The sequence below is a fragment of the Lemur catta genome, chromosome 13, assembly GCF_020740605.2.
Source record: "Lemur catta isolate mLemCat1 chromosome 13, mLemCat1.pri, whole genome shotgun sequence".
In the NCBI taxonomy this organism is placed as follows: domain Eukaryota; kingdom Metazoa; phylum Chordata; class Mammalia; order Primates; family Lemuridae; genus Lemur; species Lemur catta.
Window position 1 is genome coordinate 65,783,413 of NC_059140.1, and position 288,358 is coordinate 66,071,770.

At 37.1% G+C, this 288,358-nt stretch overlaps 4 protein-coding genes across 9 annotated transcripts; 2 read left to right on the plus strand and 2 right to left on the minus strand.

Moving 5' to 3' along the window:
* Positions 1–7,822: 7,822 nt before the first annotated feature.
* RCBTB2 (RCC1 and BTB domain containing protein 2) lies at positions 7,823–48,146 on the plus strand. 5 transcript variants are annotated; one of them, XM_045566643.1, is made up of 16 exons: positions 7,823–8,046; positions 15,292–15,390; positions 17,799–17,896; positions 18,268–18,332; positions 23,507–23,662; positions 23,895–24,045; positions 27,261–27,427; positions 27,983–28,141; positions 28,278–28,385; positions 29,347–29,489; positions 32,185–32,250; positions 35,811–36,001; positions 36,546–36,672; positions 38,362–38,501; positions 41,378–41,508; positions 46,875–48,146. In XM_045566643.1, exons 4-16 carry the CDS (start codon positions 18,291–18,293, stop codon positions 47,013–47,015), a joined length of 1,722 nt encoding a protein of 573 aa, XP_045422599.1. In that variant the 5' UTR covers positions 7,823–8,046; positions 15,292–15,390; positions 17,799–17,896; positions 18,268–18,290; the 3' UTR covers positions 47,016–48,146. The 5 variants fall into 5 exon arrangements, with proteins under 5 accessions (XP_045422599.1, XP_045422600.1, XP_045422602.1 ...); XM_045566644.1 differs by lacking the exon at positions 17,799–17,896 and having other exon boundaries at positions 7,874–8,046; XM_045566645.1 differs by lacking the exon at positions 32,185–32,250 and having other exon boundaries at positions 7,903–8,046.
* A 6,190-nt stretch (positions 48,147–54,336) lies between these two features.
* RB1 (RB transcriptional corepressor 1) lies at positions 54,337–180,710 on the minus strand. Of its 2 annotated transcripts, XM_045567435.1 has the most exons (27): positions 180,396–180,710; positions 177,343–177,469; positions 159,462–159,577; positions 156,328–156,447; positions 153,999–154,037; positions 152,942–153,009; positions 149,171–149,281; positions 145,777–145,919; positions 142,464–142,541; positions 139,801–139,910; positions 138,447–138,524; positions 135,044–135,131; positions 131,982–132,098; positions 128,617–128,673; positions 128,496–128,527; positions 128,334–128,410; positions 127,120–127,316; positions 74,923–75,041; positions 71,663–71,808; positions 69,995–70,140; positions 65,553–65,657; positions 64,081–64,194; positions 63,817–63,980; positions 61,907–61,937; positions 58,857–58,999; positions 58,315–58,364; positions 54,337–56,211 (listed from the first exon to the last, which is right to left on the minus strand). In XM_045567435.1, the coding sequence occupies exons 1-27, from the start codon at positions 180,521–180,523 to the stop codon at positions 56,138–56,140; spliced, it is 2,778 nt and encodes a 925-aa protein (XP_045423391.1). In that variant the 5' UTR covers positions 180,524–180,710; the 3' UTR covers positions 54,337–56,137. The 2 variants fall into 2 exon arrangements, with proteins under 2 accessions (XP_045423391.1, XP_045423392.1); XM_045567436.1 differs by lacking the exon at positions 65,553–65,657 and having other exon boundaries at positions 180,396–180,699.
* LPAR6 (lysophosphatidic acid receptor 6) lies at positions 104,347–106,501 on the plus strand. The gene has a single exon (XM_045567437.1). The coding sequence runs from the start codon at positions 105,201–105,203 to the stop codon at positions 106,242–106,244; it is 1,044 nt and encodes a 347-aa protein (XP_045423393.1). The 5' UTR covers positions 104,347–105,200; the 3' UTR covers positions 106,245–106,501.
* Positions 180,711–208,321: 27,611 nt separating the features above from the next.
* On the minus strand, positions 208,322–232,673 carry ITM2B (integral membrane protein 2B). The gene is made up of 6 exons (XM_045567168.1): positions 232,342–232,673; positions 214,467–214,595; positions 212,803–213,009; positions 210,809–210,919; positions 210,200–210,350; positions 208,322–209,066 (listed from the first exon to the last, which is right to left on the minus strand). Exons 1-6 carry the CDS (start codon positions 232,456–232,458, stop codon positions 208,981–208,983), a joined length of 801 nt encoding a protein of 266 aa, XP_045423124.1. The 5' UTR covers positions 232,459–232,673; the 3' UTR covers positions 208,322–208,980.
* Positions 232,674–288,358: the final 55,685 nt, after the last annotated feature.

The following is a 288,358-nucleotide window of genomic DNA, read 5'->3' on the forward strand; positions in this document are numbered from 1 at the left end:
CCTCCCACACTGAATTTGCCACAGCGACTATCAACGTAGGCTCACGGCGTTGATTCTATTAATATTTCCTTTGTCCACTGGGATGGTCAGCTGGGCCCTGACCCCTTGGGGTGTTGGTCCAGCAGGACCAGCCTTGTAAAGGGCCATTCACAAAAGAAGAAAGTCCCCTTTTCAATTTTACTCTGGAGGCCTAGAATTTTTTTAAAATATCTTTTTGGTCTTAAGAGTATGCATTTTCTTGGGAGAATTAAATTGACCAAAAAAAAAAAAATTGAAATTTCTTAAATGTAGGCTAAAGGGAGACTTACTGAACATTTTTAGTACTAAATGAAAAATGTACCCATCTTATTTTCTTGGTACATGGAAAATATCTTTCTAATAAATCTCATGTTTTTCTGAAAGTGTTTTCTCCAACAGGATGATTATGTACCTCTGGGCTAAAGAGTATTGTTGATTATAACAATAAGCTAGCTACACAAAAAAAGAAAATAAAAAAAAATGTTCAGATCAGGAAATGCTTAAATGTTTCCAAAAAAATGTTTATCAGGAAATGTTATTCTAGAATCAAAACATTTCCTGCCTGATGATCATGCCATGGAGAAAATCATGTGATGCCAGTTATGGGATCTTATAAATTCTTTTTTTTTTACCATGGGATTATATATTTGGGGAAACATCCATTATAAGTAACATGAGATAAACAGGAATCATCCAGGATCATACTTTTTGAAAAAAGTTTATTATTCACATAAAAACTTCAACCTTAAACCTTATAGAAAAATACAGGGGAGAATGTAGAAATTAGTCAGTATTTCGCCATTCAGAAAAGACCACTCTTAATAGTTAAATAAATATATTTCCAAGCAGGTGTTCAGTGTAAATATATGCAACTCTGTTCAATTTTACATATATGGTTTTACTGATTTGTATCGTATCAGCAACATACCACGGATAATTTTCTCTGTCTGAATCTGCTGTTCATAATTGAGCATATGTATCGCATGTATCCTTTGGGATGTTCCAAGCTTCAGCAGCAATTCTCCAACATCAAGTCCTCATGTGACAACATGAAAAAAGCAAGAAGAGAAGGAGAGTGCAGCTGGGTGGGTGGGGAAGGGGGTGTCATTTCAGAAGCTTCCTAGTGGACTTCCTTGTATGACATATCTATGGCCAGGACCAGTCACACATCCACCCCAGACACTGCCAAATGAGAATGATTGACATGACTGGCTCAGACAAGCCAGGATTTCTTCTGTGTGGTTGGTTGTATTACTAGGTAGACAAAAATAAGGGTTCTGTGAGCAAGGAAAAGGGGATGAAATATATGAAGGAAGTTTAAATCCATGAATTCACAATGATACCAATAAAACTCAATTGGTGACTGCTGGAGAATACTTGTGAGCCAACTCAATATTTTGAAAACTGGCAAATTTAGACACAGAATCAAATGCTTGTCCTGCCTTTTCTATATCACTGGGAAATTGAATCATTAAAGAAGGAAGTTTCCCTTTATAGAAGTATGCCAGATAACAAATGAAGAAGGAATGATAGGATATCGCCATTTCCAACATCTCCTGGATTAATGTATCTAGGTATTGAGCATTAACAGCTATTAACATCACAGAAAGAAACAATCCAATATCATATGCCTCCTGATGCAAGGACACAACATCATCTAAGAAGTCATCTTGCCAAAACAAAATAGAACCTGAATCTAATCAAAATTCTAGATCCAATTATCAATTTATGGGAAATATAGAAGGTACATTCAGAAAAATCAGATTTTGGACTATCTAGAGGACAAATAACCTGGTATCTTCAATTAATAAATTGCAAGGGAACAAAAGGGGTTAGAGAGGGAATCTATGGATCAGAAGAGACTAAGAAGACATGTCAACACATTTCCATGTATAGACTTCATTTGAATCTGTTAGGAAAAAATTATGGCACTTACGAGATAATAGTAAATTTAAACTCTGAAAGAATGTCTCATGATCAAGGAATTAGTGTTAGGTTTTGTAGGTATGGTAATAGCATTTTGATTATGTTTTTTTAAAAGAGTCCTTATCTTTTAGAGATATCCATTGAAATATGTACAGATGAAGTAAGGTGCTTCAAAACAGTACAGTGGTGGGAAGAATGAAAGTATTGATAAAATAAGGTTGGCCATGAGCAGCTAATTCTTGAAGCTGAATGACAGATACATGTGGGGTTGTTAATTATTCTATTTTTGTTTATGTTTGAAATTTTCCCTAATAAAAAGTAAAAAAAAAAAAAAAAGGAAGAGGTGGTTTTTAGGTAGGTAACCAACAGTATTTGCCATACTTTAATTTATCCAACTAGTTTGCCATGGAGTATGTAGATTGTTTTCCATGTGCTATGTTCGGAACGTTGGTGTCCCCCTCAGAATTCATATATTGGAAACTAATACCCAATCTAATAATATTAAGAGGTGGCACTTTTAGAAAGTGAGAAAGAGATAAGCATCCTTTTAAAAGAGGCTCAAGGGAGCTCCCTGGACCCTTCCCCCATGTCAGTACACAGTGGTTGCTCTTTCTGCCAAGTGACAATGTGGCAGCAAGGTGCCATCTATGAAGCAGAGAGCAAGCCTTACCAGACACTAAATCTGCTGGCACCTTGATCTTGCCCTTCCCAGCTTTCAGAACTGTGAGCAATACATTTCTGTTGTTCATAAATTATCCAGTCTAAGGTATTTTGTTATAGCAGCCCAAAGATACGTTTCCCAATTACAAACAATAATGTGATGAGCATCCTTCCACATCTTTTCACACTAATAAATTGCTAAAGGTGAAATTGTGAAGTCAAAGGGCAAATTTAATATGTGAAGTCAAAGGGCAAATTTAATATGTAAAGTCAAACCATCTTCCAGAAGGCCTCCACCAAACTATGCTTTCAAATGGATTTTAAAATTGTTTAAATAAAATCATTGGGATTTTTATCAGTATTGCATTAGATTTGTAGCTTAATTTTAGGAAAATTGATATCCTTACATTGTTGAGTCTTCCTATCTAAAAACAGGATATGCCTCTTCATTTTGTCTTCCTTCATCTCTCAGTAGATTTATAGTTTTTTCCTTTTTTTTTGAGACAGAGTCTCGCTTTGTTGCCCAGGCTAGAGTGAGTGCCATGGCGTCAGCCTAGCTCACAGCAACCTCAAACTCCTGGGCTTAAGCGATCCTACTGCCTCAGCCTCCCGAGTCGCTGGGACTACAGGCATGCGCCACCATGCCCGGCTTATTTTTTCTATATATATTTTTAGTTGGCCAGATAATTTCTTTCTATTTTTAGTAGAGACGGGGGTCTCATTCTTGCTCAGGCTGGTCTCGAACTCCTGACCTCGAGCAATCCACCCGCCTCGGCCTCCCAGAGTGCTAGGATTACAGGCGTGAGCCACCGCGCCCAGCCTATAGTTTTTTCATATTGATTTTTGTACGTTGATTTTATACAACTGGCCACATCACTAAATTCTATTATTATTTCTAAAAGTTTTCCAGTTTATTTTCTTGGGTTTTTAAAGTATATTTAGGTCATACCAAAAGTGAGAGCAATTAAGGTGGTGTTTGACCAAGATACCAGGAAAAATCCTGCTCTTGACCTACTGCTCTGTGAGGTCCCCAGGAGCAGTACATGCACAAGAAAATAAAGCAAGGCCAATTATCATTATTACTAGCTGAGGATTTGGTCTGGGCTCTAATGTTGAACTCGAGTAAATCAGGCTACACTGTCGCACTATGTATGCCTACGTGACTTAGAACCAAAGTGGGTCATAAAACCTACCCTGCTAATTTCTACCCTAGAATCCAATCCTCAGTCCTGGCTCTTGCCCCTGCAGTGGAGGGAAAGTCCAATCCAATGTGGACTACTGACCAGGAATAGCATGTGCAAGAGCAAAAGAGTGGTTGCTCCAATGCCTGGGGCAACTGAACCATCCCTGGGCTTGTCTTGCCTTTTGGGCACAAGGAAAGAAAAAGCCACAAAGCAAGTTAAAATGTCATCTGCCTTCCAGGAAAGGGCCCTGATATTTTTTTCTTAAGCCTTATAGAAAGGAATCACAAAGCCACTCCCAGTGCCTCCCACTGGACAATGTGCTACCACAGCACAGTGACAGCTCCCTCATCTATGGTGGACATTCATAAAATGCCTTTCAGTATTGCCACTGTAAAATATATGTGTGTCTGTTATCATCTTTATCACTTTGTATTCTAACACTATGCTGGGATGCACAATGCTATACAGCACGTATCAGTAAAGGTGCAGTCAGTATGACTGACATCTCTGTAGAACACAGAGCTGGACAGTCCTACTTTGGTGCCTTCCATATCCACAGCAACCTGGCACCCACACTGTCCCCCACACCTGGAAGTATAATAGTTGGGACCCCAGGAGAGTCACCTATGCTCAGCAAGAGTAGCAAAGGAGGAGGATGCTACATGGTATCTGAAGACTATTACTAGAAACACCCCATCCTCCCATCCCCCATGGGATATAAGGAGAGCTAACATTCTCACAAGGTTGCCCTTAGATGCTCAGTCAGAAAGCTGTTCTCTTACTTTTACTGTGGCTTAATTATATTTCCAGCTATGACCTGTATAAATATGTAGGTTACAGTAGCAATGACATTATTTAAAATAAAATTGGAAAAGAAATTATAAATGATTAAATAAAAGACAAAAAAATTAGAAGCAAAAAAGAAAATGTCTATTTGGTATAGAGGCTATCACTTCTCTTCTGACCAAGGAATGTGGTTAGTGGGCTTCCAGCACACATGAAACTTCTCCCCTCGGTCAGACTTCTTGCTTCAAACCAGTCCTTTTCAACCTTCAGCTTCTGGCCAGTTAGCTTTTCCAGCGTATGGTCAGTTGGTTCAATTGCAGTATATAAAACATATTATTTTAAACCTAAGAGAGGAAACTAAGACATGTAATACAAATCACCAATTTCATAAAGCCTCAAGGAATTTAAGTTCTTGAAAACTAAGGTGCTTCCCAAGGTCATTCACTCAATCAATGGCACATAGGGCACCAAAGTGCAGGCTTCCTGCAGTCATTCACTTATTCCTTCCATCTGTAACAAGGGCACTGATGTCGAAATTTACTGGTACTTATTTTTGCAGCTGAAGACTCAACAAGGAGGAAAGAAAGAATATTTTCCTCTTCCCTGGAGGATAACTAGACTTTCTGAATTCTCAAGAAAAAGTCAAAAGACAATTCCCACCCCCATCCCCTTTTTCTTATGATTAGGGTCTTGGTGCCTGGCTACCTGAAAAGAAAAAAGCAAGATGAATTCTCACTTGTTTTGGGGGTTTAAAAAGTGAAGCCTGTCCCATTATAGCTGGATCCCCTTTGTAGGCTAAAAAAAGGACAAGGGCTCCTAGTTTCATTGGAATAGAGTCAAGAACCCGTTAGAACCTCAGAAGTGGCAGGTGCAGAGAGAAATGGCCCCAGGCTGGACACTGAAACCATTTCTTGGAACAAAATCGTCAAGGGAATGAGGAGATGGAGAAGTTTAAGGACTGAACTTTGGGATGAGCGAATGAAGCTGACAGTGAGGTGGACAAACCAAGAGAGAGGAGCCACCTGAAGGCCATGTGAAGAAGGTGAATATTTCAAGATGGCAGCAGGAAGCAATTTTTCCAAATGCTGCTGGTAGTCTGAGTAAGATAACTGAAAAGTAACCACTGATTTAGTAATTTGGAGGCCATCGATGACTTTGGCAAGAAGTATTTCAATGGAGGGGTAGGGGAAAAACCTAATTAAATTCAAGAATGAATATGTGGAGGGGATGAGGCTATAATGTGTATAAATGACTTTTTTCAGGAGTTTTGGAAGAAATCAGAGAAACAGGGTGGTAGTTGCTGGGGGACGTGTTGTCAAGGAACTTTTAAAAGACAGAGAAATGTTGCACAATGTTAATATGCTTATGCTATGTTATCCAGCATAGAGAGAAGAATTAATAATGTAGGGTTGAGAGGTGACAAGTGCTGGAGTGAAAATCTTGAGACTGTAAGGAAGACAGAATCTATAATAACACATAAGTGGGAGAGTTGAACTTAGATAGGAGCATGGACAGTTCACTCCCTGTAACAGGAGGGAATACAGTGCGTAAGTCCAGATGTAGGCAAACTTGGCAGAAGTGGTGATGGGGACTTTAACCCCTGAAATACAAATCTATACGTTCCCAGAGTCCAACTTTTTCATCTAATGAATTCAGCAACAAAGTGAAGTTAATAGACTAAATTTTCCAAAAACTTTTGAAGAGAGCTTATATAAGATCTAGACATCTTTCCTTCCTACTTTAATTTTGCCCTCCCTGGGAAAAATTGTTGGTACCAAATAAAATTAAAATATTCAATGAAACATATTCTTTTATATGTAGATAAAGAAATAATTATAACTTCTGAGAAAATATCACACTTTTCAAAACACCAATGATACATAAAACGTTTTTATTGTTAGATAATTGTCAGGCTTCAGCTGAAGCACAGCACAAGGAATGCATGAACTTCACCTGTCCATAATGTGGAAAAGACGAAGTGTACAAGGCAGGCAGCTCTTGCCATGGTTGCTGATGGAAAAGACTTAATTTCCTGGAACCCAAGTTGCCTTATCTGTAAAATAAGGATAACTCCCGTGTTACAGGATTGTTGTGAGCTTCAAAAAAGATAATAGATTTAAAGCTCCTGGCAAACAATAGGTGCTCAAAATATGCAAGCTATCTTTATTAAATTGTGTTTTTTTTGAGAGCAAACATGTTAACTCATAAATTTCATCTTATAATGTAATGTTCCCAATAGAGGAACAGGGGACAGGCACATGAGGCCTCTCTTTACTATGTTTGTAGCTTCCTGTGAATCTATAATTATTTCCAAGTAAAAAGTTCAGAAGAAGTTCATCTAGTTAGACTTCTATGAGAAATACCTGTAATTCCATCTTGCAAGCCTCCTCCCGAGGCACAGTGGGCTATGCTCTGATAATAGACATAAATGTCTGCGGACTGTAGCAGCTGCAATAAAGGCAGTCACAGTCTTCTGATGGAATGACAAAAGCCAGACAAAACAAGACTGACATGGTCACTCTAGGTTGGAATCTCAGTTATTCTATCCGGCTCTACTACTTATGGCAAGTCATTTAAACGTTGAACCAGTGTCCTCATCTAAAAGCAGGTATAAAAGCAAACCAGCTTACTTCATAGGAATAGCTAATAATATTTAACTGTTGAGTATTTTACCCAAACCCATTCAGGTCAATGTAAGTGTAGTATAGTGGAAGAAATTATTGCACGTTGCAAAGTTGTGATGCATTTTACTAAAATCTACTAAGGCCAACAGAAATGCAGTGTGACATAGGAATTTACTGCAAATTAATAAGGGGAGAGTGCGGCTGTTCTAGAAGACCTTGGCCCCCAAGGTAACTCGGGTCACCCCTACCCTACCCCACAACACTCGTTATCTCGGGGTTTGTACTACAGGAGGGAACAGAACCTCAGCCCCACAGCAATCGGGTGGAAGCTGGGGAAACCGTGCGCAGCGAGCTGAGCTCCCAGATGGAGGGGGCAGCACTGGAAGAAAAGCCGGGCCACGCTGGGGAAGAGGGACTGTGGAAAAGGTTGCCCACCGCAGCATCTGCGCCTCACCCCTGCAGGTCAGGCGGCTACAATTCCCAACATTTGGGGGACCAGAAGCCTGGAGACCGCGAGGGTGTCCCCCAGGGGACTTCCCAGGCGGAGGCGGCCCCGCAGGGAGCCGCGGTGCCAGTCCTAGGGGTCCGCTCCGAGGGGAGGGGGCGCCTGCGAGAAAGGGGCGGGGGCGGCAGTGGGCAGCCGAGGGAGGAGAGGAGGGGCGAGGCGCTGTCGCCAGTCCCCTCCCCTGGTCCGCGCTCCCCGTCCTTCCCCTCCCGGCCGGGCACCGGAGCGCATCCCGCCGAGGCCGCTTCAGGGGGAGGCGCCAAGTCGTCGCGGTGCCGGGCCCCGACCGAGCAGTAACCGCTACCCAGGAGGCGGAGCGGACGCGGCTCGGGCCTGCGCCGAGGTGAGAGGGGCGGAGGGGTGGGGTGGGAGGCCGAGGCGGGGCGCAGAAGTGAAGCGGACCGCTCTCAGGTACCCCGGCGGCGGGCCACCTCCCCCCCCCGCCCCCGCCCCCGCCCCCGCCCCCGCTGCCTGAGTCCTGACTGCTGTGACCGCCGAGGGGCCCCGGGGCCGGGAGCTGCGCCCGAGCCACCGGCCTAGGCGTCGCCGCGCATGCGCAAGCCTGCGGGCGGGGGCCGGGCGTTGGGTTCTGGGGCTGCTTCCCGGCCCAGGCCGCTGGCTGAGGCTGCGCCGCGCATGCGCGAGTCCGCGGGTGGCTGTCGCGTTTGGCGTTGCTCTAGGGCAGCGTCCTGCGAGGAGGCTACTGCCCTCCCGGCTTCCGCATCCAGTGTGCTGGGGGTGGGCGCCCCAGTTCCCACGCTCCCTCCTCTCTGCTCATCGTCAGAGGCAGCTGATGTTTTCATTTCCGTGGCCTCTCCCTTTGGCTCCCGTCCCGTAAATGTAGTCCCCCCCGCTCCCGGTCCCCGAACCGGCTCCCTGACTCAGTGACAGTATATGCTTTCGACATTTGGTCTTGCTGTCGAGGGATGGCGCGGAAAGTGTGACTTTGCCAGGCGAAGCTGATTTGGAGCCGCTGTGCAGGCATGGGGAGAAGTCGCCACGCGTCTTACGCCGGAAGACGCCGCTCCGCCCAGCCCCGGAAATAGAGGTTTTCAGACTCTGAAAACTTTCCAAGTGCGCCGCCCTGGCCGGGAAAGAGCTGAGTTGGAAGGCGAGTTCAGAATGAACTTTTTGCTTTTGTTCTTTGCAAAATGACATAAAAGGTTGCAACAGTTCGAGCCCAGGACTGTAACAAAATGCATGTCGTAGAGCTGCCTTGTACCGCGTTTGGCGACTTAATCTTTGTCAGAGCTGAATAAAAGCGATTGAGTCACAAACACTGCTTTGAAACGTTGCTCTTCCCCCCGTCCCCCAAGACTCGGAAGTAACAGTCGCTATTTAATGTTTATTGAGCTACCAAGCTTTGCACCGTCCTAGTGCTGAGTTCCTGCTTGGCTTTACACTTTACTAGACAGTGGTTCTTAGTTAAGTCAGTTTCGTGACTCCTGGGGCTGCTGTGAAGGTTACCTAACAATGTCTTTACTGTGTGCCTTGTAATCTTATATGATGTGCAGATACAGACGCTTGGGAGCTGCAATATAAGAGCTACTTAGGCTCGGAGAATCGGAGTACTCTAGGTGAATAGTAATCTATTTCCTACAGTACCAGGTAGTACATAGGCGTTGTTAAGTAGCAGGTAAAGGCAACAGGACCGATTCATTCTTTCATACCCTACTCCCACCACGCAGTCTTTATTGCTGTTGCTGGGCTCACCAAGTGGACCACATGCTCAATGCTCACATCCCCACTCCACCCAAATCTGCATGGCGCAGGACTTCTTCATTGACGTCTTGAAACACTTGCCATAATTTCAGAGAGGTGACTCCCCCATCTGAAATAGCCACTACTGTGGCTCTCCAACGTCTTACCCTGCTCGTTTGGCTTTGCAGCACTTAATCACTATCTGGTATTATATATTTGTATGGGTACAATCTATTTCCCCCATAACTGGAGCTCTGAAGGTACTAGTTAACTGTATAAATGAAATTCGACTCTAACTCGCTCCAGAGATATTTTGTACTGAACTCAGCATAGATTCATTCATTCATTCATTCAACAAACATTTATTGTTTATCAATTCCTGTCTTTGGCACTTGGGATATATCAATGAACAAAAAACACAAAGCTCCCTTCCTTCTGGAGCTTACGTTGTATTGAAGAATGATAAGCAAAAAACATATTTGATTATTATGTTAGAAAATTATAAATACTATTTAAAAAGGGGGATTGGTAGTACAGGTGTGGATTGCAGTTTTAAACAGCATGGTTACAGTGAGTCTGAAGAATAAACCAAAGGTGATGTTCAAGATGGAGAACGGGGTTTTAGAATTAAATATCTTCCAAATGGGAAGATATCTAAATATTTTCTGGGAGAAAATGTTCTTTATCATGCTTTAATATGTCTTTTATGGGGGTCCACAGCATGGCCATTGTGGTAAATGTCACCATCCTTTATAGGTAAAAAACATTTTTCCAAATAGAGTTCAAATTATTTAGGATTTTACAGTTTAACTCAGCACATCGAATGAAGAGATTAGACTCTTACATGGACAAGACTAGCCAAATGACTACTATATATTGTGCTTAGAAAAACTGTATATTGTCTCCACAGTTTAACGCACTTTGCAATTGCTTCTTAATGTCCCCTGACTGTGGATGACTTGTGAAGATCTTCTGTAAGAATGGTCATTGCTTCTCTTTATTTGAAACTGTAGGAGAAGAGGAGCTTAAATCACCTGATATCATGCTGTTAGATATTAAATTATCTCTCTTAGAGATGTCTGAATGAACCAGACAAACCTAACCAAATTTCAGTCCATAATTAAATGAGGCTTAGAGTAAGTGGCCATTGGAGAAGGAATGATTTTAGAAGGTAAAGTCAGTTTCCCCTCAGGTCCTTTACTTCACAAACACTCTTATGTTCAGACATCGAAAAACAAAACAAAAATCTAGAATTATAAATTAGGGAATCCATGGAATTTGCTTATGCCTTTAGGAGATTATCATAGTCTAGTTCAGTTTTATCCATTGGCTAAAGTGAAATTAAAATGCCCCTAAGACACTGCAACTGTTGAAGTTTACTTGAATTTAAATTACTACAAATCAAAATTGTCTAGTAAAGAGAGATTTGAGACCAGGAACAGAATTATCAGGGTTGCAAAGTGACTTTAAGGACTCCTGTTAAAGGCAGAAAAGAGAGGTAGGTCCACATGGGGAGCAGATAGCTTGCTTCCCCGTAAGTGATATTCATCATGTCCATCAATGAAAGGTTGAGGTGATCCTTCTGGCTTTCATTATCCATAAGGAACATGAGTCCAGTTCACATGGTGATCCCATCCTGATAACATGAAGGTTTCCAGGAAATTTAAGCCATAATAGTTTTTCAGCATTAATCTGACATTGGAGTATATATCTTTTATGTCTTCAGCATTGCTAATCTAACCTGAGCTAATATCCATTATGTATGTCTCTCCATGGCAGACATTTTGAGGTAGCAAGTACCAATAGATGATAGTATGTGAATAAATCGTAAATTGTGACTACATCTTACTATGTTCTGTATTATGCTGAATGTATGTAATACTGAACAAAACAAATTCTAAGTGGAAATGAGCCAAGTCCAAGAGAGCCGATCATGTTTAAGGAATATTTTTATGTTGTGGGGTAAAGATCTTTAATAGTTAGGATTCTGTTTAACAGGCATGTTAAGATTTTTTTAAAAATTGGATTAGATTTGTAAGGATTTACAAATGAGCTCCAAGTCCCAACTCATGTTAGTTAATATAACAAAAGTATTTGTATAGTTTATGTTGATCATTTTGCATATTCAAGAGTGACACTTTCTGTGTATAGCTGAAAAGGCCAAAGTTGAGAGCTCAGTAATCTCTTCAAACTAAATACAGCTTTGCTTTGGACTGAAGATCTGACTCATCTCACTTGCTGAAATTTGGAAACCTTTTGGCAAACAAATAATTAAAATAGCAACTGTGTTTCTGTGTTCCATAATCAGTTTGCTGTTTCTGGTAGACATATGGCAATACCATTTCCTTTGAGGTTGTGGTCTAGTTTTACTTGTGCTTTTAGTTTTTTAGTTTTGTCCATCCTGCTTATAACTGTTTCACTTTAATTAGCAGCCAGGTAAATATCTTAGTGTTGTCATTTACTTCTGAGGCCTCATTTAAATGGAACTAAATTACAGTTAACATTATCCTTTTTTGCAGATGACATTTGAGATCATGTTTTATTATTTATATTTATATATGTATATTATTTATAATTTGTAGATGATGCTAAACAAGCTATGAAATTTACCAACTAATGACTCAGCTAAGCATATACATGGGAACCATCACTATCCCATTGACTTTTACATGGTCTGGAACTTATTAACACACTGATACTGAAAACTGTGTGCTGGTGTCTTAAAAGACATTGGTTTTATTTACTTTCCCATTTCTTTGATTGTAAAGCATCATCAAATGTGTTGCCCAGATGGGAGAATTTGTTAAAAGCGTGGAGTTCTATATTGCAAGAAAATTTTTTTTCATACATTATGTTTCTCAAGCATAGCTGTAGAGTTGACCTTATATTATCAAGTTGAATTTAAAAATACTTAACATTGGGATTTCTCTGTAGAAATTGCTTGTTTTTCACTTTTTCTTCTGGGATCACTTCTAAACAGTTATCAGCATGTAGAAGCTCCTGCTTAACTGCGAAATATCTGCTCTTAAAGCCTACCGTTGGGTTGGAGTAATGTGGAAACAAGCCCCTAAGAGCTGGATATTCTTTTGCTCTTTGTTATTTTGTTTTCTTTTTTTATTATTTGCTTTCTGTTCAGTGCCTACTGCAGGCTCTAAACCAGTATTTGCTGAATAAATTAGGCAAATGCATGTTATGTCCTATAATCGGCTTAACTCATTATTTAGGTCAGAGGTATTACCAAGTAATGTGACACATTGTGTAGCAGATACACTTATTAATACTGATTACTTTACCAACACCAGTATGTTCACACTGCCTATTATATACTTTGTACAGGGAAATGAATTGTTTGAACTGGTCTGTGTGAGGATTAGAAACAAATATGTTTATCACATTATTAAAAGATTGTCTTCTTATTCACTGGTCTTCAACTGTGTAGTTATTAAGAGTGTAGAGAAAACTCTCAAAACACAATATGTAAAAATAAGAAGTTATCTGTCCTACACAGAAATAATTTGAAAATAAATTATTGAACTATACAAATTTAGGAAAACAGCTGAAATAGAATATGTCATGCAACAGATTACCTTACTTGATATAGTTTTGGCCTTGAAAAGTTAGTCTTACAAAAACTCGAACATTGGCCCTCTAATGTCCAATTTGGAACCTCCAAAGGCAGAGATCAGTGGCAGGAGCTTCTGCTTGGAGAAGATACTTATCCTTCCATTTTCTATTTACACTGCAGGGCTGATATCAGTACAGTAAGATTCTGTAATAACATAGTTTTTATTGCATTTAAACAAAGTGAGGAACTGCATAAGAAACTATTTTGCAAAGCACAAAGTGCTTTTTAATGTGAATAGTTAACTATATATGTATGGGCTGAGTCATATATCCCAAAACAAACATACAAGGGAAAAACTAATAAAATAACATATAGTAAGATAGATGATCTTACTATCATTCCATAGAAAGATCACATGGGATGATCTATGCTGTTACACTGTCACTAAGAAGATCTTCCCAATACAGATGTCAGCCTCAGCCCTGGCTTTATAAGAAACAGTGCCCTCCTATGCAGAAAAGGGAGAAATTGGTAAGCAGATTAACACCAGAAGTAGAAAAGAAAACACACTTTTGACATTCTAATACACTGTTCTTACATGTTTCTTTCTATTTTGGATTTTTCTTGCATACAAAATAATAGAAATACTACTTCTTGGCTTGTTATTTAGTTATCTTCCTAGGATATTGATAAAATTTTTATTTTGTAGATGTCAAAAGAAATTATGAGTTGTCATTATCAAACCTTTATTGAATTTCTGCCCCCCATGGTAAAGACAAAATTAGAATGGTGGAATTCTGATTCTAAGAATTTGTTTTCTTTAAACATTGGGTAACCTTATCCTCCCATACTGAGATGATTGATTTAAATTTTGAAAACTATTTTGTCAGATGTAAAAGGCATAGCATACCAATTCATTGTTTAAATTACGTGGTACCTTTTGTCTTTGACATTACTTCCATCAACATTTTTCTATGAAAAAAAAATCCCACGAAAGTCTAGCTGCACAAATGTTGGTATCCATAAGATATTAAAATAGTATTGTTATCAGATAGTCTACCATATGTATCGTTCTGTGACTTAGTGATTTTTGGTCAACATTGTTTTGGAGATTTACCTGTGTTGATTCTAGATAATTTATTTTAATTACTGTTTAGTATATATACCACAGTTGATCAATTCTGTTTGCTATTTCTTGTTTTTTTACTGTAGGGAACAATTGTGTACATATGCTAGAGTTCATTTAGGCAAGTGTTTTTCAAAGTATAGACGTGACTTATTAGTGATCTTGAAATTATTTTAATGGGCTGAGATCAGCATTTTCTTTTAAATACAAATAGAATAGGATAAGGTAGGTAGAATAAAATAGCATAAAGTAGAAAATGTAGAAAAGAAGATCCACCAAGCATCTCATGTAAGATGGGTAAAAATTATGTTCTGAAATTTTTGTTTCAGTTACATATATGTATCAAAAAGGATTGAAAGACACTGCTGTGATCTAAACATTGTTGAGTTGTTCTCTAAAGTGATGGTACCAATTTACATTCCTTGCAGCAGTGTACAAGTGTGCCATTTGATCTACATCCTTACTAGCACTAGATATTGTCACCTTTTAATTTTTGTAGATCTGATGGATGAGATCTGTCTTGTTGTGGTTTTATTTCCATGATAAATTCCATGGTGAATCTGAGTATCTTTTAATATGTTTGTTAATTTTTTGTTCTGTGAATTTCCTGTATCCTTGGCTCATTTCTGAATTGTGTTTTTTATCTTGTTCTTATTGATTTGTAGGCATTCTTTATATATTAATCCTTTGTCAACAGTCAGTTGTGTAAGTTGCAAGTATCTTCCTCTATTCTGTGGCATATTTTCCCCATCGTTCAGATTTACCAATCTTTGTGGTGTATATTTTCATGTCTTATTTTAAGAAATCTTTCCTTGCTCTAAGGTCATAAAGATATTTTCTATATTTTCTTCTTAAACTTTGAAAATTTTGCTCTTTTTGACATTCCATTTGGGTTGTTTTTTTATTTTCTATGTTGAAATCCTGTAGATTAAACTCTTTTAAGTATGTGTTTTTTCATGTTTCAGTGTACAAATTGTTGAAACTGTCTCCCAAAACTTATATAATGTTAAAAGTTATATTTTATAATTTTAATGCTTTTATAAAAGAGCACCTCTATTGCAGACTTTTCAATAATAGAGCTGATATAATTCTTAAACTGTATTTTTCTCAGATAAATAATGAAATATTAAATTTGCAAGATGGTATATACTTTTCCTTTTCTCTAATGGAATTTATTTATGTATTTATATTTCCAGTCACATTAACTTTGTCCTAGAAGACAACTTTACAAGGATCTAAAAGGAACAGGATTAAAGATGACCGAATGCTTGGCTCCAGAAATTTAAAACAATCAGGTACAAATGTTTTTGGAGGGAATGTTCCAGCCAGTTCTGCAAAATAAAACTGTTTGGAATGTACAAGGAAAAACTTAATATATCTATGCCTGCAATACAGTGGCAGGTCTAAGAGCAAGGGCTTTGGAATCAGTCTTGGGTTCAAATACTGGCTCTGACCCTGAGTGGTTGGTGGCTGTTGGTCAAGTTACTGAAACATGTGACTAAAATGGAGGAAGTGATAATTCCCATTTCATTTGGTTGTTAGTGTAAGGCGCTTAGTGCTTGGCACAGAGTTACTGTTTATTTTTACTGTTATTATCGTTGCTGTTGTTATTTAGGATACACATTTATCACATCATGGATGTGGTTTTCTGTATGTACATTATGGATTTTTTAAAAAGTATATATGGATATACTACTGCAGTATGATAACAGCTTGGTGAAATCACAGATAACTGAGTAACTGGAATCTCCATACGTATCACATAAACTATATTCCTCAAATAACGCAGATTGGGGGAGCTAGTTTTCTCTGTTACGTATGCATCACATTGAAATCATGTAAAAAAAGAATAAGCCAACCATTTTTCACGAAGCTAGAGAATTCAACAATTTATTTTATAGTACTGTACAATAGTAATTAATCTTGAATCATTTTTAGATCCTTTCTGATCAGCAAACATGAACTTATGAACTTATGTTAATCTTATATTTCATGCTAATTGAGTCTTAGTGAATGTCATTTCCTTGAATGTGGTCATTTCCGTGACAAACACGCAGTTGAGTCTTAACCTGCTCAGTCAGATAAACAGAATGGCCTATTTTCCCACCATTCTAATTTTAAAGAGTTTAATTGTACTTGAAATTGATAAAAGACACTGAAAAGAGTTCTTTTCCTACTTAAAACCCCCAGATTAGTGTTCCATTATCTTAAACATTAGCAAGATTTCTCTTCTACTAGGAACAAAGGGGGCTTAAAGTGGTAGAATGAAGGAAAGTCACCTTCTATTTGGTCCCTTTTTCTTCTTTCTCTTCTCTTCTTCTTTCTTCTCCCTCTCCTCTCTTTTTATTTTTTTTTTTCAAGTAAACTTAGGAGCAGATATAGAAAAGGTATTTCCAGTTAGGATGGGGCAAAAGAGAGGGATCCTCTGTAGAGACAGACTCCAATATATAAAAAGCTGTATTCTAAGGATGCTGTCAGTGAATACATTGTGTCCTACTCCGGGCCACATGCTATGGGGGTTATAGCGATGAAAGAATCATGGTCCCTCTCCTAAAAAGCTTACAAATTTATAGGGAAGATAAATCATGTAGGAATAACTATCACATGAGGCAGAATATGAAAAGTGCCATTAATGAAGTTTTTTTAAAAAAGTGCTGTGGAAAAATACAGAGGAGAAGGGGTCCCAGCCCTTTTGGGTAATCAGGACCCAGGTTAATGTGACAGTCATGCAGGGTTTTAGAGGAAATTAGGATTTTAACAGATCTGTTAGATATGTGTAATAAGTATAAATAAAGTATGGCAACATATGTTTTTATATTGTCAACCAGATGAAGTTGCATAAATTTTTAGGTGATCCTCTTAAAAACAAGCATATCTTTTTTGACTTGTTTCCAAACATTAGAAATAATGATTTGTTATTAATTGCCATAGTTTTGAGTCATAATTATTCTGAATATATTATTCCTCATATTCTGAGAGACCTTTTACAGCCAAAGGAAAAAAATATTTTCAAGGGCATATAAAATATTGATAAGGGGACTTGGTGGTTTGTGTCTGTAATCCCACCACTTTGGGAGCCAGAAATGGGAGGATTGCTTGAGGCCAGGAGTTTGAGACCAGCCTGGATAACATAGTGAGACCCTAGCTCTACAAAAGAAATTTTTAAAAATTAAAAAAAAACCCACATTGTTAAGGAACACCATTAAGACTTGACCTTATTTTGATTATTGTTTTTATCTATCACAGGTCTCTAACTCTACCACTGAAAATATCAGATAAAATGTTCTGATGTTAGTACTTGAAATATGGATTGTATTTAAGTAAATAGGACCCAATCTAACATAATTATAAAAAGCAACATTGTTGAATACAGTTCTGTTAAATTGCTTTTGGAGGGACAGAACATATTTTATTTATATTTATATTTAGTGATAAGATAGTTAACTGTGTAATAATGATTGAACCACAGTGCAGACATACTGCATATCTTCTAATAGGGCTGCACCTGCTGTTATTAATACTTCCACGTGGTAGAAAACAGTCATTGTGGAGATGGTTACGAAGGCAAATCACTCAGTGCTGTGGCTGCATACTTGAGGGCGGTTGTTTCAGATTTTTCATTAGAGTCCAGTATAACAAAGCCACATTCATTCATTCATCCTTTCATCCTTTTCATTCATTTCTCCTTTTTGCTTTTTTCCAGCTTAGCAAATCATATATTCTTCAGTGGAGCTGAGAATTGATAAGTCTGCTCTTCCCAGTGATTTGGAACTTTCCAATCCCAGAGAAAAGTTGACCAAGGTCTAAAATTTATTTTTCCTTATCTATAGGAAGTCAACTCTGAAATGAAAATTGTCTCCTCATTTCCTTATGGATTTAAGGACATATATATATATATATATATATATATATATATATCTCCTCAGATTACTTTTTCAGACCTCAGCAGGAGGGTTCCCATAATAGGCCAACTGGTAGTTCCAGAATAGTGAAAACACCTTTTGGGTTTTATAGCTGTGAATTCTCATACCTAAAGCTTAATTCGCTTATTTCCCCTTCACCATATTTGAGCTTAGCTTATTTTCTCTGTTCATTAGAAATAAAGTAATTTTAACCTGCCTAGTTTCATCCAACATATGGGATCCTGATTTTACCACATACTTTTTCCTCAGGGACTGCACAGGACTGAGTCCATATGGAAGAAGAACTTCCTCTTTTCTATGGAGAAAGTGGCAAGGTTAGAAAAAAATCACGCCCTTGGAGGGAGCATGTGTATTCTATCGCATGGAACATACTTCGTCAAACATCTGTTGGTCACCCAATAGGAAAATCAATGAGACAGTATCTGTCTTTGAGGGGCTCACAGTGTAGTGATTGAGACGCCAACAGATTATTATTATGGGTATGCAGAATGCTGAAGGGGCCAGCAGGGAACTGATCATCAGAGGGGCAGAGAAAGGGGTCCCAGAGATGGTGAGGATGGATGAGAAGTGCAGACCATCCCCTGCACTCACAGATAGGGCTTGCCTGCAAAAGACTTTGAGTTGAACAACAATTATTCCATTCCCAGAGATTAAAAAACAGTTATAAACTACCTAATCTTAGATGATATGTTCTCAGTTCATCATAGGCATTCTTTAATTTCTTCCTTTTCCATCACATCTGAACATTACAGTCAACTAGCTTCAGTCCAGTGTCCAACTGATGGTAAAAGTTTCACATCTTGCAGCATGCATATTGATTTCCCTCTGGTCTTATTTTATTACATTTACAAAATATCTGCTCATCACTATGAACAGTTTCATATAAACTATCGCTATTAACGTATTTGTTTTCCATTCTTATTTAATAAAATTAGGTCAAAATTCAATTAAAGATATAAATAATTATACAAAGCCGGCACAGTGTGCCAAGATGGCAAAGCTTCTGAAAGCAAGCCATGGCATCATCATGTGCTCACTTGAAGTGTTCGTTTGTGAGCCCTCGTAGGAACGTCCAAAAGTAGCTTACAAAAGTAATGTATAGAACCTGAGAGTCTTATAAAATGTTATTAGAAAAATTTCTCATTTTTCCTGGGAACAGATTTTGTAAAATAAAAGAATGGATTCACAGAATCAGCAATGAAATCACTTTGTTACCTACGAAGTGTTATAATGCTAGGAAATCCTCAAAAGGGAGGCGTTGGTATTTTTCTTAAGAAATTTTTGTTTTTTGCTAGGCATGACTAACATGTCATTTCGATTCCATGTATATATGCTGTTTTAAATTTAATTGTGACAACTTGATAGTTGTCTGTAATTAAATGCAGTTCAGTAATCCACTTGATTCTTTGTGTTGATGGAGAAGCATGGTTGTACAGGTAGCACACTCTCAAAAGACTGATGAGATACAATTTTATGGCAGATGTATTTCCGTAATTATGTTTCCCCTGAGCTAATGTTAAAATTTCACTATTTTTAATTTCCCAAACAGATACCAGGTAGAGGTTTTGGAGGTGGCTTGGATTGGAGCGAAGTAGTAAAAGAAAACGGGCCTGGGTTAATTATCACCTAAGGTAGCGTTATCTGCAGTGAGGAGGGTTACTTAGGCCAAACAAGGACTGTGAATTCCAGGGACATGATCTTAATGCTGAACAATACCAGGCTCTCATTTCCCAGTAGTGCTTTTGTTCCTCATGCAGATTTTTCTGTTGCCCATGCTTGGCCAGTTCCTTACTTGGCAGTTGTGCATGGAGTGGATTGGGGGCCTTCTGCAGAGACAGCTGCTGTCATGCTGCGAGGCTGCAGCAAGGTGGAGGCTCCTACGGGGGCCTGCATGTGTGTGACTCTTTTATACATTGTCTCACAAGCGTGCTGGTCAGAAAATGTTTTTTTCTTCTGTGAACAAAGATGCTGTAATTCCTTGAGACTGATACCGGTTGAGTGTCCTTTATCTGAAATGCTTGGGATTAGAACTATATTGGATTTTTTTTGATTTTGGAATATTTACATTATACTTACCAGTTGAGCATCCCTAATCTGAAAATCTGAAATGCTCCGATGAGCATTTCCTTTGAGCACAACCTTTGAGCTTCATATTAGTGCCTGAAAAGCTTACATTTAGAGCATTTCTCATTTTGGATTAAGGATGCTCAACCTGTATTAAATATCTACTTCAAAAAAAGTATAAATACATGTATTTTATAAATTGTCATCAGTTCCCTATGTAATAGTTTCCCCAAAGACTTTAACCTCCAACAGTCAGCCTTCTGGCAGAGATTTAAAAAGCAATGTATTCACATTTCCTTGTACTTAGGTTATATTATAATTTTTTTCCATTAAATTGTGACCTCCTTGAAGGGAATGATTATGTTTCATTTTTATATCTTTAGTTTAATGATACTATTAGATCTGTCATGCGTAGCATCTTTTCATAAAATGTACAGATTGGAGGTTACATTAACACACACACATATTGGAATCCCAGTAGTCAGTAGAATCACAGGCGGGACAGTAAAGGCTTTTGTACACGTGGACCAGGAAGAAAGTTTAGAACTAATGATTGGTAGACAAGTGTTTAAAAAAGCTGGTTGGAATTTACAACTTGATTCTAGGCAGCCTAGAAATCACTTGTTTTGTAGCAAAGCAGGATGAAATCCAAAATCTGCTTGAAAGGAAGAAATGAGGTAGTAGTCAAACATTGTGTCTTGCCACCTGCCTTGCATGTGGAAGGCAACCCACGGTGGGAATCATTGCCCTGTTCCTTAAGGGCTCTATGGGAATAGCCAAAACCCTGCAAGTGCAAGCAAACATTAGTGCGTGTCTTTTGGTGTTGCCCAAAAGATAATAGAAAGTGTTATTCCTGGTGCAGGTTTGTATGATCCAGGTGGCATCAGGAAAGCTCAGCCCTAGTTCAGGCTCTGCCCCTCACAGGGTGATGCTATTAGCAGGGACAAACTGCTTAGCTTCTATAACAGTTTCTTAGGGTTGCTGTAACAAATTAAATAACTATAATTAAAACAACAGAAATTTATTTTCCCACAGTTCTGGAGGCTAGAAGTCTGAAATCAAGTGTCCTCAGGGCTGTGCTTTCTCTGAAGGTTCTAGGGAAAATTTTCCCAGCTTCTGGCGGTGGCTCCTGGCAGTCATTGATGTTCCTGGACTTAGAGATGCACGAATCCACGCCAGACCTCCGCCTCCATTGTCACATGGCTTTCCTCCCTGTGTGTCTCTGTGTGCCTCTTGTCTTCTTATAGGGACATTAGTCACTGGACTTAGGGACCATGCTAATCCCATATGATTTCCTCTTATTACATCTGCGAAGACCCTGTTTCCAAATAAGGTCACTATGAGTTTCCAGGTGGACCTGAAGTTTTGGATTTTAGGGGACAACCATTCAACCCATTATAGCCCCTCTTGGGCTTTCTTCAGGTTTCTCCCCCATAAAATGACCTTGAAAACTTTTTAGCATGGCATTCAGGAGTTCCATGAACATTAGTCAAAGAAGATAGAAACCAAAAAATTGCAATAAAATTGCAATAAAAAGCTGGTGGCTCAGCTTGTTTCTGCTGTAAGTTCAGTGGTCATTGGGACAGCTGTTTGACGATTTTACTCATTGCAGACCTCACTTTGGATGCAAGTTTAGGATTGTTAGATGTGATCAGAGGGAACTTAAAAGTTTGAGACTTGATAACAGAATAGTGTTTGACAACATGGCTCAGGTGAAGTAGAAATGGAGAGCACTGGGGCTGTGAGTAGGGATTGGAGGGGCGAGAAAATTGGAATGTCTTCTTCGGGAAGGAGTCACAGAGGATGGGATGGACAGGAGGGCTGTGCACCCAGAAGTGAGCCACCCATTCAAACGTTCATTTGTTCATTTCACCAACACAGGTGTTTACTGTATTCTTGACTCTATTCAAGGGACCAATGACATGGTGGTAAAGAGACTCTGTCTCTGTCTTCTGAAGGATACTTGAGGGTCTCTGAAGGTGGCCCCGGAGTACTCCACAGTCGTCAGGATGGGGGAGCCTTGTAAGTCCATGGTGTGGACTTGAGAAGAGCAGAGTTGCTGACTTGTGGCCTCAGATGTCCTCTCCTGACTCCAGAGGACAAGTGCTCTTTCAGACCTGTAGAAAATAAGTAGCTGGGCCACCCAGCTCTGTACCAGAACTCATTCCTAGTAGGGATGATTTAATAGCTGATGAGAAAGAGCACCCTTAGAGAACCTTTGCTCTTTTAAATTAAGCATGAGTCTGGTGATTATTGTGGAAAATGGCCAAACATAGCATTTGATAGACATTTTGGCTGTTTATGCATCTTATTATAATAATCACCAAGATTTTTGAAAGTTGAAAAGTATATAAGTAAAAATGCCTCCAGTGTAGTAAATAGGTAAAAACTGTCTTTTCAAACAACTTTATAATGTGCACATTTAGTGCTCTTGTGGGGTGCAGATGCTCATGAAGATATGCTGTGACGGGCTTAATTGTGACCCTCCAAAATTCATGTGTTGAAGTCCTAATACCTAGCACCTTAGAACGCAGCTGATTGGAAATGGGGTCATTGCAGATGTATTTGGTTAAGATGAGGTCATTAGGGTGGGCCTTCATCTGATATGACTGATGTCCTTTAAGAAAGGGGAAAGTTGGACGCAGAGGTACGCAAAGGGGAAGACGATGTGAGTAGACGTGGGGAGAAGCTGGTCGGCCACAAGCCAGGAAGGGAGGCCTGGAACAGATCTTCCCCTGACAGCCCTGAGAAGGAGCCTTGCCTTGATTGTGGACTTTCAGCCTCCAGAACTGTAAGTCAATGAATTTCTGTTGTTTAAATCACCTAGTTTGCCATACTTTGTTACGGCTGCCCTAGCAAACTAGTATATACACTTTCTAGGTGTTTCTTCCTGCCTCTTCCCCCAAACCTTAAGTGGGGGATGGGGAAACCCACCAACCTCTCAAACGGAAGGTCAGGTCAGGCTTGCCCATGAACTGAAACTTTGGGACCATTTCCCTGCTGTCACCTTCAGCGCTGTTCTCTTCCAAGGATTTGTTTTATTAAGACGCAGGCAGCAGAAGAAATGGCAGTTCTCTCTCACACACTGTGTCTCTCTGTCTTGCTTTGACAGCCAGCCTAGTTTCCACAGCTACGTTTAAGACATAGCCAGTATTTAAAGCACTCACTAAACAGTCAGCTCCCCAAAGTTCAGCTTTGGCTGATTCCTGAGTCCTTGAAGAAAATGAATAGGGAGACCTGGTTCCACCCAGGCCCCTGGAGCTCAGCGGCTGCGGGAGAGCAGCGGGCACGGAGGCGACGCCTGCAGCCGTGAGAGTCCTCCAGAAGCTCGCAGGCCATGCCAGTCCTCTCCCACAGAAGGGAAGGGGCAAAGAGAATTTAACTTTGGATTAGTAGTCTCAATGTATATGTTTTTCCTTTTCAGCCAGTACAGGCTACTCTGTCGTCTTTGAAGATGTTAGATGTGGGCAAGTGGCCAATTTTTTCCCTTTGTTCTGAGGAAGAACTGCAGTTAATTCGTCAGGCGTGTGTCTTTGGCAGTGCTGGCAATGAAGTTTTATATACTACGGTCAATGATGAGGTAATTTTGAAGAAAATAATTCAGCCACCATATTTTTAGAAATGGATTTGCTAAATTGAAGATCTTGGGGGAACTAAGGAATAAAGGTTAAAAAAAAAAAAGCATGGAAAGTAGATTCTTATTTGTTGCCTAAATGAAGCAGTTTGCTTTAGGAAGATGGTGCCTGTTTGGATGTAATTTATAGGTTTGTCAGAAATAGAACTGCTTGAACTAACGGTGGTTTGTCCCACAGATTTTTGTGCTGGGCACGAACTGCTGTGGCTGTTTGGGGTTAGGTGATGTCCAGAGCACCATTGAACCTCGGAGACTGGATTCTTTAAGTGGCAAAAAGATAGCCTGCCTCAGCTACGGTAGTGGTCCACACGTTGTCCTTGCAACAACAGGTAACAGGAACGCCATGTAGAATTTCAGCCATTGCTTTATTTGTTGAGGAATAAGACTAGGACCACCCTTAAATTGAGAATGTACTTTTTGATTGGGCAAGAGTTTCTGGCTCCGCCCTGTGAACTTGACTTTGCTTTGGACAGTATCAAATGGGAATATATCTGAATATCAGAGTAAGATAATGTAGCAGATGGAATCTAGCAATTATTGGCATTTTAGATGTATGAGTGATGGTGCTATAAACCCAGTTAACCCCACTGAACTCACTGTGGACTTTGGCAAATCTGCTTTTTGAACTTTAGATTCCTGATCTATGAATTGAGAGACTAAACCTTGATTTCAACATCCCCCCTCCCTTTTAGCATTCTGTGAGTCTTACACTAAATAGTGACTGATGGCTGTAGTTGCAATTAGTAGCATAAGGAATTAAGTATTTTTTGGCTATTTCATAAATTCAGACTAATAAGATATTAGAATTAAAATATACCTTAGAATTGTCCTTAAGCTTAGTATTCATTATATTAGTATTCTTTAAACTGAAAATAAATTTTATAAATACTCTTTTATAGATTTATTTCACATTTAAAAATAAGTTCTAGGGATTTTTGGTTTCTACTAACAGCAGATTAGATTATTTGGATCACCTCTTTACCAAAAACAAGTAAAATTCTATATAAAATATGTTTTAAAAGTTTTCATGAAGGTAGCAAAGCACTGACAAGGCAGAAAGAACTTATAAGACCAAATTTAAAAGATTAGAAGGGAATGTGATGCTACTTTTGCCTTAAAAGGATCTGCCTACCCACTTGAACAGAGCTGTGGTTTGGATACACTCAGGAGGTGAGGGGTTATGAGTCAAAGTCCTACTTGGCAGAGAGTCTAGAAGGCCTCTCAGCTTAGGCTGGGACTGCAGAGGCTACACTCCCAAGGAGAGGATTAGCCGCTTCCTAAGGATTGACAAGAATTCCTTGCTCTGAGCAAAGCAGGGAGGAAAAAAGAAAGAAAAGAAATAAAATTTCTCCCCAAGAGTTTGTAACCATGGATTTTTAGTTTAATTTACATCAAATTGGATGGTCCAAGAAATCTTAAGCCTTGAATTTATTAGAGGTCCTGGAATGGCAGTGCCTTATGGGCACAATAATAGTAAATACAAATTCTTTCTAGAGCAAGTCACCTTCATCCTAGGCCTGAGGGAGTCACCCCAAATAATTTTTCTTTTTTTAAAAAATTTATTTATTTATTTTATTATTATCATTATTATTTAGAGGCAGGGTCTCATTCTGCCACATAGGCTGGGATATGGTGGCGTGATCATAGCTCACTGGAACCTCAAACTCCTGGGCTCAAGTGATCCTCCTGCCTCAGCCTCCCAAGTAGCTGGCACTACAGGTACCTGCTGTCATGACCAGCTAATTTTATTTTATTTTTTTAGATATGGATGTCTCACATGTTGCCCAGGCTGGTCTTGAACTCCTGGGCTCAAGCCATCCTCCTGCCTCCTTGCCTACTGGGATTACAGACATGAGCCACTGTGCCCAGCCTCCAAATAATTTTTCAATGGCAATAAGCAGCACATAGTCAAAGATAACCAGGTGTACAGTAGTCCTCCCTGATCCATGGTTTCAGTTACTTGCAATCAACCATGATCTAAAAATATTAAATGGAAAATTCTAGCAATAAACAATTCATAAGTTTTAAATCTTGCACCATTCTGAGTAACGTGATGAAATCTTGTACCATCCCACTCCATCCCACCTTGGATATGAATCATTCCTTTGTCCAGCAGATCTGCACTGCCTATGCTACCTGCCCATTAGTCACTTAGTAGCTATCTGGGTTATCAGATCAAACTGTCACGGGATCGCAGTGCTTGTGTTCAAGAAACCCTTATTTTACTTAATAATGGCCCCAAAGCGAAAAGAGTAGTGATGCTTGCAATTTGGGTGTGCCAAAGAGAAGCCATAAAGTGCTTGCTTTACACAAAAAAAGAAAGTTCTCGACTTAATAAGGAAAGAAAAAGAATCGTATGCTGAGGTTGCTAAGATTTATGGCAAGAATGCATCTTCTATCTGTGAAATTGTACACAGTATTACTGTAATTCATAATTGTTCTATTTTATTATTATTGTTGTTAATCTCTTACTGTACCTAACTTACAAATTACACTTTATCATTGGTATGCATGTATAAGATAAAACATAGTATATATAGGGTTTGGTACTATTTGCAGTTTCAGGCATCCACTGGGGATCTTGAAGCATGTTCCCCAAGGGTAAGGGGGGAACCACTGTACCAGGAAACAAGGTACCGTGAATGAGAACCAGCAGAAACAACAGTCAGCAAGAACTGATTGCTAAACATCAGATATTAGAATTATCACACACCTATAAGATAGCTATAAGACAGCTATATCTATTGTTTGAAGAAATAAAAAATGAGCTTGAAGATATCTACAGAGATCATAGAAGATTTGAAAAAGACCCAAATGAACAATATAATAGTATGTAGTAGCTTGAACATAGCAAAAGAGAAAATTAATAAACTGGGAGATAGAACAGAAGAAATTATTCAGAATGTAACACAAAGAAACAATACAGCGGAAAATACAGGTGAAATGAGTTCATACTGTGTGATTCCACGTAAGTTTCAAAAACAGGAAAAATGAAATTCTTTTATGTAAGATATATTTGTGAGGGGTTTTTGTGGGTGATTATAAGGCTGTATTTCTTGATCTAAATAGTAGTACATGGTCATGTGCTTTATAATATTTATAAAACTGTATATATATGTTTTATGAACTTTTCTGAGTATTATATTGCACAATAAATAATACAATAACAAAGATTTTTAAAAATTAACTTGGTGATCATTTTTAGATAAGAAAATTAAGACCCAGAGGAATTGTGTCCTTACAATCTTCCGACTTTCAATCTGATTTTTCTGTTACTCTTAGCAGCCTTTTCTCTATTTATTAAAAAGCTCTCTTCCAGCTATTATAGCTACATGCATTTAAATTTCATATTGTTGCTTTGAGGTAGAATTCAGTTTATACTTTGCTAATAGATTCTTTTGTAGAATGAATTTGGTAGAATAGGGAAGTTAGTAGCTTTTTGGACCTGAATTTTTAGTTTTGATTTATGGAAGTCATGCAATATGTATTTTCATATAATGAGGTAGATGTTTTGAAAGCCTATTATCTTTCTTTTTATTTTCAGAAGGAGAAGTCTTTACCTGGGGTCATAATGCTTACAGCCAGCTGGGTAATGGGACAACTAATCATGGGTTAGTGCCCTGTCACATCTCTACTAATTTGTCAAACAAACAAGTCATCGAAGTTGCCTGTGGGTCTTACCATTCTTTGGTGCTAACATCTGATGGAGAGGTGAGAACAGTCAGTGTAAAACTCACTGCTTTTTTTCAATAAGATTCTGTACATTCCTTTAGCAGCCCTGGCAACATGATCATTGAATTAAAATAACCACCTCCCTCTAATTCAGCCTGATTTTTGGTACCAATCCATAGTCCTGGTGTTTATATCATGAAGTTTACCTGTATGTAGTAAGCACATAATATATAACTGCAAAACTTAGAGGGGTGTATTGACTTTCTATATTGCTATAGTGAAGGGGTTATTTGCAATATGAAAAATCCCCAAATGGTAGAAAATACGGCTGAGACAAAGTAGATATTTTTGTGTTACATGATATATGATAGTAACTATCACTGTTTGTGTAGATAGCACCAATAACCTGATTTGGTAAAATAACACCTTGTGTAAGAATGAATTTTATGAAAACTCCTCTGCCTATGTTGTGAGAATTTCTGGGTGTGCAGCAGTGTGAGAGGAAAGGCAAGGTGCCGCTGGTGCACGTTAGTGTCCAGTTCAGACACTTTATAAATTACTGGGTTTCATTTATGGATCTTTTCTTTCACATAGGTCTTTGCCTGGGGCTACAATAACTCTGGGCAGGTGGGATCTGGATCGACAGCTAACCAGCCAATCCCGCGGCGCGTCACCGGCTGCCTGCAGAATAAGGTGGTCGTGAACATAGCGTGCGGGCAGATGTGCTCCATGGCGGTGGTGGACACTGGGGAGGTGAGAAAGCTGTCGCATGCTCTGTTTCAAAGCCCCGTTTGCCACGTCAGGCACACCGGCGTGGCATGTCTCTCGTAACGGAGAACTCGGTGGCCGTCTGTCTGTCCTGAGCGTCGCGTGTCTCGTTTCCTCGCAGGTGTACGTCTGGGGTTACAACGGGAACGGGCAGCTCGGCCTGGGCAGCAGCGGCAACCAGCCCACGCCCTGCAGGATCGCGGCGCTGCAAGGCATCCGCGTGCAGCGGGTACGTCCCCTGGCGGGCCGCGCGCGCGGGGGGTTAGGTCCTCAGTGGCAAAGATGCCAGCGTATTAAACACCGTTTCCTTAGCAGGATGGAAAGTTTAGCTGCTTGGATGTCTTCATTGAAGTAAAGGATGAAAGCTCTTTTTCCCTGAATTAACTTGTAGCTATTCATCAGAAAACCTCTGTTCCTAGGGCCCTCCCACACGCAGCTTTTGAAAAATGAATTGTTAGAACCTTGTCTGAAGAATCTTTGGCAGGGTGTATCAAGAGCCTCAGTCTTCATACCCTCTGAGCTATAATTCTGTTCCCAGGGCATTATCCTAAGGAACCAAAGAGAAAGTGTCTTACAGGATTAGTTAAGAAGATACAGGAAAAAAAAATTATTAATAAAAAACAATAGGTGTAGCATAATTTACTAATCAAAAATTAATTATAATGACAGCAGTGATGTTTACAAAGAATTTTTAACGATGTGAGACAGTGCTGTATGTAATGGTAAAGTATTATAAAAAGAAACAAGATACAGAACTGCTTATATAATATGGTCATTTTAAAAAAAGCTGTAGGTACATTTCTCTCTGTCTATATATGAATAGAAAAACCTCTGATCCCCAGAGTACTTTCATTTTTATACTTTTCTGTATTTTTCACGTTGAACATGTTTTATAGTCAGAAAAAAGAAACTATTTATTAAAAAATTAAACTGTCTGTTTCTTACATTCACTTCCTACCCCTTGATTTCCGGAAGCAGTAAAGTTGGAATGAACCGGAGCTGAGGCAGCTAAGGGATCCATGACAGTCTTCCGGCCATTCTGGAAGGAGATGGGTTAACTTAATGCTCGCCTCTGTGGGCAGGCTGCCTCTTCCTTTTTTACATTTTTGATTCTTAACCTACTTTGTGAAAGTAGTGAACTACTTCCTTCTATTTGCAGGCCTGAGTCAGTTTGGTCTCTTTCCTTCCAGGTTGCCTGTGGCTACGCGCACACATTAGTATTAACAGATGAAGGCCAAGTGTATGCTTGGGGCGCCAATTCTTATGGGCAGTTGGGCACTGGCAATAAAAGCAACCAGTCCTATCCGACCCCTGTCGTCGTGGAAAAGGACAGGTAACATGTGCATTTTCACAATCTCCCCAGTGGTCGTCAGTGATTAACCAGGACTTAGACATGATAGAGAATTTCTGCTAGCATAAGAATATTCTTTAACAAGAGTATTTATTCCTTTTTCAAGTTGGCTTTTGAATTGCTGGGGAGGCTATTGTATGCTAAACACTCTATTTTCACTTGCCCATGTTGCACCTATACCTCCAACATCTCCTCTAAGCAAACTGCAATGACTAAACTTCCAACAGTTATTCCACATTATTCTTCTCCCTCAGAGACCACCCTCTTCCCCTCTTCATTTTCTGTCTTATATTCTTAAGGGGAGTTGATAACAGTTCAGGTCTGTCTTCTATGGCTTAGCAAAATGAAGTTACCTTGAATGGGGCATAAAGCCAGTCACTCAGTTGCTTAGAAACTTTGTCAGTTGAAAAGGCTACACTTGTTTTACCACTTTAACTCCCAAGCATGAGGAAGAGTAAAATGGTTAGAAAATTAAGACTTAGTTTTGGGCACTTGTTTGCAAGGCTGTTATGTAATTAGCACATTCAGAACTAGTTTCCAAATTATCCTAATATTTTCAAAGCCCTTTTGAATTTCTCAAGCATGGCTGTTCGCTGCCTTTTTGCCATTCGTTTCTCGACACAGTAGTATGAAGCAGAAACATTTCATTATCTTTTCTTTTAAACCAGAGTTGCAATCATTGTAGAAATTAATGCTACTATTTTTATTGCATATATCAATTTTATCATATTTGATTTTAAAATAGATGTGTGGATAAATAGATTAGCTTGCATTTATATGCGATTCTTTTCTATTCTTCTGTTGGAGTACTTGACAATGAAAGCCAAGAACCAACTTGCTATTTTTTTCAACCACCTCCATTTTCATTTGAATATTGTGAACTTGGCTAATGTTATTTAACCTATGTAGAATATGTTTGCACATCCCGTAAAGGTAGTTCAGAGTTTGTCAGCAACAAGAGAAGGGACAGTCTTGAGGCTTTGAATAATCACAGAAATGCCTCAGGCTAGCAAATCCAGTTAGTGGGGATGCTTAGTATTTAGACTGAACAGCAAAGTGTTCAAGGATCAAATCAAAGTCGCATGGAAGTAGAAACAGGAGATTTATATGGCACGTTACCATTTTCTGACAGACGAAGGCCCAGTGTATGCTTGCACACTTATCAAAACCCGTCTGCCCTCACCGCCCACCAGTGTGTGCCTCCCGCTGCACTGTGGGTCCCTGACCCAGAAGGGCCGCCCAGGTCTCCTGACTCTGGTTCACGCAGGAAAATGGATTGTGAGGGACTGAGGTGGAAGAAAGAAAAAGCAGAGAAGCAGGGAATGAAAGTTACGTGGGTGCCAAAGTTGCTTAACTGCACCTTGAAAGTTATCTGTTGCTTTTCCATCATTTTAAACTGCAATTGTTTTGGAATTATAAAGGTAAAGAAAAGTAGAAGCAGCCATACGCTTGCACACTTGCCATTGTCCACATAAACATGACCTTGGCTGTAAAATCATGGTTGAGCGTTTGAAATGAGATATTCCTGATTTTTCCCAGCGTTGCACGCTTGAATTTCAGGCGGCGATTTCGGGGGTTGCACAGTGTCAGCCAGGCGCTCAATCACAGGCGGACTGTGAGCCAGGAATTTATAAGTCTCTGCTGGGACTTGTTCTACACCTCTCCACCCTTTCCAGTACCTGAAGCCTCGAGGATATGTCATGGCTCACTCTCAGGAAACCTCACTTCTGACTCTTTTGGGCCCATTATGGGGAAGCTTGATGAATTAGGAACAGGATCGGATTTAGGGCAGGGTGGGTCTTTAGTTCTCAGTTACCTGTCCACAGAAGTGGAAAGGAAAAAACTCTGTGTACACTGGATTTTTTGCTTGAACAACCACCCCAAGGAAACCTTTTAAAATGCTTCCCAGAGAAGTCTATTTATGGTGAAGAATACTAACATTTGTCAGCAATTTATGTTTATGTAAAAGTAATTTTAACAATTAAAATGATCGTCTTCTCTCTAACTTAGTCATTCCCAATCTTCCTGAAGCTTCAAGACCTTGGTATTTGATTGACCAGAATTTGTGTCTTTGTTCTAGAAGTTCCATAAGAGCACATGTTAAGTTACATTGACGTAAACCTAACTTGGCCTTGAATTTTTGAGAACTCTGCAGCTTCTTGAGGTAACCAATGATGCTCTGGGCTCTCACGAAGCCAGGATTGGGAATCACTGCTGTGGATCCTTTGATCACTGCTGTTTCTTCTCCATTATTCTTCCCCCTCACAAGTGACCTTTGCCCTGCTCGTTGTTTTCTGTTTTACGTTCTTTCTCACTCTCTGCTTTTTCATTTCTAGTACTTCACAGCCATTAAGCTCTGCGGTTGTTGCGGATCATTTTGTTGAGGTGACACAAAACCTGTTTATGAAGAGCATGTAGTAACTTTTTTTTCCATTAAGATTGGCTACAAAATAAAGTGTGAAATATGCCAGACACTCTGACAGTAAAGGTTAGCTCAGGTTATAGTCATTGTTGCATGTAAGACTGGAAAATCTGAGCATCAAAATTTACTTCTTGGTATGGATCTGATTTAAAAACTGATGACCTTAGGCAAAGGCGAGGTTCCTTGGCAGTTGCTTGGGTCCCAAGCCTAGACCTGAAGGTTCCCTCTAAACTGTCTCCACTCTCCTTCCTGTAGCAGCTGCTGCGGTCAGCCACGCCCGCGCCCCACCCCTGACTTCCCGTGCGGAGCCAGGTGTGCCAGGTAAACGTCATGAGGCCGTGCCCAGGGACGGCTGGCGGCAGTGTGGCCCTCCCCACCCTCACCCCTTGGCTCAGTCTGTCCCAGCCCCTTTCCGGGAAGCAGCGTTCCCACCTCGGGTCACCAGCTGCTGTAGAGGCAAAGGCCGTTCCCCTTTCACGGAGGCTAATAGCAAACATTTCAGAAGGGAATGTAGGAATGAAGTTATTTTGATTTTCTGATGTTGGGTAGTTTCACAAACAAGGACACTATTGTGTTCTAATCAGTGATATTTTTTCATAGAATTTTATCCCAAAGTGTATAGAAACTAAAGTCCTTGCTTAGGTCATTGCAGAAGTGCTGAAATCTAGAGAGAGCAAGAACAGTTAATTGATGTTTCCCTAAACTTTGCTGGGCTGTTCTAACCTCTCCTGGCCTCAGAAAATACCAGGTGGCCGTACCACCGAGGTGGTTCCAATGTCGCAGCCCACCAGCCAGGCCTCAGACAGGCCAGGGAGCAGGCCTGCTCCCACCCCCCTCAGCACTGCCAGGCTGGTGTTTCCTCCGACGCACTCTCTGGGGCCACCTTTGACTCCTCTCCTTCCTCTGCATTTATATCTGCGTCACCCTGACCCCTCCTTGGTGACATGACTCGGATGGGACATGGCCACACCCGTAGGCCTCCCCAGCCAGCCTTCTGGGCTGTTCTTTCTCTCCCTCGCACTTCTGCCTTGCACACTGTTGCCAGACCAGTCTTTCTGAGAACACCATTTTCATTACCTCATGGCCCTGTTGACAAAGCTGTTTCCCATTTGCCTGTCACCTCAGATCCCATCTGAACTCCTCAGCCTTGGATCTGAGTGGACACCACTGTTCCTAGCACACCTTGCTGCTCTCTGCCCCCGCAAGGTGCCTGCATGTCCCAGCTGTCCTCAGCCTTGCTGTCCCCACCCCCTGCTGCATGTTTGGTCTTGCTTTTCTCTCCACCTCATGGGCTCTGATTCCATTTGTGACAAATCCAAAGCCTACGTGGCCCAGTGAGCTCCCTTGTACTTTAAATCCTCCCCGAGGTTGTCCCAGCCCACACTGCGAGGTTACGTGGGAATCGCCTGCAGGCTCTCTTCAGCTAGGTCACGAGCTCCTTGGGGCAGGCCCTACGGGTCTGCAGCAGCTGTTAAACATTTTTAGCCACAGAAGCCATTCTTGAGTGCCCAGCTCTGCGGGATGCCGTATTTCATTCACCCTAAACCACAGAGCTGTGAGATGATTGCTACTTTGTATCCTGTCCACCCCCCGCCTGCTTTTCTTTTTTTCTTTAAAAAGATGATAAAGCTGATTATAAGAATTTAAGTAATGTGGCCTCTGCAAACTCCTGTCTGCCTCCGTGCCCACGTCCTGCCCGCTGTGCTAGGCCACCGGACGCAGGCTGTGTTGCTGCCCTGCCGCTGAGGGTGACACGTGAGGCTTGCCAGTAACATAGATGGTAACAGGAGACGTACTTTTCTTTCGATAAATGTATGTGTTCTACTTCTTCTCCCATTTTCTGTATTTGTTGGAAAGAATGTGCTTATGGGGAAGCCGAATAGCACTGGCCATTTCCCCACCTGGCAAGGATTCCTTGCGCAGCAGCGCTGGCTTAGCTGGCTTAGAGGTCGGAGCCAGGGGACGGACATAGTCATGCAAATGTCAAGAAAGGACTCTTCCAGGGAAGAATTATCTGAATTATCATTAGAAATGCACAGTCTCTGCCTAAGGGAGGCTTTGCCACTTAAGATACAGAGCAGTAGTAGCGTTAAGAAACCTCTATTGTGATGCTACCATTTATACACAGACGTTGTGCTTGGCGCTTAACATTTTGTCATTTGATTCTCACACCAGCCCTGGAGTGTGATGAAATAGAGGTTCCTAGAGGCTGAGCGACAGTCCCCTAGTCACACAGCCTCGTGGTAGAGCTGGACTCCAGCCTGGGTCTGTTTGACTGCGAAGGCCGGGCTCTCCACTGTGGCACAGCAGTGGGTTCTTAAGGCAGCTCTCGGTGGCTTTGTGTGGCTAAGCCGTCCCCAGTTAGGCAATAAAATGACCTACAAATTTTATGTAGTAAGACACCGCGTTACATGCTTGGAGAGAGAGAGAGAAGTTACCCCAGTGATTCGGCCTGCCAGGAGCTTGTCATCTAGCTGAACAGAGGAAACTGACACACACGAAACGCCAACGGGGCCAGGCTGGCACGGTGTGGACAGGAAGTGGCCATGAGAGCCCAGGCAGGCGGGAGACCTCTGAACCTCAGGGCTGTCTGAACTGGGCCTGACACGATGGGTAGGGTTTGTAAGGCAGAGAGAGGGAGAGAACATTCCTGAACAAGAACTTTAACCGTGAATAAAATAAAGACGTTGAGGGGCAGTGAGTGCATCTTGTTTGTTGGAACATAGGGTGTGTGGACAAAGTGACTTAAGGCTGGACAGAGGTAGAAACCAAATCACGGAAGGCCTTGATGTCGTGTCAGGATTTAGTCTCACGGGAAGTCATGGGGGTTGGAAAGCGCTGATGAGAACAGTGTCTCAGGAGCCCCCACCCCACCCTGTGACATGGGGGGAAGAGGGAGAGTCTGAGGCCAGGGAGACCCGGGCGGCTGTTCCAGGGTCCAGACGCAGGGTGCGCCAGACCCACGCTGGTGGCGGGGGGGGGGGGGGAGACATTACAAAGAAAGGATCTCTGTTATTTGTTAAGTGGATACTCTGAAGAAAGTGGTGAGGAGGGAGAAGTCAAAGGTGACGCTGAAGTTTAGAGCCTGAGTCTCTGAGGATGCTGGCACCACTGCCCGTGGGGGCAAAATCAAGAAGGGGACCTCCCTTGGGGTGAAAGAAAGAGGTTGCTAATCCTCTTCGAATCTGTATGGTGGCTTATTCTTATAGAAAAGTATTATAACTATTTCCAGATCTACAAAACAATGTCTTCCATTAGGAAGTGTTCTGAGAACTACCTCCCGTCAGTCATGAACTTGCTGCAGTAGGGTCTATCATGTGGTGATCTAGAAACTGGCCCCTCGGGCTACAGATGGTTCGGCCCAGGGGGGAGAACTACTGAACTCACTCTTGGCAGTATGAGCTGGCATGACCCACAGCATGCCGGAATAGATGACATTTTGATGAAAATATTTATTTATTGACCCTAAGTCCAGATGGCCCAAATCTTTATTATTTTCTTCAATAAGTAATGTTTTAAGAGAATAATTAAATCATCCTTTTTTTTTTTTTTTGGCCTCTACTCTCTTGGATTGTACTTGAATTTCAAAGCAGGATGGGGCAGATTTTTATAGGCCTACTGGCTGGAAGTGCTAACAGACAGATCGTCCTGAGTTACAAGTGCCACTGAAGTGTGGCTTAAGTGTGAGTAACTGTTTGGTGCCTGAAGACTTAGGAGATGAGGCATATAAGTCTTGTGTGGTTGCTTGATCTTCTCGGGCCTGCCCCCTTCTGTAAATTAAGTTTGTAATACCCCAAATCGATTAAAGGTAGGGGGAGGAGAAAGCAACTTATTTCTTCTCCTGTTCACCGTGTTGATGGGGCATGTGTTTGTGGATTTAGGATTATAGAGATCGCAGCCTGTCACTCCGCCCACACGTCCGCTGCCAAGACCCAGGGAGGGCACGTGTACATGTGGGGCCAGTGCCGGGGCCAGTCGGTGGTCCTCCCCCACCTCACCCACTTCTCCTGCACCGACGACGTGTTTGCCTGTTTTGCCACTCCCGCTGTCACGTGGCGCCTCCTGTCTGTGGGTGAGTGGGTGAGCTGGTCATCTGGGGGACGGCCCCTTGGGGGGATGGCCTGGCGACCGGGAAGAGGACTCAGGGCTTTTATCTGGATAGTGAGGACTTTGGTAGGCGAAGTATCATCATTTCTGTCTATCATGGGCTCCTGAGAAAGGGGATTCATTTGATTAATTTTCTTAAAAGCATCAGAAACCAACACCAGTCCTAAATTAAAAGCAGTTTTATTTGACTGCTTTTTAATTTTACTGGGAAACTATATCTTTTATTTTTAGTGTATTTACTCAAACATTCTAAAATTTCATTTAAAATTAGTGAGGTGGTTTGGGACTTTTTTTTGTTGTTTTGCCAGATTTATAAGCAGATGTGTGTGAGGTTCTCATCCTTAAGGATTACAGAGATGCAGATCTTTAGGGAGAAAAGCACTGCTCACTCGGGCAGTTATCCGGGGAACTGGTGTTTTCATGAGTGTCAGTAGAGCAATGCTGTGTCGTGGCCTGTGTTTTCACTGTGTCTGTAGTTTACTCTAGAAGTATTTGTGTCACTCCCTTAGAACCCGATGACCACCTCACAGTGGCTGAGTCACTGAAGAGGGAATTTGACAACCCGGACACTGCAGACCTGACATTTCTGGTGGATGGAAAGTACATTTATGCACATAAAGTCCTTCTCAAAATTAGGTAAGGAATCATTTATTTTGAGAACTGAGATAAATCTGTTTCTTTAACCTTTATCTTCGAAGCGTCCAAGGAACTACATTAGGCACTTCAGTAATAATGAAAAGCTGTAAGGCTGTTTTTGCCCCTATGAGAACACAGTGCAGCCTGGGAAACAAGAAAGAACAGGTCGTGTGCGACGAGTGCTGGGGAAATCAGTACTGTGGGTGTTCCTGGGAGGCTGGAAACAGTCCGTTGTCTGCCTTGGCGTCAGACACAGCCAGCTCGCGCTGGGTGAGCGTGTTCCTTCCGTGCCTTGAACACCATATTGAGTACCTGGACATCAGTCAACTTTCCTGCCTGGGAACTGAGCTCGGCTCTTAGTAACCAGCCTCCTTAATCACTGGTGGGATACTGAATGTTTCGATGCTTTAAAAAAAAGAGGATCAAGACTTTTCCAGACCAACAAGGTCTGGGGTGAAGCTAACACAAAGATTTTAAAAATCAAATTTGTTGGTGTGTGTGAGCAATGAGCTACATCCATTTCAAGCGTGCAGTTGATGAGCACTGACACATGTACCTGCCTCTGAAACCTCTGGCCCCACATCGAGATACAGGACATTCCCACCACCCCTCCCCCACCCCCACAGGCCCCTTATGCCCCAGCCCTGGGCAACCAGCGATCTTTCTGTCACTGTAGAGTAGTTAGCATTTTCCAGAAGTTTACATAAATGGAACGATGCAGGATGCATTCTTTTGCTCCTGGCTTTTTTCTGTGAGCAAATGATTTTGAAATTCATTATGTTGTTATATAACAGATGTTTAAATCCTGTTTTAATGAATCACAAACTCAATGCACATTTTAGACTCGAGTTCCCCTTTAGTAAGGTCAGGCTGTACCGCTCCTTTACTCTCACAATAACACATAAGCCTCCGTAGAGAAAAGGGGTGGGTTAGTTTGTTTTAAGTAAGGTCTGCAAACTGGTGGCTTAAACAGGAGAAGTTTATTCCCTCACAGTTCTGGAGCCCAGAAGTCCAAGATCAAGGTGTCAGCCGGATGGGTTCCTTCCCAGGGCTGTGAGCTAGAATCTGTCCCACACCTGCCTCTCTCTTAGCTGGTGGTCTACTGAGAATCGTTGGCATTCCTCGGTGTGTGGCAGTCTAACTCCAGTCATCATATGGCTTCTCCCTGTGTGTGTGTCCGTGTCCAAATTTCCCGTTTTTACAAGGACACCAGTCGTATTGGATCAGGGATTCCCCCAGTGAGCTCATTTTAACTTGATTACCTCTGCAAAGACTCCGATTAAGGTCACATTCTGAGGTGCTGGGGGTTGTAACTTCAACATATGAATTTTTAAAGGACATAATTCAACCCATAACAGAGTGAAAAAACAAAATGACTCAGATTTTGTAAAAATAAACCCACTGATTTTTCTAAATACCCATCAGCATATGTGGTCTGAGAGCGACGCCAGGGAACCCAGCACGGTGCTCACCAGCGCGGCCCTTAGCGGCAGCTGCCTGGGCCGCCCACAGCGGCAGGTGTGCAGTGCAGCCTTGTCGCGTGAACGATTGTCTGAAAACCTCAGCCCAGCAAAGAAACAAAGAACCAAGGCAGGACCTGCAGGTGCGCACCCGCAAGGGACGTGCCGCTGAGGGAGGCCGCCTGTTCTCACCCGCAGCTAGGACCTGACCACTTCTTTCTTCCTTCAGATGCGAGCATTTTCGTTCTTCGCTGGAAGACAATGAGGACGATATTGTAGAAATGAGCGAATTTTCGTACCCTGTTTACCGAGCCTTCCTGGAATACCTGTACACAGACAGCATCAGCCTCTCTCCCGAGGAGGCAGTAGGTAATTGCCAGAGAATTTCCCGAGAAACTGGCCACGGGTTGAGTAACTGACAAGGTGGTTTTTGTAGCACCTGAAAGCCAGTCGCTGTGAGGGTAATCACGGAAGTGGCTCCTTGGGTGTGTGTTGAACCCAAACGTTTTTCCCTTGTTACTGCTTCATACAAATGTCAACTGGGGAGTAAAATAAGAGACAGATGAAGTATCAAACCATTGCCACTGTGGAGCGTTATGGGGCAGCCGCATGCAGGAAGGGATGGGGAAGGGCACACGGCCAATCCCAGTGTCTCTACAGGGAGGGTCCGGAAGTTCCCTAATTTCTACCTGATCGAGGCTGCGCCCAGCGTAGGAGGCTGGGAAAATGCACATTTCCATATGGCCATGGCTTGGCCAAAAATTCTGTGGTTTGGGGAGAAAGAAAGAATGGATTTGTGTTTGTGCGTGTGTGCATGTGTTGGAGTGGGGAGAGGCAGCTAGCAGCTTCTGCCACAAGACTGATGTGATTTTTTTTTTTTTTAAAGATCAGTAATTATAATGGTTCAGGTGAGAGATGATGCTGTCCTGGGTTAAGCGTGGTGTAGCAGTGGAGGGATTGACAGTAGATCAGATCCTGGACATATTTTAAAGATAGAGCGGATGGCATTTGTTGAAGGTTGGAACAGGAGGTGAGAGGAGCGAGGGGACAGTGGCCCTGAGGTGTCTGGCCTGAGCAGCTGGGTTCGTGGAAGTGCCATGCACTCAGGTGAGGAAGATAGAGAGCCACAGGTTTTGCTCTTGAAAAGCCAAAGGAGTTTGAGCTACCAATTTACACACGCCCTCTCCTAACATTTGCAGAGGCCTGTTAAGAATCCAAAGGGAAGCCTATGTACATATATGCCTAAAAATTTGAAGCTATATGTCAAGCTAACAAACTTCAGATAAAGTATGTTCAGTCCTCCAGCCTTGAAAAACGTACTTCAAACCTGAAAGACCACGTTTGCATTTTACTTGGAAATTTAGAGTTTCAGGATCCCTTAGAGTTCTGTGCTAGAACCTAGTGGCACATGAAGGACAGACCCCTGGCCTCCAGCTTGTGGCTGCATCCTGCATCTCAAGGAGTGTGTGGGCAGGCCAGCCTGCACGTCCAAGCTCCATCCACCCCCAGCCCGGGCTACCCCTTGGGGCCAGGGGTCCACACATTGGTGGTGTGGTCTGTCAGAGGGAGGAAATACACACGTGCCCTCAGGGCCAATTAGGCAGGGAACCCCAGGCACCCAAGGTGTGGGCTGGAAGGAGACACTTGGCTCCTTGGCTGCCCTGTGGTCAGGGTGTGCCTGGAGGAAGCAGGGTCCTCTCTTAGGGCAGTGCTGCATGTGTGAGACCGAAGCTCTGGAGCGTTTGGAGCTGTTGAGAACAATTAAGCCATTCACAACTCTCAAGATCTCAGTATTCTTCAATGGGCCATAAGGTCTTTCTTCCATAACTTTGATAATATTTGTGATATTATAATGGAAGCAAGTTTCCAATCAAATTCTGCTACTTGTACAAAATTTATTAGCAGACAGACACAGAAACAATTAATATGGTAAGATGGATGAAATCCCATCTCTCTGTCGTTTAGGCACTCTATGGCATGTGCCTTCATGACAGGTTAGAGTGAGGTGCATGTTACAATGTTCTAGTCGCAGGATTCAGCTTAACCCTCTGATCAGGTGGCCACTGGGGGCTGCATGCAGACCTAGCACGCGTACTGCTGCCAACGGTGCAGGCCGACTGGGGCCCTGTTCTTGCAAGGGCAGAGGACTCACAGTATTCCTGGCCAAGCCACACATCCTCGACACCACTGTTTTCCCAGTGACAAACTAATTCTGACATTCTTTATGCTAATCAACAAGTCTCTAATGAAGAGTCAAATAGCAATATCTGAAAACAAATAGGACCTTCCAAATGCTGATTGACCACTGCTGTTAGAGTTCTTCCCATCGTCCCTCGGGGTAGAATTAAATTACTTGCCTATGTGTATCCCTGGCTACGGGAATTGCTTGCAAGTGGATGCAGGTGCTGTAACAGGACTCATCAGCCTATGGAGGTGGTGCTTAAAACCCTCGGGCCGGAGTGCTCGTAGGGAAGTCAGTGAAATAAGCGTCTGCTGGGCGCTGGAAGGAACGTTTGGGAGTCAGGAGAAAAGGTCCGGCCCAGAGAACTGAGGAGCAGCCAGTTAAGGAGAACAAAACCGCAAGCAAGTAGCAAAGCATTCCGAGGAGGGCATCGTCAACCCATCACGTTCTGTGTAAATGTCGAGTAAGAGGGAACCAGGGAATAGACCTTGGATCTGGCACCACGGAAGCCATTCTGTGACGACCACAGGTGTGGCGTCATGAGCAGTGGGCATGGGGTTCTGCCTGGACTGGCTTGAGGTCAGGATGGGAGGTGAGAAATGGAGACGGCAGGTACAGAGGGCTCTCCCTAGGAGTTCTGCCATACACAGGAGCCGAGAAATGGGATTGGGGTAACAGGAGGCAGACGCGTGTCCGGGAAAGGCTTTTCTTTTCCAGATGGGCACCGTGGCAGCGTGAGTGTCTGCTCCCAGGAGCGACCCAGGACAGGCGTTGAGAATGCAGCGGGAGGGGCGATTAGGGGAGCACACTCCTTTTCTTTTTTTCCTGGGGAAAAAAACATTAAAGCCATTCTCTCTGTGCTCCTGGTTTCTGTATTGGCTCAGCCTGGCTACCTTCTTGAGTAGAGCCACATGTGAAAATGTGAGTCAGCAGGTCTTTACTTGCCTGGCAATTCAATTAGGATTATATTTAAAATAATACCCAAATCATCTCTGAATGGCTGAGTGAGTTTAAATCAGGATTCTTGAAATCAACCCCCCTGATTAACACCTCTTTCCACCAGGATTGCTAGACTTGGCCACATTTTATAGAGAAAATCGTTTGAAAAAGCTCTGCCAACAAACTATCAAACAAGGAATCTGCGAGGAGAATGCAATCGCTCTGCTCTCCGCGGCTGTGAAATACGACGCCCAGGTAAGAGCAGCTCCCTTCCAGCGCAGCCTTCTGGAAGACATGGAGTTAGGGGCCTGTCTCATGTCTCCAACTAAAATAAACTCTAGGTAGCTTAAAGATTTAAATGTAAAAAAATAAAGTAACAACAGTACTAGATGAAATATAAGTAAATATTTGTATAATGCTGGAGGGGGGACATCACAGGCAGACACCACGAAGGAAGGGATTGACAGATCTGTTTTCAAAAGATAAAAAAAACTTTCATACATCAAGAAACACCACAGGAAAAATTAGAAAGTAATGATACACTGGGAAAATATTTACAATGTATAATGAAGCAAGTTTACCATGGTAAAAAACAAAAAGAAAATTATGAGCAGTTTGGCTGAAAAAACTAGATCAAAGAACTAGTAGCTCTATGAAGAGATGAAAAACATAGAAATATAAATGAAAACAAGGTATGATTATTCACCCGTCAAACTGGGAAATATGGTTTTAAAAATAATGCAGGCTCAGAAAAATGGTCTTCTCCTAAACTGCTGATGAGGGTGCAGTCTTTCTGGGGGCAGCTGGTATCGTGTATTAAAAGCCTTAAAGATATGATTCTTTAAGGAATTTATCTCAGGTAATCATGGGTTTGGATGAAGATTTAGCTTCAGAGGTGTTTACTGCTGCAGTTTATAATTTTGAAAAATTAGAGAGAGGTCAGTGTGAACAGTGGAGGATTGTTTATAAAATGTTAATACCATGAAGTTATGCAGGTGTTCAAGGTATATCACTAAGGGAGGAACTATGATCTTGTTCTTTTTTTTTTTTTTAAAGTATAAATAGCTGAATAAGACTGAAATTCATTATCGACATAGAAAAACAGGCTAAAGAATATAGTCAGTGGTTATCATGGGATGGTGGGGGTATGGAGGATTTTTATTTCCTTCTCTTTGCTTGTTTTTTCTGAACTTTTTGTAGTGACCATGCATTGTTATGATAATAAAGAAAGGAAAGAACCCATCCTAGAACTCAATCTTTAGGAAACAGGCCATCACTTCTTAGAGTTGATTTCCTTTTGGCATAAGGATATCCTCTCCTTTGGTCAAAAAACAGGGACATTTTAGTGGAAAAAAGGTTGTAACTTTTTTTCTGCTTATGCAAATAATAATATGCTTATTAAAGAAAATTTAGAAAGTACAAAAAGTGTGAGGAAGGAAATGACTTATCAACCAGAACGTTAACACTTTCCTTCAGCAGCTTCTGACTTTTCTTCAAAGTCGCATTATGTATTTATCTCTAAATACTTGAAATCTAGATTTTTTTTCACTTAAAAAGAAAATTTTACCCACTTTGAAACATTAGTATTTAAAAGCACAGTGAATGTTTGTCTTATGTCAAGGTAATAATATTATACATTGGGCACTTGAAAAATGCTTCGTGGCCAAACAAAATCTATGTGCTGTCCTGTAGTTTGTCGTTTACAGCCATGGTGGTGACACTGGACTCTGGAGGGTCAGTTCAGAGGTCCAGGTGGTGGCACATAGCGTTTGCAAGCAAACCAGGCTTGATTTCTAAGACTTTTTCATACTCCCTATTTATGTAAATTATTTGTGTGGTTACCTTCCAGCTCTGTTTTCTAGAAAGTAAGCTCCTTGAGGGTTGGCAGGGACTTTGCGCTGCCCACAGCCACATTCCCACGCCCAGGATCGTTTCTGACACATAGTAGGTACTTAGCGTTTGTGTGATGATGTTCAACTTGGCCTGTAGAGACACGCTACTTCACTGCAGCCTGTCCAGCTAATCGTTGTACCCTAAGTGAATAGAATAGATTACAAGTAAAATAGGCTATATGTATACTTAATATAAAAATTTTTATAAATAAAGAATGGCATATTTGATTTGGCTGACTCAAATAATCAAATAAGAAATGGGCTCTTTCAGCAAATTATCCCTCATGCTAGACTGCCCCTTAGTCCATAGTGACTATGAGCCAGGGAGTACGCTAAGCACAGTTCGTGTCTCATTTACTTCTCAGAACAACCTTATAAGACATAGGCATTTTATAAATTCCAATTTACAAATGAGGAAACTGAAGCTCAGATTAAGTAATTTCAGTAAAATAGTATATTGCAAAACCGGAAAGGCAATCCAAGATTGGACAGATTTCACAACCACATATTTAACTACGGTTCTCCATTGTCCCCTGTGTTTTAAAATCAAAAGTGTTTAGTTACTGATTCAGCAAGTTTTCGCTGAATGCCTGTTTTGTGCCCGCACTGTTCTAGGCACCAGGGTAACTGCAAGTGAACAAAACAGAGCAAAGTCTCTGCCCTTGTGGGACTTCCTGGTGAGGGGAGATGGGCAAGAAGCAAATGGATACACTATATAGCATGTCAGATGGTGATGGTGATGTGGAGAAATAAGCTCAGGAGGAGAGATGGGGAGTACCAGGCTGAGATTGAAGTTGGAATTTTAAAGAGAGTGTCAGGGAAGGAAGGCGTCACTGGGAAGGTGACTTAGCAAAGTCTCTCGGAGGTGCGGGTGGTGTGTTGGAGGAACAGCAGGACAGGACGGGTGTGGAGGGAGCAGAGTGAGGGGAGGAGATGGTGCGGGGCAGGGGCTGGGGCTGGGGCTGGGGCTGAGCTAGGGGCGGGTTGGGAGGGGGCACACGTGATCCACCCTGCAGGGGTCGCCCTGGCCGCTGTGTTGAGAGTCGCCTGCGGGGCCACAGAGGGTGGTTGGTTGGGAGGCCGTGTCATCCAGTAAGTGGTGATGGCGGCTTGGGCCAAGTCATTAGCTGCGGTTGGGTTTTGAATGTATTTTGCAAGTTGGGATTTGCTGGTGGATCAGATGTGGGAGGGCTGGGGGGTGGGGTGGGAAAGACGACCTGGGATGACTCCAGGGTTTTGAGTATCAGCAACTGAAAGGATGAAATCGGCCTTTACTGAGAGAAGAGTGGGAGGAGAGGTGTTTTGGGGGAAATATCAGGAATTTGGTTTCAATTATGTTAAGTGTGTGATGTCTATTAAACGTCCAAACGAAAATGTCTAATAAGCACATTGGCTAAGCGAGTCTGGAGCTCGGGAAACTCACTGTATTTAAAGCTGTGAGACTGACACGCGCAGACAGGTTGGAGGATTCCGTTCTGGGTACTCCATGCTCAGGGCCCAAGGAGATACGGAGATACAAGAAGACCAGGAGATTGTGTCCTGCAGCTGGGAAGGAAAGCGTTTCAGGAAGAATCTTCCACCAGGGCAGCGCCGACTGCCGGTGGCTCTGGCCATGAGCCCGCCACAGGTGGCCGCGCCAGGCAGTTTCAGTGGGGGAGTTGATGGTGGGGAACATGATGAAGCAGTTTGTCGAGAGACGCAGATGATCTGGTAAGGGAAACAAGTGATGCAGGGACAGTTCCCAGAGTCGGGCTCCTGAATAGGAGCAACAGGATCCAGGTGACGAGGCAAGGGGCCCTGCCTTACCTAGGGTCATGGGCCATCACCCAGAGAAGATGGAGTCTGCAGGCAGCTATGCGAGGAGACATGGTGGGAAGAGCGTGTGAAGCTTCTTTCCGAGTGATTCTGTTTTCTCAGTGAAACAAGAAATCGTGTTAGCTTAGAATGAGGGTGAGAGAGGTGGTGTTGGGCATAGACAGTATGAGAGTCCTGTAGGAGAATGAGGGAATTGGGGAAATGTGGTTGGACTGCAGGACAGGATGAAGGGCCCCAGCCTTACAAAGTGGTAGCATTTAAAGTAGACTACAGTTCTCTTACCGAAAAATGAGGGCCTTGTTGTATATAGACAAAACTCCCTTACAACCAGTACCACCCTATGCCAATTTAGTGAATTCTTAGAATCACAGGAACTCTTTCCAAGTCCTATCTTTGTTGAATAATTACCAGAAATTCCCATTCTCCAAAAGTGAAGGAAGGTGGATCCAAGGGTTCTTTTGTTCTCCCATTCATCAGCAGTTTTACCGACGCCATCCAGATCTGTGGGGCTGCACACTGCCTGGCCACCTGACTCCAGACATACTTTAACGTGTGTGGTGCAGGTCTGAATTTTTCCATTCCTCTTTGCAGAATTCAGCCAAAGAGATGCATCTCTGTCTTGTTTCATTTTCGTGTGCTGTAGGCAAAAATGTCATTTCTAAATATTTAAGCAAGAGCACATAATTTTAAATGGATACTGGGATATTCAACATATATTAATGAAGCACATTTTTATGTACAGTAACATGCTAAGATATCAAGTAGGTGTGTGAGTTTTCCTTTACCACTGAGGCCTTACCTGGTACTGAGATATGTCTTACTGCCCAGCTGTGTTCAGGGATGAAATAAACAGGTTTTCCTAGTATTTCTTTTCTTAAAAGGACATGTACTATAGGTTTGTGGGTACATTGGCATGGCTTTCAGTGTATATATTTTCATCTTTAGCATTTGCTATAATTTATATGTCTAAAGAGAAAAATGATAGTGTGAAATGTGCATATGCAATTGCTTGGAAATTATTAGGGGCTTTATTTTTTATAAATTACCTTTAGTGACATAGAGACAAAAGTTTAAACACTGACCACCCACCACCTACCGGCGTCTTGTCCTGGGTTGATGGCATGGCCTAGGCGCTAGGGTCTGAGGCATATTGGAGGTCTGGGCAGGCTCGCCTCTTTTCCCTGGGGGCGAAAAAAGCATCTCACCACCTTCATTCTGATTCTCAAGTTTAGAGTTCTAATCAAGAGAATTACTACGAGGTAATTCTTTGGCCCAGAGTACATTACAGTAAGCCAGAAAACACAAACCTGATGTGATTCTCTTGCCAGAAGAACTTGAAAGATATGATTTCTTCAAAGCATCTTCCCAGTTAAGATTATTGAAGGTGTGTGTAGTGTGATGACGTCTATCCATCCCATCCCTTGTCGTCTTGCAAAGGAAAACAAGCAGTGGCCTGTTAATAAGAGAAGCGGTTTTTGACGTTACTATTTTTATGGCTTACCCTTTCTTCCACAAACTCTTTATAGGCAGAAATATTTAAAGCACCCAATATAAATATAAGACGGGAGCATAGGGCCTTTAACAAATATTGAAAGTGGAATGAATAATACTGTCACTAGATGAAAAGGTACCAAAGAATTCATACACTTAGGTGCCTATCTCTGGGAAGAAGAACATCAGATTCTTTACATTGGTTGGTGTGGAGGAACTTGAACGTTTTACTGTGTTATTTAAATTTTTATAAGCATGGATTCATATTAGTTATATGGCTTTTGTAAGTATTCTTAGGTACTGCTGTACCGACATTTCCTCCTCTTGGCTAGCAAATCCTTTTTATTGGTTTTAGGAATTTTAATGTTACGTTGCATTGCATTGGGAAATGTGAATTTGTTAACTGATTTTTGTTGTTCCTAGGATTTAGAAGAATTCTGCTTCAGATTTTGCATAAATCATCTGACTGTAGTAACACAAACTTCAGGCTTTGCAGAAATGGACCATGATCTCCTGAAGAACTTTATCAGCAAAGCAAGCAGAGTTGGAGCCTTTAAAAATTGATCCCACCCACAGGAAAGGAGTTTTTGAGCCTTTCCACTTCCCCTGCAAAAGCCAGAGATGAATAACTTCTCTTTAATTAATAGTATGTATGATGAGCTACATTTGGCTGAGTACTTGTGTCTGTCAAAAGAAGGATGGTGGTGAGTCTTCTTCATCTGCCTAAATCCAAAGTTACGTAGAAAGTATCAAATGCGCTGATCCAATGTGACTAAGGTCAAGGAAAAAAATTATAATACCTTATTGTTAATATGTTTACCATATCCTCTTTTGAGTCACTTAAGTTGGACTCCTTTGGTACACTGGTACATGCTATTCTGGCCCAAATGTTCTGTTATGCAGCTGGCTGATGTCACATAGACAGCTTGACAAGGACTGCTGTCCCTACCACGTTTTCAGCATCTAGCGCCGTGCCTTGTATATGGTAGGCACTCTGTTAATTTATTGTCATATGTCCTGAGAACAGCTCTATTTGTGGAATACTGGATGAAGGAATAATTTACACAAAATAAATTTAAAACAGCCCATAATTATTAAGGTCCATATTCTTCAGGGACGCCGTTCTGAGAAATAGTGGCTACTTTAGAGCATTCATTAGAATTCACAAAAGGCCTTAGCAATTAAATTGTCAAAGGCCCAAGGGCTAATTTTAATTTATTTATTCTGAGTCATTAATTTCTCACAAGGGATTAGTGAATATGAAGTATTATCTTTGAATGAGATTCCTGGGTTGATCTGCCTCACCTAATCACATAAGGGCCTTTGCTTTTCTTTGTGTTCAGAGGGATTCGCCTCCATAAGTAAAAATGATTATGTTTTTCTTGTAGTTGACTCTCATGTCACTGTAAAACAGGTCTCAACCTGGCACTAGTATGATTATGAAGTACTAGCTGAAAAGGAAATAATGCTTACATTTCATGGACAGCATTAACAGAAATGAGATAAATTTATACTTTTTAGATAAAAACAAGTTACCCAATTATAAAAGAGAACCTGAAATGGGACGTAGTATCAGTTTCCTCTAATATGTATCTCACAATATGATATTATGTAAAGAAAACCTTTTTGGAATTAGAAATCTTGTTCTGATGCTGAACTATTTGATAATAAAGTGCTCATTTATAGATAATAGAACAAATGTGTTGTTTTTTTAATCTCTAAGAAAAAAATTATATCAATCTCATGTATCTTAGATGTACATAAATCTCTTTGGTGTACTTTTGTTTTTCAGAGCAGTCACTCAGGTAAGTTCTCATAGCAAAATCCACCCTAAAACATAAATGGCTTATAAACAACCTGATTACTGTTCATATTATTGCCTTTGCTCATTACTGGTGAGGTCAGTTTTTTGTTTTTTTTTTTTTTTTTTTTTTGAAAACTTAATTTTTTTAGAGCAGTTTTAGGTGTTCCCAGCAAAATTGAGAGGAAAGTATAGAAATTTCCCACATGCCCTGACATATGCACAGCGTCCCCTACTGTCAGCATCCCCCACCAGAGTGGGACGTGTGTTACAGTTGATGAGCCCACACTGACACATCATCATCGCCCACAGTGCATAGTTCGTTAATACATTAGGGTTCACTCTTGATGTTCTATATTTTATGGGTTTGGACAAACATATAATGATGTGTCCATCATTACAGTATCACAGACTGGTTTCACTGCCCTCAGCATCCTCTGTGCCCTGCCTATTCCTCCCCGTCTCCTTTCCCTCCAACTCCTGGCAGCCACTGATCTTTTTACTGTCTTCACAGTTTTACCTTTTCCACAATGCCATGTAGTTGGAATCATACAGCACGTAGCCTTTTCAGATTGGCCTCTTTCATTTAATAATCTGCATTTGTTTCTTCCATGTCTTTTCATGGCTTGATTGCTCTTTTTTTTTTTTTTAGTGCTGAATAATATTCCGTTGTCTCGGTATACCACAGTTTATCCGTGTACCCATTGAAGGACATCTTGGTTGCTTCCAAGTTTTGGCAATTGTGACTAAAGCTACCATAAACATCTGTGTATGGGTTTTTGTGTGGATGTAAGTTTTCAAATCCTTTGTGTAAATACCAAGGAATGTGATCACTGGATCATGTGGTAAGAGAATATTTAGGTTTATAAGAAACTGTCAAACTGTCTTCCAAAGTGGATGCATCCTTTTTCATTCCCACCCTCAAGGAAAGAAAGTTGCGGTTGCACCTCACCCTCGCCAGCATTTGGTGTTGTCGGTGTTCCAGAGTTTGGCCATGGTAACAGCTGCTTAGAGGTCGTGCGTTGGTTTAATTGGTGACTTAAGATGTGGAGCATCTTTTCATATGCTTATTTGCTGTGTATCTTCTTTGGTGAGGTGTCTGTTCAGCTCTTCAGCCCATTTTTTAATCAAGTTGATTTTTTTTTTTTATTGAGTTTTAAGAGTTCTTTGTGTATTTTGGATAAACAGTCCTTGATCGACGGTGTCCTTTGCAAATGTTTTCTCCCAGTCTGTGGATTATCTTCTCATTCTCTTGATGAGGTTACTTTGTGAATGTTTAGTTTCTGCTATGATTTGGATGTGGTTTGTCCCTGCCAAAACCCATGTGGAAATTTGATCCCCAATGTGATGGTGTTGGGAGGTGGAGCCTATGTCAGGGGACAGATCCCTCATGAATAGATTAATGTCTCTGGCAGGACTGGCTACTTACCTGAGTGGGTTGTTGCTATAGAAGTGAGTCTGGCTTCCTTGGTTTCTCTCTCTTGCTTCCTGTCACTATGTGATCTCTTTGTATGCACTCTCTCCCCTTCCGACTTCCACCATGAGTTGAAGCAGCCTGAGGCCCGCACAAGATGCAGCCTCTAGTTCTAAATCAGAATCCTAGTTTTGGAACTATATAATCTCTTATTTATTTGTATTTTAAAAGTAGCCATATACCATTTATTTTCATTGACAGGTTTGCTTATATTATCTAGAAAAGAAACATGCAGACATGGGGAGCACCTATGGCTATCAGTTCTGGCAGTTAGACAACCACCATCTGTCTTTCCTTCATCTTTCTTCCTCACCCTCCTATGCTAGCTGTAACTAACTAGGCTTTTATGACTTCACAGTGACTCCCAACCTTGTTTTCCTTTTCCTTGTCTGTTTCTGACAGTCTTCTGAAGCTTCTCCATTCCTTTTTCTTTTATGAACTCATTTCATACAAAAATTGAAATGTTCAAAGGGGAACAGATGAATTTACTTGGAGATGAAAGATGGACTATCTTTTACCAAACTCCACAGTGGGTCAATAGGCAAACTGCCCATGTGTGAGTTATTACTCTGGACTTTGATACAGATTTTCTGTCTCTGCCCCGTTATGTGCAGGGTTGCACTATTACGTATCTCAGTGCTCCTGTGCATGGGCCCAGCAGAATAATCCGTGGGGCTTTTACAGAATATAGACTTGGGGATTCTAATTCAGTATATTTAAAAAGTTCCACAGATAATCTTGATGTTTAGCCAGGGATAAGATCAGTGGTTTTGGTTTTGCCCTTAAAACATGTGACTGCAACCAATAAGGAAGAGTTAATTTTAGACCAGTTTCAGAGATGACAGATGAATCCTGGGTGAGAATACAGCTATCTGAAAAAACAAGCTTTCTCTCTAGTCTTTGAGGATATGCTTACCATTGACATTCCTGTGGGGGAGGAAAAAGATTTCCTTTTACTTTTTTCTAACAGATGAGTGCTTGTAAAGTCTCAGCAAATCCTACTGTTTATTAGTGATATGTGAGAAAAAAGGTACATTTTCATAATGACACTGTGTCAGAAAGTAATGGATCCTTTCTTTCTCATAAGTTTATCTTAGATTTTCTATGCTTAGGGTTTGTTTCCTTTCTTGCCCCCACAAGGAAGTCAATGTTTTAGTGTTTTCCATGTAATTTTACCCTCACTTAACGCAGAGAAAGTTTAGGATTAGGAATGAAGAAATGTCTTCATCTGCTGATAGAGGTTGGTGAAGATGCCATTTAACTAGTTTTTAAAAATAAAGGTTAAGAATGTTAAATATGTTCTTCAGCTTAAAGCTACTGTGAATTGCCAGTCGTTCCGGACCAGAACATGGAGGGTTTTATTTAGAGGCTTTCTTAACTAGGAATAACAGAAAGAAGGAATTCCAAACTATATAATCTTGTCTATCTTGTTAGCCCTTCTGTTATAACAACAAATGAGTTGTAGAATTGTGAATAGAAAGGGAAAATCATGCCCCTGCTGTTATTTTTAATTGTCTTTGCCAAAACACAGAAACACAAACCTTACCAATTTGCTTGTAAATCCAGTTAAAAATTGTCCCATTTTCTATTTATGAAGTAACTGAAGCTGGTCTGTGTCATAAATTCAGTCTTTTATATTAAATTGTCATCACATATGTGAATACTAATATATAAGTATAGTCCCAAAATAATGGACACCAAAGAGGATTTATGAGAATGGATGACTTATCCCAGCTTCAAATTAAAAATTTGTTTTAATTATTTATAGACATTATACAGTGTCACTGTTAAACTTATTGGTATTTAAGAAGCTATACCTGTGGTAAAAATTTGATATTTCTAGAGGTAAAGTTTGAATTATTCTCTGGAAAGATCTATTAATATTTAGTCCAAAGAAAAATTCTGCTGAAGCTTTCTTTACCCATCCTGTGTACAGTGTTGTGGCTCGAAATGAGGAACAAAAATATGCTTCTAAAAGCAAGTTTCTATAAAATCATCCAGATGATACTAGAACTAGTATGTAGGTTCTCCACCCCCACCATTTGCCCAGAAACCCGTAACAAAAAGAAAATATATGAATTTGAAGTTGGCCCTTTTATAATGGACATTTAATCATTGGAACACTAAATTAATCTCCAGAAGTGATCAATTCTTTGTCATCCAAACTAAAAATTTTTTGGTGTCACTTGACTTTGACTTGACCCGAGAGACCACATTTCATTTAAGATCCCCACCCAAGGTAAATACAGCCTGCCGAGATACGCTTGCTGCTTCTCTTGCTCTGTCCTTGGGATTTGCCTTTCTTCCTTTAGGAACAAACGTGCTGCTGTCCCAGAGGGAAAGAATTTCATTATCCACCCTGTTTTCGAGAAATCATATAAACTCAAGATAATCCCTTATTTCCATCGCCAGATGTGTTTCATATTTCTTTTTTTTTCAGAGTTAAATGATAATATGGCAAATACATCACATAATCATGACACCTAAGTGGGTTAGCTCCCAATAATCAAACATATTAGTATTTATGCAGTGAAACAAGAATATTCCCAGTAAGCAGGATGAAGACTGTAAGTAGCTTTATGCCAGTTTAAATATGGTTTTGATGCCATATGACTTTTGGCACTGAACACAGAGAACCACTTGGTTTTTAAAGATTTTAGAATTGCAGATAAAGGATTGTAGACGTGTAATATTAATATGAATCAAGCATGTGTAGGAGGAAAGGCCTTTAATGTGTACTTTGCACTGGATGAAGAGAGATACTTGCTCCCCCTCTTACTGTGAGCTCCTTATTCTTCAAACCCACCAGCCACGCTCCTACCTCGGAGCACGGGCTTTTCCTCTCCGTGGAGTGTCTGACTCCTGTCCCGTGTGGCTCACTCGCATCTCCTGCAGGTTTCTACTCAGGTATCACCTCAGTGAGTCTTTGCCCGACCACTCTTAAATTTTAAACCTCCTTTCCCTACCAGTTCTGTCGTCTTCCCTGCCTTTTCTCGACAGTACTGAATGCAGCCTCACATACCATGTAGTCCTCATGTGTTCGTTCCTTCCTTTGCTCTCTGCCTGACACCAGCGTGTGAAGGTCCCACAATGATGAGGATATTAGTTTTATTTACTCATTGTTGTATCTCCAGCATTTAGAACTGTGCCTGGAATATGGCACATGGCATTTTAAAAGAGCAAGAGAGTATTCTTTCCACAAACTTGGAAAAATATGGAAAGTTTCTGTTAGGTAGATAGTGAGGGATTCTGGGTCTCCTAGGGATGACGGTGGGTGCTGCTGCAGTTCACCCCCCACCCCAGGTGGGCTTTCAGAGAGGCTCAAGGGAGAGCTGCATGCACAGTAAGGCTCAGGTCATGCAGCTCCCAACTGTCCGATCAAATGGATCCATGGTGACATCTGAACCATGAGGGAGGTCTCTATCCGGGCCCTGTAAAACAAGATGCAGACCATAACCAGTCTCTTTTTGCACCCTTCCTTTGTCTCTCCCTTTGCTGCAACAGTGGGTCTGGTCGTCATCTGTGGCGTACGTATCATGCTCTGTAAACCTGTATCTTGCTCTTGCCCTGTAATCCTGTCTTTCTCTCCTCAACAAACCTCATTTTCATGCTTGCCTAACTTTGGCGTGTCTGGTCATTCTTTGGCCATGGCCATGCCAAGAGCCGACATTTCAGACTGAAACCTGACATATTCTGCATTTTCCCCCTACATGTGGGCTTCCTAGGTCCTAGAGCTATAGTAGCAAATAAGATTCACTAGGTTGATGCTTATAGTCTGGATTGGGGAGATTGTCCTCCTTGACTTGCTTGTTGCCAATTTCAGATGGTGAGAAAGAAGCAGTGATAAATGCTGTTACAATTTTTAAAGTCAGTGACACAATACAGAGTGATGATTTTTAGCTTGGTGGCCAAGGAAGTCCTCTGAGCTGAGCCCTGAAAGATAGGAAGGAAATAGCTATGCAAACTTCTGGGGGAAGAGCATTCCAGACAGAAGGAACAGCAAATATAAAAGCCTGGGGTAGGAATAACCTTGGCATTTTAAAGCAAAAAGGTCAATGTGTTTAAAGCATAGTAAGCCAGGGAGAAAGTCCTGTAAGGCGAGGATGGAGAAGTCGCTAGGGGCTTAATAGTTCCTGATCAGGAGTTTGAATACAGTACTTCAAGTAGAGGAGCAATGTAACTCACTTTACATTTTTATAAGATCATTTTTGCTCTTTAGGGAGCTGAATGGTGAAGAGGAAAGGGAGGGAACAGGGAGACACTAGTTAGAAGTCTTTAGCAGTGGTCCAGACAAGAGTTAATAGATGACTCCCAAGTTTTTGGCTTGGTAAGTGTTTAGTAAAATGGGGAAAGACCAGGGTGGAAACAAGATATTTTTGTTTGTTTGATTTTGGGTTTATATTTTGAGAAATTTGGGGAGGCAGAGTGGGAATCAAGAGTTCTGTTAGCCATGAGAGCTTTGTCTTCTGTGACGAAGTCAGGGCTGGAGAAAGTTTGGGAATCGTTACCATATGTAGCTCATTAGAGGCTAAGAATGATGAGGTACTAGGAGAGAGTACACGTACAGAAAAGAACATTAGTGCACTTCATACGAAGACCACATCAGACCATTAAGACTCTTAACAACTAATTTATTTTAAAATAGACAAACTATTAATTGTAGAAAATAGTAACATAGCAATTTTAAATGTACAGTTTTAACCAATACAAAAAAGCAATAAAGCAATATCTGAAGCCTTATTTAAGAAATCTCAATACATGATCTTTGAAGTTCCTAAAATTCTGGCACTAATTCTAATGTGAACTTATTAGCAAAAGACCCAGAAATACAGTAAGCCCCTGACCTAAAAACGAACTGATTTGTATGATATTCATGCAGAAATTAATGAGAACGGGGTAAAGCTTTCTAGTGCCATTGTTATTAAGATAACTGTCAAAATAGTAAGTTTGAAACTTAATTGAGCACAAAATAAAATTTTGTTTTCTAATAAGACCAGAGTTCTTTTTAAAAAGAATTCTGAGTTTAGACAAAGTGATTTTCTTAAAACCTAGCTGATGCTACCTTAAATACCACCTATTTTAAATTATCCCATCTCTAAATAAGTTAATCACACAAGATAGTTTAAATACACCTTTAGGTGCAGGGGAGGGGGAAGCGCCTCTTTTTCTAATGCAGCTATTTTCCTTTGAAGCTTTTGCACAAAATCGGAGAGAAACATTAATGCCTAACCCACAGAGACCTTTGATTACTTGAAACTTTTTGGACTGGAAATAATGTGGCTTTGAGTGTGCCAGTGTTAGACCATACTGACTTTAAAAAAAAAAAAAAGATACATAGACAATTGCCAGTTCAAAAGATACAAGGAAGACATGTACCATTCCGGAGGAAACTAACCTTCCCAAATTTAGGAGGGCAGAATAATTGTTGAGATGCGATTAGACAAATCTCTAAGAAAAAAAAAAATTAAGGCTCCTATAGTTAACAGTCTGTTTATGGAGAATAATTAATTTGTATCTTGATTCTTCAGGACCCAGAAACATTAGAAAGTGCACTTGGGATATGCTATATTAGGGTCCTCTACAGCTCAGATCTGGCCACACACTTTACTTTCTCAAGTACCAGATGGGAACTTTATCAATTCAGTGATCTGAATATGTTATAAAAACCAAGAGTACTGTCAATAATCCTCATTTCAAAGCATGAGCTGGATGAAGGAAAGAAGAAATTCTTGTAAGTTCTGAGGTATGAAATCTTTCTTTGTCAGTAGTATGACAGTATCATCTTTATACTTTGCTTTCTGCTTGTATTTAAAAGCTAAAATTTATAAAACAAGCACACAGTAAATCAGATTCCAATAGTAAAATAAAACCTAATGTGTAAAAATTAGTAATTTTTTTCTAGTTTCTAGTAATACCTGTTTTAGCAGAAGAGCTCAGGATAATTTGGGCAAATGGGCAGTCAAATTGCATTTGGAAGACAGGACACAATTTCTAAGGGTATTCATGTTAAATTAAAAAAAATATACATATAAATTAATAAAAACAAGAGCAAACATCACACATACGCTACAAAAGAAGTAGTCAGGCATGGGTTGTTAGGACTCCCACTCCAGGGCATCCTTACTGTTCATCAAACACAGCAATTTTACTTTGGAAATGGAAACAACCTGCTACAAGGTTTTAAATGGCAGGATTTACACAAGATTTTCAATCTTGTATAATAACAATGTCTACAACACTGCAAGTGGCTTAAAAATCACCTGCACAATTGCATCTGCACATTTCATATCTACACAAAGAGCTGAAGATATTAAACGTGGCTGTAAACAACCTGGGAGAGTCATACAGTCACATCTGTGAGAGACAGTGAAGCTAGAGGTGTACACAGTGTCCACCAAAGTCCTGAGGTCCTCATTTTTCTTCCTTGTTTGAGGTATCCATGCTATCATTCATTTTCTGCTTTTGCATTCGTGTTCGAGTAGATGCTGGAAAAAGGATGAAGAACTGTTAATAGCACTGATGGTGTTGGGTAAGTTGGCAAGGGGCTATCGTACATATTATGTTCATGTCTAATCGATGGAGCTCAGGACCCTGCAAAAACAATGCTCTCCAAATTTTTAAGAATTATATATCCCTGTCAGTAAAGTTTTTCTGAGCATGTACCATGAAAATGTTATATATTTATGTTTGATGTAGTATGTGTATATAAATTATAAAACACATACCCAAACAAACATTAAAAAGAGATGAGATAAACAGAACTTCTACTATTTTATGTGCTCCAGAAGATGGTCTTGGACACTCCCCGGGTGTGCCCCACTTTGCAGACCACTGTTCTAGAGATGAGCAGACTAGGATCCTGGGCTGGTCCAGACTGGACTTGCTAGAGTGAGTGGTATGTTCTTTCCCCAGCTAGGGACTGATGCCCTTGTTTTCAGAGATACCTTGCAAGTAATACAAAGACATTAACTCACAGCTCATTTAAATTGGGCATGGATATTTTACATTACTAATTACAATATAGATAATATTAGAACAATTTCAAATTATTTAAAAATTCTTAAGTTGATTTTAGAGGTGGGCAGAAACTCTTCATAAAGAAGCACAGAGAATGTTCATATTTGGAAAAGAAAAATCGTCAACCCTTCTGACACTTCCCTTCTTGCCTTCTAGTCTGGGCAATGCAGCATCGTGTGTTGATATTTTCTGAATGTAATTCTTTGAGGAAAGCTGAAAAGCATGCTGGAAAATGTCTTAGCCTCAGGGGTTAAAACTTGCTGCTTGTCCAGCTGTACAAAGGCCCTGAACTTTCTCCTGGCAGAGGAAACTCGCCACTAAGCGTGTCACTGGGAAATGTACTGACTACAGCAACTGAACTCCTCTCTAAGAAAATATGCATGTTTTTACAGCTTTCTGCTCCTTTTTAAATGCTTATTTGTGGGCTCCAAAATGCTTCCACATGTTTTCAAGGCCTGATTTTGGTTATAATCTTCATATCTATTTTTTTGTACAGGGGGCAAAGACACAACTATTTAAAAGTTAAAATAGGAATATTTTATATCAATGTAAAATCCCAAAAGAGATTTAGAACTAGAAAATTTAAATTTTTGGTACATTTAGTTTTAATTATACTCAAAATAACATACATAGAAAAAATGGTTTCAAAAAAAAAAAAACCCAAAGCATTTTTTATTATAATACTTTACATTTCAAAGTTAGTATGTACGAAGGCTATTATGAGAAAGCCTCTTATCACATTTTAATTGGTATTATTCTCATTGATGTGTCCTATGACCTAGAAATGATAGCAGTAACACCTTTACCTCCTAAATATTTTTCTTCTTTCCAAGTCCCAGTTCCTTTTCCTATTAGTGGATCTGGCAATGTTACGCTCACTGCCGCGGTGACTTAAGACAACGCCATCAGCAGGCAGTGAGCGTGTGTCCCTTTCCTAACGTGCCTTCCATCTACTACACCTTGGATTCATTTTTCATAATCTCAAAGTAGCCTTGAGTAGAATTCCATTTGCTTTAACATTCCAAATTTTTATATCACTCTGTATAATTTACAAAATAAGGTGGTGTTCTTTATAAAAATTCTGATTTCCAGTAATGGAAAACTTTTGTTTGAAATTAGTTTTAAAATGTGCAAATTAGGAAAATTCAACAATAGCAAAATAAAAGATTATTCCTTAAATAAGGGTGGTGAAGTTTACATATGTTAGGTTTATACAACCTTTCCCTATTTCTAACACTCTTAAAGAGTTCCTCCTTACAGTTCTGCTATCCTGAAGTATTTCCTAACCACAGCCATTTGTGTTGAAAATATGGTCACACAATGTCTCACTTCTTGGTTTTCCTGCACGGAAGATTTTAGAAAGGGTGAAGATGACCTTCACTTTTTCTTATACATTTATTCACAAATGTTTTTAGGTAAATAATATATTCTTGATTGAATTATATTTTAAATGTGTAAGTCTGCTAATTGAAGAAATTATATGTGTGTATTCTTTTATAAAGTGAAAAGGCTTTTTGCAGCGTGAACAATTGTTTCTTTCATTTACATAAGTTGAAATGATAAGTACTTACTCATTTCTGCCAGTTTCTGTTGAAATTTGGATTCCCCTGGGAGATGTTTACTGCAGATTTAAAAAAATGTAAAATAATTCATATTTAAAGTATAAATGGAAAACTCAAATTTCTAATTAACTATGGTACTTTCAGTGACTTATGCTATTATTTTAGTGAGCAGCTTTTAATTTCAAAGGTTTGTAAACTAACCATCTATAAATGTCACAAATTTGTGATGCAATATATTTTTTCACTGGTTCTTATAAAATAGTAGTTAATATTTTTCAAGAGTAATCATTTTAAAATTTAATGTTAAAACTAAAAAATCTTTATCAGATTTTTAACATCTCATATCTTCACTGAATTTTGATAATGGTATATAGTTTACATGGTGCTTTTAAATTTGCACTACAGTTATCCCTATTATTTTGAGCCATTTTCACAACTTCCAAATAAAATTGACATGAAAGGGATTGGTGCAAGTCAGAAGCAGAGCTGAGATTCTGGGTTCTCCAGGTGACCAGCTCAGCTACTGGAAAACGTTCTAAAAGGGTTCCTACCTTCCATCTGCTTCATCTGATCCTTCAATATCAAAGCGTAGTTTTTTCAGTGGTTTAGGAGGGTTGCTTCCTTCAGCACTTCTTTTGAGCACCCGGTCGCTGTTACATACCATCTGATTTATTTTCTGGAATTTTTCAGAAGTCTACAAATCATAAAATTATTTTAAATCATTAAATGCCAGCATTTTATAGTTAGCACCTCTAAATTATAGCGTGAGGTGTGTCAAAAATCAGGTTGAGGTAATCTCTTCACTCTAATTTTCTGCTTTGTCAGACCAAATAAAAGATAAGAAAAATATAAAAATCAAAATAACTGTACCTAATTCTGCCTCAGTTAAACACCTAGTCTTCTTAAATCCTCTTGTCTTTTCTCATGAGGCTCCTACTCTTCCTCCCACAGCTGACTGCTCTGAAAGTCCCGGTTCCTCATTTTCAGAACTCACCGCACAGCGTTACTTCCCAGAAGCAGGCAAAGTTGGAACAGCTTTCTGAAGCTTTGTTGGGGGGGATATTATATAACCAGCAGAGGGAAGCTTACAAGAATCTGATAAGAGGTGATGTGTCCAGTGAATAATAATTTTTGATTCACTTTATGGGTATTATGTAGACAAGTCATATAGACTTTCTGATAGAAATTAAATCTGATTTGACTGATAGATTTGACAGTGAGGATTAGTTTTGCCAATGAAGTTTTATTTTCCAAAAATTAAATGCAAAAATAGGTTTTGATGGAAAATATATTTAGAGCATATATAAAACGACAAACTAAATCCTGTGCTATTAAATTTATAATATTTTTAGTTATTGGCTTTAAAATATGGGAGTACATATATTTTCTCAATTATTTTAGAGGTGATGGCAAGCAAAAAAAGTTTGAAGACCACTATCCTATACCTAGCCAGCCCCAACCCTACTTATATGGTCCCTCACCCAAGCCTGACAGCTGCAACCCATCTTGAACTATTTATAACACACATTTTTAACATTTGGTCATTTAGCACTTAAACTTTTACCTCTTCCTAGTTACTTCATTTGGGGTAATGTGGTGGGCAGCCTCTTAAAAGGCTCCCAATGATCCCACCTCCTGGCATTCATACCCTTGTGTGCTCCTCTTCCCTTTGAATGTGGTCTGGACCTAGTGTTGCCTTGCTTCTAAGCAAAATGATAAGAGTGATGGGATATCATTTCCAGTATTAGGTTACAAAAAGACTGTGACTTCCATCTTGCTCCTTCTTCCCCTCTACCCTCAGAGTCCCTGCTCTGAGGACAGCAAGCTGTCACATTGTGAGTAGCAAGTAGCACTGTGGCGGGGCCCGAAGGCAAGAAACTGTTGGCTTGGGCTGACAGCCATGGAGGACCAGCCAGCAGCCATTTGAGCAAGTCTGCCAGCAGGTGCTCTCCTAGTGGAGCCTTGAGATGACTGCGGCCCTGAGTGCAGTCTTGTGAGAAACCTGGATCCAGCTAAGTTGTGCCTAGATTACTGATCCACAGAAACTGAGATAATAAATGTTGCTATTTATTTCACTAAGTTTGAGTGTAATTTGTTATGCAGCAATAAATAATACAGGAGTCTTCCCATTCCTGTAAGAACATAAGCTCTCTGGAGCAGAGAAGTGGTGCAACATCTTAGTAGTAATGCACACTGAATATGGGACTGCTAAATTAGTGACTTATTATTATTATTATGCAAGGCCAACTAGAGTAGTGGCATACTGGCCTAGAATAACCGTTTCAAAGCTAAGCTTTCCCTTGGATCTCCTGGAATGAAGACCACCATGTAAGCCCCGCCACTTTTACTGGGGCAGGGTCTCATGTAACCATTCCTAATCAATGTACCAGAGAAAGAATATCTGAGAAGTCTGAAAGGAAGGAAAAGCAAAACAGTGCAAATGTAAGGATGGAGAAGACCAGTAGGTAGGGACAGGCTCATGACATTTTGGAGTATCTCGTTTCAAATCATAGTCAATTTCAAAACTGTTTTGTAAACATTCCTGTGAGGTTACATACATACACATATAGTATCACATAAAGATATCTGGCCTTTGTCCCCAGTTCTGGCACAGAGCTCCTAAAGACCCTTGGAATTTCCTGAGTGATAAAAGTGACAGGACCGTCTTTTGTTCTGTTATGAGGCTATTTGGCAGACCCCCAAATAGCTTCAGGATAGGAGGTGGTCAGCAGAAAGACCAAGCCTTGATTAGAGGCTTAGAACTTTCAGCCCCACCCGTAACCTCCAGGGAGGGGAGTGGGCTGGGGACTGAGTTAATCAAGTATGCCTGCACAATAAAACCACCATAACAAAACCCCCAACCCCAGGGTTGGGAGACCTTTGGAACTGGCAAACATGTCCAGGTCTTGGGAGGGTGGCACACTCCATAGGGACAGAAAACTCCCATGCTAGGGACCCTACTGAACCTTGCCCTATGTACCTCTTCATCTGGTGGTTCATTTGTATCTTTTATAATAAACTGATAATAGTAAGGTATTTTTCAGAATTTTGTGAGCCATTCTATCAAAAGATCAAACTTGGGAGGCATTGTGGGAACCTCCTGACTTTTTAGCCAAGTTGGACGTAAGTGTGGTGAACCTGGTGCACCTGAAACCTGTGACTGGCATCTGAAGTGAGGATAGTCGCACAGGACTGAGCCCTTGAACCTGTGGAGTCTGATGCTGACTCCAAGTAATTAGTGTCAGAACTGAATTGTAGGACACCAGTTGTGTGCAGAGAGCTGGAGAATAGATTGGTATGAGGAAAAAACCCACACATTTGGTGTCAAAAGTGTTATGTGTAAAAACAGCTCACACATATATATATGTATATACATATATAATCTCAAAGGAATGTTTAGAAAACAGTTTTGATGTTCATCAATTATAATTTGAAATTAAACCTGATTTGAAAGTAAATCTGAGCTATTTCTATCTTCTAAATTCTATGAAATATGCCTGGATGAGGTATTTAAATAATAGCATTTGTAAATTCAGAAATCTTTCATTTCTTTTATAGTTATAGTACATGCCATTGTATTTCATAGAAAGAAAATACTTACCCCAAATGATTCACCAATTGATACTAAGATTCTGTGAAGTTAAGATGAAATACAGATTAGTAGTGAAAAATCATATACAACTGTACAGAGATGGACATAGACACATCATTCTGAACTATCAGGAATACCAAATCAAAGGTTTCCTCTACTAGAACCACTGACAAATTATGTTCATTATGGGCTTATTCTAACAGTGCTAGTCTAATCATACACTCATGTAGACTCTTAGATATTTAAAGCAAGAACTATAGGTTTCCAAAAACATATTCTGTCAATGCCAATATTTAAAGAGGGTAAAAGAAAGTTTTAATTTTACCCCTATTTTTAGTTCTTCATAAATCAATGGGTAAGTTATCAAATTTCTTTCACAAATTTTCATTTAAAATTCAATTTACATTTGGCAAAAACTGACAGTATTAATAATGAGAATTCTTAGTAGAATCTATACTGATATAATAGTAAAGACTAGTTATCATACATCCTAGAATCAGAAATCTCTTATTAGTCTATTTGTCTTTGTTTGGACCAAGTAATTTATGTTCTTGATAATAGAGCTGAAGAATAGCATTATACTGACATAACAAAGATTTGAAAATATGCACATGGAACATTTATAACATTTCATTAACCAGAATACCTAAATATGCTGGATAAATAGAGTGTTAAGATGCTCTCTTAATGCCAGATCAATAATTTATCAGGATTTTCAGAATGTGATTTTTTTGCCAAAACACTAACAGCAACACAGAGTTGTTTCATTAAGATCAGCAAATAGCCATCATCATCACCATAATATGGATTAATTACCATCATTAAAAAACTGCCTAAGTATACATTTTCATATGGCGGCGTGGGACTGTGTAAATTAACTTAAATAGACGTGGTGTGGCGTCTTAGCAGTTTAAAATTTAAGTGGCAGATCTCAGTACACAGATATCCAACTACAAGAACACCAAATAAAGAAAGGATGATACAAGGGCCCAGGGGAGCATTTTTGTATCATATTGCCAATTATTTTTTACTTCATATTTTTCTGTAGAGTTTGAAATTTTTATCACAATTGCATTCCCTTTATAATTAAACACATCATATAAATATTTTCTAAAAGGCTAATATAGCCCCTTCTCCTTGTTTGTTTTTCTTACCCACTAGGTACAACTATATTGGCTGATAATTTCTGAGATAAGACTACATTAACTATACTAACTAATGTGTCTTCTACTTATACAAATAAAGTCAGTTTCAAATAGCCCATGATAACATATAATTAGTCAACTGAAACACTTCAAAGCCAGAGAGCACTTGTGGTTGGATGTGGAAGATAACATGATTGTGGGTGCACAGAACCTTTCATCTGAGAATTTAAAACAACTTCACACTCATTTCCCTGATCCACAGCACTCTTCTAAAGTAGAGACAGAAACCTGCCCAAGGTAATATAAGGAGGCCACCAGCAGGATTAAGAATGAACGTCTAAAGACTTAATTGGCAGTCATCTACACTTAATAAGTCATCTCCACTTCTGTAAAATGGAAAATGAGCAAGGTCCACAGAAAGGGTTTAGAGGACATCCAATAAACTACAGAATGAAAATTCTTAACCTGAGTAATTTACTTTATTTGGCAGATTGGCTACTTACAAAAATATGAAAGTGTTTTGAAATGTATAACCAAACTGGTTCCCAAACTGTTTACAAAAGAAGAAACTCCAGCCAGGAAAGCTGATAATTAAATTTGCAAACCCATCCAATTAGATTATCTTTTCCCCCAAATTCTTATCATGTCATTTAATACAAATAAGCAAATTAGAGACACTAGTTTATTTTGAACAAAGGAAGCTTCATATTTTTATGCTTATATCAAATAATTCCCTCTTATTCTTTACTGCTTCACTACAGAGAAAACACAAACCTTGATCTTGGAGTCATTTTTGTTGGCGTTGGCAGACCTTCTGAAATTTTATATGGACTCTTCAGGGGTGATATATAGATGTTCCCCCCAGGAATCCGTAAGGGTGAACTAGAAAACTTGTAAGGGCTTCGAGGAATGTGAGGTATTGGTGACAATGTAGGGGGCTGGAGCACAAACAAGAAAGTAGATTATTTATTTAATGTTCCGGTGGGATCCATTACTTTATAATTAGATTTTCCCAATCAAAGGATACTTTCAACATACCCGGGTGGAAGCATACTGCAAAATATTTGTTTTCAGTCTCTGCATGAAGACCGAGTTATAGAATACTATAATGGAATCATACTCTTCTTCTCTGATCAAAACACGTTTGAATGTCTGAGGAAGAATAGTAAAAATACTTGTTAAATGAATTTATGAATTTCTCTCTTTCGATTTTCTAATAGTTGGTTATACTTTTTAATAAGAAGCACATATTATACAGGAAAAAATAATCTAAAAAGCCTTCTTAGGGTTGGATTATGGCTGCTCTACCAGAAGTGAAATGTCACAGAATGAGCCAGAGAAGCAGCCAGGCAGCAGCAGATAGAACAGCCAGCCATCCAAATCAAAGGGCCAGAGCAGAGCAAAAGCCAACAATAATATCCACCAATAACTAGACTACATTCTCTGGCCCATGTCTCCCTGCATCCCCCCAATCTGCAAGGATTCAAGAAGTGTGTATTACTCTATTGCAAGAAGTAGACACTTAGTAAAAGCACTATTTTTTTTATAATTAGATTTTAGTCAAATTTTAGTTAGGTAAAAGCACGGGGGTTTTATAGGATGCCTCTGATATACACAATTATTAAATAAAATGGCTGGATTTAGAAAATAACTTCAAACATACAAAAAAAGTTGGTTTTTATTACTTTGAAAACTCCAATCATAAACTGGAAAAATAACCCACAACTCACCTACCACAGAAGAGTATGAAATCTGTGTCACACCAAGTGTATTTTACTACCACTGTTTCTCTAAAGTTTTAATTCTTGTTTTTTTGGAGACAGTGTCTCACTCTGTTGCCCAAGCTAGAGTTGTAGTGGTGTCATCATAGCTCACTACAACCTCAAATTCCCAGGCTCAAGCAATCCTCCCAACCTCAGCTGGGACTGCAGGTGAGTGCCACCACGACCGGCTAATTTTTCTATTTTTTGTAGAGATGGGGTCTCACTATTTTGCCCAGGCTGGTCTTGAACTCCTGGGCTGAAGCAATCCTCCTGCCTCAGCCTCCCAAAGTGCTAGGATTACAGGTGTGAGCCGCTATGCCTGGGCCTGTTTTTCTAAAGGGAAGGTAAACAGGAAACACAAAATGTGTCTACACTGAAAATTTTTACCATTTCTTTGTAAAGCTGCATTTACACTGGCTTTTCCTATAAAGTAAGAAAATTCCTTAAAAGAACATCTAATGTCCTGTGACTCATGTCAAGTTTATTACAAATATCCTGCTTAATACTGCAGGAATATAGTATCACTTATTTGCTTTATAAAAAACTATGAATATGGATAATTTCATAATTTGCCTTAGCTTTCTAATTCCATTTGAGTTACAAATAATTAACAATAATATAAAAGTAAATATTTGATTTGTGAATTTACATTATAAGTGAGAGTATATGATCTAATTAATAACTGAAATTATCAATATTATAGATATGGATTTATCAAAAAAAATCTTACCATGGAACATTACCTACCTCCTGAACAGCATGAGGAAGATCCTTATATGCTGTTACAATGATTTTGAATTTAAGGTCTATATTCTTTACTTTGCATATGCCATACATGGAACACATCATAATCTAGTAAATAAATGTGATGTAAAAATAGTCAGAATTTTATTATATGGTTTTCTTTTAAAAAGCACTATTATCTGTTAGCTCAAAAAATGGAAATTTAATGTCTTACAGAGTTATTTCTTTCCATCTTGAGCTCAGTTTGAAAGTTTATGTCACGTGTTTAACCTAAATTGTGTTTAAAGAACAAAATGCAAATAGCCAACACTCAATTATTCAGGTTTGTAAATTACCCTAACTCTGATTCCTGTCCCTTAAATGTTTCCCAGAAGAGAAAAGTTGAAACTAGAATCAGTTAGTTTTGCATAACTAGCACTTAAAAAAAAAAGGGCAGGTGTAAAAGAGTTTTAAACTATCAGATAAAAGAATATTGAACACACTTGGTAGTGGCAGTAAGGAGGATGTTGTGACTGGAAAGGGACAAGACAGCATCTTCTGTGTTGTCAACAATGTTATGTTTCTTGATCTGGAGCTGGTTATACAGGGGAGTTCAGCTGATGAATTTTCATTAGGATGTATCCTTATGATACATGGATTTTTCGGTATGCATACTATATTTCAATAAAAAGACATTTTAAATGCAAAAATAAGATATGAAAATGATTCCCTGTGACTTTACAGTATCATACTGTCTTAATATGTATGAATTTTATTGCCTAATTTAAGTACACATTGCTTCTACAACATTCTTGTTCTTATCTACTACTGCCAAGAATATCAATTCATCATCCCTTGCTCAGGATCCTACCAACCCTAAACCTACTATTCCTTCTATTTAGAATGCCATTCGGTGTCCTCTTTGCCAATTCACATTTTTCTCCACTTCTTTACTTAAGGCACCTCTCATAAAATTCTTCTCGATTCTAGATACCTAATCTCATTAGAAATCCTTAACATTACTGTCCATCTCTTTATGTTGTAGAAAAGCAGTAGACTCATAAGGCAATAAGTGCCTACTTTAAAAATGTAACATACTAGAATTTTTATATCCAAATATGCTCTTGTAAAATATACATATTTGTTATGCAATAATCCATATTTTTCTCATAATATCATTTTTACTGGGAACATTACTATTGACCTGACAGAAATAAAAGGATCATAAGGGAATATTATGAACGACTATATACCAATAAAACAGATAATTAAGATGAAATGGAAAAATTCCTACAATGATACAAACCACGAAAACTGACTGAAGAAGAAACAGAAAATCTGAGCTTGAATTGGTAATCAAAAACTATTCATGAACAAAAGCCCAGGCCTAGATGGCTTTACTGGTAAATTCTACCAAATACCTAAAGAAGACTCAATACCAATTCTTCACAAACGTTTCTGAAAGTAGAAGAGTTCCCAACTAATTCTATGAGGCCATTATTTCTCTGATACAAAAACCAGAGAAAGACATACGAAGACTATAACTATCTCTTATGATAATAGATGCAAAAATCCTTAACACAATAATAGCAAGCTGAATCCAGGAACACATCAAAAGATTATACATTGTGACCAAGTGGGATTCATTCCAGAAACATAAGATTGGTTTAACATATGAAAATCAATTAATGTAACAAACAATACCAATACAATAAAAGAAAAAGACCCCACATGATCATCTCAATAGATAACAGAAAAAAGCATTTGGCAATATCCAACATCATTCATAATAAAGGCACTCAAGAAACTAGGAATAGAAGGAAACTTCCTTAACCTGATAAAGGGCACATATAAAAAACATACAGCTAACAACATATTTACTGGTGAAAACACTGAATGCTTTCCTCTAATCAGTGACAAGGACAAAGAGATCTCCTCAGGCCACTTCCATTCAACATTGTACTGGAGGTTCTAGTCAGGACAATTCAGCAAGAAAATGAAATAAAAGTCATTCGGATTGGAAAGATGTTAAGTGACACCATCTCTATCAGCAGATAACGTGATCTTATATACAGAAAATCTTAAGGAATCCACTAAAAAAATTTTGAAACTAATAAATATGTTCAGCAAGGTTGCAGGATACAAGATCAATATACAAAAATCAATTGTATTTCTACATACTTGAATGATCCAAAAATGAAATTAAGAAAGTAATTTCATTTATAATAGTGTAAAAAAAGTAAACTACTTGGGAATAAATGTGACAAAACAAGTGTTAAGACTTGTACTCTGAAAACTATAAGACATTACTGAAAGAAATTAGAGAAGATCTAAATGAATGGAAAGATATCAGATGTTCATGAATTGGAAGACAATGTTGTTAAGATGACAACGCTCCCCAAATTGACCCATGATTCAATGAAACCTCTATCAAAATGTCAGCTGGCTTGTTTGCAGAAACTGACAAGCCAATCCTAAAATTCATGTGGAAATGCAAGTTTCAGAATAATTAAACCAATCTTGAAAATGAGCAAAGGGAAGCATGTACACTTCCCTATTTCAAAACATACTACAAAGCAATAGTAATCAAGACAGTGTGGTCCTGGCATAAGAACAGCTACACAGATCAATGGAATAGAATTGAGAGTCTAGAAATAAGCATTTAGACATTTATAGTCAATTGATTTTTTTGACAACTATCAATGAGGAAAGAAAAGACTTTTTAAGAAATGGTTCCAGAACAACCAGTCATCCACATACAAAAGAATGAAATTGGACCCCTACCCTCACACTATATACAAAAATTAGCTCAAAATGGAAAAAACACCTAAATGTAAGAGCTAATAATACAAAAATCTCGGAGAACAGAGATAAATCTTAATGACTTCACATTGGCCATGGTTTTTTAGAGATGACACCAAAGCACCAGTAACAAAAGAAAAAAAAAGATAAATTGAACATCATCAAAATTAAAAACTTGTGCTTAGGACACTATCAAGAAAGTGAAAGTCTCTTCCTAATAAAGAAATGGGGAATAAGAAAAGAAAAGAAAAAGAAAAGAAAAAAAAAAAGCAAAACAGAATGGGAGAAAATATTTGTAAATTATATATACGATAATGGACTTTAGGTAGGCTATGTAAAGAACCTTTAATAAGACAAATACTCCAGTTAAAAATGGGCAAAGGATTTGAATAGACATTTCTCTAAAGAAGATATATAATAGGCAATAAACACATGAAAAGATGCTCAAATCATTAGCCATTAGAGAAATGCAAATCAAAGCCACAGTGAGATACCACTTAATAACCACTGGGATGGCTATAATAAAAAAGACAGATAAAAAGTTGGTGAGGATGTAGAGAAATTAGAACCTCATACAGTATTGGCAGGAATGTAAAATGGTATAACTATTTTGGAAAATAATCTGGCCATTCCTCAAGGGGTTAATAAGGGTAATCATATGACCCAGCAATTCCACTCCTAGGTATGTACCCAGGAGAAATGAAAACATGTGTCCACACAAAAACTTGTACATGAATGTTCATAGAGACATTATTCATAATAGCCAAGAAGTGGAAACAATCCAAATGTCCATCAACTGATGAACTGATAAGCATAATGTGGTATATATCCACACAATGGAATATTATCTAGCAATAATAAGGAACAAAGTACTGATACAAGCCACAACACAAATGAACCTTGAAAACATTATGCTAAATAAAAGCCAGACACAAAAGATCACATATTATATGATTCCATTTATATGAAATGTCTAGAATAGGAAAATCTGCAGAGACAGAAAGTAGATTAGTGTTGCCTAGGGGTGAGAGGGTGTGGGAATGGGGGGTGACTGCTAAAGGGCATGGGGTTTCCTTTTAGTATGATGAGCATGTTCTAAAATTATTGTGGTGATAGTTGCAAAACTATGAATATGATAAAAACCACTGAATTGTATACTTTAAATAGGTGGTTTGTATGGTATGCAAATTATATCAATAAAACTGTTACCAAAAAATGTTGTTCTGACCCCATTTTACAAAGAAAAAGGAGGATATGAAAGATTATTCTCTATTTGTAAACTAACTCCACTTGTTCATTCATTCATTCAATAGGTACTGTTTTAAATAAACTGATTCTTAAGTCTCGTGTTTTTCCACACTAAAATGAAATCTACCTCACCACAACACAGAAAAAGCCTGATAAACAGATTCTTTAGTGATTGTTTATAGATAAGATCTTTTGTGTCATTGAATAGTTACCATGGTTACTGAAGTATACTCTTAAACTCTAAATCTCTGATTTGTAAGAATTATAGCAGAAATATAAATGGTGGCCAACAAGTGAATATAAAGTACAATAAATTTAATCTAGCTTCTCATTTGAATCTAGTCTTTCTTTAGAAAGCAGCACATGGTTAACAAATAAGTGGGGAGGAGAGTAGGTGAAGGGCTTGATTTTCTTACCTGGTCCAAATGCCTGTCTCTCATGAGTTCATACTCATTTTGCAGTGTGTGCTGGAAAAGGGTCCAGATGATGTGTTCCAGTTCTGGGTGGTCAGACAGAAGGCGTGCACATAGGGTATTTAGTCGGAGATATGCTAGCCGGTACACTGTGGGGATAAGGGGAATTAGTCATGTTCATTTTGAATTACAAGTAGATTCTTTCAAATCATTAAATTGCTCTAACCATAATGCTCTTAAGCAGCATTTTAACAGTAACCTCACTTTTACCACTATTTCCTTATAAATAAATGATTCTTAGTATTACCACAGTGCTAGGTACACAGAAGGCACAATAGTACTTGGTGAATAGTTATGATATTAGCAGCATGAAATTGAGGCAGAGGTGGAAGGTAGAGGAGGAAAGGTCATAAGACACTGTAAAATTAAATAAACCATACAGAGTTTTTTTTAGTTCTATTAATCACTCACCACAGATGTTGGAAATTCCCACAATTAATATTTAAGAGGGATCATTATTTTTGGAAATAATGGAATTACCAGTGTCTACTAATTTTTTCAATCCTAAAAAAAAACATCAACCCATGCATTTCTCTATAAAGTACTAATGGGGCATACTCTTGAAAAATGGTAGACTTGTAGATTACCTAAGTGTTACATGACTGTGACAAAATTTATTTCAAGACTCTATTTTAAAAACACTACTGGAAATACAAGTTTGGAGAAAAGGAATCTAAAAAATTGAATTTTCTTCTCTCTAAATATAAAGACCTTTCATATGTACCTTTCAAAGATTTACATAAGGTAATTGGAAATTTTTAAAGCTAATAAATTATTATCCACTGGTTCTTACACTTTAGCATACATTAGACTTGCCTGGAGGGTTGTTAAAACAAGGATTTCTGGGCCCTATCCTAGAGTCTCTGATTGAGCAGGTCTAGGGTAGAGCCCTCAAATCCTCATTGCTACAACTTTATATGTGATGCAGATTCTGCTGGTTGGGGACCACACTTTGAAAACCACTGTTCTGGTCTTATAATATACCTGTAAAGCACAATATAATTCTGAATCGAATAAAATCAGGAAAAAGACTTATCACAGAAGAATCAGGCCTTTTACTCTCCTTTGAAGAGCTCCATGTGGGTATGCACTTATAAGTATATACACATGCACAGACACCCAAATTGACTCCCCCACCCACCCACATATGCACACAATCAGAGAATGCCATCCAGCCTGGTTACTGGCCTTCTTAAACGTCCTGAAAATATCCAGGAAATATGTCTGCACTAAGCAACAGTACACTGTATGATCTCAACTGTACATACTCATCTGAACAGCAAAAGTAATGTTAGGAGCAAGTATTTTCAAATATTACTTTTAAGGCATAACAATTAACAGCAGCAGCAACAATAACATCTAACATTTTCTGAGTGTTTACTATGTGCACTGTTGGAAGCATTTTATAAGTATTAATTCATTTAATCATCTCAAAAGTAGATTATTATAAGGTAGATTATTATTATTATCATTTCCATTTTACAGATGAGGAAACTGAGGCATAGAGATAAAGTGACTTGCCCAAGGTAACATCTAGTAAATAGAAAAGCCATGATTTGAACCTAGTCAGCCTGGTTTCAGAGTCCATGCTCTTGGAAATAATCTACTAACCTTTTTTGTAAAAGAGTGAAAGGGAGGTAGATTTCAAAGGCTTCTGGGTCTGGAAGGCTGAGGTTGCTTGTGTCTCTGCATTTGCAGTTGAATTTACACGTGTAGTTGAACCCTTTTTCTTTGGGGATCTTACAGGAGAAAGATACCTGGATATATTCAAAGGAAAAGTCTTCATTTGAAGTTTGCTAAGAATCACATGCATATACATGCGCGCACACACACACACACACACACACACACACACACACACACACACACCCTAGATACATCTTGTCTATTTAATCTGTAATCTATACCAAATTCCCTGAGTAGGCTATTTAAATGCAAGCTAGGAAAGACAGATTAATAGGAAAACTATGTTTCTCATCATCATATCTACTTTAATAAGTGGCTTTTCCTGGGGATTACTGCCTTATTGGAAAAAAATAGTTGTATAATGTTCAAATTTAATAATTATAGTGGGATTGAGACCATAAGATAACTCTAGCTTATAAAACAATTTTGGATACCAAACATGGTCACATTTCTCTGATTCTCCTTCTAAAAATTTTTTTATTGGTAACTATGGTTCACAGATAAGACATAAGTTATACACACAGACACACACATACACACACCTAAATTATATAGTACAGAATTCTATGAATTAATACGTCAAATAACATTATTAAGACAGATTTATACCTATATACTAAATATGTCAGGCATAAGTCAAAGCAGAGATATTAGCAAATATTATCTCTCAATTTCTGGCAAATTCTATCATTTTGTGCTGCCCTCTATTTAATGGAATAATCCAGGATTACTTTCTGATTTTGGTTTAGTAGCTGGCAGTAAATAAATTTATCTTAAAAGACACAAACCTTAAGAACAAAGAGAACAAGAAGTAGGATTTGTACCTTATTATGGATGTTTCTACTGCACGTAGTATATTAACTAGCACACTAGGAAAAGGAACTCACCGACACAATGATTTTAGAAAGACCAGTGTCTGCTCTACTATCCACCTTGGATTTCCCTTCAGTTCACTAACTGACAACATTGTAGACTGACTTAACTTGGACAAAAGTTAAGTCTCTTGAGTTTTAAGTGTAAATATCAATTACCTATTGGATATCACTACTTGAATCTCAAACTTAATAAGGCCAAAGCAGAGCTCTGTCTTTCCCCAGTTTTTCCCATCTCAAAAAAATGGCTCCACATTACATCTAGTGTCTTCAGTAAAAAATCTAGGAGTTATTTTTAATTTCCCCATTTTCCTAATTCCTCAAATCCAATGTAAAACCTATTAAGTTTATCTCTACATACATCCCAGATCTTTCCATTTCTATCTCTAATGTCATATACATCCTTCCCTTGAACTACTAAAATAGGCTCCAAACTTGTCTCTTCACTTTCTTCCTTGCGCTGTTCCCTTCTCTCCCCTAAGCCCACCTGTACTTCAAATTGCAGCCAGAGAGTGGTCCTTTAAAAATACAAATTATAGCAAGCTGCACACCCCTGCTTAAATGCTTTCCCACTTCCCTTATAAAATCCAACTCCTTACTATGGCATATGGGAACCTACAGGATTTAGCCCCAGTTTGACTCTCCAATCCCATCTTGTACCATTCTCCACTTGCTCACTACACCCCAGTCACTGGGATTTCTTTTTGTTCTTCAAACCAGCTAAGTTTGATCTGCCTTAGGGCCATTGCACTTGTTATTTGTTCTGCCTGAAATACACAACATACAGATTTGTGCCTGGCCAGCATCAAACTTGCCCTTGAGGTGCCAGGTCAAAACATCACTTCATCAGAGGAAGGAAAGCATCTCTAAACATTCTATCACCCTTTCAGTTTCTCTTTTACATCACTTTACTGATTTCCTTTAGAGTACTTACACTCTAAGTCATTCTGCATATTAATTTACTTGTTCACTGTCTGTTTTCTTCCTCCAGAATGTAAGCTCTGTGAGGGGAAGGACCTAGACCATCTCACTTCTGTATTCCCAGTGCCTAGAATACTTCCTGGCACTTAACAGATGACTACTTATTGAATTAAAAAAAAAATCTAGGCTTATTTATATAAAAGTATTAGCTAGCAAACAAATTTATACATGAAGGCAGAGTCTCTATATGCTAGACATAATTTGAGTATAAGTTATCACGGAAATGATATCTCTGGAAAATGATCCCTGCACTAATCACAGAACACTGCAATGTCAATTCCTACACAGAATTAAACAGAAACATAACGTTAAGCACATTTCTATGAAAGGCAGTGTAGCGAGTGATTAAGAGCATGGTCTTTGGGATCAGACAGGTTGGGTTTGATTTCTGTTGACCTTAGGCAAGTTACCTGATAACTGAGGCTGACAACAGCATCTACTACCTTATAGGGCTATTATGGAGATTAAATGAAAAAATAAATCTGAAGTACTTAAGCAATTGCTCAGCACATAGTGAGCTCTCAATAAACATTAGCTGTTGCTTTCTTTTCCCAACATCATCATTATCATGCACTAATCAGTAATATCAGTCCATATCCCATACTACTCCCTACACTTAGCCTATGCTTCACTCCAAACGGGCTGATCTGCACTCTGTAAAAAATGTTTCCTGCTTCCCTGGTTGTTATGCTTTTGAGTTCACATCATCTCTGGCTTTTGGAACACATTTCTGTTTCCTCTCTCCTCTCCAGTTTCCAGGCTGAAATCCTATTCAACCTTAAGGCCTATCTAAATTGCCATTCCTGCCCTGAAAACTGTTCTCATTACACCAATCCTAGGTGATTCAGTAGCACTTTTTACTCCTTTATATGTATGTACTCCTTATTTGGGTCATGTATCTTATATTCCTAATTCTTTTTCTTTTTAAGACAGGGTCTTGCTCTGGAGTACAACAGCACAATCATAGCTCACTACAACCTCAAACTCCCAGGCTCCAGAGAACCTTCTGCCTGAGCCTTCCAAGTAGCTAGGACTACAGGTGCATGCCAACACACTGGGTAACTTTGTCTTTTAATTTTTTTTCTAGAGGCACGGTCTTACATGTTGCCCAGGCTGGTTTCAAACTCCTGGCCTCAAGTGATCCTCCTTCTTTGGCCTCCCAAAGTGCTGGGATTATAGGTATGAACCACTGTAACTGTCCCCTAATGCTTAAAAGCAGAAACAATATCTTATTCAAAATTCTATTCCCTACAGTTTCTATATAGTACCTTGCATTACACTGATGCTCAAAATCTATTTGCAGTTTGAATGGATGGCATATTTTATACTTACATATCTGCTGCAGTGTGATTATTCTGGAGAGGAAGATTAAGAGGACAAGCAGATTCAAGGTGATCAGCTGGTCCTTCTCGGTCCTTTGACTGTTTAATAAGATCAAATAAAGGTGAATCCTATTTGAAACAAGATGAGATGAAAACATTAGTAAGTATGATTTTCCTATATACATATCAAAATCTTATTGTTTGACATGGCAAGCACTATGAATTTTAGGCACAATTTACAGTGACAATTTGTATATCAGAATGAAATCCTTTTCTCCACTTTGAAATTCCCTCTGCTGTCACTGAGAGGGAGGATGATGACCCGTGAGGCTGGTCACAGACAACATAGCAGCGATATCCACAAGCCAGGTGAGTGCGGTGGTGAATTGCCAATTTTTGTGCTACATTCAATAAAGGAATAGCAAAATGTATAACTTTAAATGTTTATATTAGAAAAGAAGTTAGAAGTTAGGGGAAAAGAGAGAAAGACCCAAAGAAGGCTTAAGAAGGAAATGCAGATATGAGCAGAATTTAATGAAAATGAAAACAAAGATAACATTTGATCAACAAAGCTAACAATTGGTTCTTGGAAAGAACTAATAAAATAAAACAAACCTCTAGTCAGATTGATCAAGAAAAAGGGAAGGGACAAGCAGTATTAGGATGAAAAGTGGGACATAATCACAAAGATTAGAAAGTTAATAGGGGAGAGTTATGAATAATTTTATATCAATAAATTAGAAAACTCAGACCAAGTAGAAAATTCCAAAAAAAGCATAAATTACCAAAACGCAATAAAAATGAAATAAAATTACTTGAATAGTCCCACAACTATTAAAGAATTTGAATCAGTAATTAAAAATCTTGCCATAAAGAAAACACTAAGCCCATTTGGTTTTACCAGTGAATTCTATCAAACATTCAAGAGATAGATAATTCCACTTTTGCTCAAACTCTTCAAAGAAGGGAAAAAGTAGAAACATTTTTTATCTCATTTTATAAAGCTAGTATAATACTAATACTAAAACCTGTTCAAAAACATTATAAAAACATAACTTATAGCCCATTTTTACTCATAAACAGAGATACAAAAGTCTTAAACAATAAATACAGTTGGCCCTTGAACAACATGGGTTTGAACTGCCCACTTATGTTTGGGTTTTTTTTCAACTAAATGCAGATCAAAAATACAGTATCCACAGGATGTGAAACCCACCTATACGGAAGGCTGACTTTTTGTATATGCGGGTTCCACAGGGTTGAGTAAGGGACTAGAGTACGTGCAGATTTGGGTATCCATGAGGGTTCCTGGAACCAACCCCACTTTGTATACCAAGAGACAACTGTATTAGCAACCCAAATCAGCAATGTTAAAAAACAAACAAACAAACAAAAAACCGTCATTACCAAGTTGAGTTTATCCAGGTTGCAAGGTTTGTTCAATGTCAGAAAATCTGTAATAAAATTTACCTCACTAATAAATCTAAGGTGAAAAATCTTACCAAAATCAATGTAAAAAAATTCTCATTTTAAAACCTATTCATAATTTCAAAAAAAGAAAACTCTCAGTAACCAGGAGCAGAAAGTTACTTTATAATTTGATAAATGGCATCTACAAATAAACAAAAACCCTATAGCAAACATTATATGTAATGGTGAAACATTAAAAGCATTCCCTTTAAAAAATCAAATACAAGAGAAGAATGACCAGTATCGTGCTTTCTATTCAGCATTGTACTTGAGGTCCCACCCAACTCAATAAGACAAGAAGAAGAAATAAAAGATGAAAGGATTGGAAAAAAAGAAATAACAAAAATACCATTATCCACAGATGATTTGACTGTCAATATGGAAAACTCAAAAAGAATCAACAGAGAAATTATTAAAATGAGATACATTAGCAAGAATGTTGCTATGAAATCAATATGAAAAAATAATTACATTTCTATATCCAAGCAAAAAGTTTAGAAGTGTAATTTTAAAAATATAATTTACAAAAAGGTAAGACCATCAGTAAAAATCATTAAAAACATTCAAAAACTGTAATTTTCTAGAGATGACTACAAGTACATACGCAGAGTCTATAAAAAAGGGTTCCATAAGTATTTTACTCTCAGTACTTAAACTAAAACAGAAAAAAGACAGACAAAAAAAATCAGACGTTTATATCAAAAATGGAAGTAACATATCAGTAAGTGAAAATATAAAACACTACAGAATATAAGAAGATTCTTTAAAAATATGAATAATAGTCTATACAGTCTATACTAAATAGTCTATACTAAATAGTATTTGAAAAATCAACTAGCAATTTGAAACAAGTTATATCATTACACCTTCACAATGCACACAAAACTAATTAATTATATTAAAAAACAAATCTAAAAAAGTATCAGAAGTAAATATAAGGGAATATCTTTATAACTTCTTAAAAAAGGACTTTGTAGGTTTGAACAAAACTCAGAAGTTATAAAGAAAAAGATGAACAAATCAGAATACATACAAACTGAAAATTTTTACATAACTGCAACCACAATAAACTAAGTTAAACTCAATCTTTAAAAGATAAACAAAACCAGTTAAAGATGGTGAATTTAATGAACATATTAACTCTCTCTCCTAAAACCCCACTAAAATGGCAATAAATGAATTTATCTTAGAAGATATAAACCTTTCAGATACAAAATTTTGAAAGCTGGAAAAAGGATGGACAGGTGGCAACCTACGCAGCAGATGAACAAAAGCTGAACTGAAACCCAGCAGTAAGGAAAGCCACAGGCAAACCAAATGAACTCTTAACCCACTAAAAGGGTCTGGAAGTGGTGACACCAGGTACCACAGGCAGTGGCTATAAAGGGGGTTAACAACAGAAGGATTGGTTGAAGTCTGATTAGGAATAAGACAGACTTCTAGATCTTCTCCTCCTTTTCACCTCTCTTTACTGATGGAAAAAAAATGAAGGTTTATTATTCAGAGAGTATAAAACAGAATTCTCTGTACTGGGGGACTCTAGACAGAATCAAGGAAAAAGTCACCATACTAAAAACAACCAAATTAAGGAAAAGTTTAGATAATGAATGTTGTATATACCAGACTGCTTCCTGTCTCCAGAGCCTAGAACATTTGCAACCATGATCACTCATATCCTGGCATGAAATCAGAAGAGTCAGAACTGAGTAATATGATAAGTCTAAGAGAAAGATATTAAGTGGGGGTTTCTTGAGGAATTGTCCTACCAAATAACCATACAATTAAGTTCACAAACCCCACTCAGGTGTTCAAAGCTTCTAACTAATTTTAAGTGATTTACTCTTATATATGAATGGCAATCAGATATTTCAGGAAAATCTCTAATATAAAAGTGCCAAAACAAAACAAACAAGAAAGCAACTCAGTAGACACAGAAACTATGTAGGGAGAAGAAATTTAAAAAGAAAGAAAAAGAAATAGGAGATTACTCAACGATCCTTTTGAATAGGAAGTTCTACTCATGCCTAAGTAATACATTACTAAACACTATTTTTTCTTACTCATTCTGCTCTCAACTCATCTCAACAAAAAAAGAATAAAGAATTTGGGGGAAAAAAAAAAGAAGAAGCCATTTGCAGTAAGAGCATAGGTTCTGGAATTAGAGAGATGTAAGCTCAAATTCTATTCTCCAAACTTTACTAGCTTACTAGTAATGAAAAGTTTTGTTCTCTGAACCTTAGTTTCGTTACCTGAAAAACAGGAATAACAGCACCCATTTTGCAGGATTAAATAACAAGTGTGTACACTGTAGTCACTTGAACATTCAACTCTTTTCTCTCCTTTCAGTGATTTGGTTTGGTTATTTTATTTGAATCTCTTGGATGTATATATAAATCTGTTAAAAATTTGCTCTCAACTCTGAACTTTCAGGAGAAAAAAATCCCTGTCTCTTTAAATTTATTTTTTCCTCTCTAGATGTCAAGTAGATACTTGATAAGTTCTGAACGAAGAGAGACATAAAATCATATAGTCATTACATGCATCACTGCAAAAGCTTGATAGTTTTCAACCCTTTTTCATTTCCAGGGGACCAATAGAATATGGGCTACTCTCTGTAATAGTGACTCACTACAGAAATAATTCTCAAAAGCGGAGGTGGTGGTAGGCATGTCTCCAATGGAGGCATCAGAAGAGAAAGTGGCATATATAATTTGGAAAAAGCAGGAGACTCTACAACTCCCATAATATAATTTTGATTCTCAAGTCATTCTTTGCTACATTCATTAGGGAATATTCACTTCCTACAAATTCATTCCAGCCAATACATGTATTGCTATATGCAGTGTTTTACATTTTCTAGCCATTGATGAACTGAATACCTTTATTTAACTCAATAGTACACGTGTAAACTCACATATCAGCAGGAGTGGCCTACCACCATTTTTCTCTCAAACAAAGACATTTTAGGAGATAGGACTTAAGCATACTACTAATTAGGCATTTTACTTACTTTTCAGATATGGGTTAAGACCTGGTTCATGCTTCAGATTAGCCCAATAGGATTATGCTAAAGTAAATTCCTCCTTCAAGGATTAAAGTGGCATTTTTTCACCAATAGTCTTTATATTTCACACAAGTATCACTTTTATCACTCCATCCCCCCATACCAAATAGCCACACAGTTACATAGTTACAGGTTTATCATGATGAGTATGGCATGATAATGTGAAGAAGTATAGTGTAGTGGATAGGAGCATAAACTCTGGAGCCATACCACGGGGGTTCAAATCCTGGCCTCTTTGTTTCACGACCTTGGACAAGTTGCTTAATTTCATAAAGACTCACTTTTTTCAAATGTAGAGCAGAGATACTGATGATAATAATAGTAATTTTAATCATAATGTTATGGGAACTGAAGTAACACATGTTAAGCATTAGGAACAGTGCTTGGCACAGAGTAAGTGCTATGTAAATATTTGATATTATTATGGTTGTGATTCTTATTTATACCTATAAATGCCATTATACAAAGGATACTGTATTTGTTCAAATGTATGAATGTATGCCTAGTTATCCATCCATCAACCTAGTACTTGTATCTATTCTACACCAGACCCTAAGCTAGGAAGTAGGGACATAAAGGTAAACAGTCCTCCAATTGTCACATACTGATAGCTTTGAAGGGTTATTTGAGAAACATTTGTCCTCTTCTACCTTACTCAACATCTTCACTTGATGTCTGTGTATAAAATAAACTTAAATCATCCTCTACTATCCCCCTGAAAATATCCTGCTTTTTCTCAGTCTTTCCCCATAGCAATATATCAGTCCTTATATCCAGTGGCCCAAAACAAAAAAACAAGGAGCTATCTTCAGTAATTCTCTCCCTCACACTCTATTATCTAAGCTACCAACGAAGTCATGCTGTCCCTAAATTCAAAATATATTCCAAGTCTAACTTCTTTTCACTACCAATAACATTGCTAGAGTTTAAGCCATTATTATCTCTTGTCTGTACTACTGCAAAAGCATCCTACAAATTAGTTTCCCTACTTCTACCCTTGATGCCTCCCAGCTCTCCTCAACAGAGCTAATAAATTACTCCCTACACACACCTCCATACTCAAAACGCTCCAGTGGCTTCCTATCACGTTTAGAATAAATCCAAACACCTTATCTTGGTTTACAAAACACTACATGAGGTCTAGCCCCTTGCCAATTCTCAGACCTCACTCTCTACCACTCCTGTTACTCCAGCCATACTGGTCATTGTTCTATTCCATGAATGTGGCATGAGTCTTCCTGTGTCAGAGTTTGTGTTTGCTGTTTCCTCTGTCTGGAATGCTCTTTCACCTGAGCTTCCATGACTCAACCCCATTCCATTATTCACATATCTCCTCAAACAGCACCTCCTAAGCAAGGCCTTCTCTGAACATCTTGTCTATGACAGCCATAATTCCCACATAATTGCTACTCCTAACTCTGCTCTATTTTCTTCATAGCATTGATCAGTACTTGAGATTTTACCATGAATTCATTTGTTTACTTGTTTATTAACTGTCTCTCCTACTAGCATGCAAGAAGCAAGAAGGTATAGGCTTTGCCTATCTTACAACAGTATCCCCAATGTTTAGAACTGCCTGGCGCACAGTAAGGGCTCAGTAAATATTTATTGAATTAATGAATGGAGAGGTTACAGTGTTCAAAGTTTTGAGGTTAACTCTACCTTAAAGTGAGGGTAAGATTAAAAATGGAAGTTTCTTAGTTATGTATACCCTAAGTACTTTAAAAATAAAATATTTTTAATCTACTCCTTTTCCCATGTTGTTTTCCTCAAATATTAGTCAAACATAGTATGTGCACTTTAGCCATAAAGAAAGTATACACTATTTCAGAATGCCTATTATTTCAAAGACTTTTTTTTTTTAAGTGAAGTGCAGCAGAATACAAGGGAGTACTTTAGGCAACCTGGAGTACAACTGAAAATTATTTTATCTGTGAAACATTATCCACTGAACATCAAACATTGATTGAATGAATACCTAGGATATACCAGGCTCTGGGTACAGGGGTGAGCAAATACAGGGATGGTTCCTACCCACATGGTGTTTACAGTCTGGTGGGAAGACGCAGCCAATAAACACACAAGGAAATAAGTATGTGATGGCAAAATCAGAAAATGCTATGAAAGGACAGAGTTCTCTCGTGAATAATAAAGACGGAGACCCAGGTAGATGGGGTGGGTTAAAGGAAGACCAGTCTGCGAAGGTAACGTAGATGCTGAGTCTTGAAAGGTGAGAAGGAGGCTCTGCCTTGAGAGGAGCAAGGGCAGAGGTCTCCCACAAGATGAGAGATCATGGGCTAAGAAACTGGTGTTCTTTTAGGAAATGAAAGAGACCACCGCAACTAAAGTGCAATGGTGTTGTAGTGGTGGAGAGGCTGCCAGAGAAAAGGTTAAAAAACAGGTAGTTGTCTGATTACATGGAATCTTAAAAACTATGCTAAAAAGTTTGAATATTCTAAGAGAAATAGGAAACCTATTACAATAGAAACTATATTTTAGGACAAAGATTTTCCTTGTCATAAATTACTAATGTAGAGACAGCTAGTTCAATTGTGTCTTGCTCCCTATTACATCCCTTGCATTTAGCACAGAAATGAGGTTCTAAAAATATTTACTGAATAACTGAATGACTGTGTTGCTTTGAGGAAAGTAGTCTAGGTGACAGGGCTCACCACAATCCACATTGCCTTAGCCCTGCTGCAAGTGACCCAATTTTCTACAAATTTCTAACTTCCTAGCTCCAGTGTGTCTGAAGAATATGCCAGGCAGGTCCAGTGACAGCAAATAACTTTGGAGCTGGACGCATATAACTCAAGAGTTAACTCTGTTTGTTAATCTGTGAAACTATAAAAAAGGAAACTCTACTATTTACTTAATTTACTTAAGTCTTTAACTTCACAATAAGCAAAACTGAAAATGTAAAATTACCAATATATTCTGGGCTACTTTTATTTCAGCAGTAGTATGCCATCAACAAAATTTCAAGAGAAAAAAATTTCTACAAGCAATAGAAAATAGGGCCAGGACTAAGGCACAGGAGGTGCCTTGGATGAAAAATTTAAGGAGGCATCCACACTCATTTGTACAATCCCAGTATGAAATTTATCCTTTTGGGCACTGAATGCTAAATTAGCTAGTTAGTTAAAGATATACTGGCAAGCCAGGCGTGGTGGCTCAAGCTTGTAATCCCAGCTACTCAGGAGACCGAAGTGAGAGGATCCCTGGAGCCCAGGAGTTCAAGGCTATTGTGAGCAAAGATCAGGACATTGCACTCTAGCCTGAGTGACAGACAGAGCAAGACCCCATCTCTAAAACAAACAAACAAACCAACCTGACAAAATAGAATGATATGTCTATTACTTTCATGGTTTGCTTAGACAAGAATTAAAATACTTTCAGTTACAAAGGTTTTATTCAAATGTATTATCTCATTTAATACTCAAAATAAGTCTATGAATTAAGTGTTATCTTTAGTCATTTTATGGGTCAGAAATAGTTAAATTGTGGCTGAATACACTAGAAATATTAATATTTTCTGAGTGTGAAATAATAACATTTGAGGTTTATAAACATAAAAACCAAAACTCAAACGATTTTAAAAAGAACAAATAAAAAGCTTCCTAGAACTAATTAAAGTATTAGAATATTTATGATTTTTTATTAAAAACATTTTATTAATTTAACTATTATTTTTTAGCTTTATCCAAACCTTTATCCATTTACTGAAAAGAAATCACATTAATATCTGTTACTAACAATAACTGTTACCATTTAGTAAATATTTCTTCTGTGTGTGCATTTAACTTTCACCAAAACCCCATGATGTAGGAATCACTATCTCCATTTTACAGATGGGGAAACTGAGGTTAACAGGTGGCAAAACAGGATTTGAATTTACTCAGTTCCCATAATCTGAGTTCTTACCCACTATGACTATACTATGATCTTTCATTAATTTTTAGTATAATAAAAAGCAGCAATAAAACAAGCATATAAACTAATTTTACCAAGGCTAATCATGGTATTACACACTGTTTAATAAAGCCAAATGTTCTTGATAATCATTCTTCTAGCAGAAAACAACAGAAAGCAATCTTATTTAATCAGAGATGACTATCTCCAACTTCTACAGTATTTGCTTAAGATAATTACATAATTTACCAAACAAAAAGAACTTTATATATAAAATATTATTTTCCCCTCCAGGATAACCATCTGGTATAATAAATACCCTCCCCCACAAAATGATAAACTATGAGCATTCTGACAGTGCTGAACAATTTTTATAACCAGATCAAACTTGAGAAATTAAGGAAAATAGGCCCAAAGTTCCAATTAGATTTTCATTAAAAGTAATTAAAGCAACTTTTTAAAAGTCTTTCAGGATGGGTGTAGTGGCTCATGTCTGTAATCCCAGTCCTTTGGGAGGCTGAGGCGGGAGAATCACTGCAGGCCAGGAGCTTGAAACCAGCCTGGGCAACATAGTGAGACTCTTTGTCTCTACAAAAAAATTTTTTTAAATTAGCTGGGCCTGGTGACATGCGTCTATAGTCTAGCTACTCAGGAGGCTGAGGAAGGAGAAACCCTTGAGCCCAGCAGTATGAGGTTGCAGTGAGCTATGATTGTACCACTGTACTCTGGCCTGGGTGACACAGTGAGACTCTGTCTTAAAAAAAAAAGTCTTTCAAAAGAGCAATTCTTTTGCTAAATTATAGACTGAGCAGATATTTTTAAGAACTTAAAACTTAATGTTAGGTTAATGACACACAATTTTATATACATAAACACTTCAAACAACTTTGTCCCTAAAAATCTTTGAAAATGTATTTTCTAAATTTATATCTTGGTCAAAATTCTCAAAGAAAATGAAAGGTATATCAATTTGATTAGGTCCTATTTCAAAAACTTTTATTTTCTTTATTTCAAACAAAATTATTCTGTGGTATTGGGTATTTTCTAAATGTTTTTTAAAAATCTAATACACACAATATATTTTATATTTGTTCTCTTAATTTTTAAATATTAGTTAAAGAAAGAAATTCCTAACTCAAAATTAGCCAAGATTTCTAAAATTAGGTCAAGGTTTATTTGAGGATGGCTGAGATACCAGCTCTGGGAGGCAGCTCCAAGGGAGATGACAAAATTCATGCAATTAAACTAAAATAGCCACTCATCTAAATGAAGCATTACAGAAGTCAAAAGTCCTCTCTCATCAGTACTGGCTTCCATGGCCATAGCAGGTGTATCCAATGAGGGTTTGTTTGCCCTCTAACAGTCATGATAAAATCTTGTTGAAGCTTCTTTGTAGAATTTTCCCTAAGTTACCTTCCTAATCCAAAGAAAAGATCTTATTCTAACTGAAAGGATGAGACAAAAATTCCTACAAGGTATATGTGTAAAATGGATAAAAATTCATACTGTAGGAAGAATCAATACTATAAAGGGAACTAATACAGTGTGAGAAACAGACATTAAAAGAGGAATAGGAAAGTTTTTAAGGGGAAGTATTATATTTGCCCACTGACTATAACCACCACCACCAGACTCAGTGGCTTGAAACAAGTTATGTATTATTTCCCATGTGTCTTAAGTCAGTTGATCTAGGCCACACTCAGCTGGGTGGTTCTTACCCTGTGTCTGAATATGATGAAAGTCAAGGATGCTTTGCCAAATTTTGAAGGAAGAGACAGTTATGACTGAATGGAAAAGCACAAGAAGAGCAAATTAAAGTTCCAAGGTCAGGAGTAAATATGCTTACACTGCTCAAGTGAGGAGGCATCAAATTATCTATTAATAACGTTGATGACTAAGATTTATAAAGAAGTTAAAAAAATTATATCCCTATGACTGAATGATCACAATTAAAGTCACTTTCTTCAAATAATTCCTGCCTCTTAACTAGGGCCTCTATACGAGAGAATCAACATCACCAAATTTTTCTCTATGGAAATCTAACTAGTACCCTTTTCCCATATATATTATTCCATGATAGTAAATATTGTGTCACATGTAATCTATTCATAGTGCCAAAGTTTTGTGTTAAAAATCATTTAGGGATTGAACATTGTATAGTTTTGTTTTTAACAAAATAAAACAAACTTAGAAAATTAAGCTAACATTACTAAAGGATTTCACTAGTCTTGGGCTTTGTTGCTACTACTTCTAGATGGACCTACTCCAAGTTCCCAGAATTTTATAATACTTACAAGTTTCCAATGCTGAAAGTAAACTAGATCTGAGACAGTAGGAATAAGGTTATTGGCTGGGCTCAGGTTCCTAGCAAGTGATTTTTGTTGATATGCATATGTTACTATTTCTATACTTGTTCTGGCTTTGGAAACCCCTGGGTCATTCATGCCCTAGAGCCTTAAAATCAAAGATTGGTCAGATATGGGTACAATACAGATTTGACATGTAAAAGCAACATAAGGTTCTCCAGGCACAATTTAGTTTTAGCACATCCCTCTTGAAAGGAATTATTAGTACCTTTATAAAAGGCCCCAGAAGGCTGCCTTCCCCTTTGACTCTATGAGGACACAGAGAGAAGACGCCATCTGCAAAGCAGAAAATAGACCCTCAGCAGACATTGAGCCTGCTGACACCTTGACCTTGGACGTCCCAGCTTCCAGAACTGTGAGAAATACATTTCTGTTGTTCATAAGCTACCTAGTCTATGGTATTTTGTTACAGTAGTCAGAACAGACTAAGACAGTATAATATGAGTTCAGAAAATCTAATGATTAATTTCAAGCCTAGACTGTCAATGACCTACGTCATGCCTAGAATGTCTGCAGGATTCTTTTTATTTCCCCACTTTTTATTAATAATTATAAGTAAACCTTGAATATTACAATATAGGACATTTTTTTCTTAGCAATAAAGATGAGTTTAAAATAATAAGTTTGCAATTGCTTTCTATGATAATTATGTTAACTTGATTTTTAAGCTCCTTTCATTTTTCTATTTATTAATATATTAATTTTTTTTAAAAACAAAAAGGAAGTATAAGAAATGTCCCTTTTTTTTAAACCTTTAACAAAGAAAGCCTGTATCTATGAGTGCAATTACAATTTTAAATAATGGGTCTTCTTAGTTAAAACAAAATCATAGAATTAATATTGACTCTGGCCCTTGATCACAAATTTTTGGCACAGTGGAAGAAAGGCAAAGCAGATCACCTTAACTCAGGCTACACACACACACACACACACACACACACACACACACACACACATGAAGCCAAAACACTAAATTTTAACCAAAGAAATTAAACTTTGGGTCATGTTCCTATCAGGTTATGCATATGAATAACAACAAATATTAAATAAAAGTTAAAAGGAAATATGCATTAGCTCTTTGTCCATAAGTAAACAAAAATTAATAGAGCCCAACCTCAGCAAAATTGTACATAAAAGAAAGATGTCTTCATCATCTCCAGCTTCTCTCATCTTTGCCTAATAGAACATATCTAAAGTTATCTCTCAAATTCTAACCACTTCTGTTCCAGGAAAAACATTATCTAGAACATCTGATTTTAATTTTCAATTTTATTTTATAATGTAAACTCCTATTTTCTGACATGGCCTGTAATTTATTTAGAGTGCAGCATATATCAGAGTCCCAAGGAAGCTTTATTAAACACACATGCTGGGTTTCCCCTTACTTCTCAAGATTTTGATATACCAGAAAGGGAAAACATCTACATTTTCGAAAAGCTCATCTACATTTTCGAAATGCAATTTTACCATTCTATCTCCCTCCCACCCTATTCCTGCCACCTCTTCCTTATCTATATATCTCCTCCACTACCTCCTTAAGAACTAGTAACTGTATTTCTCTAATCCTGATAAAAATTTCTGAAAAGTGACTCACTAGTCTTTCCTTTTTCTTCTTTTTTTTTTGGAGATGGTCTCCCTCTATCACCCAGGCTAGAGTGTAGTGGAGAGTATAGTGGCTGCAATCTTGAACTCCTGAGCTCAAGCTATCCTTCCATCTCAGCCTCCCACATAGCTGGGACTACAGGCACGCACCACCACACCTGGCTAATTTTTTTTATTTCTTGCAGAGACGAGGTCTTGCTATGTTGCCCAAGCTGGTATCAAACCCTGGCCTCAAGTGATCTTCCCGCTTCAGCCTCCCAAAGTACTGGGACTATAAGGGTGAGCCACCTCACCAGCCCACTCTTCTTTCTTAAATAACATTATTGTTGTAACAGCTTCATTTCTTATCTTTTTAGGTTTCAAAATGCCTCCCTTCAACTGGTCCCCAAATTCTACTTTTTAGAATACTAATAACCCAGGCAAATTTGAGGTCTGTCAGATGTAAAAAGTACAGTTTCCACTATGAAACTTGGAAATTCCCTAAAGCATAACACAGTCAATAGCTGGCAGAAGACTTTTGGTTCTTCTTTTCCCAGCATTTGGGCTAAAGTGATGATAGGGTAGGAAGGCAGAATATCAGAAATATTTCCATAACTTTAGTTTATAAGGATTAATTTTTAACTTTACCTCAGACCTATTAGGCAAAAATTTTTTATTGACCAGTGAGGATACAGTACAATAAGGAAGAATAACAACTATGATCTTTCTATTGTGCCTAATTTTGATAACTGTGATTAATGATTTAAAGCATTACCATAATCCTATTATTAGTCATCCTATTTTATTTCCCTAGCTACCAAAATTCTGTATTTATGAGTCTTTCAATTTAATAATAGTACTAGTTAATGTTTATTGAGCATCTACATGCCAGGTTCTATGCTAAATATTTTACATACATTATCACATTTAATCCTCGCAAGAAGTCTATAAAGTAAGTATCTCCAATTTACAGAAAAAGAACCTGAAGCATAGAAGTTTAGAAATTTGCCCCATGTTATATGGCTAATAAGTAATGGAGCAGTGATTTAAATCCATGTCTACCTGGTTTTAGAACTTATGCTGTTACCTAGTAGCATGCTAGGATGAAAAGACATATTCCTTTGCTCATTTTCTCTTTCATTCTTTCTTTGACTGTTTTCATGCTTTTAACCATGTTTCCATGTAGTTGTCCAGCCAGCCCTACAATTAACTCCACTCCCCACCACTCCATCTATCACCCAATCACTCATCCATTCATCTAGAGATGCTAGGAGAAATACCACATTAATAATAGTACCTACCACATAGGGTTGTTGTGAAAATTTCCCTCAAAGACTTTATAGATAACATTTATTGAATGCCAGGCATAGCATGAAGCACATTACTTATATTACTTCATTCTCAAAACAAACTCTAGGAGGAAGGTATTATTTTTTTTAATGCCATTTTACAAGTGAAGAACGGTAGGCTAAGAGTAAATTGCCCAGTCACAGTTAGTAAATGGTGGATCCAGGAAACGGCTATTTATTCCAGAGCCCTTGTTTTTAACTCTTATGCTACAGTTTATAGCCTAACGAAGAAAACAGATAAGTAAATCAAGAGAGGAACACCTAATCCAGATTAGGCGCATTAGAGAAAACTTCTTGGAAGACGTTATGCTTGAGTTGAATCCTAAAGGAAGAAGAGAAGTTATTTTAAGTAAAAAGAAGAGAAATAGAAGGTTCAGAAGCTCATTTATAAAATAAGGGAAATAATACTTTCTCAGAGCTGTTTTGACAATTAAATGAGATGACAAATGAGAAGTGCTTAGAATGGCACCTGGCACATAAACCCTTGAGACAGAAATTATCAGTTCCATAAAGCTAAAATATAGATTGCACAGCAAGGAAATAGCAAGAGATAAACTCATTGAAGGATTTCAACCAGGTGACTAATTGAGTTCACATGGGACTTTAAGAATATTCTTAAAATTCCAGTGCCTAGCATATAATGGACACTCAGTAAATATTTCTAGAATGTTAACATACCACATAGTTATATCATGGGTTAAATTAACTATAGCAAAGGACAAACAAGAAAAGTAATGATATAATTTGCTTTCTAATTGACACTAAATGACAAGTGTGGCAGTCAGCCTCCACGATCAACCCAATATTCCCTGACACTTCTATTTACACCCTGGTGTAGACCACTCCTAAATTGTAGAAGGGTTAGTCTGTGTGGCCAATAGCATAGGGCAGAAGTGATGGCACGTCACTTCTGAGATTAGTTTATAAAAAACCTGCAGTTTCCATCATGGGTTCTCTCTCTCATCTCTTTCTCCAAGAGGAAGCAGCTGCCATGAAGTGGGCAGCCCTATGGAGAGGCCCACATGGCAAAGAAATGAATCCTACCTACCAGAAATGAGGCCTGCCAACAACCATATGAGTGAACACGGAAGTAGATTCTCCAGTCCCAGAAAAGGCTTAAACTAACTGCAGCTTTTGGTTGACAACTTAAGGATCTTTCGTGAGAAACTCTGAGTCAAAACTACACAGCAAAGCCACTCCCAGATTCCTGACCTTCAGAAATTGTGAGATAATAAATGTTAGTGTTTCAAGTTGCTAACAGAATAATAGAGTGATTGATATTTTTAAAACTGTAAAAAAAAAAAAGATTTAATGGAATATGTAACTTTTGAAAGTAAAATACATGTATGTCATTCTGTAGCATTGTTTCCATCCAGGACTCACGCAGTAGTTTTCTCTTCGACTCAGGCAAGCTGGCTCATGTCATTAATTATCTACTCACATTAACTGTCAGCATAATTGCTCTCTATACAAAACTTTACTGTTTTGCTACTTAATCTTGTGAGAGAAACCAGACTCTCACTAGCAGCAAGATTAGTATAAATTCCACTGAATAAATAACACTGATAGAAAAAGCAGACGCTACATGTCTCTTCAACATGATTTTTTGCAATTAACACACAATTCTAAAGCAAGCATGAACTTGTCCAGAGAGTAAAGGACTCCAAGGGTATCAAGTTAAGGTGTTCCTAAAAAAAGATTCTGATTATCCAAGTAAGTACAAGGTTTCTAGTGCTAGTAGAAAAATTAACAATAGGAGAAGTGAAAGGCAGGAATTGCTATTGTTTTCTGGGTATTTTAGGAATATTATTGGACCTACAATACAGGAAATGTTTTTGTACTATCCTAAGGCAAATTCTGAGACTGTTTTGTCTTACAAAAGGAAACTAGAATAGAAAATAGAAAATTTTTGGCAGGCCTTGAACTTGCTGACAGATCTTTCCCATTTATTTCACTGGTCCTTTACAGTTGGTATGCCTCTGGATCCTCTTGCCAATATATATGCTCGCTGAGCCACTATCACGGCTTTATATCTATATTACTCCTAAGTCTGTGTTTCTGACTAAAGGCATTCTTTCAAGTTCCAGATCCATATTTCCAACCGGATACTAAAGATATCCACATGGATATGTGGCAAACATCTCAAATACAACAAGTTCAAACATTAACATGAATCCATTACCTTCATCACCAATCAGCTATGAGTCAGTTCTTCAATATCCCGTTTTGTTAATTGTGTTATCAACCATGTAATCTCCCATAGTACAAATCATAGAATTATCCTCAGTTACCCTCAGTTCCATTCAGGCACCTAATCCTTTTGATTCATCCTTTTAATTTTAATACATTTGTATCTGTATAATTAAAATAGGTCTCTTGTGGGTAGCATAGAGTTGGGCCTTGTTTTTTATCCATGCTGACAATCTCTGCTTCTTAATTAGGGTGCTTAGAACATTTACATTTAATGAAATTATTAATATGGCTGGTTTAAATCCTGTATCTATTTGTCCCATCTATTTTTTGTTTACTTTTTGACAAAGGTGAAAAAGAAAATCAATAGAAAAAGGATCGCCTTGATACAACTAGTACTAGAACAATGGAACATCCATAGGCCAAGAAAAAAAAAAAGAACGTCAATCTAAATCTCAAACCTTGTATAAAAATAAACTCAAAATGGATTGTGAACTTAAAATGTTAAACTCTTAATATACAACTTAAGAAAAAGAAAACTTCCCTTTTCATTATCAAGACTGAACCCCAAAACACATTCACTGAAGAAGAATTTAAGAACTTTAAAGTTTTAATTTATAATATGATAAAATACAAAGCTATTATTATTTAAGAAATTATTTCTTCTAATTATCAAGATTTTAAGAACATATTTTCTTATAACCTTTAAACAAATATTGAGGTCAAAAAGACAAAAATTATAAGATGTGCTCCTCCTTAAGAAGAAACTAACTCAAAGATGATGAATGGGATAAATCTGAATAAGCCAAATTACTCATTTCTCTAGTCTGGCTGACAACAAAAGACACTGTTGTTTTACAATGCAGTGCATACCTACTAAAGGGAAAAATTGCACTGTTTTTAACAGTAAAACAAAACAGTTTTATCAAATAAGAATTATGATTCGGTCATAGGGTTTGATAGTGTTTCTGACTAGTAATTTAAAATGGTTTAATTTAAACACAATCTATCCTATGTGGCATATCCATTTACGGCTTAATTAGTGGCAGAAATTCTCTGGGCAAAAATGTTTGCTAGATTCATCTCCAGCAGGTACTTTGAAGGAAAAAGCCCTGAAAACCCCTCTCTGGATTACAAAGCGAGGCAACAGAATCACAACTCTCTCCTTCAGACAGTGCATTTTAGGTAAGAATTTTACTGCTTCTGACCAAAGATTATTTTAGTTTAGTAGTACATCTAAATGATTCTAAATGGTTTGAAACTTCAAAGTACATTTTCCTTTGTTCTAAATTCACCTAAGTATACTTTATAAACAGAAAAGCACATATGTATTTTTTTAAAAAAAGATTAAAGTCTAAAAGAAATGAATCTATTGCTAACAGATTACATTTTAGATATGTCATAATAGTCAGTACTGAGGCTTAGGAGTGTATATGTACATTCATGTCAGAAACTGACTTATTCATTTCTCATATTGTTTATAATGTATAGTAGTTAAAATCACTTTGAGAAATTTATGGTAAGACAGTTTATAAGATATAGTAGGAATTGTTCTTATCTGAGAGCACATAAAAAGAAAAAGCAGTTCCCTTTTAAATCTTAAAGATAGTATTCTCTGATTTTAACTATGTAAGCATATTAGCAAAGTCTGAAATTAAGCCTAGATTTATTAGAGTAGTTGGGTTATTTTATCTCTTTTTCCTTCTAATTTTATTTTATTTATCTTATTATTGCTTTTTAAGACTCTTAACAGTAATCTCTCTCCTAAATTATAAATTAAAAATTTATTCCTAGGGAATGATTTTAAACAATTTTTTTAATTAAAAAAAACCTCACAAAATGATGTCATATGTGCTTAGAAAGTAGAGCTGGGTCAGAGAAAGGCTAAGTTATGATTCTAGGTAGCCCAGTAGGGTTGCATAATGAACATGTGTCAGAACACAGGAGAAAGCACAAGATTTGGCTCTTTGAAGGACAGAATCTGAAAGTAGATCCAAAATTAGGATACCATGTTATCATAGAGAAAAGATAAGTGGGATATAAGTACCTTTAAGATCGTGGATACTCATTCAAGCATAGGTAGGACAGATAATTGACAGAAGTCAAGAAAAAAGTGATAAAGGGTGTCAGAAGTCGCTACTATCAAGGGAATTAAATTCAAGAGAAGAAAGTTCAGCTCTTGAGATAACAGGGTACTAACCAAAGCATCAAAGGGTAAAATACATGAACCTAATCACTGAACAGGGAGAACAGAAGTCAGGGTGGGATTTGACTTGAAATGAAGCTATTGACTTAGGGCTCTTTTTAATTAAAGACAGCTCCTCTCTTAGAAGTATTTAGTTTGGAGAACACTGACAAGTAGCCAAAACAAAACAAAACAAACAAACATTCCTAGTTTATGAGGGGTCATGCAAAACAAAAATCAGAAGTAGACACACAGGATTTTATCAAGTTGAAGCACTATTCAGAAATTTCTAATTGCCATGAAAATCTTGGGGATAAAAACCAGGTGACTGAATTTTGAGGAGTTATGGCTGGAAAGATAGATTGGGGAAGGAAGGCCTTTTAAAGATGTTGATCAATTAAAGGTTAATTCCCTGAGACAGCTTCATGATTCATTCCTTCACTTCTTTCAAGTATCTGTTCAAGCAACCTCTAATAGCAAGGCCTTCTTTGACCTCCCTATATACAACAGTAAGAGCCAACCCTCTTTTTCCTCCTAAATTATTTTCCTTCAGAGAACTACCATCACATGATCAATTGTATAACTGATTATTTATTGATTGTCTGTCTCCTCCAAATATAAGATCAGGGATTTTTTTTTTTATTCACTGCTGCATTCTCAGTACCTAGAAAAGGACCTGGCATATAGTTGCACTCAATAAATATCTGCTGTTGAATAAACAAATACTAGTGTACCCAGAGGTGAAAATAACGTAAGCAGAAAAAAAAATTAATATGCTTGACCAGGACAAAAATCCAGCAACCTTTTTTGGTCAGGTCGAAATAGTCCACTTCTGTTTATGACGAGGAAAGGCTGGGTTTTAAAAGGGGGCTTTGTGGAGGCAGCCCCTCAGGTCTTTTATTTCTAACCTTTCTGATAGTCTATGGCCATACCACCCTGACCGTGCCTGATCTCCTCTAACCTTTCTGAGGTAGTGCTGGTGACTTCTAGTATAGATAGGAAACCCTCAAATTTTCCAAGATTGTGGAATCAGTTGATTAAAACAATCACAGTAACAAACCATGGCCATTTTGTTCGGGGAATGGATGACTGGTGTCTTAGAATCATACTAATAATTCTTCCTTACCTTTGAGCATCAGTTTCTGCTAAAGAGCCATTCTCTTTCTTTGTATTCTAATTGGGTTAAGAGCAAAACATCTATATAAATGCCTAAAGCCAAAATATATGTCTGGTTTTAAGCATATTTGCAGTAGTGTTCACAGAACTAGACCTTAAAAATCTGTCATCTCTAAAGAAAAAAAAACTAATCAATGTATAGTCATTTTTATTTTTGAAGGACAAAATGTTAAAAAAATAAAAATATTAAATTTGGGTACCTAAAACTAAGAACTTCTTTTAAGGTAAGGACAAAAATAATATGATTGTTCAGATCCTTTTCCCACTTTTTTGAATGGGTTGTTAATTTTCATTATTTATTCTAACAAATTTCTTTCTATAAAGAAATTTGCCATGTAACTATTCTATAAGTAGTATTGTTATATAACTCATATCATGAGTTATATGATAAGATGGATATTTTCTTTCTACTTTATGCTGTTCTTGCAACAAAACTAAATTATCTAGTCAAACCTATCTTTTTCTTTAAAACTTTAGACTTCATATAATACTTAGCTTTTACTATACTGTTACTTTTTAAATGCTCTCATTTTTTCCTAAAACTTATATGGAGTCATTTTTTTATTGAAATTATTGATCTATCTGGAATGTATTTTGGTATAAAAAAATAAGTCAAAATCCACCTCTTTTTTTCATACCGATATCCTGATGATCCACTTTTACTGAATTATCCACATTTTTCTCTACTAATTTAAAGTGCTAAAATTATCATACATTAAGTTCTTCTAGGTTTGGGGTCTTTTGGGCCTATTTCTGGGCTCACCTCATAACTACAGAAATGCAAACTAAACAAGATACTACTTTTGACCTATTATAATCTGGTTTAGGTTAAGGTGCGGGGACATAGGTACTACTAATAAGAATGCAAATCAGGAGGGGAAGACAATTTTTCTTAGAAATGAAATTGCTAGGTTATATAATCCACAAAAGAGGGCAGTCTGCAAAGTATCCAGCCATTGTTAATATAACAAATGCTCCTATTTGTCTGGATACTTTTCGGACAGCCCTCTTATATATTCCTTTAGGTCAACAAATTTATAACGACATTCACTGAAAACCTATTAGGGTTTTTACTGGAATGGCATTAAATTTATAGATATGTCTCCAGGAAAACTGCATGTCACATATTCAAGTGTTTTTTTATGGCTTTCATTAAAGTGGTGCAGTCTCTTGCTTCGTTTCCATCTAACTCCTGCACTTTGCCTATTAAGTTTATTCCTAAGGTATTTTATACTATTTGCTATTTCTCTAAATTGAATCTTTTTTTTTTCTGTTACATTTTCCAGTTGGTTATTGCTGATACAGAAATTGTCTTATCTGATGAGATTGGTACCAGTTAACTAAAAAAGCTAAGGAGCAAGTCATTTCTTTAAAACATTTTACTGGAATTTTAAAAATATAAAATGTATACTCATTTGAAACTTTCTTTATGTAGGATCAAGGTTCTTTTTTGAGTTCCAGGTTGTTTTTCTTCTATAAACCACACCAATAATGTGTGTTTATGATTTTCACTATGTGTAGTGTGAGGACATAAAGACAGACACCTGTAAAGAAATCTGACAAGAGACTCAGTCCTTCCGGTTTCTTATGTTGCCCTCCCTCGAATCTCTTACACATCTAACTGGAAAATATTTTCAGCAACTTGACTCTGAATCATTTCAAAGCACTGAACTTGGTTTTACTAAAAACCACCTTTTTGTTTTTGCCCTTATATTCAAAACATTATACTAATATGTACAACCAGTGAATATAAATCGGGGAGCAAACACTCTTAAACTTTCAATATGCATACAATTTCATTATTGGGAACAAAAGAACTCAGGTGTATCAGAGAACAGCTTTCTAGCCACAAGCATTTAGCTTCCAGAAACATCCTGAGAGAGCAATTCTTCTCTACTTCCACCCCTAAGTAATGGGTAAAAGACAGAAAGTCAATAAATATTTATTGAAATAAACTGAAGAGTACCTGGATTTCTGGTAATGCTGGAAGATGTTAAATTTACTAAGCACAGAAAACCCTTGTTCCAATTATTTAAAAGAAGCAGAGATATTTTCTTCCTTTGTATAAAACTTGGCACAGTACTATGTAAAATGCAAATGATTTTTAATACATAAAGATGAAGCTCAAAATGAAGCACGGTTGTTATACTCTATAGAAGGATAGAAAACTTTTAAGTTAAATGTCTGCCATATGTTAGAATGTAGTGTTTCAAAATGTCTATCTTTATATAGGGTATATGTACATATAAAAACAATATTCTTCTTTGCTTAATATTCACCTAAGCTATGAACCAAGTTTCCTATGTCAGTAAGAAAAAAAAAGAGGCCAGGTGTGGTGGCTAATGCCTGTAATCCCAGCACTTTAGGAGGCCAACAGTAAAAGGATCGCTTGAGTCCAGGATTCCAGACCAGCCTGGGCAACACAGCAAGACCCCATCTCCACAAAAAATAAAATAATCAGCTCGGTGTGGTGGTACACACCTGTAGTCCCAGCTACTCAGGAGGCTGAAGCAAGAGGATTGCTTGAACCCAGGAGTTTGAGGCTGCAATGAGCTATGATTGGTCCACGGCACTCCATCCTGGGCAATAGGGCAAGACTCTGTCTCTCACAAAAAGAAAAGAAAAAACAGAAAAATTGGAAGCTACCTGTTACATTGGGAAAACCTAACTAGAAGTCAAGAAAGTAGGAATCTAGTTCCAGCTCTGGTAAAAATCAGCTCTGGTTAACAGTTTCAGTTTTCTCAGCTGCACTTGAGTGACTGGAAGAAGAGCTAAGCTATGTAGCGAATAGCAAGGCTTGTATTCTTAAGTTCTAGATCCAATGCTAGCTCCAACATTAGACGGTATGAAGACTAATACAATGTGTTAACTACTACACAACCCAACTCAGAAATACATATGGTTTTTATAAGCAAAGACTGTGTCTATTTGAATATTTAAATTTGCTGTGCATTATCAGTGCTAAAAAGGTATATTAAATGTATCCATCTTTATCTGGCATACTTAAAGCATAGGCATTCTATTTGGTCAAGAAAACAAAACAGAATCTTACTGTTGCATGTCTTCTTACAACTTACCTTTACCTCTGTAAAATTAAGATATTATAGCCTACTTCATCTATAATAGTATCTTTTTAAAATTTTACATTCAAAATGTATTTTCATTTAATTCTGTTCTGAAAACCATCCATAAGGTCAAAAAGACATGTTATATCCATTCTAAAGTTCAAGGCATACTGTGCCCATGGTAAAGTCAAAATTTAGAAATCAAGGATTTTGGATCTCAAGATCACAGTGCTTTCTTCTATCCCTTTATACATGCACTCATTGAGTTGTATTCTTTCATTTGACAAACACGTGTAAGGAATTGGATTGGGTACTTCTAGTGAGGACCCAGTTTCTAGTACTGGCTTTATCATTCTTTGTCGTTTAATCCTAGGCAAGTCACAGCTTCTCTGAATTTCAGTTTCTTGATCTGTAAAACGGAGACAATAATATATGTTCTTTCTGTCATTCAAAATTAGCGTGAAGATTAAGTTAGATAGAAAGCTAAAGGCTGAAAACCATTCTAGAAATCTAATTTAATATTCTTCTTTCACAAATATATAACAGAGAAGTTAAATTACTTGCTCAAGGTCACATTAGTATTTTTTTTAAGAGACAGAGTCTTGCTGTGTCACCCAGGCTGTACTTGAACTCCTGGGCTCCTGCCTCAGCCTCCCAAGTAGCTGGGACTACAGACATGCACCACCACACCCAGCTTTTTCAAATTAATTTTTAGTAGCTGGGACTAGAATTCAGGTCACTTAACACCTAGTCAGATTGGTCTTTTCTCTACACCTTGCTGCTTCTAAAGTAGGTGAAAATCTTTTGAAAACTACAACCCACCTAACCTTTCTCATCTAAGATTTTATGACCAAATTAACCCTTTAAGCTCCAAAATGTAAGATGTATGTGAAGAATTAATTTCTCTTCTAGGAATTTAGAATAGGACTAGGTTATGTAGCATCCTTGAAGGAATGAAGAAATTAGTCACTCAAATAATTTTCTGTGTTTTCCACAGAAACTAATGGGGCTACACTAAGACATTATTACAAGGAATGGCTCCAGCCTTCAAGACCTGAAATCTGAAATTTTTCTTTAACTGTAAAGGCTAGCCTTCATTAGACATTATCTCCTCAAGAGAGGCTCTCTACTGAATTGGTAGACTCTCATCTCTACACTGTACAAATATCTATTATTATATTTTGTATTGCAATTATTTTTTTAAATCTTAATTGAATTGCGTGCATATGTCTTAAAAGCAAGACAAATTATGCACTGTGGTAGTAGAGAAAAGGAATTGATGAAATTGAGAGGATTCCCCAGAAAAATGTGATAAGACTTTAAGAGGTGGAGATGAGGGTGTGGGTAGTAGGCAGAGATAGGATAAAACATAAGAAGGCACAACTCTAGTGTAGGCAGAGATAAATGTGCTTACTCAAGTTTTAAATGTTACACCACAATAACATACGCACTCCTCTTAACCTCCTTTACCCTAATTACGTGAACCTCCTTTAACCATCATTCCCATCCACTTTTACTTTGCTATAATCATCATTCATCACCCTTTTAAATCTTTTCTCGTCTACACCCACCCAACCCTGGTTCAACCTGTTGAACTTGGGTAGATGACTCACACTTCAGTACAAAGTAACATAAAGTATCGTTTGCAATAACGACAAGAAGGTAGGTCACCTTTAAATGATATCAATACTTATGGTAATAATAAATTTGTCAGAATTTAGTAAATTTTCCTCTTAGGCTAAAAGATCTTTTTATAGAAAATAAGTGTTATGTCAACATAAATTACAAATGTTCAGTTCTCAAGTTGAAAAAGGTTTATTCATTTCTAAACCTAAACAGAAAATTTATCATGAGTGTCAAAAGAACCCAAAATTGGTTTTTTTCGTAAGTGTAAATTAGAGATGGAAAAGGATCCTCAAAGAGTTGCATTTCACCACGGCAAACATCTGTAGCATTCACATGAATAAAATAAATTTAGAATTTTTCTTACATTTAAAAACATCACTGTTTCATACATTTCTTATGAACTTGAACAAATTTATTTCTGTTTAAGTTTCACCTACTATCTCATCTAATTTTTTTGTACATGCCCTATTCTCAATGTTATTTTAGGTACAACTCCAATTACAGTCTTCAAAAAAAATTTTTTTTTTTTTTTTTTTTGAGATAGGGTCTCGTTGTCGCCCAGGCTGGAAGACAGTGGCATGACCGTAGCTTACTGCAACCTTGAATTCCTGGGCTCAAGCAATCCTCTTAGCTCAGCCTCCCATGTAGCTGGGACTACAGGCATGTGCCACCATGTTCAGCTAATTTTTTAAAAAGTTTTGTAGAGATGGGATTCTCATCATGTTGCCCAGGCTGGTCTTAAACTCCTGGCCTCAAGCAAGCCTCCCACTTCGGCCTCTCATACTGCTAGGATTACAGGCATGAGCCACCACAACTGGCCAGCCTCTAAAATTTAATAAGAGAATATTTTAAGATTTTAATGAATTCCTCTTTCATCAATTTTATAGTAAAAGAACATGATATCTTATTTTGGAAAAGAGAGGTCTTTTAAAGAAGTATGCTATAGAAATATAAAGGAAAGGCTTTTTAAAAAATATTTAATATTTACAGTGTAGCAAAATAGTTAAAAATTCTTCTTGCATTATGAGATTCTTGGCTTAAGCAGAGAATATTTCTTGCACACGTTTCTTGTACAACCTGGTTTCAAATCAGAATCCTTAAACATAAAGAATGAAAAGTGACTCCTTGATTTGTTGTACCTAAGAGTGAAAAAATCCAATCTGGCAGTTTAAACATTCAAAGTATTCAAAGAATCAGATCAGATATAGAAGCAGCCAAGGGCCCTTTGTGCAGTCCAACTCCCTTCTTTCTACAGCAAAGGAACCACAATCCTAGAAAGGTCAACTGATAGCATATCAAGCTTCTCTGATTCCCCGCCTGGTACTCTTTATACAACACTTTCACGCTAATTTTTTTTTAAATTATAGTTTTAAATTTTATTGTTTACATACATAATCCTTTATTTCATTCATAAAGAATCTACACTATCTACTAACAGTCTAGATTTCCTGTAGTCTGTCCATAGAGAAAAACTTTCAAAATATTGCAGAGATATTTCCAGATACTCCAAGGGAATAGCCTGCAGGATTTGCTACTCCTTCATTTCTTGAGATCTGTGTTTCTTATCTGTTTTTAGTTACAGTGCTGTTTGAGAACCTCATAAAAGCTATGCAACCAGGCCCCAGGGGGGAAAAATGTATACAACAGGGGTTTCAGAGATTTCAAGAGCCCCAGGTGAAGACCCTTTGAACTAGACTGTCAAATTTACCAGAGCATTAAACCAAATTACCACATATAATTTATTAATCTACCAACAAATGTTTTCTTAGAACCACAATTTCCCAGAACCACAAAATTTAAGATTTTTTTTTTTTTTTTTTTTTGCTTTTTGGAAACATTTCTTGCATTCAAAATGAATAAACTTTAGAATAATAAATATGACTAATGTTTTTCTCTTACCTTTCTCATATTTTAAATTGTTAACTCTTCTACACTGACTTGCTTCTTAAACTTTTTTAGTAAGGTATAATGTACATTTCATAAAATGCTAAAATCTTAAGTGTTTAGTTCTATCAGTTTTGACCCTATGCTCACTTAAAAATTATAATTTGCTTGAAATTGTTTTTGGAAGCAAGAAGAAAATAAATAAATAATTAGTCACTTCATTCATGAATTGATCTTGATGGTCTGGGAGGAGGAACTTAAAAGAGGGTAGGACTAGAAATGAGGAGAGAAGATAAGACATTATAACAATCATAGAGATAAGAGTAACTGGGTTTATCCAAAAAGGTGACAGTGAGAAGGAAGAGGAAGGGGCAAGATAAAACTGATATTACAATCAAGGCCAGAAATAACCAGTATGCAAAAGAAGAGAAAGGAAGAATGGCTGAGGAACTGACCTTATACATTGCTTATTTATAATCAGTGTTCAGTAAAGGTTTATTTGTTCAACAAACATCACTATGAGCCTATTTTGAATCAGGCATGGATAAGTCAGGTTTCCAGCCTCCTTGAAGCCACAGTCGCAGGAGCATTTAGTAAAGAACTCAGAAATTACTCGAATACTTAAACTTTTGATAGTTAACTAACAGAATACTCTCTCTCAAACTGATAAAAAACTAGTTACACAACTAAATGATGTATACCATTACTTTAGTGATAAATAAAACAGATCTACTTTATAGGCTAGCTGGTTATTTACCTGGCTTCTTGATGTAATTAAATTTTGAAAGCTGAAGAGATACATAATGAGATTCACTGTATTTCAAATTAGTTGTATCTGTACACTATATTTTAAATCAGTTTATATGTCCAATATTGCAATAGTCCAGAATAAGATTTGTCTTTACCACTTTAACTGCTGTCCAGCTCTGATTTTCTTATTTCACTCGCCATCCATATAAGAAATAAATTGATTCCCAGACTTAACTTCCAGAAGTATATAGATCTCACATAAAAATAAATTTGTCTGAGTCTATCAAATGCAAAAACATCTATTAAATATAATTGATCCCCTGGATTGATTTAACTCTCTTCATAAGTACTTAGTTTATATTTTTCACATCCTAAGGACTTTTCAAAGTATTTAATGTCACTATGGTTACTTAATTGGAAGTCAAATATCTCAAAGAATCCACATTCAATTATCTTCTTCCTCTTGAAACAGACAATCCCTCTGCTACTGCTCTTTCTCAGTACAAAGTACTTGCCACAAAATTAAAGTTTATTGATATGATTCACTCATCAGCAAACATAAGAATCTACTCAGGATGAAGAATCATTTAAATATTACTACAAACATTTACTAACATACTGATAATAATGAAAAGGTTAATTCAACAAATGGTGATCTATGCATTTTTAAGCACCAATAATTCAAACATGAAAAAACTACAGATGAACAGTTAAGTGAGTAACAAGTCAAGTGACTGACGACAATACGTGGAAGAATATTCCAATAAAGAATTAATACATCTTCTTTGATTAAGAAAATTCCATATTCAAAATGAAAGTAAAAGTAGTCAAGTGCAGGGCACACAACTGCATATATTTCATTATTTAAAGATGACTAAAGAGAAGACTATCAATTTGAAAGTAGATTACTAAGATTTTATGCTTTTCTAAATAACCATTAACAGAAAACTTTTCTTCAATGAAAATACAAACTTATTTTTTTTTTTGGAGACAGAGTCTTGCTCTGTTGCCTGGGCTAGAGTGCCGTGGCGTCAGCCTAGCTCACAGCAACCTCAAACTCCTGGGCTCAAGCAATCCTTCTGCCTCAGCCTCCCGAGTAGCTGGGACTACAGGCATGCGCCACCGTGCCCGGCTAATTTTTTTCTATATATATTTTTAGCTGTCCAGATCATTTCTTTCTATTTTTAGTAGAGACGGGTCTCACTCTTGCTCAGGATGGTCTTGAACTCCTGACCTCAAGCGATCCTCCTGCCTCAGCCTCCCAGAGTGCTAGGATTACAGGCGTGAGCCACCACGTCCGGCCGAAAATACAAACTTATTAACCACTCCTTTTTTCATTACTGCTCAAAGTTTCTACCAGCCTCCTAACATGAGCACACAAATACCTTTTTTCCATACCAAATGTGATATAAAGAAATTTAGCCCTTCAAAGTTTATTGGTTATAAATACTACTCATCTGTTTTGCTTGTCATTTGATTAAGATAAATTTCCTAGTCAAAACAATAAAAATATAATTTGTTAATAAACAACAAAAGTTGCTGAGCATGAGACAGTAGTACAAAATAGTAACATATTACTGTAATATGTTAGTTTTAAATTAGCTAAGTAATTTATGAGGGAAAAATAAATTGCTCTTAAATTCCTTAATTGATACCCAAAAGAAAGAGTTTCAGCCCAAACTGAACCTAATTAAAAAAATAACAACATTGCAAACTTTTCCCCTAAGAAAAAAAAATTTTTTTAAGTAAAAAATAATAAAGTAAAACAACTGGATCTAGCCTTTTCCCAAAAAATGATAGTTTAAAACAAGAAAAACATGTATCTCAGAGGCTGTGATATCCTTAATCCCTAGGAAATAACATCTACATTCAACTACTCTTACCCTACATATATTTTCTTCTTCTGATTTCTGGGGCTTTAAAATATGAGCACACTTTAAACATAAATATATAGAGAAACCACTCAGCAACTTTTAAATGAAGACAAAATCTGTTCTATATAGTTAATGTATATAGTTATACATACAGTTATAGTCAATGTCATATTAAGGGGGTTAAGGAAAGAGCTTGGGGGAGGAGGTACTGCTGGTGGTGAAAATAAAATTTTAAACTTAGCCAAGTAATAGAACTTTTATTGTCCAAAACTCATTTCAATCAATTTAGGAGGGGAAAAAAAAATCACCATTTTGTTTAAAAGGATGCAACTTCTTTTTGTGCTTAAGTTCCTGGGTAAAGTAAGATTAACACCATTAAAACATTAATGCTGTCAAGGATTAAAACATTCTTGAATTTATTCTTTGGTGAGAGGGGTACTTTAAAAATTGAAACAGCTCTAAAATATTAATTCAATTTAATAGGAAAGAGAAAAGAATGTTAGAAAATCATTTGTCAAAAGCTAAAGAGACTCAGGATAAGAACTACTTAAAATCATATCAATTAAATTAAATTAAATTTTGAGGAGTAAATAGGAAAAACAGAAGCCAAGAGTAGCAGAACTACCATTGGTCTGTCAGTCAAATCCTTTTTATACCTAAAGATTAAAAGTCTTTTTAACAGTCATTAAACAGTTCTTTAAAATGCTATATTAAGATTATCATTAATCAATAAATAAATAACGTACCCATATACATTTTATTTCTTAAAAAAGTTACACCCCAAACGCAAAAGAAAAACAGGTTTAATACTGATTTTTTTTTTTTGCTTTCAATTATTACTACCAAAATAAAACAAACCAAAAACAACTCTGAGAGGTTGCCAGCACCCCTGAAAGCATTTCCGCCAAAAAGAGTTAAGGGGCAGATGGCTGGCTCAGCTAAACAGTCAGCGACCATTTGCAAGCCTCCTAGGTATATTCCCAGCAGACATATTATCAGATTAAAGGAACTGCAAACAAACTGGGCTGAAACCTTTCTTTGTCCAAACCCAGCCTCTTCTTCCTGTGATGTCATATTACAAATCTAGCAAGCCTTTCTTTTTCACTTCAGAGAAAGCCCAACTCACAATACAGCTGGCAACTAAGGAAAAGACCTCAATTCAGCGAGAGCTAACATGCTTTGGAATTTATTTCGGAAACTTTAAAAGACTCTTCTGCTTACCACCATCTGGGATCCACTGCAAGAAAACCGAATTGGAAAACTTCATTTAAAAGGAGAAAGAAGTAAAGGAGGACAAATTGGGAATGTTTAAGTCCCTGAAACCCTGCACTGAAAAGCAAAATAAGATTGATAACTCAAGCTTAAACATTCCAGAGGAACATTAAAAAAATTTAACTTTGGAATATTCATCTTGACTACTGAAACACAAGTTTACAAGACGAGTTGTTTTACTCCTGCCACGGGAACGCAGCTTTTCTTTAAATTTATAATCCTATGGGTTGGCTTCATTGACTGCATTTTTTAAAGGTTGCTCATCAGTTAACTAAACCCTGGATTCATGGATTTTCTGGAGACTACAAAAAGAATAGTTTCCTTTTGAAGAACCAAGTGGAAACTTTACAACAACAAATTTCATGTTTCCTTTGGAGATTCCTGAGAAAAAGGAAATATTCATAAAACCACTCAAAGATCCATAATTTGCAAATAAATTGGAGGCTACTGTGGTCACAATCTGAATACCAAAGGAGACTGTCGCTGACAAAAGGATTTCCACACTAAAAACTGGACGTGCCTTTATGATGGTAAGCAGTACCAGCACCCAATGCCACTATGATGACTCCTTTAAATACACTTTGTATGGGTGCATGTTCAGCATGGTGTTTGTGCTTGGGTTAATATCCAATTGCGTTGCCATATACATTTTTATCTGCACCCTCAAAGTGCGAAATGAAACTACAACGTACATGATTAACTTGGCGATGTCAGACTTGCTTTTTGTTTTTACTTTACCCTTCAGGATTTTTTACTTTGCAACACGGAACTGGCCGTTTGGAGATTTACTTTGTAAAATTTCTGTGATGCTGTTTTATACCAACATGTATGGAAGCATTCTGTTCTTAACTTGTATTAGTGTAGATCGATTTCTGGCCATTGTCTACCCATTTAAGTCAAAGACTCTAAGAACCAAAAGAAACGCAAAGATTGTTTGCATTGCCGTGTGGTTAACTGTAATGGGAGGCAGTGCACCAGCAGTTTTTTTTCAGTCTACCCATTCTCTGAGTAACAGTAATACCTCTTCAGAAGCCTGCTTTGAAAATTTCCCAGATGCCACGTGGAAAACATATCTCTCAAGGATTGTAATTTTCATCGAAGTAGTGGGATTTTTTATTCCTCTAATTTTAAACGTAACTTGTTCTAGTATGGTGCTAAGAACTTTAAATAAACCTGTTACATTAAGTAGAAGCAAAATAAACAAAACTAAGGTTTTAAAAATGATTTTTGTTCATTTGGTTATATTCTGTTTCTGTTTTGTGCCTTACAATATCAATCTTATTTTATATTCTCTTATGAGAACGCAAACATTTGTTAATTGCTCAGTAGTGGCTGCAGTAAGGACAATGTACCCAATCACTCTCTGCATTGCTGTTTCAAATTGTTGTTTTGATCCTATAGTTTACTACTTTACATCGGACACAATTCAGAATTCAATAAAAATGAAAAACTGGTCTGTTAGGAGGAGTGAATCCAGATTCTCTGAAGTTCAAAGCACAGAGAATTTTATTCAACACAATTTACAGGCCTTAAAAAATAAGATATTTGACAATGAATCTACAATATAAGCTGCCTGAAATAAAACCACTGGGACTTCACCAGGACAGAACTTTCAAGTTCCTTCAACCCTGAGGAGTGTTTCCTTGGACAAACTATTTCTTCACCTCCAAAAGAAAATAAACACACGGACATTTTAAAGTTTTTAGTATAAAGAAAATTTGTATTCAATGTAAGCATTAAAATATATTCTATTCTTGTATATACTCCACTTTATTTTTCTGAGCCATTTTGATTTTTTCCTTCTTCATTAAAAAAATCTCTTAAAACGTTATTCAGTGTCTAAAGGTGACTATGATTTAAGTCAAGCAGTGACTATTTGTACTGTCACTGAATTCCTTTTTATATTAAATGATTTAACTTACTAAATTTTAATACTAAATGATTTACTTATAAGTAACTAATATTTTTATTTAACCATATATCTCATTTTTATTTAATTTTGAATTAAAACTACTAATCATGTTTCTTAAACTACAATAACAAATGAGAAAGTAAAGTTGAAATAATAAAACATTTTTAGCGTATTTTACAAAAACACAAAGTAGTAGTCTTCTATAGAATGACATATTAATGCTATTTAAAGATCTCAAGTAGTAACACAGGTAACATTTCGGGGGTTTTTGTCTTTCACTGTAGGCAATTTGTAAAAGGCAGATGCTACCTATATGGTATGCTTTGAAGTTACTATTTTAATTCATTTACTGTATATAACAGCACCCAATTTCAAAACGATATATGCCACAAAAATTGAGAGGGAGAAAACAAATAAAATGTTATTTTGCTAAATAAGTTTTTTAAAAATAAAATACTACCAGAAGTATATTTTAAAGGTACATTTATATCACAATAAAGAACTTGGGTTTTAAATATGTTAGGTCGGAGAAACACCAGAGATAGTGAAATACATTACTTGGCACTTTGAAAGTGATATACAGTCATGTGTCACTTGTAACAAGTTTTAAGTAATTTTGTCGCTGCACAAACATTATGGAGTGTACTTACACAATCCTAGATGGTATAGCCTACTACACACCTAGGCTATATGGTATAGTCTATTGCTTCTAGGCTACAAACATCTATGTTACTGTACTAAGAACTGTAGGCAATTACAACACAATGGTAAGTATGTGTGTATCTAAACACAGAAATGATACAGTAAAAATATGGTATTGTAAGCTTATGGGACCACTGTTATATATGCAATCTGTCATTGACTGAAACATCATGTAGTGCATGACAGTATATGTTATTTCCCTTCTCTGTTCTAGCCATTTTAAGGCAAATATTGAATAGCTGAAAATGTTATATTTCAAGTAGGCAAAATGTTACTGTCTGTCAAAATAATTTAAGGAAGGACACAGTTCCTTACACTAAAAAGCAACAAAACTACAAGGCCAAATACTAAACACAACTGCATTTTCACTTCACTAAACATAAAAAAGATATGGCTTTGAGGTATAATCTAGAAAAAAAGTACCAACCACACTAAAATTTTTTCTTTTTCCAACATATCCTTTTTTTCCCTGCAAAATTCAAGCAGCTTCCAAAGTTAACTAAAAAAGAGTGCTTTCTATTTGAGAAAAAGAACACGTAATTAAATTTAGCATTCAACTATCTGATTTTTACCATCTTAATCTTTCAAGTCCTAAATACTACTTGGACAAACACTCTTTAAGATTTAAATTTGATTTTTGCTGTTCTGTGGGTTCGGGCTGCAAGGACTTCAGAAAATTCACAATCATTTGCTAGACATGCAAACCCATTTTCAATAAAGTTACAGGAGGGGTTTTTTTAGGAACCCATGGTTTCCTTTAGATAAACCTAAAGCAAAATAAATCCTTTAAAAAATTGGTGAAGAAATTAAGCATGTTCCTTCACATCCCAAATATACTGTAAATGTGTTTTCTTCCACTGACCTGAAGTTACTTTATTTGATATCACACTTAAGTAAACAAAAATACATTTAGCACTCTTAAAACATATTTTTGAGTTAAAAAGCAGCTAACAACCTACTGATCTGGAGGAAAGGGGTGGGGAATTCTATAACAGATTTTTCTGAACTTTCCTCAGCTTAAAGACTGTGAGTAAAACTTAAGGCATGATCACAAAGCATGAATATTACTTTAAAATACAAGCAAAACAGTCATTAGATAGTTGTTATTTCTATGTTGACTAGAGAAATTTTGGTTGCCCTATTGTCAAAAGGAAGATACGTGAATCAAAAGTTTTGTAATATTCTTCATAAAATAATAATACATAACAGATAACAAATACAGTTTTCTCATCTAGAACTTTAAAGACTAGTAAAACTTATCCATATGGACAAAAAGAGTACTAGAACAAAATCGTAAGTTATTTTCCTTTGTTAGTGTTGTACTTTAAGGTAAATTGTATATTCCAATGGTTTTCTCTTTCCCCTTTCGTTAGAAAACCTATATTAATATTAGAACTCTGATGATTTTACTTTTTATTACCTTAAAATGATATCATCAAGCCTGCCCCCCCCCCAAAAAAAACTGTGCCCATTGCTTTTAACATCTTCATAAAGGAGTAGGTGATTTAACTAATCTTTCCCACATTAACTCCCTTCAAAGGAACAGAGTAAGAGGAGACATTTTTCGGGTATGGAAAATAGCTGGAAAACAGTTAGAAACTTAGAAGTTATCTTTTATGAGAAAATATTAAGTAACTACCTCCTCAGAAAAAAGTATAAAACGTATGTATTGTATATAATATATCTACAGAAAATTAAAGAAACTGAAGACATTACTTAAGGAGTTATCAGCAACCTTTAATATCCTACATTCAAAATACTGAAAGTAAATTTGAAGTATAAATCCTAATTATAGATATTGGCATTTAAAGAAATTAGCCACTCAGTAAAGAAATATAAAATAGAAAATGGAGCAAACTTCATATTTTCATGTGCTAAACATTTAATTTATGAATGGTACATAGCTATTAAGAGTGAAGCAACTGCTTTTTGGTCCTGTAATTTTGGACCCCTAATGAACCAGGTACTTTTGTCTTTTGTCAAAATATTAAGTTACTATTGCCTAGAAGAATCTTTACTACCTTCTAGCACTCCAACTTTTTTTAGTGCCTGCATGTCAATCCAATTCTGGATGTCACAAATGAGGGAAAATGTGACCTAATGTTCTTAGCTGTGAATGAATTTCTGTTCAGAAACAATTTTATAAACAGTGCTTACGCTTGGACGAAATCTTAAAGTAACCCTAAGGTAAATTGTTTTTAAAAAGTTTTGGGGCTTGCCTAGAAACTGAATTACCCATTTATGACATGACTTCTAAGAAATAAATTACAAGTTAAAGAGGACTATGAACAAACATAAGGACATGGAACATATTTAAGTTGACCACAGTATTTAATAATCAACAATATTACTTATTTAGTAACATTTTCCAGAGATCAACATGTACATACTTCTAAAATCTCTAATTCTTAAATTTTTATCTCTTTCTTTTTTACCTTATGTCTGACAGTTTTATAAAAGTACGAAGAACATCAATTAAACAAGGCAACAGATCAGACCTCTCTCTCTAAGTCTCCTCAACTCCCCCAGAAAAGATTTATTCCAATAACCTCTTAAAAGAGTACAAAATTATCTCTTTCATCTGAAAAGCAGTGTTAAAAACAGAATCCAACAGATAGGACCCCAGAAGTAGGGATAATTCAAAAATTCAATAATCAGTTTTCAAATTGAAAACTTGCTTTACTCATATAGATTAAAAAAATTAAGCTATTTTTGAAAATAATTAAAGTTTCAGTAAATGTTATAAGAAACAAATATGTGTTTCTTTATTTACAGCTGAGTTACGGTTAATAGCCATAGGGTGGATGTGCTGAGTTCTATTATCTTCCTGTCAAAATGGCTTCTGGAAAATTCACAATTTAGAACTGAAAGGGCCTAGTGGTCATCTTATACAGCTACACCTTAGATTGAGGAAACTGAGGAACTATAAGTTTAAATAACTTACACAAAGTCACATAACAAGTTAAGGCAGAACCAGGATAAGAATCCATTTTTTTTGTTGTTTTTTTTTTTTTTTTTAAAGAGAGAGACAGGGTCTTGCTATGTTGCCCAGGCTGGACTCGAATTCCTGGGCTCAAGCGATTCTCCTGTCTCAGCCTGCCAAGTAGCTGGGACTACAGGCTCAAGCCACCCAACCTGGCTGCCCCTAGTTTTTTTTGGCTTGTCTAATTCTTCAATGGTAGCAAAGGAGTAGCACATATTGAGGCCATGTGGGAAAAAAGTTGGTATACTGAAAGGGTTAAAACAAAGTCAAAGTGGCTAGAGATAGAGAGCTGAGATCTTACATGTACTTATAGGCCATGTTAGGCCATATAGGCTGACAGTATGTGGAAAGTCTTGAAAATTTTTAAGTAGAAGACACATGATCAGATTTGCATTTCAAAAAGATTCCTCTGATAAGGGGTAGACATGCATTTGTCTTTAGCAAAGGAAAAAATAATCACATGAAGAACTATATTTATATAATTAAAAGGGTTCTTATCATTTATTCTGATGTCCTTTCTCTCTTATTAAAATAAGAGAAATTCTTCTTTGAAAGGATGGTGATGATAGATGTGAAGAATATTTTAATGTTGTTACTCAGCAAAATGAAGTTAGCAACCCTTGTGGAGAAACTGGGACCTTCATAAATCGCTGGTAGGAATGAATAATGGTACAAGTCTTATGGATGGGAATTTGGTAATATCTCACACATATATATTTACCCTTTAACCCAGGATTCTCACTTCTAGGTATTTACCCTGAAGACACAATTTCAATTATATAAAAATATACATGTGCAAGGTTATTCATTGTGGTATTATTTGAAATTGGAAAACACTAGAAACTACCCCTGTCCAGTCATGGAAGATTGGTTGAACAGATTGCAGTAAATACACACAATGTAGCACTACACAGCTATAACAATGAAAAAGATCTCTATGAACTGATATGGAGTAATTTAGAGAAAGTGATGTTAAATGAAAAAAGCAAAGTATAAAAGAACACACATAGTATGTTACCTTTTATGTAAGAAAAAGGCAAAATAAGTAAACATACATATACCTCCCTATTTTTACAAAAAGAAACATAGGACTATATACTCTGACTATACTTGTTTGTGTAGTTTTGACTTGGGAAAGTATGTTAACATTGTACATCAGGAATTGGCAAACTTTTTCCTCAAGGGGCAGACAGCAAATATTTTAGGCCCGCTTTATTTACAAAAACAGGTGGTCAGACTGTGGGCTATACGCGCCACCTCCTGTTTTACATAGTCCAAAAACTAAAGCCAGCAAGGATGGGGGAAAAAAAATAAACCCTAGAACTTCATTTATATTAGTGCCTGGCACATAACTGGTCTCAATAATTATTTGTTGAATAAATACACCTTAAAGATCTATTAAAAGAGGGACATAAGTTCTAAGGGCTTTTCTAATAACTTCAGTTAAGTCATTTAACCTTTCTATGTTGACCTCTTCATCTTTAGCTAAGGGTTTTGGACTAGATAATTTGTGAGGCCTATTCCACATCCTATGATTTTCATTTAGTCACTTATGACTTTCACCCATTCCTTCCTTTTAATAGCCACTGTCATATTGGAACTACTGCAACTACTCCTTCACTCAGCCTGCTTCCTAGTTTCTGCCCTTCAACCCCTCCAAGACAGCTCAATCAGTTCCATTATTAAATCACTATTTTATGTCTCCCACTTAATGTCCAGTTTTAAAAGCTGTCAGATTTCCCATCGTCTGAGGGAAAAGTCCAGTTTCTGAGTTCAAAGTTCTCCAAAATATGTCCCTGACTTCCTTAATATTTTGGTTCCCCACCCAGCCCCAATCTATCTAGCTCATTCTGCCCCTCTTCTTTGTTAAAATCCTTTTCATGCTACAAGACCCAATTCAGCTCCTAGCCTAAAACAAAATCTTGTTTGTTTTTTTTTTGAGACAGAGTCTCACTTTGTTGCCCAGGCTAGAGTGAGTGCTGTGGCATCAGCCTAGCTCACAGCAACCTCAAACTCCTGGGCTTAAGGGATCCTACTGCCTCAGCCTCCCGAGTAGCTAGGACTACAAGCATGCGCCACCAGGCCCAGCTAATTTTTTTTTCTATATATATTTTTTAGTTGTCCAGATAATTTATTTCTATTTTTAGTAGAGACGGGGTCTCGCTCAGGCTGGTCTCGAACTCCTGACCTCGAGCGATCCACCTGCCTAGGCCTCCCAGAGGGCTAGGATTACAGGCGTGAGCCACCACTGCACCCCGCCACAAAATCTTCTTTGATAATAACTTATTGTCTGTAGTACTTATTCAATATACTGTCTTCATTAGTTATCTTTTTACAATGGATTATGTCTTATCTTCCTAACTACATACATGCAGCGCCTTGAGGAAATGGGATTATGTTTTGTATTTCTTTGGATTCTCTATGGGGCCTAACATAGGACTGAAAGAGAGGGAGTAGAGGTTGGAAGGAAGGAGGCCTAGAGTTAAGAACAAACTATTAATAGATTATCATTTGCACACCAGACTGAAGGTTAATTTTTAATAACCAATACCTATTTACTTACATAGTACATACTCTGGGTATTTATCAATGTAGTTCTAATAAATGTTCTATATTTATACACAAAAATGTAAAGAAAATAAAATTTGCTCCTTTTTACCACACCTATGGCTCATTTAATCCTTCAAAAGCCCAAGGACAAAAGCCAAATTTTTTGTCAATACTAATCCAATACAAGAATTATTGGGAGGAGGGGATGGGTAAATTCACATCTAACGGGTATAATGCACACTATCTGGGTGATAGACACACTTACAACTTTGACTCAAACTGTACAAAAGCAATTCATGTAACCCAAACATTTGTACTCCTGTAATATTCTGAAGCAGAAAAAGTAAAAATTAAAAAAAAGAATTATCACCATAATTCTTATTACTTGATTTATCAACTTTAAGCTGTATCCGTTAAATCCCCACCATTTAGATGAGGTCATGCAATTGCTACAAGAAACTACTTTGTTCTTGAAGGCATTCTTTATGACACTATCTGACTTCTCATTTGGATCAACTATTTTCTAGGCCTGCTGCATCCTGTGAATTTTTGCATTGTTTTCCTCTTTGAACTGATATGATAGTTTTACTCTTTCTTAGATTCCATGATTGCCTTTTCCTTGAATTCCTTTTTCATTTTGTTAAAGTATATTCTCCAGTAATTTCATTTCAAAAGGACAGTCAAGAGATAAACTTTCTGAGTCCTTGCATGTCTGAAAATTATTTTATTTTGCCCTTGGGTTTCACAGTGTAGGTCAGAGAAAGGATTTTAGGTTATTAAACACCCATATTCCTAATGAGAACTGCAATGCTGATCTGCATCTTATTCCCCTGTAAATAACTTATTTTTTTCTCTCTGGAAGCTTTCACAATTTTCTAACTATCTTTAGAATTCTGAATTTTCACCAAGCTTTCATTAGCTTTAGAAAATTTTTTGCTGTCATTTTTTATCTTTATTATCTTCTCTTCTCCATTTTCTTTGGTCTTTCTTGTGGGAATAAATAGACAGCCATTGAACTGAGGTGTCCCCAAAATAACAAAGTAAGGAGCAACATAACCTAACAGTATAATACTTTGTTGTATTTTCCTTCTAGGAAGAATTGCCTTTCTTATTTATCTATTCAAGTCTGTTACAGAAGTCTAGATGTACCTCAATTTCTACTCTGCTTCTTTCTTTGGCACCATCAGGAAACTCTAGCCCTGTGTATGCGTACACAAAATTTAGGTGTGGTGTGGGGCCAGGCATATAACTACTATGCACTGCACAATAGCATGTGCAACAGCCTAAACTCTGCATACCAAGCCTAGGGCTGCTGTGTCTAAAGGGGCAACTTTTCCTAATTCATTAGTACAGAGGAGGCACATTTTCCTGATTCTTATAGGCTGGCACAGCCTTAGGTGGGGGACTAGTGTTTCATATTCTCAAAGTATAATGCCGAGACCAGCAGTATCAATATCACCTAGAAAGATATTAGAAATACAAATTCTTGGATCATACTCTGGAAACTCTGGGGTTGGGCCCAGCAATCTATAATGTGTGTTTTAACAAACACATATCCATTCCTCATTTACTTTTTACACATAAAAATGAATCAACCCCTCTACATCCCTCCATGGTTTTTTTCACTTCACAGTCTGAGTGCTGTGGGTTTTCATTCTCATTGTGTGTGTGTGTGTGTGTGTGTGTGTGTGTGTGTGTGTGGTTATGTGTGCTCTTTCCTGTCACTTCTGTAAGGTTTTGGCGGAGAAAGGAGATAAAAAGATAAAGGTGTTTGGTCACAGTCTGCTATTTTGAATCAGAAATATTCTCATTTTTAAAAGCAATTGCATAGTCCAAGTTATCTAAGAAAAACTCATGCTACTTAAACCTTTTTACTGATGCTAAAAAATAACAAGGGTTTTTTTTCATCAAAACAGAGCAAATCTTTATATTATTAACAACATAATCTTCAATTTAATTTTCTTTTAAAAGTGATAATTTTACAACTAATTTTACCAATTATTAATTGCCAGCTCAAATTTTAAAAGGACATAAAACCTATAGATCATTTGTTATAATCCTTTGTTTTAAAATAAAGAAATTTTATTTAATTACATGAATGTAAAATATTCAGAGTGGGCTAAAATTTAGGCTTTTCAGGGAAACGGTTTTATGTACAGTATTTTATGAACAGAAGAAGCAGTTTATTAAAAGTAAATATTACATAAGACTTAGCTCTAAAAAATTAAACCATTTTGCTCATATGTCAGGTAAGTAATTTTTGCTCATGGTCAAAATAACTGGTTTCAAAATGATTGGGCAAAAATTGCTATACTTTATGTTGTGGTCTCATAAGACTGCTTCAGATGAAAAAGACTGAAACACATGTAATTCAATATAATCTTAGCTACTTAAGAAAAGGGAAAAAATGTGGATATGTGGTTTAGAAAAAGCAAAGGGCATGTGTAAATAGTTTCTCTACAAGGGATCATAAAGTTGTTGCTAAATAAATCATTACAAAGGTTAGGGGCATCATTTCTGCATTCTCATGACAATCTTTACCAATCTCCATCTCCCCAGGCCATTTATTCTTCATTGGAACTGAGCTGTGGAAAAGTTTATTTTCAGAAGACCCTGTTTAAATATGTAGGTTAAACTAAATTAGATTCTGGTCTAAAAAGTACATAGTAGTAAAAGTGTCCAGTATTCCTATCAGAAAGATAATGCAAAAGATTGTATTTTTAAGAAGAAATAGTGAGTCTAGTATTGGATTAGGGAATCCTATGTTTGTTTTGTTTATGATTCATGTATTAGTCAAAGACAAGTCATTTCACTTCTCCACCTTTCTCATTTCAACATTTGAAAAAAAAATCTAAAATGACAAAACAATACAAAAACTAGCATTACTTAATATGTAAATATAAAAACTTTTAGACAATTAAATTATCATAAAATATGTAATGGGTATAATGAAAAAAATGGGCACATGTAAAAGATAGCAAGGCAGATTTATGTTAGTCTTTGATGAATTCTTAAAGAATACAATCAAAATCGTAAAGCGAAATTCTCTGTTAAAAGTTAATGAAGGTAAGAAACACTGAAACTTAACAGGAATAATAAAAGTTTTTTGAAAGGGTAAGAAACAAACCCAGCTGTTTCCTATTGTGCATTTCCTTATCATGCTCTAAATCTAGCACTTACAGGAAGACACCAAAAATACTTTTGATATTTGGCCATTTCTGACAAAAGTAGAAAATATTAAGAATCAATAAGTAAATTAATAAAGACACATATGCAAGAGCTGCAAATATATATATGTTGAAACAGACTGGGTCATGACAGTTGTTTTAAAAACATGCTATAAATATTTGGAAAAGAGAAAAGCCAGAAAGTTGTTCTATTTTATAATTAAGGGTAGGTAAACAACAGCCCTACAGTAGTTCTAAAATTTTACTAAATTCAATAATAACAGCCTCTTATTTTGCTAGAGAAATTCAGAAGCAACACTAATTAGGAGAGATATCCCAAAAGATATATGTGTTCTTTATTTCTTGCACATCCAGAATTCCAGAGCCCTTCTTCACTATTCCAATTAAGATGTAACTGCAAGTTTACAAACTGAAAATTTTAAGACCATATTCAAGAATTCTCAAACATCATGACCATGTATAAGACCCTCTGAATAAGAAAGAGTACACGTGCTTCCATTCCCACAGGTTAAGTACAGAGGCTATTTCCTAGCTATTCTTCTGCAATTACTACCTCCTCACTTGTTTGTACTTGAATGGTAACTAACACTGCCCTCAGGGTAATCACTGACATGATTCATAACTAAAGCAATATACCAAATTCCAACTGCAGTGTAACAGCAAACACTGCTGGAGTTCAGTGACAACCTTCTTCCCCCTCAACTTTTTCCATTTTGAGAAGTGATGAAGGAGGGGAGGTGCCTTGGGAGAAAACAAAAGTTCTCCATACTTACAGTAAGCCAGGATAAACAGGTCCAAGACTGTGTAATTGTGTTCTCAAGAAATCACCATAGAGGAGAAGAAAGGGAATGAAGTGAAGGGTACTAACAACTGTGAAGTTCCTAATTACTGTTCTCACAAATGCTCATTTATTCCTCACAAAAACTCTGAAAGGTAAATATTATTATCCCCATTTTACAAACAAGGATACCTGAGATACAGATACATGACTTGCTCAGAACCACACCAAAGCAAGTTATAATGACATCTCTGAACCTCAGGTTTCTTTATCTATAAAATAGGGATAGCAATGTTTACCCTTCCAGGCTTCTGTGGAGATTAAGTGAGATCTGGCAATCCAAAGCCTAGGCTCCTTCTGCTACAGCACAGTAACACTCACAAAGAGAAAGATACAAACACAGATAAAACACAAGTAGAGAAACTACTCATGCCAATGCACATACCAAACAGTAAATACACTGAGAGGCAGCATAGAGGTTAAGAGTACAGTCTCTGGAACCAGACAGCCTGAGTTAAAATTCTGGCTCTACCACCAACTAGTTTTGTCGACAAGGAAATTATCTCAATTTCTCTGTGCTTCAGTTTCTTCATCTGTGAAATGGTGATGATAGTATCTATTTCATAGAGTTGTGAGAAGTAAATGAGTTAACACATTTAAGCACTTAACAGTACCTGTAACAGGCCACATGCAAAAACATTATCCATTATTATTTCTATACTGTAATGTCATATACATAAGTCAATGTCATTTTGACACTAGTCTTTATGATAACCAGGAAAGATTCCAAAGAAGTAAGGAAGAGATGAGCTTTTTTTTTCAAACACTGCTCCTTAAACCAAGTTTCTATCAGCTACTTGTAGGACATTTCTGGATGGCTGGATTTTTTTTCTTTTTTCTTTTAGACATCTCTGAATTTCTTTAGTCCCTTGTGTCAATTCATGGACAAAGAGAATGGGTAATGTGCATAGTATGGATGGGGTGGTGGGAAGGGATAACATGAACAGACAGGTCGTGAATACTTGTCCACAGTGAATTCTGGCAATTTCTCATGTGTGTCAGAGTGTTTTAAAGATTAAATAAGGGGCAAAATACATAGAAAAAAGAATAGACTTAGGGGTCAAACACAGGGCTCAAGCACTGCAAGTCATTTGAGCGTAAGTTTAGACATGAAAAAGATTTTATGTTTAAAACAACAAACAGCTCTGGATGAAGAACTCAAGCCTGCCTGCATAAGCATTTAGTACAGAAGACCTGCACTGATTTGTAACAGTTATCTCACGTTTCTTTAGTTTTTCTGTGTGTTGTTGTTCCTTTTTTTAACATATAAGGAAGCACATAAAAACCCACTTAAATGCCTTATTGATCCTTAACAATTATGAAGAAGAAACAGTTATTTTATTAAATTGAGCTTATAGTCTTAGGTCTATTTTAAGTAATCATCTACTTATATTTCAGTGGATAACCATTCAAATGAACTAAGTTACTATGCTTATTTTGGTTTGCATCTTTTCTGCATATCTACATTTTTAAATTCTCCTTAGAGTATTTGTTCACTGGTAGAAAACTAAGGTCAGTGTAAGAAAATTTTATTTCTAAGATACAGACTTCTTTTATTTTCTTCCCTTCTCTGTCTTTATATTTTTTTCATTCTTAAAGAGATGACTTTAGGCATACTTGGAATCTTTTATTAAAAACTGAGAGAGAAAGTAAAACAACAAATCCTCAGTTCTAACATTTCAGTCTATGAAAATAGAACTTGCTTTCCATTTTACTTCATTCTCACCCCTCCTTTTAATTTCCTTGAAAGTGGATCCAAATACTTAATTTCAAATTCTGAAAAAATTTATATTGAAGTCTGATTTCTAAGAGTTGCATGAATGAAATATATATACACGCTAGTACTTCCTCTTATAATATAGTTTGCTCTTTTTTATAAAGTCTTCTTTTAATCTTTCTTTCAGAGGAATAAATCCGACCAATAATCACATATACTGCACAAAGGAGCTGGTCAAAAAATGTTACCTTTCCTTTCCTATTGCTAATCAGCTGCTATGTAAAACACTTACCTTGTTACCTAAGATAAAAAATATACATATTATTTTTTCATTTAGAATAAAATTAACGTACTATTTATATTGTTCACTTTTATACTAATATGCCTGACTATACATTATAGTGATAATAAAAACAGTGTGAATGATTCAACAGAAGTAATGTGGGACAGTGACAGAACACCTTACTACAAACCAACATAGAATTTTGAACCAAACCAATCTGGGTTCAAACGCCAACTGGGTGACCTTAGACAAATTACTTCTAGAAAGGTGATGGTCTGATCTAGGGAAATATAATGAAACAGATTTTTAAAATATATAATAATAATGAAATAAATCTGAGACACGGTATTTTCAAAAAAATTATAGGACTCTGTATCAAACTACAGAAAAAGGAGACAATGCTCAGTATTCAAGCCTGAATGACTTGAAAAGTAATGGAAAAAGAGAGATTGAAAGCAAAGCTGTATTTAGAACAAAATAAAATAATTCCAGTTTTGGATAGTGAAGTCACGTCTCCTAAATCACTCGAGGAGGAGTTACTAGTTAGCTGTGGAAGTTAAGGTGAAAATATTGGGACTACATTGTGTCAGATTCAGAAAGGTTAAAGCATTAGCTATGTTTTCAGAAAGAATCAGGTTTTAAAAAATTAAAATGTTTCCTCTTGCTACAAAAAAGTAAATACATGGTTATTTGAAATAACTCATGAGGAGCTTTTAAAAATACAATTTTTCATTATAGTAGCACAGTTGTATAAATGTAAATATGGCATCATATTGCTTCACTGTCCTCACCCATGTTTTAAAAAAGCATTACATGTGGCTTAATCATTTTCTTACAATTCACTTGGCTTCCTGAGAAGTAGCTCTGAGTAAAATGTAACTTTTTTTTTTAACAATGTCTCATGGTAAATACTATTAATAAAACCTTTGTGCAAAGTGCACCAGAGGTTAATGATCTACCGTACAAACATACAACAGATATCCTTTTTGGCTTTTTTGGAGCCACAGGCTTTTCTCCCTTTTGTGTTCACTTCCTGTCAAGTTTGACATTTCAAAAGAATACCAAAGAAACTTAAAAATTTGTTTATAAGTTTGTGACCAAATCAAGACTCTAAAACTATGAGCTACTCATTACAACTATACGGATGTATAAAATAGCCCTTCATTTAAAATTTGGAAGAATAATTTAAAAGAAACATTTTAAATCATTTCCTATGTAAAAGTATTTTGGTCAAATATTTGCATAACTGAATGAAGAAGGTTGCTAATGTTTGGATGACCACAGAAAAATAGTATGACAGAACCCAATTTATTCAACTACATTGGATAACATTTAAAGAAGACTCAACTTTCTTGTGACTTATAAAATTTAAAACAAGGAAACAGTTAATAACTGATACTTCTGTGTTCTCTACATAGTAAGCACCCCACCAAAACAGTATTATTCAGAAGATCAGATGCATTTAACAGAGGAAATGGAAATAATACAGGTAGTCCCTAGGTTACGGAGGAGATGCGTTCCTGAGAATGTCTTTAGGTTGGATTTGTATGTAACTTGGATCCCTGATGAACAGTGCATATATGGTAATAATAATAATAATGGAGCTATAATGGTTCATATATGGTCATAATACAGTATAATACTATAATAGCCCTGTACTGTAATAATAAGTTACAGAAACTGTCATGCTCTTTTTTAATTCAAACAAACATAACATAGAAACAAACTCATATAAAGGTTTAAATAGGAGACAAGAGAAATTTTAGAAAAGAGTATTAAACCTAACATTCACCTAATGTATCAACACTAGGCTAATAGGAATGTTACACTTATTTTGATCTTTTAACCAAATCAATAATAACCTTTCCATTTCGATAATTAATCCACTATGCTATTTAGTAATAATTGATGCTTTCATTGGAACACAGCCTTTCACATGTTCCATTATGCTCACTTTATCCTTTATAATTGTCCTGATAGTCGAACAACTGAAGCCTAATGCTTTCCCAGTGAATGATGGCATCTGGCCTTTCTCCAAATGCTTAATTATTTCTAATTTTGTTCCCATTATAATCACCTTTCTCTTTGCTGCAGACTCATCTGGGCTTGCAGTGGACTTTCACTTTGGAGGCACAATCATAACGGTAAACACAGATTTACAAAATTGAATATAAAAGTTAAGATAAAGTGATGCTGTGCATAAGTGACCATATAAACAATGGGACTAGCCATTAGTGTAAAGATCTGCTTACATCATGGAGGTTTGTTTATGTGCATGGAAGAAATAATTCCTGAATTATTAATTTAATTATTTAATATAAATTATTCTTGTGGGGAGCCTTGAGAACCCGTTCATAATTACTGAATGCTGTAAGTCGGGTCGTCTGTAACCCAGGGACTGCCTATATTTAAATATTCTTTAAATACACATATTTCATATTTATAAATACTTTATCAATCACTAAGCCTTGTGTTTAGCAACTCTACCAGCCCTGATGCAAGAACAGGGACCAGATTTGTTTAAACAACTACAAAATTGAACAACATAAATGAAACAATAGTTTTCAGACAATGAATGACAGGCAGCACAGGACAGTGATCCCTGGGAGAGGAAAAACAAATGGTGAGCCCCATCATTGCTACAGTCATTACCCAGAGCTTCCAGGCCACAACACATGGAGGAGAAACTGGGATAGAGCCTAGTGGTCCCCCAGTTGAAGAAACAGAGCTGAGAAATCAGGGAAGTCAAGGCAACTAAAGTTAACAGGACAGAATCTAGAAAGGAGAAAGCTGCACAGAAGGAAAGAGCTGCAAAAAGAGAACTCAGAGGTCTGCACAGCATTGCCTTTGAGTCTTCAGCTGAACACTAATCAGTGTATGCATGTGAGGAAATTACCAAAGCCATGGAAAGAACCATTGGAAGGAGCAGAACCAACCCAGGGCCAGTAAGAGTTCTGATTTCCACCAGCAAAACGAAAAAATCTTGTAACATACGGGACATCTTCCAAATGTTGACAAATCTCTTTATATAATATTAAAAAATTACACTCATTGATATCACCACTGATTTCATCAGAAAAGTAATTTAAGTAAAGGGAAGATGTCAAGCTTACAGTGGCAGATACAAATTTTCTAAAATTTTTGCTTGAAAACACAAATCTTATCATTGGCAATCTTTATTGCCAGTTGTTTTCCTTAAAGTGACAAGCTCACTTTGTTCATTTTCAAGGAAATGTCTGCCAAATACCCGTCTGAATAAACACAATTGCTCACCAGTCTTACTAGTAAAAAACGTGTTTCATTAAAAGAGTGACTAGGGCAGTTCACCACTTAATCAATAATTTAAGTGCTTTTCCTCAAAACAACTATCATACTTTTTGGTATGTAACTTTATACATACTTCAATTTTATCACACTGAATATTAAAAGGACATAGACTCAAAAGTGAAGATTTAATAAAAATTAATATTTTTCACTGCTTCATCCAGGACATTCTTAAATGGAACTGACACTATCTATCTATCTATTAGCTTACCTCAAACTCCTGGGTTAAAGGAATCCTCCTGCCTCAGCTGCCTGAGTAGCTGGGACTATAGGCACACACCAGGCCTGGCTAATTTTTCTATATTTTGTAGAGATGGGGTCTTACTCTTGCTCACGCTGGTCTTTTTTTTTTTTTTTTTTGTAACTGAGAGTGTGTAATGGTGAAGAATACAATGACTACTAGCCAGTTTGATGCCACGGCCTGAATTTGTGCAAAGGTGCCAACAGCCTTACATCATTTTAAATGTCAGTATACTGAAAAAGGTAAATAACATCTTAATAGTAATATGAAAATAATTTTTACCTTGTAAATTCCCTGAAGTGGTTTCAGGAACCACCAGGGAATCACTGTCTATACTTTCAACTGCTGACATAAGAAAAAAGGAGGAAACTTGGGCTATACAGCAAGACACCATCTCTACAAAAAATTTAAAAATTAGCCTGGTGCTGTGGCACAAGCCTGTAGTCCCAGCTACTTGGAAGGCTAAAGTGGGACAACCACTTGAGCCCAGGAGTTTGGGGCTGCAGTGGGCCATGATCATGCCACTGCACTCCAGCTTGGGCAACAAAGTGAAATCTTGTCTCAAAAAAAAAAAAAAGAAAGAAAGAAAAGAAAAGAAAAAAGGAGGAGAAAAAACTTCTAAAAAATAGCCTTTGAGGCATCAAATACAGTCACACAACACATAAGGACTTTTGGTCAATGATGAACCACATATCTGGTAATGGTCCCATAAGATTATTATCCTGGGTGGGGCGCGGTGGCTCACCCCTGTAATCCTAGTACTCTGGAAGGCCGAGGCGGGTGGATCTTTTGAGCTCAGGAGTTCAAGACCAGCCTGAGAAAGAGCGAGACCCCATCTCTACTAAAAATAGAAAAAAATTATATGGACAACTAAAAATCTATATAGAAAAAAATTAGCCAGGCATTGTGGCACATGCCTGTAGTCCCAGCTACTCAGGAGGCTGAGGCAAGAGGATTGCTTGAGCCCAGGAGTTTGAGGTTGCTGTGAGCCAGGCTGACGAGACAGCACTCTAGCCCAGGCAACTGAGTGAGACTCTGTCTCAAAAAAAAAAAAAAAAAAAAAAAAAAGATTATTATACTGTATTTTTACTGTACCTTTTCTACGTTTACATATGTTTAGATACACAAATACTTACTGTTGGGTAACAATTGCCCGTAGTATGCAGTTCAGTAACATGTTGTACAGGTTCGTAGCCTAGGAGTAACAGGCTATATACCACACAGCCTACCTGTGTAGTAGGCTATCCCATCTACGTTTCTGTAAGTACACTCTATGATGTTCACAAATGATGAAATCGCCTAATGATGCATCTTTCAGAATGTTTCCCCAAGGTTAAGCAACACGTGACTGTAGTTGACTTAAAGCTCCCATTCTAAAAACATGCACTGATTCCTTTGACCATCTTTGTATGCTGCATAATTTTAGAATTGTATCCTGGATATGATAAATGTTAATTGTGAAGGTTCTGAATTATTTTTCTCAAATGAGCAAGCGTTTTTTTTTTTTATTTTAGGAGGCAATTATCTTTGCTGAACTTAAATTGTGTACAGTTTATTGGGCAGCAACTCCTCTCAGTGCAGATCTTTTGCCTTTCATTTGGCTGCTTTGAGTCTGTTACACACAGAAATGATTCAGGTTTTAGTCAGAGATGTGGGCAGACAGAATTTGGGCACTCTTTCTTGGCTCTTTCCCTTGCAGGATTCTTCCACTCTCTTCACTGGCCACGGTTTCTCCAGCTTCAGCTTCAGTTTTCTAGTTTCCCTGGCCAGAAAGTCCACAGTTTTCCCACCGGCACTCCAACCCCTGCCCCCACTGTCCCTTCCCCACACCTACTGCACTTAGCCCCAGACTAAAAGCCTCCTCCCCATGCTCCTAGCTCCCCTCTTCTCCTTAACTACAGTCTGTTCTTCCTGTCCAGTGATTTTAGGCAGTTACTTTTTGTATTCTGTACAGGTAGTACAGTGGTCTTTTTTGCAGGGAGGCATATGGTAGTCTTCTATCATCACCAGATGAATATAGTAGGCCCCACAGAAGGTTTTTATCTGAGGAATTAGCATGATGAGATCTGCATTATGAGAAGATTTCTCTGACTCGAGAGAGAAATGGTCTCAAGGTAGCAGATGGGAGATCAATAGGAAGAATCCAGGAAAAAGACATTTAAAGCAGCGGTCCCCAACCTTTTTGGCACCAGAGACCAGTCTCATGGAGGACAATTTTTCTACAGGACATGGCGGTGGTGGTGGGGTGCGCAGGTGGAGCTCAGGTGGTGATGCCAGTGATGGGGAATGGCTATAAATACAGATGAAGGGTCCCTCCCTCCCTTGCTACCACTCACTTCCTGTTGGGCACCTGGGGGTGGGGTACCGGGGGTGGGCGGGGGTTGGGAAACTGCAGATTAAGAGAATTAAAGCACCTGATGTATCTTGGTTTACAAAGATTGAAAAAAACTGATAAATTTTGAAAATACTGAAACTAAGATATCAAAATCTCATCACCTGTTAGCATTATGAACTTCCAAGCACCTGAAACTCATTTAACCTAACCCTTAAGTACAGTGCATTCTAAATCACCTCTAATCCCCCAAATTTCCAGAGAATAAGATTTCACTAGGTTTTTCAGTAGATTGTTCCAGCATCTTACTTACACTAATATATTGCCTGTTAATTTTTCTGGGATGAAAAGAAACAGAAATGTGCTTTTTCCTTCTTGGTTTATTATTTCTCCAGACTGTCAAACAAAAATGCTGAACCTGTTTCCCCACACAATCACTAAAAATACAATGATATTCTTTCATTAAATTAATGGGGGAAGTAAGCAGTACCTCACTTGATGTTTCTCAGTCAACAACACTGTGTGAATATGTTCTCACCAATCTACAGTTTTAGTGAAACATTTTCATTGTGACAGAGAATCAAAAGACTATGAAACCTGGCTCTGGGCCTTGATCTGGGTGTTGGTTACATGGGTGTGTTCAATTTGTAGAAAATTCATCAAACTGTCCCTTGAGATGTATACTTTTCTGTATATATGTTATACTTCAATTAAAAAAACCACATCTGTAAAAGCTCAAATATATCTATCCCATGTCCCTTCTCTATAATACCAATTATTCTCACAGAAAAAATACGCAGTATACTGCTTGAGTGGCATGACCTATTTACACAAAGTTGCTCACTACCACAAACATTAAAAATATATGACTAAATAAAAGTCCTCTATAGTTTTTGCCAGAGATACCACATTTAGAATTTAAATTCAGAGCTCTGTGACTTCCACATCGTCCTATCATAAATAAATTATGCTGTTTTCTAAACTTTAGGCTCCCTAATTTTGCTCCAGAAATTCTCAGAAATAAAGGAATAGTGTTTAGAAGCCATGAATGTCAGTAACTGAGCTAACAGGCTTGAGTACAAACAACTTTTTAAACAGTAAATTTCTATTACTTCCTTCACAATTTTCAGGGCCTTTGTCTTTTTTGTAACCTCACAATGGCTACCCCAATGCAAGGCACACAGCAAATGTTCAATAAATATGTGCTAATGGAAATAAAATTAATTCTCTAAAGAAAAAAAGAATAGTCGTGTTCAGACGTAAGAATAATGACATGATTTCAATTTCTGGGAGGACACAAGCTTCTGAAAAGTATTCTATGTGCTTATTTTATTTATTTAGCTATTTATTTTTGCTACCTTCATTTAATTCCCAAGATTCAGAAAGTTTTCTTCTACCCACTCCTTTTTTTAACCAAGTAGAAGTTTGTTCTGTAAGTAGTTGCCAAATTCAATGTAATGTCTTTCTATCAACTTCCCATACTTCTCTCCTCTATCCACTCAGTCTATATAGCAATCTAAGAAAACACTAAGAAATAAATTATCTCTCATTCATTAGATATTTAAAACATCAAAAAATTAAACCTAAGGTTACATGTGCAGATTAGGATTCTAAAGTCTGAAGGATTCTGAAGTCTGAATTTTCTTTATTACCGTTTCTATACACTGATACAAATTAAAAGATATCTATGTAGTATGTAACAGTTTCAAAAGATACCGACTATTAATCTACAAATCTGATGATTCACAAGGTATTATCCAACTACACAGATTTAAAGAGCATGACAGAACTTCGAATAAATATTTCACTATTATTACATAGGAAATGCCACCTTTATTAAAACAAAAGCTTTATCAATAGCTTATATGTTATAAACAGAACCTAGAGAATATGATTTGTGCCTCTATAATGCTTGAAACAATACCTATAACTGAACAATAGTGTAGATTTTTGTGCTGTCTTTAATAATGGGACAAAATAAATCCTACTAAATTTGGCCCAAAAAATGTACTTTTTAGTCATCTAAATAGCATTATCTCAAAATGTTTATTTTACTGAAATTTAAGACCAGGTATTTACATTTTCAATGGAACACCTGTATTTTAAATAAATTACCTAAATACTTTAAAGAATTCTGCTTTGTTTTAAAGTGCTATGTTTTAAGAAAAGCTATTCCTACATAAATCACTGTGCTGTATTAGATGGTCTGGAGAGCTCAAATAAAACTCCATTCTATTATTCCACTTGATTCTTATATTCATTAAAATTGCATATTTGCTCTTGAGGTAGATGTTAAGAAATACCTCTCACAAACAGATAATTCGTTAGCCATATGCATAGGAATATCTTTAATTTTTTCAGCTAGTTACTTACTGAGAGCCATGCAAGGGATTCCATGATTCGATGTTCACATCGTTCTAAATGTTTTATCATTTCTCTTGTCAAGTTGGCTTCTGCTTTGATAAAACTTTCAATCACTTTGTAAAAATCAAAGGCTTTTAAATTAAGTACATTCAGAATCCATGGGAAGGACAAATCTGTTCCAGAATCAAGATTCTGAGATGTACTTCCTAAAAATGAAAGAAAAAATGTAACTTAGGTATGAAATGTTAAGACTTGAACTAGGTATTTTTATTTGGAAGGCTTATCAAACAAATAATTAAAACAGTAGAAAGGTTTAACCATTTTTATTTGCAGCAGAATTTTTTTATTCTGGAGTCTACAGACTCCTAGGAAATAGGTCTCCAAATTTTGGTACATGTGCATGTATATTTTTCCTAGAAAAAGGGCTCATGGCTTATATCAAATTTTCAAAGGTTTATATATACTAAACTTACATCAGGGACAGATTTACTATGTTACCAGCATTTCATCAGCATATCCATTTTAATTCTCATTAATCCTTAGTGAGAGGAGGGAAGGATACCTCAAGATTTTGCTGATTTCATCAGTTAGAAAATAGTATCTATTTAAAATGTACATTTCTTGGCTATTAATGAGGATTTGGTTTTCCTTATTTGTTTACTAATTTAAGTTTCAGTTTTATTACTCGTGTTTTTGTATCCTTAGACAAATATTCCTCTTTTATTTCTGCAAGCAAAATTTTTCTTTAACAATTTGCACAATTATTTGTAAAAATAATACATATTTAAATTATATTTATAAAAAACACTGTTACTGTTGTGTTTATCTGGTGGATTCTGGCTCCAATCTTTGGTTTCATGACCACAGAGGTTATAGCAGTGCTTCCCTATCAGTAGAGGCTGCTCTTTAAGATTCCTTTGGTACTTGACAATCTCACAGGTCTTTGAAGGGATTTCAATAGGTACCTTTCCTGGATTCAGTATGCTCAGAACAGGAGCCTAGTGAAATACCATCCCCAAGATGACCTGAAATAATTCAGATAATAAGCCGCTTAAACGGCTTATGATGACCAATTATTCTCTTCGGCATATACTGATCTAAAATATGCATTTCTTCTTAACCACACACTGTCCCCAACCCCTGAAAAAAACACACACACCACACCTTAGGTTTTTTTAACTTTAAATTGAACTAAAATGTTTATTTACTAAAATTTAACTTACTGCTATATGTAGCCATTACAACCTCAAGAGCACACGCCAATAAAGACATATGAAAGATGTTGTCATTCAGCAGTTTGCTAAAGGAAGGGAAAAAAAAAGAATGATTAAAAACTCTACTTTTATAAAAAGAAAAAATTCTTTTATTAGAACTAAAAAATTTACCTAAAATTTTGAATGGATAATCGTTCTTCTTCCTAAAATAGATAATTTTTTAAAAAGTTTAACTGAAACCTTATTTGTGTCAGCACTGAATTTTTTTCTCTTATATTATTTTTTTACTTACTGATTTAAGCATAGATTCCATTACTCGGTAATACAATCGGACTCCAAGTTTGTATCGCTACAAACAAAAGAGAAAAAGAAAAATAAGATACTACTATTTTAGAAATTGACAATTACTAATTTTTTTAAGGTGTTTTTTTGAAACATACTTCTGACCCTTCTTAGGAATATGCCTATCAAAGATCACAAAAGCTAGTTTGTCTAAAACTCAAGACTTAAGTATAAAATGATGATTAACATTCTCAAGTAAATTATCAAGAGGGTAGCTATGTCTGGTATCTTGGTTTTCCTTCACTCCATTTCGGTCTACCTCATTCATAGTGAGGACAGGTTATATGCCCAGTACTATTTTAAGCACTGTACATACCACATACTTGTGACCCAGGATATGTATTAATATTTTCAAGATGGCTATTAGGATTAAGAGAATAGTCTCTGTCCATAAAATTTAGTAAAACTGGCACTGGCAAAAATCAAACCCAATTGACCTTATCAGCAAAAAGTCTTAACCAAATAACCTTCCCATCAGTTGGAAGAATAACCAAATTGTAGATACACACACACACTATATTCCTTCATTCCAAAGTAAAAGCAGAAATTTCATATACAGTCATGCACCACATAATGATATTTTGGTCAAAGATAGACCCCCTATACGAGAGTAGTCCCATAAGATTATAACGAAGCTGAAAATTTCCTATCACCTAGTATGATGTTAGACCACAATGCATTACTCACACATCTGTGGTGCTGCTGGTGTAAACAAACCTACTGTGCTGCCAAGTCGTGTAAAAGTCTAGCATATACTATTAGGTACAGTACATAATTCTTGATGATGATAATAAATGACTGTTACTGGTTTATATATTTACTATACCATACTTTTTATCATTATTTTAGAGTTTATTTCTTCTACACATAAAAAAAAAAGTTAACTGTAAAACACCCTCAGGCAGGTCCTTGAGGAAGCATCCCAGAAGGCACTGTTATCATAGGCACCGACACAGCTCTGTGAATGTCAGTGCCGCTGGAGACCTTCTAGTGGGACAAGATGTAGAGGTGACAAAGTGATATTGATGATCCTGACCTTGTGTAGATCTAGGATAGTGTGTATGTGCATGCAAAAACACTTAAAAAGTAAAATAAATTTAAAAAATAGAAAAAAGCTTATAGAATGATTATAAAGAGAATATTTTTGTTCAGCTGTATGACGTGTTTGTGTTTTAAGTCAAGTGTTATTACAAAAGAGTCAAAAAGTTTGAAAAAAATTTTAAACTTATAAAGTAAAAAAATTACAGTAAGCTAAGGTTAATGTACTGTTGAAGAAAAAATTTTTAAATAAGTTTAATATAGCCTAAGTGTAGTGTTTATAAAGTTTACATGTACAGTAATGTCTTGAGCCTTCACATTCATTCACCACTTACTCAACAACTAATCCAAAGCAACTTCCAGTTCCACAAGCTCCATTCATAGTAAATACCTCATACAAGTGTACCATTTTTTAAATCTCTCACACTATATTTTTATAGTAGCTTTTCTCTGTTTAGATACACATATACTTAGCACTGTGTTACCATCATCTACAGTGTTCAGTATAGTAACACGCTGTACAGGTTTGTAGCCAAGGAGAAATAAATACGGTATACCATATAGCCTAGATGTGTAGTAGGCTATTGCAATATTGTAAAATGTATATTTGGTTTTCCACCCTGTTTCCTGGCATATAATTCCTAAAATCCTTGCACACTCCAAAGTGGTAAGTTTATTTTGTATGCTAATGAGTTGACTGATGGCTGGCAGCCCCTAGGTAACTTCAGGATGGGGGCTGGTCACCAGAAAGACCAAAGCATGATTAGAGGGCTGGGACTTTCAACTCTACCCCCTAACTCCAGGAAGGGGAGAGGGAACCAAAAGATAAGTTAATTACCCATAGCCAATGGTTGGATCAATCATGCCTATATAATGAAGCCAATGGTTTAATCAATCATGTTTATGTAATGAAGCCTCCATAAAATCCCAAAAGAACAGGGTTCTGAGAGCTTCTCAATAGCTGAACATACAGAGGCTTACAGGAAGGTGAACAAGAATTCATCCATATGTGGGAAGGGTAGTGCATACCAACCCAACAGGGCAGAAGCTCTTGTGCTCAGGACCCTTCCGGACCTGACCCTATATATCTCTTCATCTCTTTATCCTCCATAATAAATCAATAAATGTGTTTTCGAGTTCTGTGAGCTGCTCTAGCAAATTAATTAAACCTAAAGAGGAGGTCATGGGAACCCCAACTTGAAGCTGGTTGGTCAGAACTTCTGGAGACAAGGACTTGCCACTGGTGTCTTAGAGACTGAGTCCTCAACCTGTGGGATCTGCTGATATCTTCAGGTAGAAAGTGTCAAAATTGAATTGGAGGACACCCAGCCGGTATCCACAGCAGAACTGATTATTTGCTTGCTGATGGGGAGAAGTCCACACATATTTTGGGGTCACAGAAGTCTTCTGTGTTGGTGGTTGTTGTTGAGTGAAAGAATAGGAAAAAGCCCTTTGAGTTTGTGTGGTTTTCCACACAGCTATACAATATAGGTTTGTGTAGGTACACTCTACAGTGTTCACACAGTAACAAAATTGCCTAACAAAAAACGCATATCTCAGAACATATCCTGTTATTAAATAATACATGACTGTACAACCAAAAAGAACTGTTAAATATAGATGTTTAAATCACTGATGGCATCAAAATATAACCTCACTACACTGAAATAAATGTGTATAGTGGATTATAGTTTTCAAACATATTTTTATATATTGCCCTCGTTAATGCCACACAACAAAGCAGAGCAAATACAGAACCTGAATCTCAGAGAAGTTAAATGACACAGCCAAGATCAACACAGCTCAAGGGTAAAACCAGATATAAACCCAGGGCTGTAACTCCCCAGCCCATACTCTCAACCAATATATTAGCTTTAGATTTTCTGAAATAACACTATCACTCAATAAGATTACTGAGAAATGGCATGTATAATATTACCCCATTCACATATGTATACATGAATAGTCACACATGTAGAAGTCAAAGCATATACATCAAAAATTTAATAATATCAAAGATTCTGATTGTTTTTCTTGCTAATATTTTCTAAAATTTCTACATTTGGCATGTATACTTATTTTTTTGTAACGGAGTGAGGGGTGGTTTCCCATAAAGTTTCCTATAAATAGCAGCATACGTAGGCAGCCGGAATATAGTATCTACCAGTATTTTATACTATTGGACAAATACTATTACAGTATTTACATAATCTGGACAGATGCTGTCTTTAAAGTTATTACTATATACTAGCACTAATCAAAATGAACTCAAGTTACCTGTGATCCAATTTCAACACATCCCTGTCCCACGGCTTTGGCAAATTTCTCTTTAAAAATATATCCAACATCCTTCACTCTTTTCAGGATACTTTCTTTTGGATTCACTGTGCAGTTCTTTAAGAGGTATAAACAGAAATCAATGTTGAGGATATTGTTTAATCAGAATTAACATTTTTCTGTTCCATAACATATGACTTTTAACTTTCAACAATTATAAAAATGTGGAAACATTGCCACAATAACTACGTAGACACAACTACTGAAAATAAGCAAAAAATAGAACTTCATTGGATGTTAATGACCAAAAAATACTAGAGTACAACTAAAAAGCCCTAGTATCTAAATTTTCATCCACCAAGCTAGGGAAGAGCAGCTGTGTTAGCCCTTCCATACATCAAAAAGAGCCTCATATGTTCTCATAAACTATCTTCAATTAAGAGTTATATTGGGATGTATGTTACCCAAAAAGAATCAAATGAAGAAGTAAAACTAAGATTTAAACTTGGTATCATATTCTACTTTAAAACTGTGCTGGAAAGAGTTAACAATTAGCTAAACTATTTAACTACATTTTCAGAAATACAAGATAGGGAAATAGTTACAAAAGAAGTTCCAATACATGTAACATTTGGGACGGGGCTACATCAACTTTAATAATTAAAACAAATCACAAGATGATGTATTGAAACACATAATGTATTATAATATTCTATAATTCATATTGTGATATATATTAGAAATATATCACAAATATGCTTCTCATCAGCTATAAAAAGGGTTATTTCTTATAACCTTTGTAGATCAAATACTTTCAAGATATTATACATTAGAAAATAAACTTTCTAAAATTAATTATAATTTTCTTCGTAAGGTGCACGTTGTCATTCAAAAATTTTACATTCCAGAATATCAGTAATTATATATTCCTGAAGAAATTGGCATACAAATCTTAGAAACATATAACAAAGAAGGATTTCCTTCCATGAACTCATTGTTGCCAAAACATCCATTAAAATGTCCACAGCTTCTAAGATTTTACATATTGAGAAGATGGCATTAATCTTAAAAATGAAGAAACTTGAACTATTAAAGAAGTAAAATCAAGAAAAAACATAATGACCTTTAAGACATGCTTAATTTTTCATCTACATAAAATTTTGAAGTTAAGCTATCAAGCTTCCTTAAAAGTTAAGCTTTAAATTGAGCTCCAGAAAATGTCTCTGAGGCACAATTTTCTGCCCAACTAAGGTAATTCAAAATAAAAAAGAGCTCCTACATACTTCAAATATTAGAAGATGTATTCAAAATCATATTTGTTTGAGAAGAGAGAGATTATCTTTCTTTTAACTTCTGTTATCCCTTGGTAAAAGTTGTAAGTAATTGGATAGATACATTTTGGCAAATATTCCCTGAGCTACAGATAACCCATAAACAAAAGCAACTTTATGCAAGTTGGACGAACAAAATCAGTTCTGAACCAACACAATTATGTATATAATGACAGAAATTACTCTGCTAATTCCTGGGGGGAATATAGCAAGAGATGACAACAGATTTTGACAAAATCTCAGGCAGGTTATGGTAATGAATAACAATTACAAAAAGCACAGTTACTGCAATAAATCAAATTTTAATAAGTTTCCTAGCTTTATACCCAATTTCCATGGATGAGCATTTCAGTGGGTCCCAAATCTCATCTGAGTTTAAATAAGGAGTGAAAGAGCAAGCACACAATATACATGCTAGTTTTCAATCTCTTTCTCCCTTTTTTTTAGGGGAGGGAATGTAGCAGGGGCCTTCAGGTATCACACTCAGGGTCTATCAGGAGTTGCAAACTACAATGCGCATAGGGCCTGACAAGATTATAAATTAAGATGGTTAAATATAGGATGAAAAAGACTGTATTGAGTACTGTTAATTCATATCTAACATCATATCCAAAGCAGCCAGACAGAAAAGATAGATTAACTATAAAGGAACCTGGTTAGATTGACAGACTTCTTAATTAGCAAAAATGGGAACCAGGAAATAGCAAAGTTACATCTTCAAAGTAGTAAAATAATATCTTCAATCTTGTAAGAGAAAGTAGGACCTAGACTTGAAGATCCAGCTAAGCTATCTCACAAAAATTAAGGGTAAAGGTATTTTCAGACCAAAAAATAAAACCTTCTAAGTTCATCACAAACTAATCTCACTAAAGGAATTATTAAAAGATAATCTGAAGAAAAAAGTGATCTCAGAAGTGAGGTCTAAGTTGTAAGGAAGAATGGTGAGCAAGGCAAATGGTAACCATAAGAAAATCTAAAAATAATACCATATAAATTAAACCATACTACTAATAATGCCTAATTTGAAGGGTTAAGAAAGCAAGAAAATCTTTATTTTCTTAAAGTGCAATGAAAATGGCACTTTACCAAAAGATTATCCATGAGATGGTTATTTTACCAGTTACATTTGATTTCTTTTGTAAGTATTAAGATTTTTCTTTGGTATTCACTGTATTCATCACATTCATGTCTCCAATATGAGACTATAAACACTCTCTTAAAATTAAAAAAGAACTTTTCATTCACAGATTTCCTAGAAGTTAAAAATTATACCATTGCTAAACGAAACTTTTCATGATATGAGAGTGTATTAAACATAATTTTTTATTGTTTTAAACATGGTCTTTGGTTTAAAGCTGTCCTGTTATCTTTTTTAGTTGGATGGTTGTGGTTAGTAAAATATTTATACAACAGCACACTAGCTTCATTTGAGCCATAACAGAAAACTGGGTCAACGGCCTACAGGCAGTGAATGGCACACATCGAGAATCTAGCAAGATGAATTCCCTGAAATCCATAACTGACCTGTTAAATGTTAAAAGAAATCAGTGTTGCCAAGATGTGCACTTGCAAAAGAAAAATAAATAAATAAAGGGGGGCGGAGAAGCAAGAAAAGATAATGGCTAACTACATGTTTTATGAGAGATAAGTGTTTTAAACAGTACTCAGTACTTTAACTTCCAATTTCAAATTTCTTTTCCAAGATATCATAATGTTTCATACATGACTTACATTAAAATAGGAAATCAGATTTTCTGATGGTTGATCACTTGATGAATTTAAAATCACCATTAACTGTTGGATAGTATTCATAACAGTCCTAAAGGAAAAAAAAAAGAGAGAAAATTGTTAGGCAATGAAGGAAAAAGAAAAAATGAAACGCATTTATTTCCCAAGTTAAATACATGTGGTTTACAAGGAATTACATTTTACTTCAATCTTTAAGAAAATGTGTATTCACAATTAGTAATCTTATAATTATAGAATGAATGTACTTATTTACTAATAAAACTATGTATCAATAAAAACATGAATTGGCCAAACTAATGACATTATTCTTAGGAGAAAAATATATAAACTGGCATCAAAATGGTATTCTTTGAAGAAAACATTATTATAATTAAATATTAAACACTTTTAAATAATTACAATAAGATATTTAGTAAATCAAGTAAAGAATCAAATGATTCTCCTTTATGGAGATCTTCAAGAAGAAAGGATACAAAGGTCCTGGATAATTTTAAAAGTCACCATTGTTATAAGATAAAATTAGGTCAATCTCTTAAAAATCTCTTTAATTTCACAATTTTATGTGTATGTATTTATGTGTATAGTAAATATTAATTTACAATTCTGGAGTAGCAGTACATTTGAGACACTGTTTAATGATGTAAAGAATTGTGGAATGTTTAGGGCTGAAAGGGTCCTTAAATATTTAGTAAAACATGCTCATTGTTCTCGGCCAAGCCTCTCTAAACTGTTATCTACACTTCCGCACCTTTCAAATATGTCGCCCTGTGGCTTCCATACACTTCTATGCCCACTAATCATATTTAAGCTACAATAACTAAAGCCACAATGACCAACTGCTAAAACCAAAAGACCGTTCGTATTTGTTCTGATACTTGACTTCCTTGAAGCATTTGTGATTCTTGAACACTTACTCTTTCCAGAAACTCCCTCCCTCTCTTGGCTTTCTTGGCTTCACTTGCTGGGCTCCCCATCCACACTTTCTCATTCTCTAGAATCTAACTTCTATCAAGTATTTAAATGCCAGTTTTATTTTGTTTTATTTTGAGACAGGGTCTCACTCTGTCACACAGGCTAGAGTGCGGTAACATCATCATAGCTCACTGCAACCTCAAACTCTTGGGCTCAAGTGATCCTCCTGCCTCAGCCTCCCACGCTGGGACGACAGGTGTGTGCCACCACACCCAGCTAATTTTTCTATATTTGGTAGAGACAGGGTCTTGCTTTTGCTCAGGCTGGTCTCAGATTCCTGACCTCAAGTGATCCTCCTGCCTGGGCCTCCCAAAATGCTAGGATTATAGACGTGAGCCACCCCACACTTGGCAAATGCTAATATTCTTTAGAGTTCAGCCCTTAGCCACCCATTCTTGCTATTAAACACCCTCACTTCAGGCAATCTCATTTATTTTTATGGTTTTTTAACTCCCCCAATGATTCCCAAATCTTTAAGATCCTTATATCCTACTGTTTATTAGACATCTTCTTCATAAATGCCTCAAGAACAATGCTCTAAATATGAATTCATCAAATATTTATCAAACCTGTTTCTGTTCCTTCATTCCCACTGCCACTCTATTGGTTCAGATCTTCAAAATCTCTCAACTGAACTACCAAAGTAGACCAGTACAGAGATTTTCACTATGTCTGTGGTAGTAAGGCTTAGACATGTGTACTTTGAAAAAATACCTCAGATTATTCTAATTTGTATCCCTGGTTAAAAACCACTGAGACAGATTAACAAGTCTATTTCTCATCTTCCCTTGTCCTCTTAAGTCCATCTCCTCAGAAACTATTAAATACTACCAAATAAACTTGTAAAAATCAAGTCTGATTTTATCCTTACTCCTGCTTAACACCCACTTACAGCACAGGCTGTATCATGCACATGCTACAGTTCAAATTGGTAACTATGGCAATAAAAGGCCCTTTGTGTTCAGTACCTACCCTCCTCTCCTGCTATTTCATCCTCTCATTTTACAGTTAGTCAACACAGAGCTGCAAATAGTTCCCCAGACATACTACACTATTTCAGACTTCCTTCTCTTTGCACACGCTGTTCTCACTCCCTAAAATCCTTGCCCTATGTCACAAACCCTTACATGTTTCAAAATACAGTTCAGAAATCGTTTTACAAAATCTCTTCTGTGTCAACTCATTAACTTGTCCTTACACCTATTACTATACTTACATGACAATGTATTTGTTTATACATCTATATAGTCATTTCAAATATACTGAAATAAAATGATTGCCCACTATGTACCCAGCATTATGATAGGCCCTAATTATTAAATGGTGAACAAAAAATTTATGGCAATGTGACATGGAATTTAAAGGTTATTGTGGGTATTAGTAAAAGTTAACCAAACACAAAATTGAATTTTATCATTATAAATTGTAATAAATTTATCATTATAAACTGTGATACACGCTATGAAGGAATAGAATAGGATGCTCTGAGAAAGAATAATGAAGGAAAATACTTCAGACAGAAGAATCTTTTAAAAAGCAATGTTTGTGCTGAATGAAGAGTAGCAGTTGATAATCCATGGAAAGAAAAGAAGGAAGAGTTTCAAGAAGAGGGAATATCAAGCATGAGGTTTTCAAGTACAAAAGAGCTTGGAGAGTCCAAAAAACTGAACGAAACTCAATGTGTGGCTACCACAGAGTGAGCAAGAAAATAAGATGAGGTTGGAGAGGCATCAGAAGCCAGATCATAAATGGTGTTGTAGGCACTGTGAAGGTATTTGCATTGTATTCCAATTGCAATGGGAAACGATCAGAGGGTTTTAACAGCAGGGTGAACATGATCTGATTTACAGTGCTAGGATATTATTCTGGGATGTCTGTGGAGAATAGATTTGAGGATGGGGAGAGAGGAACAGTGATGAAAGCAGAAGCAGCAAGATCAGTTAGTAGGCCACTGCAAAAAATCCAAGAGAAAAAGAAAGATGTCTTGCACAAGGATGGTGACAGTAGAAATAGAAAAAAACAGATGGACTCAAAAAATGTTTTAGAGGTAGATTCAGCAAGACTTGATAACAGATTTAGATGTGGTAACGGAATGAGGAAAAAGACATAAAAATTACTCCTTCCAGGTTGTATACAGATCAAATGGTGATACATTTTTTTCTCTTTTTTATTTACTGAGATGAAACACATTCCCATTTTAGGTTATGTTGTTATGTTTCTTAAAGACAGTCAGAACTAGATCTAATAACTGTACCCTTAGCTACTAGTAAAATACCCAGCACACAAAGAAAACTTAATATATATTTGTTGGATGTATGTAAGAATATATACTGAAACAAATGAGCAAACTTGAACCACGATAGAGCACTGAATAAACAATTAGAATGAAAATCAAAAGCAGGAAACTTCATACCTAACTGGAGTGTGTGGTGAAATCACATTCACCTCTTCATCAGTGTTACTTTTTCGTGGTGTTCTCTGTGTTTCAAAACTAAATAATGATAAGCAAAGTCATTCATACTGAAAATTTTCAATTTGTGCTTTATACATCAAAAAATCAGTGCAATACCTTCTGTTGCTTCATAATATCATATAAAATAGTAAATCAATAATAGACACGATAGGAAGCAGATGACCCAACTGCTCCTTCAATAAATAAAATTTTATTTTTTTTCACCATTGTTTTTAAGTGTGGATCTCTTTCCATTATGTTTATGGCAAACAGGTGCACCAATCATTAAGTATTTTTCTGAAATTGAAAGTGAGACCTTTTCTCCCTGGTGGTATTATTAATCAAGTTGTTCAGTATTAAAAATATTAAAGCTGGCCGGGCACGGTGGCTCACGCCTGTAATCCTAGCACTCTGGGAGGCCGAGCCGGGTGGATCGCTCGAGGTCAGGAGTTCGAGACCAGCCTGAGTGAGACCCAGTCTCTACTAAAAATAGAAAGAAATTGTCTGGTCAACTAAAAATATATATGGAAAAAAAATTAGCTGGGCATGGTGGCACATGCCTGTAGTCCCAGCTACTCGGGAGGCTGAGGCAGGAGGATTGCTTGAGCCCAGGAGTTTGAGGTTGCTGTGAGCTAGGCTGATGCCACGGCACTCACTCTAGCCTGGGCAACAAAGTGAGACTCTGCCTCAAAAAAAAAAAAAAAAAAAAAATTAAAGCTCAGTCTTTTCAATGCATTATAACTTCTATAAACTTTATTTTCACTTAAATAAAATTAAAAACATTTTACTATGTTTGATTTCTAAATTACATGTATTTTCAGTTTCTTATTTAAAAATTTCATGCTAATGACACAAAATTAACCTTATTTACAATCAGTCATAAATTTTTATAATTACTCTCAACCATTCTTATTTTAGGTTTCTACATGATAATCCAAGAGAATGTAATTTTATATTAATTTTTTTTCCAAAAATGAAACAGGCAGGCAAGAGGAGATGAAAGGATAGACAAATACAGAGATCACTACTTGAATAAACTAATTACTTCAACCATTTTGTTTTACTGCACATTTCAAAAATTATAATCAGCTAACTGAAAAAAAAGGTAATTGTTATAGAACACAATTCATATTAAATTTGTTAATAAATTATATGCTTAAAATACTATTTACCTTTCCTTCATGTAAAGACATTTGAAAGTTATAAATGATACTTAAAAGCCACTAAGTTAAATAAAAAACCTACTTAACCTATCTATACATGAAGGTACATCAAAAGTGTGTCAATGAATAAAAATATAACATGCGTGCAATACCTGTCTATAGGATCAGTCTGAAGAGTTTTATCATGATCCAAAAATAATCTTGCATCTACATCTTTGTTTTTAAGATAAATTTCTTCATATCGTTTAGAGAGACTTTCAACCTCAAAAGAAAGAACACTGATGATTACCCTTTTCGTGTCATTACATCTCTCAGCACACAGAAGCACAGATTTCACTGAAGAATTAAATGTACAATATACATTGAATTTTACAATATATACTGAGTTCACATGCAACATAAATAAGGCCCATCTAAAAGTAAAGTACAGAAGATTGCAAAATTTTTTCAACTCTGATTTTAGTTCTATTTTATCTATGTACCCCATTTATTAGAATTTTATGTAGACAAGGCTCACCAATGCCACAAAACAATACTTAATATAGATAAAATAATAGATATACAAATAAGATAAAATATTATTATAACCACTTAATTGCCAAGATTCTCCAAATACCCCATATTACATTTATCTCTATAAAATATTTTTTTCAAACTTTGTAGCAAATCCTCTTGATTACATGTTCTTCCAATCTTTTCTAAACCCTGTGGTTCACTCCAGCTCCCTCCAGGTAAGTATCTTGGGCAAGAGAATTAGCTTAATTAATTAGTCCAATTAACATACTTGTACAATTTATTCCCAATCTTAGACACTTTTTCAATTGACAGAATCTATAAATCTTTTATCATTTCTGATCCAGAATTTTCTAATCATACTTTAAAACCAATGCCCAATAAACAACTATTGGCATGCTTTTTGCTGTGACTTTTAAAAGCGATTTCAACCTGAGACAACTAAACTTGCATTCTAAAAGGAATGGTGGAGAAGTAACTCAATTAAATGTAAACTTTTTGTTAGTCTGCAGAAGTGTATTAGGCAGAACAGTCGTTCATGCTTAAGTTTAATCATTGTTTCTGCCCTACATTAGTGAGGCACTAATTATCAATCATCTATTTTTTTTTTTTTCTTTGAGACAGAGTCTCACTCTGTTACCCAGGCTAGAGTGCCGTGGCATCAACCTAGCTCACAGCAACCTCAAACTCCTGGGCTCAAGCAATCCTCCTGCCTCAGCCTCCCGAGTAGCTGGGACTACAGGCATGCGCGACCATGCCCAGCTAATTTTTTCTATATATATATTTTTAGCTGTCCATATAATTTCTATTTTTAGCAGAGATGGAGTCTCCCTCTTGCTCAGGCTGGTCTCGAACTCCTGAGCTCAAACAATCTGCCTGCCTCGGCCTCCCAGAGTGCTAGGATTACAGGCGTGAGCCACCGCGCCCAGCCACCAATCATCTATTGATTTGCAGTTACATGGGAAATACTACGGAAAATGTAAAGTTACTCTCAAGATTTCTATTAAAACTGTAATCTTTTTTAAGGGAAAAAAGATTACAAGTGTCTAAGATTCTTTAGAGTTGTGAACAACATATTTCTTGGTATCTAAGGTAGTAACAGGACTCATTAATACAACATTCTTGCCTCTTCAGTACCACATCTTACCACTCTTCTACCCTGTATCCCAACTTGGCGTTAGTTAACTAAACAGGCCATACTATCACATATTGCTATGCCTTTGAATCTACAATGTCCAACACCTGGAAATGCCACCGCTCATAAGACTTATTTAGCTCAGAAATCACATCACCTCCAAACTATTAAATATTTTCCATGAAACCTACCTGCCTCAGTTTGGATTAGGTAGCCCTCCTCTGAGATACCACAGAAGCCTGTGCATACTTCTATAAGACTCTTGTAGACTTCTGCAATGTTCTATTTCTTTGTCTACCTCTCCCACTAGCATCTTAAGTGACTTAAGACAGTGACTTAGAGTTAAATCTCTCTATCCATGGTATCTAGCACAATGTCTGGCACATGCTAAGCACTCAAAAAATATTTGTTGAATTAACAAATTAATTCAAGAACTAGCTAACAATTCAGGTCACAGAATCAGCAGTCTAGAAATTTGATTTCATGCCTTCGGGTCTTGGTAACTAATACAAGGTTCTTCTAAAACACTGCTTTTGTTTTTAATCATTTGTCATGGCATCCCTCTCTCCACATATTTCACCTTACCACCTAAAGGTCTCAGTTGTTCTGTTCTCAATGAAAACACATTTGTGGCAAAATGTGAAACAAAACAGGCAGATGGATGGTCATCACTAAGGTAAAACATTTTTGCAATACTATTTCAGTCATTTCAACCAAATTTATTTTCAATTAAGTAGTTTTTAAAAATGCTCAAAAGAGGTGTTCCACAATATGGTAATACCAATAATGTTGATGGTACTAATCATGGATTCTGTGATTAAGGATGCATACCAAAGTAAATTAGAATCAAATATGATTGTGTATATTTAGATATTTGATGGCATTTGGAAATTGAAAAGCTTACACTTGAGGTTTTGAAAAATTTCAGTACAAATAAATTTCTAGTATAAATCACAAAATGATGCTTGTTTATACATTTACATACATATTCAGAAGTTTTTTTTGTTACTATAAAGTTGGTTTCAACACACTTCTCCTTATAGATTACTTTCCTCAGGCAAAAAAAATTTGATTTACAGTAAATTGATCTTAAGAAATTTAGAGAACTAATCCCCCCTCCCCAAAGTCTCAAAACATATTTATTTTCATTATCTTCTTTCAGATTACCTCTGGAAGTCCATTAGAAGCTACAATTCCAAGAGAATTCATAAAAGGTATAAAATTTTTGAAATAAACATTTTTCACCTGAAAAAAATAAAGTTACAACATGACCATTAAAATTTAAAACAAAACAAAGCCTAATCTGTCACTATTAACAACAGTACGAAAGTGTTAACTGACTTTTAATTAATTACATCCATCCAAGCTAGTGTGATACTTACTTATAATTAATTCCATTATTTATTTTTTAATGTATGTGAGGTAGAATTCTGCCCCTAAAATGGAGGTAAGTGGAGAATTGCTAATGAATGGCATTTGTAGGAAGAGAACTCACTGAAACCAACTTCAATATTCCACATTTAACTAATGATTAAAAAGACAAGACATTCAAAAAAAGTAAGCAACTTCACCAAAGTTGCACAACTAGGAAGTGGCAGAACTGGAATTAAAATCCAGTCTGTCTACCATCAAAGCCAAGTCACTTCTCTACACTGCCTCTGAATTCTCCCCAAAGCATAATTTTGGGTCACTTCACACACAGGTCAGATTAGGAATAATCTGACTTCTGCTCAGGGAATATAAAGTCAATTTTAAGGCATAAATTTAAGAAAACAATTTCATACATGAAATTAATGTTCAATAATTTATTTCAAAACCAAATAATCTTTTGTGGGATTATATATTGTTTCATGTAAAAGCACCCTATAGTTAACATGGATTTAAAAAAAAACACATACACACTCAGAAAACCTGGAGTTATATTCCTGGCTATTCTACATTTGCAATGTTATAAAATTTTAAACAACTTGGTTTTCTGCACTTAAATTACTTTTCTAAACTCCAAGTCTACATTAATTAAGGTGGGAATAATCTAATATCAGTTCCTACCTTCTACTCACCAAATAAATTGTAAGAATTAAGTCTCTAAAATACTTATTAGTTTTATTTTCTAACTCCCACTTACCTAGAATATTTATAAGGTGGGCAGTTTTAATTAATCAATTAGTATGACTAACCATTTGTTATACAGCCATAAATGTAACATGTAGGTAATCGAATATCAATTAATTACAATAAAGTTTTTAATTGACTATACTTTAAAAATAGTAACTATAAAGATTCTAAATTCTGAGAAATTGTTTAAAATTAAAAGTAAAAAAAATGATTTATTCCTAATCTTAAAAATGAAATTTTACAAGTAGTTCTGAAATCCAGAGAATTAACAATCAGGAATTAGAAAACTGCATTTACTACTATTATCCTGAAAACAAGCAACAGAACTGAAGTAAAAAGACATATTTCAACTACATTTGTCAGCCTATTTGCAAAGATAATTTGTGATTCTAAAAAAGAAAGTAAAAAATATATATATAAAGTTGATACATCTGTTATCTATACACAGTTGACCCTTGAACGATATGGAGTTATGGGCGCCAATCCCCATGCCAGTTGAAAATCCATGTATAACTTTTTTTTCATTTTTTAGAGATGGGTGTCTCACCATGTTGCCCAAGTTTGAGTGCAGTGGCTATTCACAGGTGCGATCACAGCATGCCACAGCCTCAAACTCTTGGACTCAAGCAATCCTCTCGCCCAGCCTCCTGAGTAGCTGGGAATATAGGTTCACGTATAACTTTTGACTCTCCCAAAACTTTACTAGTAGCCTACTGTTGACTAGACGCCTTACCAATAACATAAACAGTCGATTAACACAAATTTGTATGTTATACGTATCATATGCTGTTTGTATGTGTATTATATACTGTATTCTGACAATAAAGTAAGCTAGTGAAAAGAAAATATTATTAAGAAAACCATAAGGAAGAAAAGATACATTTACAATAAGGTTATGTCATCCTTAAACAAGATGAATTGCCTGTTTAAAATGGTGGGTAACCACAGCTACAGACCTCAATCTACGGTACATTATTAAGCAATCCAACTTTTTCTTGTAATGTCATAATTTGTCTCTGCTTCTAAGGAGCACTTCCAGCATCATTAGTGGCAGTTTGTGTGAGTCCCAAGGACTGAACATGAAAAATAAGCGAGAACCTCAAGAGATCACTTTTTACTGCCATACGAAATTTATTAGAGAGATTAACTGCTCTCTTGGAGATATACAGCATTTTTGAGGGATACTTGCAATGCTTGAGCTCACCTAATAGTAACAGGAAGTGGATATAAAATTATTACAGTAGCACAATATAGACTATAGTTAATTTATGCTGTTAATAAATTTAATAAATTTTAACTTTTTATAATAAATCAATAGATCTGTGTATATTTTATAGTTGTAAATGGCAAAATAGACTAGTATTTATATATATTTTCTGCACTGACATACTTAACTTTTTATTAATTTTTTTGGTATTTCTACACCAAAAAGTTTCTTCAAGTTTTTTCAAATTGTCACAAATCTCCAAAAAAGTTCCCAATATATTTATTGAAAAAAAATCTGCATATAAGGGGACCTGTACAGTTCAAACCCATGTCATCCAAGGATAAACTGTGTATTTTGTTGAAATTAACAAGAGCCATGGTGCTAAAACCCAGATAGCTTGGTAAATCATTCTAACGCTTCTTAAACTAGATTTTGGAACCATACCTCCGCTCCTTCCCAAACTTTACAGCAAAATTTCAAAGATGTGACATTTTTCACTGGTATCTGGTTATAGTGAATTGTGGGCAATGTAACAAATTATAAGAAAACTGCACAGTAAAGTAACAGAAGCACTAGTACCAGTTGTCTCAAAGTCTAGTGTAGACTTTATTAGTAATGAACTATCAGTCTCTGGAAGCTTGTTTAATCATTACTAGAAGGAGGTTGAGTGCATTATTCGTAAGATTTCTTCTGATTCTAACATTACAGATTCTATGACCAAGATAATTGTTCATGTGTATTCTCCACTGGCCATTAACATCTGGTATATTTAGAAAGAGAGTAATTAAAGAAGGGTGAACAGAAATTTAATATTGGTATCCCTTATCACTAAACCAAAACACTGGAGTTTTCTTGGCAGGGTATTTTAAAACATGACGGGTATCAGCACCCTCAGAAGAATCAAAGAACAAATACATCTGAAAACTCTTGTCTTGATGATACATGTTTCAGTGATGCCAGAGCAAGGGAGCTACTCTCTTTAAAACCAAAGTAACTAAATATGAAAAATACATTTTTTTCTAAATATTTTGCTACTGCATAAGAGTTGCCACTAATTACAAAAAGCATGCTCATCACAAAAGAAGTATATACTGTTAGGAAGAACTTACATCTAAATCTACTTTAACTTGTTTTAAAGAAATCATGAAGTTAAATTACCTCATCTATATTACATTCATGTTCTTTACAGAGAACTTCAATAATCCTTGTATCATTTTCTAGTTGTTTTGCTATCCGTGCACTCCTGTTTTGACCTCGCCGCGGTGTTCGAGGTGAACCATTAATGGGTATTACAGCTGTTTCTGTAAAAATGGTAAATTAGATAAGCACAATTGCACATTCCATCATATAAAATAATGAAGTATTCTAATTATAACTCAGAAGGTCAGAAATAATTTGGTAACATTCCATTACTTTTACTTGTTAGGCTTCACTAGAAAAGTAACAATTTCATCTATTTATTGAATACCTACTATAAGTTACATATTGATATTAACTTTTGCCATCCCTATTCTCCCCTGACCCCAAATAGCCCAAAAAGAACTGTAAAATAGGCTGGGCGCGGTGGCTCACGCCTGTAATCCTAGCACTCTGGGAGGCCGAGCCGGGTGGATTGTTTGAGCTCAGGAGTTCGAGACCAGCCTGAGCAAGAGCGAGACCCCATCTTTACTAAAAATAGAAAGAAATTATCTGGCCAACTAAAAAATATATATAGAAAAATTAGCCAGGCATGGTGGCGCATGCCTGTAGTCCCAGCTACTTGGGAGGCTGAGGCAGTAGGATAGTTTAAGCCCAGGAGTATGAGGTTGCTGTGAGCGAGGCTGACGCCACGGCACTCACTCTAGCCTGGGCAACAAAGTGAGACTCTGTCTCAAAAAAAAAAAAAAAAACTGTAAAATACCTACAGTCATAAACTAATACAAAGAGAAGGCAGGGAAATAGTCAACTTATAAAGTAATCTTAAGTATATCCTACTCAGTTTGCAACAGAAAAAAATGTTTCCTATCTTGCAGTCTTAAAAATAATGAGCAAATATTTATGGATTCAATTTCTATGTATATAACATAAAGACAAATACATTTTAAAAGTTTTAATAAATTATGATTCTTTTAAAAGATAGGTATGTAAATACAACCATGTTATGATAAACTGTGATTTAAAAAATCCCTTGGATTATTTTGAGCATTCCCAATTCAAACTGAATATAGTTTCAGCTATTAAAGATATTACATATGATTAAAAAGTATTTATTCTCTCTAGACCCAATCAACAACTTATAAGAAATTGAGAGTACAAAGGAACATGTTAAACTATACCACAGTATACAATCAGTAAAAACTAGACTGTGCCTATTGGGTATCTACTCAAAGGAAAGGAAGTCATTCTATTAAAAAAGACACCTGCACCTCAACGTTTATCACAGCACTATTCACAATTACAAAGATATGGAATTGACCCAAGTGTCCACCCACTGATGCATAAAGAAAATATGATATATATATCACATTTATACACACACACACACACACACACATACTCACCGTGGAGTACTACTCAGCCATAAAAGGGAATGAAATAATATCTTTTGCAGCAACTTGGATGGAACTGGAGACCATTATCCTAAGTGAAGTATCTCAGGAATGGAAAAATAAATACCACATGTTCTCACTTATAAGTGGGAGCTAAACGAGGGGTATATATGGTCATAAAGTGATGTAATGGACATGGAAAACTAAGAAGAGGGAGGGTGAAGGAGGGATGAGGGATAAAAATCTACCTAATAGATACAATATACACTACTATGGTGATGGGTACACTAAAAGCCTTGATTTTAGCATTATGTAATTCATCCATGTAACAAAAAACACTTCCAGCACCCCCTAAATCTATTGAAATAAAAAATTTTTAAAAACTTAAAAAAATACTTCTTTTGCCTTAAAAAAAAGAAAACAAACTAGACTGTGAAAAACTCAATAAGACAAACAATCTTATTTTTAAAAGCATCAACCAATCACAAAGTGTAGATCTTAGATTCTGATTCAGTCAACCTGTAAAAAATTTTTAAATTTACATTTATAAGATAATAGAAAATCTGAACATTTACTAGATATTTCACTATTCATTGACTTTTAGGTATGATAATGGTACTGTTGCTACGTTTTTTTAAAGAAGTCTTTATCTTTTACAGATACATACTGAAATGTATAAGGAGGAACCGATATGCAAAGATGTGCTTCAAAAAAATACAGCTAGGGAGACTGGGTAGGAGATGGGGCTACAGATTGACCACTGTTAACTGCTAAAGCTAAATGGCAAATACATGGAGGTTTATTATACTATTGTCTACTTTTATATTCATTTGAAATTCTCCGTAACAAAAGCTAATTAAAAGTTTACCATACTTAGTCAATTCAATATCTCACCCTGGTTTCTCTTTGACAGAACACTTAGAGAATTAAATGTAGATATGAATTATCCAAAAGAACAAAGTCTGTGAAAGAAAAGTAATTTTAAAGGCTGGGAAATTTTTGAAGTATATTTATTATTTTCTATACACAATTTTTTTTTATTTCTTCCTCTACTTTGCGTGTGGTTTCCGCTAAATGAAGGTTTCTGCCTTCTCTACTAAACCATGTTCAACACATTTTCAAAATTCTTCTCCAGACTTCATTTTTCCATTAAGTTATTGTTCACAAAGATTAACTAGGCTTGAGCCTTTCAGCCACTTCAACAACACTTTGGCCGGGCACAGTGGCTCACGCCTGTAATCCTAGCCCTCGGAGAGGCTGAGGCGGGTGGATTGCTTGAGGTCAGGAGTTCAAGACCAGCCTGAGCGAGACCCCGTCTCTACTAAAAAATAGAAAGAAATTATCTGGCCAACTAAAAATATATATAGAAAAAAATTAGCCGGGCATGGTGGCACATGCCTGTAGTTCCAGCTACTCGGGAGGCTGAGGCAGTAGGATCGCTTAAGCCCAGGAGTATGAGGTTGCTGTGAGCTAGGGTGACGCCACGGCACTTACTCTAGCCTGGGCAACAAAGTGAGACTCTGTCTCAAAAAAACAAAAAAAACAAAAAAAAACCACAACACTTTGAAACTTCCATGTTTTGTCATCTATTATTTTTAGTATTATTATTAATACTTTCATCATGTCAGGAGCGAGGAATCAGTCCAGCCTTGGTTAAGTTTACATTTTTCTGTAGTATAAGTGATTTTAAAATTCTACTCTTGAGGCCACCAAAGGAAGCAATTCTAGGTTAAGAGGAATATACTGTACTAATCCTTGCTTAATGCTATCTAATTATATCAGCAATAGTTATTTTTATTTAAATTCACTTCTCATCTCATCACCCAATGAAATAGTATCAATTACAAAGTTTATATGTCTTATCTTTCCTTCTGTAACTTATGCTACTTGACGGCAAAGTCCAAGTTTGATTTATTTTTTATCATCCTCTCAGCATTAGAACCATGTTTGGTACCCACTAGACATTCAATAAACAAGTGCTGAATGACAAAGTAGGAGAGGCATAAATTATTTAAAATACTTACTATATGGTTCTTTTAGTAATGCGGGAGGTGAGAGTTTGATAAAATAGTCAAGAACACATAGCATTAATTGAAATGAGATCACCAGATCATCTTCCATTTGTAACACTTCCCCTGGAAATAAAAGTTTCACATTTTTAAAACAAGTTAGAGTCAGATCTTTATAGCAGAGAAAATTGTGGGTATGGGTGTATCCACATACTTATTCACTCAACAATCACTACAGGCATAGTAAAGATTTTTTTTTGGAAAAAAATCAAAGTTTTAGAGGTTGAAAATATATAAAATATAAATTAAAATATATGAAGTTATGAAATTATAAATGAACTATAAGTCTACTCTGAGAATTTTACATTTCAGTATTACGAAAATTCATTCCTTATGTTTAAAATCATTTGCATTTTGCTTTTTTAAACTTGTTTCCAATTTTGGTAAGAGTTATAGAATTTATTACTTCTGAAAATAATTTTGAGGTATACATGCTTATCTTTATTCTAATTATTTATGAAACCTTATATATTTTTGATTTTAATGCCCCTCCAAAGTATTACAATAACCAAAACCATCAAGAAATAAAATTAGTAGATAATTATAAAGTCATTTGTAAAATAATTATTTAGCACAAAACCTTTAAAGTTAATATACATACAACTAGAGGGCTATGAGGAAATAAATGCATATAATAGATACCTGAGAAAACAAATAGTGTAGCTACACAAAATATACAAATCATGATCAAATACAGTTATAACACATTTGCTTATGGCTCTATATTAGGCATTATTTTTAAAAAAGGAGTTCTATTGGATTCACTATCTTCTGACTGCTCAACCAGTAGTAATATCTACAAATATTAAAAGTACAGAAACTATGTAAAAAAACAGGTAACCCTGCATCAGGTAGGTTTTCTATTAATATATTCATAGATACAGTGCAAAAAGTATGTTTGCAATATACTCATTAGGAACTTATTAGAAATTATAGGTATTTCTGGGTAAAAATAGTAGAGTGAAGTCAGATGAAAGAATGTCTCTCCTCCACTATCTAATAATGAAATGAAAGAGGAAAAACAGTGCTAGCACCAATACCAAATTTGAGAGATACTAACTCAGAGGGCATCCCCATCTTCTTCCTTTTAAAGAAGTAGAAATGGCTGATGGAGAAGGGTAAAATGGAGGAAGTAAACAACTATAGCTAACTTTTTGACTAACACAGACTCTAGTATACCGTGCTGAATTGAGAACAATCTGAATCCCAACACAGTCCTGTTATGGAAAAAAAATAAAACTGCCACTGGAAATGTTTTGTTACAGAGTTCATTCTAACAAAAACCCAGAGCATCAAAGGCTTGCATCACTCAGATAAATTCTCTACTTCCTCCCTTACCTTCTGAGTATAAGTAGGTACGATAAAAATTCCTGTTCTTATACTGTAGTTCTTTGGGGAACATGAACACAAACAAGTCATAGACTAAGTGAGGAGTGAAGGGAGATTCACTCACAATATAGCAGAAAAAACTAAACATCAAATCAGGGTTACTCACATACAGTCCCAGCAAGAAGAGAGAAAAAGCACAGTGAGCATGCAAACACATTACAGAAAATTTAAAAAAGAAAAAAAAAAAAGAATCACAACATAAGAAGGGGAAAATCAGATACAGAAACTACTCTGGAAAAGAATCTAAAAGAAGAAAATACCCTATGAGTTCTTACACTAAGAACTAAATGAACTCAAATTATATAAAAAGAGCTGGACAAGCTAATAAAAAACTGAGGACCAAAAAAGACCATTACAAAAATAGTTTAGCTCAAAATATAAGAAAAGTTTCAGATGACAAAAAAAATGAGAAAAAAAGACAAAAGATCAGAATAATATGAGAGAAGATAATAACTAGGAGGACAAAGCCAATCCAGCACAGAACAATGTTCCTAAAACATGATGGTATAGAATAACTTAACCGAACAGAATAATATTTAAACATACAGTATATTAAGATTTTCCGAAATGAAGAGCAGAAACTACAGTTTAAAAAGAGAAATGGTATTAAAAAAAACAACCGTAATGCAGAATAATAAAAATCCAGAGGTATTCTGGTTAAAGTATTAAACCTCAAATTTAAAAGAAAAAGAACTCTACAAGAATTCAGGAAGTAAATGAGGAGGGGAAATTAAGGTGGGCTCAGATTTCTTTTCTTTTCTTTTTTAGGCCAGTCAAGTGAAGCAATGGGAATGGAGAAGGAACAAAGAAATCTGTAACTGGCTGTGATCAATTAGTTGTAAACACCACTACACTCAGGCCAGCCAAGCCTCAGATTTCTCAACAGCAATGTTGGATGCCAGAAAATATTGTCCTAAGGGACACAAAACATGACCCAAGAATAGGATACATGGTCAAGTTGTCCTTCAAGTATAAAGGCTATAGACACGATTCATAAACATGTCAAAGGGGGGCTGGGTGTGGTGGCTCACGCCTGTAATCCTAGCCCTCTGGGAGGCCGAGGTGGGTGGATCACTTGAGGTCAGGAGTTCGAGACCAGCCTGAGCGAGACCCCCCGTCTCTACTAAAAATAGAAAGAAATTATCTGGACAACTAAAAATATATATAGAAAAAATTAGCCGGGCATGGTGGCGCATGCCTGTAGTCCCAGCTACTTGGGAGGCTGAGGCAGTAGGATCGCTTAAGCCCAGGAGTTTGAGGTTGCTGTGAGCTAGGCTGACGCCACGGCACTCACTCTAGCCCGGGCAACAAAGTGAGACTCTGTCTCAAAAAAAAAAAAACATGTCAAGGGGAATAAAACACCAGAAAGCCTATTTTAACAACTTCTTGATGGTAAAATCTAGCCAAAAGATGAAACAAAATAAAAATCTCAGAAATGAAGAATCTATGATATAGGAGTTATAATAAGCTTGGAATCCATTAAAATACAGAACTGTGACTAAACAAGTATAGTAATTATAATTACAGAACAGAATGTAAATGTTATGATCTTTGATAATGTAATAATAATAAAATGAACCAATCAGAAAGTGGGGAGAAGGGAGGTGCCAGGAAGAATAAGGATACTAACTACCTTCTTCAAAACAGATTAAAGTATAGTGTTTTAAATCAAAACACAAAGTTAAAGACTCTAACCTCTTCATTTTCTCATGCTTTTTCATAATCTTAAGGAAATATTTTTAAAAATGACACAACTTAAAGGGACAAAACACTTTTTAAACAATTCCTTTCATTTCTCTTACTTCTTTTCCTCTGTAAAACTTGAGTAAAATTAACCTTTATATTTTAAAGGTAACACTATAGTATGATCCTATTTGTAGAAAATTATATCTGTTTGTGAATGCACTCATTTACCCACCATTTTTATCAAAATGCATATAAAAAGATATATCTGGAATGACAATCACATAATTTTAATGATAATTATTCTTAGGTTTGGGTAACTTTTCGTGCTTTGCTGTATTGTTTGAATGATTTATCATGAATAAATATCATTTTTATAAAAATAGTAACTTCATTATTCTTAAAAAAAAAAAAGGAAGGAAGGAAAGGTGGAATATTAGTAATAGAAATAAAATGAAACATTTCCAAGGTTGTTTTCAATACCAGAATCATAAGAACTTGCTAACAGTTAAGACACGCAGAGAATGGGCGGGTAGGGTGTGCATTAAATGTAGGAGAGGGGTGTGAATAAAAATTTGGGGATTTAGTTCAAAAGAATGTCAATTTAATTATTACATTTGAAACATTATCATGAAATAAGCATAATGAATTTACCTTTAGCTAATAAAAATGTGATCCAAGAAACTTTTAGCACCAACATAGAATTTATTTCAGTAGATATCCTAGTAAACAAATAGGAAGCAGAAAAAACAAGAAAAATTTAATACGGATAAAAAGTTTTCCAACTATAGCTTTTGGGTGTTTTTTTGTTGTTTTTTTTTTTTTTAAACAGTCTTGAGTTAAATGCATAGAATACAGTTCCTTTTAAATGTATAATTTATACCTAAATTTAATTTATCTCAATTCACTTAATATTTCTACCAGGATATTACATTTAACACACAGAATAGCATACATTTTGTAAAGGAAATATTGAGTATCTAAATTCTAATGTAAAAATATATAAAGGACATGTTATACTATAATATACTTGGTTTCAAATTACCTTAATACTTTTTTTGCTCTTTGTTTTCTAATTAAAATCAACACTGTAAGCAGAAAAATAGTTTGGGTGACTCTAGTTTGCCAATTTAACACTGTGCCTTGATTATTTTTCCACAGACATTCACTTGTTGGAATTAATAATTCATATCAATTAATCAATAAATATACAATTTCCCCTTATATCAATCATCTTCAATGGGGTGGAAAATCTCATGTGCTACTCATTCTGTTTCCAAGGAAAAACTCTGGAGCTCTACATGAGTATGCGTTATACATTTTAAAATAATAATTTTGAAATTTTAATGTAGACTTTTATATTTATTCTTACACAAAAACTATGCTGAGTCTTAATTAATATAGTACCTGTAACAGACCTTCAATAAAGATTTAGTCAATGAATTTGCATATTTCCCAGAGTCAGAGATAAGGTTGCCCTCAGTCAATTTCTACCTTATTAGTTAGTTCTTCCTTGTAGCACAAGGCATGCATTTCACACCATTTTCTTTGTGAGAAGATAAATAATCTACCTAGTACTTAAATTGAGCTTAATTCATGAAGTAGCATGCAATAATCAATCAAACTAACCCTAACATTATCCATATGTTTATGATTATTCCAGAAAAATCTTTTTTAAAAAGTGAAAAATAACATGCTCTGAACTACTTACGAACTGCTGGGTTGTGTCAAATATATAAGTTCACATGTCCTGAAAAGAAGAAATAATTACATTATCGTTATGGTGTTTTTTAAAGTTACTTTTAAACTTTTTATCCTAATTTGAAATCAGAGCAATTTTATCATGCTTTCTTCATCTTATTTTAAGAAACATACATTGAAAAAAATGTATAGCATTACGAAACAAACTTAAAGTAGAGTTTTCCAATTCATGACATTTCACGTCATTGTAATATCTAATTACAATGATTGAATTCTTTTTTTTCTTTTTTCTTTTTTTTTTTTTATTACTTTGCCAGCAAAGCTGATTGAATTCTCTACGTTCATTTGTAACAATGGGTTGGTTAGAATCCCACATCAGGTCATAAGAATCTATTTAACTAATAGTCAAATATATTCATGTAGTCTACCCTAAAATAAACAGGCTTTGGTATCACAGTTAATCTTCCCAATTACTTTTCAGAAAAAGGTACAAATAAGATAGAAAAAACCCTGCTGATCCACCTCAAGGCTAGTAAAGTTAACTAAATTATGTTATATAACTAGTCACTGAAAATTCTAAATCCCTTTTATAAAGGCCTGAGTGGTTTTTATAAAAACTGAATCTGACTATATAACTCCCCAGCTTAAAATAACTCAATGACTGTCCATTGCCTTCAGGGCAAAGTCCAATCTCACTACCAATCTGATCCCTTCCTATCCTTCTGCCATTAGCAATATCAAACTATATCCTGCTACTCATGCTAATCACTCTGCCTAGGATGCTCAGTCCCAGTTCTTACTCATTTTGCTTGGTGAACTTCTACTTATCTTTTAAACCCTATTCAGACATTCCCTTCTTCTATACTTTTTTTTCCTGACCAAAATCACCCCTGTAGTTACCCCTCTCACTCTTAAACATATACAAAATGTAACACTTTGCCCACTATATAATTCCTACTTCTTACATACAATCCTCTACAACAGAGCATCACATTCATTATTGCACTTATTTTTATAAAAAATATAATTTATTTATTTACTCTAGGCTTCTTGAAGATCATAAAGTCAAAGGATTTTGTATCCCCAGTACCTAACTTACAGCCTCGTACTAAGTTGATGTTTATTGTGGTTTGCTAATTTAAGTGCAATAAAATAGTGGATAGCATAAAGCAATAACCAAAGGAAAGAAACATTCTAAAATATGAAAAGTAATTATCTCCAGTGTTGAAATTTTGGTTCATATTTTCTTATTTATGCCTTTCAGTATTTTCCAAGCATTCTGTAATTAGTTCACATTTCTTATGCAAATTACTTAATTTCTTTTCTTTAACAATAAAAAATTCTCCTTCTTTTGCTTCTAAAAAATAGAAACAGAAAGCTTCTGTTTTCTTCAAGAAAGGACAAAAAAACAAAACAATGATGGCCAATGCTACCACATATCACAATTAAAACAAGGGCAGGAAAATATATTCCTTCAAAAAGCCCTAGGCCTTTGAGTTTTTCCTCTACTTTTCTCATCCTCCATCACACTTCTGAAGTTTTAGTGCCATATTAACCAAGGAGCAGGAAAGAAAGAAAAAGAGAGACATCCTTCTGAGAAGATGCTCCTTTCCAGCTCTATCTCCACCCTCATTCTCTTCAGAATATCTAAGGACATGCCTTTTTCATTTTTCCCTTTACCATCCTATTACACAATTGCTTACCTAGCTAAAACATTAAGTTTCATAATCCTATCCAAATGAAATGAGCTTCAAAACAAACATAGTAACAGGCTCATGCCATATTAAGGGCTGTAACATCGGGGGTGGGGGACTATGGTTAGGGAGAAAAGTATATAAAAAACTTAACCCAAGCTTATTCATTATTCTCTCACTTGAATAGTAATGGGGAAAAGTCTTCTAAACCACCACTGGGAGTACAAATCATTACTTGGCAGTACAGGTCACATACACCTTCCATTGTCAGTATGTTTTTTTTTTCTTTCTAAACTAAATAACACTATTAGGAAAAAGCTTAAATTTAGGTCACTATTCCACATTCAGAATTAGAAGTTTTCTGGCAGAAAAGGATAAAATGGGAACTAAGCTTAAAGTTTTCTAAAACAAATGAAAGACATGAAAGAATAGTAAAATAATTAATTTTGGAGGAAAAATTCAGAATGTGTATGACTAGATAAATAAGAAAGCTAAGAATTAATAAGAAACTACTAGCAAAAGAGACAAGTCTAAGGAGTAGTACTTAATAATTTTACTAAATATGTAATAGTTTCCAGTTGGAATCTAACTATAAACAGTGACATAAAAAATCAGGGTGTAGGTCTAATAAAATGTTTACTTTACCTTTCTAATTTGCTGTAGAGTGCACACAATACATTATACTTCTTCAACAGTCTTGACATAGCATTATCAACTTTGGTACTGGTATCAATTTCTTTTAGTAAGTCAAAGAATTTATAGACACTACAAATGAAAGAATAGACAACAGTAAATCAGTAACTTAAATTTGTTTTATTTCATTTTCAAATAATAGACATTTCAATTCAAAAGATTATTAGCTCTACATCAAATCAATATTATATACTTTGAAAGGAATTACTTTTTGCATTTTACTAGAATTTGAAGGAGAAAAAAACAATTAGCCTTCAGCTTACATTTCTTTATCTACACAACTGTGCTTATATCTCTTTCTCACTGAGAATACAGGCAAAAAGAAGGGTCATGAAGAGACACATATATACATGTATATTTATTTCTGTATCTGTCTATATGTTTTAAAAAACCATGAGTTCACATCCATTTATCCAATTCCAAAACAAAATTTTCCATATTTATAACTCTTCCTTGACAGCGAAGAAACCTGGAACCCATTCATCCTTAACTTATTCACTAATTTAACCAATCCCCCTGTAAGTAACCATCTTCCATCTCCAAAGCTACCCACTCCCCCACGTGGACACTCTTCTCTTCCACTCAGATTGACTCCCTATTCTAGACTGCCCCACCCCTCCACATGGGCACCTTCCTCACCTTGGTAGGGCTCTGACTCCCCACACTAGGCTGTCCTCCTCCCCTCACTTGCACTCTGGCTCCCTGTGCTGGCTGCCCACACACCTGCGTGGTCTCTGACACTGCACACCAAGCAGCCCATGTCAGGCTGCCCACACACAAGGACATGCCCCCTTCCATGTGGATGCCTTCCTCATCCCACTTTGGCTCTGACATCCTGCTCTTGGACCCATGGCCCACCCCTGCCACAGATACACACCCCGATGCATACTTTCTTTACCCCACCAATGGTTCTATGACTTAATTGTTTTCAGAAAAGGAAAGCTGATTAAAATCTTTAAGTTGTTTAAATAATAACTTTAAATCATTCTTTATTATTGTTTTCTATAAAAATTAACCTATCTGAAACATCAATACATATATTTTTCAATAGGGCACTAAAGACAGCAATCATCAACTGCATCTCACTTACTCATTTCTAATCAAGTTTATGTAGGGAATTATACCAAAACAGCTAACTGAACCAAAGGGTAGTCACCAGATCTACCCATAGTCTGTCTAGCAACCAATGAGTTATAGCCCTTACTCAAACAACTGCGCTGGACCAATCAGACGTTTATCTCAAGAATTGGGAAAATAAAAGTTTCAGCTAATGAGCAGGAAACAGAGAACCCAAAAGAAGGTTATCAAAAGTTCCCAGCTGGGTGCAGTGGCTCACACCTGTAATCCCAGCACTTTCGGAGGCCAAGGTGGGAGGATCACTTGAGGCCAGGAGTTAAAGACTAGCCTGAGCAATACTGTCAGATTCCATATCTACAAAAAATAAAAAAATTAGCCAGTGCGTGCCTGTAGTCCCAGCTACTCAGGAGATTGAGGCAGAAGGATCACTTGAGCCCAGGGGTTCGAGGTTACAGTGAGCTATGATGATGCCACTGCACTCCAGCCTGGGTGGCAGAGAAAGACCCTGTCTCAAAAGAAAAAAAAAAAACACATTCCCATGATATAGAAGGGATTGGGACAGCCATGATAAGCTATGTAGAAAAGCAAATAAAGAAGGAATAGAAATGATAAAGAGTAGAAGACTAGGATGTTGACTAGAAGAGAACAGAGCAAATGTGCAGATACACCCAGAGAAAAGGAAATCAACTTTAGGATGGTATTTATTAAAGAACTACTCTCAGTTCCAGTTTTTATGAGGTACATGGCAACACCTCTCCTTGGAGTATCATGAAAGCTGTGAATTGTTACAAAGAATTCTTTTTCTAGGGGCAACTTAAGGGAGAATGGAGGGGAGTCACAGGCATTGACTCTATGAACTACTTATATTATTTTGTATATTTATGAATATACATGGCCTTTGTTTCCACATTTTGTTTACCATTATTATTATTTTTTTTAACACACGATGCCTTGCTATGCCCAGACTGGAGTTCAGTGGCTACTTACAGGGGTGACTTCACTCAATGATCAGCACAGGAGTTCTGACCTACCCCATTTCTGATCTGGGCCAATTCACCCCTCCTTAGGCAACCTGATAGTCATCGGCCCATAGGAGGTCACCATACCAATGCTGAACTTAGTGCAGACTCCTGACTGGCATAGTGCACTACATCCTGGAACTCCTGTACTCAAGCAATCCTCCAGCCTCAGCCTCCCAAGTAGCTGAGACCACAGGACCATGCCACCAAACCTGGCTGTCTCCACGTTTTACTTAGAGGTAGTAAGAAAAAGCATTATAAAAATGCAACAATTTAATCTACCTTATTTAAATAGAACACCAATTATCCAATTATGCTTAATTCTAGATGGTTTTATCCAAGAAGAAATACAACTATCTATTTGCTAAAATTATTTACTGTTGCATTTTGTAAATATGATACAAAGGAAATGACGGGAAGTCCTGGAGAATTTCTCAAGATAAAGTTCATGAATTACTGAAAACAAATTAGTGAACCCTTTTTATAAGACTTGTAAGCTCAACCACAAACATTTATTAAGTATTAATAATTACTGGGCCAAGTATTGTAGTAGATACTCAATTCAATACATAATCTGAAAAAACCACATGTAATTATAGTATTTACTATATTAAAATAACCTTGAGCTTTAATAAATCTTATCTAAATTCCTTTAAGATACACTCGCACTACTTTTATAAAGGTTTTAATATATAATAAGCCTACTTTATAAATATCCTTACTGTTTTTTCACTTTATCAACAGCTACAATTAAGAAAGCCTACAGATAAATAGTGAGAGATACAATGAAAATTTTTCCAGAACACAAACTGCTGCATTTCTTCATTAATAGTTCCATGAGAGAATGACAGTTCATTATTTGATCTTTATGTCCTTTATGTTTTACTTAATGGTAGCATTTCTCACTAATGCCCTACATTCTATTAAGAGGAAAATCTAGAAGTAGTTTTCTTTAATGGCAGAAGCCTATATTTATATTACAAATTTTACCTGGTTTCTATGTTTTTCTGCAGCTCAGTAAAAGTGAATGGCATCTCATCTAGGTCAACTGCTGCAATAAAGATACAGATTCCCCACAGTTCCTTTTTCTTTTGAATATAACCTTCCTGGGAACAAAAAAATAAAGTTCAAGTATGTCATTAAATTATTCATACACTGGATACTGTGTTAAAACTGTATTATAAGTGATTTTTTTCTTATTCAGCATAACAAAATAAACATTTAAAAATCTTTATGAAGGCATATACTTGAAAGCACTTCATTAACATTCAACTTTCATATTATAAAGTACTAGAAAGATCAAAAAGTTAAATAACAACTTACTATGGAAACTTCAGGGGTCAGTCAGTTCTTGGAAATAGTTTCATTTTTCAATAACCCAATGTCATCAAAGCCAAATTAAGAGATTTTAGACTCCATACATACTACTTCTTTTGAAAAAAAACAAGCCCATTTTCTTATTCTATTATTATTCTTTTGCTCTAATTCATTCCTTCTTTTATCAATTTATTCATTCAAGTATTTTAACCTTGCACAATTCATATGTCTCAGTTTCTTAACTGCTTTCTTTGTAAAATCCAAATTATAATAATACATACCTCACTTTGTAAGAATTAAATAAGATTAAATTTACAAAGCCCTCAGCATAATAGTGTCCAGCATACAATTAGTACTTAACGAGTGACAGCTACCATCACCACTAAAACATTTTTTCATTATCTTTAGAATACTTTTTTCTCCAACAATATATACCACCTTCAAAATATGTAAATTTTTAGGTAAAATTTGGATTATATTAAGTTGAAAGCAAAAGAAATGTCAAGTTATCTAATGTTCTGCTAAACAGTTGGAACTACTTGCTTATTATTAACTGGAGATTATAATAGAACAGAACAGAAAAGTATGTGATACAATTTTACATTGTATGAAATCTCAATTATATAAAAGCTTTAGGAAAAACAGTTGTTATGGATTATCAAATTTTATGGATAATAAAAAGTTTACCGCCATCCAATTCTAAACTTTTCCTTAACTTTAGCTATTTGGGATATAAATAGTTGGAAACTTATATTACAATTATACTCACACCAGAATAGTTAAAATTTAAAAGACTGACAGTATCAAGGGTCAGGGAGGATGCAGAGCAATGGAACACTTAAACATCACTAATGAAAATATAAAATGGCACAACTGTTTTCGAAAACAAGTCTGGCAAGTTCTTACGAAGTTAAATATACACTGTCCATAACACTTGGCAACTCCACTCCTACATATTCATACTCAAGAGAAATGAACTTGATATGTTGATAGCAGCTTCATTCATAATAGCCAAAAACTGGAAACAACCCAAATATTCAAAAACAGGTACATGGATAAACAAATTATGGTATATCCCTACAATGAAATGCTATTTGACAATAAAAAGGAAAAGTCCTAATAAATATAACAACATAGATAAATCTCAAAATTATTACACTCAGAAAGAGCCAGACTCAAAAGGATACACTGCATGATTCCTTTCATATCCAATTCTAGAAAAGGCAAAACTAATCTTTAAAGTCAAAAGGTAGATCAATGGCTGCAGATTCCCCACCGTTCCTTTGGGGACCAGGAAGCAGGTGTTGGGAAATGATTGCAAAAGAGAATGAAAGAAGTTTCTGGAATGATCAAAAAGTTCTAGATCTTAATGGCGGTGATTACATGAGTGAATGTATTAGTATCTGTTAAAACATTTTGAACTGTGGACTTGAAATTGGCATATATTAGTCTATGTAAATTATACCTCAAGTTTGATTTTAAAACTACATCAAATATTACATACTATTTCTGAAACTGAACAAAGTATACACTCCATTATTATGACTAATTAAGCATATATTTTCATGAAATGAACATTAATTTTTGTATATGTGTTTATATTAATATGATCAAATTCTCATGAACTAGTAAGATGTGAAAGGTTGTTTGCCTCTATAATAAATAACCCCACTACCATGTTTTTTGAATTTTTATGCTTACTTCTTATCACAGTTTTGGTTTCCTTCCTTGCTCTCAGGCTGTATCAACTATTGAACATAACTGCTCTTAATGCTTTTATCAACTCCAGCCTTTTTTTTTTCCTCTCTCCTTTAAAGGTTGAGAAATTAAGTAACTAAAGTTGCTAAAATTAAGTATGTTATTTATTCATTTTTTATAACAGCAAATTTTATTAGGATATTTATTAGCCAAAATAATTAAACACAGGACCATGTGATATGATAAAATGCCTAAATGAAATGTTCTATAAATCAGTTCTGATTTTTAAAGAACTTGAAGAACTTTCCTATGAGCAAAATGTGACCTTTATTTCAGACATGGCTTATCTTTTTATTTTCTTAAAAGGTACATTTCAAAGAACAGAAGCTTTTAATTTTGATTAAGCACAATTAATTTTTTTATGGATCATGCTTTCAATGGTAGTATCTATGAAATCTTTGCCTAACCCAAGCTCACAAAGATTTTCTCCTACATCATCTTCCAGAAGTTTAGATCTATGATTCATTGTGAGTTAACTTCTATAAATGGTACAAGGTAGGGACTGAAGTTCATTTTTTGCAATTGCTATGTCATTTGTTGAGAAGGATATGCTTTCTCCATTACCTCCATGCCTATGTAGAAAATGAATTAACTACACACACACACACACACATGTGCATGCAAGTGCACACACAGGTCTATTTTTAGATTCTGTTCTGCTCCATTGATCTACTTGTCTTTTTCACCAATACCATAATGCCTTGATTACTATAGTTTTATATGTTTTGTTCATTTTTAGTTGAGCTTGATTCAAGATTTTTCAATCTGAAAAAGTCATTTGATTCACTTCTCATTGTACAGATTAAGAAATTAAAAACTACAGAGTTAAGACTTGGTCGATACAGGCAGTCAATGCCAGAGACTTTTAGTTTCCTAACACTCAATTTAGTATTTTTCCATTTCATTAAGAGTTTTTCCTTATTACATTTCTACATTTATGTTCTTAACATTTTCACTACTGAAATCCTTAATCTCATTGCCCCCTGTCAAGAGTTCTGTACCCTTTTTTTCTTAAGAGACCTGGCCTAGAGTTCTGTATTCTTAACTGGTGGTCTTGATTTCTATTTTATTGAGAAGTTTGAAGAAGCACAATACTTAAAGCTTCAACATTCTTCACATCAAATCATCTCTAACTACCGTGTCTTCCGGTATTCCTCAAAATGTCTCTGCATCTTCCTCTGTAAGTTCCTCTTCTGACTTTGACCAATGAATATTCTCCTCTATTCTGAAATTAATAACTGCAATACCTACCTCTCTCCCTCCTATTTTAAATCACATTGCCTCTCATCTGCTTCAAGATCTAGTTTAATTCCTCTCTGTCTTTTGTAATTTCTCTAGCAATTCTGTTTCTTTCCCTTTGGTTGCAAGTAAGCTTGTATCACCTTAAAAAACAAAATTACAAGGTCCCTCCATCCCCGGACCTTATTAAGCTACTGTCGTTACCATACACACACTCCTCACCATACACACACCTCACCATTCTCACTACTCCCACACACATTCGCCATATACAGTTTCACAATGCATATACACTGTACCCACTGAACCCACTCCCCTCTCACTATACAAATACTATTATTCTGGGGCTATTCTCTAAGTCCTCAGATCTTTTGGCTTTCATCCAGGAAGACCTCTATGCAGCATCTGACATTGTTGCAATTTTTCTTCTTTAATCCATCCCTGTGAACCTTTTTTCCTTAGCTTTGAAACACTCTCACATCCTCATTCTCTCTTCTTTTTCTCTCTCACAACTTTTTCAGTTGTGAAAAAGGGCTTTTTTCCATGACCTCTCTTTTCCTCAGCGATCTCATCTACTCCCACAGCCCCCTACCCCCGTCATCTCCATACAGTTGGTTCTCATATCACATTCCGCCTTCCAGCCTGATTGTTCTTTTAAGTTCCAGGCCTTATTTTCCAATGGCAATTTACAACCTAAAATCTGTAACTCAGGTGTTTTCCTGAAAATTATGGAAAAGGCTCAGGATAGCACTTTAAAAATTGTCAGAACAGAAGAAAAGTAATTCCTCTTACCCAGCCAAAACAATCACCCAAAAGACACAGTAAAACATGGAGGAAAAAATGGGTAAAGAACAAGCATTTTGTAAACAAACAAAAATCAGTATTTTTTAACAAACATATTTTGAAAATGTTGAACCCCAAAATAGTGTCAATTAAAGGACACTGATAATACACATCAAGACCCTTAAAATAGCTCAGTTTAAAACTTGAGTCAAGATTTAGTGTAATAGATGTTTGAAGAATTATTTATAATAGCAAAAAAAGAGAAAAGCCTAAACATGTCACAAAAAGATTAAATAAGTTGTGACAGAGCTATATCCTGGAATAATATAAAACCCCTAAAACATTTTCAAAGAATATTATAAAGACATGGGAAAATATCCAAGATATAATGTTAAGGAGGAAAAAACAGCAGAATATAAAATTCTATATACATTTTGATTCCTATTTTGTGAAAAAAACAAAAAAAGGAAGGGAAGGTTTAAAAAAATCAAAATGTTGATGATTATCTCTAGGTGGTAGGATAATGAATAGTTTTCATCTTCCTCATTAATCCCAGATACTTATTCTAAATTATCTACAATTGTAAAATAGGAGAAAAGTTAAGTCAATAAAAAATGTTAAATTTATATAAAGTAGGAGAGAGAAAAATTAGGAATACTCTTGATCAAAATCGTAATTATATACATTACACTTTAAATCACAATCTACAATCAGCACTTGAAAAGACTACCTATTATGCTATCATTTAGTTGTGTTCATTTGAACCAATCTGATGATGATACAACCTCTCATTAGTGACAACTTGTACTTGCATTTTTACAATGCACTTACTTATAAAAGAGCTCCACCAAGTGGTGACATAAATCATCTTGGAAACCTCAGAAAATTAGACATCAAAAAATTACTACTACTCATGCTAGCATAACTAACATTATGAATTAATGCAATTATTAAATTGCAATTCTGAAAGTTGAAACTAGTATTTCTCTCTAGCCTGTACTTTTGTGAAACATGAAAGATGAAAATAAGCCATAAGAAATACACTCTTTACCTCTGGGTCAAAGGATATATCCTTACACTTAATTCATGAGACTGTAATAAGTAACTGGAAGTATGGTCACATTAAATGTATTACAGGGAGGTAGAAAAATAGGGGAAAGAGCTACCTTTATTTTCCACCCCTGGATTTTCTCCTCATCTAGGTGATGTGTAGGAACAAAAGGACTAATATGTATATATGCCAGAAAATCCGCTCCCTCAGTTGTATGATATGAGCTGACAGAAGTCCAGCGTGCACATCCCTGGTTATGCACAGAAGTAAAAGGCAAGAGTGGCACAGCCAAGAAGAGGAATCCAAAAGTTAACCTTGCTTTTAACAATCCCCATTTTCAATACAACACACAGGGGTAAACATCAGCTGAATCAGCCATCCGGTTACACAATACCTTTTAGGGGAGAAAATTGATTCTACTCCCAGAAAAACACGTACCAGGCAAGTTCAGATTTGCCTGGTCATCTGCCAAAAAGGTGGGCACCTGGGACTCCTTCCCTTAAGAACTCCTACAGAACTCAGCACACAGACCTATCAAAGCTCGTAAGCGCACTGTGATTTACTTGCTTGCTCATCTGTCCCTATCTCAACTAGCCTATAAGCATCCTGAAGATAGAAAAATTGTACCTAATTTGCTATCGTACCCCAAGAGCCTCACAGTGCCCAGCACTAACATGGTGTTAAATATATATAGATACATATATATTTTTTCAAAAGCTGTGGCAGTAGCCACATCCTAATGTAGGATACAGTGGCTTTTTCTCTTTTTTTCTTAGTATGCTCAGAGACATAAGCAGCAAACGAATCACCAAAGTGTAAGGTAAGGCTATGGGTTCCACCATAGTTTCTTCAGCTCCCCTTTACACACTAATAGTAAACTAGTGATATCAGCAAGGGTAAGTCACACCAAGTAATGACATTACAGACCTCATTTTCTGAACAGTTGATACATAACTGACCTAGAACTTAGTTTCTGGCCAAGTTCTCTGCTTAGTTTATTGAAGCCAAAGCCTCAAGAAGATCCTCCCAAGAAAATATAATCATGTAGTACAAAAAACTGCCACCACACTGAAATGGCCACTAATTGACCATTCTGCAAGACAGCTACAAAACTGATGTCTACCACTCTTGGAAATGAGGTTAAAAAACATTGAAGAAAGAGGCTAATTCATACAACTCAAATTCAATTACACAGATAAAAGATACCAACTTCTTCTACCAAGTATCACATATAGTGCTTCAAAAAAGGAAAATACCATTATGAATAAATGAGTTGATATGATTTATAAACAAACAAAAATGTTTGTACATAAGGTGTACAACATGATATTTTGAGAGATATATATATATAATGTGAAATGATTACAACAGTCTCCCATATCCACAGTTTTACCTTCCATGGTTTCAGTTACCCACAGTCAACTGTGGTCTAAAAATAGGTGAGTACAGTACAGTAAGATATTTTAAGAGAGAGAGAGAGACCACATTCATATAACTTTTATTATAGTCTATTGTTATAATTGTTCTATTTTATTATTAGTTATTAATCTCACTGTGTCTAATTTATAAATTAAACTTTCATACAGGTATATATGTACAGTATAGGAAAAAAACATAGTATATATAGGGTTCGATACTATCTGTGGATTCCAGTATCCACTGGAGTGTCTTAGAACATATTCCCCAAGGATAAGGGGGAAAGAAGTACTGTACCACAATCAAGCTAATTAACATATCCATCACCTCACATAGTTAACCATTTTTTTTGTGTATGTGGTGAGAATACGTAAGAGATATCTAAATTTCAAGAATACAAAACTATTATTAAGTATAGTCACCATGCTGTACACTGTAAAAAGGATTTCACCATGTATATTATAATCAAAATGACTAACATTGAAGTTACAGAAAGAATTTTAAAATTAGCAAGCAAAAACATCTAGTCACCTATAAAGAAAACCCCATCAGACTAACAGTAGACTTCTCAACAGAAACCCTCCAAGTCAGAAGAGAATGGGATAGAATGTTCAAAGTGCTGAAACAAAAAAACTCCCAGCCAAGAATTTTATATCTTGCCAGAACAAGTTTTAAAACGAAGGAGAAATGAAGTCATTTCCATAAAAGCAAACACTAAGAGAATTCATCATCATTAGATCAGCCCTATAGGAAATGCCCAAAGATGTTCCAACCATGGAAACAAAAGGTGAATATTCAGCTAGATGCGGTGAATTGCACCTGTAATCCTAGCACTTTGGCAGGCCAAGGCAGGAGGATCACTTGAGGCCAGGAGTTTGAGGTTGCAGTGAGTTATGATGATGCCCCTGCACTATAGCCTGGGCAACAGAATGAGACTCTGTCTCAAAAACAGAAACAAAAAAGAAAGGTCAATATTCATTATCATGAAAACACATGAAAATATAAAACTCAAAGGTCTAATAAACAATCGCACAAAGGAGGAAGAGAAAGGAATTAAATGGCAGCATGACAGAAGTTTGGCAAACCATAAAGACAAAAACAGAAAAAGAAAGAATGTATGAAACAACTAACAACAGGACAAGAACAAAGCCTCACATATCAATATTAACCTTGAATGTAAATAGATTAAATGCTTCATTTAAAAGATATAGATTGTAAGAATGTATTAAAAAAAAAAAAAAAACATGATCCAACTAAGTGCCGCTGACAAGAAACTCACCATACCCATAAGGAAACATATAGACTTTAAAAGTAAAGGGGTGGAAAAAGATATTTCATGCAAACAAAAACCAAAAGTGAACAGGATTATTTATACCTATACCAGATAAAACAAACTTTAAATCAAAAATTGTTAAAAAAAAAAAAGACAAAGAAGGTCATTATATAATAACGAAAGGATCAATTCAGCAAGAGGATATAATGATCCTAAATATTAATATATATGCACCCAACATCAGAGCACCCAGATTCATAAAACAAATAATACTAGACCTAAAGGAAGAAATAGATAACAACACAATAATAGTGGGGGACCTCAACACCCCACTCACAGCAATAGACAAATCATCAAGGCAGAAAATCAACAAAGAAACAGTAGGCTTAAATTGGACTTCTGACCAAATTGACTTAACAGATAGTTACAAAACATTCCACCCAACAAATATAGAACGTACATAATCTTCATCAGCACATGAAATATTCTCCAATACAGACCATATTTTAGGCCACAAACAAGTCAATAAATTTTTAAAAATTAAAATCATATCAAGTATGTTCTCAGACCACTGTGGAATAACCCTAGAAATCAATACAAAGAGACACTTCAGAAATTATACAAACATAAAGAAGTTAAACAACATGCTCCTGAACAATCACTGGGTTAACAAAGAAGTAAAGACAGAAATTTAAATTTTTTAAAACAAATGAAAATGAAAACACAATATACCAAAACCTATGGAATACAACAAAAGCAGTGCTAACAGGTTAGTTTATAATGCCTACATCAAAAAAGTACAAAGATCACAAATTATCAACCTAACATTGCACCTCAAGGAACCAGAAAAACAAAAACAAACTAAACCCAAAGTTAGCAGAAGAAAATAAGTAAAAAAGATCAGAGCGGAACTAAATGAAACAGAGACAAAAAAAAAAAAAAAAGAAAGAAAGAAAAAGAAAAAGATCAACAAAACGAAAAGTTGGTTCTTTGAGAAGATAATGAAAATTTATAAGCCACTAAGTAGACTAACCAAGAGAATCCAAATAAACATAATCAAAAATGAAAAAGGAGACATAACAGGTGATACCACAGAAATACAAAAGACCATCAGAGACCACTATGAACAACTATATGCTCACAACTGGAAAACACAGAGGAAATGGATAAATTCCTGAAAACATACGACCTCCTGAGACCAAGCCAGGAAGAAATAGAACTTTTGAATAGACCAATATGAGTAGTGAGATTGAATCAGTAATAAAAAATCTTCCAACAAAAAAAAAAAAAACCACAACCTTAGGAACCAGGTGGGTCCACAGCCAAATTCTAACTGATTTACGGTAGGACTGGTGCCAATCCTACTGAAACTGTTCCAAAAGATTGAGAAAGAGGGAATTCTCCCTAACTCATTCTACAAAACCAGTATCACTCTAATACCAAAGCCAGGAAAGGGCACAACAAAAAAGTAAAACTACAGACCAATATCTTCGATGAATATAGACACAAAAATCCTCAACAAAACACTAGCAGAAGGAATCCCACAGCACATCAAAAGGATAATTCACCACTACCAAGTGAGTTTCACCCCAGGGAGGCAAGGATGGTTCAACACATGTAAGTCAAAAAGTGTGATTCGCCACACAGAATTAAAAACAAATATATGATCATCTCATTAAATGTGGAAAAAGCATTTGATAAAACCAAGCATCCCTTCATGATAAAAACCCTCAATAAACTCAGCATAGAAGGAACATACCAAACTAATAAAAGCCACGTATGACAAACCCATAGCCAACATCACACTAAATGGAGTAAAGTTGAAAGCATTCCCCCTAAGAACTGGAGCAAGACAAAGATGCCCGCTGTCACCATTTCTACTCAACATAGTACTCAAAGTCCTAGCCAGATCAATCAATCAAGAAAAGAAATAAAGGGCATCCAAATTGGAAAAGAGGAAGGCAAATTATCTCCATTTGCTGATGACATGATCCTATACCTAGAAAACCCCAAAGACTCCATCAAGAGACTCCTGGAATTGATAAATAAATTCAGCAAGGTCTCAGGATACAAAATCAATGTACAGGAATCAGTAGCATTCCTATATATCAATAACAGTCAGGCTGAGAGTCAAATAAAAGATTCAATACCATTCACAAAACCTACAAAGAAAATAAAATACCTAGCAATATATTACACTTAACCAAGGAAGTGAAGGATCTCTACAAGGAGAACTACAAAACACTGAGGAAAGAAATCACAGAGCACACAAACAAATGGGAAAACATATCATGCTCATGGATTGGTAGAATAAACATCATTAAATAACCATACTACCCAAAGTGATTTACAGATTCGATGCAATACCCATCAAAATACCAATGTCATACTTCACAAACCTAGAAAAAATAATTATATGCTTCTTTTGGAACAAGAAAAGAGCCCAAACAGCCAAAGTAATCTTAAGCAAAAAGAACAAATTTGGAAGCATCACATTACCAGACTTTATACCACAAGGCTATAGTAACCAAAAAAGCATGGTATTTGCATGAAACCAGAGACACAGACGAATGGAACAGAGCAGAGAACCCAGATATAAAACCACCTACCTACAGCCATTTGATCGTTGACAATACAGACAACAACATACTCTGGGGAAAAGAAGCCCTATTCGATAAATAGTGCTGGGAATATTGGATAGCCACATGCAGAACAATGAAACAGGACTCCTATCTCTCACCACTCACAAAAATTAATTCAAGATGGATAGAAGACATAAATGTAAGACATGAAACCATAAGAATTATAAGTGAAAATGTAGGAAAAACTCTTCTAGATACCAGCCTATGCAAAGAATTTATGAAAAAGACCCCATTGGCAATCACAGCAACAACAAAATAAATAAATGGGATTTGATTAAACTTAAAAGGTTCTGCATAGATAAGGAAACAATCAACAGAGCAAACAGACAACCTACAGAATGCGAGAAAATATTCACAAGTTATACATCCAATACAGGGTTAATAACCAGACTCTACCAAGAACTCAAGCAAAGTAGAAAGAAAAAAAATAAAACAATCCTATTAAAACGTGGGCAAGAGACATGAACAGAAGCTTTTAAAAAGCAGATAAACAAATGGCCAATAAACATGAAAAGATGCTCAACGTCATTAATCATCAGGGAAATGCAAATTAAAACCACAATGAGATATCACCTTACTCCTGTTAGAATGGTTTTTATTAAAAAGTCCAAAAACAATAGATGCTGGCATGGATACAGAGAGAAAGGAACACTTATACACTGTTGGTGGGACTGCAAATTAGTACAACCTCAATGGAAAACAGTATAGAGATTTCTCAAAGAACTAAAAGTAGACCTACCATTTGATCCAGCAATCCCACTACTAGGTATCTACCCAAAGGAAAAGAAGCCATTTTATCAAAAAGACACCTGCACTTGAATGTTTACTGTAGTACAACTCACAATTGCAAAGATGCTGAATCAACCCAAGTGCCCATCAATTCATGAGTGGATTAATCAAATGTGGTATATGTACACCATGGAGTACTATTCAGCCACAAAAAAGCATGGAAGCATGTGCAACAATTTGGACAGAACTGGAGACCATTATTCTAAGTGAAGTATCTCATGATTGGAAAAAACAAATACCACATACACTCATTATTAAATTGGAACTAACTGATGAGCACACATGTGCACAGAGGAAAGTAAAACTCAGTGCAAATCAAGCAGGGCAGAGAGGGGAGGAGAGGAGGGGCAAAAACCTACCTAATTGGTACAATGAACACTACCTGGGTGACGGGCACACCTATAGCCATGACTCAAGTATTACAAAAGTGATCCATGCAACCAAAAACATTTGCACTCCCTTAACGTTTTGAAATAATAATACCTCTGTACTGTAATAATAACTTGCAGAAACTATTGTTTTCTTCCTTCTAATTCAAACAGAACATAAAAACAAACTCACCCAAAACGTTTAGGAGATAGGAGAAATTTCAAAAAAGAATATTAAAAGTTAATACTCACCTAATGTTGCATCAACGCTAGGCTAAGGGGAATGTTACACTTACTTTGATATTCTAACCAAATCAATAACAACCTTTCCATTTCAATAATTAATCCACTATACTACTTGGTAATAATTGATGCTTTCACTGAAGCACAGCCTTACACATGTTCCATTATTCCCACTTTATCCTTTATAATTGTTCTGATAGTCGAACAACTGAAGCCTAATGCTTTCCCAATGAATAATGGCATCTAGCCTTTCTCTGAATGTTTAATTATTTCTACTTTCATTTCCATTGTAATCACCTTTCTCTTCGCTGCACGCTCACCATGACTTGCAGTAGACTTTCACTTTGGAGGCACAGTCATAAGGGTAAACACAGACTCACAAAATCAAATAAAAAAGTTATGACAAAAGTGATGCTGTGCATAAGTAACCATATAAACAATGAGACTATCTGCTAGCATAAAGATGCTGTGCCAATGAACCATGCAGGTTTGTTTACATATGTGGAAGGAATTAGTTTCCAAATTATTAACTTAATTATTTAATTATAAATTATGCTTATGGGGAGACTTGGGAGCTTGTTCATAATTGCTGAATGCCATTAAGTCAGATCATCCATAAAAGCTGGGGAATTGCATGGATCTAGGACTACAACAGGTGCACACACCACTATGCCCAGCTAATTTTTTAAAAACTTTTTGTAGAGATGGGGTCTTGCTATATTGCCCAGGCTGGTCTCAAACTCCTGGCCTCAAGTGATCCACCCTCCTTAGCTTCCCTAAGTGCTGGTATTACGAGCATGAGCCAAAACCAACCATTTTAAATGGTGTGTCACAATCAGAAAATTATATAAAACTGTTAGGACACACTCAAAAGGACTCTAGGAATTTAAAATAATGAATCTATGAATAAGTTTTATAAACAAAGCATATACAGATGAAAAGTTAAATTACCAAACATAATATTAACATTTATTGAATATTTATAATATTTCAGGAATTATTCTAACATTTTATGCATCCATTGTCTTAACATTCTCATTTTACAAATGAAGAAACTGAGGTACAGACACATTAAGGAGCTTAGTTGACTGGTCGGGCTGGCGTTCAAACCACAGTTTGCCTTCAGTGCCCATGATCTTAACTATGTTACCACATGACCTATCTCTTCCAAATGAGCAGAATCAATAGTAAATTACCTAATGAAACTATGAAAGATCAATATGGATTGGAGAGATTAGGAAGCATTTCATAAAGAATCTTAAACCATAACCTTAAAAATAGGCAGAATTTGGGTTAAAGGAAGAAAAAGGTATTCCAAGAAGGAGAGAGTATGAATGTATAGCTACTAGGGAGGGTAGCAAAGGCATTGGGGGCCATCAGTGAATATTAAAAATAAGACTAGAAGGAAGGTTAAAGTACCAAACAATAGAGGACTCCAAATACTGGGGCAGTTTGGATTTTATTTTCTTCATAACCAGGGGAAAAGGAAATGTTAAAATGGAGGCTGTTGAGAGGGGGTACAACGAAAATAAACTTTAAAATAAAACGTGGGGCAAACTATGTAAACTAGTCTTTTTAAAAGATCAGGCAGCAGGACGGATTGGATGGAGGAAACAAAAGAGACTAGCCAGAAAGAGGCAATATAACATGCAGGCACAAGCACTGCTGGTAAGAGAAAGGAAGGGACAGATGTGAGAGGCAATGTAAAAAAACAACTTGAGGCTGAAGGAATAGGTTTAAAATAGAATGGGCCTGCTTTAATCTTAATTAGTCCTGTGGATAGATGTTCAATGAACAAATTACCAAGGTAAACCTTTACAGAAAGCAAATGGTAATGTATAATTCCACTTCTTGCTAGAATAATACAGAAAGCTACAAACAGTGTTGCTGTCACCCTCTCAACAAGAACAAGCCAGATGAGGAATAAAATCATACACTTCCTTGAACCCAATATATCCTTTCTTTATATTTCAGATTATTTGGTTTCTCTAAAGGCAGGAACTTCCAAGGAGAGAAGGAACATGAATACTAGCTCACCTGTGGCACAGCATAAAAAGAAGAGACACATGGAACCCTAAAGAAAGTGAGAAGAATTCAGCTAAAAGTTTTTTACCAAATGCTAATTACAAAACAAAGCAACAAAAACTCATTTAAATATAGAGATAGGTTAAAAGCAAAATGAAGATCAATGATAAACAATGTAAACATTAATCACAAGAAAAGTGGAATGGAAATGTGGACACTGCAGAACAAAAAATATAAATTTGGATAAAGAGGGACATTACATAATGATAAAGGTGTCAATTCACCAAGAAGGCATAAAAGTTCTAAATCCGTATGCACCTAAGAATAAAGCTTCAAAAAAATTCATCAAAAACTGATAGAATTAAAAGCAAACAGACCACTCTAACTATAGTTAGAGATTTCAATTTCCTCCCTCAATAATCAGTAAAACACATAGGAAAAAAATCAGCAAGGATATAAGAGATCTAAGAAACATGATCCACTAATTTGACTTAATTAACACTTATTAAAACACTCTACCCAACAACAGCAGAATACACTTTTTTTCCAAGTATCCATAGAACATTCACCACAACAGACCACTTTCTGGTATATAAAACAAACTTCAACAAATTGTAAAAAATTGTGAAGAACTGAAAAAGCATAGAATTAAATAAGTCAACAATGGAAATATATCAAGAAAATCAAAAAACATTTGGGAATTATTCCAACCAAAGAGGAAGTGACAAGAGAAACTAGAAAATATTTTGAATTGAATGAAAATAAAAATACAACATATAAAAATATGTGAAATGAAGCTAAAGTAGTGCTTAGAGGGAAATTATAACATTAAATGTTTATATTAGAAAAGAATAAAATGCTCAAATCAATGACATAAGCTTCCACCTTCACAAATTAGGGGGAAAAAAGAGGAAATTAAAACCAAAGCAAAAAGTAAAAAAAGAAAAATAATGGCATAAATCAATAAAATTCAAAACAGAAAAATAATAAAAAAACAAAAGCTAAGTTTTAAAAAATCAGTTAAAATTGATAAAACTCTAGCCAGATGGTTCAAGAAAAAAGAGAGAAGGCACAAATTACCAATATCAGGTGGAATATGATGACATATCCTACAGACATTAGAAAAATAAACAAGAAAAAATGTGTTGCCTCCACATTTTCAACTAATCAACATCTATAACCTACTTCATCCAACAACAGTAGAATACACATTCTTCTCAAGCTCACATGAAACATTCACCAAGATATACCATATTTTGGGCCACAAAACGCACCTTAACAAATGTAAAAGAATAGAAATCATGAGACGTATGCTCTCAGACTACAATAGAATTAAACTGGAAATCAATAACAAAAAGATACCTGGAAAATCCCAAAATACTTCTAAATAATACATGGATCATAGAAGAAAACTCAAGAGAAATTATAAAAAATATTTTGAACTAAATGAAAATGAAAGTACAACTTGTCAAAATTTGTGGGATGCAGTGAAAGCAGTACTTAGAGGGAAGTTCATAGCACTGAAGGCATATAATAGAAAACAGAAAGATCTACAATCAGTAATCTAAGCTTCTTCCTTAGGAAATCAGAAAAAAAGAGTGCATTAAATTCAAAGTAAGCAGCAGAAGAAGAGAAATAATAAAATATAAAGCTGAAATCAACAAAATTGAAAACAAGAAATTGAGAAAAATCAATGAAACCAAAAGCTGGTGTCATTATAAGGGGAAATTTGAACACACAAAGACACCAGGAATACATACACACAGTAGGAAGACCAAGTGAAAATACAGAGAGAAGGCAGCCATTTGCAAGCCACGCAGAGAGGCCTCAGAAGAAATCAACCCTGTCAACACCTTGATCTTGGACTTCTAGCCAGAACTATGAGAAAAATTTGTGTTATTTGAGCCACTTCATCTGTGGTATTTTGTTACAGTAGCCCTAGTAGATTAAAACAGATTTTGATACTGGGAAGTGGAGTGCTGCTGTAACAAATACCTAAAACAAAGAAGTGGTTTTGGACCTGGGTAATGAGTAGAGGATGGAAGAGTTTTGACATGCATGGTAGAACAAGCTTAGACTGCCTTGAAGATACTGTGGGTAGAAATGTCCTGCTGGTGAGTATCAGGTGGAAATGAAGAACATATTATGGGACACTGGAGAAAGGTGATCTGTATTAAAAAGAGGCAGGTAACTTGGCCAAACTGTGTTCTAGTATTTTGTGGAAGGTAGTGTTTGTGATGAATTTGGATATTTAACTGAGAAGATTTCTAAACTAAGTGTCGAAGATGAGAAGCCTGTTTCTCCTGCTTATAGTAAAATGTGAGAGAAGAGAAACTTAAAAAAGAATTGTTAAGCAAAAAGGAACTAGAGCTGGAAGATCTGGAAAATTATCAACCTATTCATATTACAAAAAATGCGAAAGAGTGTTTTGAACAGAACACCAAGGGTATGGATGCACAATAATCTGACAAAGATATAGGTTTTGGGCTCATGGATCCAATCTCCCATCTCAGCAGAAATGCTGTCAGCCTGGACTGAAGGGGACAGAAACAGGACAAAATGAAGGAAGGCCATCGGACTTCTGAGATTCTACAGAACAGGACAATAACTCTATCCAGTAATTCAAATTGCAAGAATTTATTCTAATGAAATAGTCAAATTCATTCATTTATTTATTTAACAAAATATCATGGACTGACTTTGTGCCAAGCATTATTCTTATGAATACTGATGTTTATTACATTATTTTTAACATTAAAAAGTTGGGAAAAAAACTAACTGTCCAATAATAATAAGATAGCATATTAAAATTTAATAGTAAATTGAAATACATCCAAAACATAAAATATCATACCACTAGAAACTGTATTACCAAAAAATATTTAATAACATAAGAAAATACTTGGCCGGGCACGGTGGCTCACGCCTATAATCCTAGCACTCTGGGAGGCCGAGGCGGGAGGATCACTAGAGGTCAGGAGTTCGAGGCCAGCCTAAGCAAGAGCGAGACCCTGTCTCTACTAAAAATAGAAAGAAATTATTTGGACAGCTAAAAATCTATATAGAAAAAAAATTAGCCGGGCATGGTGGCACATGCCTGTAGTCCCAGCTACTCGGGAGGCTGAGGCAAGAAGATGGCTTGAGCCCAGGAGTTTGAGGTTGCTGGGAGCTGGGCTGACGCCACGGCACTCTAGCCCAGGCAAGAGATTGAGACTCTGTCGAAAAAAAAAAAAGAAAAAAAAAAGAAAATACTCATGTTGAGCAAAAAAAAAAAAAAAAAGCAAGATACAAAACTATATGTAACTACATGTAACTTTATATATGTATGATCTCAAATTTGTACTTGAGATCTTATTTCCTAGGGACCTTGCTCAAATTACTTAGTGTCTTCATCTGTAAAATGAAGATTTCACATTTTACATGTAAAATAATTATTTTATATTTCAGTAACTCAATGGATTTTTAAATGAGTTATTTCCAAAGTGCTCATAATACTCCCCCAGTACACATAAAACACTATTATTTGATGTTGTTACTTTACATACATACATATGCAAAGAAAAAATGGAAAGAATATATCAAAACATTATCAAAGATCTTGAATTCTAACAACACGAATTCTGAGAGAATCAGGAAATCTGAACACTGATTGCATATTAAAAGACATTTAAAATTATTTTATAAGGTGTGGTGGTATTTTTTAAAAAGTCCTTATATCATAATGAAGTCCTTATGAATAAAATATGATAATTAAGATTTGCTTTAAAATACTTTGGTGGGAGGCTTATGTGGAGAGATTCTTTTCAAACATTTTTAATGTTATCAGAGGGAAATTTCCTGTGAGTAATGGAATTATTACTAGCTTTTATTTTCTTTATATTTTGCTATCTTCCAAATTTCCTATAGTGATCTGAAATTATTTTTAAAATGAGAAAGAAAGTTTTCAAAAAACTAAGAAAATCCTTACCAATACTCCATCCACAGATGAAACTTTCTCCCAAGTTAACCAAGCTCTTTCTCTGACATGATCTGGTAACTTTAATTTCTGACATAATGCAGTGAAATCGGGTTCTTCGGTTTCTTCAAACTCAAGCCTACCAAATGAAAATAATCATATAATAGCCACACACTTACAAGTCAAACTTATTAAATAAACATTTTTTTCAATAGTTTGCACATAATAGCACTATTCTGAAAGAAAGTATTAACTACTAAGTACTTTAAGATCTTATCTAGGGAAAAAAATACACTTAGAATTTAAACATATGTTTATCTTTTTCATGGTATTTCCAAAATAAGGATACCACACAGTGAAAAATATTTGCTGGCATAGTGAGTCAAATATACTTCAGAGCAGCAAAACAGCTCTGTGAAGTACAATAATTAAAGCTGTTTGGGAAAATGGGATAATAATAATAATAATTCCATAGATAATACTGCACAATCAATTCAATGCCAGTGACTTTGCTAAACTTCAGTCTACTCTTATCAGTGTTGCATATAATCTCTCTACCTACTAGCATTTCTTACATGATGATTACGTTGATATAAATTATTACATTGCTTATTTCAGCACTTTCTCCTTAACCAAGATAGGCATTTCAATAAATTCTTGTAGGCTAATTCTTTTTTATTCATCTAATGTCTATTTGACATCTAATAATAGTAACAGTATAAGGAATAATTAATAATTTTTGAGTATTTACTATGACCCTGTACAGAGTACCTTAGATGTATGGTCTCACTGGATTCCCATATCAGCCCTATTAGGTAAGTATTCTCATCTGTAAAAGTAGACATTTACAAATGCCTACCAAACCAGCAGGTTAAAGCACTCACCTGAGGTCACAGCCCCTAAGAGGAAAACCATGATGTGAACCAAATCCACACCCTTGACCACTATTCTAGACTGCCAATTCCTCCTTCAAAACATGATTAACTTTTTTTTTTTTTTGATACAGGGTCTCTCTGTGTTGCCCAGGCTGGTCTTGAACTCCTGGGTTCAAGTGATCCTCCCACCTCAGCTCCCTGAGTAGCTGTGACTGTTGTCACCATGGATCAAAACTTGATTAACTTTTGATTATTTCAACAACGAAGGTAGTATGCTGTTCCTAGTGACAGTTTCCCTTCCAGTTTCATCACTTAGTCCAGAGACAATGCAACAGAAATAAGATTTCAACTCTCAAGGCAGAAATGGATACTGCCACTGGAAGTGCAGTTGGACTGGGCCCTGATTCCATCCCCAAGCAAGTATCTCAGCCTCAGACTGCCAGGCAGTGGTTCTACGATTGCTAAGTAGTTAATTTATAGAGTTGGATTATCCACGTTAATGAAATGCTTTGTGGGTATGGATAATCAAGAACAGACTATATCTTGTAAAGTTTTGACTTAACAGATTTTTTGATAGTTCCAATATTCAAAAACATAATATATAAAACGATGTGTTAAAAAAGTCCTTAGTTTTCCAGAAAATGGCCAGAACTTCAATATTCCTGGTTACCCTACAATGATCAAGAACGCTTTCAAAGCTGTGTGTATAACATGTAATTCTTTAGAGTACTGCTCTTTCTAAAGGGAAACTTTCAAGTACTGCCTCTATCAGAATTCAATCAGAAACTGAAGTGCTGTCTTCTTCCAGAACATCCCCAGAAGTAGTTTTTTTTTTACTCTTATGATTTTTAATTGACATATACTATATAGTCCATTTAAATATATGAATTTTTAATAGCCTTCCACAGGCCATTTTCAAAATCTTATTGCAATCATTTACAATTTGTCCTGAATTGTTAGTGTCTGGTGAGTGGAAAGAAATGGGTAAGGGTAAAATGGGCTCGGTGAATTAATAGAATGGGGCCAAAAGTAACGAGAGACAGAAAAGAGTCTCATTCCCCTGCAATGGATCTGTAGTCTCAAAGTAAAACCAGTGCTGAAGATAATAATGACAATTATACTCTTTCCATCTTAGCTACTTAACTATAAAGTAGTACAATCAAGAAAAATAAGATGTTGCAATACAATAAATGTCTCCCTGTGTTTTTCTACTGCATCCACATAGACTTGCTTAAATTCAGATTTACTTAGCAAGGGAAAAAAAAAGTTCCATGTGAGCTCAGAACACCACTAATTTTGTACCAAAAACAAAATCAAAAAGAGTGGACACCAGGATCCTTGCTGGATCAGTCAAAAGGCAAAACGGAAGAAATAATGAGGTCGCCTAACACAGAAGAAGGGTCCTATCCAACAGGAAAAGAAAAGAAAAAGAAACATTTAGAAATTTTCAAGCCCTTGTGCTAAAGTCTCATGAAACTTTTGCCCATGTACCAGTTCCTCTAAAGAGTTATGCTCCACCAGTCACTACAGATGGCTTTGAGTCCCCAAGGCCTGAAAGCATTGTTGTAAGGGAACTCCACAAAGCTCCTCAGCCGAGCACCCTGTGGGCAACTGATACCCAGGACCCTGCGCCTCACGTCCCAGGCTTTTCTGGTTGGCCTCTCCCAGAACTGGGCTTCACGTCGCAGTGCACGCCCAGAGGAAAACACTTCCAACTGTTGCATCGCAGGAGACCAAAACAGAAAGTCAAACGACCACCAGAGTACTCCAGATCTCCCCCGGTCAAAACCTCTCCAACAGACGCCAGTCATTTTTGTGTGTTTAGTTTTATTTTTTGCGTTTGATGGAGGCTCGCAACTACCCGCCGCCTCCAAGCCTCGGTCTGGGAAGAGCAAAGACTGCACCTGTCACTTCGCTCAGGGACCTGAGACCCACCCGCCCGACACCTGTCAAGCCGGAGCCGAGACCCCCTCCCAGTTTCTCTCCCGTCACTCGGGAACTCAGAATCCCGTCACCGTCCTGCAGACGCTCCGCGGTGGTGCGCGGGGGGCAGGGAGGGACCCTCCCGCCGCCGGGACCCGGCCCCGGCGAGGATGCGCCCCCGCCTAGCAGCCGCGGCGTCCGCCCGCCGCACCCTCGGGGCACCCTTTCCGCGTGCGGGCCGCGGCGGCGGCGGCTCTGCGCGCTCACCTGGCCAGAGGCAGGTCCTCGGGGCCACTGTCCTGCTCCGGATCCTCTTCAGGAGCGGGCGGCGGCGGCGCCGGGGGTTCGGCGGCGGCGGCGGCCGCGGCCGCTCTTCGGGGGGTTTTGGGCGGCATGACGCCTTCCCAGGGCGGGAGCCAGCGAGCGATGGAGCGGCGCCGGGGAGAGCGACGCGCGCGCACGTCGGGGCACGCCCCGTCCTCTCCCGACTCCCGTTACAAAAATAATTTGAACGTCCCCTGAGAAAAACCGGACGCGCCCTCCCCCGCCGGGCAACCGGGCGCCGCGGCCAACCGCGGGAAAACGTCACTTCCGCCCGCGGCGTCACGTCCGCGATGCTCCCGGGCCCGCCGGCGTCTGGTGGGGACCGGGGCGCCGGGCGGTGCGCGGGTCTGGGCTCCGGGGCGCGCGCTTGGGGCGGGGAGGCCGGGCCTGGATCCAGGAGCCTTCCCGCAGGCGTCCGCCGCTGCCCGGGCGTGTTTCTACCCGAAACTCCCCGCCTCCGGGCCGGGGTGCCCGTAACGGGGCCACACAAAGAGCCTGCTGGGTGACAGTGGGCCCACGCCTGTGTCTGGGGGGCGGGTTACCCCCGGGCCCCGCAGGGAATATCGGGCGAGTGCACCCTGGCGGGCGCGCCCCTCTCCCTCCGCGGGCGGCGCCCGCCGTCTGCACCAGACTCCTCCCGCCCAATCCGTTAAGCAAAGTCGGCCAAAACAAAAACAAACAGGGGACGCTGGTAGGTGCCGAACCTTGCCGGTCACTAGCAAATACGAAACGTAGGGCAATTACTGGCCTTTGGAGGATGACTGGTTAGGGAAGGGGGACTGTGGGCAATGAAGAGATTATAATATGATGGAAGGTATCAGTAGTGGTGTATAAACAGGAGACACCATCGAAAAGTCTAAGGGAGATTTTCCGAGAAGCAGTTGCAGTGGAATAGAAGTTTGCCAGGCTGACCTAACATTTAAGGAGGGCTTACTATGCACCAGGAAATGTGCTGGCCACCTTGCATAATTGTCTTATTTAATCCTCAGATACAACCCTTTAAAATGGATATTAATAGTATTAGCATTGCACGTTGTAGATGGGGAAACAGGCTGGGAAGAGTTAATTAAGTTGCCCAATATCACGGAGCCAACGGGGTAGCTGAGGATTTGAACCCAAGAATATTTGACTCCACCTATCCATTATATTATGTTGGTGAAGAGAATGGCAAGAGAGAGGCAGCGTGTACAAAGGCACAAAGACATCAGAAAAGAGCTTGCTGGGACTACCACCATCAAACATTGCTTAGAAGCTGTGTATCCTTCTATCTTTTGATATTTATATTAATGCATTGTGTAGTTTGAGTACAGGTTTTTCTCTCTTTGGCAGACACTGTTGATTGCCCCACTAAACATTCCCCAGCTGAGGTGCTGTGAGTAAAATACACTTGTGTTCTGGTGTAGATCCCTTTATCCTGGAACAGCTGAATGGGGTCTGAGGCAGCGGGAACCTTCAAGCTAATCATGGCTGCAAGCCTCCTGGGTTGCAAGTCATACAATGGCTTAGCATTTTCTGTCTATACCATGACATACGCCAGGAAGTGTAAAGGCTTGACAAGCACTGGCCTGCTCAACAGCCAGTCCCGCCTAACTTCAAAAACCCCCTCTTGGGGGCCAAATATTTGTCAGGAGGTAGGGCCCAGGCCCAGGGCCAGCTACAGAGAATGAATATAATTAAAGTGGTAGTCCCATTCACCTTGGCCAGGACTAGTTTAGGGAAGAGCTCAGGATGCAGTTTTGACCTTTAGAAGATAAAACATAGTCTGCCTGGGAGCCTGATAAAATGAGATACAGGAAAGACACAGTTCTATCCCTGAACTATTGTTGTGAGCCTGTGACACTTGCAGTTGCTGCAGCTGTTGTAACCTGAGACAAGCTGACCTACAGAAAAGAAAGAAATGCTGAGATTGGTGCTGTAGGAATATCAAAAGAATCTGGATCCTCAGAGACATAACTGAGACTGATTTGACAAAGCCTGGAGCTGACCTCAGCTGAGGTGATGTTTTCAGGTGCCTGCACCAGAAAGCATCATGACTGTTAATATGTCTCCTGTGAATCCCTTCAGGATAGAGACCAAATCTTAGGCATCACTGTTGCCTTAGTACGTAGCACAGTGTTGGGCACACAGTAAATGCTTGGTTGCTAAAAGTAGGGATGGCAGGAGAGCAAAGTTCTGGGAACTGAAGAACTTACGTAGCTATGACTTGCTTTATTTAAACCCAGTTTATCAACATCCAGATTTATCATTTTGCAATTATGATAAGTCAAAGATTTCTCACTTTACAAAAAAATATATCTTTACTATGTTCCCTAGCATTTAAAATATATTTTCTTTTTCTTTTTTCTTTCCTTTTTTTTTTTTTTTTTTTGAGACATTCTCCCTCTGTTGCCTTGGCTAGAGTGCCATGGCATCAGCCTAGCTCACAGCAACCTCAAACACCTGGGCTCAAGCAATCCTCCTGCCTCAGCCTCCCGAGTACGTGGGACTATAGGTGCTCACCACCACACCTAGCTAATTTGTTGTTTCTATTTTTAGTTGCCTGGCCAATTTTTTCTATTTTTAGTAGAGATGGGGTCTCGCTCTTGCTCAGGCTGTTCTCAAACTCCTTACCTCAAGCAATTCTCCCTCCTTGGCCTCCCAGAATGCTAGGATTACAGGCATGAGCCACTGCACCTGGCCTTAAAATATATTTTCCTTCCACACAACTCAGGATCAATTGAGTCAATCAAAATCCTTACATCCCCCCAGCACTTTCTGTTGCACTATCAAAGAAGTATTAGAAATTCTGCAGATTCTTAAAAGAAGCTCCCTGAATCTCCTCCAACCTGCATAGTAATTTTAAGAAGATTGTTATACGACCAAAAAAATCTTCCTTAGCTTTTCTGTCTAGAGAGAGAACTCTCTTCAGCTTGAGACCCCTTCAGTGATATTAAAACTTTTGGGGGGGGCTCCATTGGTTTAAAAAGTCTTCCTTCGATGTTTTTGCACCCCCAAGCTACCACACTATTTCCATTTCTTAACTATTAATATCTATAATAGCTTCTTGGAAGGGTCATGCTCATTGGTTCTCTCTACTTCCTCAGTTCCTCAGTCTGCTAGCTTGGCTTCCTTCCTCTACCAGCACCAGCGCTCTACCAAAATCGCTCTTTCAAATGTCCTTGATATCCTAATTGTCAATTCAGTGGCTTCTTTTTTGGTCCTCAACCTACTTGACCTTTGTTGCAGTCAATATAGTTAACCACTTCCTCTTTCTTAAAAATTCCCTATTTTCCCACAAATCCATGATCTCCTTGTTCTAGTTCCCTCTGTTACTTCATAAACTCCTTCACTAGTTCTTTTTCTACTAGTCCCTTCAATGCGCATGTTCACTAGAGTAATGCTACTCAAAATATGGTTGTTGGACCAGTGCCAGTCTGCAAACTGCTTGTGCTTAGTCCACAAGGAGATAAGTATAGAAATGAGGAGTCAGCACTTAGCAATGTTTCTAGAAATTTGACATTTCAGCAATATACAAGCACATGATCATTGGACATTTCTCATTAAACAGAGGACAGAACAGTGTAGGTGTTCAACTTGCTTGGTGAGTTGTGTGTGGCTATATACTTGTCATGGACGGTAGAACCACATTATGATGAGTAAAATTTTAATGTTAGTTTGTCACCTATAACCCAAAAAAGCATAAAAATCTGTGAAAATGTAAGTATTTATTTACTTTTATGACTTTTTACTTTTACGACTTTTTACTTTTACATTTTAATTTTTCATTGAGCCCATTTTTTTTGAAATTCATAGCTAAATTAAGGAAGTAAAATTTGTGTCATTTATTTTTAACCCTATATTATAGATGGCAAAACAAGCCTCATTGTCCTATTTTGTCAATAAAAGTCACACATTTGTAGTGTGTTAGGAATCATAGTAATGATCAGAGAATTAGTTTCAAAGAATTAAAGATCTAAGAGTTTGTACTAAATTTACCCAGAAGTATCGTCCCCCATTTATTGAATTTGTAGCCAAAAATAGTGAAATACTAAAATCATGTAAACTAATGAAGCAATAAGTCCATTAAACTTAAGTGACATTTACGTACAAAATATAAAGAAACTAATTATAAATATAAAACATTTTTAATATTTATTTTCCATCAAAATAAGCTATATACACAAGAAATCCCTGGATCCAAAAGCCATTTCTTTCACTGAAACATAATTTAAATGTAACAATAACTTTATATGACAATTTTTGAAACTGGCTACTGATAAAGGATTGAAGGTGAATTTTGAAAATAACTCATTGCTTCCTTTATTAGGGATAAAAGTTGAAACTGAATATCCTGAACTTGCTGAACTTGCTTTAAATCTCTTCTTCTGTTCCCCTCAACATACTTTTGAGGAACTGGTTTCTCTGCTACTAGTATTAAAATAAAATAAAATACTTTAGATATACATTATCACCTGCAAGTAGCATGTCACCAATTCAACCTACATGAGATAATTTAACAAGCAAGGAACACACTCATTTGTCACATCAACTTTAAATATTGATATTCATGTTGTTTGTGTAGTGTTTAATATAGGAAATTCTTACAGTGAAGTGCCCTGTTTCAAAGCAACTTTTTGTTAGTTGTAACTGTGAGATGACAAAATATTAGGAGTGTGATAGCAATTGTCTGATTATCTAAATGGACATTTTCAATAAACAATGTGTATTTTTGTAATTTTTTTTCGTTTAACTCACGTTTGTTCTGATTATATTGGTTGAAATGTAATTTTATTTCGGTTTAATCTAGAAAATGTGAGCTTTTGTGCCCCTTTGCTGTTTGTTTTCATTTCATTTTTCTAGCAATTTGATTTTACTTTTCACTCCCAAAGTATCAGTTCATGATAAATGGGAAATTAGAGAATGAAAAGTTCCTTCACAGATAGCGTGGGAAACGCTAGCCTTTGAAGGCCTTCAATTCTTTCTTCTAATCTCATGATTTAAATTGCCTCCCAGTGTGCTTCTTAGATTCTTTCAGATTTCAAGGAAGAGAGACCTGCTCAGTCTGTCTGAATTATTCAGAGTTAGTGATATAGTTTAGGGAAAAAAGTGAAGAGAACAAAAGGAGTTCCTGCGGCTACCCTCCTGTGTTTTGTCATCCCCCCCTGACAGGCTCCCCTCCTTCCTGCTGCTGTGAATATGGCTGGTTTCATCTCTTTACACAACACTACTTCTCCTGCTACCCCGGCCTTCTCTTCATGTCACCAAACTGCGCTCCTCAGCACAGAGAATACGATTGATTCTCCTACTAAACTATAGTCTCCCTGAGCAGGACCAGTTACATAATTTGCCCAGAGCAAAATGAAAATACAGGACCCTTCATTCCAGAAATATTAAGAGTCTCAAGGTGTTGACAGCAGAGCACTAAACCAAGCACAAGGCCCTTCTGATATGGAGCAACATGTGACCATGTAGTTTGCATGTCCATGAAACCAGCCAGTCTATGAATCAGTGTGCTATCTGTTCTGCTAATCAGTGTGTTCTAGTACCTAACATGTGCCTGGTACATAGTGGGCATTTAACAAATACCTGTTGAATTAATGACCCTAACAACCTCATTGTAACTTACCTCTATAAAGACCCTATCTCCAAATACAGTCACATTACGAGGTATTGGAAGTTAGGACTTCAACATATGGATTTGGGGGGAGACACAATTCAACCTATTATACCTGAGGCCATAATGTTTGCAGGACTTTAAACTCTCCTGTGATAAAGAGGTTAGGTATTTCTCAAAACAAATAGAGAAAGAAATTAAATATTCAAACAAATCCAGCCATCACACAGGCTCTAGCTCATATCTCAGGGGACATAGAAGTGTAAAGATGACAGGCAGGCCTTAAAAAGAAGAAAAGAAAAAGTTGAAGCATTTCCCAAAATGTTTGTATTGATCCGGTATCCTCATGTACCAAATGCAGGCTCAGCTCTCCCTGGCAGCAGCAAGGGCCAGGGCCAGTGACTGAAGCAACAAACTGCTGTTAAGTTGGTGCAAAAGCAAATGCGGTTTTAGCATTGTTGAAATTTGCTGTTTGATATTGGAATATGTTCTTAAATAAATGTGGTTATGTTATACATCATTTTAATGAGCACTTCTTGTTTTATGTTTTTTTGCTAATGACTTATTAGTTGCTATTTATTTTATATTTATTTTAGACTATGGAAATGATATTGGACAGAAAGCAAATTCGACCGATTTTCTTATTTGAGTTCAAAATGGGTCATAAAGCAACAGAGAGAACTGCAACATCAACAATGCATTTGGCCCAGGAACTGCTACTGAACATATAGTGCAGTGGTGGTTTAAGAAGTTTTGCAAAGGAGACGAGAGGCTTGAAGATGAGGAGCTCAGTGGCCAGCCATCGGAAGTTGACAATGACCAATTGAAAGCAATCATCAAAGCTGATCCTCTTACAACTACAGGAGAAGTTGCCAAGAAGTTGCCTAAGAACTCAATGTCAACCATTCTATGAATTGAATGATCATTCTATGTTCAGTTTGCATCTGAAGCAAATTGGAAAGGTGAAAAAGCTTGATAAGTGGATGCCTCATGAGCTGACAAAAATTCAAAAATATCATCGTTTTGAAGTGTCATACAAGAAGTCTCTTCTTGTACACAACAACAATGAACCATTTCTCAGATTGCGATGTGTGACAAAAAGTGGATTTTATAGACAACCAGTGGCGACCGGCTCAGTGGTTAGACCAACAAAAAGTTCCAAAGCACTTCCCAAAGCCAAATTTGCACCAAAAAAAGGTCATGGGCACTGTTTGGTGGTCTGCTGCCAATCTGATCCACTACAGCTGTCTGAATCCTGGTGATACCATTACACCTGAGAAGTATGCTCAGCAAATCGATGAGATGCACCGAAAACTGCAACGCCTGCAGCCGGCATTGGTCAACAGAAAGGGCCCAATTCTTCTCCACGACAGTGCCTGACCTAACATTGCACAACCCAACACTTCGAAAGTTGACGGAATTGGGCTATGAAGTTTTGCCTTATCCACCATATTCACCTGACCTTTCGCCGACTACCACTTCTTCAAGCATCTCAACAACTTTTTGCAGGGAAAATACTTCCACAACCAGCAGGATGCCGAAAATGCTTTCCAAGAGTTCCTCAAATCCCAAAGCACAGATTTTTATGCAACAGGAATAAACAAACTTATTTCTTATTGGCAAAAATGTGTTTATTGTAACGGTTCCTATTTTAATTAATAAAGATGTATTTGAACCTAGTTATAATGATTTAAAATTCACGGTCCAAAAACTGCAATTACTTTTGCACCAACCTAATAGATTGCTACAACTCAAGCCAATGAACAAAGCCTCTGCACCAAGAGGAAACTCTTCCATTTCCAAGTGCCCAGGTTTCTCCCCATCAGGAAAAACGCTAAGTCACTGACATTTTCTATAGCCAAGTCATCAGGAGTTACACAGATGTGCAGTTTCTAAGCTGCTGTGACTGAAGGCACATCTTTATTTACAGCCCTTGTAATCCTAACCTTTGTCTAAAGCACAAATCCTTCCCTGGTTCTCTCCACCACCCCCATCTCCAAGGTGAAGAAGAGATAACTAATTATTTGCACATGGTTTTTCTCATTAAGACTATCATTAACATGAGGTGGCCCCTAACCAAAGAAACCAGAAGGAGGGTTTCAAGCTTGGTCTTACTGGGAGCTTTTCCTACTTGAGCAGACACCACCCTTGTTCTAGATTTGTCTCTTGTAGGTTACAGAAATGCAGACATTTTGCAGTTCCCTCTTTTTATCTTGTTTTCTTAATGGGTTGTTGACCTACACATGTTTCTCTGAATGCACTGATTTAAATCCACAAAATTTCTCCAAGTAAACCTGATACATTTCCCTCCTCTTTTAATCAATGAGCCATCAGAATGAACAGAATCCAAAATACCAGTGGATTAAACAATATGAAAGGTCATTTTTATCTCAGGTAAAAGTCTAGGGGTGGAATTCTGGGATTGAGAGAAGGCTCTGCTCAACCAAGTCCTCAAAGGCACAGGCACCTTCAACTCACAACTCTATCATCTCTGGGCAGTGCTCAAGGTCCATGGTGGCAGACAAACGTCATGTGACTTTTTAGACATTTTAGACAGCAGTGGGGGGAAGGGATGAAGAAAAAACCAGAAGCACATTCCATTTTCACTTCAGAGGAGTTCCTGGAAACAGCTGTAATACACTTGTGCTTACATCCCATTGATCAAAACTTGAATGCAAAGCCACACATTACTGTGGGGTAACAGGCCACAAGTCCAGCTAAAATTCAGGGAGTCTATTAATATGGAAGCAAAGAAGAATGGCTGTTGGAGGACAACCATAAGTACTTACTGCCATAAGTTGCAATGCAAATACTCATCAATTGGACACTTTGACACAGATATTGCCTGTGGTACACTGCTACACTGATGGCCTCCAGTGACTCATACCTGATATTCATGCCCTCGAGCAGTCCTCTCCCACATTGATGCTAGGCTTGGCCTTCTGGCTTGTTTGGCCAATGGGATCTCAGCAAGCATGAAGCAAATAATACCTTAATAAGTGCTCATGCAGTAGGACTTGCTCTCCTGGGACTCAGGTGCATGTAACAAGCATGAGTTAGTAGAGGATGATAGACCATGCGGAGAAAGAGGCCTAGCATCACAGCTGAGCCCAAACCCATCCATCTACCAGGTGAGATCAGCAGATGAACCACTTAGTCAACCAACTGATCATTATTGCTTTTAGTTATTAATCTTACACAGTGATAGATAAGTGATTCAGTCCCTAGACAACTTTCTGCAGTTCATCAAGCATTTACTGAGCACCAAACCTGTACACAGAAGGGTTTGGAACATTAAGGAAGGTATAGCATATGGCTTAAAATTGTTTCATTGGCCTCATGAGACAGAAATAAGCTCAGGCTAACAAGCGGAAAAATGAGAATTTATTGGAAGAACACTAAATGGAATTAAAAGAAATGCTGAAAATCAAGATTCAGGAAGGGCAGTGTATCAATCAGATGCATCAAGAAGTGTATATGTCACCTGTGAGCCTAATAGCCTGGTCTGACTCCAGGGTCATTGACCATTTGTTTTTCCCAGCTGCCACTACAGTAACCAACTCTGTATGGGCTCTGCCTGGTGACCACTTCAGCAAGACTTCACCTGTGCACATCCCAATAGTTCCCCACCCCCATCCCCAAGGCATGCACATCTCTAGAGGGGATAAGATAGTGCCTAACTGTTGGGCCTCTAGTGTATATGCAGCCTGGAAATGCAGGGGAGTTAATGTCCTAGGGATAAATCTTTTAATCAATAGATGGGTCCAGCAAATAAACTCCTCCACTCAGACAAACTGTTCTGAAATACAGTGGTTCATATGACCTCTCAAAATATGACTCCCATAACACTGAGCAATCACTGGGCTTGACAACAAGGGGTTATCAAGTTTGGTAATTTGCTACTATCTTAGTTTCTCCTCGTTCCCTTCCCATTCTCTTTGCTTCACTCCTATTTCTCTCAAACTGCACTGAGGCTGTATTTCCTAGAGAACCCAAACAAAGAGACCTGGCACCAGGAGTGTCCTAGAGACACCCCGAATGGGATGTTAGAATTGGGTTACTCTCTGATCTTATGGCAATAAAGACCATGGCATGGGAAGTGGGTAGTAGAGGGCCACACAGTGGTGTCGTGATGACTAAGGCTTCCCACTGTAGCTGAGATGTAGTGCAGGTAGAAGGTGGGGCATTCGGATTGGTGGTGGCCATGCTGCTTGAACAATGTGAGGACAGTAACTGTAAGGATTGTGGAGTGGGCTAGATTCTGTTGATAGAATTGTGTACATTGCAAAACAAAATGATACCTCAGGGCAGCCACCTGTCACCTTAAGGCACATTGTGAAAGCCAGAGGACCTCTACTGGCAATTTTTAATAAAACTGTGATTTTCTGCAGCCTAAAGAAAATATACTAAAAAGCAGGCCCAGGATCTGATTGTAAGGGCAGAACAGTTGAAAAGGCAACTAAATGCATAGACTTGCAGAATCTCCTAGGTCTACATCTGGTTCTTGAAAGGGAAAAAGAGTATTCCCCTAAGACCTAGGGTGGAATATTTGGATGGATGAGCTTGAGACTATTGAATCTCTCAATTTCCCCCAAATCTGTAATGCACCAGAAAAAATTTAATAATCAGTCTCAGGGGATGGGGCAGAGGGGAAAGTGTGGGGAAGGACATTTTATCATTTGGCAATTTCTGTTATGTAAATACTCTCACTTTTGTCAATTTCAAAGTACCAACATAATGTCACTAAACTCAGATTTAAAAAGAGATGCACACAATTGACTTCTGCAAGGTGGTATGAGCCAGCTCCAACCCACCAGTGCTCTGAACCCTCTGGCTAGCAGAAACAGCATTTGAGGAGTTTTCTCTTGCCTAGAAATCATGCAATGACTCCTTCTGACAGGTGGCTCCCCAAAAGGACTTGTGACCATTTGCCAGGGTAACCATAACCCGGAAAAAGGAGAATACCCAGAGTCTTCAAGAACTGTTAGATACAGTGAGTTAGAGACAGATGAGCTGCCACTGATAGCATCATGATTCTCTGGTTAGAATAGGGACCAATGGAGTTTTGACCCAATTCCAACTTACAGTGGATCCAATGGGCCAATGGACACATTCTATGGTTAAGTCATTGAATGTATAATTAAAATAGATACTCTTTGCTGACAAAACCTTCACATTTGCTTCCTGACATGTGGAATAATAGCCATTATGGAGGACCAAGTAGAGACCTCTGAAATTGCCACTGTCACCCCCAGCCAGAACAGTAAATCAGAAACAAGATAGCATCTTAGGAAGAATTGCAAAGACTTACAGCACTATCAAAGATTTAAAGGATACAGGAATTGTAGTTTCTATTATATTCTCCTTCAATTCTCCTGTCTGACCTTGCAAATATAGGATTATGGCAGATGAGAAGAAATGGAGAGTTAACTAGTATTGGAAGTGCTGCCTAAGTCAGACAGCGTAAGTGCAGAGCGAGGTGGGCCTGTCCCACCCACTCCCCCCAATACACACTGAAAATCAGGATAGAACGGAGTCATTTTCTTGATTTCCATTTCCAACCATGCCCCTGGGAAAGTGCAGTGATAAAACTTTACTGCCAGGAAAGGAAAATGCTGTGACATCTCTTGCCTCCCATGTGCTCCCAGTCCAGTCCAACAGTTTAGGACTACCTATGTACTACATATTTAAATAAAAAAGGAGGAATCTGATATTGTTAGGTTGGGGAATAAGTTGATTTTCAACTAAGAAGAGACGGAGCAGATGAGACAATGAACCCTTCTTTCCCAATCTGCTGCCCCTGGCTCCTTCAGGGTTAATATTCCCCCGTATGTACACCATTTGAATCAGCCTTTATATTCATGTATTATTTAAATGGCCCTTCATTCAGCTTTCTACCCAATAAGTCAATGCTAAATTTTAAGAATCTCTCTAATTGCTTTTTTTTTTTTTTGGCAAGTGTCCTGCTTGCAAAATTTGACTTAAAGGCTAGAGGGAGATAAAGGACCTTGAAATTTTCCCTTCCACAAAGGCCATAAATTGATTTGCAGCTATACGCCCCTTGATTTCAATGGCTGTCTGACAAAGAGCATAAACAACTACATGTACTATAGTAGGAAACCTCTGTTGAGTCCATATGTCTATGTTTGTTGTTTAGATTATACATCTGCTATTTAAAATAAATCTTGATAGAATTGAAATACTATCAGATGCTCTATCGTTTTTTAATTTGATAAAAATTAGCCAAATTTCCCTAAATCTTCAAAGCTGTTTGGCAGTGATCCTCCCAGTGTATAGTCCTGGAGCCGCAGCAGCAGCATTAGCTGGGACTTGTTAGAAATGCAGATTCTCAAGCCCCACCCCAGACCTGCTGAATCAGAAATTCCAGGGCTTGTCTGTGTTTTAACAAACCTTCCAGGTAATTCTGATTCAGTGGCCTAAATGATAAATCATACAATATTCACAGATTAGAAAATTCAATATTAGAAATATGTTAATTCTCCCAAATGTCCATTGACAGATGAATAGATAAACAAAACGGGGTACAGATGTATAATGAAATATTATTCAGCCTTTAAAAAGTAAAGACCTTCTGACACAGGCTACACAAAGAAAAACCTTGAAAACGTTATGCTAAGCCCAACAAGCCAGTCACAAAAAGACAAATGATGTGATTGTACTTATATGAAGTATCTAGAGTAGTCAAGTTCATAGAGACAGAAAGTAGAAGGGCGGGTACCAGGCACTGAGGGAAGGGAAATGGAGACTTGTTGTTTGATGGGTACGGAGTTTCAGTTTTGCAAGATGAAAAAACTTCTGGAGATTGGCTGCACAACAATGCGAGTGTATTTAACACTACTGAACTATACACTTAAAATGCTTAACATGATAAATTTTAGGTTTTGTGTATTTTACCATAATTAAAATTTTTAATTTAAAAAACATTATCAGTCAATTGCAATGTATGAATCTTACCCAGAAACTGATTCAAACACACAAACTTAAAAAGAAAACAAAAGCACTTATGAGATCATTCAGGAAATTTCAACAATAACTGTATATTTAATAACATTAAGTTGTATTGTGCATTTTTAGGTTTGATGTGGTAAGTGGTTGTCTTTTTAAAGAAGAGTCCCTTTCTTTTAGAAATAAATATTAAAATATTTGTGGATAAAATAATGTCTAGAATTTGCTTAATATAGTTAGGGGTGAAGGAGTGGATAGGGACATAGATGAACCTAGATGGGCTATGAGTTGATAATTTTTGAAGTTGGTTTATGAGTACATCAGAGTTCCTTTTTCTCTCATTACATGTTTTTAAAAATATATCTTTGGGCCAGGCATGGTGGCTCACACCTGTAATCCCAGCACTCTGGGAGGCCGAGGCGGGTGGATCGCTCGAGGTCAGGAGTTCGAGACCAGCCTGAGCAAGAGTGAGACCCCGTCTCTACTAAAAATAGAAAGAAATTAGCTGGACAACTAAAACATATATATAGAAAAAATTAGCTGGGTATGGTGGCGCATGCCTGTAGTCCAGGCTACTCGGGAGGCTGAGGCAGTAGGATCGCTTAAGCCTAGGAGTTTGAGGTTGCTGTGAGCTAGGTTGACGCCACGGCACTCACTCTAGCCAGGTCAACAAAGTGACACTCTGTCTCAAAAAAAAAAAAAAAAAATATCTCTTTTGCTTGAACATAGACGCTATCTCCTATTATACTTTACTACTAGATATGCATATGGAACAGATACTGAATTTATGTCAATTTATTTTCAGCCCACAATAACATGCTTGTTTTCAACCTCATCTAGTAAATCTGTTCCCTTCTGTGAAGTTCTGTGGAACTAAGTAGTTCCCTGCATTTCAGTTGCTCAGAAGCCAGAGTAAACAGCCATGTACCACATGGCACCATCGGTCCCTGTACACAGTCCAGAAAAATCATTAGAAATGGGTAACTAATGCTCATGTCTGCCTGCTGAAAGATATCCTGGAAGCCACAAGGTATCAAAAACCTGTGGACTGATTATTGCCCTACAAACAGGACAGCACTGGAGACACTGAGACTGATTTTAAGGTTAAATTTATCCCTGAAGGAAACAGAGAGGCAATGTTTATATGAAATGGTAGGAAACTGAATATTAAGCACACCATCTAGCTGTTTCAAGCCATTGTCCCAAGAGCTTGTTACTGAATGAACAATTAGCTGTTTCCTGCCATTTATTTCTAACCTTTATGTTTGCATTTTAAAGTATAGCCTGATGAAGGATTTTGCTTCAGTTGTCCCTAATGAGTTTTACATATTTGTACTTTTCTACATTCAAGCATTTCTATAAAAAGAGGGGTATGATCCATAATATTACAAACAAGCTTATTATCTTTCTACCTTTCTTTTGAATCGTTCTTAAAAGGCATATTTATTTGAATATCCGTGCAGAAATTTATGTTAAAATAAAGAAAATCAAGGAAAAATATAATCATAACCATATTTAAAATGTGTTTTCTCTCCCTGCCTGACATCCCTCTTTGTATCCTGGCCCTCAGCTTTCACAATAGTAGGAAACCATTCTTGGCATGTGTTTTACAACAGTAGGGCATGCTTCTGAATCCGGTATGTCCCGTACACACCGTAAGTGTAATGAAAAGATTATTTAAGCATTTCCTATTCATAGAGGAAAAAAATCTTCAAAACAGGTTGGACTCACACAATGGTGATATACAACTGAAGGATAAAGATGTTGAGTTCAATTCATGCCTTGATATCAAAGTAGTTGGGTGACCTGCTGAAATATCACTCAACCCATTAGGGCTTTGGCTTCTTCGTTATACATTGAGAATGTTCCAGCAGCTGATCTTTAAGACACTTTCCAATTCTAAAATCCTGTGCTTCTTTGAATTAATTCATGTGATTAAGAATTGGTATGACAGATTTATAGATAACCCCAAACCCAATGTCCTCCATCACAGATTTTTGCCCACTTCTCCCTTCTTTTACCTACTTTAAGTTAAAAACTTTAACAGCCAGTACTATAAGAACAGATCAACAGTAAAGATGAAGCAGAACACGGAAAACATGCAAAGCTCTTTTTAAACCCATGAAAATGGAGAACTTTCTGTTCTTGTTTCCATATGCCTACAAAATTGGCATGGCTAACTATAAAATAAAATCTCTCAAGCAGTTTAAGCAACTATTATGTTGTTTTCATGTCAATCAAAATTATGAATGCAGTATGTACATTCTTAACTGACTAGATAGAATGGTCTTATTTTATAGCAGTATCACAATGTTCAGGAAGGAAATAGATTTTACAGCTTTGGACTTTGAATCAGAAAACTCCAAGACTCTTTGGACTCAGAGTTAAAGACTCCAAGAGGTCTGAGTTTCAATATCCTCTTTTATAAAGTGGGAATATAATACATCTCTGACCAGGCCATTGAGATAAGTAAATAATAATGTTAAAGCAATTGCTACATAGCAGATGCTCAAAACTGTATTTTGTGCCTCCCTCCCTTCCTTCCTTCTTTCTAGAATCACAAAAATAGGCACCCCCAAATATTTCTTAACCAAAGGGACTATTGGATGATCTTTAAAAGGGCAGCAAAAGTGCAATAAGGGAGAGAAAAGAGGAACTTTCAAGATTGATGAACCTGTTTACAAAACACACAGGGATGTAGAAATGTTTAAAATGACACCATAGAGATTCAGTCAGAAAAATCCAGAATGAGGGAAGTTCTACAGGCCACATGATCCAACTTTTTAATCAAGAAATGGCAGGAAGGTGGAGAAGGGGGGAACTCACAGATTAAAACAGACTCAAGAGATATAGCAGACAAATACAAAGTGTGTATCTTGCTTGAATCCCAACTCAAAGAAGCCAACTATAAAAAGTCATTTTTGAGCCAATTGAAGAATTCTGAATACAGACTTAGGTGTGTCTTAGATGATAAAAAGAATTATTGTTAATTTTGCTGAAGATAGAAATAATAGTAATGGGATTTTATTTAAAAGAAGAGACATGTACTGTAGTATTTATGGGTGAAAATGATATGATATTTGAAATTTGCTTTAACATACTCCAGCAGAAATAAAAATAAAATAAGAGGGTATAGATGAAATGAGAAAGATAAATTATTGCTAACTGGTAAAGCTGGGCTCATGAAAATTTATTACACCATCATTTCTATTTAGGTTATTAGGTATGAAATGTCCAGTTTCCTTAAGTACTAAGTTGATATCTTAGTACATTTCCTTACTTTGACACTTCTTGTTTTATTTTTATTGTGTAGGTACACCCTGATTCTTTCAAGCACACCGTTTGGCTTGTGATTATCTTTCAAATTTTTTTTTAGAGAAATTTTTGTGAAACCGTGGATACATAAAAAAATTTGTGTTATTTTCGAACATGAGTTCTGTCGTGGAACCAATGCAGCGCAGACAGCTCGAAATACTAACAAAGCATTTGGGAAGGATGTGGCTAATGAATGCATAGTAGGTCGATGGTTTGAGAAGTTCCAGTCTGGTGATTTTAATCTTGAAAATGAGTCATGTGGGCGGCCTGAGACCAAGGTAGATAATGATGAGCTGAAAGCTGTAGTGGAAATGAATTCATCTCAACCTACATGTGAATTAGCAGCAAGGTTTGACGTTACTATTCCAATAATATCGGACCATTTGAAACAAATGGGCAAGGTAAAGAAGCTGGGTAGATGGGTACCGCATGAATTAAACGAGCGTCACCAGAGAAATCGTCTCGAAATTTGCCTTTCTTTGCTGTCATGACATAAAAGTGAATCATTTCTACACCGTATTGTTATGTGTGATGAAAAATGGATTCTTTTTGACAAACTCAAGTGTTCAGCACAACGGTTGGATAAAGATGAAGTGCTGAAACACAGTCCAAAACCAAATATACATCACAAAAAGCTAATTGTGTCTGTTTGGTGGTCCAGCGCTGGTATTATCCACTACAGCTTCATGAAACCTGGTCAGTCGATTACAGCGGATGTCTACTGCAACCAACTGGATGAAATGATGAGGATGCTTGTGATTAAGCAGTCGAGATTGGTCAATAGAGACAGGCCAATCCTCTTGCAAGACAACGCTTGACCACATGTTGCACAAACATCGCTGCTCAAACTACAAAGGCTGGACTTGGAAACTCTTTGTCATCCACCGTATTCACCAGACCTTGTACCAACTGACTACCACTTCTTCCAGGCTTTGGACCACTCTTGCAAGGAAAAATATTCAATTCTCAACAAGCTGTGGAAAACAGCTTTTCGCATTTCATTGCCAGTCGCTCTCCAGGCTTCTTCTCTGCTGGCACAAACAAGCTACCGTTAAGACAGCAAAACTGTTGATAGTTTAGGGCCATGCTTTGGTTAATTGTACTGCTTCTTGTTTGAGATATAATAAACTACACTTTTGATTCGAAATCTGACATTTCATATTTAATGACCTAAATCCTTTTGTGTCAATGGTTGAAGATTTTCCCTAATAAAAATTCATATGTGATCTGTAAAAAATAAAAAGGAAGTGGCTGATGGGCAAGAGTGTCTCTTCTGTTCCTGGTCTTTCCCTGCTGTGCTCTTTGCCTTGTCCCTTGTTCTGATCCCACACCATGGGATCACTTCACCTGTACAGTAAATCTTCCCTTAACATAGTCCATGGGTTCTTGGAAACTATGACTTTAAGTGAAATGAAACCAATTTGATCATACGCTAATTGATATAAATAAGAGTTAAGATTCTATGGCATATTTCTGGACACAAAAACATTACAACTTCTAAATGAAAACCAGAACACTTCTAATATTAAACATTGAAGTAAATGTGAGCTATACAAACATTAAAGGAAGATTAATTAAGACAAATAAGATAATTATTTACCTAATTATTAGACATGTGACTTGCTAACATGGGTGTATTATTGCTGCTGTAAAAGCAGAAAATCACTTATTTGCAACATCCAGGCAACAACCAGACTTTCAAATGGACAAGATATACTTACAAAACTTGTTGTGGCTCTGAACTGTGTGACTTTTCTATTCTGATTTGAATTCTCCTTGCCTGCAATACCCCGTGTGTGTGGCTTTGTGATCAACAGGAGCTGGCCCTCCCCAACCTCGGCCAGACTCCCTGTCCCTAGAGTTGATCTATACCAGATTTGTTTAATTCAGTAAAGTTCTTCATAGGATCCACATGAATTTTCGATTTTGAAGATTCAGACATTATATATACTCGGCTACTTAGTAAGCTGATTACTCTGTTTTTTCTATTTATTATTTCTGACCAGAATTTGGTGGGTGGAATGTCCTTTGTGCTTGCAAGAGTCATAATAACTGTATTCTTGACCATGCCCTTTAAGTATTTGGGGAAGATGAGCCACATATTCAAGATTCACAGCCCTCCCGGACCTGAGCCTCATGCCTGACTCCAAAATGAATAGATATAATATCAAATGTGACATTATGTCTATATCAAATATCCCATCAAAATCTGACATAATAATAAATGTTAGTTGTTTCCATGTTACAAAAAGAGATGATCTATTAAACTGTTTTATTAGTCAATATGATTTTTTCCCACTGGAAGCAATAGACTTGTACAGAGAAAGGGGTTTGGATTCATAATCCCAAAAGTTATAATCCCAAATGTTGAAATCCCTAAAGATCAAAATGCCTAACATTTAAAATCTCAAAAATCACAATCACAGGATAGTTGTATCATGTTAGGTAGAACTATTACCTTAACTTTTTCTTTGTTTGGAAATTATGGTTTAAGGAGATGCATATGGGTGCCAAGTTGACAAGGGGTAGACTTGTGGACTTAATTTTAAGGCGTCAACTTGGCTGGATTAAGGAATACCCAGAAACCTGGTAAAGCATTGTATTGGGTGTGTCTGTGACGGTGTTTCTAGGTGAGATTAGTGTGTGAGTCTGAGTGGACTAGGTAGGGAATATCTGCCCTCAGTGTTGGCAGGCACCATCCAATCTATTGGGGGCCCAGAGAGAACAAATACAGAAGGCAAATTGGTCTCTCTCTGACAGCTGGGACAGACTTCTCTTCTGCTGCCTTGGACATCACAACTCTAGGTTCACAGGCCTTTGGACTCCAGGACTTACAGCAGCAGCCCCCTGGGTTTTGAGGCTTTTGGCCTTGTACTGAGAGTTAACCATCAGCTTCCCTGGGGCTGAAGGCTTCTGACTTGGACTGAGCCATGCTGCTGGCATCCCAGAGTCTCCAGCTTGCAGTCTGTTATGGGAATTCCCAGCCACTATAATTGCATGTGCCAATTCCCCTAACACATCCCCTCTCCTATATCCATATACATTTCCTGTTGGTTCTGTCTCTCTGGAGACTCCTGACCAATGTAGATTTGGTATTGTGGAAGCCAAATATCTCTCCTTCTTACTGTATTCCTTACAACATAACAGAAGGGACTTGTGAAATTATCCCCTCGAAAAAAGGCTGTGGTAAGTGTATGAGGCTACTTAATGGTGAAAGATAAAAGTTTAAAAGCTAATTACTATTGGAGTTGTAACAGTGGAAAATTGCTTACTTGTAACATCCAGGCAATAACCAGACTTTCAAATAGACAGGATATACTTATAAAACTTGTAGGCCACAACCACTCTCCAAATACAAGTGCAGCGAGTGTTTCAAAGACCATAGAGGAAGTAAAAATGCAGGTGAAAAATACAAGAAATCTCTCCTTCCAAATTATTCTATCATGTATGACTTCTGTCCCTTCACACATAGCACCATGCTTGCCTTCAAAAAATGCCCTTCATCAGAGAATAAAAAAAATTCAATAAGCTCAGCGACCTTCTGAACCAGGGACGCTTGCTGATGTTGAGGTTCTTCCAATGTTACAACACATTAAGTGTTGAACTATTCTTGATTAAGGATTTAATTGTCAGGGAAGATAGACTTCTTATACTCGCCACTAAATCTGACATACAAAAAACTAGCACATGCTTCGCTTTGGCTAATGGATGGCACTTTCAAAACTGTCCTCACCGTTTTTTATCACCTATTAACTATATACAGTTCATGCCCCTCATGGATCAAAAAATGCTAGAACTTATTTGTTTATGTATTAATTACTGGAAAAGGTAAAGCACTTTATGAACACTTATTTGAAGATTTGGTGGATACTGTGGAAGAAAATGGTTTTCAATCAAATTCCCAAACCATGATGACATATTTAGAATTAGGTTTCATGGAGGCTTCTAAAAATGAACTTCAAGGTGTTTGTTTTTAATACATTTGTCATAAAATTCAGATGAGTGGATTGGCCACATGAAACGGCAATGACAAAAACTTCAGTTTAAAAATGTGTCATCCTTGCTCATGTAGGATAATTTTTTAAAAAAATGTTTTAAAGAAAAAAAGTAAAAATGTGTCACTTGTCTGCATTGGCATTCTTTCCAGCTGATGACATTCCAGGAGTTTTTTTAATAAATTAAAGCAGCACTTGCCTGAATCAGTCTAAATTTCAATACACTCTGCCATTTTTTTCTTCACTGTGATTCAGCACTGTAACATTCAAGGGATCCCTATATTACAGGTAATTTGAACTTTAGACATTAAAATAAAGCAATAGATTTTCTTCTGTTCTGTCTACTGAAGACACAAGGCCCAGTTCCCTTTTTTAACATGGCAAAATAGCTATTAGCAAATCTCAGTTATACGAGGGTTATTCAGAAAGTATCCAGCCATTGTTAATATAATGAGAACATATTACCTGGCTGGATACTTTCCAGACAGGCCTATATATTACTTGTATTCCTGTGGCCATTCCAACACCCAAATAAAATTCTAAAACTAAAAGGAAAGAAAAAAAAGAAAAAAAGAAAAGTCTGGCTTTGTTTGGTATCAGGAGCCACTGAAGTCTATACAACGAAGCCAATTTTTTAAAAGGAGACTACATAAAACCATGTTACAGATATGGAGCAAAATTCACTCAATAAATATTTTTTGAGTGCTTAATATGTGCCAAGTGCTTTACTAGACACTGGGGATACAGCATGAACAAAAGGAATAAAATCTGTGTTCTTAGGGAATTTGCATTTTACTGGAGAGACAGTAAACAAATACAAAAATAAATATACGGCAGGTGGTGATAAGCACCATGGCGAAAAGTAAGGCAGTGTGGTATGTCATGGCCAGGAAGGCCCCTAAGAGGGCAGACTGGAACAGCTGAGAGCACCGCAGAGATAAGGAGTCTTAGTGAGCAGCAGAGTGACAAGGAAGGGGTGTGGGGAGGGGAGGCAGAGCCCAGGGTTCTACTTTCCTCTGCCTGGGTGGACATCTCACTCCACGTGGGCTGTGGAGAACACCAAATTCCAGAGGAGAAAACAGGGGAGCCCAAGGAAAGCTTGTTCCCAATTACTCTCTTACCTTGTTTATTCTTTGCATTGCTTATTAGCTGTTTTAGGAATCTTGAGCCAAGTCCTAGTCATCATTTTTGCCCATCCTCGAACTTAAAGCAGTCTTCATGGGCTGCCCTGGATTGGGCCAAATAGGAATACAATATAAACAGACATTGCCAGTGTGAGAAGTGGAGGTGGGACTCACTTCTAAAAAGATCATCAGAGAAGACCTATCTAATGAAATGACATTTGAGCAGAGACTTAAATGAAGTAAGGCAGTGAGCCTTGGGATGTACATGCGGAAGGAGGGTGTGGAATTCCCAGCCCAGGAACAGCAAGTGCGAAGGCTGTGAGGCAGGATTGCTCTTGGTATGTTGAAAGGCAAGTGAGGCAGCCATGTGGCTGCAGAGGAGCGAGGGAGCGGGAGAGTGGTAGCAGACGATGCAAGGGGAGGTTCTGGGAGGCACGGTTACCTGTGGCCTTGCAGGCCATTGTAAGAACTTTGGCTTTTATTCTGAATGAAAATGTTGGCATTTGTGCAAGAAGTGACATGATGTGGCTTAGATTTAAAAAAGATCACTCTAGCTACTCTGTTTGGAAGAGGCTCTAGGGGTCAAGTACGGACCCAGGAAGACCAGCTTTTATGCTATTGCACTAACACAAGCAAGAGATGACAGTGGCTTTGACTAGTATGTTAGCAGTAGAGAGGGAGAAGAGGCTGAATTCTCGATAACCTGTGTTTCGAGGGTAGAAAACAGCAGATTTGCTGCTGGATTAGATGTGAGGTTTATGAAACACTTAAGACATACATTTTGTTGCATGTAAACTATATCTAAAAATCACAACAAAATATGAGCCAACTGAAAGATTGCTTCAAGCCCTACTGAAAGGGTTATATACTGAAATATCTAGGCTAAAACTAATTAATATAATTATACACAAAGTTTAGCTCTGAATTTTCCAGCAACCAAGGCAAAAGGGAAGCAAATAAATTATTTAGCTCCACTACCTAATACCAGCATGTATCTGAAGAGGAAAACATTTTTCCTAACACTAAATGTTAAAATATTCCAATAAGCACTAGATATTACATAATGGTTTCACTAGCACTTTTACAAAAGTTGAAGAAACATTTTTGGCTCATTGTTATTTCTATCAATCCTCAACAAAAGTCAGAATAATAACATATCACGGTTCTATGAAGACATTTATATGGGAAGCTAAATAAAGGAAGGCATTCAAGGTAAAGGAGTTTTCTAGAGTGTCAACTATCTGTAGGGATAGAATCTAGACTCATTCCAGAGAAACAGAGGATTACCAGATTTCATAGGCTCCCCTTCCTGGATGCCCCAACAGTGTTTGTGACAGGAGTTGGATATCAGATACTTAGGGGTTAAATAAAGTGTGATATTCTCTGGAGTCGTTTAAAACTAGGTATGTGAGTGTTACCTACTAAACTTGTATTTGGCTAAATATGTTTTAAATGTTCTAATGTCCAAATGGAGAATTATTCCTGCCTCTGCTTAGTTGTGGGCTTAATCGACACCTTTATCCCTGGCATTCTGAAAGCTCTTCTGTCTCCTTTTAGTACTTAGTATTAGGGCATACTACTAATAAATTGGCAAATTAGGCACGGCAGTGATTCGTGTGTGAGACTTCCTACTCTTAAAACATTTAGTATCGTGGCCTCACCTACTAAACACAAATGGCTTTCTCTAGTCCTGTGACAACCAAAAATTCCCCTTGCATTTTAAAAATGTAGTACCAATCCCTTTTGATAATTGCTGGGCCTTGTAAGAATCTTGGTATCGTTTTGAATGTGAAAGAGCTTCTGGCCCTAAATACCACTCTGCAAGAAGGTGGTACTACTGATGAAGACATAATCTTAGTATCAAACGTTTGTGGCTAGGTATTACCAATAATCCACTTCTGTCATCTAAAAATCTTAATATGGCCCCCCTCCCAAGAACATTTTATTTAAAACAAGGCTATGTCTCTGCACAACAAGTCTGCCAGGATAAAATAGCCTCCAGGTAAAACTCTTAGCAGCTGAATGTGTTGATCCACAAAAATGCAGTTAATTTATTCAACAAATATTGAATTGTGCATTTAAATGCTGAAGATCGTTTGCCAAAAAATACTTGGGTTTTAGTGAAACTGATATTGTACTTTTTTTCTAGCTACAGTGACCAAGATGTTAGTTTATTCCTTCATTCAATGTAACGACCCATTATGTGCCAAGTACTGAGGACACATTACTTTGCTAATGGTCTTGTGGAGGGCTGTATGGAGACAGATAATAAAGTAACATGGAAGCTATAAGAAATAAAGACCTATGGTGGCTTCTTTGAAGAAACTTCTAATCTGCGATCTGAAGGATGAGTAGGAGTTTAACTGTTTTCTTTGTGGAGGACGTGGAGTGGGGAGGGAGAAAACTGTCTCAGGCAGAGCCATCAGTTTATATGAAAGCCAAAACAGAAAGAAGAGGTTAGGATACAAACAGGAAAATGGTGAGAGAAGTCCAGTGAGGGCAGGATTTTAGGGCTTGAAAGGACGGATTTTTTTTCCTGAGTGCAGCAGGACACAATCATAGAATTTTATAAAAGACAGACATGATCAGATTTATATTTAAGGCAATTCACTCAGATCCAGGGTGAACAGATTTGAGAAAGCCAGCATAGATTTTGGAAAAGACAGCCTGACAACTAGTTGGGAAATGTTATGTATTATTCAGAATAAAGGTGACAGTGGGCAAGACTAGCAGGTATAGGAAGGAATTCATCCAACAGATAATTAAGAGCTCCAACTATGTGCCAGGCACCCTATTAAGATATTGCAGAGTCTAGTGGGGGGGGAAATGTATTAACCAAATAAGCAACAATGACAAAATGTAAAATTTTAATCATATTCAGTGCCACAAAGGAGAAATAGATATGATGCTATGAGATTGAGAAACAGGAGAACCTTTTCTTGTGGTTCAGGAAAGGTTTCCCTTGAGGAAGAGTCACCTGAACTAAAGTCTGAAGGTTCAGTAGAAACTAACTAAAAAGCACAGTGGTGAACAGATGGGAATAATTTTCAAGGAAATGAGAATAGCATTTACCAAGAAGCTGTAAAGCAGACGGGGAGGTAGGATGCTGAGAGCAAAGGGTAGAGTGGTTGCACTGGCCTGTGTAGCACTAAGTGTTTTGGTCTTTACCCCAACAACCAGGAGAAGCCATGGAAGTGTTTTAAGCAGGAGGTGTGATGAAGAAAACATCACACCTTCGTGGTTTGAAAAGATCGTGTGTCCGCAGTGTGAAGAATGGGTTGTCGGGAATGGGGTGGGTGTGAAGTGGTTGAGCCAGGACTGCAGAAGACCAGGAAGCTGCTGGGACGTGGTGACTGTCAAGACAGTGGGGTTTCCGGTTAGGGCTTCTGGAACATACTCCCCGTTCACGACAGTGGTAAGACCACATCATCCGACCAGAGGAAGGAGTTTGCATCTTCTTACTAGGGCAAGAACCAGGTCATCTAAAAATTATATCACACATAAAACTGCTGACAACAAAGTCTCCTTTAGGGAATGAGACTGAGGAGGGAAGAGTGTAAGCGGGGAACATTCGCTTTTTACCTTCAACATTTCTGTATGATTTTATTTACAATGAAAATATAAACACAAGTTTAAAAAAACAGATATAGAAATCCCATCAAATTATTTATAAACGTAAGTGGGAGAGAGCTGGGATTATCTTGTTTCATACCATTTACGCTTGGATTTTGAGCTCTGAAGAGCCCACTCCCAACCATTCTGCTTCTCAAGACCAATCTGCAGTAGGTGTTGGGAAAAACGCAAGTGTGGGATGTACAACCTATAAGAGGCATCAGGAAATAATCTGTGGCTTAAAAATTCAGTAAATATTTTAAAAAATCTTAAATTGTTCTTGATAATTTTTTCAGTAAGATAAAAGGCTAGAATGATCAATAGAGAGCTAGGACTCACTAAACCATGCTTCTTCCTCAAACAAGCACTAAGCACCAAGACCCAGACAGAAGAAAGCTAACAATGACTTTAGACGAGGCATTGAACAAACTGATAGCTCTGCAGGTTTGTGGAGATGAATTGTTCTTTTTCTGAGTAGATACACATGAAGTCTTCATCTAGGAAACTAAGTCTCAAAGAGTTAAATATGCAAGGACTGGTGTCCAACACAGATTTACATAATTCTGGGCAAGAAACTTTGCTAGGCAGAAGAGGGGGTGTCTAAGAAACTATTAAAGGTGCACTTAGCATAATCTTAAGAGATCCAACCAGCATTAACTCATAACTGCATTTAAATGTGGTATCTGGATGTTCTCCTTCCAATAATCCATTTGCTTTTCATTTGCATTATTAAACTGTCCTTGAGTTTGAGTTTTATACTCCTATTTCTGTCATTTGAGATAAACACCATTTAGAACACCGTGTACTTTTTTTTGGCATCCCACTTACTAACATAGGTATAGAGAGTCTAAAACTGATCCAAGAAAAGCATAAATGAAAAATTACACACTAAACAAGATCAGTGTTTACTTGCTAACATGTAGCAGTGACAGGCTTCACAAAAAGCATTAATTGTCAACAATTGTACAGAGCTCTACACAGCACTTTCATACTATTTTATCATGAGCCACATTCTCATTCTGGTGTCACAGATGAGCAAGCTTGGTCACAGTCCTAACAACTTGCCAAAATTTATCAAGTCGTATCTTCTGACTTCTATGCTCTTTTTCAACCAGTGCAATAGAGATAGAACGTGCTGGAAAGGAGCAGGACCACAGCTATCTTCAGTAAACACACACACACACAGAGATGGTGTTTACAGGCCTTGGTATACTGTGAATGTGAGTCTCCCAAAATTCACATTGAAATCCTCATCCCCAAGGTGATGGTATTAAGAAGTGGGGCCTTTGGGAGGTGATTGGTCTTGAGGGTAGAGCCCTCATGAATGGGATTAGTGCCCTTAATAAAAGGGAGCCCAGAGAGATCCGCCCTATGAGGTCACAGAGTGATGGCAGTCATCCATCTAGGAGGAAGTGGCCCTTCACCAGACACTGAATCTGCAGCTCCCTTGATCTTGGGCTTTCTAGCCTTTAGAACTCTGAGAAATAAATTTCTATTGTTTATAACCCAGCCTATGGTATTTTGTCACAGCAGCCCAAATGGACTAAGACAGAACTCAGTAACGGGGAGGGGGAGCTAAGTATCCCTGGAACCCACCAGGAGACAGGGCTGTCCTCTCTGCATGTCCGATTTTCCTTGTCATCTCACTCACATCCTTCACCCCCGGGGTTTTTCCAAGCCACACCAAGACCACAGTCTCCAACATGGCACATGAGTTCAAAGGGAATAGCTTAGAATCTCTGTTGGACTTCCAAAATTCCTGGGACACATCTCAATGACCAAGCTTGGGTGAGAGGGGCACTCTCCCCTCAGCTGACTGTAAGGGAAGCCACCACAAGAGTAACAGAAATAAAGTAAAATCACGGGTACCATGCCAGACCAATCAGGCCAAATCAATGATTGTAAATGTTTTAAAGAAGTATTAAGTATTTTACTACAATGATTACACAAAAGCCCTTAAAAATTCTAATATAACCATATGTTACAGGAAAGTGTTAAGTCTGGGTCCCTAGGAACCTGGAGTCTGCCTGCCACACTGGACTGTGATGAAAACACACTTCTACCTACGATGCAAAGCCAGTGAGATGTTAGGGTTATTGCTGCAGTTCGGCTGCTTTAATACAGCATAACTATTATAATCAGTGGGAAAACAGAAACTAATATGCTCCTTCCAAAATGCAAACCTTCAATAGTGGCCCATGGTCTACTGAATGAAGTCCTCGAGATGGTATATAATAAGGTTTTCCATGACCTGATCCCATGCACTTAACATTCTAAAAATCTCACTGACCCTGTTTTCAAAGCACCTGGACCTCTTCCTCCCCACCCACCTGCCCCACCACTGATCACAATGCAGTGTAATTAGTTGGTTTTTTATCAGTGTCTTTTCCTAGATTTTGAGTCTCCAAGAAGGCAGCAGTTGCCTTTCTCCTTTGTAATTGTATCTTCAACACAATATTACATGTTGGACATATAAAGGATGCTCAGTAAGATTTTGGTGAATGAGTAACAGTGTGCTCCTAGATGTTCCCAGGCCACTGAAAAATCATGAAATTTTAGAGCCCAGAATGTAGGAAATTAAGCAGTGCTCATTTTATTGAAACATATTCTCTTCTCAAATAAGTTGTCGATCCTGGAATACCCAACTACCTGGCCTAAAGCCCTGACAATGTTACTGAAATGAAACCAAAAGCCATGAGTATTTAATATGCTTTTGGACTAGAATTGGTTTCTAGACCAAATTCTTTGTAAGTCTGAAGCTTTAAAAGTTCTGACCTCCCGAAGTCAGAACTGAAATTTTTTGTCTTAGGAATTTGCAATGAAATCACCTCTTAGATATTTTAAATGGTGGCAATTCCTGAATTATTTCAGATAAGAAACAACCTTAGAAATATAAAAATCATCACTATAACTCTTAATAATGCTCCATTTGTGAGGGGAACATTCTCAGAGAGGCAGAGTATTTCATGCTCCTTACAAACTTTAGGTTTTAATAATAGCCCTTGCATGAAATATAAAAGTATTTTACATTAAACAGCATCATTCAAGATTGAGTCTTACATGTTACTTTAATAGTATCCACAAAGAATCTGGTTTAGTTATTAAAATGGCTTATTTTTACTTTTTTAAAAAATCTATGATTTTACCCATTGTATATGGAGAACTGAATTTTTAAAAAATAGTTTCTTTTGGTGAATTATCTTAAGATAGGAAGAACCACATTATTCTTTGGTTTTATTATATGGGGAAAAACAACACACAGTCTAGTGAAACAACTTTGTGATATTTATATTCCATTGCACAGATATGGGTTATACAAATTAGTAACACAAGTTATTTCTTAAATTCCAAACATTTTCTAAAATATTATTACAGCAGATGCCTAGGATATTAAAACATAAAGGTGGAAATCATACTCTAAATAGTTAAATATGACACTGAAAATACTGCACATTTTAATTAGAGGAAAATTAAAATGTGTGCTCATATGCTCTAACAAACTATGTAGCAGGGCAAATAACAACTACTAATAAGTCACTGTGGTCCATTTTAACGTATGCATATATATGATTATTCTTTAGATAACCCTCCTCTTGAAAATGCATAATTAAAACATAAAAATCCAGATAAATGATTTAAAGAAATTTTAATTCTTCTTAACACCTAAGATCTATGGTGAAGTGTACTATTATCAATGACTTCATACACTTACTAATTCAAACATAAAAGACACCACACTTGGAAAGAAGAAAAGATTTTTTTTTTAAGGTAATGGTTTTAATTGAATTAATGAGATGAAAAGAGAGTGAAGCCCTGTTTGCTACTTACATGAAAGATTTTAAAAAATAATCACTGCACAAAATACAAAGGGTGGGGTTATGCTGTGGTATTAAATTTTTCTCCATGGTATTTTCCTTGACTATTCAAGAACAAATTAAAGTTTCCACGGCAAATTTGTTTTCAAAATGCCGAATTGTGATGCAATTGCTGGCTTCACGTTTCTGAATACCTGTTTGGGAGGAAAAAGTTTTTTAAGTTTTGGTTTTTTAGTAATAAATATTCACATAAACTTCATAGTTATTACACAGACATATAGAAGTATTTCACTCTTTATTTCATAAACTTCTATAGTTTGGATTTGTTTACAATGAAGAAAATTCTTCTCCCTTTTCTGAACTGAGTATCTTAGATCACAGAAACAATAATAACGCCATACAAATGGCTTACAAATTTATGAACTTGAAGGTATTGAAAATGTTCTGTATCTTGACTCTGGTGGTGTTTGCATGACCATGTGTGTCTCTGTGGAAACAGAACTGCACACTAAGGGTAAATTTCATTGTATACAGGCCTGACTTTTAAAAAAAGTATTATGAACCAAGAGAATTTTAAACTGTAAGGAATCAAGTAAGTTTCAGATGACTCCTCAGTCTGAGGTGAGAGAACAGTATTATTAAAAATGCTAAGAAAAAGCTAGGAAACCACTTTTACTGGGTGACACAATTCCAAAGAAATCACATCATAGTGCATTTGAATAACACTTCTTGCTTTCTGCAGCTGCTGCATGTACTTTCATTTTATTTTTACAAGGATCTTAAAAGGAAATGGGGAGATACCATTATCCTTATTTTTCAGGTGAGAAAAAAAGGTTAAGTGATTTGGCAAAGCTACAACATCAGTTATGTCAATGCTCTTAATTGCTCACCCAAATTCCTAACTAACCTGACTGCAATTATCCTCAATGTGACCCAAAAGGCAAACAGCCTGCTTAGAGTCCAGATCCCTGACAATACAGCTCAAGACAAGTCTCAAGAGACCCTCTGGAGAGGAAGAACCCTTTCAGTATGGCTGAACCAGAGGGGGAGGATGGGAAGTTGGGCAGGGTGAGTGACTATTTGGAAAGTAAGGCACCAGAATTTCAATACAATGACATTTCACATTGACCTTTTCTATCCATCTGAAAAGAGTGGATTTAGAATTAAGATGATTCTACAGAAATCTGGGAATGTTATGTAGCGATACAATATAATTTTATTTTCCCACTCACGGCAAGCATATTGGTAACAATGACGAGGCTTCCTCTAAATTTAGTTTAACATAATGAACTTTTCTGCCCACACTTTATCATTAAAAAAGTATTACCTTTAACAGTTTCTTTGCGTTGGAGTTTGTAAGTTTCCTTGTCATGGCACAGTCGATAAATAAAGAAACCCAGGTGATCGACATTTTCAATGCGATCAGTAATAACCATGTGCTCATGAATCAGATATGACTGAGGCAAATAGGTTCCAGCCTACATTTAGAAAAGAATATATTACATGAGTGTCTCAGAACATACATTGAGCAGACTACAAAAACAGATAAAATTCTTAGAGATCATAGTATTAACACGGGATGACAAAACAACTACCCACTATCTGTTTTTATAAATAGAGTTTTAGTAGAATACTGTAATGCCTATTTGTTTACATGTTGTCTTTGGCATCAGAATTAAGTAATTGGTTAAAATTTACTCCCTGGCTCTTTAGGAAGACATAAATGTAATTTAAAAATTATATTTTAATTTCAAAATATAAAACATTAAAAAAGAAAAGAAGGAAAAACCCAAAAACCGTTAGTCTTAGTTCCTCTCTTTGTAAAATTCTTACTTACATTCTGGTAAAATGGGCTCCCATAGGGCTAGTTTCTCAACAGGGAATTCCAAGACACTATAACAGTATCATTAATCAAAAATATTAAACATTTTTATACCTTGATGTTAATAAGTAACTCCAACAGGTTTCTGGGTGGCATAACAATGGAAGTGTTCAGAGGGATCACATAGCACTTATCCAGATTAAGATCTAAATAGGCTGTGAGTTTCTGGGAATAAAAAGATAAATTTTAGTTAGATTAATATTTGTAAGACAGGCAGCAATTATATTTTTAGTAATAATGTGTACTATTTAAATGGGTTGGCTCTACAATGTGTAAATCATTTGCATTTCAACAAATCCAAAATGTGGTTGGATAGGGATAGAAGAAAGAATGGGAGAGAAAAAATTATTGCTACTAGTAAACAAAACGTTTATCAGGGGTTTGTTTCTATAATAAGTAATAATAATACCTATTAAAATTAACTGCAAATATCTATCATCTGATTAAGAGATTTATTATAGTTCTCTCACTTATAAGCCCAAATACCCTCTAAGCCATCTACCCATTGTATGTAAAGATTAACTTTTCTCCTATGCATCCACAGTACAACTATCATTCTTAGAGAACTGGAAAAATAGTCGCTTAAATATTTTTAAGTTCTATGGTTCAGATGAGAAACCCTGGTTGAGAAAGACTGCCTCACAGGGTGGTTTTGAGGATTGAGTTAAACCAAACTATGTTAGCACTTAGATTTCTAAGAGCTCAGAAAGTGTTAGCTATTATTTACTATTTGTTTTGGATAAAGTTTATTACCTTGAATATAAAAAGTAATTTTTCAAACTGGTTTATAAACATTCATTAGGCAGGAAATGTTTGCAAAACTAACTTTAGTAATATGTTTGAGTGTTCCAAATGGCAAACTTACAATAAAAACCACAAGTAACACGTGAACTTCTGAATCTCTAAATCCTGATTTGAAAAAAACAAAAAATTCTCGGGACAAAATTCCTGGGGACATTGAAATATAAACTAGGCATTAAATAATACGGTACTTTCCCCTTTATCTGCAGTTTTGCTTTCTGGGTTTCAGTCACTGGCAGTCCGAAACAGGTGAGGAGTTCAGTACAGTACAATAAGATATTTTGAGAGACCACATTCACCTAACTTTCATTACAACATATTGTGATAACTGTTCTATTTTATTATTAGTTACTGTTAATCTCTTCCTGTGTATAATTTATAAATTAAATTTATAAATATGTATGTACAGAAAAAGACAGTATTTATAGGGTTGTACACAGGGTTCAGTACTATCTGTGGTTTCAGGTATCCAATGGGTGTCTTGGAATGTTTCTCCCGCAAATAAGGGGGAGACTACTGTACTATATGAGGGCTGTCTGTAAAGTACCCAGCCATGTAATATGAAAAATTATATTAACAATGGCTGGATACTTTCCATACAGCCTTTCATTATCATGTTAATTTTGTTAAATATGATAAAGATGCTGTGGTTATGTGGGAGAATATCCTCATTCTTAAGAGATAACAGCTTTTAAGTATTTAGGAGTAAAGTGTCAAATGAGACAAAAAGATGAAGGAAATACAGCAAAATTTTAGAACCTGCTGGAAGATTTTGAGTGTTCAATTCAACTTTTCTGTACAGCGTAAGAATGTTCAAAAGCTGGGGGGGAAATGTAGAATGAGAATTTAAAAACAGATTAATGAAATTATTAATTTCTGAATATGCTATCAAAAAATGGGAACACAAATTACTTCTTATCTAAGAAAATATGGGAGCATGTAAGAAATAATTCTAATTTGCCAGCAAAAGAGGAACAGCCATGAAGTGGGCTTTAAGAGTAAACAAGGCAGGGGAAGAAAACATAACAAGATGAGAGAAGGCCAGGTAACTAGGGGTCTACTTCAGAAAAGCAGAACACACCAAATATTGACAGTTGGTCTTGTAGGGCAGAGAAACCCAAGTCCAGTTTTTAAAATAAAAACTAAACTCTAAATAGAATAAGTTAGCAAATATTGAAATTAAAACTACAAAAAGCATAAATTAAAGAACTTGCATTCTTTTTAACAATTCTGGTCACTTGGCTCACCTTGTTAAAGTCATGAACAATGTTGGCAGGATCACTATCTGCAAACTCTGGGACAGGCACGCTGATGAATTCCACCTCATCCTCTTCAAAGATCTTAATATTTTCTTCAATTGTCTGGTAGCGCGCAGCTGGGGCATCTGCAGAAGGCTCATTTAAGATGACATCATCTTTGATGTACTTTATTCCACAGTAGTACACGTCATCCGGCTAGAGAGAGTTTAAACACTCATTTCAGCAATTCAGCATGAGACGGGTTTTTAAATGTAAGCATTACTTAAGCTGCCACCTCTTTCTAAATAGCATTTTGCTTGCAAACTCTTACTTTTAGATGACAAGTCAGACAGTTTAATTACAGATTTAACACATTCTTTAAGATCAGGTTTTGAAGTATTGTTAAAAATCAGCTGTAGAAGAAGGAGAAAAGCAGCTGATTTCCCTTTTACTTTTTGTGGTAGATAAAAATAGAAAATAAAAGCAATTATCCATCCGGTGACAAGTAAATATGAAGAAACACACAGGCCTACTTCTACCTGTAGGCATGGTTTTCTTCTTTAATAAAAGAGTATGTTCAGAAGCTAATAATATTTTTCTGAAAGAATATACTTTAAAAACTTTTGATATGGTCCACTAATTAAATGATTCTTCTCTTACTATCCAAAAAAGGAATTTTTCTGAAATTTCTACATGCATACAGGTAGTTCTGATTTCTCCTTAAACTATATCCAATTAAGTGGAAAATATTAGATTACAGGAAATCTTAATAAATTGCCTCATTTTTGTAAAAAAAAAAAAGTGTTTATATATACACAATAAAGATTAGGGGTATGTAACAAACCATTAAGGCACCAAATGTTATCTTTGGACAATGAAATTGCAAGTATTTTTTTCTATATCATAAATATTTCTCATAAAAAACAGTATTTAAAAAGATGATTAATATTTTAGTAATGTCTACCAACATGAACATGAAATTTATATATCCCTGGCAGAACGTTCCAAAACCAGTCATTTAAATTATTTTAATAAGTCTAGTTATTAACTATTTCTCCAGATTTTGAAATGCTGAAACACTTGTAGTCGTAAAAGCTTTGAAGCAATTTCCTCCTCAAGATTCCTTAAAGAAAAAAAAAAATAAACCTACTGAATTATTGCCAAGAGAAATACACCACAAAACAGATCATAAATCATAATTATCAGAAGAAAAATCTATGTCTTAACGCACTGGGATTACTATTAAACACTCTGAAGTTATAAACAACTTTCATCCTACATTAACTCCAACATCAATGCTGATGTCACCTAGTTCTTTAGAGAAACCAATGACTGGGAGAGGTAGAGAGACATGGTAACAGTGTACTCGGGGCCCAAGAGCAAAAGGCTATCGTGGGAGAGCTCAAACTGGCCATCAAGTTATAGCCTACCAACATGACAACATTTGTGGCTGATGCATTTCAAAACAATGGTACTCTCCTTTTAGTGACTGCCCGCCACAGAATGGAGAGATTTTAAACACAGCCTTAAAATAGGACCACCACTGTGGCTAAAGACCATAGTTTGCACAAAAAGTGCAAAAGTAGAGCAAGTTAGGAACAATTTTGTAATATACATGAAAGAAAAGGAAAAAAATAAAAAAAGTCAAAGATGAAAAAGAATTTTCCACTTACCTGAAGTGCAAAGTATTTGTACAGGTATGCTCCTCCTAGAATGACACCCGCAAGCATAAATGCTAGTCCAAAGCACATGCACCAACACCAGGCTCTTCTTTGGCCAACTGGTACCACATCATCTGGGTCCTAAAATATGAAAAAAAACAGATAGTCAATATCATATCTCCAGGCAGAATCACAGAAAGCTCAGAATCAGAAAAACCTTACGGATTATGATTTTAATGAATGAAGGCACAAAGACTAAAGGAGTTTGGTCTCTGATCAAAATCAACCCAGAACGATTAAGTGGTGGCACTGGGACTCATCACAGTGGCTCTTAGGCTGGGACACTGGTCCCTAAGCAAAGTTCTGTCTACTTCTAACTCTCAACAGTCCACCTGCTAACCATGTCTTGAGCAATGGTACACTCCATAATTTCTATAAAAACTTACTTATAAGGTCAAGAAACATAAAACTAGCATATAGTTGTTAGAGAATTTTAATTTTGACCCACTTAGAAAAATAATTTAGCCCCAGAACATCATTTGAGGTCATGACATTCACAATTCCCTCCCTGTGCCCTTCTACTCCATCACTGTACTCTGTTACTACAGTTATAGCTAATTTCTGATTTGTACCCAAGTTCACCTGCAAAGGGCTAAGAAAACAAAGGTGACTATATAACTAGTGGCTCAAGAAATAGTACAGACAGGAAAGGGAAGGCCTCAATTGGCTCGAAAACATTATAATAAAAGGTGTTCACAGTATGCAAGTATAGCCTCTTAAGTACATGATTCTATCTTTAAATGGAAAACCCAATATGGGGTAGCTTAAGGGAGAAAGTACAATTGACCTAAACTTGTATAATAGGATAAATAAAGTTAGGAAGAAAAACTGTATAAATTACGCACAAAAAAAGGGTAAGTCTTAGACTAAGAGCATGGATATGGTTGAAGCAATAATTTAGTTAGGAATGAAAGCTAAGGTTTTATGTTTTTAATTCTAAGATGAGGCATTTTAACTCGATACCACTGGGAAAAGTCCAATCCCAGATGTCAAAGCAACCAAGAACAATATGACACTAGTTAGTGTGCTCCTGGGTTGGGGTTTTAAACATGGAATTTAACACTGAAAAACAAATACTGCTTTATCTAAGCATCAGATCAAACACTGTGAGAGCATTGCGTGTTGCTGTAGTACCTGTCAATATACTGTGTAAGATGAGTGCACTGCAAGGAAGTAATATGTAATGAGAAAAAGTCTGGAAGAATTTATCAAGCCATGTAAGATATCCCATCTGTGAAAAGAAAGTACAAGAATTCCATGGAGTCATAGGGTATTATGAAACTTGAATGATAAAATATACACCTTTTACTTGAGCCCTTGTCTGACATAAATATCTAAGGAGATAAGAAATTGTTCCTAACATAATTTTAGGGTGGAGGGAGGGTGGGAGGGATGAAAATGACAGATGGAAGTAGTCATTTCCAACATTTGGTATCAGCTGCTGAAACAGCTAAATGTGCGCACACACCCACCCGGTTTGGCAGACTCTCTTTTCCAACAGTACATAAATGAATAGCCAAAGAGCATGAGCAGACACCTGTAAAAGAATACACAGCCCCAACTGCCAAATTAATAACAAGCTTCCGGGACTTTTGATACATTATTTTTAACTATTCAGCAATCACTTTGAGAATAAATTATAAATGTCTAACTATGTGCCAAGCGCTGTGTTAGGCCCTGAAAATATATCCTCCGCCAAGAAAGACACTGGTTGGATCAGTCTAGAAAACAGATAAATATACAAAGAGAACACAAATATGATGTGGGCTTTAAAAGAAAAACGCACAGAGAGCACATAAAAGGGGATAAGTCTGAGGAAGACTTCCCAGGGGAGAAAATCACTCAAGTGGAATGTTAAAGCAAAAATACTCATTACCCAGGCAGACTACAGAGTTAAAGAAAATTATATGTAAGGCAAAGAATGAATAAAATCATGGAGCCAGAATGCACGGCATTTCCAAGGGCCACATGTGGGGTGGCTGGAGTGCCCAGTGTGGCGAGGAGGGGTGCAAGAGATGAGGATGGAGAAGTGATGGGGGCAGATCCCAAAGCACCTTTCTAAATCATGCTGCAGAGTTTGATTTTCATGTTCATTTAAAAATCACTCCTCAGGACTATTACAATAAAAAAAAAATTCAATTTCTTGAAGAATTTAACTTATAAATATTTTACTTCTCCACAGGTCACTTATTCAGCGCCTCAACAAGGTGAAACGTGGCTTAAGAATCAGGAAATAAGTCTCTAAATAGCCAAGGTATAGGCCCTAAGTCCATGCACCGCAGTCACCTATTTCATAAAAGAGCTATCAAGTCTTTGAAGTCTGTCTACTTTCTCCCTAAATTCCTAGTGATCACTTTCTAACTTGCATTACAACAAGTCACATATGGATCTTATCTCTCTCTACTAGGCTGTAAGGTTCTTGTGAGTATCCACTCATATTCATTTTTCATTACTGGTAGTTCCAAGCCTAGTCTGGCACTTAGTTGGCACTCAAATATTTGATGAGTGAATGAAACTTAGATATTAATAAAGAAAACCTCGACTATTTAATTGTTTATGATTCACAAAAGTTACATCAGCAGTCAGCATAATGGAGGAAGGGGAGAAGAAATATAATTTATGACACAAGACAAACTGTGGCTATTTAGCAAAGCACAATAGCCCACAGTTCAAGCTTATTATTTGCAATGTACTGCGCTAGATCCTGTGGGAAACTCAAATATGATTAATACATGGCTCATAACTTAAGCAATTTACGGTCAAGAATTAACATTATGTATGACAGATAAATGATGTCCCACAATACAATCTGAGTCATAGAAAAGAAATTAAAGTACATTCAAGATTTAAAAGTTTTTAATCTAAGAGATTTACTGAAGGTGTTTTTAAAATGATTACATTTTAACACTGAAAAGAGTAATAAGCCTTACTTTAAAAAGCCACATATGTAAGATTTAAAAAGAAAAACCCCATGACCATCTCAAAATACACAGAAAATGAATTTGACAAAATTCAACTTCCATTCACAATAAAATCTCTTTGCTAAATAGCAGGGGGTGAAATTCTTTAACATCCATCCGTAAGGCTAATATCAAAACCCTATAGCAAACTTGATATTAATTGTGACACATTACACTTATACTCTTTCAAGTCAGGAATACAGGGAAGCCTACTAATACTGATTGATTGTTTCACTCAACATTGTACTAGAGATCCTAGCCAATATACAAATGACAAGAACATGATTAGGTATGAAGATTAGCAAAAAGTAAACAAAACTGTTATTATTTTTAAATGATCTATACAGAAAATTAAGTCAAATTATTCAAACTAATTAGAGTTCAGTAAGATTGCTAAAAAGCAATAATCAAAAACCAACTGAGTCAAAGATTTATACATGAATATTCATAGTATCATTATTCATATAATTACCCCAAACTAGAAACAACTCAAAAAGCCATCAACTGATAAATGGATAAACTATGGTATATTCATACCATAAAATATTATAGTTAGCAATAACAAGAAACAAAATAACGCATACAAGCAAAGCTGAATCTCAAAAACATGCTAAGTGAAAGAAGTCCAATACAAAAGACTAATTACTGTATGATTCCATTTTTATGAAATTCTAGAAAAGGCAAAACCATAATGACAAAAAGCAGCTTAGTGATTGCCATGGGCAGAGGTTGGGGAAGGAAAGATTGATGACAAAGAGGTGTGAGGAAACCTTTAGGGTGATGGAACTGTTTCATACCTTGATTGTCAAGGTGATACACGACTTCATATATTTAATAATTGCCATAAAGTCAATCAAATTGCATATACAAAATGGGTGAGTTTTATTGAATATAAATTACATTTCAATATGGAAGGTAGGAAAAGTAATCAACTGAATAACTATATATACCAGACAATATAAGAATGTCTTATACCAGCAAGTGTTGGAGAAAGTGTGGAACAAAGGGAACTTGAGAACCTTGATGCAGCTGACAGAAGTTGGTACAATTGCTCTGAAGAACAACTTGGCAGTATCTAATAAACCTAAACATCCATATTATCTTAAGACCCAGCAATTCCAATCCCAGGTATATAACTCTAGATAAACTTTTGTACATGTGCATAAAGAAGTATATCCAATAATATTCACTGCACTGTCAATAACAAACTGGAAATAACCTAAATGTCCATCAAGAGAATAAAGTATTACAGATTCATATACTACTACAATTCTATTAAAACAATCAACTAGCACTGTTGATTTTTAGACCAGTCTAAGAAACATAATTGCTGACCCCCCAAAAAGGAAAGAAAGGTACACAAGATATACAACTGTGTTTCAGTATACATAAGTATCTGATATTTAAGACTTTAAAAACATAAAATATACTATACGTTCTCTGCATTTTTATATGCTTGAGATATTTTTTAATTAAAGAAAATTTAAAAAAATAGGAGTTTCTACTCTGGGGTATATAGCTTTATCTGGCCTAATTTAAAACAACTTACTGAGACATTTCCTCCCCTTGTACTGCAATAAAACTGGTGCACCTTGAATTGTGCTTATAAGATAACAGAACTCCCGCAGGTGCTGTACCATTATCATCTCATTAATCTTCCTAAACCTCAAGATTTTAGCCCAGTTTATAAATGAAGACACTGAAGCACATGCTGGCCTATAACCACATCTCAACTACGTATGCAAAGACACGGCTTTCAAACACACTCTCACTCTAGCAAAGTACTGATTTCTGGTTCAAATAAATCTTAGCATCAGATGATAAAGTAAAATTACTTAACTAATTATGTAATATCTTAAGCAAAATGGAGGGTAAATTCTGTTCTGGTACTTCAATTAGTTAAAAATTAGGTCACCTCAATCAGTTGCCTAAGAGGCTTCAGTAAATGTGCTTCAATTATAAACTTAAAATGTATGGGGGCCGGGCACGGTGGCTCACGCCTGTAATCCTAGCTCTCTGGGAGGCCGAGGCGAGAGGATCGCTCAAGGTCAGGAGTTCGAGACCAGCCTGAGTAAGAGCGAGACCCTGTCCCTACTAAAAATAGACAGAAATTATCTGGACAACTAAAAATATATAGAGAAAAAATTAGCTGGGCGTGGTGGCGCATGCCTGTAGTCCCAACTACTTGGGAGGACTCTAGCCAGGGCAACAGAGCGAGACTCCGTCTCAAAAAAAAAAAAAAAGCATGGGTTTTTTTTTTTTTTATATAATTTTTATTCTGTTCTCAAACTAGTAAGTCACTTCACATCCGTAGGCACTTCTATTTGAACTTTCTTCATAGGATGACTGATGCCTTTAAGAGCCATTTTTTCAAAACTCTCAGATATACTATTTTACATTATTATAGCAAATGTAACAACAGTACTTTAGGAACCAGAATACTAAAGAGAAAAATATCTCTTAGGTTTAACAATTATAGCACAGGCTGGGAATCCTAGCACTCCAGGAGTCCGAGGAGGGAGGACTGCTTGAAGCCAGGAGTTTGAGACCAGTCTGATCAAGAATGAGACCCCCATCTCTACAAAAAATAGAAAAATCGGCCAGGCATGGTGGCTCACACCTGTAATGCTAGCACTCTGGAAGGGAGGATCGCTTGAGCCCAAGAGATTGAGGTTGCAGTGAGCTATGATGATGCCACTGCACTCTAGCCCTGGCGACAGAGCAAGATTCTGTCTCAAATAAACAAATTAATAAAATAAATAAATGTACCCACCCCCCAAAAAAAGAAATATGGAAAAGAACCAATATAATTTATTTAATTCAGAATATCATGAGTTTACTGAACCTTCAGAAGTAGATTTAGTTACTTAGAAACATGTACATTCCAAAACATGCTGGTGTAATATAGGTAAATATGGGCGTGCACAGGCCAGCTGTGTTGCTTGGCCTGTATAATGTTTTCCAGAATAGAGAATTAGCTGCTAACATTTAAAAAATTTAGTAATTTGCCATTTTTAAAGAATGGATTTCCCATCAATATTACAGTGCTTTCAACTTTCTCATCATTTTTTTCCCCTACTTGAAAGCCAAGCATACCAAGCCCTTTTCTGTAATGTTGCTTGGTTCTGATCTCATTTCCAGCTACAATGGGGTATGCTTCCTTTTGAGAACCTAATTATATAAAACAATCAATTTAGACTACCTCCCCATAAAAAGGGTTTGAGTTCTGGGTTTTAGAGACTGGTACATGTTCTGTTTATCTGGCTTCTATATTGGGTTTCTTTCCCCAGTATGGAAACATCAAAAAACAGTAGAATAGGCCGGGCGTGGTGGCTCACGCCTGTAATCCTAGCACTCTGGGAGGCCGAGGGGGGTGGATCGCTCGAGGTCAGGAGTTCGAGACCAGCCTGAGCAAGAGCGAGACCCTGTCTCTACTAAAAATAGAAAGAAATTAGCTGGCCAACTAAAATATATATAGAAAAAATTAGCCAGGCATGGTGGTGCATGCCTATAGTCCCAGCGACTCAGGAGGCTGAGGCAGTAGGATCGCTTAACCCCAGGAGTTTGAGGTTGCTGTGAGCTAGGCTGACACCACGGCACTCACTCTAGCCAGGGCAACAAAGCGACACTCTGTCTTAAAAAAAAAAAAACAAAAACAAAACAAAAACAAACAAAAAAAAGAGAAGAATGATCTAGTGACCTGTTTATTATTAATAGCATTGATTATCAAATATATCTGCTATATGTAAAATACAAAATCTCCAGCTGAGATGTTAACAATCTATAAAGATATAAAATATTTGTTTGCATTTTCTCTTATTCATTTAAATCAGTACCTGAATTTTGCTTCCTAATTTGCCTTTTCAACTAAGATTGCTACTGTCTTAACTGTGGTGACAGAGTCCACACGAGAAATGTTATGTTTGACACATAAAAAGGAAGTTTTCCAAGTGACTGGCATTACACAGACAGAAACAGAAATCCAAACTCTTTATATTTGTAGGTACCATACTATATTTCACAAAGGCCTGTGACCTTTTGTCAACATTGGATTTCATTTAGTAAAGTTAAATTAGTATTTAACGTCAAAACCAGAAATTATACCAACATGTTATGATTAATAAACTTATCATTTTATTCTGTATTTGGAAAAGCGGAAGGTTTAAAAAAGGAGAACTTAATCTCAAATTACAATGTCTACAAAACAGATTTATCATTAACATACTTTTTTGTTAATAAATCCTACAATATATAAAGAGTGATACAGGAAGAAAAAGAAATTAAAAATTTAAAGCCATTGTATAACAATGTAACTATTATGAGAAATCTATGAAAGTGGCATCATATAAAATTAGTACAGGCCTAGGTTAAAGAAAAATAGGTCAGAACTAAAAAAAAAAAATCCGGCAGGCTGTAAATGCATTTAGGGTGACTCATACTCAATCACTTGTATCATCAGGGACAAGCAAAATATCTAGTGCAAAGTAGAATATTACTGTATGAATAACTCAACAATCTCCATTCTGTTTTCTACATGGTGAGTTAAAAGACATTGGCAAAGCAAAAAGCAAGCCTAGACTAACACAAAAAGGCAGATGTTTATAAATAGCATTATATACAAATGTTATTTATTGTTAATAAAAGCATTTACCAAGGATAAATTGGTGAAGTTGTATTTCTTCTACTACTGGCTGAGTCATGAGTTCATATTGTTCCCAACAAGAGTATCAGCTGTCTTCCTAAAAATTTTAAGCATGCTAGGACTGCTCTACTCTTATATATAATTCATTACAAAATTAAGTGTCAAGATTAGAGAAAAAGAAGCAAATCATTCTGGACTCACTTTTATATAAATGTTGGATTTTGGTATCATTCAACAAGATAATTATTATACATTCATATTCAAATGTTGGTAATTCTACTTAAATGCAGAACTTTTGGTAAGAAAATTACAAGTACATTCTTCTGAAAGTATAAAATAACTTAAATGGGGATAGTTACAAATAACTTCCATATCCAAGTTCAGAATTTTGAAAGTTAAACAAAATAACTACTAGAAAAAATAATTCCAGTTCTTGAGATCAGGGCTATTTGTCTCTCTACAGTGAAGGCTCTGACCCTATGAGCTCTACTGCCTGGCACCGAATGCAAGCACAGCACATAGTCAGCAGTAATATCTGAGCATGCTCCCTCACTCTACCACTCTCCTGCTCTTGTTTGGGGGCATGATTTTCTTGTGAAAGCAGATATAGACATGTAAGTAGGTTATGATTAATTTGGTTTACATAATTGGCTTGTCTTTCCTAGCTACAGTATGTGCTTCTTAAAAGTTGGGGTGCTTACTAATTTATAAATTCCTGGTATAGTGTCCAGCTATGTATGTGATCAGTACCGTGCTCAGAAAGAAGAAACCTCCTATAAAAGGCCATTTAGTCTAATATATTTTATAGATAATTATAATGAGGCCCAGAAAAGTAAAATTATTTGTGTAATATCAGAAGTAATAAGGCCTGAATATCATCTGACTCCATGTGCATCTTAAGGGAGGAAAAACATGGGAGCTATTAAGTCAACCATCTGACTAAACAGCTTAGGCAAATTAACTCTGGTAATAAATGAAATGACACAATGTCATACTTGGGTAATACTCATCTAACCAGAAACTACCTACCCTGAGTTTCTACAGAATTCTGCTACTGTAATAGGTTTATTTGAATTGAGCCACACTCATGAGCATTACCTGTGTTAACTATTGCAACGGTAATACTGTTACCTTCAATACATTGACACCATAGGACTTTCCTCTACTGTTCATCAAATTACAAAGGATAGTAGCAAAAAGCATTAAAATCATATAGAGATGAAACAAAAACAATAAAGGAAAATAGCTCAGGCACACCGGATATAAGCATTTCAAAATAAATGAAAAAGGCAAAATATTAATTACAAAAATGAAACCTAAGTAGAGTAATAAAGCCACAAAGTAAAACCACAAAGTTGGAGTGAGCTGTCTCTAAGTTAGTCATGAAGGAGACAGTCTTGGAACTCTGAAGAGGGAGAAGGAGACCAGAGGATGCCTCATCTATCTTTCTAGGCCATCCTGTCTGATCTTAAATTAGTGCTCATAATAACTCAGATGGTTTCCATTATTATCCATTATTAATTATCATTAAGTCCACTTTTAATGTAAAAGAAAATACTGTAATAAATCTTTAAAAAGCTATCAAGATAGCTGAGGTGAAGTCCTAGTATTGATTTCCAGTCAAAAGTTTATCTTTACTTCCTTCTGAAAGCTCAATAAAATGATAGTAAAGTGATAAACAAACAAACCTTAACCCACAGAGAATGGAAATGAATGACGGCAGAGAAGTCAAGTCAATAAAAATTTTGAAAGCTGATAGCATTAAGAAATACTAAGGCACAGGAGATAATCTCTTTGTCTAGAGGATAAAAAAAAAAATCATACACAAAAAACCCAGAATCAGAATGGCATCAGACTAGAAGATAATGGAGCAATGCCATCAAAATCCTGAGAGAAAATTAATGCTAACCTAAAATTTTATACCAAGATTAATTATCCATATCAATTAAGTATGAAGATAGAATATTCTCAGACATGCAAGGTTTTAAAAAAAATTTATCTCAAGACACTTTTTCTTCAGATTCATAAAACTGCAGCTCTGACATGGGACAGAGGCAAAGGCAATTCCAGGACGACCGTGACTCTCCAGACATCTGGGCAGCAACATGCCTAGAGTGCCACCAGTCTGGACTGGAAGGCTGAAGAACAAAAGGTGGGAAATCACTAAGAAAAATATGAAAGTCGGTAAGTTACCTGGTAAGTATGAAGACACAGAAAGGAAATTAATATACTGCTGTCCAGAGTCTGAGGATAATTAATAATAAATCCTAAAATTAAAATTAAAAACAACCTTCCCTCCTGTCCCAAGAGGCATGATCAAATCCAGGAAAAATAAAGTTTTTATACCAGAAAGGAAGTAAAATGAAAGTATACTACATTACTCAGAGGTAAATAATGTTTATGTACTTACAATAAAAACACTGAATATAAATATAATCAAAAATTGCTATAACTATACCAGAAGAACAGATTATGTATGTGGCGTGTAAACATATAGAAAAAGCTAAATATTCATTCACCTGCCATTTGAATATTACCAATAGGTAATATCTAGAACTGCAAAAGATAAGACACAGAAAAACAAACCACGAAACAGCAGTATAAGCGAATATTTAGAGTAGAAGTTCTCCAAATGTGGTCCAGAAACACCCTTTCAGGGGGTCCACAAGGTCAAACTGTTTTCATAACAAAACTAATGTTTTTTTCACTTTCATTCTCTCACTAGTACACAGTGTAGTTTTCCAGAAGCTAAACGTGTGATATCACAACAGACTGAATGCAGAAACTGATAAGAGTATCCAGTGGTCTTCTATTAAGCTATTCCGTAAAGAACACTGCAAAAATGTAAATAATGTTACTCTCAGTCTTCTTAAACTTTTTGGTTGTTTGGAAAATTATATTATTCATAAAAATATTATGTTAATACGTTACAGATTCATCGTTGCCATTTTAAATAAATACTTTGTTTTAATTTCTAATACCAATAATATCTATCTATCTATCTATGATAGATATAAAGCAAAAGCTCTTTCAGATGCTGAACAATTTTTAAGAGTATAAAGGGATTTTGAGATCAAACTGTCTAAGAACCACTGACAGAGCAATGTGGAGCTGAGATCACCATGTATGGTTGGGCAGGTTGTTTCCAGCACAGGGATGGCAGGCCAAGGGGATCCATGGGGCTTGAATCCAGACCATGCTCTACTCTCCAAAACACCAGAGAGGGCAACTTTTTCTAATTTGCATAAAGGCAGAGTACAGTCTAGTGGTCACCCTGGTAATAAAAGACCAAAAGAAGCTATGAGTGAACATGACTGCCTCCAATTAATCTATGGGGGGCAGAAATTAGATTAGTGGTTGCCTCTAAGGACAGAGGAGGACAAACTGTAAAAAGGACATGAGACAACTTTCTGAGTTGATGGCAATAGTCTACCTTGATTGGGTATTAGAATTCAGGTGCATACATTTAAATATATCTAACTATACACTCAAGATCTGTGCATTTTACTATGTACAATGATACTACAATTTTTTAGAAATGTGCCCCCTCTAAGATAGGGCAGGACTACTTGCATTTTAAAATTAAGTATTACTTTGATAAAACACAAAATTAAATTTTAAAAATTCTATTAACACTTTTTACAGAATAGAGAAATATACATTTTTAAATGAAAATGGATACAGCTACTGAATCCTAAGGGTGTTTTTATGTTTCAGGAATGAATCTTTACCAAAATACCTTGTGAAAAAAAAGTACCAACAATATTATCATGTAATTGACATGTGAGCTAGGGCTAAACAGTAATAACAACACAAGAGGTAATGTTCCAACACAAGGACAATGAGGGAAAAAAGTAGAACTCTGGTAATAACAGCAGCTAATATCTATTGATTCTTAACTCCATTCTGAGCATTGTGCTTATTTTATTATAGATTATTATATTCCCCATTTTGCTGATGGAGAAACTGAGACACAAAGAGTTGAAGTAACTTCAGCAGTAAAAGCAAAATTTAAACACTAAAGTATAACTACACAGCCTGAGTTCTCAATCACTAGGCAGTATTGCTTCCAGAACTGCAACCCTCCCTGGACTCTATTAAGTGTGGGTACTAGGAAAAAAAGGAGAAATAGTCTTTTGATTTCTTCCCCAACCATTTAAAAATGTAAAAATCATTCTCACCTCATGAGCCATAGAAAAACAGGCAGCAGGCCATATTGGAACCCCTGGGCCATAATTTGCCAGACCTGCTCTGCACTTTAAAGGAGACTGTAAAACCGTGGCCCATGTCAGGCCTTCAGTGTTTTGGGCTTACCTTCTTGTCTGAATCCAAATAAAAATCCTGATTTCTAGCCTGGTTTTAAAAATTGGACCCATTTTTTAAAAAATGAAAACTAAGGATATTCTAACTTGTTTAATATGCAAAAAGCCCAGCTTCGCTAAGTCATTTGCTTGGGCCCAGGAGGCACTGAGTTTGCCATCTGTTTAACATACCTACTACCACTGTCCTAGGTAAAACTGATGGGCTTGGGAAATTTTACATCCTAGTACTGAAATAAAAGCAAATTAAAAAAGAACTGAAGGAGAAAGTTATAAAAAGATTAGAAACTGATGATGCAGTCCTAGATAGACTGGTTCTCAAAACCATTTTCCCAGCATAAAAATGGGTCTTCTTTTCTATCTTGCAGTGATCTAAGTGACTTAAATTAACAGAGCAACTTTTTGGTGTTTATATAGAATAATTTTAAATATTATAATCACATATAAGCAGAGCAAATAATTTAAGAAAAGCTTTATCCTTAGCTCATTCTGAAAACAAATTTAATTTTTAAAAACAGTTTTGGTATTAAAAATTAGACATTCAAATATATACAAAAATCTACTAAAACTTGTTTCTTAAAGAATACAATTCAACTATGCCAAAAAAGGTTTATGTAAATATTTCAAATTTTCAAAGTATTAAATTCTGATCATACTTGGTATCACTTTCTCAAATAAATTCCTAGGATATTTCACTTTGAAGTGGTATTTATAAACCGTGCAAACTTTGTTTCAACATTAATTTCTCTCCTGGAATATTTGTATTAGTTCTAAGTCATAAAATTACTGCTAGAAACTTATCAGCATTAAAAGAAAACATTACGTGAAAAAGTAGAATATCTATCATAAAAACAAGGGTAATTTTCTCATTTCTACAACTCAAGATTCAAATTTTTTATCTAAGAATAAAAAGTCTATGTTCATTCTTTCTTGATTTTTCCCCAAATAGTACAATTAAAGAAATATTGCATAAAGTTCTTATTTTACTCTAATCAATTAAAGAGCTTAAAAAATCTGCAATTATTTAAAATAATTTTATTCATTCAATTGTTGGTAACACATAAAATGAGATTGATTATATTGTAGATTTCCTTAAAGCTATTAAGAACATGTACCATAAATACTGATTAAAAGAGATAATCACAATGTACATTTTTTAAATGATGTCCTCAGGGTCATATCTAACTTCCAATTTTTAACTTTCTGCTGTCTATCTTGTAAAAGACTTTTCATTGGTAAGTTTTATACAAAAAAAATCAGAAAGCCAGGAAATAACTATCTTTATACATAACATAAGCCTAATGAAAGCACAGCTTCAGTATTATTATTTTCTACATCAATTAAACAAAAATCACCTCATTCAGAAATTCAGAATTGTCAAATCTTTTAACAGGTACCAGTTATAGCCTTAAGTCCTCTAGTGGGAAAGTCCTTAACTCCTTCTCCTTTAGTCTTTAAGCTCTAATAAGAAGTGCCACACTTGCCAAAAAAATTTAGAGGATAAATTCATTGATGTCCTATTTGAAAGACACAATTTTTTTTTCTGGATCTTCCTTTACTGACACCATGATATACAAAGCAATCAAGAAGCTCGAGTTAAAAGATGAATTCACAAAGTAGTATTTCCTTTCAGAAAAAGAATGGAGCTTTTGAATAGATACTCCAGAAGTTGTAGTATGATAAAACTAAGAGAAATAAAATGTCCCACAATTACTACTCAATACATTTTTCTACAAACATTTACACACAAGTCAAGCTTTAGCAATTTACCATATAAGTTAAATTCAAAATCATATTAGACAGGCCTGTACCATAAATGTGTTTATTCACATAAACCTCTTATATATACTGCAAAGTCAAATTCCATGAAGTCTTACAAGCTTATTATTATGCCAAGTACAATATCCTTGCTTCTGTGTGGTTGAGAAGACTACAATCTTGGGAGGACCTCTGAACTTGTCCTCTAATCGCACAATATGCAACCTTGCCTACCAGCAGCAGTGCCCTGTCAGGGACAAGGATGTGTACACAGGAGGTCTTGCCAAGGCACTCGGGACGCACAGAAGCAATTCATTTATTTTCTAGCATTAAACTCTCACTTCAGGTATCAATATCCTCATGGAGAACCAAAATGTAATGACTGTAAAACTTTAACTGGCCAATGTTTGCAAACACTTAGTTACGTAACTAGGTAAAGAGATGCACTTTGGTTAAAGGGAAACAAACTCCTGATCCCTTCTCTAAAAGATCAACCCATTTCAGTAAATATCCAGCCATGCACTTTATGTCCCTCCTCCCCACCCTGTCAAAAAGCACAAAAAATAAAAACCACCACCACAAATAAAAAGCTAAATTATAATACCAAACCCTTCAGTTCTGATTGTGCAAATAGGAAAAATCAGAAAGTATAAAGAATTAGGGGCCAAATAGTCATTTTGTGATGGGTAACTCAGAACTTACTGGGTTAGTCCTTCACTTTCTCTCACACTCCCATCTTGCTCCACATACACACACTTTAGTTTCCTCTCTTTTACGAATAACTACAAAGTAGGGCAGGGAGGAAGCAACACTATTTATCAGCAAAACAGCTTGTGGAGATACCTGTGAAGCAAACAAGATTTTTCATGGCCTGATAATGGGAAAGGGGTTTCATAAGCAGGCATTGCAACAAGAAGAGTGGCTGACAACTTCAGTGTTCTACAGTGAGGTAACCAAAAATGAAAATCTGCTGTATTACATAATGCCTCTATGTCCTTTCTTTTCGACCCACTGCTACTTAGCATGAGGTAAAATGTACCACGTTAAACACTGAAAAGAAGAAAGGGAACAGTCTGGTTAGGGCGAGGACATAGTTATTATTTTTCAAAATTAAAACAATTTAATTCCTGCCAAATATAATTATACAATCCTAGCATCTTCATAGAATTTTAAAACTGGAAGACTCCTTACAGACCATCTGGTCTTACCCTCTCTTCTTACAGACAAGAAAACTAAAAATTTAAGCCCAAGATCAAGCAGTTACGTAATGACAAAACTGGGACTCCTGATTCAGTACATTAGGTATTTTCTTTCATATTTGCAGATATGGAGCAATTTCCAAGGTTCAAAGTTATGGACACAAATAAACAAATGAATGCTGCCTATCATATAAAGTATGTATATAATTGCAAATTCACTTTTATTATACAAAACAGATACCCTACACTTTGCTGTTTCTATATCTCTAAGAGCTCTGTGCCTACTAGGACAGGTAGAGGAAGGTGAAAATGCAGGAAAAGAAGAAAAAACAGCAAGCTAGTTGAGATAATATAATCAACGGAAATGGTTGTTGGTATTAATCACTGCTGAAAAGACAAGATCAAAACACAGGGCAATGGAACTGCTTCCAGAGAGGTTTCTCACCCTGCAAAGAGCAAGACAGAAGCAATGTAAAAGTACTGGAATGCATGTTATATAAGCCAGCTGACTAGAGTGATCAGAATTCTTATGGCATAAGATAGCAGGATCTGCATTTTAAAACCAGAATTCCAGATGACACCAGAGCAGGTGGTCCTTAAGAGCACATTTTGAAAAATGTTGGTCTATGGGATAATGTGGTCTAGGAGGGTTAAAGATACTAAAAATTCTTGTTCAGGAGTTCTGGACCATTAACCAGCCCAGTTTGATCCTCTCAACCAACCAGGCAAAGGAAATGCCCCAGGCAAAACACACTAAGACTGATTTTGTTCCCAGCCCAGGCAGTCAGACAAGGTGGCTGCCACCCAGTCACCCCTAAGGAGCCAGAGAACATTATGTAATCACTGTCCAAGCTCTAAGATAAACAGATCAGAAGTTCTTTCACAAATGTCTGTCATTAAGTAAGGTTTTCCTTTACCCATAAGTAAATGATTATAAGAATCTACTTTTAATGTAGAGAAATACTTTGTCACTCACTGAAGAAAAGAAGCCTTTTATCTTATAGCTGGAAAAAGAATTAGTCATTTTGTATCTACCAATTCATCCATGACTGCTGTGTGGTTACAAAGGGGGCAGGCTCTGGCCCTCAGTGTTTAGTCCCAGTAGTGTTTCTCTTTGTATATAGGGATCTGAGAAAATAAGAAATGCAAAACAAAGCACAGAGCTATGAATAGTTACTTTCTACAGCAGCCATGACCACAAAATTTAAATATGGTGAACTTGTGAGAAATTCTAAGACTATGAAAACAGGGTTACTATTTCAGAAATGACAAAAAAATGTCAAAAGTCGGATTCAAAGGTGCTCAGCAAATTTAATTCTGATGTTTATCCAGAGTTGCAAATCTCCTTCAATACAGTGGAAAAGCAGTCTGAAGTGACATCATCTGATACTCTTTTTTTTAAATGGGAGGAGTTATGTTTATTTACGGAATTTAAAAAATATATATATAATAGCATTAAGACTGCTATTATATATAATAACATTTGAGACTATTGTGACTGGGTACTTGACTGTCAATCTATTTTAGGTATAATGAATGTTAGATAAACAAAGAGCTAAAATAATTTGCTACTGGAATTTTTTGCCTGTGCATTCCAAACATTTTCTTTAAGACCAAGACTGTTTGCAATGGGTTCAGGAAAATATAAACACCAAAACCTTTAATCCTTTTAGGGAATCAGTTCACTGTTCCTACTTCAAGGCAAGGAAGTCATTTAAATATCAATCCCTGACGTTTCTGGTTTTAACTAGAACATTTCCAGAAAATAAGTACAGACATGTCCAGATTAACATTATATTCTCAAATCTTTCATAGTATATTAGTGGTCTGCTTTTCTGTAATAATTTTAATTAGATCATATAAAAACTCTTATTACTCGCACCTGACAATGATTTTTCTTTAAGTTAAAACTAAATTTACCCTACTGATAATAACTCTTGAAAAATGCTAACGAAAAAATAAGCTAAGCAACATAACTTCTACAGTTAAAATTTCTAATTTTTGCAGCCCAAAGAAGATCTGCCAGGGAGAGGCTGTGGGCTTTCTACTTTAACTTCTGAGACAATTACACTCCTATTTAAATGAATACTATTGTAAGCCACTAAAAGAAGTCCACTCATGACTTTTACTTAGAGTTAAACAGGGATTGTAAAATGAAGAATTTTATTAGAGACCTTGGGGCAAATTTCTTGTGTTTAATTTCACTTCCCATAAGGAGTCCTCACAAAGACTCTGATATAATTTAAATCCCAACTGTTGGTTTCACACTAACATCAAATAGTAATTACTGATCTTTACCAGGAGTGTTTGTTTTAATTATAAAATAAACAGCTAGAACCTACTCCAAGAAGACTGTCACCTCGCCCCCGCTCCAGACCCCGCGATGAAGCTGACCTCCCACTACGGAAGCGCCGTGGAAAACGGGGGTAAAGAAAAAAACGCTTTTAAAATTAAGATGTTTACAGTTGCTGGACTTAGTCCGAGAACAGTTCAATCTAGAAACGAAAGTAGGAAACAACCGAGGTTTGGGCTTGTGATGATGTCAGCCATTTTAGGTACATTATTTATACTGGGAAGGAAGTGCCAAACTCGGTTCTTGTTTTGCCTGTCGCTGCCAGTCCCCAGGTTGAACCAACTCAGTCCCGGCCCCGCGCACATTTCCCGGACTGCACAAACGACGGGGAATTCGGCACAATTCTCCAACCCTCGACTCTGCAGGCCTCCCAAGCCCCGGACCCCGCGTTGGGCACCGCTTCCTGCACACGCACTTCCTTACAAAGACGGAGCTGCGCCCCTCAAGAGAGGGGAGCGCCCGGCCCGCTCGCGGACCCTCTCCCCGAGGCTCCCGCCCGCGCCCCGCCGCCTGCGTGCACCAAGGCGCTCGGCCCGCGCAGCTCTCCCGGGCCGGGCCCAGCGCCCCCCACTCCCCCGGCCCCCCCAGGCTCGGACCTTGCAGTCCACCGCGACCGCGTCGGGAGGGATGATGAGCGCCTCCTCGCCGCTCTTGGGGTCGTCCTTCTTGGCCTCCTTCTGGGCCAGAGCCGAGTTGAACGTCACCTTCACCATGGCGCGGCCTGGGGCGCCCTTTGAGGGCAGCGGCGGGCTCGAGGCGCGGGCTGCGAGCTCCCGGCTGCGGCTGCAGCCTCTACGGCCGGGCTCCGGGCGCGGCTCGGGGCAGCTGGGTAGTCTCGGCCGGCCCCGCGCTGGCAGACGCGGCTACTGCGGCGCAGCTCTCGCGGCCTCCCGGCTCCGGCGCGAGGGCGGGGACGGCTCGCTCACCCCCGGGACGGGGCGGGGCCGGGCGGCCGGGGCGGGGCGCTGCGCGGGACCCTGCCTCGCCCCCCGGCCGCGCGCCCGGAGGAGCTCGCCGGAGTGGGCCGAGCCGGTCGGGGGCGGGTCGTCTCTTGGGGCCACCTGGATTTTCCAGTTCTGAATTCGCTCCCAACCGGTTCACCTCCGGGCCCAGTGTCGCAGGTTGGTAGCAAAGTCGGGTGAACTTCCCTGCCGCGTGCGACAGATTCACCTCTGGCAGCAGCAGGCCCCCTCTTCCTTGCTCCCTGCGCCCGCCGCGAGCCTAAAGGCCGTGGAATTTTTGTGCGTCTACATTTCCATTTTCTCGCTTATTAGGGAACCGACTCTGTAGAGCGCCGAAATGTTTAACGCTCCCTGTCCTTGGGACCTGACTTTGTCTTCCCCAGACCTCACCCAGGGGCGTTTACCTGGCTCGGACTTGCCTTGCCTTTCCCTCCCTCGGGAGGTCAGAGCCTGCCCTGCCTCGCTCGTCCCAGACCGATTCGGAGGAAACCTCTTGGCAGATTTATTTTTTAAACATTTCACACTCGTAAAACAAAATGTTCCACTCTTGTGCGCACTTGGAAAAAACCCACATGCACACTGGGCTGATTTGTGATTCAAGGCACGGTCCTAGATGATGAGTCCTTACTTTTCTGCAAAATGAAAAATAATCGCTTAAGGATAAAGCAAAATTCTCGTATTTTGAAGACGTTTTAGGGGATACTGCCTCGCACTGTTACTGGGTTTATTACCCTTGGGCAAATGGTTGATCTTGTATCCTCTCCCACCCCATTCTGTCATGGTTCAACCAGAGTCGTGGGTGTGCTCCAGAATGTTACAGCTGTGTCAGCTCTGCCCTGGCTCAACCCTGAAGAAAGTAGGCTGAGTGTGAGGTCCTTGGGGATTTGACTTAGCTCAAGGAGGGAGTATCTTAGAGTCTCTCTAGACTGTGAGTCCATAAAACCCTAAGAAAAAGCCCAAGATTCCCAAATCTCAGATCACATATTTCAGGAACATCGTGGGCTGAGATAGAAACCTGGTCCAGACCTTGAGTCTGCTTGGGTTTTCTGAAAGTCCTATCAAAATGCAGTAAGTGTTCTATTGTGAGTGGGAAAACTGGGTTCCAGTTCTGGTGAATATGCACAGTAGCTAGCCATATGACTTGCAGCAACGGATTTAAACTCTTTGGGTCTCACTTGGCTGGTCGTCAGCTCTGTGGGGTTGACTCTATGAACTGACATTTGATAGTAAAAATTGAATCTCATTCCTCAAAGGTAACTACTGCCCCCATCTCCCTAGTTTCATAGATTTCCTGAGACATAATTTAAGACTAAGAAATTCTGGAAGCAAGATCTGGAGGATTATTATAAATGATTATACATATATCCTTCCTCCTTCTTTCTGTGTTAGGATGAAATGGTGGAAATATACTCAAGGCATTTTACAGTAGGTAGAATTAGAGAAGAAAAGAAAACAAAATTCTTCCCGAACAGACTAGGAAGCTGAGGCAAAGTAAGAACAAATGAGGTTGACAGAACCAGAAATCCTCCCCTGCCGCAAGATTTCTATTTTAAAAGACTCATAAATAAAAGACCATTCATTATTTTGTGTACTAGCAGTGAGCAACAGTTTAAAATCAGTTGGCAAACAGTCTGGGAATGATCTCCTGGTTTTGTTTCTCCATTTTATCTGGTGTGTCTACAGAACTGTGTAGTGCACAACAGCAGGGATAATAAAGAAGCTGGATGGAGACCAAACATAGCAAATCCAGTCTTGTGATTTATAAAAGGTTGCCTGTTGACCCTGAAAACTGAGGAGTGGGGGAGGGGGAGAGTCCATGACTCAACAAAAGAAAGTTAAAAACATAGTCATAAGTTACCATTAACTACCAAATGTAAAGGGAGTATTAAAAGACCTTTGTTTTCCTTTTTCATGTTGATTTTGAGAGAGCAAGAAGAATCTGATCCAAGCTCTACATATCACCAGAATCCAACTTTGTTTTCCTACTTATTAGGAAGGGAGGGATGACAAAATGGAATCAGGGAACTCAATTCTAGAGTCTGTTAGACTAATGTGATGTGCTTGGATAGGGAGTTTTTTCTTTTTAGGTTCTTTACATCTCTGTTCTCTCTGTTCTTTCTCAAGGAAACAATTCCTTCATCTACAGAGAAATTTCTTGAGATTTAACAGAGTGATTGGAAAACATTTTTTGTAGTCCCTTGGTGAAACATCACTGAATACGCCCTTTGAAATGTGGTCCTGGCAGCCTCTCCTCTTAATCCAATGTGTGGCTTTAGCTGGGCATCTTGTGGCTTTGTCTCAACTTTCATAAAAGAAGTGTTTCTTCTAGTCGAGAGGTGAAGGCTTCCACTTGCCTCTTTAGAGACTTAAGCACTGTGTTTCTCTCTTCTTCGTAAGTTTGTGTATCCTTTATCATTTCTAAATTTCTTATCTCCCAAGTTTATATTTCTTAGCTTCCTACCTCAATATCATATATGCTTTTCAGTTATTTTTATTTAATTTAAGAATAATTTACCATTTTCCTTGATGAACTGCCTAGATGAATTTTTTTTTCTTTCTCAAATCTTGGTCTATAATATCCCCAAAGCCTCTGGGAATTATCCTAATAATAAATGTAGATCTCTTTTTATTTGACACTGTGGCATTTAGGAGTTTTGTTTTGTTTTGATTGATTTTGAAAAGACTGGATGTGTTCCACACAGGTGAAAGAAAGGGAGAAAAAAAAGAGAAAAGATGAGAATACAAATCAAAAAAGAGAGAAATCTAAAGAATAAGAAGACAATTCACAGACTGGGAGAAAATGTTTGTGAAACACATATCTCATAAAGGACTTGAACCTAAAATACACAAAGAACTCTTAAAACTCAACAAGAAGAAAACAAACTATCTCATTAAAAAATGGACAATCTGAACAGACACCTCATGGAAGAAGATACACATATGGCAAGTAAGCATATGAAAAGATGTTTCACGTCATATATCATTAGGGAAATGCAAATTAAAACAACAATGAGATACCCCTGCATACCTATTAGAATGGCCTAAATGCCAAACACTGACCATACCAAATGCTGGTAAGGATGTGGAGCAAGAGGGACTATCATTCATTGCTGATGGGAATACAAAATAATACAGCTATTTTGGAAGGCATTTTGGCAATTTCTTATAAAACTAAACATACTCTTACCAAACAATTCAACAGTCATGCTCCTTGGTATTTACCCCAAGGATTTGAAAACTTATAGCTACCAAAAAACCCTGCATATGTATTTTTATAGTTGTTTTATATATAATTACCAAAGCTTGAAAACAACCAAGATGTCCTTTAGTAGATGAATGGATAAACAAACTATCGTACATCACATAATGTATTTTCGTGCTGAATTTATTCAGCACTAAAAACGAATGAGCTATCAAGCCATGAAAAGACATAGAGGAAACTTAAATGCATATTACTAAGTGAAAGAAGCCAATCTGAAAGGCAACATACTGTTTGATTCCAACTATATGACATTCTGGAAAAGGCAAAACTATAGAGACAGTAAAAAGATCAGTGGTTGTCACTGATCAGTAAAAGATCAGGGTTTAGGCCAGGCGCAGTGGCTCACGCCTGTAATCCTAGCACTCTGGGAGACAGTGGCGGGAGGATCGCTCGAGGTCAGGAGTTCAAGAGCGAAACCCCATCTCTACTAAAAAAAATAGAAAGAAATTAGCTGGACAACTAAAAATATATAGAAAAAAATTAGCCGGGCATGGTGGTGCATGCCTGTATTCCCAGCTACTTGGGAGGCTGAGGCAGGAGGATTGTTTAAGCCCAGGAGTTTGAGGTTGCTGTGAGCTAGGCTAACGCCATGGCACTCTAGCCTGGGCAGCAGAGTGAGACTCTGTCTCCAAAAAAAAAAAAAGATCAGGGTTTAGTGGGGAGGGAGGGAAGCATGAACAGGAGGAGCACAGAGGATTTTTAGGACAGTGAAACTTTTCTGTATGATATTACAGTGGTGGATACATGTCATTATACATTTGTCAAAACCAATAAATGTACAACAGCAAGAGTGAACCCTAATGTAAGCTATGGACTTCGGATGATAATGATAGATCAGTGTAGGTTCTTTGATTTAACAAGTGTACTAGTCTTGTGGATGATGTAGACAGGGGGGAGATTGTATGTGTGTGGGATGGGGGTACGTGGGAACTCTCTGTACTTGCTCAATTTTGCTGTGAACCTAGAAGTGCTCAAAAAATAAAGTTTATTAAATTGAGAGAGAGAGAAAGAGAGAGTGAGAAATGGCACAAAGGCGCGTGGTCCAATGGAATAGAACCCACTCAGAAGACCCAGACCCTAGTCTTGCTTAAACCTCACCATACTTCATATTTTCACTGGTATCACTCTGCAAATAAGCCAATTGTTCATAGCATGATAGTGGAATTTAGAATGAGCTGGAGAGGCCTGGTAAGGTTTCATGGAGAAGACAGAATTTTAATTAGAGAAATGGAATGGATTTGGGTGGAGAAAAACAGGCTGAAAGGAGGGAAGAGCATGAAGAACACCACCAAGACCAGGAGAGGGGACTGAGGCAGGAGCAGAGCAGCCCCACTCGGGAGCAGGGCGTATGCTGAGCAGTGGTGGGGAATACAGCTGGATGGGGTGAGGGGGATGGAGCCATAAATCTGCCTGTCGTGTCAGAATTAGTAGTATGGACTTTATCCTCAGGGGACCGCTGAATGTTTCTGTAAATATCGCTTCAAAAAAAAAATGCTGCTCTGTAAAGATCTGGCATTCTGGGTAAGTGAGAAAGGAGGAAACACCAGAAGCAGAAAGAGAAGTTCCAACAGCTTCTTTCTTTTTTTATGAGGACACAGATGTTTCTAATGCTTTTATTTAAATTAGATGAAAGAGTAGCAAATAAATCCAACATTGCTAATAACAATGTGTAATAGAGAGACAGTATGTGTGTTTACAAGTCAAACAAGGGAAAAGACATATGCACCAAAGCTGGCGGAAAATGATAAAAAGTCTGTCCCACTCCAGCTGAACCTTACCAAGTGTCCTACTAGGCCTCATCCAGGAAGGCTTTGTATTTCTGGGCAAATGGCATAAAGGTGTTGATGTCACAGCTATTGTTTTGGCAACGTGGATTGTAGGAGGAGACACTAATATTTCTCTATCATGACTGCATACATGATAGACATCTTCACACAACATGTGTGTGTGTGTGTAAGTGTGTAACTAAACTCCTCGATACGCTTCTCAAGGCCCTCCACATCCTGGTGACACCCCACCAAGCCCCCGTGTACCCTCCCCACTCTCTTCTCTTCCTTCAGTGTAGGAATTTTCCCTACTTATATCTTTATAAAATCATTACTCTAATTAAGATAGAGAAAGCATGGAGCAAATTTTCTTATAAGGAAAGAGGAAAATGAAGTTAAGACTGAGAAATTTCTTTCAGTGATTTCTTAAATGCTTGACTAAATTTCCAGAGAAAGTTAGTATCATCTTTTTTTTCCACACTTTTCTAGAATGAGATAAAACTGATACATATGTGGTAAGACACATGTAGATACCTGAAGGCAGACTCCATCTAACCCTAATTTTTAAAGATGTATTAATTACCCCAGGATCCAATTAAAAGTGTGATACCTAAATATTTTTTTCTTTTTAATTTTTTTAACCTTTTCCCCACAGCTGGGACAAAAGCAAGGTAACTTTAGATGAGTTCTAGAGAATTATTTAACATTCTGATACTTTAATGAAAAAAAGAAAAGGATATCACTTAATCCTGACTATAAATATTTTTTAAAGTATGGATGCTTTCATAAGTGGAACATACATTATTTCCTGGAAATATTTTACAAATCTAACTGCTAAATAACTTTTTTGTCTAGAATTTTTAAGATAATGACTGACATAGTCTAATCATGGTTTGATATACCACATCTCCAAATATTTTTGTATATTATATCTTATACAGTTGTATACTTCCGTATCTGTAGGTTCCTCAGTATTCATGGATTCAACCAACCACAGATAGAAAAAATTTGAAAAAAAAAAAAAAAGGGATGGTTGCATCTATACTGAACAGGTACAGACTTTATTCTCTTATCATTATTTCCTGAACAATATAGTATAACAACTATTTACATGGCATTTACATTGTATTAGGTATTATAAGTAATCTAGAGATGATTTAAAGGGAAAATGTGTGTAGGTTAAATGCAAATACTACAGCATTTATATAAGGGACTTGAGCATCCATGGATTTTGGTATCTGCTGGGGTCCTGGAACCAATCCCTCACAGATACCCAGGGACTGCATTTCATATACTTATTACATCTAAGGCATATGTGCAATTTAAAGCTAAGTCAAAATAGAAAAAAAGTGCTGGGCAGGAAATCAAAAAACAAACTTGGCTGCCTTGGGAGTCTCAAATTTCTGAAAACTATAAATCTGGAATCCTGTGTTCTTGGACTTAATAGCCAGAGACTTTGCCTTGTATTCAAACAATGTTCTAGCTAATAGAATCAAAGAACTGGAAAAAACAAAAAAAACTTCTGATAGTTCTTTTTTTACCTAGTCCAAGAACAGACTGCCATCCAATCTAATGGGAAGGTCATGCTTATTTAGACAGACTTATTTTTTAAAAGCCACAACAAAATTACTTTTAACAGAAATATTCAAAAATCAAAGAAAAACTTGAACTATTTTGATCCCCTGTAGAATTGTGGTCAATGGCAGCTATAGGTGGTCAGGCCCTAAAGTGATCTTTCCAACTTGAGACCCCAAGATACATTGCATCTGGCAGTAGTTATTAAGAAAGAAAAACATGCATAAAGCAGCATAATTAATGGGATAGAAACAGTGAGGGCTTTATTCCACACTTAGTCTTCATGGCTTCTGGGTGGTAGTGCAATCCAGCCGTAGATACCGTTGCTGTTTTCTATTAACTCTGGGATCATTTCCTAGGCCAGCACGACAGTCTATGCCTAGCTAAAACCCTCCCTCACACTCCCAACCCTTAGTAGACATACAGACCTAGGAAAGGCCTCACAACGAGTTACTGACAAATAAACCCTTAGAAGCAACTGGCGTGGTTAACATGTGTTTTCCAGACTAGACTTATTGTGCTACTTTTTAGGGTAAGCACGGGTAGAGCATGTACTTGAAAACTACATTTCTCAAACTGGGTGAAAACTGCAAGATCTTTGGGTTGGTAAAATGAATTGGTTTCTTCTCCTCAGTTCTGCCTTGATAGTTGCTGCTTTAAAGTTGCTTAAGATGTGTTTTTGATGCTGAAGAAAAGACTTAAAAATATATGTTTCTTTAGTGAGGTGATAGCTGTAAAGCAAACTGGAAGGTTGTAACTGGAGGAGCTCCAGGTGGGACGAAAGCATGGTCAATGGGCCGTGCCATGTGACCCACGCCTAGGACCAAAAGAGGCTTTAAAGAAGCATGTTTGAGAGCCTTCAAATTACAGATGGCTTCCTACAATGCATTCCAATACAAGGGAGGTTTTTTATTTCCCAAATCTGCCTGAGTTCCAGGCCAATTTAACCAACTTTTGAAAGAATATAAGAAATGCAAATAAGCCCACCAAGGCAAGATGAATCTACTTGGCTTTTTACTTTGGGTCTGGCGTAGTCAACTTCCTTGTGCTTTGAATCATTGCATAACAGTAAGGACTTATACCCAAGAGAAAATTGTTTGTACTTTGAGTCAGAAAGCATCTAAGAGACTGTTTCTGTATAATCTTTCATCTGGTTTCCCTCTGGCTTATTTTAAGAAAAGGGGAAAAGGTTTGATTTATTAAAATTCCAGAGAACAAAGACACAGATATTTATGTAAAAAAACCCCTTTTAAAATTTTCAAAATTTCTCTTAAAGAGTGTTTCACACAGATAAAATAAGAGCAGAGTCAGGATATACCTTTTGAAGGCCCAGGGAAATTTAGACATGTTAAATATACTATATACTTATATATAAATATGCTATATTTATATCTAAGATGAAACATGGAAGTTTCTCCTTAGGATATTCTTGGGTTTGGTTGATCACACAGCATAAAAGTCCTATAAATTTTGTTGTAGAGAAAGTGCATGACCTAAACCAGAAACGGCATGTTTAACCACCATTTGCTTTAAGAGACAGGGAAAAAAATATTAGAAAAGAAAATCTGATCAGATGCTAAAAGATATACTAAGGAAGTGGTCTGCCTTCGATTTTACCAGTAAAAACAGCAAAGGAATAAAAAGCAGTAAGTACTTTCTTCCCCTTTCTAAGTGCTCAGCTCAGGGCCATTTTCTTTTAGGCATAGAAGGATTACAGGAACAAACAAAATAAGGCCTTCCCCCAAAAGAATAAAATTGCATAGAACTGCAAATAAACCTCTACTCAAGAGAAAAGAAACAAAAATTGCTAGTGGTTCAAGAAATACCCATACACTAGTCTAGTGGTCTAGTCTAAATTAAAGCCCAGTAAGTCACTAAATGAGGGGGCACCTCAGTGTGACTGTGCACTGTTAGGGAGAGGACTATTTGTTCTACTTGACTCTATCAGGGCCCTTGTCTTTACTGTGGGTCATGCTATTGATGGGGTAGGCTGCTTCCAATATATCTTAACTAGTTTTTCCTTTTTTTTTTTTTTCCTGGCTTGGTCAATTTTTAAACTTTGATATTCATTTCTCTCTGAAAGTGAACTAATTACATTTTGCAAGGAGAAAAATGATACTTTGGGAGTATCATAAAACATTGCATTATAGCCATTGCCAAGAAATAGCATGATCATCATTCTGAGATACGATTAGTTTTATGAAGAACTGGATTGCATATAATAATAACAGGAACAAGCATATGTATACTGCACACAAGAAGTGTTAATGGCGTTTAATCAAAAGCAATTCAATTCAACATTTTAAAAACATTTTGCCACATTACCTATACACTTTGTGAAAGTCACATCCGTCACAGTGGGGGTGAGAAAGTTCCCTTGTTAATGGCAAGTCGGTGGGTGGTTACAGAAGACTGTGCAAAAATTAGAAATAAAAGAAGAAAGAAATTGGGCAGAGAGAGCATGGAGTATGAGAAGTGGAAGAAAGAATGCATGTCATTAAGAACAAGTAGTTCTGTGAAACGGGAATTTGAACTAATAAATCCTATTGTCTAATGGAATGCACCCAAGAATAAAATAAACAGCTCGGTTGGTTGAAGACAGATTTCTAAGAATTTTTTCTTATAGAGTTCCTAAGAAAAGCCAGTATTTCAGATGCTCTGGTATCCATGATCAAATGGTATTTTCAAACAACTGAGGAGAGAAAGCAAGACAAATACAGTTGAAGTCATGAAATAATATACAAAATAAGATAGTGCAGAATCATTGCTAAACTGAAGTTCACGCCATGCCAACATATGCAGGGCAGACAAGGTTGTGTTCCTAAGGTGATGCTGCTCTCATTTAGGGCACTTTCCAGCCTAAGCCAAACTAAAGAATGTTGCTTATATATAGCAGGCTCCCTCTGGGAGGAACCTGAGGAAAGGTACAAAAAAAGGGAGAGGAAGCCAAAAGAGTGTTTTTAGTCTCACACATCCTGTACTTTTTTTCAGCTGCTATTTTGAAAGATAAACATTACATTTGTGGTTGAGTTTTTTTCTAGGTTAAAGAAAACAAAACAATATGGTCATTAAAAGAAGAGACCTGAGATGGAGCTAATGACCTTGAAAATGCAGGCTGCTTTCCTGGTTTTAAAAAATGAAACAAAACAAAGAAACCGTGTTTTTTTGGAAAAAAAAAAAAAAAGTTGAAAAACAGTGAAGCCCTTGCGTGCATCTCCAGTTCCCCCAGGGCCCCAGCTGGTTCTAGAGTGACCTGAACACAAAGACGCTCTGTCCAGTGGCAAGCTCTGTGAGCAGAGAAGTGGCATGCTTTGCCTGTACAGCGGCATTCCATTTTTAGGTTTCATTCGATTGACATTTCATAGGCAGGAAGTTTTATTCAACTTGGGTTTTATTAAAACTAGAGTATTTTCATATTCTTGATTAGAAAATGGAAGCAAGTTTTATTTAGGAAGCTAGCAGAGTTCTCTTGTGGGTTTGAAGGCAATTCTGCCTTACCACTGGGTCGTTTCCACAGAGTCCTGTGGTTTCACGTTAGATACCAAAGTAGCTCTTACTTAACTATATCCAGAACGCTGTTGTCATCACACAGGACACCCCGAAAAGATATCATCTGCTGATAGCTCAAAGAGGATTTGAGAGGTGGGGACCAGCCAAATGACATTGGTTGGGGAAGTGGGTGAAAATGCCTGCCGGTCTAGATATTATTGAGCCTGCTTGAGAAATTACTCAATGTGGCTAGGGTTGGGGCCCTCAGTTATGCTCCACATAGGCCTCCTCACAGACTTCTTGGGCTTCCTCACAGCATGGTGGCTCAGTGTTAAGAAGAGGGGCATCAGAAGAACCCAAGCAAAGCTATATTGCATTTTATAACCTAGCCTTAAAGGTCACATAGTATCACTTCTGCGAGAGTCACAAAGCCAGCCAGAATCAAGGAGAACATGGATCTCACCTCTCAATGATAGGTGTGTCAAAGAAGAATGTATAAACTGGTTTGGTTATTGCAGATAAATTAGGAAAATATACTCTGCCACAAATACTGTTTTTCTAAATTTCATTTTTAATTATTATAGGTACATAATAGTTGGATATATTTATAGGGTACATGTGATGTTTTGATACAGGCATACAATGTGAATTAATCAAATCAAGGTAATTGGGGTATCTTTCACTTCAGGTATTTATCATTTGTTTGTGTTCCATTTTTACTCTTTTAGTTATTTTAAAGTATACCCTAACTTATTGTTGATTATAGTTACTTTGTTGTGCTATCAAATATTGTTCATTCTATCTAACTAACTATATTTTTGCACCCATTAACCATCCCCACTTCATCCCACCTACCCACTACTTTTCCCAGCCTCTCTGGTAACCATCATTCTACTCTCTGTTTCCATGAGATCAACTGTTTTTAATTAGCTCCCACATATGAGTGAGAACATGCAAGATTTGCCTTTTTGTGCTTGGCTTATTTCACTTAACATAATGTTCTCCAGTTCCATCCATGTTGTTGCAAATGGCAGGATTTCATTCTTTTTATGGCTATATAATATTCCATTGTGTGAATGTACCACAATTGCTTTACCTGTTCATTTGCTGATGGACACTTAGGTTGATTCCAAATCTTGGCTATTGTGAATAGTGCTGGAATAAACATGGGAGTGCAGATATCTTTTTGATATACTGAATTCCTTTCCTTTGGATATAAACCCAGCAGTGGGATTGCTGGGTCGTATGGTAGTTTTGTTTTTTTTTTTGAGACAGAGTCTCACTTTGTTGCCTGGGCTAGAGTGAGTGCCGTGGCGTCAGTCTAGCTCACAGCAACCTCAAACTCCTGGGCTTAAACGATCCTACTGCCTCAGCCTCCCATGTATGGTAGTTATATTTTTGTTTTTTGAGGAACTGCCATACTGTTTTCTATAGTGTTTGTACTAATTTACATTCTCACCAACAGTTTATGAGGATTCCCCTTTCTCCACATCCTAGCCAGCATTCATTATTACCTGTCCTTCTGATAAAAGCCATTTTAACTGGGGTGGGATGATATCTCATTGTAGTTTTGATTTGCATTTTTTCTGATGATTAATGATGTTGAGCATTTGTTTATATACCTGTTGACCATTTGTATGTCTTCTTTTGAGAAATGTTTATTCAGAGCCTTTGCACATTTTTAAATTGGATTATTTGATTCTTTCCTGTGGAGTTATTGGAGATCCTTATATAGTCTAGTTATTAATGCCTTGTCAGATGGGTAGTTTACAAATATTTTCTCCCATTTTATGGGTTGTCTCTTTACTTTGTTGATCGTGTCCTTTGCTGTGCAGAAGCTTTTTAGCTTGATGTGATTCCATTTGTCCAATTTTGCTTTGGTTGCCTGTGCTTTGGGGGTATTACTCAGGAAGTCCTTTCCCAGACCAACATCCTGAAGCATTTCCCCAATGATTTCTTTTTGTAGTTTCATAGTTTTGGGTCTTAGATTTAAGTCTTTAATCCATTTTTATTTGATTTTTTTTGTATGACATGAGATAGGGTCTAGTTTCATTCTTTTGCATACCCAGTTTTCCCAGCACCATTTATTGAGGAGACTGTCTTTTTCCCACTGTATGTTCTTGGCAACTTTGTTGCAGATAAGTTCACTACAGATGTGTGGATTTATTTCTGGGTTCTCTGTTCTGTTCCATTGGTCTGTGTACCTGTTTTTATGCCAGTACCATGCTGTTTTGGTTACTACAGCTTTGTAGTATAATTTGAAGTCAGGTAATGTGATTCCTCCAATTTTGTTCTTTTTGCTCTGGATGGCTTTGGCTATTCTGGGTCTTTTGTGGTCCCATATAAATTTTAGGATTATTATTTTTTATTTCTGTGAAGAATGTCATTGGTATTTTGATGGGGATTATATTAAAATCTATAGATTGCTTTGGGTCGTATCTGTCACAAACACTTTTATACATGAGAGTACAGATAGAAAGTCAGATATGAGGTGGGAAAGTACAGTCACAATGTAAAACAAAAAAGTACCCATTAAAAAACTTCCAAAAGAATTAAAAAATTTGAACACATTGTGTGGCAGGACTGAAGTTGCCCTATAAATTGGTTTAAGTTTTTTGGAAAACTACTTAGCAGTATTCATACTCTTTGACACAATATAAAAATGTGGAAACATTCTAAATATTAACAAGAGGATAGTATGCATGATGATTCCACATTGTTTAATAATGATATATGGGCAGTAACAATGACAACTTTGTAAACTTGTAGATATAAGTAAATACACACACTAACAAAACAATACAAAAAATAATATGCATAAAATACTAGAACTATATATGCAATATGTATGCATATATACTGACAGATTGAAATTGAAAAAGGAACAATAGAAATAGAATTTAATACCATTTATATTCTTTTCTCTACAAACTTAGTTAAATGTAATTGAAATGTACAGAAAATGTGGTATATGTACACAATGGAATATTATGCAGCCTTAAAAAAGAATGAAATCCTGTCATTTGTGACAACATGGATAAGCCTGGAGGACATTGTACTAAGTGAAATAATCCAGGCACAGAAAGACAAATATCACATGATTTCACTCATATGTAGACTTTAAAAAAGCTGATCTCATGGAAGAAGAGAGTAGAATGGTGGTTATCAGAGGCTTGCATGGTTGGGAAGTGAGGGAGGGGGAGGTGTTGGTCAAAGCATATATAATTAATTAGATAAAAGGAATAAAAAAGTGTCCAGAGTAGGCAAATGTATAGAGATGGAAAGTCGATAAGTGATTCCCTGGGGCTGGGGACTGGAGGAGAAAGGATAGGTTGGGGAGGTGGAGAGAAATAGGAATGACTATTAATGGTTATGGATTTCTTTTGAGGGTAGTGAAAATGTTCCAAAATTGATATTGGTGATGATCCCACAACTGTGAACATACTAAAAACCAATGGATTGCACACTTTAATGGGCGAATTGTATGATACACAAAGTATATGTCAATAAAAAGCTATTAAGAAAAACTCATAAAACATAGAACCATGCTTCCTTATCATAGGCTAATATATACTATCTATAAAAAATGTTGAATATTTAGTTAAGAAAAATTTGCTTGCCTTTTAGAATTTAGAAGAATTATTGGGCTGTAAGTTGGAGGATCACTGGTACAACTTAAAATAATAGCCTGTGGAAGTTAATTCTCACCCACAACCCTCTTTTATTTTTTATTTTAATCATGGTAGAACCATCTCCCTAGGAGACTGAATTGAGACAACATTGTGCTGAAGAGCCTCCTTAGCCACCTGTCATAGTCCCTTCAATTTGCAAAAAGTTATATATAGAGAGAAGAACTCATATCGTTGCTTGAAAATAATAAAATGTGCTATCAGTAGATCCATTTTTTAAAAAAAATCCAGAAATATTGAAAGAATATATTATGAGATTAACAGAGCAAACCTCAGTTTAAAATCTTGTATAAAACCTAGTGCAGATTGTAACAAATGTACCACACTAGTGCCGGATGTTGCTGGTGGGGGAGGCTGTATGTGGGGTTTGAGCAGGAGAATTATATAGGAACTCTGTGTGCTTTTGGCTTAATTTTACTGTGAACCTAAAACTGCTCTAAAAAATAAAGTTTATTAATTTTTAAAACAAAACAACAACAACAAAAAACGAATCAGAGGCTTTACAAGTAGGAGTGGTTCAGAGAATGTTCAAATGTTGTAAGCTTTAGATTTAGCTTATGTTTTAGGCACTAGATATTCTCAGGGATGGGGAACCTTTTCATGCTGGAAGGCCATGTTAATTTATCTGTAATCAAATAAGGCTGCATTCAAGAAACTTCAATTAGATATACCTAAAAATGTACATTATTTTATAAAAATCTAACTACTATGTTCTTAATAATTTCAAAAAATGAAAACTATTTGTTAATTTTAAAATGAACTAACCTTTTAATGACTTTGTTGTGGCTGCTTTGTTGGAAAGCATTTGAATGAGGGTCTGCAGTTTCAGTTGATCCTCTAGATGGGTATCAGTCCTTAAGGACGTCTTTGTGACTTTAAGGACGTCTTGATTTGGGTTAGGGAGGAGAATATAAATTCTCAGCAATAAGTGGCTAAAAAGCAAGAAAGCATTTTTCGGGCATGTTGCTGAAGGTGTGGGTATTCTATGGCATTTTTCCATATTTCAATTGGATCTTTCTTAACATCAAACAATGACTTTAAAATGTCATCTACTGAGAGCTCAATTAATTCCATTTGTAGTTCGTTAGGTGGCTTGGTGATATCAATTAGGTGAGGCTGAAATACTAATTTGAGCATGATGTCATGATTCTCAAAGTCAGTGAAACTTTTATTCTATTCTCCAATTAACAGGTCTTTAACAGCTGCATGTTCTTCAGATAATTTGCATATATCATCTTGCTCATTAGTGACCTTTGCTAACTGGGGAAAATGTTCATCTAAAATTTCCTTTTGAAGAAGGAAAAAAAGATAGCTTTTTTGAAATGCTTGGATGTTTTGCCACATGTCATATATAGACTTAGTTTTACCTTGCTAAGAAATATTCAAGTAGTTTTGATTTGACATATCACACAGAAATGCTACATTCCTATAGAAATCTTCTTTCAATATTTCACATCAATGATTACATTCTTTATAAAATTAACGATCTGTTCTCACAGATAGCCAGTGCACTTTAGAATGGTACGGCAAATCCACGCTGAATACCTTATCATTTAACTTTAGTATGTTATGAAACTGATGATGCCGTGTGGCCTTTGCATATTATGAAACTGATGATGCGTATGGCCTTTACATGAATATAGTTAACAGTACTTATAACTTGTTGTGAAGTGTCACTTAAAATAGTAGCCTTAGCACAGAGATTTTGCCAACGCAAGATACAATGAAAACAAATGAGAGCATCTGGATCTGTTAATACTTTTTTAACCTGTGCAGTAAACCCTTCATGTTTTCCTGTCATGGAAGGTACACTGTCTGTATATACACTCACTAAATTTACCAAATTCAGTCCAATTTCATGACATTTATTTTGAAAGTTGTTGGAGATATCTATTCCCCGTGTTCTGTTTGCAAGAGCACACAAAGTGAGTTACTCTTTCTAGCAAAGAAAATCTGTTATGACCTGAATGAAGTATAAAAACTGTGCTGAGTCAGTAGTATCAGTTGATTCATCCAAAATGATTGAATAATATATATTTTTCTTTTTTTTTTTTTTTTTTGAGACAGAGTGTCACTCTGTTGCCCGGGCTAGAGTGAGTGCCGTGGCGTCAGCCTAGCTCACAGCAACCTCAAACTCCTGGGCTTAAGCGATCCTACTGCCTCAGCCTCCCGAGTTGCTGGGACTACAGGCATGTGCCACCATGCCCGGCTAATTTTTTTTCTATATATATATTTTTAGCTGTCCATATAGTTTCTTTCTATTTTTTAGTAGAGACGGGGTCTCGTTCTTGCTCAGGCTGGTCTCGAACTCCTGAGCTCACACAATCCGCCCGCCTCGGCCTCCCAAGTGCTAGGATTACAGGCTTGAGCCACCGCGCCCGGCCTATATTTTTCTTTTGAAGTATTGCATAAAGTTGTCCTGTTAAGTGAAGGCTAATTTATGCTGCCGATGAGTTATAGTTCTCCTTAAAAGAGGCAGTTGTTTGTACTTTGAAATGTTATCGGGGTATAATCGTCCTACAACTTCAACAATGTATTTTTTCACAATTTCTACATCACCAAATGGCTTCCCTTTTTTTCCGGAGTATATAAGCTACTTTATAAGTTGCTTCAGTGGCATTATTTCCAGGTCTTATTGCTGCTTGAAATAATTATCTTTGCTTTTGCTTTTCATCTTTTAATTTCTGCAATACAACCTTTTGTACCTCTCTCTCTAATTTAAAACATTTGCGGTCCTCATGAGTGTTATAATGCTGATGAGCATTGAATTTCTTTAATGTTGATATTACAGTATCACAAAGCAAGCAAATCATTTTATCTTTAGCAGAAAGAAGATAATATTGCAATTCCCAATCCCTTAAAAAAATCCATTTTCTTCCTTCAGTGTTCTCTTGGTCTTCTTTGACAAGATAGTCTGTTAAGCAGACAGAATTTAAAAATACTGTTGAGCTGTGCAACTATTCACAAATTTGACTTCAAACAGAAACATGGTGCACTGTTACCAAAAGTTGATAACAGACTGGCATACTTGACCCCCATAAACTGTCACCAACTAGCCTCGTGGGGGTAGTGGTGCCATTCAAGTGGGGGAAGTTAGAACTAAAACATGAACGTAGCAGCCATCATTTAGCCCTAATGGTTTATTAATGTTCTAATTATGTGGGTCAATCTGGGAGGATTATTTCTTTGAAACCTATTTTATCCTTTGGTATTTAAAATCCGTTCGTTAAAAAAATAAAATAAAAATATAAAAGAGAAACAAACATGTATTAATAAAAATAAAAGGATTTGTTTTGTAAAATTGGGATTTAGTCAAAAGGCCGCATTTAAGGACCCAGAAGGCTGCCACATGTGACCTTAAGGCCATAGATTCCCCACCCCTGTTTAGGCATTGGACAAAGGAGCAGGAGAGTTCTTTGTCAACTGGTTGCTAAGCAGAAGGCAGTAAGAGCATTGACCTCAGGACACACAGTGCAGAAAGACAGGGCCATTCTCCAGAGCATGATTTTTAGGTGGGGGTGACAGTGCTCCCACTGGGGCAAAACTTGGTTCTTGGAGGGGAGGAAAGCAAAAAACCGTAGATATTGCCATAGTTTGTGGCCCCCCCAAAGGGTCACAGTACATAGATAGACACACTGGCTGCTCCTCTCAGCATCTTTGCCCTGGGCCATCCACAGTGACCAGGGGTGGGCTCCTGGCATCACAGCCAGCTCCCACAGGCAGGGCTGTTTAATCACAAAGCCAAGCCAAGCCACAAACCGAGAATCACCAGACCTTTAAGGAAAACCAACGCCATGAAGGACAGGCAGCAAACCCAGTAAATATAAGCATGGATGCCCAAGGGGCCAGTTAATAGAGCAAACAAGATTCCAAATGAACTATAATTAAAAACCTTAGAGCTATGAAAGGATACTGCAGCCATAACAGCAGGCAGTTTTAAAAGAATCAGTAACTGATTTTGAAAATTAAAAAATGATCATCGAGATAAAAGGCCTACTAGATAAACCAAATAGCAAAATAAATACACCAAAGAATAAAATAGTGAAACATAAGAAATGAGCAAAAGAATTCAACCATAATAGAGCACACCAGATGGAGACAGAAAGCACTGCAAAAAAAGGAATAAAATAATAAATGTATGCATTTTAATTGCACAGATTTTAATTTTGGAAAAAACTTGTAGATATGTAGGTCGTCTTCTAAAATGGCTCCAATGATCTTTTTCTGTGAGCTTGCAAAGTTTTAGTTTGCTTTTCTGTAGGAGGGAAACTTCATAGGACAACTCTATAGTTATTAAGAGAATTATTATCACAAAATGCACCTCAGTTGCACAGTTTACAAAGTGAGACACTTTCCTTTCCTCTCAACTACATTGCCATTGCCTTAGTGTGTGACTAAGATATTTTTTGCCTTTACACAGTAGGATCTTAGCATCCGTAAGCAGGTTTGAAATGATTCAATAACTTTCTCTCACTTTATTGAACAATAGCAGTGAGTAGAGCACTGAGTCAGTTGGCGAAAAAAACAGCCTGTCTTCAGTGAGGTGAATAAGAATCACTAATAATAGAAGCCCTTAAACTGCTTATTTACTTTACTTTACAATTAGTAGTTAACTGTAATAGGAAGGTAATTATCCATATGTTATCCACAGGAAAATAGGAAGGCAGAGGTTGAACGATTTTTCCAAGCCTGTCAAACAACAGCAAAACTGGGACCTCTGTAATTCCTAACTTTCTGATATTCCCTTGGACTTCTGCAATAGAATTGTGGCTCAGATAGACTTAACTAGTCCCTAATAAAGATTATAGCTAATAATTATTGAACACTATTCTAGACACCATGCAAAGTGCTTTACATGTATTAACTCAGATAATCTATCCACAGAACATCCTCACAAGGTAAGTATTATTATCCCCATTTTACAGGTGAAAAAACTGAGTCCCAGAGATATTTAAACAACATGCTAAGGTCTCATGGCTGGTAAGCGGCAGAGGCCAATATGAACCAGGCAGTCTGGCTCCATAACTACACTCTTACTTTGTGTGCAGTGGAGATACTTTGGGGCCAGGTACTATAGGTGCTAGGGACTTTTAAGAGTTTTCATGGGGTGGAAGTTGAGAGAGGAACTGTACCATTGGGCAGTCCAGGTGTTTTGGAAAGACTTGTTCCTGCCTGGTGGTAAATGTTGATTATGCCTCCCAGTTTACTTATATCTATTTTATTACTCTTTCTCTTGACTTCTTTTCTTCCTTTTTTCTGTGGATTGATATCAAGCCTAACTAAGGAGGCATGACCACTGATACCACGTTGGCAGGCCTCTTGTGCTGAACAGTGTGTACACATGGAAGAGCAGTTTTGAGATTCCAGAGGGAGATACACATCTGGTGATCTTTCATATTTCAAAGTAAAATATGAAAAGCCTAGTTTCATTCTTTTACCATATTGATGTTTTTCAAATTACATCTGTCATGTAATTTTGTTTTTGCTTTTGTCAAGATTTTTGTAGGATATATCTGTACTATACTAGCTAGTGACCGTGTTTTAGACAAATTATAATAGTAATATATGCTAATTGTAACAAAAATTTGAAGAACACAGATTTGTGTAGAGCAAATATGTTTCATTTGGGTCAAAAGTTATAATGTAAATATGAACCCATAAAATTACTAGAAGAAAATATTGGTGAATTTAAATAATAGTCTTGGAGTGAGGGAAGTACTCTAGGCATAAAATAATATCCTACAATGATAAAAGAAAACATCAATATATTAAATTGCAAAAAACTTTCTCATGAAAAATTTTAAAAAATGTAAAAAACTTAAAAGCAAAAAAACTAAAAAGATTAACAAAAATGGGGGGCAAAATTTCTAATATCTATAATGAATAGCTATTTTAAAAAACTATACAGCCTGTAATCCCAGAACTTGGGAGGATGGCTTGAAACCAGGAGTTCAAGAACAAAGCTAGACCCTCCATCTCTACAAAAAGTAAAAATAAAAAAAATTAGCCAGGTGTAGTGGCATTCACATGTAGTGCATTCACCTGTAGTCCTAGCTACTTCAGAAGCTGAGGTGGGAGGATTGCTTGAACCCAGGAGTTTGAGGCTGCAGCAAGCTATGATTGTACCACTGCACTCCAGCTCTGGGTGACAGTGCGAGACTCTGTAAAAAACTATACAAAGTGCTACTTTAAATAGTACAAAAATTACAATTAAATAGAAAAGTGGGCAAAAGATATGACTAGTTTACCAAAAAAAAGCACATAAAAATGCTGTGACCTTACTCAAAACTGAAAATATTAATACACTAAGGAGATGTAATTTTGATGTGATTACCAAAGATTTAAACTTTTTGTAGTATGCAGATATGAAAGAAGTAAGATATGGAGAAGTAAGCACATTTACATATTCTTTGTGGGAGTGTAATTTTTGTTGTTCAAGTTCTCTCATGAGGTTACAAAGTATAAATTGATATAACTTTTTGGAAGGCAATATAGTAGTATTTATGAACACTTTAAATTCTCAGGCTTTTTGACCAAGCAATTCCAATAGGAATTCATTTTATTTACATATTAATACAGACACAATATGTGTGTCATTGTGCCATTGTTTGTAATAGGGAAAAACTGCAAACGATCTAAATATTCTTCAGTAGGGGAAAGGGTAAATACACTGTGATGTTTCCTTTCCACAAAACGCTATCCAGTAGTTAAATAATGAACCAAAGCGAAATGTGCTTATTTGGAAAGATGTTCGGGATCCATCATTTAGTGAAAAGAGTAATATGCAGTACAATGTAGGGGGTATGATCCCATTTGGGTATGCATATTTTACAGTAAATATATGTGTGTATTGGTTAGGATGCTTTTGTTGCAAGTGAACAGAAAATCATGAAATTTATCAGGTTCCCCAATTGGAAGTGTATAGGCTGGTTGGGTTTAGGGTTAGCAATAGTGGCTTAATCCAGAGGCCTGACTCTGTTTCTGTGATTCTGGTGGCTCAGCTTCCTCTGCTGACCCTGCCTCAATCTGGTTCCATAGTTTGGGTTCACCTCACTCAGTTCAGTTCTCCAGAGAAAAAATCCCCCAGCAAATTTCTCCTTGAATGTGACTCATGTGCCTGTTCTCAACCCAGTCCCTAGGAGAGGAGGGAAATACGCTGCACTGACGGCTCAGGCCTGCATTTCTGAACCAGTTCCTGGCAAGGGAGAAGGATTCAACGTTATCATCTCAGACTAATCAGGGCTCACCCTGCAAAATGGCAACCATACACGGGATGGGAGGAAGTAAAGGGCTATGAGGGTGAACACAGATTTTTATTTTTCACTTCTTAGCCTTCTACACTGTTAATTTTTTTTTCATAGCTGCGTGTGTCTGACTCAGGATCGTAGCAGGAAGCATATGAACAGATGGCATATTGGAGAGGGTTTAATGAAGGGACTATTTACCAAGGTGTGGGCAAGGTTAAAGGAACAAAAAAGGAGTGGTGAGTCATGTGAAGCATGCCCAGCCTAGCAAAGGCAGAAAGTTGTTCTTGCTCCTGGGCCTGAGAGGGCCAGGGGCTGGGGGCGGGGCGGGATGGGGTGAGGGAGCCTAGAGAGCTGGCTCTGAGAAGAGAATGAAGAGGACTCCTGCCTGGCTAGGAGTGAGGCAGGAAGGGAGTGACATGTGGAGGAATATGGAGAGACCTCTTGCCCTCCGGTCTCCTGCGGTGCTTCCAGCCAGAAACCAGAGGACACAGGCAAGGCCATCCTTAGAGGCCAGCCTCCAGGGACACAGAGCAGGGGGAGAAGGATGCAGAATGGATGATTTGGAGGGGGAGGAGGGTGCACAGGTGAGACAATTAACCAGCACAGCATAGATTAATTAAAAACGTTAATGCTTTTTTAAAATGAAAAAAGAAATAGTGGGAAATCCTGTCACATGTTACATGAATGAAGCTTGAGGACATTATGCTAAGTAAAATAAGCAAGTCACAAAAAAGACAAATACCATATGATTCCACTTACTTGAGGTAGCTAAAGTAGTCAAATTCATAGAAACAGAGTAGAAAGGTGGTTGCCAGGGGCTGTGAGAGGGGGAAATGAGGGGTTTAATGGGTGTAGAGTTCCAGTTTTGCAAGAAGAAAAAGTTCTAGAGATCTACTGTACAACGATGTGAATGTACTTAACCCTACTGAACTGTACTCTTAAAAATAGTTATGATGGATTCTGGCCATTCTAATAGGTGTGTAGGGGTATCTCATTGTCGTTTTAATTTGCAATTCCCTAATGACATGATGTTGAACATCTTTTCGTATGCTTATTTGCCACTGTATATCTTCTATATCTGTTCAGGTCTTTTGCTCATTTTTTATTTGGGTTGTTTACTTTGTTATTGTTGAGTTTTAAGAGTTCTTTGTATATTTTGGCTACAAGTCCTTTATCAGATATGTTTTTTTGCAAATATTTTCTTTCAGATGTGGCTTGTCTTTTTATTCTCTGGACAGTGTCTTTTGCAGAGCAGAAGTTTATAATTTTAATAAAATCCAGCTTATCAGTTCTTTCACTAAGGACACCAAATACTGGTAAGGATGAGGAGCAAAGAGCACTCTTGTTTACTGCTGGTAGAATGCAAAATGGAGCGGCCACTTTGGAAGATAGTTTGGCAGTTTGGCATACTCTTACCATATGGTTTAGTCCATTTTGTGCTGCTATCACAAACACTTGGGACTGGTTAATTTACAAAGAACAAAATTTTATTTCTCACGGTTCTGGAGGCTAGAAAGTCCAAGATCAAGGCACTACCAGGTTTAGTTGTCTGGTATGTCTGCTGTCTGCTTCCAAGAGGGTACCTTGTTGCTGCATCCTCGGGAAGGGAGGAACATTGTGTCCTCACATGGCACAAGGCAAAAGGGCAAGAGGGCCAAATGCTGCATGAAGCCTTTTTTAAAATAAAGTCCTTAATCTTATTCATGAAGGAGGAACCCTCATAGCCTAATCATCTCTTAAAGGATGTACCTCACTAGGCTATAGTCTCAGCTACTTGGGAGGCTGAGGTGGGAGGATTGCTTGAGCCTAGGAGCTCAAGACCAGCCTGGGCAATATAGTGAGACCCTGTCTCTAAAAAAAGAAGAGAAAAATCCACCTATTAATAACATGACATTGACCACTAAGTTTCAACACTTGAATTTTGGAAGAGACATATTTAAACCATAGCACCATACAATTGAGCAATCATGCTCTTTGGTGTTTACCCTGAGGAGCTGAAAACTTGTGTTCACGCCAATACCTGCACATAGATGTTTATAGCAACTTTATTAATAATTACTAAAACTCATTACTTGATAATTACTAAAATTCAGTAGGTGAATAGATAAACTGTGGTAGCTCTATACAGTGGAATATTATCCAGTGATAAAAGGAAATGAGCTATCAAGCCATGAAAAGACATGGAGGAATCTTATATGCCTATTGCTAAGTGAAAGAAGCCAGTCTGAACAGGCTATGGTTCCAACTATATGATATTCTGGAAAAGGTAAAACTGTGGAGACGATAAAAACTTTAGTGGTTGCCCGAGTTTGGAGGTAGAGAGGGATGAATAGGCAGAGCACAGAGGATTTTTAGGGCAGCAGAATGACTCTATGTACTATAGTGGTGGATGCATGTCATAATACATTTGTCAAAACCCACAGAATATAAAACACCAAGATAGAACGTAAGCTATGAACTCTGGGTGATAATGATGTGTCAATGTGGGTTCATTGATTATTAAATAAAATTCATTTGAGGTCACTGATTTGGACTGAGATCCTGCACTAGGCTGCAACAGACCAAACCAAAATGGAGTCACTCATGCTAAAGTTCTACACTACCAAGCCAAGCGAAGTTGTTTATTTGCCCTTCCCAGACATTAGGGGAGAGAAATGGCCAAATCCCTAAACAGGCCAGTTTTAACCAGCATTATGAGGAAGTCCCCTCTGCTTTAACCTTTACAAGGAAAGTAGCTTTGAAGTGACCAATCCTTCTTTTGTTCTTTGTTTTTACTTTCTTCAGCCTTTTTCTATCTATAAATACTATGTTGCAGAGCAGAGTTCTCTGAACTTGTTCTGGTTCTGAGGACTGGTCGATTCAAGAATTGTTCTTTGCTCGGATGAACTCTGTGACATTTATTTTGTCTAAAGTTTTTCTTTTATCATAATAAACGTACCACACTAGCTCGGGATTTTGATAGTGGTGGAGGTTGTGCTAGCGTAGGGGCAGGAATATATGGGAAATCTCTGTACCCTCCACTCAGTTTTGCTGTGGACCTAGAACTACTCTAAAAAATAAACTCTATTTTAAAAAATGGTTATGCTAGTAAATTTTATGTTGGATTTTCTAACCACAATTTAAAAAAATGTAAAAGTCTTTTCTTTCTCCCATCCCCTATCCCTATCCCATTCACTAACAACAAAGATCATCAACAGTGTACCTATTTTTAACCAGGTTTTAAACTTTACATTGTTTTATTTCCAAGTGACTATTTGAAGGCAAATGCTGTGCTCAGAGAGAGATCCTGACTAGAAACATACAGATTTGTAAGTTTCTGGCATGGGCGGGATACTTCCATCATGGGAGTATGAGTTTCTGGCATGGGCAGGATACTTCCATCATGGGAGTATGAGTTTCTGGCATGGGCAGGATACTTCCATCCTGGGAGTGGATGAGATCTCCAGGGACTGTGTGTACAGAAAGCAGAAGCAGCTGAGGAGGAACCCGGGGAAACCCACATTCACAAGGTGGAGAGAGAAGGAAGAGTCAGCCAAGAATTAGAAATAAACAAAGAACTAATAGTAAAGGCAGGAACAAAGGGCAGAGAACATTTTAAGAATAAATGTATAAAGCCAAACCACAATGAGATACCACTTCACACCCATTAGGATGGCTATTATCAAAAAACCAGAAAAGAACAAGTGTTGGAGAGGATATGAAAAAATGCATCGCTGGTGGGAATGTAAAATGGTGTGGTCACTGTGGGAAACAGCATGGCGGCTCCTCGACAAGTTAAACGTAGAATTACCATGTGATGCACCAGTTCTGCTTCTGGCTATGTACTCAGCAGCATTGAAAGCAGGGACTCAAACAGATATTTGTACACTAATGTTCATAGCAGCACTATACATAGTAGCCCAAAGGTGGAAACAAGGCAAATGTTCATTGATTGATGAATGGATAAACAAAACATGGTATACACAAAGAATGAAATATTATTCAGTCCAAAAAAGAAATGAGGTTCTTATTCATGCTATGACATGAATGAATCTTGAAAACATGCTGAGTGAAATAAGCCAAACACAAAAGGACAAATATTGTATGATTCTACTTTTTTGAGGTACCTGGAATAGGCAAAGTCATAGAGACAGAAAGTAGAATTGATGTTACCAGGAGCTGGGGGAGGGAACAATGAGGAGATACTATTTAATGGGCACAGAGTTTCAATTTGGGAATATCAGTTCTGGAGATGGATGGTAGCAATGGTTGCATAACAATTTGAATGCACTTCATGCCACTGAACTGTACATTTAAAATGGCTAAAATGATAAATTTCATATTATGTATATTTTACCACAATAAAAAAAGAATAAATGCTTAAAGAAGCCAGACACAGAAGAGTACACACTGTTTGAGATCATTTATATGAAGTTCAAGAGCAGGCAAACCTAATTGGAGATGGGAGTAGAGTCAGAACAGCAGTGACTTTGGTGTATGTGTGTGAGAAGGAAATTGGAGGAAGAGGAAAAACAAAGTGTACATTTCAAGGAGTTTGAAAAGGGGGCAAATAGGGTAAACTAGGAAGCCTGGTTCTTTTTTAGGAAGGAGAAAATGGAATGTATTTTGAGGTTGAGGAACAGATGGAGAGAAGGGGAAGGATAATAATGGAAGAGGGGGAAGAGACAGAGGACACCCGGAGGGGGGAGGACGAGGAAGGAGGAGGGGGTTATCCCTAGAGAAGCGCAGGGACACCTGTTCCACTGTGAGGATGAGAAAGGGAAGCAAGAAGAGATGAGTCCTGACTAAGCACGAATGTAGAAGGGAAGCACATCAAAGGACTTAGAGTTGCAGGGTCTTTTTCCCACTGTACTCGACTGCCTCCCCTACCTGCTCATCAACATCCCTGCAAAATCTAACCTCTCTGATCTGTTTCTCTCTCTAAAACTGAGATTGGCCACCAACTACTATTTTCAAAATCATTTCTGTTGAAATTTTCCCCTTCTAAACATTTAGAGATTTGATTAGAAGACCTGTAACGTTTATGCAAGTTACAGCGTTTTGTTTTACTAAAGATGTGACTTTTAGAGTAAATCATTTGGAAAATATTTGTCTTTTTAATTTCTTCTGTGTCCCGAATTTAATAAATGCAGATGAGAAATAGGTGTACTTATGCCAAAACTATGTTGGGAGTAGAGTGTTACCAGCCTTTCTCACAAAAGTTCTGTATGTGTGTGTGTGTCTGTGTGTGTGTGTGTCTGTGTGTGTGTATTTTGAACTGAGACCTTTCTTTTCATTCCACGAAGAAATCTGATTTCAGACTTAGAGACTTAGATAGCTAAATCAAATATATCCACGAGCAATTGATGTATCAAAATTTTGTTAATAGGAGGTGAATAATTGGAACAAGTTTTTCTGTCAATTCAGAACAGTAAAGATTTCATTATAGTGTATCAGCCAATGATAAGATTCTGGGACAACTCTAGGATATGTAGTCTCATTAATTCAGAAGTAGAGGCCTTTGTTGAGGGATAGGCAATGTTGCATTAGGGCCTAGCTGGAAAATTACTTCATCAAAAGTGTTCAGAAAAGCCCCCTTCAAAAGGTACACACCAACAATTCAAAAGGCAAAATTATTTAATGTGAATGGTTAATGCATGGGGAAAAATGTAAACCTTCATTAATATTCAAAGGATGCACATTAAAATGACACTGAGGTACCATTTTATCTTATCCAATTAGCAAGGTTTGTAAAAGTAATGCTTAAGGGTAAAGTTTAGTGGGGAATCACATGGACTGCTTGTAGGGTATAAATTGGTTTAATTTTATCAAAAAGCAATAGAAGAATGTGTGTCAAAAGCTTTAATAATGCCTATACCTTTTTAATCAATAATGGTAGTGTTAAGATGTCATCCTTTAAAGCTTCGGTCCCCAACCTCCAGTCCCAGTTGGAGGCTGGTTAGGAGCCAGGCTACAGAGCTCCACAGCACCCTTTCCCCTGCCACCCCCACAACTGCCTGTGGCCATGGAAAAATCGTCTTCCGTGAAACCAGTCCCTGGTGCCAAAAAGGTTGGGGACCACTGCTTTTAAGAATTCAGAAAAGTGGATAAAAGCTTTCTCACACAAAGATATTCATTGCAGTGCTAATTATGCTAGAAAAAGCTAGAAACACTTGAATTTCTAATTATGAGTGTTTGAATTATGAAAGATACATATGATATTATATATTTTATAGCCATTTAAAATGTTTATGAAGCATTTTTAATGATGCAGGGAAAATGTGACATAATAAGTCATACAGTATTACTTCTACTGTGTTAAAATTTATATATGTATAGAAAAAGACTAGAAAGTGTCCAAATTTAAAGTAGTTATCTCAAAGTGGCAAGGTTTTAGTGATTATGTTTTCCTTCTTTATACTGCTATTTTTTACAATGGATGGGCACTATTTTAAAAATCTGAATATAAAGGTTGTTTTTTTTTGATAAAGGAAGAAAATTTCCTTTGATCATTTGTGGTAATGGTTAAATTTCTGTACTCCAGTAAAGTGGGGCAAAACATCCAGCAACAGTCAGCTATTCATTCAACAATATTTATTAAGCATCTGTGTACCAGGCTCCACAATATGTACTGGGAATACAGGGGACAGAAGACACCCAGACTCAGGCTGGCCCTAAACGAGCCTACAGTCTAGTGGAGGGTGTAGTGTTTGCTAGGGTTGCCATAACAAAGTACCACAGACTGGGTGGCTTAAAACAACAGAAATTAATTTTCTTATAATTCTGGAGGCTAGAAGTCCAAGATCAAGGTGTTGACAAGATTGGTTTCTTCTGAGTCCTCTCTTCTTGACTTTTAGGTGGCTGTTCTCTCACTGGGTCTCCATATCATGTTTCTTCCATGTATGTCTGTGTCCAAATTTCCTCTTCTTATTAGGAAATCAGTCATATTGGATTAGGGCCCCACCCTAATGACCTCATTTTAACTTAATTACCTTTGTAAAGATCCTCTCTCCAAATATAGTCACATTCTAAGGTACTAGGGGTTAGGACTTCAACTTATGATTTTTATGGGGGACACAACGGAGCCTATAACATTTAGCAATTAAAAAGCAATTGCATCATGAAGAAGGCTGGGAAAGCTGAGATCAAAGACCAAACAGTATCCTTGCACCCCTAACACTACTGGCAATTTCTAGGGAACAGTGTTATGTTTGCTTTGATACTTGCCACTTTTAGTCTTCTTTTCTTCAGTGTGTGTGTATGTTTCATAGCTTCTTTATTTAATAGCTTAGCAGGAATGAAACACATTTTCTTCTAGCTATGATGAAATGCAGCTGACATTTTAAATTTATCTTCTCTTCAGAGTGTCAGAAAATGAATATTTATTCTCTGATGCCTGATATTACAAAGTCATTATCTTTCAGGGATCAGATTGTGGTGTGAATTGATACCTGCTGAGTTCCCAGATGAGTATATGTCATAATTCCCAGGAAGGGCTTGGCTGATTCTAAGTCCCTAGAGCTGTAAACAAACAGAGATCTGGGGAATAAACTCTACCCAGTCTAATAACTTCTCCGTGACTCATTTTCAATACTTTTCAAATTTCAGAAGAATACTTTTTTATGGTACCATCTTTAGAGTCTAACTAAATTCACAATCTACTCTCTATAAACCTTTCATTCGGTCTCAAGTTCTTTATGGCATGTGGCAGGCTACAAGTGAATTCATTGAAAATAAAACAGAATCTTGATGCTACATGGATCACAGCTGGAAATATTTGCTATATTGCGTTCATTCATAAATATTACTCATCGTCCCTCCATTCCAAGAGACAGAATTTTGCATAATCATTTTAAAAGCAATAGAAAGGTGGGGTCATCTGAGGTTAAGAGCCTGGGCTCTGGAAGTAGCTCCACTAATTCCTACCTCCAGGAGGACAGTGAAGAGGACATGAGTAGACCCTTGGAGAGCCTTTACAACAGCTCCTGGTGCTTAGTGACATGTGCAATATTGCAGAGCTGCTATTATCATACTTTGCAGAGCTGACTTTCTGTCTTTGATGGGCTCTTGCTCTCTTGCCCTTTTCCCACACTGCATCCAGACTTAGTCAGTTACCCAAGGTCTAGTTCAGAGTCAATGGTGAGTGCCGGATGAAAACTCTGAGCCCTTCTGTTGATGTTATTTTAATAAGGTAAAACACTTAACCTCTTAACTCTTTGAAGTTCAGCTTTTGGCTTATTGGATCCACACAATTGCAGTGATTCCCTTTCCTATGACCAGAAAAATTAAAATTTGTGCAACTTGGCAGTATACTTTTCAGTGTTCTTCCATTCACATGTAAGTACTTCTCTTTCTACTGAATTCCTCCAGGTCATCTGTGAATAGTTGCCTATAGCACAGTTCCTCTCACTGCTTGCTTCCTCTTAACGTGATTGTGCTAGGTGTGGTTTCTCTTTCCGGTCTGCAATGCCTTGTTTCTCCTCACCAGCCTTACCCCTCCTTTATTTCAAAATTGGCTCCCAAACCTCTGGGATCTTATTGTTTTTATTCTCTGCCTTGTTCCTGATTAATGCTTATGTTAATTTGCTGTTAGGAATTATTGCTTTGAAAATATGTTTCTTATTTGTGCCTTTTGTCTCCCTGTTAGATTGTAGGCTCCTTGACTGTACAGCACAGTCCTTGAATTCTGTTGTGGGTTATCCTACTCTTTGAGTATATACACTAAATATTTTTTGCTTACATTGCCCTTTTTATTGCTTTTAGTAATAAAATTAGTTACTCTCCTCTACCTTGTGATCTGGCTTTTCTAGCTGGTCTCCTTATGTTAACGTAGACCATCTAGAATGTTTTCCATCCTCTTGTATCTTGAATCCTCAAATATCTTCTGATACTTGTTTTATTTTTTAATGATGCCCAATCTATTTACATGTTATACCAGTGAAATTAAAGAGTAAAAGTGTTTCCCAGAATATACAAAGGGAAAAAAATAGGCAAAGTGCTCCACTCTGGGTAGAACTGAGCCCTTCCTCTTTGTGGCCCCCACAGTATTCTTTATTGCACCTTTTTGTGTATCTGTTATTTATTTCTCACTCTGTATTGGATTGTGAGACTATGTCCTATTAGCTTCATTCATCTCTAGCACTTGGCCCATTGCCTGAAACATGGTAAGTGCTTAACAAATGTTTATTAAAGGAATGAAAGATTTACCCATGAAAATAGTAATATTTATACTAGGCTCCTTTGATTTCTAAAAACCTAGCTTTAGACTAATGCTGTAAAGTGTGTGCACTGGAGCCAGACTGGTGTGATTAATACCCCTGTTGCTGTACCACTTGCAGGCTGGTGACAGAGGGCAAATTAATTACCTCTGATACTAGTTAACATCATATATAAAATCTCATAGAGTTGTCATTGAGAATTTTAATACTTAGACCAGTACTCAGTATATAGTAGACACTTAAGAAACTTAGCTATAGTTTTTATTAAAATGGATATTAAAATGTATTGACATTTACATATACAAGGAGACCAGGAAAACAACTGTCATACCATTGCCACCACCTGCATTTATTGAGTGCTCAATTCTCCAAAGGCCATGAACAATCCACCCATCAGCATTAGATGGAGGTGTGAGGGTAAAGACAGAGAGTTTTCATGTATGTGGATAACCAGTAATACCAATATCTAGAAGCTTTTTCATAATTTTTTGATTTTTAAAAAATTGTGGTAAAATATACATAACACAAAATTTACCATTTAATCATTTTTAAGTATACAGTTCAGTGGCATTAAGTACATTCACATTGTTGTACAACCATCACCACTATCCATTTCTAGAACTTTTTTCATCTTGCAAAACTGAAACTCTGTACCTATTAAACAACTGCTCAACTCTCCCCTCCTCCCAGCCTTTGGCAACCACCATTCTTTCTGTTTCTATGAGTTTTACTACTCTAGGAGCCTCATATAAGTGACATCACATAGTATCTGTCTTTTTGTGTCTGCCTTATGTCACCTGACATGTCTTCAAGGTTCATCCATGTTTGTAGCATATGTCAGACTTTTCTTCCTTTTAAAGTTGAACATAATTTTTTTTATTTTAATGGGTATAAAACATTCCTTTTCTATTGTTGTATGTTTAGTTGTTTCCCCTCTTTAGCAACTATAGCTAATGAAAATTGGGTTTTGTCTTTCTTTAAATATGCCCAAGTGTTTTGGGGCCTCAAATAATAATGGAAAATTGAGAAAAAAAAAAGACATGTCTTTTTGCTTTTATCGGGAACACATATACTGTAAGATGCATTTAATATTTTGTTTAAGAAGTAAGGGAGACCGGGCGCGATGGATCACGCCTGTAATCCTAGTACTCTGGGAGGCCGAGGTGGGTGGATAGCTCAAGGTCAGGAGTTCAAGACCAGCCTGAGCAAGAGCAAGACCCCGTCTCTACTAAAAATACAATGAAATTAGCTGGACAACTAAAAATATATAGAAAAAATTAACCGGGCATAGTGACGCATGTCTGTAATCCCAGCTACTCGGGAGGCTGAGGCAAGAGGATCACTTGAGCCCAGGAGTTTGAGGTTGCTGTGAGCTAGGCTGACGCCACGGCACTCTAGCCAGGGCAAAAGAGTGAGACTCTGTATCAAAAAAAAAAAAAAAAGAAGTAAGGGAAAAGAATTGTTCAAATATGTGGCTTTGTTGTTGTCAATCAGCAATGAGTACCATATCATCTTGGTTAATGTATTCACTGATCATAAAAGGAGAAAAATATACATTTTCTTGATAATATTGAGAATGAGTTAGCAAGCGATCTCTGAGTTCTGGATGGGCTGAAAGGTGTAGTAATGGAAGATATTCTAACCTGCCAAGACTTGAGTTGAAGCCCTTAAAACTGTTTCTTTTCCAATAATTGCTAAGGTTATTAAATTGCAAAACTGGATTATGAACCATCTGTCATGCATTTTATTTCAGATGGCAAGCTTCTAATGAGAAAAAACAGCAAGACATTAAGGAAGTAAAGAACAAAATTGCATATAACCACCTTGGTAGTTTAAAATATATTTTTCAGTATGAATAAGAACTCTGATAACAAGCTCGGGAACTTCACAGGGTATGGATGTTCCCTTTTTCTTTAGAGGGAGGAAATTTTTAATTGGATCTTATTTTATTACCCCAGGTGGAAGAAACATTTTTGCATTCATTATGTGTGCCCTGCCTAGTACAAAAATTATTTGAGGCAATTGAGAGCATACTAAAAAATGTAATTGAAGGGATCAAAATAGAGTTTCTCCAGCTTGTCTTTTATAAGTCAGGCACTGACCCTTCTTCTGAGTATATTAACAGAAACCTTAACAAAGACTATAAACCCTGATGACTAGAGGGAAATGGTTTAGCAGCCTCTTACATGGCAGTGGCTGTGTCTTGTCTACCTAGAGTTGGTCAGTTCAGCCCTCTCTTGTAATTAGTATTTTCTTGGCCAGGAAAGAGAGTAACCATATGTTCTAGATTTTCTGGGACAGCCCCAATTAAAAATATTCTTTCCTGTTGTTAGACCGTGTGTCAGACCATATGTGCTGATATTTTTATGGAAAATATGATCCACTTACCCCAAATTGTCAGTATTTCCCTAATGGGCCTTTCCTTCAAGGTACGCAGAGGCCCCTGCTTCAGCTGATGTCTTTCTATGTCTGTAAAGCCTAACCTGCTTTCTTCCAGAAACCGTCCTTCTCCCATCCCCTACTCCACCTATGGACTGTCACACTCTGCCTAGCATTTGATTATACACCATCTTTTATTGTTATATGTGGGTTAGCCTCGTCTTCTAAACAAAAGTACACAGTCTAGAGGAAAGGAATATCACCTGAATTTTTCCCACAACTTCTACCAGTCCTCACTCAGGGCTGGCGATTGAATTCTTTATGTCATTCAGGGCAGGGATCCCTTGGAAAAATTCTCTATCAGAACCCTGCAATTAACCTGTAAATATTTAACTATTGGTCAGACCCTCACATTCTTATTAGAATTCAAAAGTAGATATTCAGCACCAGATTTCTATTCTAAGACATTTCATTTTACACACACACACACACACACATACATACATACACACACATACATACATGAGGGGGTTTCAAAAAGTTTGTGGAAAAATGGAATTAAAAGATAAAAATATAAACTTTATTTCTCAACATGTGCTCCATCAAGGTCAAAACACTTTTGTAAGCAATGATCACAGTCATTTACTCCATCCCTAAAGAACTGAAGGTCCTGGGAATTTAACCATATCAATGTAGTCTTTGTTACATTATTAACTGAAAAAAAAATATTGGTGCCTTTTTAAGATTAGGAAACAAAAAGAAGCCAGAGGGAGCCAAATCAGAACTTTGAAGTAGATGCCAAAGATTTCCCATCAAAACTCTCCCAAAATTTGGAGGAATGAGTAGGATGAGAGGAATGAGCACAAGCACCGTCCTGGCGGAGAAGTACTCTCTGGTGCAACCTTCCTGGGTTTTTCTGCTAAAGCTTTAGCTAACATTGTCAAAACACTCTCATAAAAAGCAGATGTTATTGTGATTTGACCCTCCACAAAGTCGACAAACAAAATCCCTTGAGCATCCCAAAAAACTTTGTTATTTTGTCTTAGAAATGTAGTTAGATATAGAATTTTATCATTTCTTTTTTAAGCTTCTCTTCTTTCTTCCCCCTCTCTGGGTGTCTTCCCAAGCCTTGGTATTCTACTCTCTAAATATTTGCTTACGAAGGGAGACAGTCTTCCCTCTAGGTGATTGCTGTCATATCTGCGTCTCTCCAGCAGTTTTTCTCAGCACTTCAGTCAGTGACTCACAAGTAGGCAGAGAGTGTAATATGTGGGGTGAGAACGGGGGAGGAAGGAGTTTGGGGAGACATGAACAGTATCAGGAATCAGGGAGCATTTTCAAAATATCCGTAGCAAGTGAGATTTAGTAGGTCTAAGGTGGGATTTGGGCACGTGTATGTTGAGGACTCTGGCAATTCTAATTTCTTAGTACCCATTTCTTAGGGCACATCTTTAAGGACTCCTATCAGCATGTCTCTATCACACTACCTTCTCTTTCCAATTTCCCCATTTCTTTCAGTATTCATACTCTTCTTTTTTCTGAGGAATTGGAATTTAATTTGCTATATTTATACATTTAATGTGTTAGATTTGTAAGAGTTGTTTAAGTACTTGGGGCAGGTTTTGCTTGTTAGATTATAAATTAGCTCTGCAGGCATTTGAAATGTCTAAAATAAAACTGACTCTATTAAATTTATAATGCAGTTTAAAATGTTTAAGGGGATTTAATTATCCAAGTTTGTATATGAAATTGTTTAAATTTAATCTAGTTTCCTTAACATGAGCTCACCAAATATTAATCAAAGAAAAGTGAACTATTCTTAATTTGCATAACAAGATTAGTAATTTAAACTCAAGAAAACCTAGATTTTAATTTTGCAGCTCTAAAAAAATGGAATATTAATTTGCTATCCCAGTAAGTATAAATAGGTTTTTTCTACTCCTAAAGATTTCTTTCCTGCCCTAGATCTAAAAACAAACGAATAAACCTCTATAATATCAAAAGACAGACTCTAAATATGTTTAAATGTAAATGACACCTATTGCCCACAGTGTCTGTGCTCTTTAAGGTCCTGCAATTTCTGGAACATAAGTGATTTAAACATCCTTCTTTAATCTGAGGGTGGGAATTATTAGCACTTTTTAAATTTTCTTTTAAATACAAAGTTCCTCCAAACATTGGGTATGTATTACAGAATACATTTGTATTAGGGAATGGAATTTGCTCACTTCATTTGTACATCATCTGTGTTAATCCAACCTATCACTAAATATATTGTGGAGACTCTTCTATTAGCTAGAAAAAAATTTCAGACCTGGCACCTCCTCCTCTTCTTTACCCAACCCCACCTCCCACCCCGCCCCAGTAGTTTTTTCCTTGAGGTCTTGGGGCAACCCAAGGAAAATAAAGAATCGTGACACCAGCAGATGCAAACATAAATGCACAGCCTAATGTCCTCGATATTAGGAAAGTTGAAACTGCAGGCTGTTCTTTTCTCACTTCCAGACTGTGCACGTCTGCTCATATAAAACTACAAACGAAGCTACTAGTACTGCTCAGGCGCACTACGCTTGATTAAATGTGTGGACAGACTCCACAGCGAGCGTCTTTTGGGCCCTGATGCCACTCTTACCACAATGACTGGGCAGTAGCACATGGTCTATCCCCTGGCCTAGCTTGATAATCTCACTCTATAGGTAGCCTCACTTTTTTTTTTTTTTTATTACTTTGCTTTGGAGGCTTCTTGCTATTTATATTTTTGTTAAGGAAACAAACATTCCTATGACACTACCTTCTGGATTAGTTTAATCGAAGGATACTTTGGGACTGCAGGCAAATTGTAAAATACAAAACAAACAAACAGAAATTATCATATGCAAGTACTTATCTCTGTGAATCGTGTGACTTGAGGAGATCTTTCTTGCTACTGTAAAACCAAAATAAAATTCAGAAATAAATTGGATGCTTGGATGCCAAAGCTAATATCTATCTTCCATCACCCCATATTAAAACTTTGTGTATATTTAATCAATTTCCTTTATCTTTTGGTCAACTCTATTATAAGCATATATGTTTAAAGCCATAAAATAAATTGTCTTAATAAAGAGATCAGATTTTTTTTTCTGCTTTATACTGTTGGGATTTCACGTGAGATTTGATTTTACAAAGGGTTCCCTGTTCACAACCAGTTACAGATTCCTTAAAAAAAAAAGAAGAACGATAAGAAAAAATAAAAAAGAAGGGGTTCCCTGCTAAGAAAAGTCTGAAAAGCCACTGATTTACATCAAGCTCATAGGGTCCTAGTTTTCCTCTGGGATTCCAGTCTTTCCCATCTTTATCTTATATGGCACACCACCACCACCATGTTAATTTTGCTGAAGGTTTCATTATATTTCCTCCCTCTTCAATAATCTCTAAAGGCCGTTTGTGGACTACTAAATTAAACTCAATGTTTTCAGACTGGTTTTCCATGCAGACATGATTTGACCCCAGTCCAAGCTATCCAAATGTGTTTTCCCTTGTCACCCACACAGGCTCTCTAGTCCAGGAAAAGTAAATGTATAATGCCTCCAATTCTTCATCTCTTGCCCTTGACAAGTCCTACTGCCCTTCCTGCACTGACCCATTACCGATCTATTGCAGTTGATGTGTGAAATGAAGTCCACTTACCATCCCTCTTTTCTGGTAAGACCCGCCCTTGTGTGCCCCGCATTTTGGCTCATTGTGTCCTTAAATCTAAGATTCCCCCCTCCCTTTACCCTCTCTAATTCCTCCTTACCCTTCACAGTCCACATCCCCATGGAGCCTTATTAATAGTTTCCTGAGTTCGTGATGACCTCTTGTTCCCACAGGCTTATAATTGAATTTTGCCTAAGAGATTTCTTTTTTCTATGGTCTTCCTATCAGGATCACAGACTTCTACCTTTCTTCACAAGGTGATGATGGTAGGGATCTATTCTCAAAAGGCAGAAAGAGCTCTTCCGCATGGCCTGCATGCTAACTGCATGCCCTGAATTGTGTCCCGGTCCTGTCTCTCTCTCACTGACTCTGCAATTTTAACCAAATCACTTACACTTTCATAGCCACTTTTTCCTCTGTACAATGGTGATAATAATCTTTGCTGTGTTTTAAAGTAGAATTGTCAACAGTGGAATGGTCTGCTGCTACCTTGCTGGAGTCACCATGGATGAAGAAATGATTACCAAGTTAGGAAACCTGATCTTGTTAATCCATCGAGAGTTGATAGGCTGTAGGGATCTGACTGATGAGAATATAGCTCACAAGAGACTGGTGGTTCTCTTTGCTTCTTTTCTACATTTCCCCCCAGGTGACTTCTCTAATCCCAAGGGCTTTAAATGATTTTATATGCACCATCGACCTCCAAACGTCCTGGGCAGATGGATCTTTCTAAGCTTCACTGCCACATACCTAAATGACCACTTGACATTTGATACCTCTCCCCTGGGAGGTCTCACAGGCTTCCTAAATATAACTTATTCAAATTGACCTCTTGTTCACTCCGTAATATCTACGTTCTCACCTGGAGCCACCTCTAATCTATTTCTCCTTCATCCTTGCTCGTTCTAGTGAATGGATGGCAACTCTTCCACGCAATTGCTCATGCCAGAATCCTGGAACTGCCCCTTTGTGCTCCTTCTCTATATCCCGTCTGTCCCCAAGCTCTATGAATCCCATCTCCTACACATATCACCAGTCTGTCCCCTTCTGTCCAGCGCTCCCACTCTTGCCCAAGTTACCATTATCCTTTGATTAGACTCTCATAAAATTTCCCTAACTGGTCTCTCCATTTCTGTTTTAATGCCCTTTCCAATCCATTCTTTACACAGCAACCAAAAGAATCTTTTGAAAGCACAAATCCCATCATAAGTAATCTTGTCCTTATATTTTATGCTCAAAATAAATCCAAACTACCTCCAAGTGGCCACTAAGAGCCTTTGTGATCTGGTCCCCGCCTACCTCTCCAGCTTCATTTCTTGTGTGCTCTCCCCTCTTCTCCCCCTCCCAATCTGTACTGACCTTTCAGGTCCTCAAACACACTGTGCTCTATTACCTTCTGCCTGACAGCTCTTCCCTCACCCCATCCTCCGGTTAACTGCCAGCCCCACTTAAAAGTGTCAGAAAACCTTTCCTGATCCTCCAGTCGAATACAGTACTTAGCACCAGATACGATTATATTTTTTTTGTGTGCAGATATTTTTTTGGAATGTAACATGAGAGCAGAAACTACTTACCGCTAACTTAGCTAACTTACTACCGTCTGGTCATATTGACCATTAGAACCAAGGCATTTGTACAATCTCAGGAGAAACTTTGTTCTGTGAATGTTACCTGTCTTGTCTCACATGCCCATCCCTCTTGTTTGGATTGTGCTGGATAAACATTACCAATTTTTGCCCTCCCAGTTCTTCAGTTCTTCTGCCCTTCTAATAGGTCTTTGTGATTACATGCGATTGTGTTGCTTCAGACAGATTACGATATCATTGCTTGGGTAATAGAATTACCCTGCTAATAATAGTAGTAATCATGCCACAAACATTTGGACCATACTTTATGGTTTTCTAAATGCTCATAATGTGCATTATCTCACTTAATCTTAGAGTCTGGACTGGAAGATGCATTCTGTTACCTTGATTCAATTGGATGGTTCCCAAAGCTGTATTGGCAGCAGCTTATATCTAAGTCATCACTAAAGGAAAGACTACTTCAGGTGAGGGCTGGATATACGCTTTTTAATGTTAACTTTTGGTAGTTCCATCTCAAGACAGTTACCTTTTCCTTACTCGAATTCTTGCTGTATATACCCCTCAGTTTACTGAATGTAATTCCTTCTAGTGTTCTTGGAACAGATAAATAAGATAATGCTAACTAATATTTGTTGAGTGCTCTCTATGTGCCAGAAAATGGTGTAAGTGCTTTACTTGCACAAATTGATTCAGTCCTAGTAACTCCCCATGAAGTATGTAGCATGTTATACCATTTATAAACAGAGAAATTGAGACACAAAATGTCACCTTCTATTTGTCACCTTGCTAATAAGTGGGGAAGTTAGAATATGAATCCAGCAGTCTGATTCCAGAGTCTAAGCTCTTATGCAGCAAATATTTGACTTTATCCTTTAATAAAATTTATTCTTTAATGACATTACTCTTTAATGTATGTACCAACATGTGAAGGAGAACTTACTGTGTGCTAGGTGTTAAGTGCAGTGTGGAAATATATCTTGCACTCTACTGGGAAAGATGGGTTTGAACTGATGATTACTAGTGATGTGTGATGAATGTGAGGGACTATCCTGCTGTGGGAGCATAGAGCAGAGGAACCCCATCTAATCTGGGGGTCAGGGAAAGCCTCCTTGAGGAAGGGACCTTTTGGCTGAGTCCTGCAAGATGCGTGTGTATAGGTTAACCAAAGGGAAAGAGAGGCAACTCAGTAATTGGACAGAGCCTTCTGTGAATGCTCGAGGAACGAAAAGAAGTCAAGACAGCTGGGGTTTCTCAAGCAAGGAGGCAAGTGGAGTGAGACGGTGCAGAACCAAGCTCCGGTTCCTGTCAGAAGGGCCTCAGATGTCATAATGAACATTTGGGCCTTGCACAACTATTGAAAAGATTTGAAGAAGTGGAGGGTTTTGAAAAGACTGCTCCAGTTGCAGTGAGCAGAAGGCACAAATCAGTGGGGAAGTTGCTGCAATCTTCCAGGAGAGAGAGGCTAGTGGTGTGAGCAGGGATGGCGGCTGTGGGCATGTGAGGGAGTGGGTGGGGTCAGAACACACCTAGGAGGTAAAGAGGACAGAAGTCAGTTGGTCAATTGGATGTGGAGGGTGGTGACAAGAAAGAAAGAGTCAAGGTTTCTGACTTGAGCAAAGTTTTGATAATGGAAATAGAAACAGACAAGAGAAATGGAAGCAGATTTGGGTGAGGGGATTGATGGGACGATGGATTCAATTTCAAGGATATCGAAATAGAAATGGATGTGTCCAACAAGCAGTTGGATTATTAGGGTCTGGAGCTCAGCAAGGACTAGTGGGCTGCAAATTTCTTTAATCCTAAAATGGACATTTTTCACAGACACTATTTCCAAAATTAAGATGTGTCTTAAAATTGTTTATTAAGTAGTGCTTTTTTCTTCTGCATATTCTAAATTAATGACAAACTATAATTGATGGTATCTTAAAATAGAGGTTATTCTATAAAATATGAATATTCTGTAAACATAATTACTTTTTACTTAATGGTGTTTCGACATTCAGAGAAAGCCTTTCTTCTATCTTGAAGAAAGACATATTTAGCAAAGGTAGAATTTAGCACTAGTACTGAATTTTGGTACAAATGCCAAATTGGTAAAGTCCAACTTAATGAAGCTTTACCATAATTGTTAACAGGATTGGAGTGTTTGTTCCTTTTAAGTAAGTCCTAATCATTCCTTCTTCCATTTCTGCCTCCAACAGAGTTTTGCTTACGCCATTAACCAGATTAGTGGTCTCTGTCTCCATATTACAAAGGTATGCTTTTCAACCTTGGATAGAATAAGGTACCTTTGAATTATAGGAACTTCAATAGATACTGTTTTACTGTGGTGTGTTTGCCTTTCCCCGAGCGTAAAATGCTGAATCATTTAGTGTAATTGTGGCGTGTTTCACATATCCGTTCCCCTATCCTGGGCCATCTAGGTGGGAGAAGAACCAAAGAAACAGTAAACTCAGTTTAGAAGAAAGAGACTTACTGAAGTCCCTTTCTCAAATCCTACATCATTTGTTGTGTCTAAGGTGTTTTATGGCCAATATACTGTCTTCCACTGTTAATTTAATATGCATGTGTGTATATAACCTTCTCAACTAGATTTTAGCCTAGCAGGGGAGCAAACAACCATAACTACTCTCCCACAATCTTTACCGCTAGGATGTTTACCTAGCTTTTTGTTCCAGTTCTACCGGATCTTCCTGGGCCCTCCGACTAAAGCCATTCCGGTCTCACAAAGACCACCCTTTAGGATTGTCAAGGTTCAAAGAAACTTTTAAAAACAAACCTTTACTTCCTAATTTATTGTATCAGACCAGCATTACCCTAGTACCAAAACCAGATAAAGACATTACAAGAAAGAAAAACTACAGGCCAGTAGTTCTCATGAACATGGGTGCAAAAATCCTCAATAAAATATTGGCAAATTGAATCCAACAATGTATAAAAAAAATTGTACACCATGACCAAGTGGGATTTATTTCAGATATGCAAGGCTGGTTCAACATTCACAATCAATCAATATAATCCATCCCATCAAGAGGCTAAAGAAGAAAAATCATATGATCATATCAATTGATACACAAAAAGCATGTGTAAAAATCCAATATCTATTCATGATAAAAACTCCCAGCAAAGTAGGAATAGAGGAGAGCTTCCTGAACTTTATAAAGAACATCTACAAAAAACCTACAGTTACCATCATACTTAATGGTGAGAAATTATACACTTTTCCCCTAAGATCAGGAAAAAGGCAAGGATGTCATATTCAACAACCTAATGGAAGTCCTTCCTAGGACAAAAATAAGGCAAAATAAGGAAATAAAACGTATACAGATAGGGAAGGAAGAACTAAAACAAACCTTTACTAAGAAACAAAGGGAGGCATCTCAAGTCTCTTTGAAAATCTGTAGATTTTCTTTTCTTATTACATATTTGTTTTCCATTTCAAAGATTTCTTCTGCTGTCTTTATTATTGTCTTCCTTCTAATTCCTTTGGGTTTAATTTACTCTTCTTTTTCTTGCTTCTTAAGATGGAAACTTAGATCATGTGGATTTTCAATCATTCTTCTCAAATATATACATTTAAAGCTATGAATTTCCCTTTAACCTCCACTTTACTTGCAGCACAGATGTTTTGATATGTCATATTTTCACTATTATTTAGTTTTAAATATTTTCTAATTTTCTTTATCCACTCATAAATTGATGGGCACTGAGGCTGATTCTACATCTTTCAATTGTGAATTGTGCTGCAATAAACATTCGGGCGCAAGTATCTTTTTTATAAAATGACTTCTTTGCCTTTGGATAGTGCTGGATCCAATGGTAAGTCTACATTTATTTCTTTGAGGAATCTCCATACAGTTTTCCATAGAGGCTGTACTAATTTGCAGTCCCACCAACCGTGAATAAGCATTCCTTTCTCTCTGTATCCATGCCAGCATCTATTGTTTTTAGACTTTTTATTATATTAATGGCCATCCTGACAGGGGTAAGGTAGTAACTCATTGTAGTTTTAATTTTCATTTCCCTGATGATTAGTGATGTTAAGCATCTTTTCATATGTTTGTTGGCCTTTGTCTATCTTCTTTGGAAAAACTTCTGTTAATGTGGGCAGGGCGAGGTCCATGCAGGGTGTGGCGCAGGGCATAGCAGGTGCGTAGGGTTCTTATATTTAAATTGAATCTCTTGTAAATAGCACATGGATTTTGCTTTATTTGAGACAGCGTTTCACTCTATTACCCAGGCTAGAGTGCAATGTCATCATAGCTCATTATAACCTCAAACCCCTGGGCTCAAGAAATCCTCTTGCCTCAACCACGTAGTATCTGGGACTACAGGTGTACACAACCATGCCCTGCTAATTTTTCTATTTATTGTAGAGATGAGGTCTCGCTATGTTGCTGAGGCTGGTCTTGGACTCCTGGCCTCAAGGAATCCTCCGACCTTGGCCTCCCAAAGTGCTGGGATTACAGGCATGAGGCGCTGTGCCTGGCTAGTTTTGCTTTTTTATTCAAAAGTAATTCTGATCTTTAATTAGAGTAATGACATATTAACATTTAATGTAATTATTGAAATATTTATGTTTAAGTCTACTATCTTGTTACTTGTTTCTTTTCCTGGATTTATTCCTTTATTTCTCCTTTCTTGCTTTCTTGGGGCGGGGGGAGAAATCAAGCATTTTCTGTTATTCCATTTTTTTTTCTCCTATTTTAAAACAGCTTATTGGTTATTAATTTTTTTCAGGCTCTCAACTGTTTTATGTTTCTTCTAAAAGGGAGGCAGACAGAGTGTAGGCAAATCACCACACTGCCGAGAAGGATTGGTTTTAGGCTTTGTTAGAGTTAGTCCATTTTGGTTTTGCCTCTCTTACCAGGCTATGGGCTTTCTGTGGTTGCAGCCAGAGGTTCGGATACTGCCATTCCACCCTGTGGACCTTGTACCTCCGTCTCTTCAGTACTACGCTGCTGCAGACATTTTTGCACAGCTCTCTAGCCTCCCAGCTGCTGCTTTCTGTTAGTTTTCATGTAGATTCTGCCTGTGCTTGCTCAGCTTCGGAGTTGACAAATATCTCCAGGGGAGATTGCATAACCCCTTTTGGGTTCATTTCTCTGCAATTCTCTCCTTTTTGGGATTTTGCCACCAAGTCCCAGCCACTTCAGCAGCTTTGAACTGTTATCCGTCTCTTCAGCCCAACGGAACTACCACTGAGTCTATTTCCCTGTCCTGTGAATTAGGACAGGGGGAACATGAAGTTTGCTTTTTATGCCTACCTTCTCTCAGGAAGCATCTGCATTGGTGGCTCTCCAGTGCCTTTACGTGGTTGTGTTCTGTATTTAGTCCATCTGTTATTTTCAGTGGGAGGGCTAGTTCAATATAAGCTACTGCTATGGTTGGACTCAAAAGTCGTCTTCTTTTATAATAAATAAAAAACCTAAAAGAATTCAAAAGATTGAAATAAGGAAATTACAAAAGCATAAAAACTGGATTGCAGATCACAGAACTCCAGTCCTAATCTAAGACCATCCTCAAGCCTTCTGCAGTCAGCATTCTGTTTAGAACGTGTGCCCTTCCTTTCTCATCTTCAGTTTGGTTCTTTGGCAAGAGCTTTGTAATTGGACTGAAAAAGCTACGGTTGGTCTCTGGATTTCTGTATTAAAAATGATGTGATCCTGTACAGACCTCTTCCTTTCACCCCTCCAGTTTTATCACTAGTCGAGGAGGATGGCCTTTAATGCCTGCTTGACCTAAGTCCTTTAAAGAACAAGCAGGGTGTGAATAAATAAAGAAATATGGCATCAAGTGCTTGCCCTGTCTTCCTGGCAGAGTTGATGTGAGATCAGTTTAGCTGCAAAGGCGAAGTTCACAAGGGTGCCTTCTCCAAAGTGTCGTGGGTACTCTGACAATTTTCCAATTCTTGGACAATTTCTTCTCAGGCTCTATTTTTCTTATCTCCCCTAATTAGAGCTATAAATTAGACAAAAATGTGATTGCTGTTTCCTCCCCATCTGGATCATGTTGTCATGCCTAACCTCTAGAATAAAAGAGAACACAGGGGTTTGAGTGGGACGCGGGTTTGGGAGAGCTGGCAGGCCAGGTGGGCCTGACCAGCGAAGATTCCCTGTGGACAGACCAGAGAGGAACCCAAACTATCAGAGAGGTTTTGGTCAGTGTGGAATCTGAACAAAAAGAACTGTTTGTGTGATTCAAAAGTGGAGCAGCATTAAGTTTGGACAGACAGATGGATGTGTTCACATGATTAGAATGACCTTTTAGAGTGAATTTTGGGGCCTGTTGGGACACGGCTTCAGAGGCACAGCCTCAGTTTGCCTCTGAAGCTGCTTTTTCTGGGCTTTGTATCTGACCAATGCCTTCTATTGTCATATCCTCCTTTAGGTATTTTGCCAACTTTAGCCAGGTTGGTGTCCTGCTGGTCACTTCATTGTCATTTTTCATCTCTGCTCAGATGCTTTACGTGCTCAATTTCCAGTTTGGCTGTTAGAGAGCATTGTTGCTTCTATTCCCAAATTTTGGGAAAGGACCTTATTATAACCCCCACATCCAGGCTGCACAATGGACCAGGTACTTTATACATTTATCTCCTGACCTTCACTGCAGTCTGGAAGGTCATCACCTTCATTTCAAAGATGTGGAAATGGAAGACTACAGTGGCTAAGGCATCCGCCCAAGGTCGTAAAGCTTGAGTGTTGCAGAGCTTGTGTTCAAACTTAGGTCTAACCCCAAACTCAGAGTTCTGCCTGCTGCTTCTGCTAAGTACTAGATGGGTGAATTATTCCAAATTTTCAAGTCACCTTCAGAGGAAAGGAGAACTAAAAGAAAAAGTGATTTAGTCAAACAAAGAACTCCCCAATCTAACATACCTTCCTGTCTTTCTGCCTTAATTTGTTTCTCCTTCTAGAATTCTATCTGTTCATATTTATTGAATACCTACTATGTACTAAGAACACATTGTAATACAAATGACATAAAGCCTATAGTTTAGTAAAAGTGTGAATTGGTATGACCTCTAAAGATAGTATATTTAACAATATTTTTCATCTTCCATATGTGCATACCTTTGACCTGCAATTCTACTTTAGGCATTACATATGTGCATAAAGCCTATAGTCTAACTAGGAATATTGGCAAATACATAAATAAATGCAAAGTATGTAATCCCAAATTGAGATAAGTATTATAAAGGAAAGAAGAAGTGCATCAGTCAGGGTTCTACCAGAGAAACAGAGCCTGTACAAATACATGCACACACACAGAGAATGAGAGAGAGGGAGAGATTGATTTATTATAGGAGTTGGCTTCTATGATTGTGGGGACGGGCTAGGCAAGTCTGAAATCTGTAGGACAGGCCAAGAGACTGTTGAGCAAGAGCTAGTGCTGCAGTCCATAGGTAGAATTTCTTTTTACTCAAGGAGACTTCAGTTTTTCTCCTAAGACCTTTCCATTGTTTGGATGAAGCCCATCCACATTATCAAAGATAGTCTCCTTTACTTGAAGTCATTTTAAGGAGATGTCAATCACACTTACAGATCTTCATGGTGACACTTAGGTGTTTGGTTGAATAACTGGGTACTGTAGCCTAGCCATGTTGACACAGAAACCAGCACAAGAGGGTTAAAACTATGTTGTTTAAGATGTATTCAACAGCAAGAAAGAGAAAATCTAAATCAAATTGCCTTAAACAATAAAGAAATGTATTGGCATACAGCACAGGAAGTCCAGAAACAGGCTGGAGTGCGTTCGCTCCAGACATCTCCTTGGCCCTCTCTCCTTTAAAGAATGCATGTTCAGGCTGCCCGACAAGATGGCAAGGCTGTGGTAGCAGTCCTGGGCGTCAAGTCCTGTATAGGGAAGAGAGCAACCATCTCTTCCTGTGCCTCTCTCTGAAGAGTGGGAAACTTTTCAGATGCCTCCAGCAAACCTCCTCTCACATCTCATTGGCCTGAATTGGGTCATGAGTCCATATTTGGGCTTATCTCTGTGACTGGGGAGTAGCATGCACTAATAGACTTAGGGTTGAGGTCCTGAGTCGGTCACCAGTGAGGGGAATGGATGTCTATGATTCTCTTAGGCTAGGGCCTTTCAACCTTTTTGATAAATAATAATATTTGTACAGCTGCTAGAGTAGAAAGGCTCAAAGCAAACACCTTAGGGCTCCAGATGGCTCAGGATCCACCCAGATGTCCCAAGGGATAAATAGTTTTGCACACGAATGGGTGGCAGCATATATGTTGGGTTAGACAAATCAGGAACCACCCCCTGGGGATAGGATCCATTTCCAAACTATGAGGCTTCTAACTCAATGTGGGAGGAGTGGAATGGCTGTTGAGGAGACATTGAGTAGTGAGGAGAGAGGACAGGAAAGAGTTCTGGTTTCAGTAACTGGGTAGATGCAGGTGTGTCCTGGGTTCCTGGCTCACAAGAGCCAATTGTATACGTCTTGTCCCAATTCCATGTTCAGTGGTGGGAATATTTACACCACAGAAATTGGCAAGTGATCCAAACCAGTGCTTTTTATGGGGGGGGGAAGAGTCAATTGTTAAACCTTTATCAGCACGTCATGGGGAGTGCCATGCCCTTGGAGAGGTGCACTGGAGGAAGAACAGGCTTGGTCTTTAGTTCCCTGTTGGAATCCTGCTCATCCTCTTTGTTGTTGTTAAATTGAGGTGAACTTCACATAACATACAATTCACCATCCTATTCATTCTTCTTGAAGCTCACTCAAGCTCATGTATTATTGCCTCTTTATTTATTCTTCATTATAATATTCTATTTTATTTGTGAGAATTTAATACATTTGCATGGTTCAAAATGCAGAACCATGGTTCTACATGTAATTAGTGATCCAATTTCCTTTTCTCGACAAAACCTATGGGTTTTTGTTTTTTTGGTATATATCCAGAATATTTATACAATATATAAATAAATATTTAGAATCTTTCTAAACACATATGCACATATGTGTGCACACACATGCACACACAAAAGTATTGTTCTGACCTCAGCTTTTCTTCACTTAATGAAACTTCTTGGAGATCTTTCTATATTAGCACATGCAGAATTTTTTAATTCTCTGTTGCAGTTACACAATAATTCATCTACAAACAAACAGAGCAGTTACAAATGACTTTGTACGTGCTTCTTCTTTTCATATACATGGGTATATCTGTAGGATAAATTCCTACAAGTAGAATTATGAATCAAGGTTATGTACATTTGGAAGATAAAAGACATTGTTTAAATTGCCTTCTGTTGAGATTTTACCAATTTACACTCTCACTAGCAGTGGGTAAGATGCTGTTTCCTCACAGCCTTGCCTCAGCAGGTTGGAGTTATCAAAGTATGTTATCGAACTTTTCGCTGTTTGTCAATCTGATAGGCAAAGAATGATATATCAGTGTAATTTAAATTTCCTTTTTTAAAATCAAGAGCGAGGTACAACTTCTTATATGTTTATGAGCCATATCTATTTCTTTTTTAATAAACTATCTGCTTGTATGCTTTTCCCATTTTTTTTCTTTGGGGTTTTTGGTCTTTTTCTTACAGTATTAAATTTTAGGAGTTCTTCTTATCTGAAGGAAATTACCCTTTTGTGATAAGAGTTGCAAACACATTTTTTTCCATTTTGTCATTTATCTCTTGGGTTTGTTTCTGGTGGTTTTTCCCAAGCAGTTAAAAAAATTTTTCATATAGTTGAATCTATCAGACTTTCCTTGTATGGCTTTCTGGTTTTTTTGTAATACTTAGAAAGGTCTTCGTTACTCCAAAAACTGCCAAAAATTTTAACCCATTTTTTTCTTTCCTCTAGTAATTTTATGCTAAAATATTTTACTTTTACATTCAAATCTTTGCTTCATCTGGGTTTTGTGCTGGTTTTTTCCCATGAGACTACATGGTTGCCTTCATATTATATATTGTAATATCCCTGTTTTCCTCCACTGTCTTGAAATTCTAATTTTTAGACATTAACTTATAGAAGAGAAAGCTGCCAGGGTTGCTACCTGCCATTTATACAAATGCGAACTTTTCCTGTCTTGGGAAGTGAGAGTCAGGCATACTGCTGGCTCACTGCTTACCACAATGGGAGGCTATGTTTGTTTTCTTTTCTTATTAAGAATTGTGTGTGTGGTGAGGGTGAGACAGTGAACACAAAAGTTCTTCTGGCAGCTGGGAAACTGAGTTGCACAATTAGTTGATTTTGTTGTTCTTATTGTTATTTTTTTAGGGGTGGGGATCATACAGATTTGAGAAGGAATCAAGTACAGAACTAAGCTCTTCTTGGGGCGTCTGCTTCCAAATGCTTGGTTAGTTCCTCCTTTATCAAGAAGTTCCTTGTCTATTTCTTGGGTAACATCAATTTTGCTACTAACTATAACTACATAGAGCAGAAATAGGCATGGTGAAGATATAGTAAACATTTCATATGAGAGAAAGTAAAGTTCCTACCCATAAAATAAAACATTTTGGCCACTGTTTTGGAGAATGAGAATTTCCTCTTGGGCAAAGCTAATCTTGGCATCAATGAATCTGTAGATAGGGGGACCTTCAACGGTCATTGTTTATGAGGTAATAGAAGGGAAAGAAAAAAGGAGGAACTGGAGATAACCGACAGAGTGACCGGATGCTGTGGCTCTGTCACATGCTGGTCTCCAGAAATGGTTGAGGGCCAGCAGACTGGTGCTTCTTTCTTGGTCTAGGGAAGCAAGTGGCCCGGGCAGTGTGTTCATCATGTGTTGCCCCTTCTCCACTGAATGGGGTGCTGGGCAGCTGAGCAGAGCCAGGAGGTGGGACAGGCTGCCTGTTGGATAGATAGTTCATGGAGGCATCCCACCCAGGGGAGAAGAGGGCTTGGCCCGCTGAGGCTTGAAAATACAGTAACTTTGTCCCCCAAACTACTCTCAAACACCCAGAGAAGCTGGAAGGGCTTTCCTCCTCCTTCTGTCCACAGTCTCTGCTTTCTTGGCCCTGTAGTAGCTTCTTTACCCTTTATGGGGTCCTTGGTGCTAATTTTCACTGGATTTTCCCTCTGTGTGTTGAGGTGGGGAAAAGGAGGCCAGCTGGTAGGAGAGAGGACATTGTGCATTGTCCCAACCCTATAGGATAGCTGTGGGCTCCACCTGCCATCCCCGCCTGGGCAAATCTCAGGAGGGCATAAGTCACCAGCAACCTGTGGGGTCTCCTGTGCTGCTTCCCTGTGGTGCATTGCTGACCAGGGCTGGCTGGTCAGGGCTGACTTTCAACTTGTTCTTTTGCCAAACCAGGAGACAGAGGAATCTTGTCCTTGACCTTGTTTTTTCAAACTCCCAACTCACCCCTTATTTCTCTCTGACACTCTCTAGACAGCCCCTGGCCCATAGCCCCTAATAAATGATTCCTTCATTAACACCATGAGACAGAGGTAACGACCCTTTTTCCCTGTCATAGCGGCTGGCCCATTGAGTGAAAAAGGCCAACGCTCTGAAATGACTGCATCCTCAAGTAAAATATTAAACCTGTGTTGTGTAAAGAAAGCACAGAATGATTCAGTAAGTATCACAAAAATACAAATCACATTCCTAATATGTCTGCCTCTTGAAGGGGAGAAGAAGGAGGAGAAAGGGAATGTAATTGTAGAGAAAGTAGGGAGGAAAGAAAGAGACAGGATATGGGAGGGGGCCATGGATTCAGTGGAGGAAGGTGACAGTGTTGAGCCCTGTATAGATGTCCCCTTGATGTGTCAAAATTCTTAGAAACTGCTATTCCCAGTTTTTCACTGCTTTCAGCCTTAAATATATAAGTTGGTTCTCATTGAAGCAGCCAAACCATGGCCACTGTGGAAATCATTTCGTCCCCTGCAAAAGTAGGAATTAAAGTGAACTACACCCGGGTGCCATCAGAAGCCAGAGAACTGGAGAACCCACCTGTTGGTTAAAGGTCATTGAGGGCTGGGGGAATGGAGTATGCGTGTGTGCCAGGAGTCTGTATCTGAAAGTCACTTCAAGGATTCTGATACTAGTGAAAATCATCAGCTGCCTTCATAAGTATTTGTGTTTTGATACAGGCCTCTTAAATGCCAGATCACCTGCAATATACAAAGGAATGAGTCACTAATGGTGGGACTTCAGGTGCCACTACAAGTAGAGATTTGTTTCTCTGGGGGGAGAGGAGAATTTTCCAGTCTTTCCTACACAATTTTTTTTTTTTTAAGTTTCAACTCTGCTATAGACCACAGATGCTCTTCTTTAAGAGATCCTTTCTGGACATTTTTATGTGAAATTATTTTTTCGCTATTGCTCCCCTCCTTTCTGACCTTGTACACATGCTAAGTGCTGCTTATTAAGTAGCAGCTGCTGGGAAAAGGGAGGGGTTGTGTAGGGGCCACTCCTTTTCAGCTATCACTAGCTTCTCTGGCTGCTGCTCCTGCAGGATGACAGGGAGGGTCCCACCCACTGTGACTAACACTCCTGTTGAAGCACTTAATTACTGTCCCCCTGAAGCATCTACATGGCCCACGTGCTACACCCCCACTCCAAGGATAACTGGTAAGCTGCCATTCCTGTGGGGGGTGTTTTGCTGCAGGGGGCATTTTGTTGTTGGGGGTGACAGTGAAGAATGAGTCACTTTCTGCTCATTTTCCAGAATCTTCTGCAAAAGAGTGCCTTTAGAGAGCTGGCTAATGTAGACTCTCATAGTTAATAAAGCCGATGACAATTTCATCCCCAAGAATATCGTTGGTTTGGGGGCAGTGATTTGCATTTAATGAAAACAATAATTTCCCACAGCCTCTGGAAAACAACAGTTTGGCTGTAGCGTGGTGGAAAATGCTCACTTTCTTTCACAGCAGCCCCCAAAAGTTTTCAAAGTTCAGAAACTTTCCTCGGTACCAACGGCTTAATATTAATAACTACCGATGGAAATGCCTCTGTCAGCAGGTTGGGGTAGCCAGCATGCAGAAGGCTCTTGCCACCTAGAGCAAGAGGAACTGGTTTTCTGTGACTGGTTTTATGACACCGATGGGGAAGCACCACAGCTGGTTTGTTCTGGATTTTCATGCCTGCCTCCTTCTCAGCCCTCGCCTTGTGTCAGCTATCGAGGGAGTTCTATCTCCCTTGATTTCAGTTCCAGAAACACAATTTCCCTGAAATGGCTTTTCTCTGACAACCTGGGTTCCCCGGCTGCCTCTGGCCAGACCTCACTTCTAAGGCAAATAAGCAACTTTAATTTGGGCTCCCAAGTGGAAATAACAGCTTGTCATCAAGAACAGAGGGCCCTTGCCCGGGCTTGCTCAGAAAATCCCCGCTGCAGAGGAGGGTGCAGCTGTTTCTCCAGCTCCCGGGTCATGCACCCCTTGTCAAATTAGCAGGAAGTTTGATTCTGTCAAATATTAACCCTTGTCCTGGAGACCTCGGGTGCTTTAGTGGAGAGAAATGTGGGTGGAAGGTGAAAGAAAAGAGAAAGAGAAAGAGCATGGAGAAAGCAAACAGAGGAAGAGACAGGAAGTGAGGGAAGATTAGAAGGTGGAGGGAAGACAGTGTTAGGGAGGGGATCGCAGTTCAGCCGACTCAGGTTGGGAGGATGTGTGGGGTCACCACCTGCTCTTTGATTGCAGATCAGCTCTCACCACTGTTCCTGGCCCTGTCGCGGCTTGCATTCTTATTGTCATGGAGAAAACTATAACTACAGAGTGAAAAAAATGTCAGGTTACAAATAGCATGTATGATTTCCCCCTTTTAAGTATATGTTTGTATGAATATCTTGAAGACTATGAATAAAAATCTTAATTATCTTAGAATGGTAGGATTATAGCTTAGTTTTTATTTTCTTCTTTTTGCTTATCTATATTTTCTATACTGAATATCTATTGTTTATAATAGTAAAGTTAAAGATATATTAAAAACTGAGAGGAAAGGACAGAGACAGAGGAAGGAAAATACGGAGTTTAGGGAAGAAGGAGACAAAGTTTTGGGGGGTACAGGATGATTCAGGCCTTTAATTTAACTATACATTTCCCAGTGTTAATTGTCTACTTTTTGCACTCTGTACCCATTTGACTACTATTTGCAGTTTTTAAGGGCTCTAATTCTTAAATCTTTAGAACTGTGTTTTTAAAGCAGAGGTGCACATGGGAATCAGCAGAGAAACTTTTCCAAAATATCCTAGCCAGGGCTCCACCCTCAGTTCTGAGTCAGATGCCTGGGTAGGGTCTGGGTAGGAGTCTTTTTCTGAGACAGAGTCTCACTCTGTCACCCCATGTAGAGTGCAGTGGCATCATCATAGCTCACTGCAACCTCAAACTCCTGGGCTGAAGTGATCCTCCTGCCTCAGCCTCCCGAGTAGCTGGGACTATAGACATGAGCCACCATGCCCAGCTAATTTTTCTATTTTTAGTGGAGATGGGGTCTTGCTCTTGCTCAGGCTGGTCTCAAACTCCTGAGCTAGGCAATCCTCCCGCCTCGGCCTCCCAGAGTGCTAGGATTACAGGCATGAGCCACTGCACCAGGCCTTGGGAAGGAGTCTTTTGAAAAATATTCCTAGGTGTTCTGACACTCATCATGCTGGGGAATTTCATGGTGTGCAAGATGACTCACTGGGGTACTGAAGGAAAATATTAGAACTTCTCATTTCATTTATTTTCTATAACATCCTTTTAATCTCTATTTGTGTATATTAATACTGTATTAATATGACATGTATAACTTGCAAATAAATAAATTTACATATTTGAGGGTGTGCTTAAAATGTTTTTCTTATAAGGGTGTACAATCAAAAAGTGTGAAGATAACTGCTTTAGAAAATTCATTATGAATGGGGAAAACTCATGTCCAGCTGAACTGAAAATTCTTCTCTGGGCCAAGGTAACAATGATGAGAGAAATTTCACACAACTGACGATGATTCATTGTGACCTAGTTCGTTTCCTGCTTATAGGTGTATTATTTTCTGTTGGTCTTGTGTCATCATGTGTGGGCATACTACCTTGCCCAGGTCGGCTGCAGCTGTCTCCTTTGTAAACACACACGCACGTACATGCAGCTGCTCAGGGATCAGCATCTGGGAAGCACTCGAAGCATTAAAGGCTGATCATTATTCCACGGTTCTTACGTGCCATACGCTTATAGCTGCTTTGAAAAAAAATCAACTCGATTGTCTTAACTTAAAAAGTGAAATAATTCATAGTAGTTAACAATTAATAGCTAAATATTGATTAAAAATTAAAACAGCAGAAAAAGGTAAACAGTGAAAAGTAAATCTCCCCACTTCTGGGTAAAGATGGAAGATAGAACACACACACACACACACACACACAAACCCCTCCCTTCTTTTTCTCTCTTCTGGGAAAAGGAAAGAAATAATAGTGACAACTTTTTTTTTTTTTAACTCCCTGTAGCAACAAAACTTTGAAAGCTGGACAGTAAGAAGTGTAGTCAATGATGCAGCAGACACAGGAAGACTGAATCCAAAGTCAGCAATGAGGAAATTTAAGAAACCAACCAGAATCCCACAAAGGCTTAGGAACTGGCAGCAACAGGTACCTCTGGAAATGAGGTGGAGCACGCTAAAACCAGAAGTGGTTCAAAGTCTATTTAGGAAGCAGTTCAACACCCAGCCCCCTTCCCTCTCGGGCTGCACTAGAAACCAGGGATTAAGTGGACGGACACTGAGACCCACCGCTCTTTCCCAGGGGACTCCCACAATGCTGGCAGCCAGAATTAAATCCTTTGGGCGTGAGCCTGGAAGAGTCCTCTCTGGGAAATTTGATCTCCCCAAGAGGAAAAACTTAAAGGCACTACTGTGGGGTCCCTCCAACAAAACAACCCAGCCAGAGCACTTAGTACTCCAGTCAATAAGGCCCTATAGGTCAACACCTCCAATTAGCTTTTTAAGCCCTGTTCTTAAATCTGAGCAGATAAAGTTTACTTGACCCTGAGGAAAGCCTCTCACGTGAAATATAGAGACAAAAATGAATAGGCAAAAGCATCTTCAAGGAAAGAGAGACTGTGCAGGTTGAAAAAAATGTCAAAAACCCTCTGATTAATATCCTCAGAGGTAAGATATATAACCATTAAATAAGAATACGACATTAGAAAAAGGAGCATTCAGAGAACACATAAGACCTCTTGGAAATTAGAAATATGATAATAAAAATTAAAAATTCAATAGAAGAGTTATAAAATAAAGAAGAGCAAATCTCCCTGAAGTTAGAGCAAAAGAGAAAGAAAATGCACACAGGAAAGATAAGAAAATTAGCGGGCCAGAACAGGAAGTCTAATATATGCAAATAGGTGTTCCAAAAAGAGAACAGAGAAACCAGTGGAGAGGAAGTCATTAAAGAAATAATTCAAAAATATTTTCCGCAACTAACAAGCATGCATTTTTAGAATGAAAGGGCCACCAAATGCCAGCACAAGAATTGAGAATAGACCCACACCAAGGCATACCAGTGTGAAATCTCAGAACAGTGAGGACAAAGAAGAGGAGAAAACAAGTCCTACATAAAGGATGACAAGTCAGAATGGCTTCAGACTTCTCAACAGCCACCGTGGAGACCAGATGGCGATGGCTTTCAAAACTCAAGGAAAATTGTCTGCACGTTAGAATTTTATATACCAAGTCCAAACAATTCATCAAGTGTCAGGGTAGATTAAAAACATTTTCTGACATACAAGTTCTCAAATATTTATATCCTATGCCCCTGCCCCAAAATGTCCCTAAACATGTGTCCAAATGATAGCACAAACTAAGAAAGAGACTATCAATGTTCCCCCAGGAAGCAGGCAAGAGAATCCCTGGGGTGATGGTGAAGGGAGATCCCAAGATGAGAGCTATGTGTCGTGTGCAGGTTGGAGCATGCTGGAAGGCACTGGGAGAGATTTTGAAGGAGATTGGTGAAACTATTAAAATACCCGAACATTCTGAATGTCTTGAGAGCAGACATAGACAAATGGCAGATGTAAATACTGTACATAGAAAACGAAGCCAACAAAAAACAAGACGGTTTGTAGCTCTCAAAACGATAGAAAGATGTGCAGGAAAGAAAAAGTGGTCATAGTTTACTGTATGGCTCAGCTGTGACTCATGTTTTATAGTCACAGTAACAAACATTGAATATTCAGCTAACTAACATTGCAGCGTAACTCCACGGGAAGGATGGAGAATGGGGAAGGATAAGTATGTCCCTTGGGGCTGCAGAAGGAAAGACACCAAATCCTAATCTTCTATCCTGAGGAAACATCAGATAATGGCTTCAAGTGAAAAATCAAGGAATAGCATTTCAAGCATGTTAATCTGGAGACCTGGAGTCACTACCAAAAGAATCATCTAAAAGAGGTTAAAGTGTGCAAAATGGGGAGGAGGAGTTATGGGACTGCTGTTCTTATGACAAGCCTTAGAGAACTATTTGACATTTTAGATTAAGTGCATGCATAACTCTGGGGGTGGAGTGGGAGAAGGAAAACAAGAAGTATCTTATTAAAGCTTTATTTAGGGTCCAAGTGTGTGGCTCATGCCTGTAATGCCAGCACTCTGGGAGGCCAAGGCAGGAGGATTGCTTGAGCCAGGAGTTTGAGACAAGCCTGGGCAATATAGCAAGACCCTGTCTCTACAAAACATTTTCTGAAACTTTTAAAGAAGCTTTATTTAGGGAAAAACAAAGCAGATCTCTTTTTCTCTCTGGATTCCAATTCCCCCAGCCCTGCTCTCTAGAGACCCTCACTGTTCTTAGTGTTTCTTTCCAAAAATATCCTATGTCTGTACACTTAGGCTTGCTTCATAAACTGCAGGAATGATTGGGTC

Coding starts and splice junctions, on each gene's coding strand:
- RCBTB2 (XM_045566643.1), top strand. CDS start 18,291: ATGGAAGAAGAACTTCCTCTTTTCTATGGAGAAAGTGGCAAG. Junction 36,002..36,545: donor GTGGCGCCTCCTGTCTGTGG/GTGAGTGGGTGA, acceptor TCACTCCCTTAG/AACCCGATGACCACCTCACA. Junction 41,509..46,874: donor CTGTGAAATACGACGCCCAG/GTAAGAGCAGCT, acceptor TGTTGTTCCTAG/GATTTAGAAGAATTCTGCTT.
- LPAR6 (XM_045567437.1), top strand. CDS start 105,201: ATGATGGTAAGCAGTACCAGCACCCAATGCCACTATGATGACTCCTTT.
- RB1 (XM_045567435.1), bottom strand. CDS start 180,523: ATGCCGCCCAAAACCCCCCGAAGAGCGGCCGCGGCCGCCGCCGCCGCC. Junction 159,578..177,342: donor CATCTGTGGATGGAGTATTG/GTAAGGATTTTC, acceptor TTTTGTTCCCAG/GAAGGTTATATTCAAAAGAA. Junction 135,132..138,446: donor TCACCACACACTCCAGTTAG/GTATGAAGTTTC, acceptor TTTTTCCTTTAG/GACTGTTATGAATACTATCC.
- ITM2B (XM_045567168.1), bottom strand. CDS start 232,458: ATGGTGAAGGTGACGTTCAACTCGGCTCTGGCCCAGAAGGAGGCCAAG. Junction 210,920..212,802: donor TTGTTCATGACTTTAACAAG/GTGAGCCAAGTG, acceptor TTTTATTCCCAG/AAACTCACAGCCTATTTAGA. Junction 209,067..210,199: donor ACGCAAAGAAACTGTTAAAG/GTAATACTTTTT, acceptor CCTCCCAAACAG/GTATTCAGAAACGTGAAGCC.